Source organism: Tympanuchus pallidicinctus, unplaced genomic scaffold, assembly GCF_026119805.1.
Source record: "Tympanuchus pallidicinctus isolate F22 unplaced genomic scaffold, pur_lepc_1.0 scaffold31, whole genome shotgun sequence".
NCBI lineage: Eukaryota > Metazoa > Chordata > Aves > Galliformes > Phasianidae > Tympanuchus > Tympanuchus pallidicinctus.
The window spans coordinates 3,482,469-3,766,887 of record NW_026294749.1 but is presented as its reverse complement, the minus strand read 5'-3'; the positions used below and the strand labels follow the sequence as shown (position 1 = coordinate 3,766,887).

At 44.1% G+C, this 284,419-nt stretch overlaps 8 protein-coding genes and 3 long non-coding RNA genes across 15 annotated transcripts; 6 read left to right on the top strand and 5 right to left on the bottom strand.

The window, feature by feature from the left end:
- The first annotated feature begins 4,394 nt into the window (after positions 1-4,394).
- Positions 4,395-26,243, top strand: PXDC1 (PX domain containing 1). The gene is made up of 5 exons (XM_052697594.1): positions 4,395-4,771; positions 14,924-15,015; positions 15,296-15,413; positions 18,968-19,079; positions 24,604-26,243. Exons 1-5 carry the CDS (start codon positions 4,516-4,518, stop codon positions 24,719-24,721), a joined length of 696 nt encoding a protein of 231 aa, XP_052553554.1. The 5' UTR covers positions 4,395-4,515; the 3' UTR covers positions 24,722-26,243.
- Positions 26,244-31,346: 5,103 nt separating this feature from the next.
- On the top strand, positions 31,347-39,379 carry LOC128087738 (uncharacterized). Its single transcript, XR_008209971.1, has 2 exons — positions 31,347-37,141; positions 38,984-39,379. It is a non-coding gene; the product is annotated as an uncharacterized LOC128087738 (long non-coding RNA).
- A 61,144-nt stretch (positions 39,380-100,523) lies between these two features.
- SLC22A23 (solute carrier family 22 member 23) lies at positions 100,524-198,179 on the top strand. Of its 2 annotated transcripts, XM_052697579.1 has the most exons (11): positions 100,524-101,271; positions 114,769-114,872; positions 120,216-120,370; positions 168,817-168,985; positions 171,649-171,776; positions 176,631-176,720; positions 182,137-182,239; positions 185,564-185,796; positions 188,502-188,534; positions 189,337-189,460; positions 193,922-198,179. In XM_052697579.1, the coding sequence occupies exons 1-11, from the start codon at positions 100,771-100,773 to the stop codon at positions 194,277-194,279; spliced, it is 1,998 nt and encodes a 665-aa protein (XP_052553539.1). In that variant the 5' UTR covers positions 100,524-100,770; the 3' UTR covers positions 194,280-198,179. The 2 variants fall into 2 exon arrangements, with proteins under 2 accessions (XP_052553539.1, XP_052553540.1); XM_052697580.1 differs by lacking the exon at positions 176,631-176,720.
- Positions 157,642-158,601, bottom strand: LOC128087737 (uncharacterized). Its single transcript, XR_008209970.1, has 2 exons — positions 158,484-158,601; positions 157,642-158,367 (listed from the first exon to the last, which is right to left on the bottom strand). It is a non-coding gene; the product is annotated as an uncharacterized LOC128087737 (long non-coding RNA).
- A 1,280-nt stretch (positions 198,180-199,459) lies between the features above and the next one.
- Positions 199,460-204,001, bottom strand: PSMG4 (proteasome assembly chaperone 4). 2 transcript variants are annotated; one of them, XM_052697601.1, is made up of 3 exons: positions 203,763-203,996; positions 203,582-203,657; positions 199,460-199,720 (listed from the first exon to the last, which is right to left on the bottom strand). In XM_052697601.1, exons 1-3 carry the CDS (start codon positions 203,937-203,939, stop codon positions 199,599-199,601), a joined length of 375 nt encoding a protein of 124 aa, XP_052553561.1. In that variant the 5' UTR covers positions 203,940-203,996; the 3' UTR covers positions 199,460-199,598. The 2 variants fall into 2 exon arrangements, with proteins under 2 accessions (XP_052553561.1, XP_052553562.1); XM_052697602.1 differs by having other exon boundaries at positions 199,604-201,928; positions 203,763-204,001.
- Positions 204,002-214,865: 10,864 nt separating this feature from the next.
- LOC128087722 (tubulin beta-2 chain) lies at positions 214,866-217,359 on the top strand. The gene is made up of 4 exons (XM_052697586.1): positions 214,866-214,993; positions 215,373-215,481; positions 215,743-215,853; positions 216,066-217,359. Exons 1-4 carry the CDS (start codon positions 214,937-214,939, stop codon positions 217,124-217,126), a joined length of 1,338 nt encoding a protein of 445 aa, XP_052553546.1. The 5' UTR covers positions 214,866-214,936; the 3' UTR covers positions 217,127-217,359.
- A 9,197-nt stretch (positions 217,360-226,556) lies between these two features.
- LOC128087723 (tubulin beta-1 chain) lies at positions 226,557-229,224 on the top strand. The gene is made up of 4 exons (XM_052697587.1): positions 226,557-226,686; positions 227,277-227,385; positions 227,620-227,730; positions 227,943-229,224. Exons 1-4 carry the CDS (start codon positions 226,630-226,632, stop codon positions 229,001-229,003), a joined length of 1,338 nt encoding a protein of 445 aa, XP_052553547.1. The 5' UTR covers positions 226,557-226,629; the 3' UTR covers positions 229,004-229,224.
- BPHL (biphenyl hydrolase like) lies at positions 229,118-243,250 on the bottom strand. The gene is made up of 7 exons (XM_052697592.1): positions 243,118-243,250; positions 241,788-241,891; positions 240,874-241,040; positions 235,886-236,039; positions 233,508-233,639; positions 231,825-231,948; positions 229,118-229,597 (listed from the first exon to the last, which is right to left on the bottom strand). The coding sequence occupies exons 1-7, from the start codon at positions 243,204-243,206 to the stop codon at positions 229,510-229,512; spliced, it is 858 nt and encodes a 285-aa protein (XP_052553552.1). The 5' UTR covers positions 243,207-243,250; the 3' UTR covers positions 229,118-229,509.
- An 8,772-nt stretch (positions 243,251-252,022) lies between these two features.
- Positions 252,023-270,856, bottom strand: RIPK1 (receptor interacting serine/threonine kinase 1). 3 transcript variants are annotated; one of them, XM_052697577.1, is made up of 13 exons: positions 270,759-270,856; positions 269,784-269,878; positions 267,865-268,062; positions 266,523-266,676; positions 265,909-266,046; positions 263,398-263,626; positions 262,406-262,555; positions 261,225-261,301; positions 258,092-258,182; positions 255,873-256,418; positions 254,393-254,464; positions 253,646-253,798; positions 252,023-253,080 (listed from the first exon to the last, which is right to left on the bottom strand). In XM_052697577.1, exons 3-13 carry the CDS (start codon positions 268,014-268,016, stop codon positions 252,794-252,796), a joined length of 2,049 nt encoding a protein of 682 aa, XP_052553537.1. In that variant the 5' UTR covers positions 268,017-268,062; positions 269,784-269,878; positions 270,759-270,856; the 3' UTR covers positions 252,023-252,793. The 3 variants fall into 3 exon arrangements, with proteins under 3 accessions (XP_052553537.1, XP_052553535.1, XP_052553536.1); XM_052697575.1 differs by lacking the exon at positions 270,759-270,856 and adding an exon at positions 270,574-270,688; XM_052697576.1 differs by lacking the exon at positions 270,759-270,856 and adding an exon at positions 270,384-270,499.
- Positions 270,857-270,874: 18 nt separating this feature from the next.
- On the top strand, positions 270,875-278,191 carry LOC128087734 (uncharacterized). The gene is made up of 3 exons (XR_008209967.1): positions 270,875-270,961; positions 271,195-271,285; positions 271,963-278,191. It is a non-coding gene; the product is annotated as an uncharacterized LOC128087734 (long non-coding RNA).
- A 433-nt stretch (positions 278,192-278,624) lies between these two features.
- Positions 278,625-283,328, bottom strand: LOC128087691 (uncharacterized). Its single transcript, XM_052697549.1, has 2 exons — positions 280,908-283,328; positions 278,625-279,658 (listed from the first exon to the last, which is right to left on the bottom strand). The coding sequence occupies exons 1-2, from the start codon at positions 280,954-280,956 to the stop codon at positions 278,625-278,627; spliced, it is 1,083 nt and encodes a 360-aa protein (XP_052553509.1). The 5' UTR covers positions 280,957-283,328.
- Positions 283,329-284,419: the final 1,091 nt, after the last annotated feature.

The window sequence follows — 284,419 nt, the reverse complement described above, 5'->3', positions numbered from 1 at the left end:
GCCCTGCAGAGGAGGAGTTGGGGACAAAAAAAAATTGGACGTGAGTTAGCAGTGTGCACGTGCAGCCCAGAAGGCTGACTGGGGTTGGCTTTCAGAAGTCTTCATAGTGTGCTTGTATGTGAGAGTAAGGCAAATATCCCTGACATTACTGCGTGGATAAAGAAGCCTGAAAAGACAGGGCCAGCAGATGTCACAGCACACCATGAGTTTAGAAGCACAGATTCATTCATCTTCAGTTGTGTTCCTAGCAATAGTTTGCAGCATAAGAATGAAGTTACCTGCTCTTAGGCTTCCAAACCCCATGATTTGGCACTCAAATTCAGGCAGTTTTGCTGCATCAGTTGAAGATTTGAGTGAATTTTTAGCCAGATCAATCTTCAAAGGATCTGGGTCACCTTGCCTGATGAGCAGCATGTGGTGTGTATTCTACATGCGTTTTAAATGAATGATTACTGGTTTGTGAAACTGAATGCAAGACTGAAAAATTCCTAGGTAGAAATGAAGATAATAAGTGCTTAGGAGAATACTTGCATCCCAGTGGTATTATAGGGTTCCAGTAAAACAATCAGATCACAAAAAGACAAGGGGATAAAACATACTCCGCCAGCATCTTTATTCTCTCAGGTGCAATTGCCACTAATTACTTTTGTCTCCAAATTTAAATATGGAAAATAGCAACCCAACACGTCACCCAAAAAGGAATGAAATGTCTCTCCATAACAGCCTTTCTTTTAAAAAAGGCAAATACATGTTCCCCATTTTCTGCTGAAGAGCATCTGCTGCGCAGTGCCTTTCTCTGCCCATGCTGCATACATATGAAAAACTAGTCAAGTGCAAATGAATGCCCTCTATGTACTTTTAAAAGTGCATGACAGATACAATTGGTATAGCCACAATAGAAAGTGCTGATAATAAAAGATACTTTCATCTGCAAGATGTCTGTGTCCCTCGTGACTGCCCATCCTCACTGCTCGTCCATTTTATTTTCCACAGTGCAAAAAATCTTGCAGGGGCTGCCTTCTTCCTCAGCACGCCGCTATTCGCATGCAAACATTGCTTTCCTGTGTGTGAGCATTTTGCAATAAAACTTTAACAGAGCCATGCAGTCACAGACTGTTATTACTAAGCCAACCTTCACAAAGGGCAGTTGTGCCCAGGCTTAGCAGCAGGCTGGCATTACACTGCTACATATAGCAGCTAGGTGAGAGGACATAGGTGAGAGGTATGTGTCCTGCCAGCTGGGATGAGAACCAAATACAGGGATATGTCTACTTTTCATATTCTTAACGATCGGGATCTGGTGATCTCGGTCAACTCCAAGTTCTTTGGAAGGAAAAATTTTGGTGCAAGCTCATTTTTCATGTGCAAGCATGACAGGCTTTTGCTTGATAATAGAGTTGGAAGGGTGGCAGCAGTCAGACTGAAAGAGAAAAACAGAACCAGCCATTCCATGCTTGAGCCATTACCCAGCAGAAGTGGAGAACTCCTAGCCAAAGCCCTGCTGAACCCAGCTGCAGCCAGAGCTCTGTGAGGTGCTGGAGCCTCAGAGGTTCTACAGGGCTGCATATGCTTGTGGGCAGGCTGATGACAGCAACATTCATTCCATTGCAAAGGCAAAAAATGCCAATAAGAGCAAGCAGAAGCCATGTGCATAGTTAGAAGCAACTCAAGGCTGACATCTTTTTAAAAAGGGACTCGGCCTTCATAGAATCATAGTCTCATAATGATCTTTGAGTCCAACTCCTGCCTCTGCACAGGACCACCCAAAAATCACACCATATGCCTGAGAGTGTTGTCCAGATGCATTTTGAACTCCAACAAGCCTTGCAGCTCTCTTCCTATTAGTTTCACTTCTTTCAGATCTGTGGTTATTTCAGGTTTCTACAGCAACTCTCAGAAGAGAAGGCATTTTATTTTCTCATGTTGTTTTTTGCACAAAAGGACTGGGGAGACCACCTAGTACTGGAACAAGAGGAGAGCTTAGAAAAGCCCATCTTGAACAAAATGAACTGTGTCAAGATCCTCCTGCAGGACAAAGGTTTGCAGCGGTTCCTTTCCTGCAAAGTTGCACTGCATATTCCAAGGGGCCTGCATCTGCTGAATGTGGGATGTCAAGCCCAATGGGGCTGTGAGAACCCTTTTGTGGTGAGCCAAGGTGAAGTGGGTGGGCCTGTGTACTGAACACAGGGAGAGCCTGTGCCCCAGGTTGCTCCCTTTATCAGGCTTTGTAGGACAGCTCAAGGCCCAGCCCAGCCACAGTGAGGGCAGTCTGGGGACTCTCTGCTCCCCAGCATCTGCTTCAACATCTCAAGTCCTGGTTTTACAGCTTCAGGTTTCATGAAAGAAATGGCTGCAGGTGCTGCAGAGTGAGGCTGCAGGAACCAAGTGCGTGTGTGCTTCTGGAAGGGCTTCGTTGAGTGCATTCGTTCCATCTGATTGTGCTTCAAATGGAAGTAAGACCAATTTTATGACAAAGAAGTTAAGGAAATACACAGTTATGTATTTGAATAGGAAGAGTGGGACATAACTGCACTTGTAGATTTGGAATTGGTTTACCATAAAGACCAAACACCATTCATTGGTCAACATCTTTAACGGTGTTTTCATCTCCGGCTTCCACCAATTCTTCCAAATGGCTGAACAGCCCCTGCATTGTTACATGTGAATTCCTGGTCTCATGAACCATGGGTGCCATGGTAGCCAGAATTAACTTAAATTTGATATTAGGTCGTGTGAGGACAATGACCTCTGACCTCCCCAAAAATGCTGCAGGCTGGAATCATAGAATCATATAATGGCTTAGTTTGGAAGGGGCCTCAAAGTCCTCCCGTTTCCAACCCCCTTGCTGTGAGGAGAGTTGCCACCCACCAACTCAGGTTGCCCAGGGCACCATCTCACCTGGGTTTGAACACCTCCAGGGATGGGACACCCACAGCTTCTCTGGGCAGCTGTCACTGCCTCACTGCCCTCTGAGTAAAGAATTTCTTATTAACATCTCACCTAAATCTCCCTTTTTACTTTAAAACTGTTCCCCCTTGTCCTGTCACTATCAGACCATGTAAAAAGTCAGTCCTACTCCTGTTTATAAACTCCCTTTAGGTACTGAAAGGCTGCACTGTGGTCTCCCCAGAGCCTTCTCTTCCCCAGGCTGAACAAACCAGCTCCCTCAAACTATCCTAAGAGAAGTGCTTCAGCCCTTTGATCATCTTTGTGGTCCTCCTTTGGAGCCGCTTCAGCAGCTCTGTGTCTTTCTTGTGCTGGGGACTACAGCCCTGGACACAGTACTCCGGATGGAGCTTCACAAGAGCAGAGCAGAGGGGGACAATCTCCTCCCTCTTCCTGCTGCCCCCCCTCTTCTGATGCAGCCCAGGATACCATTGGCCTTCCACACTGCAAGCTCACACTGCTGGCTCATGTTAAGTTTTTCATCAGCCAAAACCCCCAAGTCCCTCTTGAATTCTTTTTCCACTTTGTGGAATCTGGGGTTGCCACAACCCAGGTGTAACACCTTGCACTTGGCCTTATAGAAACTCACTGTGTTCACTTGAGCCCAACTTTCAAGCTTCTTCAGGTCCCTTTGAATGGCATCCCAATCCCAGTTGCTGCTATCGTACCAACTGCACTACTCAGGTTGATGTCATCCGCAAATTTGCCGAGGGGGCACTCCATCCCATCATCTGTGTCACTGATAAAGATGTTACTGATCAAGGTAGAGCCTTCCCTTCCCTGGGTCATAGCAGGCCGGGAATCCATGCCCCGAGCTCCTCTCCCACGGGATGCTCCTAGTGGAGCCCACAGAGGCACCATCCCGGGCGACACACCCCGCGTCACCGCATGCTGTCATTGGTTTCGCCTTCATCCACATACACATCTGCAGCCCCTGGGCATCTGGAGGCTGAGCAAGCCCCGAGCCCCTCTGCTTCCTCTCTTTGTCCCTCTTTTCCCCAGTGTCGCGGCACTCTGCCCCCAGCGGTGCCGCCTTCCCGCTCCCCTCCGGCACTGGGGCTGCCTTGGGGCGGTGCTGGGCGCTGACAGCGCGGCGCAGCCGGAGGCGGTGTGCGCTGCGTATTCCTCCGCTTCCTTCCTCAGCGGCCGGGATGAAAGTTTTTTGTTTTTTGGTTTTTTTTAAAGAAAAATAAAAACTTCTAGGGTCACTGGGAGGGGGAAAAATTTCCTCGTCATGTCTGTGGCGTCTGCGAAACCGTCCCGAGAAGGAAGAGGAGGATCCGCAGAGCTGCGGGCGGAGGGGCGGGCGAGGAGGAGGGCCGAGGGGGGCCGGGGTGCGGGGCGCAGCCCCCCCGGCTCGCTGCCCGCCCGCGGGTCTGAGCCCTCCCGCAGCGGGAAGGAGGGGGGGAGCAGAAGGGGCCGGGCCGCCCCGCTCCCCCGCCCCGGGGGGTGCGCCGAGTGGCACCCCCCGTCCTCCTCCTCCTCCTCCTCCTCCTCTTCCTCCTCCTCCCCTTAACTCGGTGGCGGCGGCGGGCGGGGCGCTTCGCTTCGCCCTCCGCCGGCGGCGGGATGGCCTCGGCCGTGTTCGAAGGCACTTCGCTGGTGAACATGTACGTGCGGGGCTGCTGGGTGAACGGCATCCGGCGGCTCATCATCAGCCGGCGGGGCGACGAGGAGGAGTTCTACGAGATCCGCACCGAGTGGTCGGACCGCAACATCCTCTACCTGCACCGCAGCTATTCCGACCTGGGCCGCCTCTTCAAGCGCCTTCTCGACTCCTTCCCCGAGGACCGGCCCGAGCTCTCCCGCTCCCCTTTGCTCCAAGGTGCGGGCACGGCTTCGCCTCTCCCCCGCTGCCTTCCCCGAGCAGGGCGGGCGGGTGTCCCCAGGGCGGGCAGGGGGCGAGCGGCGGGACGGGACGGGGCGCGACGGGGAGGCGGCCTTTCGCGGTCGGAAACTCCTCCCGGGCCGCTGGTTCGCATTGCGCCGTTTTTATTATTATTATGGATTCTGCGGGCGTAAGGTCCCTGCCCCTCTGTGCCTCCGGGGAGGGCCCGTGGGGCTGCGGGAGAAGGGCTGCGGCGGACAGCCCCCGCGTGTCGGCGTGTTGTTTGCCACGGGGACTGTGGGAGGGGTGGGGGGGGAAAGAAAGGAAGAAAAAAGAGGCTGCGTCGCTTGGCAGTGGTCGGAGCGAGTGTGGAGCGAGCGCAATTCCTCCCATAACTTTCTGCGAAGCCAGTATTGCAGAGCAGTCCGCGCCGCACTCCTTCTGCCTTTCGGTTTCCGAAGGAGGTGACGCAGCCCGGGGGTGCGAACCGCGCTCGGAAGGGTTGGGGCCGCTCTGGGGCCGCTTTTAATGCGTTTGACGTTTGGGGAATATTTTCTATGACAACGCTGCGCTTGGCTCTGAATTATATCAAGCGTGTCGGGCGGCACGGAGCATCTATCTTGTGCGCTTTTCCAGCTTTCCAGTCTCCCCAACTGTCCGGGTAGTTCGACTGAACGGGAGCGGGGAGAAGCCGGTATCCGATGTGCGGATATCCGAAGCTGGAGAAGCCCTCCTCCGAGCCTCGCCATCCGGGGGCAGCGGCACCCCGCGCACCGGGGGTTAAATGGGGCAAAGCGGACCCCGCTCCGTGCCGGGTCCCGGCGCATCCCGAGGCGGCGGCATCGCCCCGGCGGCGCGGCGGTGCCGGCTGCCCTCTGCAGGCGGCCGGGGCTGGGGGCGGCGGAGCGGAGTTCAGTCCCCGCTGGTCCCCTGCAGAGGCGACCCGCAGCCCTTTTTGCCTCTCTCAAGTGCCTCCAAACTTTGCTTTTGCAAATTATGCGAGAGGAAGCATCTTCGATTCTTCCCTAAGACTCGGAGCTGGCAACCTTCACCCACCTTTCCCTAGGGAGCAGACCCCGGTAGAGTCTGCAGTGAGCGAATCATCAGTCCAGGATTTGAAAAATGGGAAGCTAATAGAAGCAGATGGTAATCTATTCAGCCTGGAGAGGAGGTGGGGGTTCACTCTGCAGCAGAGACAGAGTACAGTCAGGAATGGCTTCTCAGCAGTCGCCGCATGCTTCACAATTTCAGTAATACTCCTTGAAATGAAGCTGCTCCTCTGCTAAAGAAAATGACTTTGCTGAGTGTGCTTGTGCTCTAAAGTGATTGCCCACAGCCTGTGTAACTGCGTGATGCTGGGACACGGAATCACAGAACTGTAGAATCACTGAGGTTGGAAAAGGCCTCTAAGATCATCCAGTCCAACTGTCCACCTGCTACAATTATCACCCAGTAACCCATGTCCCAAAGTACTGCATCTGCTCTTTCCTTAAACACTTCCAGGGATGGTGACTCTACCACCTCCCTGAGCAGCCCGTTCCTGTGCCTCACCACTCTTTCTGAGAAGAATTCCTAATACTGAACCTGAATAAGAGTCCTGTTTGGCTAAGTGATGCTGATGCCAGTGATACTTGGCTGTGAGCGCACACTGCGTGATGCATAGGTGGCCCTTAGGAAACCTCTGGGGTATGCGTGGGTTCTTCATGTTCTGTTTGAAGGCAGAGATCCAAAGCTCAGTATATTTAACCCAACAAAAACACCTGGTGAAAGCACAGTCTTGTGTGTGAGCATTCAGTCATATACATCTGTGTGTATATTTTCATATATTCATCTTATGCATACAAACGTCATGTATATGCATAAGAAATGTATGCTTATGTGTGTGTTTATCTTTCTGAAGGAATCTGAATATTAGCTGTGCCTTTTATCTGGAGGAAGTGGTAAAATGTTGCAAACTAAACTTGCATTGCGTTGAAGGAGTCCAGTATTCCTACAGATTTGCTTAAGGAGCATTAAAAGAGCCAGGATTATCCTACGGCTGGGTCAGGCCACAGTAAGCTGCATGTGAGGGATATGAGGAGTGCAAGACTGAGCTTTTTCACCTTTCTAACTCCTTTACAAAGAAAGATGATTATTTTTTAAATGTAAGCAGTATCAGCAGGAACCAGTTGTTACCATTGTGCACTCACTCCTCTTCCTTGGATGTGTGGGTGTTTGCAGAGGAGGGGATGGGAAGTATGACATTCTGCACCCGTTGTTGCCTTATCCATCCCTTGGTAGGAGGGAAGAGGAGGCCCTGGGTGTTGTGACACACCTTTAAGAACTGACAACACCATGTGGCAAAGTGCATTCCACGCACACATCTGGAGTGCGTTGTGATGCGGAGGGCCAACTTGAGGCAAGCCGGGGAGCCAGTAAAAAGGGCCTGGTAAGTGCCTACCTGCAGTGTGACTGAGTATGATTCACTGCTGGTATCTGATTTGTGTCTGAAATGTGCCCTTCCCTTCCTCCAGGCAAGTGCACAAAAGAAGATCACAGAAAAGCATGGGCTGGCTCACTCTTAATGCCACTAGTCTGTTTCTGTATGCTGAGTGAACTGCTTTTGTATTTATATTTTTTTATGAGAAAAACAGCCTTGTGGACCTGGAAGCTGAGTCAAAATCAGTGATTTTGCAGTAGTTACGACAGACCCAATAGATGCTGGAAGTGAAGTATTAATCTGGGAAAGAACTCTTTTTTTTTTTCTAGCCTTCTGTTTTCTCTAAATATTACTTCTGGAGATTCTTGGAAAAGATTTATCTTAAGGCTTGATGGAGCTTCAGTGCAGTCGTACATCTGGCCCCAACCTCAGTGCAGGCATAGAATACAGAATTACAGAATCACAGAATATCCCAAGTTGGAAAGGACCCATAAGCATCATCGAGTCCAACTCCTGACAGCTCCAGACCTTTCGGTTCTCTTCCCTTTCAGGTTTCCCTCTCCTGATTGTTGCCACCAGGGTTTACCTGTAGCTCCCCAGAGCTTTTCTCTTATCATCTGCTGCGCTGGCACGCAACCTTTGTCCAACCATAAAAGCTGTCCAACCGCAGAGGAGCCTTCCTATGGAAGCTTTGTGTGCAGCACGCTCATAGCACTGAGCAACTCTCCCCTCTCCTGCAGCAGCCCCTGGGCAGCCCTTCCTGGTGGCTGATGCCGAGCTCCATCTCTTTCCTGCATCACCAGGAAGATGTGCCAGGAAGTGCTTGGGAAATCCTGCAGGGCTGCCTAAAGGCCTTGTGCAGAGCAGAGTTCCTGAAGAGCCGCCTGGGAATGTTATGTTTTCCTGCATATTTTGCTACGAATGCTGTATTCATAGCTTACAGTTTTCTATATGCTGCATTACACTGTTGTTGTTTACAGGGCCATCTGGGAGCGTGATTTATGCAGAGAGGGAACTCCACAGGAGCAGCATAGTGCTTTCCACAGACAGCAGCTGTTTGGGTGCTGTGACAATGCAGATAAATACACTGCATCTATTGTGCTCTTCCCATTGTTGACATTGTCAGCAGTTCATTAGTGGGGCTCACTCGGAGCATCTGTCTGGCCGACAAAGGATGCTGCTCTCGGTTATCAGACTCTAGCAGTGCTGTGAGACTGAAATTGAGTTTGGGGCTTCTGGGATTGGTTTTTTTATTAGCTGAATTTCATGGTTCATCGGTAATGCTGGAGATAAACGAAGCTTGCCGTGTTGTTATAAAGCTGAGCACAAGTTGCCTTTTTGTGGTGGACTGAGGCAATACGTGTATGGGGGGATTTTGGTGGGGAGGAATGGAAATGAGGTTGTTTTCTGATGACAGGTCTCACCTGATAAGAAACCAGCACTGAAAGTGGCTGTAGGAGCCTGCATTTTTCATTAGGCATTGACTGCTTGGCTCACTTTTATCTTGTGCTTCTTGGACATCTCGTTTCTTGTGGCTCATCAAGCATTAAGACAGGAGCTCAGTGACAAAGGGCTATCCGCTGAGGTCTGTCTCTGGGAGGTGCCGTTTGCCTGTCTCCCAACCCTGCATGAAAAGCCTGGCAGCTGGAGGTCTGGGCTGCTCAGCTTTAACTGAGAAGTGTACCAGGGCCCTCAGATGGCCACGGCCACAGCCCCTGCTCTGGGTGATGTCACTGGGACAGTTTGAGCTGTACTTTGTGCCATCCGTGTTTTTACATTTGTTCTGTGTGATCTGTCAAGGAAGCGGTTGCTTGTGCTAGAGCTAAGAGCATTCAAGATTGTGAAAACTCTCTGTCTTTCTGTGTCTAACAGATTGATTTCAATATCTTCAAAGTCCAAACTCCAATCCATCCTCCTGCATCCCTCTTTTCAACTCCATCGTATCTTTTTCTCTGCTCCCTGACTAATGCCACCAAGATGTACCACGTCAGCGATACTGCATGAATAGCACACCCTTTGTAACAGCTTCAGGGACTGCAGAGGCTTGTCATATGCATGAAGTGGAATGGATTTTCTTGTGTGGGAAGGGGCAAATGTGTCTTCCCTAAGAGATGAGAGCAGTAGAATTAAGGAAGAGGCATCAGACAAGTGCTGCCTGACTAAAACCACAGACACAGCTCTGGGATCTTATTCCATGTGATGAGAATCAGATGCCCTAGAAGACAGTATAAATCACCCACAGAGAGGAGAAAAGTGGTGTCCTGGTCTCTTGTAATTGGAGCTCCAGTATCCCTCATTGCCTCTAATTATCTGCCCTTCTCTGGATCTTATCATATCTTTGGACTGAATGGACTCCTGTGGAGTTATTTTGCAGAATTATTGAAGAAATGTTGTGTGAAGCAATCTTTCCCATCTTGTTTTTTTTTCTGGTGGATTTTTTTTTTTTTTTGCCTCTGAATATTCCTTTGTCCTTCTAGCAGCATTTATATATCCAGAAGTCCACTGAACGTGGCTCTGAGTAACTTGGTCTGACCCTCCTTTGGATGGAGGATTGGACCAGCTGATGGCCTGTAGTCCCTTCCGTTGTACATCATTTTGTGATAGCAAATACCTCCTCGTGGCTGGGACCTTCTTGCTCTATCCTCATCCTGGAACGTGGCTCTATTTGCATATACACAAGAGTTTGAGTTATCTGAGGGAAGGAAGAAGTAATGAGGGTAAAAGATATAAAAGATTGAGCACTGTTGTATTAATAAATACTGCAAGTGGGGAAAAGAAGCATATCTCTGGTTGAAGCCATACAATCTGGTCAGGAGAGAGTCCAGAGTAGCAGTCATCTGTGCAAGACAGCTTAGGTGTCTTCCTTAAAGATCTGTAATCCATAATTACCAGTCACGGACTTGTGCGAAAGATAAGGGTGGGCTCAAGATAAGGGTCTATAGGCCGTAAATCTTCACTGCAGTGGAGATTCAGCAAAATGCACTGAGATTTCTGCATGTATTTCTCTGCTATTTCTTTTTTCACTTTGCTGTCTACTTTGCCATCTTCCTCACAGGGGTTGGGGAGAAGATTAGGTGAGGAGAGCTCAATGCAATATTTTAATCTTCAAGTGCATACTGTAATACATAGTATTAATAGCATCACCATTCCATCTTGCACATATCTTCAAAAATATGCTTTGACTTCTGTTCTTGCTCAGTCACCTATACTTGCTGAAGTTTTTAGTGGGCAGTGTTGGTGGTAGGTTGACTTTTGGACTAGATGATCTTAGAGGTCTTTTCCAACTTTAATGATTCTATGGTTCTATGATTCTATAACTAATTTGGAGAAAGCAGGAGATCTCTTGTTATTCTTTGCTCTTCTCCTTATAAAAGCCTCAAGGGGAGTCCTCCAGACTGGAGAAACAAGGTTTGTCCACAGTTTGAGGTCATGCACACATAGCAGTTTGTACATAGTAACACCTCTCCAGGAAAACAGATGATTTTGAGTCATCACCAAGGAACGATTTATGATAAATACTTGATTTAGGAATGGATTCACTCTTCTTTGGAGGGCCCTAAAGGACTCCTGAGACAAGTTGCTCATCGAGGGCATCAGCCATCAGGGCCACGTCACAGTCTCACAACAAGCTGTGTGGTGTGTTAGAAGTGGTTGTCAGCATGTCATTAGCTGCAGACTCAGGCTTGGTGGCTCATAGGGCAGCAACAGGACAGGCTGTCAAGGCTGGATGCTGACATCACTAACTGGCTCCCAGGTCATGCTCCTCATCTGCTGAGCTCGTTTCCTGTTTCTTCTCAGCTCTGGGCCTCTCTCCCACACCGTGGCCGAGTGTGCCAGAGACGCAGCTGCTTGCCTGATTTGCAAGGCTCCTGCAGCTGCTCTGGCACCAGGGTCCCACAGCAGGAAAGATGCTGCAGCCCATGCTGCTGTTTGTGCTGTGTTTTTCCACAGATGTGTTGCTATTTGTGAAGTTACTATGTCTGCGTGGTTTCAAATTGTGGGCAAATCCTGTTCATCCAGTCTTAAGGACTCTGCTCGGGGCTCTTGGTCAGGAAAGGGGCAGGGAAGATGTCAAGGGGAGTTTTCCTCCCCTAAAATTAGGTCACTGGTTGCAGGGGCTGTGCACACAGCAGAACACTGCTGAAAACAAATATCCCAGGTATGGGCAGGTGCCACTCTTGGTCACACAATGTGCCTGCATTGTCCCTCCCTTGACCCAGCATGTGGGCTCTGTTATGAAAAAAAAATCCTAGGGATTTCTCATATTTGGCAGACAGCTTTGTAGTAAAATAAATAAAGAAAATGGAGCCAGCGAGGCTCCCGTTTACCTCAAGCCCTATAAACACAGGTGTTTATAGTATTTAAATCACTTGAAATGATAGTTAATTGTCTAAGCACAGTAGGGGTAACAAGACAGAGAGCAAAGTTTTCCTGGGAGGAGTTTACACATGTTTTCAATTAGCAGTCAGCCAGCAGTCAGGGCAGAGGGAAAGGCATGAGAACAGCATTTCACCATGACCTCACTGAGAGATTTCCCAGCTTTGAGCACAGCTCTGTGGCATAAGTGGAAGAAAGCACAACTGGTTCTGGGCTACTGGTTGCTTTGTTAGTGTCTTCCCTTTTATTTTAGGGTGAGCTGTCTGAAGAAAGGCACTCAGAAAGATGAAAAAATAGACACACACTTTTGGTCTGTGAGCAGAGACAGAAACAGAGGCTTCGGGATGCTCTGTGGCTGCCATACAGATCATAGAATCACAGAATGTCCTGAGTTGGAAGAGACCCATAAGTATCAGCAAGTCCAGCTCCTGGCTCCGCAAAGGACCACCCAACATTCAAACCATATTTCTAAGATCATTGCCCTAGTGCTCCTTGAACTCCAGCAGTTTACTTCCGTGGGGAGGTTGTTCCAGGGCCTGATCCTCCCCCTGATGGAGCCCCATGCCGTTCCCTCGGGTCCTGTCACTGTCAGCAGTGAGCAGAGATCAGCACTGCCCATCCACTCTCCTCATGAGGAGTTGCAGGCTGCCATGCTGCATACGTGGCCGATGTAAGAACAGCAAGACCAACATGCTTGCTCAGGACATCATGGCACATTTGTGTTGGGGCCTGTGACAGCAAGCAGTCAGGAGGGCTGGAAGGAAGCGAGGGGAGGGACCAGGCTGTACTCCTCCCAGTGCCTGTGCATCGGGCATCTGGCTGAGGGCATTGCAGATGTTGGGCTGTTAGCAGTCCTTTGGGCTGTGGGATCACAGCCCACGATGAGTTGAAAACCGCTGGCACATCTGCTAACTCTTAAAAACAGAGCCTTTTAGACTGACGATAAATGAGAGCCTTACAATCTCTGTAGCTCTTGCAGAAGAAATTACAGGGCTCAGCATATATATAGGCAGTCAAGTGGTTTCTGTGTGTTTGGGCCGCCACACAGGAAGGCCGCTCCCCAGCAAGCTCAGCTCCCTGCAACCGACCACAGTGGGTCAGCAGCTTTGCACCCCAGAGCTGCACATCCACAGCCATTCAGCATGTATACAGGCATCTGTCCCTGCAGATGCATCACTTACTCTCCTTCCTACGCTATCTGCCTTTTGGTTTTGATATCAGTAAAAGCTACAGTAGGAAACAGTGGTTACTGTGTTAGATGTTGGAATGTTCCATGCCAGTTTCCTGGTGGGTTTGTGTGCCAGGTGCCTCTCCAGCAGCCCACGCAAGAAGTATGTGGGGCTGGATTTCCTGGTGAAGGCAGAGAGCTGTGAAGCCTCCCCTGGGGTGAGCTGTGGAGGTGCTGTGGGCTGTTGGCCATCCTGGCTTTTCTCACTGGGGCTCAGGAAGGCTGTGCAGAGCTGCAGATGCCTCTCTTGATTACTAATGAGAGAAAATCCCAACTGCTTGGCTGCTTTTCCTCAGTGTACACTGCACACTGTTGTTGGTGAGGTGTATTTTTTTCTTTTCCATCAGATGTGGGACAGGCACATACTTGCAGATGGGGCAACGTGGAGCCGCCCAGGCCTGCACGCACCCAGCAGTTAGGAAGATGAAGTGTGCTGATCTGCAAGTCTGGGCTGAGGCATCAAGCGCAACCCAGCTAACACACAACCTGTGGATCCATGCAGATGAGTTAATTCATGTTTACCCATGTGAAGCTACTTGACTGTGGTGGACACCAGCTGGATCAGGAAACGCTGCTGTGCTTCTAGGCCTGTCTCTACTGTCAGAGGACGGAGCACGCTGTGCCAAAGAGGTGTCAGAGAAGCTCATGTAAAGGAAAAAATGCAAAATGAGGGATGTCGAGCAATAGAAAGTCTTATTATTTTGTGTGACAACTGTCAAGTAAGCCTGGCTGCTCCAGAGACAGTCTGGTTTTGTTTGGATCTGTAATTTGAGGAGAGCTGGCAGCTCCAAAGTCATGCTTTTGTCAGGAAAGTTTGTATGTGGTCACATCACACCAGTAACTCAGCTTGGGCTGATGTAGGCAGAAACATCCCATGAATGTTGGCCCCAGACTGGGTGGGTTTGGCAGCTCTTTCTGTACCTCTGTCTTTTAAATAGAGATGGTTGTGCACAAGGGAGACTGCACTTAGACAAGTTTAGCGCTTAGCATTTTAGTACATCGAGGTGGCTTCTCACAGACTGCTTTGCTACTTTTGGCTTGTTTCTTCTTTTTTTTGTTGTTTCAATTTTTGTGTAGATGGTTTCGGTTTATCAAGTCTTTTTCTGCTTCAACTTTCAGTCATTTTATTTATGCATTTATTTGTTTTAACTAGTGAATCTTGTGGTCTTTAGTAGTCTCTTAGGTATTTCAGTCCACGTGTGTATGTTATGCACTGGAAAAACTGCACACATGTAGAGGCAAATCAGTGGTTGGATTAGAACAAGTGCAGTTGCAACACCAGAAATAATGGGGCTGTTAGAGAGATGTCAGGTATTGGGGTTTGCTTCATCTCTTATTTCCTGTACGTGCATATGGCCTGTGGTAGATTTCCCTGCCCTTGCTAGGGGAGAGGGAAGCTATGGACGCCCTGCAGAGTGTACATATGGAATGTGATATTACACTTGAAAATCACACTATCGAGCAGTTCAAAATTAGAAGCATTGTAATGCATCATTCTGGCCAACTGACCACAAAATTTCCATGTCGGTCTTTTCTGCAGCTCTGTGATAATTCTGTAATTTAAAAAAAATAAAAAAATAAAAAAAAAATCCAAACAGTTGTTTTGCACTTGAAGAATGTGGTACTGAGAAATCTGTCGACTTGCCATTGGGATTTACATGTCTGCTCTCAAAGCCTTCTGTTTAGTTTGTGTTTTGTCTTTTCATCTGATCTGTGGGTTGTGTTTTTTGGCTTTCTTTGGTTTTCTTCTGCTTTTTATTGACAGAAAAAGGATGAATCATGGTTCTGGGAAGCAGAAAACAGCATTTTGATTATTGTTGCTGGCAATATTGTGTAGCAAAACTGGGTGAGGGTGTAGGTGGTTCTACTTCTGCTTGTCTTGCAGCTCCTAAATGTGATCATAAACAGCTGAACTTGTGTCAGGCCTGAGACTGTGTAACTACACCCACCTTTGTTTGGGCACACATTTTATCATCAGTGTGGGTTAGAAGTCTTATTTCTGGAAGGCATAATATTTGAGTTCTTTCCACATCTTCTTGAGTTGGTGCTTCTGGCTGCTGAAGTGTGTATACACATGAAAATGTGTACGAAGCCTATGCCCACGGTCTGTTTACTTTGTTTCTAGGGCTCATCACAATAAAAGAAGCCCATGATATAGAAGCCAGACTTAATGAAGTGGAAAAGCTTCTGAAGACTATAATAAACATGCCATGGAAGGTGAGTAAGCCAAGCTCCACACTTAGCCCAGCTTGACTCTGCCTTGATGGTGGCACACACTTGCATGCAGATTAGAAAGTGATGGCCTGTGCCAAAATGTAAAAGAAGCAACAATCCACTGAATATCTTGGAGAAGTGCTGAGTGTCAGAACCATGTAATGATGTCTCCAGGCAATTTTTGTAATAAGTCTTTCTGTTGTACTAGGAAGGGATGTAAAGGGAGGAGAGAAACAAAACAAAGTGTTGGTAATAAAAGCGGATGTCTCTTTCTCTTTTTAAGTATTCAAGATCTGAAGTAGTCCTCACATTCTTTGAGAGATCTCCTTTGGACCAAGTTCTAAAGAATGACAATGTCCATAAAATTCAGCCAAGCTTTCAAAGTCCAGTTAAAATATCAGGTAAGAGTTGTTTGCTTCCAACAGTCATCTCGAGAATTAAAGAATGAAAATTACTTTATTTGTTGTTCTCTTTGTTCTTTCTCCAAGCAACTAGCAAAAGCAGTGAGAATATTAAATACTGTTAGGAGAGAAAGAAGGAGAAACATCGCACCTTGAACACAGTGTGTGCAATTTTGGTCTCTCTATCTCAGACAGGAAATAATTAAATCTTAAAACACACAAATAAAGGATAGGGATTAAAGTCATTGAACGGCTTCTCCAAGAAAAAGGTCAAAGAACTACACTTAAACTTTGGAAAGAGGTAACAGTAGGGTTATGATGGAAGCCTACAAAACTGAATGGGAGGAGGTTTAGTTATCCTGTTGTTCTCACCAAATAATAACATCAATTATCCAGTAAAGCTGGCAGATAATAGGCTATAAACAAACAAAATAAAGGTTAAGTATTCTGCTGTTTTCATCCAGAGCTTGGCTAGGGAGTGAAGTCATTGTCATAGCATATCATGGAAATGACTTCAAAAAGGAATTAAGCAAGCAAATGAATGAAGAGTACATTGAGACCTGACACAAATGGAGACAATGGCAAGTTTCTAAACCACAGCCTGCTGGAGGGTAAACTGGAGAGCAGTATCATTCTATACTTGCCTGTCCTTTTAGCCCACCCCCACTGAATCTGCTATTGTCTGTTGTTAGAAGGTATATGGACATTTGGTGTGTACAGATTTGTATTTCTCTGTTGAAAAGTTTCCTTTGGGCTTAATGGGAACTGCAGATTTCTCCTTAGGAGCTTGCAGTCTGCGAGCTATCCAATGAGGTGGCAGTTTTAGTGTCACCAAAAGGGCTTATTTTGGTGAGTGAAATAAGAGTGAAATACTGCATAGTTCTCCAAGCTGCATAAAATCTTTAGTATGGAATACATCAGCTTTCATAGGTACTAACAATACTTTGGTTAATGACTAGGTAGCGTGTCAACGTGCTAAAGATGTAGACAGTATGTCTTAAGGATTGATTCATAAACAGGGTAGATTTCTATTTTCGTTTGTGATCCTGAGCTTTGGTACTAAGCAAATTAGTTATGGGTTAAATATTCTTTTAATTAAATGGTAAATTGCTTAGGAACCCACCAATAACTATCTTGAAGCATACTGCCTAACACGGTGCCTAGGCAAAAAATGTGGTCTTGTCAGTCAGTCTGGTGCTTTCTCATTGAGCCCCTGAGCAGAGGCTACAGCGCAGCACAGGATGGTGCTCATCAAGCAGCGCCTCAGGGGCCATACTCAAAGGGTGCAGGTCTGGCTCCTTGAGCCCAGGAGGTAGAAGCCAACAAGTGTGTTTAATGTTCCAGCTGTGAGTAGGGAGCTTTGGATGATGTGTTGAGTTGATGTAGAGATCGAAGGTGAAATTTCTCATGTGTGTGTTTCCTGACGTTTGTCAGCCTCCAAAGGTGAATGTGGTTTACATGCTTTGCTTCTGAGCACCCGGAAGTGTTTTCAGTACTGAACCCTGAGAACATATTCACTGTGTTCTGTCCGAAATATATTGCTGCCCTGTGAGAGCAGGGCCTGCAAAGTGAGTCCTTGCACCTGCCTTTATGAATTGAGGGATCCAGCAGTACATAGGTGACTCTGAAAGTAGTGTCTCCTACTTATTTCTGTGCAAATTACAACAAATATAAAGAGCACAACACAATTCGAGAGGGCAAATTTTCAGCTACAGAACACTATTTTTCAACGTAGTCACCCCCATTAACTCTGCATTTTCACCAGCAGTGTAGAAGAGCCTGCATGCTGCACTTGTAAACATCTGCATCAGCAGAAGTGACCCACTGTCATTGCTGCTGAAATGCATCACCAACCGCTGGCACTGTGCTCACATCCACTGGTTGGTCTCCACTGGTTGTCAGCGTGTGGTGGATACAACAGAGAGAAGAGGATCAAGAGAAATCTAAGTTCATAGTCAGGGTGTCTGACTGAGAGACAGGCTAGCAGTAAAGGGAAGCCTCCTGCCAGCCTGCATGTAGAAGAGCTGTGGAAACCATGTCTGCAGAATAATAACATGTTTTGTTTTAAAGTGAACTAAATTGATTTTAGTAGCTGAATCATACCTAATTAATTGGAGGAAGAACAGAGGAAGACTTACGCAGCTATTCAGAAGCACCATGTGGTAGTCTGTGTCATCATCTAACTGGTTGCCACAAATAGATTTTTAGAACTTAGGTGAAAACCTGATGATGAAATGACATTTGCCTCATCTGAAAATTGCACACTGGGGGGGGAATGGTTTTGGAGTCTGTCGGTGTTGTCAGTAGGTGGCAGTAAATGTTAACAAAGCGGTTTGCACTGCAATAAAATGCTGTAATTTTTAGGTCGTGGCAAGGACAGTAGGAAAAATTATGGCATTCTTGTTGGTCATAGTCCAGCTTTCTGCATGCCTTGCAGGCTCAGAAAAACAGACCAACAAATTCTATGCTTTCTGAAAGAACAAACTGCCCATTGCGTGGGCCTGTTCAGAGTGCTGAGTGATGGGGAAGAGGAGAAGCCCCTCCTCTTTGATAGAAGCTGAATTTGAATTTATGGTGTAAATTGTATTCTGCAGCACGATGCTTGCTTAATATGAGTCATTCTGCTTGTTTTCTTTGTCTTTACCACCCCCAAACATATTCTGCTGAAGCAGGTTGCAACACAATACAGACTTTCTTCAGAAGAATATGGAAGTGAATTCTAGCTTGGCTTTTATGCAGTAATATACTAATGTACACTTAAAAATTACCTCATTCCTCTCTCCATTCTCCTTTCCCACTCATTAGAGAAGTACATTCCTGTTGTGTTGGCACTAGCATCATCTGACATTGTATAATTAGAAAAAGTCCTTGCGATTTGCCTAGTTTGCCTTTCTATATAATACCCACATGGTTAAACTTCTTATTCACAACAGATACTGCTCTTTAGTTTTAAACACTTTCCCTGGTAGTTAGTGAGTGGAATTAGATGTAAGTTTAGCTGTTCTGGACTGGAGACTTGTTACACAATGACAAACAAGTAGAATTGAGGGCAGCGTAGAAGACAGTATTGTTTTACATAGCTTAATGATGATTGCTCAGATAATTTGGAATGTATCTTTTCATTTCCTTTCTTCTGTTATGGGCTTTTTTTTTTTTCCTCTTTTTCTTTTTTTTTCCTCCTGCTTAACTTGTTTAAGCCTTGGAAATCTGTCCAGTAAAAACACAATTATGAGAAATGGTAGTTTGTAACTGTATGCATGGGCTCCCATTCTGCTAAAAGTGACGCCTATTTCGCCACTGGCAATAGTGGGACTGAAACCTGGCCCTTGCTTCAGATGCTCTGTATCAGGAATTGATGATGTGAATAGGATTGCTTAAGCACTGGCAATCTGTAGGTGTAAGAAGCTGTGAAACAAATTCTTTTTCTTCTTTCCTCTACAGATGTTCAGTGTTACATCCCTTTTCACAACCATGTCAAGTATGTGTGACGTGTAGTTATTTCCAGCTTTCTGTTTCTTGGACTCTCATCTTGTTTCTCTTTATTCTTCTGACAGAAATCATGCGATCAAATGGATTTTGTTTAGCGAACACTGAAACAATAGTCATTGACCACAGTATACCCAATGGAAAAGAGAAGCACCTGGATGTGGATTCAGCAGAACACTTGTAAGTGTGGTTTATCCACGAGTAATGCTGTCAGGGTTCAGATCAGCAGTCACTTTTTGGCTTTTTATTTCCATAGCAAGATGCTATTCTCTCAGTAGGAGCAAGACTGGTGCAGTTGTCATTCTAACTGGTTGAAGATTACTGGATCTGGTAGCTGAGGCTTCACAGTTCTTTCCATTAAAATGGATAAAATGGCTCTCTGGAAATTGACCTCACTTGGTCCTGTCTGTAAGAAAAAAGCTGTGGCTATCGTAGGGATCCTGCCAGGTGAAAACAGAGGAACTTTTTCTTTCTCTCATGATTGTGAAGAGAGATGACTTGAGCCCAAACGTGGAAACTGAAGGATCCCGACAGACAGACTATCCCAAATATTTATTAGGGGAGCAAAACACCATTCTCTTTATCAAAGGAAGCTGGGCAGCTGCTCAGGTGTTGCTACACTCTTTGACTTGCTGAAACATGTATTTCATTAAGGAGGAAGGATGTTAGATTAGCCTTATTTGTAAATTCTGCCTGCTAATGCGTGTAGATATTTTGGACCAGAGACCAGTAACCAGAAGGGCTTTCATTTAGGTCTTAAGTCAGTGCTGTATTGACAGATGGGTACTGATGGAAGTCAGCTCCTGTTGATTTCTGTCATGGAAAGTGATTGATGTTTCAGTGAGCTTCAAGTAATGAAGCATTTAAATGTTTTCAATGAGAAACATTGACCTGTGTTTTCATTAGAGCAATCAAAATGATGGAAACAGAGCACTAAAGGCCTTATGGAGGCTTTATCTTTGAATTCATCTTGTCACGTTTGAAATGTGATCATTGCCAGTCTGCAGAAGGCTTTACAGGTTGACAAGATTTTCTCAGAGTCTGAAATGTATCTGGCTCCACTGCAATTTCTCAAAGTCTTCCTGTTATAAGAAGGAGTGTTTAACACTTACTGTTTTGAGCCTAAAACTTACTAACAGCATTTCAATTCATACGCTTGTACTAATGAGGCCAAAATGATGAGCTGGACATCATTCAATGAGGCCACTGTCTGGACATTAAAGTTGATAGCTCCTGGTAGATCATCTCTTAGTATCGAGAGTGATAAATGGTCTCCCTGATCTAGCAGGAGGTGTCCCTGCCTACAGCAGGGGGCTTGGAACTAGATGATCTTAAAAGTCCCTTCCAACCCAAAGCACTCTGTGATTCTATGAAATTATTAGAGCAGATTACCAAAGAAGGCCTTATCCTGCCTCATTTTTATTATTTCAAAAGGTATTGATTTAAAAGAATGCTTTGGCCCAAGGAAAACTTGCTGGTCTGGGATGGAAAACTTCTGTCGTCTAGTTGTCATCCCAGTGTTTGTCCTACACATCAGAAAATACTGAGGCAGGAATATATTGATATGATAAAGACCGGGTGGTAGGTGTGGATTCCCAGAAACAGTGGTGGAAGAAATTAATCCAAAATAACAGCTCAGCTTTGTGCTTCTGTATTTTAACTCCCCTGAAGGAAGTTAAATTGAGTACAAAGAAGTTCATACATTTTAAATGTCTGTTGTACATGATGACCTAAACTTAGCTGTATTTTGTATCAGGGAGGTAGTGGCCTGGAAGTAATTAATGGCACTCATGTAGAAAAGCTATCTTGTAAAGACTGAATTATTTTTAAATACAAAAGTTTCCTGTATTTTTAAGTGTAGACTAGTAACCTAGAAAGAAAGTTTATAAACCTTTCAAAACCCTATGCAGTTCCTTTTTGTTTTCTGTAGATTTGGATTTACAGAATTCATATTTTCTATTCTGAAATCAATTCCTTGTGGACTTGTCTATCCTCAAATGGGGAGTTTTTCCTTTCAGTAAAAATCCGTATGGGTTTTGGTTGCTGATGTACTTGAGTCAGACATTTTGCAAAGCAAGCATGTTTTTTGATAGAAGCACCCAATAGCATTCATTTGCCAAGGCCCTGCTACACTGTTGGATTTTGTTGGGTTAGCCACTGTTGGCTTGCTCGCTGGGTTAGCCACTGAGTGGCCCATCACCTGAAAAATCTGAAACTTCTTGCAAAAGAAACTGTCGTGTTTTTGCAAGCTGGAGTTGCTTACTCTGTTATTGCTTTTTGCTTCCTTCTTTTTCTCTAATTTTGGTTGTCAGAATACCACATTGTTGCAAAATGTGGTGAACCCAGTGTGCTCAGCCTCCATGTGGCAAAAGCAGCTGTTACATGCTTTCTGTACTCTGCAGTGCTTCTCAAAGCAAAGGTGGCAAATAAATGCATCCAAGCTCTTTGTTTTGTTACATAGAAGTACCTTCCTCTGCCAGGGCTGTTTGCACTTCTGTCTTTCCAGCCAGCAGCAGGCAGCAGAGGCTTTGGAACTGGACATGCTGCCTTTTTGGCAAACTTGCTCCAGTAACAGGCATGTCTTTTCAGGACAGTGGTGGTGCTGGTGCAAGCATCTTGTTGTCCACAGGAGAAACTTTCATGTGTGGCAATGCAAAAGCAGCATGGAGCTGGTAAAGTTAGGTGCAGAAGGTTTCCAGAAAAAAAATAATCCTATGCTTGACAAGAAAAGGAAATGCTTCTCCTATGCTTTTTATTCTTAAATGGAAGGAGTTCTGTTCAGGTACTGCTTGCACATAATGTGTTGAGAGTTCTGTAAACTTTATTTTAGGGAAAGACCTGTTGGTAGTTTTATGTGGTACACAGCTTCTAGCTGTAACTCTGATTTACTGGGTTTGGTTTCTTCCAAGCACTGCAGAGCACTGCTTTGCAGACTCCTGTGTATGCACTTTCTTTCCAGCAGCAAGGAATGCTTTCTGCCTTCCCACAGCATGTGAATGTCACTGCTTTGTATCTCACATGCTGCTTGTACTACCTTATCAGCAAGACTGAAGTACCACAAAATCTATGTGGCCTTCCAGGTGCAAGTCTGATTTTCTATAATTGGCAAGAGAAAGAAAGCTGAGTCCAAATAGCTTTCTTGCTTCCTTTTCTGGCATTGTCATTCTGTCTGCCCCACTGGTGTTTCATAACCCGTTGTTCCTGGGCCTCCAGTGGTCTGTAAGACAGCACAACATCAGCTGGGAGTTAGCTGCCAGAAACTAAGTCAAATCCCTTCTGCACGTGTTCCCACGCATGCAGGCAAGCAAACAACTTGGAGGGAGTAGGGAAATGAAGGCAGTAAACATTTGAAGCTCAGTTGACACTGAGTTTTTCCATGGTTGTAAGTAAAGATCATAGTAACAGGACTGCAGGAGAAAATCCCTGAGTTTTTGTTCAAAAAGTTGTGGTTCTCATAGTTTAGGATTGAGAAGAACCAGGAAGGAGTGTGGAAAACGGACAGAGCCATCTATGTCCATACATTCCAGGATGTAGGCACTCTGCTATCCAAAAAGCTGTGATGCTTTCCAAGAAATTGAGTTTTGAGAAGAGGGAGGAGTGGGAGATGTTATCTGCTTCTTTATCCTACCAGTCTTTTTAGATCTTCTGAAGTACTTGATTCTTAGGGCTCTCTCAGTTGAAGTTAGAAGGACATCTGCAATTGCATTATTTAACTGCGGGAGTCCAACTGCCATAAGGAGTGCAGTGAGACTCTGTAGGAAGGATGCTATAGTCATTGTTTCCTATATGTCTTGATCATTTGTCTTTATAAAAAGACAAATGCAGGGAGGAGACTCTCACCCTTTCACTTCATAGGTGCAAGTTCAATCTGCATACAAAGGCAGTTTCCGTTCTGCATTTGTGTGGGAACCGAGGCATTTCATGACACCGCCAAATGCTGTGAGAATAAAATGGAAGAATGTGAACCTCAACTTCATGACTCACTTTTCCAGAGCTCACTTGCTGCTTCCTTCCTTAACACTAGTAGCTTTGAAAGTCAGGGAGAACAATATGAGTTGTGTGCACGCACCGTAGTTCTCATTGTCCTGTAGCTGATTCATAAACGTGGCTGTACGATGAGAAGGTGGATGGGATCAGTTCTGAGTAGTTGCTGTGCATTTTTTCTAGGCTCTGAAAGCTCTAATTCCAGAGGTATCTAGAGCTGCCTAATAAAGGTTGTGTCCCAGGAAATTATTCGTTTGTTAGTAGGAGAAAAGCCCTAGGAGTTGAAAATGAATTTATTGTGTTTTTGATCCAGGTCAACTTCAACTGAACATAGTAACTAGATGTCATGAGATGTAAGCTTCAGGTATGATAATGACAAGTGCTGTGAAGAATCTGTGTCATGCTGCAGAGAAGTCATAAAAAGCCCCTTTCAGTGCAGACTGCTATCTAAAGAAATTGAGTATTTGCTCTCCTAACATGCTGTGTATTTGTGTTTCGGCACAGCTGTAAAAGGGAATAGTTCTCTTGTTTTACTGTAAGCCAACTCCTTTGCTCATTTGTCTCCATGGGTTACAAAGAAGGTTTTCTGTTTATTTAAGGACACAGAGGGCAATGTTTTTCACTTATATCTCAACCCTCTTTAGTGAGTGCTGAATTTTGGTTTACAGAAGTGATGGAAGATATAATTTCTGATCTTTCAGCATTAGGAGAATGATATGTAGGCTGATGTCACGAAACTGTAACTTCACTATTCGCAGTTGATTTTCACGGACTTGCTTGAGAACTTCTTGCATATGTTTTAATTTCAAGCTGCCAGGAGAGGGAGCGAGACACTGGTGATTTCAGAAAAAAGAACTGGGACTCTAGATCTTTGCCTTGCAAACTGAGCTTCGCAAAGCTCAAGCTGAAAACCAGCATTAGGAGTACTGCTACTGCAGCACTGCTCTGCTGTAAAGCAAGTCCATGTGTTAAATTTACTCAGAAACTTAACTTGAGATACTGGTAGAGACATTCTTGCCTGCAGCTCTTTTTCCAAATGACCCCCACAGAAATGTCTTCTCTCAAAAATTTCTGGGGATCAGTCTCCAGATATTCTAGCCTTTTCCTTTTCCCCCAGTACTTTTCTTCAAATTCCATCTACATTCAATTTTTAAAATTCATATCAATTACTTTTTTTTTTTTTTCTTTTTTCATCAATATTAGTGTCTTTTTGCATCAAAAGAGGGGTGGCCAGCAGGGCAGAGGAGATGATTGTTCCCCTCTGCTCAGACCTTGTGAGGCCTCAGCTGTAGTATTGTGTCCAGGCTTGGGACCCCCAGCACAGGAAAGAAATGGAGCTGTTGGAGCAGGTGCAGGGGAGAGTCAAGAAGATGATCAGAGGGCTGAAGCACTTCTCCTGTGAAGACAGGCTGAAGGAACTGGACTTGTTCAGTCTGTAGAAGAGAAAGCTTGGGGGGAACTTATTGTACCCTTTCTGGTACTTAAAGGGAGCTTATTAATAGGAGGGAGGCTGACTTTTTACATATTCTGAGGATGGTAGGACAAAGGAAAATGGTTTTAAGGGAGAAGGGCTTTAAACTAAAAAAGTGGAGATTAGATGTTAACAGGAAATTCTTTACTCAGAGAATGGTGAGGCAGTGGCACAGCTGCCCAGAGAAGTTGTGGATGTCCCTATGATGTAATGCCTTTTTTTGTTTGTTTTGTTTTAATTTCTCCTCAGGTTTGAAAGTGTGAGTGACTTTACCTCAGAGCTAGAAGACAGTGATGACCCAACAGCCTATGTCACCAATTTGACATACTACCACCTGGTCCCATTTGAGACTGATATTCTGGACTGAGACTGTTTAATGCCACAGGCAGCCAGCATCCAGCCAACCTCTTCGTCCATAAGCTCTGCTGTCTCCAGCATTGCATCTCAGTGAGTAAGGATCTGCAGGCAAGACCAACAGCTAAGAAGCTGCAGCAAGTACATCACAAAGCTGGCTTTGTAGTCTGGCCTTCTGTTGTGTCTTGCAGAGACGTCTTGTAAGGAGGTAGCTGCTTCACTGTGAACAACAAACTCATTTTCCATGAAAACAAGGCAGCAGAGGCCTCCTGGGACTTGAGGAAATCTCTGCAATGTCTGTGGTAACTACAGCTCTGATACAGCCGCTAGAACTCGTGCTGTGGTGTGCTATCACCTGTGCTTCTTGGCTTGCAGTGCAAGTTGAGGCTTCCTCTTTTAGGATACCACCAGAAACTTCCCTAGATGTCGTGCCCACTCTTTTTATGCTGTGTAAGTGAGAAGGCAAGCCAACCAGCTGAATTTTGTCAGTTCCCTCTGCAATTGCTTAATGGATGCCTTGCAGGTCACTTCTTGCTCAGCTGCCGGATGACTGGTGCCTTACACGAGACGTCAGAAACACCATTGAGTGCCTCTAGGATACAGAATACAAGCTGACTGCTTTACTTCTTTCAATCATGGGTTTTCATGTAATCATTGAAGAGATGACTACTCTTTCCCTCTTTCCACGAGTAGTAAAGCAGACAGCAGCTGGCATTGCAATGGGCTACACACAATGTTTAGGTACCTGAATGATGTCAAAGATCTGGAAAGCTGATGGGAAAGCTGAACTGCCCTGCTAAGGGCGGTCAAGGCTACAACAGACAGGCGCTTGGATATGAATTTTGTCACGTGGACCAGAAAATGTGAATGGTGCTTACAGTTGTTTATATCAGAGAGATAGTTCCCTATGTATGTTTCTCCCCAGAGAATGGGGAGAAAGCCAATGAGATTGCGTGTTTGGACTGAGAAAGAACAATAAGCTACAGCGTGCCTACAATAGTAGGAAAAACACCCACTCCCAGGCCTGCCTGACTCAAAGGGTCTTTCTGGCTTTCTGAGATATGCCTGCAGGGCCGGGGGCAGGCTTTGTTGTCACATGAATGCATTGGTGACAGTGGGAGCACGAGCAGGATTGGAACCTGCAGCCTCTTGACTACTGAGTAGTGGAAGGTTAAAATCTCTTTGGGGTCTCTCTCTTGCAGAGTGCTGTGATCTCCAAGCTGTCGCAGTGAGAGCTCAGCACTCACCGCCGTGGCCTGCCATTGAGCTTTTTGTGATCTAATTGCAAGTATGAAATTGAAGGGATTGAAACGTGAAAGAGGACGTTTTGAACATGTTTCCTTGTAGTGGGGCTTACGTTGTCCTGAAGAAGTTGGTACAACTCCCTTCCTTTGCAGACTTCTCATTTCTATCTGTAGAATAACAGTCAAACAGCATTTGCTAATGTAAATAATAAATTATTTAGAATCCCAATTCTTTTACACAGTATGTTTTTAAAATATATTTTAAATGAAATAAAATATAACTCACCTTCAGTACACTTTCTGCAGCTTGAGATGTGGCTTCTTTCTTTTTCTTTTTCCATCTCTGAAGACTCTTTCACAATCATGCCAATTCCTCTTTGTTTCCTGTAGTTTTGAAAAAATGCTGAGTTTACACAACTTCTCCCGTGCTGCATGTCTTGCCTAAACTGCCAATACATTACATGCTTATGTGAAAGCTCTTAGCCTCACTGTTGATCTTGTGTATAGGTGTATGTAGCTTAATACCACTAAGTTCAGTGGAGCAATTCTGCACTTTTACAACCTTAACTGAAAACCAGTCTGGCACATAACCTTTTTGAACATCGTGCAGATCTTTGTACATTAAACTCCTGAAATAGAAGGGGATGTGTCCATACTTGTGCAAGGCTTTTTGAACAGACTTTTGAGTTTGAAATGTGTTTCTTTTTTTGTTTGTTTGTCTTTAATTTTGTTAGTTATAATTCTTTTTCAGTTCTTTAGTGATTTAAGTTAACCGTGGTGGGTTAGTATCTAGTAAATAAGTGTGTTGGATTGAGAGTTCAAATATTTGATGTCAGTCCCTGGTCCTACTGTCAGCATACCATGTTGCTTTTATTGAATCTACTTTGTCTCCTCATGTCTTTCCTAGAATTATGTTTTCTAGAGCACCAAAGTGCCATTGTTTTTTGTCATGCTGTTTTCCCCTGGTTTGTTTGAATGTTCTTAAGAATTGTTAGTCCCGTTATGATTACTTACCTCTTTCAAAGCACTTTAAGATCTATCATTTAAAAATGAAAGAGAAACACCGCTAATTCTTGAAAGGTAGAAACACATTCCTCATTAAAAACAGTTGCATGCGTGTTGAAATCTTCATGGAAGGAGAAGTGTAATGCAAAGGAGCTCATCTACAAACAGAAGTTGCACCATTTCACTTGGATTTTTCAAAAGCCATTTTTATCAAGTATTTTCAAGTGGTGTTGCTTTGTAACTTATTTCACTTCACTAAAATCTATTTATTTGATAAATCAAAAAAATGTAAATGACTGTGTATATTGCTTTGTGCACAGAATCAATTTAAAATTACCTTTGGTTAAATCACTGCAACTTTCTCCTGTGGACCAGGTCTCTACAACTGGGAGAGGTTCAGAGTATGAATTATTCATGTGGTAGGTTCATACATTCAAGATCTGTGGTGAACCAGTCTTTGAGGAATAAAAAGAAGCTCGCTTTTTACAATTCAAGATGCAGATTATGTGTGCACAAGGTTTTTTTAAATGATTATTAAGACAGTATTTAGAATCACAGAAGAGTTGATTTTACTGGAAGGGACCCACGAGGAACATTGAGTCCAACTGCTGGCTCTGCACAGCACCACCAAACTCTATGAGAGCACTGTCCAAACACTCCTTGAACTCCAGCACTTAGGGCCATGCCCACTGCCCTGCGCAGCCTGTTTCATGCCCACCACCTTTGGTGAAGAACCGTTTCCTAACCTCCAGCCTGACCCAGCCCTGAAGTCGCCCTATGCTGTTCCCTCGGGTCCTGTCACTGTCACCAGCGAGCAGAGATCAGCACCTCTATTTGAGTGAAACAGTAGAAAGTCAGAAATTTGAATTTAAGTTTCCACTGGAGCCTTCTTGCTTGTGTATGTTACAGTATAGTCTTCAGAACTGTCTGCTTTTCTGCAGGATTCTATTTGGACCAGCTGTTCTCCAGCTCATGTCTGAAAGTTCTTTGAATTACTCCATCAGGCCAGACTGAGTAATGTTCCTCTGCAGTGCTGGGGTAACATCACCACCACTGAACAGGCACACACTTCTCCTGTATCCTGACAGCTCTTCATACGGAGCTTGGACCTATCAGCTTCCCAGGTAATGTCCTCAATGTCACACAAAAGTGAGAGGAGACCTTGGCACGTAGGAACTGTCAGCTGAACAATTAAGCGTTCAGAAGCTAATAAAAGGTGGCAAAGTGGAGTCCTAAGTGCTCACTCTGTGGATCAAGCATTTTCCTTCTTTCGGAATGACTCTTCCAGATCACAAAACATGCTTGCAAGTGTTTGTTGGGCATCAGGGGAGAGTTTACATGCATTTTTCCCTTTTACAGAACCCTTTTGGGGAATTTTCAAGTCATGAAACAATCACTCACAGAAAAGATTTTATCTCAAAGAAGTGAATACCTTGAAACAAACCCCCAAAACATTTCTTGGCTTCTTCCTCTTCTTTCACCATTGTGGCTGCAAGAAACATTCTTGTCTTGCAGTTGCTTCTCTGCTGGGAGGATAAAAAAAATGTCTTGAGAAACAGGAAATCATCCAGACTTGTCTGCTCAAAGCATTTGCCTTAATTTTTTTCCAGGGTTGTCACTGCACTGCTGCCACTCCTTCATGGTTCCCATCAGTCATAAGGAGCACATTGCCACCTGACATCCAAATAAGCTCCGTTTGCAGAACTCAAGGCTGGGTGGTCATACCAGAGCTCCTGGCTTACTCTTTGGCTGGAAGCGCTGGGAATACAAGCTGCTCCCCAGGCAGGAGCCTGCTTCAGGGCAGGAGGACCTGGAGCACAGGAAGGTGTTCCCCATTCTTGATTCACAGTAGTTGTATGGGAAATGGTAATTTCCATGGTCCAGTCCTCCTGAAAAGGAGTAAAATTATAGAGTTTGCATGGGTTGTGGTCATAGTAGCAAGCAGTTAATGTATATTTGATTGCCAGTTCATACGAGTATATGTAAACAAGCCTCTGGAGGTACTCAGAGTGCAAAAAGACAAAAGTCATCGGTGAGGTACAACTCCAGTGTTGTAATGCTTAGTAAGTAGAAAGAAACTTATCACCAAACTGGTTGCCTATCATAGAGTTATAGAATGACTTGGGTTGGAAGGGACTTTAAAGATCAGCTGGTTCCAACCCCCAGCCTTGGGCAGGACGGCTACCCACCAGCTCAGGCTGCCCAGGGCCCAGTCCAACCTGGCCTTGAGCCTCCAGGGATGGGGCACCACAGCTTCTCTGGGCAGCTGTGCCACTGCCTCACCACCCTCTGAGTAAAGAATTTCTTACTCGGGCAAAGACCTCGTAGCTGAAGTGTAAGGATTTGTTTGCTGCTGGCTCCTGGATAACAATCAGCCTGCAGAAACACTCCTTGCAGTCCTCTGCTTAAGTGCTTAATGTGTAACTGTTTATCCTTTTCATTACTTGGACATGTTGGGTATTCTTCCTTTTCTTTCCTGCATTTCTAGTTTCTCAAGCTGAAGGTAAGAGCACTGGAGACAGCAGGGCAGGCCCAGCACCTCCTGGGTACAAGGACAGACCAAAGCCAGACCAGGCCATGGGCTTTTGAGGGGGCCTGGCTGGGCAGGGATGGTGGCCAGGCTGTGGGGAGCTGAGGCCCTGCCCCCTGCAGCATGCATGGGGGGGCTGAGGGCCCCAGGGGTGATGTGGGGCTCTAGGCCATAGGTGTGAGCAGCAACAGCGAGGCCTGTGGGTGGACTGTGGGCCTGCATGCTGCATGTCAGGATTTCTGCAGGAAGCAACTTCAGGGGTGCAAAGCACTGCCATTCATCTCAGTGTGTGTTGCATCAGAAACTTGATGATATCACTCTATGCAACATCTCGTCCATCGCTCTTTTTGTTATTATTTGTTATAGCTACCTTAAAAAGCTCAGCCTTGATTCCAAGGCCACCCTTTATAGCAGGAATACTCTGTAAGTCAGCACCAAACTCTGAAAAAATAGATGACTGTTTTCTCATTGCTTCCTATAATAATGCTCATTCCTGTCCCAGTCAGCTACCTCCGAATTCCCTTCCCCACACACACACAAATTGTTCAAACTATTTACAGTCAGCTTTCATCAATGTAATTGCTTTCCTATGGAAATGTTCACACCCTGAAGTGCTGTTCCCAAGTTTTATAGCACACAGAACATTCTCATTTTCCCTGTTGTCAGGTAATTTCTTCTTGCTCTAAGCCCATTCTCATTATAGTTAATACTGTTAGCAATACATACATTGGGGGATTTAGACAAGGGAAACGCACCAAGGTAGCACTGTATAGACAGATAGATTTAATAATGGGAATTTGCACTCACATAAAAGATCAGAACAACAGTGAAGATGTGGAGGTTGTTCAGATGCATTTTTTATTGAACTGTACTAATTCAGAATTCCTCGGGGTCTCCCATGCACTGCTAACATAGCATCTATCCTTACAGTTACAGCTTATAACCCCACATGCACTGGTGAGAGAGAGCTCAAACTTCCATATCACACAGGGGGGCATCAAGAGGTGGCGAGGACAGGATTTTGCAGTGCTTAGTTTTGGCCTAGTGCTAGCAGGCAGATGCCTTGTATCATAGGACAAGTGTTGCTACAAAGGTCTTCTTGCCATTCTTTGCTTGAAAGGCTGCTGTTACGGGAACTTGCTTAGGTTGGGAGGTAGAAGAAAGCTCCTTCATGTCTGAAGATACTCTATATAGTAAAATTCACTTTCTGCTGCCTGGCGAGATTACCTGCATCTCTGAACTGAGGATCTGACTCATTCCAGCTGTGAAGGGGCCCGCTACTGCCAACAGGACATGGATGAGACCCCAGCCCACGCTGCAGGAGTGCCCTCAGCACCATCTTCTGATATTCAGATTCTCTTCTAACCTTACAATACACACAGCACTGTGGGGGCCAGCTTTGTAATTTCCATAGGGAGATCAGCTTCATTTAGCATTGTAGTTTAATTTGGAAACAATATGCAAGCAATCTTGACCTCTTGCTTGGCTGTATCACCTTGATACAAGGTGAAACTGGAAATATAAATAGTTACACACAGCAGAAAGCAACTTGGTTATGTAAAATGAAGAAAGCACAACACACCACTACCACTCCCAGAAGAACAGTTGTAGCAGAAATGCTAAGTCCAGGCCTGAACCAGTGATCGAGCACCTGGTGGGAAGGCAGGGCCAACCGGGGGAGCTCAGGTGCAAGCAATGCAGCTGACTGGAAGAGGTGGAGCCAGAATGCGCCTCTTACCAGACCTCATTAAAGGGTTGGCAGTGGAGGTGAGGGTATCTTGCTGGAGATTTCTGCTTACCTGAGGATCTTTTTGGCCTTCTGAAGGTAAGCAGTTGTGGGTTTTTTGGTTTTTTTTTTTTTTTTTTTTTCTTTTTTTTCTTCCTACTTGTTTATATGCCTAATGCTGTTGTATCTAAGTAGATCTGAAGACCTTGCTGTTCTGCTGTCTTGTCATGTTTTCTATTGTGTTGTGACAACCACTGTCTATTATTTTCCCTTGTAACTATTATGGTTGTGTTGAACAGAATCCATGACTTCTGAATTAATAGATGCTTTTCTCACAATAGAAGTTTCCACAAATGTATCAAATTTCTCTTTACCTCATGAAAGCTGGGTTCAGAGGTCCTCAGATGACCTTCAGATATATACCTATGGGTGTATGGAGAGGGTGTGCAAGGGAGTGTGTGGATAGCTTAAAAGGAGAGGATAGAGAAATAAGGGAAGCACTGTGGTACAAACAGAGGAGATATCCAGGGATTTTAGTTTTTAATCTGCAGTAAGTTATCTCTAGAGTATGAGTGGATGGTGTTCTCCTGTAGTGATATTACCTGGGTGTAGAATCATGCTTTTCCTTACCAGTTATGCTTCAAGGAATGGTGCTGTCCTGGTTGGCCCTGTTGGAAGGAGATTTACTGTGTATGATCAGGAGTCCTTGTATAAGGTGAATGTGTTCTCCTTTGTAGGAATAGACATCCAGCAGCAACAAAACTTACTGTGTTTCACCTTTAAAAATGCTTGGTGAAACTCATGTAAAGGATTTATCTATTTCAGCTTCTATTTCATTTAGTGCCTAGGTATTTTTCACTGCATACTTCCATTCTTTATAGGATGAGGAATGCACACGGGTGCAGGTGCCATGTCCTACAGGATACTAATAGCTCTGATTGACTTACTACCCCTATTTGGGTTGTCCCCACTCCACCCCTCACTAGACTATTTCAGTGCAGCCCAGCTGAAAGAGCCTCTGCTCCTGGACTGCTCTCTGACCTGCTGGTGAAGACCCATTACTGTCATCACCTTGTTCTACTCATAGTGAGTTCATCTGTTCTGCTTGTGGTAAACCTCATCTTTACAAGCACTTGCTAACACTGGTGTGTACGCACCTTTCTGTTATAGAGGAGTACTTCACAGTGATATCTAAAAATGCTGTGCTTAGGAGTCGTTTCATCTACGGAATATAGATGCTTTATAAACACTGATGTGACATTGATATCTATGAAGATTTAATAAGTTATTAGGCTTTAGAGTAAAACAATGAAATATGTTCATGCGTAGCTTCTAGGAATGAGCAATGTACAGGTTTTGAGGCTGACACTGGGTTGCTGGAAGCTTTCCATGTTTATTTTTTGTTGGGATGTGACTGTGGAGTCCACGCAACCATACACAGTATTGCCCATCTTCAAGTGCAAGTAGGTGACTTTTTTCAGAGTGCTCAGCTTTGATCTCCTTTCTACTTCACTGCTACTGAAATGCAGCTGGGAGAATGCTACTACCTTGGGCTTTGGTTGTGAGCTGACTGAGCAATCTCCCCTAGTCCAGGAGATTTAACCCATTTTGTATTGCAGTGCCCAGACCTGCAGTTCCCTAGGCTGTAAGAAGGCTTACAGTTAAATCTGTGTGCTTAACAACCTGAGAAATGGTGAAGAAGTACCAGATGTGGAGGATGGCTGACTAGATATTTGACTGAGGAGGCAAGATCTGGCAAATGAGGAGTGTTGGCACATGATAGCAAACAAGAACTTCAGGTTAAGGATATAGTAACAGGTACTATTGCAGTAGAGAATTAATCTATCAGGCTTTGGTTTAAGGGGTTTAAAATGCTTAAGTGAAAAACAAGCATTACTTTCTGTAGACCCACAGCGTTAGGTTTCTATGAGGCAAATAATAGGCAGGGAAATATACTGCTTAGTGAGACAAGGGAGTGTTGCAGAGTAGTTACATGGCTGTGATAAGCAGAGAAGATGGCATTATTACTTTAGACAGCTTTGAGATTGCAGCTCTAGATTCAAGGTTCTAGGATGATCAGAGGCTGTGGGGCACTGTGGTACCTCCTGGTAGAGTAGGATTTTCACTGGTAGAGTGCTTCAGGTTAATGAGGGAAGCAGGAAGCAATTAGATCTTAATGTGCAGCTTACTAGGCATATCAATGCTAATTCAGTAATAGCTGCAAAGGGAGATATTTATCTTCTGTGCTTTGTATGCAGTTAGATTAGTTCACTCGGAAACCTCCTTTAATCAGCCTGAATAGGGGAAATATCCTGTCTATCTATGGTGATGTTACCATTCTGGCCCATGGAGCAGACTGATATAATGCTAATCAATGGGACTCCAGGCTGTGAGGCTAGAAATAGCTGAGTGCTCTCATGGCTGGTGCAGGGACTGTAATTACAGATCAGGAACAGACACTTGTGAACATGGAATTTTGGGGTAAAAGGAAGTGCATGGAGCATGTATCAGGAAGAAGGGTTATCCTGAATAAATAGAACCTGCATTAAGCTATTTTCACCAAAGAAGCTATTCCTATCTCCTCACCTTTCTACCTCTTTGCCACTGCACTCTAACAAGTGGTAAAATCTAATTGCTGCTTTGATTGGGATTCAAGATGCCTCTGCTCTGTGCACAGCTGATGGCTTTCAGGCAGCCAAGCTGTTCCCAAATGAGCCACCTGGAGATCAGTATTAGGACAGAGCTGAGCAGGGTCTGCTGCTGTGCCAGCTGGTGTGATGCTGTTTCCCTCACCATCCTGCAGAACCAGGGGAAGGGCTGCTTTCCTCTCCAGGTCTGCTGCAGTTCTACTCCTTTTGAGTAGGAAAGCTCTGGGAGAAAAGATGCTCTGTGTGATGTGCAGTCCTGATGTTTTTAGGGCTTGGGATAACAGAGCACCTGCTTGTATGTGGCAGCTGAGGCAATTACCAAATTGCTGGGCTGGGAGGTGGAGAAGATGTCTTTCCTTTGGGCAACAGATGGTAGTCAACTTCATGCGGTAGATATTGAGCAATTCCTGGGAGCCTTTTAGACCAAGAATCAAAGCCCTCATTCCATTCCAACTGCAGATCTGAGCAGTCTCCTGTGATCTACTGCAATTATTACCAATAACAGACTGTCCATGCTCTGTGGAACTCTTCGCTCAGAATGCAGACTTCATAATCTTTACTTTGTTCCTGAATACTCTACTAACTGTATCTAATAACCTAAAAATAAGGAGAATGTAGCTTCTTCCTGGAGACCTAGCTTCCCGTGTATTCATACAGTTCATTATCTGAACTGTTCCATTATAAGATACATTCAAACTTTTCATTGATATCCCTGTTTTTCTCCCTCCTCTTCTGATGCTTTGTCACTATGTGACAACTTATGCAACAAAACAGGAAGGAGTGAAGGGTAAAAACCCTGTGAACTAAAATCTATAGAACTACCTTGCCTTTCCTTAAAGAAGGATTGGGGAGGGAGAGCTATTTTGATTTCGAGGGTGAATCTGATGCTGAGAAAGCCTGGTGTTACAACTTCCTGCCCTCCAAGGTTCCTTGGTACCCACTGAAGCTTAGACTTGCAGCCTGCTGAAACATGACTGTAGACCTTAGGCTGAATTTTATTTCAAAAATTTCTGTGTATGTACCTCAATATGCAAACACAAAATGTGTTAGTACTGTTTTTTGAAGGTAATATTACAGGAGTGGTTTTCTAAAGCCTAGTGAGAGGTAAAGTACAGGTCTTCATAGCTTAGCATAGTAATATTGTTGCTAGAACATGCATTTTTAAAAGGCAAGCCTGCAAGCAAGTCTCAAACCAGTGATGCTAACATAAGAAATTTAATACGGTATACTCAATAGTAAAGATTTTTCTTGCTGCTTTTACATGGAGAGCTTCTTCTTGCAAGTAAGTATATTGGTATAAAGCTTAGGAATAATACCTGATGCCCTATTTATATCCTACTGCCAGCGTGATATTTCTGTTTCGCACAGGGGAGAACCAAGGTCTTCTCTGTATCTTATCTTGTCCCAGCTCTGTAAATGAAGCCTCTGAACTTGCTCAGGCTAATGGCCTGCTTCCAGACCTCCCAGCCCTGGTCAGGGCAGCTGCTGCTGTTGGCAGTGGTTACAAGGAGGGAGGAAGCTGTGTGCCTTTCCTCTCAGGAGGATACTTTCATCCCTTCCTAGAATGAGATAGACCAATGGGGAGCATTTAAGCAAGTAGGTGAAGGTCATGCATGGGAAATGTAGAGTACACAGCTGCCCTGCCTCCTTGTCTAACAGCAGAGCTAAGAGGAAGTCTCTCCTCTCTGTCTTTCTATCCAAAAACACACCTCATATTTAGTCCTCGTGAGTCTGGAGCTTCATTACTGTAACATATTATGAATCCAATTTGAGGGCTAGTGAGGTGAACGAAGCAGTCTCCTTCCCCTAGCCTGTCCCCAGAATTAGGAAGAGGGAGGCTGGGAGTGAGGAAGGCTGGCAGGTCATGGCTGGGCTCAGTCCTTCAGTGATCAAGGCAAGTTGAGTGATGGTGGCTGGGGTACATCCAGGCATCCAGCTAGTCAGATGAGTCCATAGGGGATGAGAAGGACCAAGGCTGGGAAGTTGACTTCTGGATCTGGGCTGGTGAGGAGTAAGTTTGGGCTCAAGGTCACCTACATAGCTTGGGCAGGGACCAAGGGGAGGGTCAATGCCTCTCCCAAGGGAAAGAGGAGTGGAGGCCCCCAGCAAGCCTTCTCCTAGCTCTGTTTCCAGCAACCAGATCCAAGGTCACACAGCTGCATGCTGTCAATGCTGCCTTGAGCAACAGCTGTGAAATCCCAGGGAGGGGCAGAGGCTGTATGGTTAAACAAAGATCAAAGTCCACTAGAAATTACTGGGGTCATCTAACAGCCATGTGGACAAGGCTACTGCAAAGGAACTAATTAGTTTTCTGCTTGCTGCAGAGGAGGAAGCTGGGGAAATTCCTAATGTCCTTTTCAGTAGGAGTTCAGCAAACAATCAGCCTGAATTTTGAAGTAATAGTGAAACAGGCAGAGCTACAAATAAACAAAATGAAAACTAATGGATATCCAGGCCTGGTAGTATTCATCCAGGTGTTCTGGAGGTGCTGAGGGATAGGGATGGAGTTGCTGAGTTTGAGGTGTATGATAATAGATGAAATTTAATGCTGGTAAATCTAAGTTCTGGTGAAGGCCTCACATAAAAATTGGGCTCTGATTTAATTACTGCCATTTAAGTGTGACACTGGGTTTATAATAACTATAATTTATTGCTCAGTACTAATGAAAAATACAGTGGCTAAAAGAAAAGTCAGTATGTAGCCCATAGGTTCATCCTCCTCTCCACAGCTCTATTTCCTCCATGTTAAGATGTGTTGCAGCAGTGGGAGAAAGATTTTTGTCTCTCTGAGCAGACTGAGTTTTCCATCCCTGGAAAAGGGCTGTGTGGATGATATGATACAGATGTACAAAATAATGAGTGATGTAGGAGGGGTGAATGAGTAGAGAGACTATTTCTTCTAGCATGAGTACAGAGGGCCATGAAGTGGCACTAGCAGACTAGTTCAGTATGAACAGAGGTGGTTGTTCATGTGGAGTGGGTGCTGCCTGTTGTGCTGCCTGCGGGAGGATGGTGCTGGTGCAAGAAGCTGACGTGGTTTGGAAGGGACCCTGGAAAAGTACTTGGAGAAGATTTGCCTTGAGTTTTACCCTCTAGACAAACTTCAGCAGGCTCAAGGAGTCCCTCGAAGCTGGGGAATTGCTGGTGGGAGGCATTAGGGTGGAATGGTCTCCCAAATGGTATTTACTCTTGCCATTTGCAGGCACAGCTGCAGGTTGGAAACTAAAGTAGGAAGACTAAGATCTGCTCAGATGATTCTTCCTCTTATGGTTTTATACAGGTGCATGCCTTTATTTTTTTATTTTGAAGGCAATTCAAGTTATCATTCTTAAAAACATGATTAAAAATTGGTGGGATTCTGTCCTGGATTGTCTTATGCTTCCAGGAAAATTCAGTGCTCAGTCACCTGATTCACCAAATGTTCAGGAAAGCTCCAACACTGTACAAGTGCAAGTCTTCTATGTAGTCTGAGCCTAACGCATCTGTTTTGAGTCCAGCTAGGAAGGTGAGCAGCCTGGCAACCAGCCCTCTAGCATCAGGAAACTGTGACTTTATCCATTTCTGCATAATCCTCAAGCCATTTGGAATGCTTCTGTGGAGATGCTGTCATACTCCTTGTGTAAAACCTTCTTAAAATGTTTGTTCTTCTGCATCCTTCTGCTTTTGTATTTTGAGGAAATTTGCTGAAAGTGGTTTCCATGGTTACAAGGACACGGTTGCTCTCAGAATGAGAAATCTGCAGAGAGCAAATTCACAAACCAACACATATGGAGCAAGGAAAATGTGCTTTGTATCCAAAATGGCCATTCCACTCTAGGTAAAAGCCACTGTGAAATGAGGAAAAAATTGACGTACTCAGCCCTCTTGTCTTGCTGTGAAATGTAGTGCTCTTTTATTGCTGTGTCTTTACAGATTGCTAGAAGCACTGTTATTTCTGTAGTGGTTTGAGTGTTAAAGGGTAGGGAACAGCCTATGTTGCAAAATATGCTATTAAACCAAGTTGTGTGGTTCCCTTATGTAAGGAAGAAAAGTGCTTTCTCTTTCACTTAGGATTATGCTTCCACTTTATCTGGAGGAAAGGACTAAACTCAACTGCAAAATCCAGAGTTTTGAGAGGGATGCGATGGTTTCTTCCTTGCCATTACAGTCCTTGTTAGCACTGGCAGGTACTTTGGGCTCTCTGGCCAGCTCAGGACAGTGCTTGATTTGTTGAGCCCATAATGAGAGTTGGCAGTGTTTACAGGAGGTAATACAGGGCATGTTTTAAACCCTTTTTTTATGATGCATGTTACCTGGTTGCTATAAGCCTGAAGCAGACCTTAGTCCTTTGGTAGTAACTAAAGAACTTATCACTTCTCCTAACAAAACTTTAGGGAGCCCGTACTATAAAAGCAGAGGGGAAGTTAGAAGGCCTTTTAGAAAAGGTCATTGCAGAGTGTCTGCATGCATTTGTAGCCTGGCCAGAATAACTATGTTACCCAAATCACTCTTTACTAAAAACAAACAAACAAACTGTGCTGCTCATTGTCAATCAGGCAATTTTGATTAATGTTCTGCGAGTCTTGACTGTAGTGAAAAGGCGAAGAACAGATTACAGGTAAACTTAGTTTTCCTTTTCTCCTCATCTGTGATGTTCAACTGTAGCTTTGTCTTCAATGCAGGACTGAGCAGACACCAATATCTCCAAGGTGAGTGCAGCTGCATCTCATGGATGCTGGTAAAAATACTCTGACTGATATTCCAGGCAAGGCTATCAAAGGATTTATGCAATGTAGTTTATTTTCATTAATTTCTTAAAGTTTCCTTATCTGGCTACTGTTAAATGTGAGCTTTTTGGCTAAACATACCCTAAAACCTCCCAGTTAATTTTAAGTGTAGATTTTTCAACTACTTACGAAGCCCAAATTGCGGATGTCTTTTTGTTTGCAATTTCTACAGCTCTGCAGTACTTAGGAAAATGAAATGAGTTTTTGATGGAAAGAGCAGCTAGCCATTTAGGGGAGCTTACCAAGCAGTAAAACACTGCAAATGGCAATAAACATTCAGTTCCTAAAGCAGCATGTTTTGTGACTTTCATATTCTAATGAAGCGATTAAAGTGAATTCCTCGCTATTTATTGCAGGTGGCGGCTTAGCACCACAGGATATCCATATTCTGTAGTGTGCTCTTGTGAAGTTGCTGCTGCTGAGGACTTAAGCGACTGCTGGCTGTGATGGACGGGTTTCTGCTGGGCATGTGGCTGAGTGCAGCTTGTGTTACTTGGCCACTGTGGCCTCCTGAAGTTGTGAGGGTCTTCCAGCAGAGCAGTGGCTGACTGACAGGGAAAGCTTTTGACAGATGTTTATTGGTGACCTGATAGGTCAGCTAGTGGTCCACAAATGCTTCTGCAAAGGAAAGCAGTGTTTGTGTTTGGTTCCTTTTCACCAGACTACTCTGTTGTGAGAGGAGCCTCTGCCAGCTGTGTTAAGTGAGATGACTAATATCTGCCACATACTCATTAAACACTGTATTTTTGATACATCATCTCTCTGCCAACTTAACACTCATTATGGATCCTAATTAGTACTATTTGCCTCTTAATTAATATGAGCAGAGTAGAAACTTCAGTAAAACCTAAGCAGCTAAGGAGCTCACATCAGCCTTTACAAAAGCAGCTTAGAGATAGGAAAGCAATTGCATTGGACTAAAATGGTGTGCCAATAGCAATGTGCTGGCTACTTCTGAAAACTGGGGCATGGGCCTGGCTGGCATTAGTGTCTTTTGGTCATCTCAGGGAGAAGCTGCACAACATGGTGATGACGAATTCCTTCTGTTATTTGTCACTCCTGACAGTTGGCCTTCTGCATGATGTTACTACACTTTGAGTATGAGGATAGTTATAATTCATTTGGAAGTTGGCTGCTCATGTGCCAGAAGGTCAAGGTAATCTTGCAGAAGGTTTCTATGATGTCTGCAGCTGTGTGTTAAATCCATTGCATCAATTCCTCAAGGCTATCTTGCTGTGACCTGATATGCACTGAAATTATATGAAAAGAGCAAAAAAAAAAAAAAAAAAAAACCACCCCTGCTTTACAGATAGTATCTGTCAAAATGCATATAAGACTGAGTGGAAGGGAATATGGAAAATCAGCACTAGGGCACATGCTGTTTTTCTCAGAGCATAAAGCTGCTTTCTCACCTTCATCATCACTTCTGGAGCACCACTCCCTTGGGTTAGTCTGTCTAAAGTTGATACATAGAGAAACATGATGGGAAACAGCTGGAGAAAAAGAATCTGTTCTCAGGACTTTCTCGGTTGCTGATCAAATCCTACGCTTTTTCCTCCTTCACTGAGGCCAAGTCTCTTTGGACAATGGACAAGCAAAGAGATGATCTGAGGGTCTGACAATTTGCTATCTTGAAGGAACACTGTGTTTTCCAGCTGACCTAGCCTGAAAGACCTGACCTTTTATCCTCTAGCACAAGAAACGTGCTAGTTTAAAACTACTGTGGATGTACTTATTCTTACAGCTCTTTTCTAGAACTTCCCTTTTTTTATATATACTGTGTATCTGTAAAAACTAAAAATTGACAAGTCAAAAGATCAAAGCCATTTTTAAAAATAAGGCTTTATTTCTAACTGAACCACTACTTCAAAAACCACAGCTCCAAAAGCTGCAGATCTGGGTGTATGGAGGCATTTCTGCAGCTTAAAAATAGGGAAATGTTTACAGGATGAGTTCAGCCTCTCTTACTGCAGCATGTAAATGTGCAGTCAGAAGTATAGGGGCTCTTGGATGGAGGCCAAGGTCTTGATTCAGTTCACAGTGAAGCAAAAGGAAAGATGCACATTCAATTGAGAGCTTTAGGTATGACCCTTGACCAATGATGCAGAAGATATTAATGGAGCCATTTCCAGTTGCAGAGCTTGCCTCTGACTCTGTCTATGCAGTAGCTGTCTTCTAATGTTCACAAGCTAGCAGCAGTGCCCTTCTGGGGGAAGGGGAACTTTTAAAGTAACTTCTAGTACTTGAAGAACTTGAGTTCTGTGTCCATGAAGTCCATAAGGAGAAAAAGGGGAGACCTTGGAGAATGGCCTGCTAAAGGCATGTGTCAGGCACAGACTTGAGGAACTGCTATGAGATCGTGAGGAAAATGTGCTCAGTTAAAGCCATTATGTTAACTCAGAGCTGCAGTGTATAGTACAGATTGCAGCTCACCAGCTGCGTAACTGAAGATTTTACTTTTCTACAGCTAAATTTGTCCAGACTTACCTACTGCAGCCAATTCTGGATCTTCCTTTCCGATGAACATCCTCCACCTTGGTTTGAGCTGGGAAGAATTCATGTATTCTGGAAAGAGGGGATTTCCACTGTGTGATTTAGATCTTCCCCTTAACTTGGAGCCAGTGAAAGGAAGACTGGGTCTGAGTGCTGCTCAGGAGAATCTAGCTTTTGTGGGAAGGTGCTGGAGCAAATCTGAGCATATCTCATGCTGAGCTGAACATAAGGAGAATCTCAAAGGTATTTCTTCCTGCTGGGTTCAATTAACATGCATGCCCAAAGAAGGGCAATAAGTCTGTGGAGGGCCTGCATCCTTATGAGGAGTAGCTGAGGCAACTGGAACTGTCTGTTCCTGAGCCTCCTCCTCTCCAGAAGACTTCATTGCTCTCTATAATCACCTGGATGGAGGTTGTGGTGAGGTGGGTGTCAGCCTCTTCTCCCAGTGATAGGATGAGTGGTAACGTTCTGAAGTTATACCAGGGCAGGTTCAGGTTAGATGTTAGGAAAACATTCTCAGAGAGAGTGGTGAGCACAGATTGCCCACGGAAGTGGTAGAGTCACCATTCCTGGAGGTGTTAAAGAAATATGTGGTTGTGGCACTGAGGGACATGGTAGGGATGGGTTAACGATTGGACTAGATGATCTTAAAGGTAGTTTCCAACCTTACTGATTCTATCCTTGGTGAGGGTCTAGCAGGCTTCAGAACAGCAAACATATCCATGTAAGTAGAGCTGGGAACAAATTAATCAGAAGTCAGACCAGCAGAGCTATTCCCATCTGCCTTTTGTGGGTATTACAGACAAAAGGTAACAACTGAGTTGCTTGTAGAGCTATTCCAACCTGCTTGGGGGGGGAGGGGAGCGGGGGAGCTTTTGCTGCTGTAATCCAGAAGTCCTTTTGGTAATAAGGATGGCTGATTCTTCAATTAGTTAGGCTTCCCATCAGATTTAGTGTTTCCATTTAGAAATAAGTGCCAGAAAGAAACCAATATGCTGTATTTCAAATGCAAAGGATGTATCTCTTCAAAGAAAGTGTAGCTACAGTTCTGATTTGATCTTCCAGCTTTAGCTGAGCGTATGTTCCCTAGAAAATAGGTCACAGCAAGAAAGGCAGTTTTAAGTTGAAAGGGAAAAAAAGATGAGCTGCAGTGACTCAGGAGACAAGGCTTTGGTGTTCAGTAGATGAATGATACTGACAAGCAGCTTGCTCTCAGTTGAGTGTAAATATTAATACCTTTCACATTGTCAGATGCTGCCTTTTACTAAGAACTACTAAATAACAGTATTGCAGCCTACATTTCTGAGCTCAGAGGGCTATGTGGCAGAGAAAAATGTAAGTGGTCACACTTCATCTCTCTTGAATGAGAGATTCCAAATATCATTTATGATCTGTGTGAAAGTGACAGACATTGCTTTTCAGTGGCTTGCTAAACACATACAAAACAAATGCTACTATTACTGCCTTGCTGCAAGTGTCCATTTACTCTGTGGCTGTTTTCTATCCTGGCATGTCCCTCAGAGCTGTGTTTCTGTACTCTGTGAGACAGCCAGGATTCTTGCTTGAATCCTTTTTCTTCTGGCTGTAGCACCAGTAATGATATCACACCTGTATACCTCAAACCTCCTCATTCTGGCAGAAATGCATGCTTCAGTACACGGATGGATGTCTACCTTGCAGTAAGAGGCAATGGGCTGCTCCATTTGTATTGGCCAAGTGCTGTGAGGCTTCCATCTTCCTGTATCCCTTCAGCTTTTGTGGAAATTGATATTGTCTGACTTGTTCCTAAGTGACTGTTTATTTTCCCCAACATTTTTGCGTGTACTTTAGGTACAGTGAACACTTGCTTTAGTTCAGTATCAGAGTCTGGCTAGCCTGTGGCTGCAGAGGAATGGCTTTGATGGCTTCAGTAGTTCCTGATAGCTCTGGTGTTTGCTTTTTCTGCTTATATATTGAGTTATTTCAAGCACACAATCATGTGTTTCTAAAATGGAATGGGGTTAAACAGATTTTTTTTTTTAAAGGTGGGGTTCTTCCTGGGATTTACATGCTGAGCCCAAGCAGGATGCTTACTGAGTTTGCTCCTTGAGTTCAGTTTTCTCACTTTACTATGGCTTTCCTATTTTTTTTCCTTGTAACAAAGAACTTTTATGATACTGAATTACTTCCTAGCTAATTATCACAGCTGCTTGAGTGTAATTTGAAACATGTGATACAGACAATACTGTGATTGAGTTTCATTCTTGTTTGCAATAATCTGCATTCTTGTTCCCCTAATAATTGCAATATAGCAATCTGGAGAGGGTCTACGTGTCATTCTTACCAGTATAATGCTGTTCCTAGGGAAAACAATTATTTTAGGACTGACACTTTCCAGTGGGGTTGAAGGAATGACTCTTCAGAGCCAAGTATAAACATGGGAGTCAAATGTACGTAGACAGTCATAGCAGTCATAGATATATCTGTGACTTTACCAACCGTTCTCATGCTAAAATAAACCTTTACGGTCTAAATGAATAAAAAAAACTTGGATCTAAATACCAGGCTGGGAAGTTGCACCTTTACTCTGCCTACATCCAAGAGGTCCAATTAGGCTTCTTCAAAGACTACTGAAACTACTAATGGAGGCTGGCTGCTGGGTATGGTGTGAACATATACAAGAAACCTAACTCAGAGCAGAACCATGCTTTAAAAAAAAAAAAACCCTAAAACACATGGACAGCACTGTGTGGATTTACTTGTCCCTCCTTAATTGTTAACCTGCTGGCCAGTAGGGAAGGGCAAATGAGAGGAGCTAAAATGAGACAACTGAAATAACTTGGAAAACTCAGAATTAAGTACCAGGAAATGACAGTACAGAGGAGACATCCTAAAAGATCAAGAAGGAAAAACGGAATTTATCTTGGGGAACTTTTGCTCTGAATAGTCTCTAATATTTTGAAGTTATGCTGTCCTTGGCCACGAAGGAGGATTTCCTTGTGTTCGGTTCAGTACAATAGGATGGTTCCTGCCACAGATAACTCATGCTTAATGAGTTATTAACTTACTGAACAGACACAGGTTGCAAACAAATGCCAGGAGAGAGGATAATTTGGCTTTGTTTTTGAAAGTGTAATAATGGAATATCTAACCAACATTAGCAGCAGCTCCAATTCCTGTCTGCATTAATGTTTTTGGTAAGATAAAAGCTAATTCTGAACAAGAGCTTTTCTAACTTGGATCAATCATTATGAGAGGATGGCATATTTCTGGAATCTACTGAGATTTCTCAGCACTTCAGGATGCAGTGCCAAGTAAGAAGGTATTGTAGAAAACAAAACCTGGACAACTCAAGTTCACATCTAATTTGCTGGGAAGAGTAGATATTCTTGGTGGAGTAATTTTCATGGGCACCATGAAGTACTTGCAACATCTTGTTTGAAACTCTGCACTATTTTTACTTTGTGTAACTACTTGAGTATCTTCATACAATTACAAAACCTTACCTATATTATCAACTTTCAAGTATTAGCTGTCCTTAGCACTAGCTATACATGCTGAACTGTACACACTGAGGTACACTAGCATTCTTTTGTCTTTTTTGTGTCTTTTTTAAATCATGAGGAAAAAATATTGAAGATAAAAAGCTTTGGCTCTCACAGCTTGTAGACAAAATGCTTAGAGTCCTGGGATGATTGAGAGATTATTGGTATGTTAATAAGTACTTTTCCTGGACAAAAAGTTCCTGAAATAACTTTACTTTTTTCATTATTGTGGAATTAGTGCAGAACAGAGGTAAGGGTGTAATGCTAGTGAAATTTCTAGGTAACAGTGGTCTACAGAGTTGCAATTGTCTGAATCTTCAAGTAAATTCATTTGAAATCTGTTAGAGGAAGTTTATTTTCCTGTTTTCTGTGTTTATTAGCCTTGAATTTGTTTGATTAGAATGAGTGTGTTTGGAGGACCCTCAACAAGCATAGCGTCAAAGAATATCCTGAATTGGAAGGGATCTATAAGGATCATCAAATCTGTCTCCTGGCTCCACGCAGGACCAACCGAAAATGAGACCTTCTATCTGAGAGGCATGAGAGTGCTGAGGTGAATGGAGAGGGGACCCCCACAGGCTGTTGGCTGCACAGAGCAGATCAGTTTATAGGGTCCAAAAGGAAAGCTCTCCAAGTGGGTCCCTTAATATACTGCCTGGTCCCTGAAGCTATCAGCCTAGGGTTGGAGATGAAACCTCTTGGCATCACATTTCTTCCTACTTGTGAATATGTGCTACAGCACTGCTTCTAATGCTGCCAAGATAAAATAAAAGCTATCTCTTCATGCTGGACAGATCTGATGACATGGGTTTCTTAGGTTAACTGAAACCTGTCTTCACACAGGGAAACATGTAGTGTAAGGAGGGCCCAGCTTGCTGGGAAAGGCTGGCTCTGGTTATAGTTCTCTGCATTGTTTTATAACATTCATTTATGGTTTGTGCATGCATGCACTGTGGTAGTTCCTTGCTGAGCAAGAAAGTGTGGTTTACTTTGAGAGACGGTCAGCCTGTGTGAATCCTTGGATTCACTCTAAGGAGTGTAACTATGGACATCACTCTGATCTAGGCTTCAAGACTGGGATGTACTTTCTCTTTTTTTGAAATAAAAGCACCAAGGAAATCAATGCATTCCAGGAAAGCCAGGGCAACATCAATTTCAATATGCAAAGTTTAAAATACATGAATGTACCAATGCACTTTGTGTATGTACAGATGTCATTCCACAAGCTCAGGCAGAATGGAAGTACAATTGGCGATCCAAAGATGTGCATTCCTGAGGGAGAGACAGATGGCACTACATATGTGTGGTCTGCTGTGACTGCCTTCTTGGAGCATGATGGTATCTCACCTGTCAAGGCCTGTTTAGAGAGTGAGGCATCAGCCTAGATAGAAGAGTTATCCAGGCAAACAGACTGCTATGATGTCCATTATGTGATGACCTGGTGGAGTACATCCTCTGGCTTTAATTTTCTGTGTGTCCAGAGCAACAGATTTAATAAAGTCAGCCTGGTAAATAAGAAATCTATTTACACATTTATCTTTCCTCCTGTTCCCTTCTGCTAACTTTGAGACTTTCCTGGAATTGCTCTGTTCAGACTTGTGAGTCTAGATCTGGTTGTGTGTGGCCAGATCACTTTGAATTTCTGAACCACAGCTTTCTTTTCTTGCTAATCAGAGTCATTTGTCTTCTGACCAATGTAGTCAATCAGTCAGTGATCTGCACCAGTTGTGGATTTGAAACAGCATTGTGAGGTTAACTAGATAATGCTAGGGGAGGATTGCTGCTGCTAAATGCAGGGAGGCTTTCTATGGAAACTGTTCTAAAATCCTACCACGTAGCAATAGTAAGTGCCTCTTCCTCCTCTCTTCTTGAGGTAAGAAAGTAAAGATACAAGTGACCGACTTAAAAAATATAGAGCTTAGTAATATTCATCTGAAGTTCTCAGCTTAGGAAGTCTAACAAAGTAAAACTTGAGGATTTCTTGATGCCACCCAATAGAGATAGGTAATGCTACTGCAACCTGGGAGTGGTCTGGGGCACTGGGTTGCTAGAGGCTCTTCGTTTGAATGACCTTCCAACAATGTGGAAGCTCATTACGAAAGGGAAAAACCATGAAACAGCAACAGGTTTTCACTGACTTTCACAGAAAGCATGATGCATATTTTCATCTCCTGTTCAGCATCCTTAAAACCTTTTCTTTTAAAGGACTCAGTAAATGAACAAGAGTGTTGAATGATGAGGCTCCTGTTTGCCAGCAATTTGTGCTATTCCTGGCTTGCTGGTCACACTCTTGTGAATCCTTCAAATACTGAAGTTTGCTGTTTTGTGTTCTGAGCTACCTGGATCCTCTGGGTGAGAGCTGGGGGATGCACCTTGCAAATGTAGCTGGTCAAGGAGGACAGAAATGCTGTGCACTTACTGATGATGGCTGTTCAAATGTTGTTCAGGATGGCAGCAGAAGGAACAAAGTGTTTCTCTTTTGAGAAGTGATGTTAATGTGTTAATATATCCCACTATTTTACTTTGGGTCAGAGAAGGTTTATCTTTGCAAATAGCTCTGAATCTTCTTTTTCAGAATCTGGGTCTCTTTTGAATCTGACATTGCTTTTTATCTTCCAAGCAAAGTGTGTGTGTGTGTGTGTGTGTGTGTGTGTACATGTATGCATGCACACTGCCCCTAGAAACAAGTGCTTCTCTTGCTGTCAATGCTGGTTTCTACTGGCCTTCTGCCACTGTATGGCATTTACCTGTTCTTGTATCTGTTACATGATAGGGCTGCAGCTCAGAAATGTGCTTGTGTAGGATGGTGCAGAAATATTCCAACTATTCTGGTTTTATTTCATTGGAAAGACTCTGAGGCCGAAAGCTTCTGTTAATTGTGTGGACAGTGCCAGACTTCAGGTCCTCTGTAAGCCCCAGTATGTTGGCTATGCTACTATTGAATGTAAGGTGTTCAAAACCCAATGCAAGGACTGTTTCTGTCCATGTTCTGGTTAGAGCTGTGGATGCTTCTATATAGCACTTCATTCTTTGTATCTCATACTTCCTGACTGCCTGCTCATAGCAAGGAGCTGTACTGCCAGCTGTAAAGACAGTTCTGTCTTTCACCTCTAGATCCTACCATATGTCGAAGTCTTTTTTGCAGTAACAGAGCATGCTTTCCTAGTGTGAAAAATAACTGATGACAGCTCGCACTATCCCTGCAGACATCTCTTAAAACAGACTGCTTGCTTGTTTCATTGGAAGACCAAGAAGAGAGTTTGGGCAACTGATTGACCAGATTATAGATGCGGAAGCCTTAACCCTGCTGTGTGCCCATCTTTTCCCCTGATCTATGATGTCCCTTCTGCTTCCAGCTCTGTTATGGTAGGACCTCTTTGGCTCAGCAGCACCTGTGCTTAAGACATCTGTTAGGGAGAGGCATTGTCTGGTCTTAGCTCTGTTTCTGAACTGGTGTGACTGGGGAGATCACTTAGCCCTTGTTGACCTCAGCTTCCCTTGTCATAAATGAAAATGGTGACAATTCTTACATGCCAAGTCATCTGTATGCAGGGAATACTGTGAACAAACCAAGTTTTACTGTTAACAGGAAATTGTGCAGCCACATGGGTGAAGAAGTAACAGTAGGAGCTACCAGTATAATGCAGAGATCTCTAATTCCACTGGGTGGCAGCTGATCCTTTCTTTAGATAAGGAATAATTATTTTCTTTAATGTAAAGGTGTCAACCTATGTAGTAAAAGTAAATAGATTTGGAACCAAGCCTACTGCAAGGTCATGAGGCTTTAACCATCTAAGATGGCCATTTTCCCCTTCCTAGCATTTCTTGAATTTTTCAGCTTAGATTCTCTTAGTTTAAATAGGATAATAAACCAAGATCTGAACTGGAAAACCCATTACACAGGCTGCCTTTGGATTACTAATGACCTACAATATATTTAAAAGCAGACTTCTGTTGAGTCCAGTTTTTTTCATTTGATATTTCCTGTCACACTTTGTATAAATGCCACGGAAACGAGATCATGTTTCCTGTCTATGCCAGCAAAGGTGGCAGAAATCCTGACCAGTACCTCCTCTTGTACAGATCTGTAGATCAGATTGCATACAAATACCAGGTTTCTTCAGCTGTGTCTGGTTGTGACAGAAACCAACCACTGCATGAAAGGCCACTGGGTCTGGAATAGTTTTTTGGAAGTCATGTGGTGCTCCTAATGGTGTTCTTTTCTGGTAGTACCCTCAGAGCAGAGACCAAAGCACCACGCTATGCCCAGTCCTCCTGCTCGATGTTGCCCTCCAGCCCAGCTGACCCTGGTGTCAACTTTTAAATGGTCAGTTGTTTTGTTTCATTTGGGTGCTTTAGCATACTAAACTGCTGAGGGGCTGGGTCTTATTTTCTGTTCAAGAGGTAAAGCTTCTGTAAATCATGGTCCCATGGGTTAGGCTGTAAATTATTGGCACTGCTCAAAGCTGGCTAGAAACTTCTTCAGTGTTTCAGGACAAAATGCAGTGTCTCCAGTGGAAATCCGTAAGTTTCACCAGCCCTGCTTGGTGGCTTTCCTCTGGGGTACTTGAGCTCTGTGTCCTTGCAAACAGTTCTGCCAGCCCAAACTTGCTTGCTGTTAGCATGGGGAAAACAGCCCTTCTTTATCCCTGTGCTACCTCAAAGTACCTTGAGGCTTGCTGCAGAACTGTTCACTTTCTACAGCATATGCAAGCAGACAGTGTCACCTATCCTCCCTTCCACTCTTATTCCTTTTATTTAGGTTACTTTGCTGATATGAGTGCAGTTGGGTAGGAAGGAGCTGTCGGTGCTCCCTGTCTCAGAAGAGCTAGCGAAGCTGGGGTTCATCCAATGTTGGTGTAATAATTTTACACCAGGAGGGTGAACAAGAGCATAGCCCTAATAGTAGTGGCTTATGGGGTTGTGATCTTGAGGGTGCTTCTCTGCCCAGCAGGCTTTTGCTGCCGGAGAGAATTGGACTGCTCTATTATAGTGAGAGATTTCTCCACAGTGCTAGGTAAGACTTGCCTGGATGTCAATGTATTTGCTGAAAGATATGGGAGGGTTTGGATGTGAAAGGGAATGCTGTGAATATAATTAGAGGATGAGAGTATGGAAGCTTCTTCGAGGGGATTTGAGTATGAATGAGCTCTGTAAAGAGCCATAGGTGATAGAAGTAGTTGCAAAGCTTGAAAATGAGGCCAGCCTCAGCTTTGAGACCTCTCATGCGATCCTGATGAAGAGTTGCTAGATGAGTGTGAAGATGAATGTCTTCCCCTTTGAATCAATTTATTTTAAAAGGCATTGGATGAGCATATGACTTCAGTACTGGAGTGAACAAAACTGTGGAAATACTGGATAGGTGATAAGAATCTTCTGATATGTTGTAGATCACCTGCCACTGAGCAGCATACTAGAAGCTTAAAAAAGGGTGATAGCATCACATCACTTTCTTGAAACTGCCATGCTGAGCAGTACTTATACACTGGGAGGCAAAAGCCATCAATGAAACTAATGGCTCTGCCCAGATGGTGTAGACAATCCCAAGAGAACCTTGGAAAATGTCAAAGCAAGGAAAACAGAAGTTAACATTAACTCCAAGAAGAAATCAAAAACAAAAACCTTCAAAGTATCTCAGTGCACAGCCATGACACCTTGTGCCCTCCCAAAATAGCACAGGACTTCAAAAGCATGCATTGATGAAATGGAAAGGATCTGTCCATTGATGATGAAACTGGGCAAATGCCCAGGGCTGACCATCAAGCTGAAGCGTGTCCCCTAGGGACACTGCAGTGGCTGCAGTATGTCACTGTCTCTGACTGAAGCAGTTAAGTAAGGGGAGTTTGTCTTTTTTTATGCTGTCACCCCAAAGACTCTTCTCTCTGCTGTTCCTCTGCTATCGTAAAATAATAATAATAATAGTAATAATAAAAATTTTTAAAAAATGTTATATAAATGGGATCAAGTTAATAAAATTAAATATTTGCTTCTGTTATTTATTAATAATTAAGCTAATTAATCTTTAAGGTGCTGATTAGGAGGGAAGCCTATTTGGAAAAACTACTGTAACAGAAGCACCTGCTTTTAGCTGAAACTCTCCTTTGTTTCAGGATATCTTTTGGCATTGCCTTCTCCAAGCTTCTGATAACAGGGGTCTGTTTGCTTGTGTATTGTAAGAGCAGGTAATGGTTTTGTCCTACGGGATAGCTGCACAAAACGTGTAAGGTTCTAATTAGGGGTTGGGATAGGCATGGAAAGCGTGCATGTGAAACTCATGGTTTGCTAATACACTGCCTAATGCTGGGGCTCTTTGAGAAGCCATGGGCTGAAAGGAGAACCTGTAGGTCAAATCCTTCATTGCTCCAACTTTGTTTTTCTGCACGTTGACCTCATGTTTAAAAATGGGTCGAGCAATGCTTATGCTACCCATTTGTTTCCCAGAAGACAGACACAACATTCACTTGTGTTGCTCAATGTTTAGAAGCAAAGAACATGTAATTGGGGCAGGGTATTTGGGGCTGGCCTGCACAAATAGTTTCACTGTTCAGTAATCAGTTGCTGAAAATATCACCTGAAAACACAGGCAGTGTGCTAGCTGATAGCTGATGTCTCACACTGATAGTTTATTAACCCAATACCAAGTTTTAAATTGATCTCACAATTAACTTACCAGCTGAAAGATAAATTGCTGTAAGCCGTAACTGCTATAAATGAATTTCACTGCGTCCCTCAAGGAGTTTGTGAAGGATTAACTGAATCAGTTTAATAACAGATTGTAGTTAAACTGGGAACTATTTAGTGCAAACCAGTCTTTGGGGCTGGGAGGTTTTGTGGTGAATCAGAGGAAGGACTGCCAGCCAGTTCCTGGGGAGAAACCTCAGACTAGTGCTTCTACCTGGATCTCCTTTGCAAGGAGAGCTGTCTGTGCATCAGCAGCCATCAATTCCTCTGCTGTCGCTGGGGAGATAAAAACTTTCCTTTAACCAGATCAAAAATGCTACAACCACAAGAGACAAACTGCCAGGACAGTGTAATTACTTTCTGTCAGTTCCAATTTCCTGAAAACATGTCAGTGTATCACCTGTTTTTCAGCAAGCTGTGGATCAATTATTGTTCATCTGTTGTGCCTGGATTGCACCTTCTGGATCTAGCTATCCTATAAAGTGTGCAAACTTTGGACTGCAATAGGTCCTTCTGACAAAAGTGTTTGACTATGTTTAATCTGGATCAGCCTTCCACTGGACACAGGTTCAGTATCAATGATTTTTTTTTTTATTTTTTTTTTTTAAATCCCAGCCTAAGAAAATAGCAGCCTGGGTGTGTTGTTCTGCTCAGTTCCCTGCTGAGGTAACATAGGTTGTGCCACACATAATGGTGGTGGCTTCTCTGAAAAATAACTGCATTTCAAATAAAGCTTTCTCTCTTTGGTAAGAAAGAAAACATAAGCAAATGTTTTAAGATGGTGATAATGAGAGCACAGGTTGCAAAACTTGCAGCATCTTGGGAGGCAATAGCTCAGATAATGTTCCCTTAGGTACCTGAGAGCATTGCATTTGCAATGTCATCTTGAATATTGATGGCAAAGGCAACAGCTATTCACTAAGTTGTAAGTGTAAGTAATGTGCTGTTTAATGGGCACAAAGTCATCTGTCTGCAACGAAGAACCCAGCCTGCCTGCTGATTTAAGCTCAGGAGCCTGGATGTTTTTCTGGACCCAGACACTATCTGCCCCAACTCAGTACTCTGGTGGCACAGTAAATGTGTCTTGCTGAGCTCCTGCACATCAGACTTGCAGAGGAGATGGTGCTGTGAAATGCTAGCAAAAAAACAAAAAACAAAAAACAACCAAACATGCTATGAACTCTTAGATCATTAAACACCTGTAAGATCACTAGACATCTATTGCAGAGTGATCAGCACTATCTGGCACTTGTGGCAGCCCACTCAATAAGGTGCTCAGTGATAGATCAGGCATGAAGATGAATTTCTGCTGGGTCAAGGAAGGAGTGAGAAGCTGGGCAGCCTGCTGTGAGAGTTTGGAAGCTTTTTGATTACTTGTGTTTGGTGGCTTATTGGTGTATATATATATATTTTTTTAAATGTTGTTCACTGAGATAAATTGAACTTCCCTGCTGTTTTCAATACCCCAGCCTGTTAGCCTGGTCCTCCCTCTTGAATTACCAGGTTGGAGGGTGGGCATGAGTTAGAGGAGTTGGTACAGATAGTGAGAAGTGGTATGAGGTGCTTCCAGTTTGCCCTCAGGCAATTCACTGAGCCGTTGGTTATGCAGACTGTTCAAGAAAGGCAGCAGACTCCACTAACTCACCACAGCCCTCGTTAAGAGTTCAAAAGCCTCTTATCTTTTCCTTGAACTATGAAATCTGGAAGAAACAAAGCAATCCCTGGCTGTAGACCGGTGGAAATGCCCTATTCCAATGGTGATACTGTAAAGTTTGTAATCTTAAATTGTATTTACCAGTGTGCAGAGCACAAAACTCTACTGATGTCTTTTCTTATATCAATGAAACCTCTGTGCATGTGTCACCTGTGTGTTTTGATATCAGCCCACAACTGTAGGAGGAGGGTGGGTATTCGCAGTCTACTTGGACCAGACACAATAAGGAAATGTTAAACATCATAAAGTCATCAAGGTTGGAGAAGGCTATTAAGATAACCCAGTCAAATCACTAACCCATTACCACCATGCTCACTAGCTGTGTCCTTCTGTGCTACATCTACACACTTCTTGAACACCTCCCCAAGTAGCCTGTGCCAGTGCCTCACCCCTTCCTTCAGAGAAGAGATTTTTTTTTTTTTCCTTGTATCCGTCTAGAGCCTCCCCAAATAAAAACTGAGGGCAAAAGGACAAGGGTAATGGGGAAGGAGACTGGGTGCATTGGTGTAGAATCATAGAATGCTTGGAGTTGGACGGTACCTCTGCAGGTCATTAGTCCAGTGAACCAGGACATGTGCAGCTAGCTCAGGTTGCCTGCGGCCTGATCCAGGGGCAGGGCATCAACCACATCACTGGGCAGTCTATTTCAGTGCCTCACCACCCTCACTGTAAAAGACCTTTTCTTTATGCCCAACCTAAACTTACTCTCTTTAAGCTTGAAGCTGTTTCCCCTTGTTCTGCCACCACAGGCCCTGCTGAGGATACTGTCCCCTTCCTTCCTGTAATGTTCCTTAAGATATTGAAAGGCTGCTACCAGGTCACCTGCAGGCACATGTGCTGTGTGAGTGATCCCCTTGATCCTTTTGACTAATCTTATTGCTCCTCTACCATGACTCAGAGGTTAGGAATGAGGGTGTAACACAGCCAGCCACCACAGGCTCCCTTGGGGAGTTTTCAGATCACCAAAGCAGGCATCTGAGAGGAAAGACCTACCCCTCTTCTTAGTCCTTTATGCCAGTTTCTGACCCAAATAGCCTAAATGAGGGCAGGAGCTGGGTGTCCTCAGTAAGTTCCACCAAATAAGAGAAGTAGCAAATGAGAAGAAACAGCACCACTGGCATTGGTGATCCAAAAGATAATTCAAATTACAGTGACTTTCATGTTTTGAGGATTTCTTCCTGTGCCATCTTTCATGGAGCAGGAAGTATTTTGGGTAAAGGTGATAGTTCAGTTGGCAGGTGCTGTAAGTCATTTCATTTAAGAGTAATGATACTTCATGCAGAGCCTCTCATTGCAGGATGCAGGTGAATGTGGTGCTATGTAAGTGTTGTGAATGAAGAATAATGACTATCACACTGATGGGGGAACAACAGCTAACTCAGCATCATACAAAACTTCTCCACCACAACTAGGAATCAAGTGTGTATACCTTGAACAACTAGTAATAAATTGTGTATTCTTTGGTTCCCATACCAAGTTTTTTTTTTTCCTCAAGAAGAATTCTTTTAATAATGGCGATATTGACTAGTATTGTTATGCTCTAGTGTAGTCTGCCTAGTTTTGGTAGTTTGCTTCAACTCATGAAAGTTATGGCTCAGATGCATTTTACTGACTTCGTTTTCATTATTAGTCTGCCTTGTCCCCTCTTCCATTCCTATCACACTGAGTTTTTGAGGTTTTTATAGGAAGAAATGTACTGTGTCCTGGAAAGAAAAGAAACAAGTGAAATCTAAACTCCCCTGCTGCGTATCACTTGAACTTCCCCACCCTGTGCTTAAGTATGATGCTCATTTTAAAGAAATAAATCTCTCTATCTTGTCCTGAAACTTTTTATTAATTTCAAGGACAGATAAGGCTAAAGCATTTTATTTTCCAACTTTGTGCAGCTATTTATAGCTGCACAAAAGAAGAAACAAACATATCTCACCCCAATAACACTTAGCTCGCCCTGGTAAAAATGCACAAGGGGTAGAGAGATACAGGAGGAAAAAGCAATCCTTTTCACTTCTGGGTGCCTGCATCTAGAAGTGTGGAAGACCAAACGTGACAGCACCGAGTCCCATCAAAAGGGGAACTCCAGGATGTGGCTGCCCTGTTTCAGCAAATACCAATCTCCTTTGTTGCAAGACTTTCTGCATGCATCATCAGTCACTTGACATTCTGTGAACCCTGGAAACATAGAAACAGCAGCATCGATGCTAATTTGTTTATCTGCTTTAAGGAACTCATTTACGGTTCAACTTTAGTCACATTGCTTCCTAAATTAACTTTCAAGTGCCTGACTAAGCCCAGGGTAACTGGAGAGCAGCCAGCCTGCCCATGGCCTTTACCATTTTTCCTCCTTATTCCCTATTCTAATGACTAAGCTTACCCACAACGTTCGGACATGTGTAGTGCTCGTGACCTTCCTGGGCTTTCTAACATTATTCATAATTGTGATTCGTTGACAGTCACCAAGGCCTATGCACGTGGTGCAGGGAGAGAGCCAAGCTGGTTGAGCTGTAGGTTTAATCCAGTAGATGGAGCAGCTGCATGACACTGCAGAGATGCCCTGTGGCTCTTTCTCTGGCAGTGTGATCTGGTGGTGTGGGACAGCTAGTAGTTATTAACTGAAGTGTGGTCATTATTTGCTAGCATCCACGGGCAAGAGTGAAATCTCTGCTCTGCTGAATGCTCTGAGGTTTGATTTCTTCTCGTGTGATCCCATTTAAAAAAAAACTCTTTATAGAGTTTGTCATTAGGCTTTTAGAGCTGGCGAGTCAGAATGGGATCACTGTTACAGATGGTGTAAATCTGGGATATCATCTGATGCTGGTTTGATGGATGGAAACTGATCTGAGCTTTGGCCCACTTTAGGGCTTCAGAGCAGCAGGCAGTGCCTGCACATCTTCTGTAATTATCAGTGGCTATAGTCAAAGATGGCCTGGCACACCTTAAGGAGTTCAGGGTTTCCAGCTAATAACTGTGATGCATGGAAATGCCCCTTACCTTACACGTAAACTGTTCCAATTTGTCATGTGGGAATGGAGTGGCAAGGTAGAATTTCCATTCACAAAGCTTTGTGTGCTATTACAGTGCTTTCCCTACTCCCTCCCAGATCAATTTTCTCTTTTCTGTTCTTTGTTAATATTCTTCAACTGTGCCCCTGTGCTGCTGACAGTGAAGTGCTACTAAATTGTGACGTGGTTTAGAGATGACAAACAAACTGTGTATGATAGGCTTTCATCCTAATACTACTTAGACGTGTACTTCAGGAGGCAAGAAAGGTAGAGAATTGTCATATTTTGATGTGAACCTGTATCTATAAATGCAAAACCTATGGCTGCCTTGAACAGAGGAGCTATTGTTTGCAATGGCAGTGCTACCCCAGACAGGTGGAGCTCATCACAACGTCTTTGCATGTTCTCAAGCCCCACTTGAGGAATCCAAACAGAGCTCGTGGAGGTTCTGGTGCAATGAAGACAGCACGGTGCCTCTCTCCACAGGGTTGAACTTGTGTTGCCCACTGAGTTCTTGCCCACTTGTGCTATTTAGAACCATTCCATGACCATGTAGGGATGTTGCCATGATGATAACAGTGCGTAGAGACAACTTCATTGGCTTTTTAATATTGGCTAGAGCCCCGGGAAGTTCTTTCTGTCACTTTGGCTCATTTCACTAGCAGAACAGAGATAAGGCCTACTAGCAGAATCATTCTGTTGCTGTGTCTTTTCTAGGAGCACTTGCCAATGCAGTTCTGTCTCTATCCAACACAGAGGCCAGTTCCCTCCTCATGAGAACTGCGGGCAGGACTCCAGTTACAAGTGATGGGTAATAAATCTGCTAGCCTGGAAATTTCTTCGGGCCAGCTCCTGGGTCCATTTTTCTCTTCTGCTCAGGGAATGGTGTGGGCAGGATCCTCTGCCCAAGGTGGCACTGCAGGAATTTGGGCCAGTGGCATTAAACAGATTTCTACCTGGACTGCTGACACTCTTGCCAGATTGCATTAAGCTTTCCTGTGATTCTGGAGGTGCTGTCTCTTTGTTCCTGTGTTGAGCAGAGTTCTGCTTCCAGGGGGAATCTGGCCCACCATGATTAATACTTCAATTGAAGCCTATGTGCCATTGCTTTAATTTCTTTCTTCTTGTGGTATCTTCTTGTGTTGCAGTGTTAAATATCTAAACCCCTAAGGAGTTCATTAAGCAATAAGTGATACAGGATGTAGTCTGAGAGCTGGGAAAGAGAACTTACTGACAAGACCAGTGACCAGAGACCTGTGTTTGGTGGAGACCCAGCTTCTATTTTGCTTTCCTGAACACTAGACTAATTTATGTCTAAAACATGCACAATCCCTTCTCATTTTCTGCCTTTGGCTCTTGTATCTATATCTTCTCTTGGCTGGCAATAGTAGAGAGATCAGTCTCCTTTAAATTCTTATTTTCAAACCTCTTTTTGGCCTTCGTATATTATTAATGACTTGGAAAAATAAAACTATATTCAAATCAGATGTTATTTCTTAGACATGTAGCTTCCCATTATTTTGTTAATATTAAATAAAAGAAATAGTATTTGCATAGTAGAAATAATAATTTCTTGGATTTCTAATTATCTGCCTTTCATACACTTCAGAAAGGGAATTTATCCGTGGTGAGTAAATCAGGTATTCCTCTGTGATCCTTTAGATGTTCAGCTTTAACACCATGACAGCACAGGTAGTACTAGAAATAAGTCTGCATTTTTTATTAACTATTGTCTAAAATGTAGACTCCAATTAAATCCAGTGGTTCCTTGATTGGGATGAAGCAGGACTGGCTTCTTCCCAGCTGGAGGCTGCCCTGCCTCCTCACATCCCTATTTAGTGCTCTGCCCTGACTGAATGAGATACCAATTAGTGCAGCTGCCCTTTGATGTTATGGAAACTTGTCTGGGGTGAACCAAATGGAGATTAAATTGCCATCAGAAGATGATAATCACTTTGAGCCAATTGACTCTTGCAAAGATGGTGATTGCAAGATTGTGTCCTTAACCAGACACACACCTCTCCTAATCTTTCTGTGTGGGTTTCCTCTTAATATAACTTTCCTATTTGACTTCTGTTAAGGTAAGAAACCTGAATTTTCTTGGGGCATTAAAAACAGTAACACCTAATCTCCCTATCTCCCTACTGAAGCTTGCCGCATTAAAATCAGCCTCTGCAAGACAGAGAGTGCTGATGCCCAAGAGAAATAGTGAAACCTTTCCCCAGCTGATGAGCCCTGACAAGCTCTGACACTTCATACTGCTGTTTTCCTGGCCCTGTGACAGGGTAAGCGGACACCCCGTGTGTGTTCCTGGGGCATGAGCCTGCCAAGTTGGAGAGCAACTGCTTCAGAGAAGTTTGGGCAGGTAGAACAGATCTATTTCCTCCCAGGTTGTGTCGTGGCAGAGCAAACTGACTCACGAGAGGGACGGATTGGAAATTCCTTTGGAATGAGAAACATACTGCAGCATTTCCACCAAGATGAATGCTAGATTTGCAGCGTATGTGAACTAATTTCCAGCTTGTTTTTCTTATCCCTGAAAATCTCATTATGCATCTGCACGCGAACTGATTCAATTCATGGTGAAAAGGCATTTCTGAGGGACTGATCTTTGTCAGCTGAGACATCCCAGCTTACCCTGCCATGCCTTGTCCTTCTACCCGGCAACTTGCAATTGATGTGGAGGACCCAAGCTCAAGGTCAGAGAGGGATGGAAGAGGAAGGAATTTGCAAATATTTCTAAGAGCATGAAGAATTGTGGGCATGGAGGGATGCTACCAAGATCTAATTTTAGCTTGAAGTGTTTGTTTCCACAAAAGTAAACAAGCAAACCTGGAATCAGAACATTAAATTAGCTTGTTTTTTGTGAGTTTTCTCTTTAAAATGCTTTTTCTTGAGAAACCTTTGAGTATTTAACATTATTTGAAACCCAGAATTAATTCTGGGAACTCTAAAGCATCTGGGGAGTACCTATCACTCTAATTATAAGTTGTTTCCCTTTTTATTTAACAGAAGGGGGGGGGGGGGAAAGACAGAACCACTTCAACTTAGTAAAAAGGATTTCCACAGCAGAAGTTGCAGCTGGGGTTTTAAAACAAATGTTTTTGTCAAATCCTAGCTATGACCTCTTTCTTTAGTAATATCAGACCAAGAATTTGGATATGATGACCAGAAGAGCACATGGAAATGTCAATGAGTTAAACTGTGCAATGATTTCATTCTGGTGCTGTCCTACTGGCTTTAATGGAGTTGCTCCATCACAGCAAAGTTTGACTGCTCATAGTTCTCTTCCATTCTCAGCAGTGGAATTGTTATACAAACCTGGTGAAAGTTATGGATTGGAAAGAGATCTACCTTGGTAAGATTCATGCTTGTGTATGAGGAAGCCTCTTGTCCAATCTGGTGCAAAACCTGAGCAAGCTCTGGGGTTGTTTGAGATTTAGCAGCAAAGATCATCCATTCCTCTGCTCAGGACATGATCAGAAATTGTGCTGACCCAGACACGCACGAAGGAGAGCAGGGTTTGGCAGATACTAGTCTCTAGTTAAAACACTACTGGTCTTCTGAAAGCCTTGGAGATGGATGCATTCTAGCAGCTAGCCTGCATGGTGTAGCCAGTGTTTGTGGTGCTCCTTGCTTTAGGCTTTGTGCTTGGTAGGAGCTTTGACTTGGCCTGAACTTTCTGCTGTGTTAGATCCTGTTGGATGAGTGGAGAGAAGCTGAGGTAGGCACTGGGCAGGCATCAGCTGTGTCCTCTCCAGGGTTCTGGTGACCTCCAGGTAACCTCCTCTCAGATTTAAAAGGCCTCCGTCCCTTATGGGTGCAAAGCCCTCCATTAAATCTACTGCTCAAAACATTTGCAGATAAGCAGAACTCTTAAAGATAATCTCATCCTCTGTGAAACTTGGCTGACATTAATGCAGGTGCTATTTTGAAGGTTTGATAAAAATGCAACCACAATCAAATAATTTGAAAGTAATCTTTTGGTTTAGGAGTGTATAATCAATGAACATACAGATGTTACAATTAAGAAATATCCAGTAAAGTTAGGCTAAGTAAGATTATTGCAACAGGAAGGTAATAAATGGAACATGTTTACCAATTTACCAGTGTTTACATGTAGGCTCACAATAATCTCCACAAGGAGTGATCTCTAGGAAGAGATCCTTCCTCAGTGGCAGTCAGCACTTAAATGGGGTCTAGGAGAGGTGGAGCCAGGCTCCATTACTTCTGGTAGCAGAGCTGAGTTACCTTCACCTGTGCTCCCGTGGCTGACTCATTGCTTGCCTCAGGTGGTCAATCAGAGCATCAGGCTGTGATTCAGCAGTTCCATACAAGGGGAAAAATGCTAATGGAATCAGCCAAGGTGAACATCCAGACACATGCATCGCTTCTGAAAGAAACACTTAAATTTACTGCTGAATCTTAAAGGCTTATATTATCCTGATAGCATTACAGGGAAGCAATGGTCCTCAGGTGTGTGTACACTCTGTCATGTTAGAAATTGCTTTTTTTTTTTTTTTAATGCAAATACATTTGTATATAGCCTAGCTGTAAGCTGCTGCTTAAAATTTTCCATTGCTTTATGGGAAGCTGATAATTAGATAAGGGAGCCTGGCTTTATATGAGAGCTCTTCCAAAAGTAATGCCTCCTATTTTATTATGCTGGCTCATGATGTCAGAGGCAGATGTTGGTGGTATGGCAATAGAAGTTGAGCCTTCCTACCAGTATTGTCTTACATGTTGTTGCTGTGTGACAAATGGAAGCAGAGGAGCAGTCTGATGTGGAAGTGTATATGAAGCAGAGGTGTGTCGCTGAATTCCTCCATGTACAAAAATTGACATCCATTAGCATCTATCAATACTTACTGAACAGTTCTGGAGACCAAACAGCGGATGTGAGTGCAGTGAGGTGGTAGGTGGTGCCTTTCAGCTCTGGCGACAGTGATATGAAAGACAAGCCATGCTCCAGATGGCCATTCGTGGCTGTTACATCATGACATGAGGAGTGTCTCGATCAGGTAGCCCATCCATGTGAATCGGTGATTTATGACAAGGCAACTGTGTATGCAGCTGGATGTCGGCTTCAGTGCATTGGAAATGATAGCAATTTTGGAATATCAAAAGCTTTCATTGGGTTAATCCCACAAATGCACATGCAGGAACAGAAAAAGGACAGTATGCAAGTTTGTCAGGACCTGTTGAGCCAATATGAAGCTAAAGGTGACAGTTTCTTGGATCACATAATTACCTGTGATGAGATGTGGTGTCACTGCTAGGAACCAGAGGCAAAACTGCAGTCCATGGAGTGGTTACATGTGAATTCCTCATCGAAGACAATGCTCAAGACACAGCCTCAGCAGGTAAAGTGAAACACTGTCTTTTGGGTTAGGAAAATAGCAATCCTTCTGGGTTTCTGGAACCCAGACAAACCATCGACTGACTGATGCGTTGTGACATTAAGCTGAAGGCTCCAACTTCCAGAGTTAGGCCAGAGGAGAAGATAATCTTTCTTTTGCAATGCAACAACACCAGGCCCCATTCCAGTGTGAAGACTGTGGAACACATCGCCAAGGTTGGCTGGACTGTCCCACCACACTCACAGTCTGGATTTGGTGCCTTCTGATTTCCATCTGTTTAGGCTGTATGGGCAACATTTTCCTGGCAAGGATGCCATCATAGCAGCTGTGAAGCAATGGGTGACTTCTGCTGGTGCAGATTTTTACAGGTGCTGCATGCAGGCTCTTCACTGACAAAAACACAGAACTAATGGTAGTGACTGTGTTGAAAAATAGTATTTTGTAGCAGAAAGCTTTCTCTATCAAATACTGTAGTTGTGTTCTTTGCATCTGTTGTAGTTTCCATGGAAATAAGCAGGAGTCATTACTTTTCAAACAACTTGTGTAGCTCACAAAAAAAGCTCTTGACTTCCCTATGCTCTAATGAATTCTTAAGTACCTGGATCAATTTTGCTGTACTAATAACTTCAGAAATAGCTTAGTTTTATTTTGCTGCCATAGAAGCACATTGCTCTGATGTGGAACTCGGATACTTTAATTTCCTGGAGTGCCTTAAAGAGATACGGGCAATTTGGACAGTAAAGATGTGTGTATGACTAAGTGTGTCATCAGCATTCTAGCGGTGGTTGAATATTTGCTGCTCTATTAGGTCCTGTGAGAAATGAAATTATACAAACCTTAACTATGCTACCTTCTGTGTAAATGAATCAAAGTATCTAATAAGGTGTTGTGATGTCCAAAAACCAATCAATAGCATTTATCACTTACTTTGTGCTCTAGAATTCTGTTCCGAAGCTTTTGGTACATCAACTACTTCGCAATTTGCTTACACAAATGATGTGTACTGATGAATCCCAGCTGGTACTCCTGTCCATTTCTTCCTTTTTTCCTTTCTTTACTACAGTGACAATAGTGATTGAGTGACAATTTTGTCTCCTGGTCAAAATAAAAGCATCCTTTTTCTTTCTCTTAAGATTCTGTTTCCTTTTTGGTTGATTAGGCTGCCACTTGAATGTGGTCATATAACATAACTAATGTGCACATTGTTTTTGAGAGATTGGCTGGTTGTGTCGGGGTTCTTTGCTTGTGAAGTTTTGAATTTTTTCGACTAAGAACTTTGGCCATCATGAATGGGCATATCTATGGCTTGTAGCACGATCATGAGAGCTACTGGTTCAGAGAAAGGGAGAAAGCAAGAGGTGCATAGGGTAGCATTGTGCAGCGTCTTTCCCTGGAGCAGGGCAGCATCCAGAAGTCTCTCCCAGGATTAGCAAGCAATGGGAGAATGCAGAGTGGTTTCATCTGCCTGGCACAGCACGATGCTGAGATGAGGAATGAGGATCACAAAGCCTAGGTGTCACTACTGCCTTGGTTAACAGGGAAGCCTCTCATGCAGGATCTGCTACTTTTGGACTCAGTCTAGCTTGAAGTCAAGGCTGCAGAGAAAGCCTTCAAGTTGCTGGATGTGCAGCAATGTGGTGATAAGCTTTGCTGCTTGTTTGTTAGGTTGGTCCCGAGACAAGAAGCCACACTACGGATGACTTATAGGGATTCTTGCAGGTAGTTATGGGTGTTAGAGCACACTGTACTCACTATGGATGCTTTTTTTTTCTGGAAATTATTGTTGGCCTTTTTAAGTATTCTAAAAACGCTTAATGGGACAGGTTGTGGGCATTCACCCAGGTAAACTTTTGCTGAGAAAGAGCATGAAAATACTTCTCTGGTGTTTAACTAAGTAAAAATCATCCTGGATCTCAGCATAATGGATGCTAGTGAAATTTTTGGCGTCTCTCTATAATACAGGAGAATGCAGTAAGCCTGCCTGCTTGTTAGTTTTTATCGCTCTCCCCTGTCACAGGCTTGTATGTGTGGTGTTTACTTATTTATGCCAGGTGATCTATGTGAATGAGAGCTGGCAGGAGCTGCTCAATAATGGATGAAATGCTGCAGTTCTGCTGGTGGCAAGTTCGACAGCACAGAGGGGTGCTGAGGGCTTGTTGCTCCTATAGCTGAGCTGTTTGCTCAAATGCTTTGCCTGGCGATAGCCAGAAACTTCTAGCAAGTCCTGATGTGCCTCAGTGAAGAATGTTTTTCTGCAGAATACGCTCTGACATCTTACATCACGGTCTATTTCATTTTCTAGATGGTTGCTCCTATGTGTAATGAAGAGCCTGACTAGCGCTGGCCTGGGGGAACAGCACTCCCATCTTTCTGCTGCCTTTTGCAGCACTTCCAGAACTGCATTTTTTTGGTAGGGCTTTTAGCATTAAGTTTGGGAAGGAGCTCTAGGATCACCTAGTCCACCATCAAACCACCACCACCATGCGCACTAACCGTGTCCTTCAGTGCCACATCTATGCATTTGTTGAACACCTCCAGAATGTGCTTTACTAAAAAAGCAAAATGTACGGAATTGGGGTAACCTGATAGGCTGACTGATATCTGAGCACAATGATGGCAGTAGATAATTGAAAAGCTTCTGCCCTTATCCTACCTTAATCATGTATCTTGGTTTCCAGAACACTTGGCTTTATTTTGATGATTCACAGGTTACACTGGCTAATATGAGAAGAGAGTCATTAGCATAATAAATGCCTAAGAAAGGCATAGATCTAGCTGTAGGAAGCCTTCCTGTATTTAACCTCTGGGATTTATTGCAGTGGAAGTCTAAAAAATTAGCATTGACATCTGGTGCAGGTTACCTGCATGTATATCTGAAACACTAATCCTGCTGGTTTTGCAGCAAAATGGGGCCAGGCAGCCTCAGCTTGGGCAACACATTTTGTTATATGCTCTGGAGGATGCTGAGCTCTTCCCAGCTAATCATCTGTCTATTAAAGTCAGCTAATAGCAAAGGTCTGATTACAGTTCAGTGACTTGTTCACAAAGCGATTAATTATTCTCTCCACTAAGTGAGGAACTCGCTCCTATAGCACAGCTGATGAAACAGGTATTCATAATCTCATTTGTAAGAGGGGAAGGAGTTGGTTGAGCTACAGTAGTCTGGTTCAAAACAGCTGACCACTTGATCACACAGCTGTGGTTAGGGCCTTGTTTGGCTTCCTTTTATGTCTGGGAAGGGTTTGACCTCAGTAGAACCTCACTATCTTTGCTTACCTGATAGCTGTGGGAGGCTGCTGGCTGGCTCATAAGCCTTTATTTTGCTGCACTGCTCTGAGAGGTGATCACTATTTCTAACTTGTAACACTGAGGCTTGATGCCTGTATGGCAAAGGGAAAGACTGAAGAGGAAGCAGAGGAATGAGAGCATGGTGAGACTACAGGGGTACAAGCCAGCAATGCTTGCTGTTAACTAGCTCCTTTCCAGCAGCACTAATCCACCACCACTGGGGCTATCACTAATTTTAGTGTAGTAATGGCAGAGGAACAGCTGCCCTGCCTCAACTGAAGGAATCTGCTAATATTCAAGGACGGTGGGTGTTTGAAAGCACACCAGCAAGGTTATGCAGCACGTGTGCCTTTGGCCAGTGTAATTAGATTGTATCCCAATGAGTTTGTTGCTAATTCCATCCCAGTTTGCTCTGTTTGTGAGCTGCTGGAGATATCTCTGCTGGCTCCCTCACTTTTGCATACAAAGGCGTCTCTGAGCGTGTGTAACAGTGTCACTGTTTTCTTTTTTCTTTTCTTTTCTTTTTTTTTTTTAATTAATCTTTCACTCCTAAATGGCTGTGAACAGGCAGCATTTTCCTCTGAGCAGCTTTGTACAGATAGTACAGTAGGGAAAGCAGCCAGGGAGCTGTGGGGGAGAGAATTAACACTTTGTTCCTCTTCTGGGGACTGGTGAGCGGATATGGAGCTTACTTGGCTCTGGCAGGACCGTGCCCCCCTGCTTCTGGGCTGGGATGCAGCTGTGCTTTGCTTAAAAACAGTAGAGGGATGGCATGGGTTGAGGTGGCCCAACAAAATATTGGTGTATGTGGGATTCTGGAAAGCCTTTGTGTAGAATGAGGCATGAAGGCTGACACCGAGGAACTAGGGAAGGTATCTGTCCCCTGCAGTCCCTTGGTAGCACCTTCCTGATGCAGTGGCTCAGAGAGGGAATAGGGCAGGGATGGCAGAGAGCCTGCGTGTGAACCAAGGGGCTTCCCTATCTGCAGAAGGGATTGCAAGAGGACATAAGCAAATAATGTTTGGCCTGGTGATCAAACTTGAAAAATCAGCTTCCTCAGGTCTCTCAAAGCTCTCATTTGGGCTGCAAATATGTACCTTTCTGCTTGTTCTCTGTCAAGGCGGACTTTCTTTCCTGAATTTTCAGTATCTTTTATACAAGACAAAACTAATTAAAAGGTGCAGGGAATAAAGCCTGCCATCTGGTCACTCTCTCCTATGCTATTTGCACATCACCCTCTTTGCCTCCAGGCTGAGGCCCATCCTTCCGCAAACAGCAGCTCCGGGCCAGGAGCTACTCTTGAGTTCCCTCTGATAGGAATTCCAGCAAATACTTTTAAGCAAATATTTAGCAAGTATGCAGAGCTACTGTTAAGAACAAGGAAGTCTCCTCTGAAGTTTCAGTAATACCTGGTCCTCAGTGAGGTGAGGGTGGGGTTTTGAGGTATAAGTGCATCACTCGTCTGGCACAAACTCTTTGCTATCAGTCAACGCATATTTCAGCTGTATCCCACCCTGTGCAGCTTCCTTCTTTTAAAATAGCTGTGCTTGCCTTTAATTTACAATGGAATTTGTATGACACATGCTAGGATGCCTTATACATGGTGCAGTCTTCACCTGCATTGACCCAGAGGCAAGGAAGAGTGCTTTGGTTTGTTTTATCCCTTCAATTTTTGCTTCTTCAATCTGGGTTTCTCTGTTACTGAAAACACTAATTTCTAACAGGAACTGGGAAATCCCATTTCTGAGTGTAAAGCTAGTTTTATTTATACTTAAATATATTTTTGAGTTTATATTTTTGTACTTTTTGCGTTTGTGTTTATGCTTCGGCTTTTCCTTTGTCCTCAACTATTTGATCTTCCCGGTAGGCACCACACCACATGTACAGTAAGAGGTTATTTCCAACTCCCAGCTGCAGGCTTGCAGAGAGGCATTTAATGGGGACTTTCCTCTGTGGACTCCTTCCAGGCCTACGCTAGTTTTTTTTCCCTAACCTCATCTGTTCCTCTTCAGTATTTGTTTTTTATCTTTGGTATAAGCAGTCATTGTTCACTAATAAAAAAACAGTGTGATCAGAAAAGCTGGATCTGTTCCATCTAGTCAGGTGCTTTCTCTATCCTGCTTGGAAGTGAGAATAGGGAAGACAAACTAACCCCTCTAACTCGATTTCTAGAAACAGGTTTCTGGATACCTATGGCAGCTCTTTTGCTTTTGGGATGCTGACAGTCATTGCTGGAGGAGCAAAGTGTGTTATCAGCCCCTCTCAGAGCTGCTCAGAGCGGAGTGATGAGGCCAACTGCAGGCAGCTGCCCATCTGGGTGGCGATAAAAGGCACAAAAGGCTGCATCATCACTGCATGCACCATGCCGCAGAAGGTTGTTACTGTTTGTCTGTGAATGATAAAAACAAAGAGCACTGGAAATGCTATTTCTGAAATCATAGGAGAAACTGTGATGTCTTTTCTAAAATACCTGTCAATAAATAGTGAGACTTTTCCAAAGTTGTAAATACAATTTAAAAGGTTTCAACCCCCTATCCTGAAAATGTTGAGGGAAAGGTGGGATTGGTTTGCCAGATTGCTGTCAAGCTCTTCCTTCACTTTCTGGAAGAAGCTGGGGCTGCCTCAGGGAGGCTCACACAATCACTGTTAGTCACCCCGTGTGGTCATGGTCCTCCACAGGCTCTGTTTACTCTTGGTATGAAAGGGGAAAGTCCACTTTCAGTAAATCTGAAAGCATGAATGCATACCTTAAACATTTGTACTTGTTTTTTTTATTATTCCTGGTTTTGGCTTTATCAATGACACAAAAATCAGAGTGGATTCCTTTTAATATCACTTTATGTTGAAGTGAAAAGATCAATGCAAGATAGAACTTTATTTCAAAAATATCTTATTCTCCACTCCCTTGCCCTTACATGTACATTCATTTCTACTCTTTAAAAGCCTCAGGCCACTTTTTAGTTAGGTCTGACTATTTGCATGAGGGTGATATTTCAAACAGACTCAGAACATGAAAAAAAGCATGGGAGTTTGCAGTTATTCTCACTGAAATCATCTGTTTATTGTCCATGTGGCTTGTTGTCCTCATGGAAGCATGTGTGTTTCTTGTCCTTGTTTACCCAAGCTACGCAGCTTGTAGAGGGAACCAGACTTGGGCTACGAGAGTCCCTGCAGATCTGAACTAAGGCTTGACCTGTAACTTGAGTGCTGGATCCAAGGGGAAGGAGCTGAGAGGATTAGGATGCTTTTAAAGTAGAGCTTTTCGACTGTCTGTCTTCCGGTTGCAGTTGTTTTGAGCACATCCTGAGTCGAGGTTGATGTTACAGAAGCTTGGCTATTAATTTCCTGGCAAAATGACTCTGAAACCCCCCTCATATTACAAGGTTTTGGAAGTGTTGCTTTATCATGTCTGATGGCTCTAAGTAAGCAGAGGCCTTGTTGCAGTCCAGAGGAGCGTGGGTATCTTGGAGGCCCAGAGATGTGGTAAGCAGGTATCAGGTCTGTGTTACTCAGCTCCAGGGTTTTTTAGTAGTATTAAGGCTTTAACGGTTTAAAAAAAAAAAAAAGAAGAAGAAGAAGAATGTGTAGAGCTCCTAAATGCTCCAATTTTAGCAATTCACTGATACTGGGTGGAATAATGACCACTGAACACTGCATCTACTAGGTTTTAATTGATTCTGTGGAAGTGCATATGTGGGTGTCAGGAGAGTGGCTCACAGTGCAGTGCTTCCCCACTTGTGGTCTGTGAAACCTTAGAGCTTGAATGTGCAAGGGGAAAGAAAATCAGAGCAAGCAAATCTAGTTGGAGAATTATGGGGGTAAGGGGAAAGCAATAAATGAGCATTAAGATCAACCTAAGTTTTATATGGATGTTAGTGAAAAGTATGGGATCTTCAGCATTTTGGTGAGGTTTTTTTTTTCTTTCCAAAACCTTAAATAGTTCTTCCATTTCAAAAATGAAAAAAAAGAAAGGTTAGGAAATGCTGACCTAATGCTAGGTTTGATCTGTGAACAAGGTCTTAGTAAACTTTCCAACCCGTGAGCAAAGGCTTTGAAATCTTCGCCTGCTTGTAATGGAGCTGAATGAGTTCAGTGGTAAATATGCAACAAGTGCAATGCGTGTTTCCGCTCTTTGTTCCCCTAGGAGTCATTTAAACAAAACAAATTCAGTGCACGCTAATAAAGTGGGTAGGTAGCTATTGCAGCTTAATAGCCTGGGCTCGACCATTTTGCTTGGCAGGGAGTTGAGGGAATGTTTCCAGCTAGGTTATGATATCTTCATCATGTGCTGTTATCAAGATTTGCATTTCCTGATGTCAAGCCACAGAGCTGGAGATAGGCTGCTCTTTCTGCACCAGGGCTATCCAGAGTTGTACGTAGCATATGTGCTGCTCCACGCAGCCCTTTGTTATTGCTGCAGCCTTCTCCACTGGCTTTCAAAACATTCTCCAAACAAAGCACATATTGGGAGTTCACCCATTTGCTTTTTCTTTACAAAAAACCTGTCAGTGATTGCTGGGACTAGCCAGACCATTTTTCTCAATTCTACCTCTTAGCTTCATTTTAACAAGAAGCAGGACATAAATATTCTGGTCTGGGCTGTGCCCCAGGCCTGACACTGCTACCTGCTCCTGCATGGTGTGGTGACTCCTTAGCCACGGCTCTCCTTGCACGTGGGAGGTGAGAGCAACTGCAGAGCTAGAAACACAGCCAGGATTTACTTGGTGAATGATGTTCTATGTCTCACTTCCTCTACCCAGCTCCTCTGCAGTTCTTGTGCTGAACTGGGGCATGAGCCTCCAACAAATGGGACAGTGTCACCATTCATCTGCAAATGAACATCTGGTGTTGGTTTTTTTTTACTAGACTTCAAAAATAGTGAAAGAAACTAGAAAAAGATCTGCACACTGGGGAAATAATAGTAATGATTTCCAAATGTTTTGTGTCCATAGCTCAGCATCTCTGAGGTTTGTCTTCTTCTGGGGGTTCATAGAATAGAATCATAGAATCATTTGAGTTGGAAGGGTCTCTTAAAGGCTATCTAGTCCATCTCCCCTGCAATGAACAGGGACACCTACAGTGAGATCAAGTTGCTCAGAGCCCCTCCAGCCTGATTTTGGATGTCTCCAGGGACAGGGCATTCTCCATATCTTTGGGCAATCTGTGCCAGTGCCTCACCACCCTTACTGTAAAAAACTTAATCCTTATATCTAATCTAAGACTCCACTCTCAGTTTGAAACCATTTCTCCTTGTCCCCCTCTCCTTGTAGATGAAAGTTTGTCCTTCGTCTACCAAGGTGGGAGCCTTCTCTTCAGCTCCGAGCATCCATGAGAGGTTACTTACGGCACCTCTACCTTCCTCTAACCTTGTAAGCATAATGAGCATATCAAAATTTGAAAGATGTTGAAATTTGCTTGAGGGGTCACTAATTACTGGGATTTGAAAATGAACTAGGTAACGTGACAATACATCTTCTTTTCTTCAGGAAACTCTAACATTGCTGATTCACTTAGCATCCTCTTCCAGCTGCTCTTCCAGCTTGGACTTGCACATTTTTTTCTTTCTAGTTTGGTGTGAATGCATTCTCCTTTGCTAGAAGATTGATTACTAAGAAATCACGCCTGAAAGATTTTTGATTTACCTTCAACATTTAGAGGGAACTGATGTTCAGACATGCAATACGATGAAGTACAGTCTAGTTTAAATCAGAAAACTGTTAATCTTGCCAACTGGACCCCTAACTAGAAAGAAGCAAAGCATTTCTGGTGAGTGGCAGATCAACTGAGAAATTCAAATCAGAACTACTCAGAATCCTGAGTCAAATTCAGTCAATAACTGAGCAGAATTTAAAAGATCTTGAAACACAAGCATATAGAATATATTGTGATGCTTAATTGCTTATTTCTAATGGCTTTTTTAATTATTTAAGCTTTAGGAAATTGAATCAAACCATTATAAAAATGGAACTCTTAGTTATTTTGTCCCTGGTTTTGTAAAGAAATAAATGTTTACTTCTGTAGTCTTGGTTCTGCCAAACCAATGATAATTGTAATTGTAATGATAATTGTGGCTTGCTCCCAGAGATACTTTATTATGTGCCCAGTGTTACCACTAGTAACATGTTAAACTTTGCATACATTGGTGGCTACTTTTTATGGTAAAATCTATACCTGAACTTCAAAGGTTATTTCAGCTCTCAAAGCAACAGTACCTAAAATGCTATACATTGAACCATGCACTTTAGAGGCTGATTTTATGTACCTTACCTTTTTAAGAGGCCCAGACCACGAATTAAAGGAGATCTTGCAATCCTCACTGCAACTGAAAGTCCAGCCTTTGCAACTGCTGCTCACATGATGTAGAGCCTGAACTTCCCACCTGGAAACTTAAAAACCTGCAGCACACTTCACAACGAATTTTAAAATTGTCTGTGTATTTAGCTGTACAGCTACCCTGAGCCTCTCTGCAGAGCCTCTGTGTTTGCAGTTACGATTTTCAGTCACATGATGATCATCACAAAAGTCTAGCAAGGCCTCTTCCTCTGTACTAGTGGGGTGGTACAACTAGATGTTAGTGCTCAGGAATTTCCTACAGTGACAATGGGGACAAGTTCCTCTCTTTCCCCAGCAACTTTGGCCAGTCATGGTTGTGTTAGTGGAGAGGCTGCCTTACCATATGTCTCCAAAGTGGCTACTTCTCTCCTCTCTTGGTAGCCAGGTCCTGTCTCCAACAGTGCTACTGAAAATTAAAACAAGACCATTTCTCTTTTCTGTTTGCACCAAAATGTGTTGGAGCCCTTGAGGACTGGTGGCGAGATGTAGGTGTGAGTGCTGCACCCTTGGGTGTGCTGAGACCTCATGTGGACAGAGACAAGTGAGGAGAAAGCAGTTAGGAGTGCCCAAGGTCTCCATAGGGAACATGACTCCAGAAGTCTGTAGCTCCTCCTGCAAATTGCTGTAGCTATTAGAACTCTGCCTTGGTGAAGCTTGCTCTGTGGTGATCTTCTGTCCTGCAATACAGATATCAGTAGACTGCCTAATCTGTCCTCATAAAGGAAGCTTGTTTTGCAGGGGGCATGATGCAAAGAGTCTGCAAGCTAGAGATATCTGAATGTCTTCCAACTTGCATTCCCAAAAGTCTTGTTCTGGGAAATAGTGTTGAATATACACACAGTACAAAGGGGTGCAGGAGATGGAATCATGCAAAACATAACCAGTCTTGGAGTTGCACAATTAAATGGCCTGCTTTAGGTCTTTTAACTCAAGTTGCAGTGATTTCTTCTTTAGGAAATCACATTGCCTGGGAAAAGCAATAACCTGATGTGTGTTTGATCAGCCACAACTCTTGAGTCTAGAGGTTTATTTTCCAGCCTTCATGTGGTCATGCATATGAATTTCAGGATATATTTAGGCATAAGAGCCAGCTGATGTTAGTTCCCCCACTCACTACAGCAACTGGATAGTCTTCATTTGCCAGTCTAGCAGCAAGAAATATGAGCAAACTTTCCCACATTCTCGAGCCCCCAAACTTTCCCCTAAGTCTGAGTTCACAGCAGCCAATAGTCCCCAGGACTGTCATTGCTTCCTGTTTGTTTAGGTTTAGACATTCACAGACATGCTTTGGGAATTGACTGTATCAGAGCCAAGATGTGAAGTTTGCTGAAGGAAGTTCTGTGGTGGCAGAAGGAACTGGAAAAAATTTCTCCCTCTGCTTTCCCCAGCCTAGATGAGTTATTGACAAGTTCAGCAGAGCCATTGGCCTCCAGCTGACTCTGTCCTGCTTTTTTTAATATCCTTAAACCTTAGCATGAGGAACCAGACTCTCTGCACATTTGCTCTTGGGAATATGGTGACAAAAGTCAATGCACTCCCCTGGCGAGGTTAAAGAACCACCTTGAGAAACAAGCAAATTGGAAAAATAAACCACAGCAATAAAAACAAGCGAAGGAAGAAGAGCACAAATGTATTAGTCATCTCTTAATTGCTCTTGGAGCCCAATATGTTTAACATCCTGAAATAGAAAGCCCATCAGTTCAGTTCTGTACATTAGCAATTTAAAAAGAAAGTGAAGAAAGACCTCCCGAGAATGGAGTCATATATATTTTCCTATTGTTAAATGAGTGCTTTTCCTGTTTGCAACCTCTCAACTTAATACTTCATGATATTCAGGACTTCTAGACAAATTCCATTTTGAACAAGAGAGAAGTGTTTTTCTGGGCTTCCAGGAAATGTATTTCATATTGCATGACCAGAGTGTGCCAATGTCCTACTAATATGAACTCTTGTATGTGAATTACCCTGAGAGCTGTGCAAAAACTCTCAGACTTCAATGTTTTCTTGCTTGCAAATCTTCCTTTTGAAGCCTGTGCCTCAGAGGTGAGGGCATCTATAGATCCATTCAATTCAGCATAGCTAGATTTTTTTGTCAATAAAATCTGTATTTTTTCCTAAACCATTTACCAGGACAACTACCTCTCTCCCTCTTGCACAGTGAATATAATGAAAATCGCCTATGTGGGAATGTTTGGCTTGCACGAAATAGACCAAGTGATCTTCCCTGCAGCTCTCTGGGGGCCATCCTTTGCTCCTGTTTCTTGGGTAAATCAACTGTGCCAAAAGTTGCCATCGCCTGTCTTCTGTCAAAGAACACTTTCCCCACTGTGTCTGTCCCCATTTCCTTCCTCCCCATGACTTCTCTCATTACTGCTTCATGCACAGGCATTACTTCAGTTCCTGGGTGCTATTTCTTGGTGCTTCACATAGACGTGGTCAGCTCTGGTTTGGAGGCATCAGATCCTTTCTGCAGGACATGCTGAGGCTGTGAAGACAGCAACCATTTGAAATCTGCTTGTATACAAATTAATGGTAGGCACAGGGCTGATGCTGTGGGTTATTGTGTGACCCATAATTTTGCATGGCATTGCTGACATAACTGATCCCACAGCAGTAATCAAGCAGGTTTGCATTCTTTAATGTGTTTCCCATGAGGTGTTGCTCACGGTGATATTTTGATGGCGGAGAAAATTATGTATTGGAAAAAACATTGTGCTCATAGTTACATGGCAGAGATTAAATGGTACCATGTTGAAGAATGGTTGTTATGTGAAAATAACCGATATTTTAAACTGAAACTGTGTTTTTAACTATTTTCTTTGGAATTTAGAGGTAGGTGTTTTTTGTTTTTTGCTGTTGTTGTTTTTGTTTTGTTTTTTTTTTTTTTTGCTGAGCATTAAGACTCCTTGGCAGTATAAATTACTGTGATTTTTAGAAGCACTTTCTAGCAGTGGATTAAAAGGTCATTCCAAAAGGGGACAAACAGATTACCAAGCCTTCTGATTTCTGGATCAGCACTCCACTCTTTCTAGTAGTTGCTCAAGAGTCTATAAATGCACTGAAATAATAACTGTTTTTAACAGAGAAAGAATACATGTGCCTGGAGCAAAATCTAAAATCAGAACTGGAAGTCTAAAATCAGATTTAAGAGTTCAGATGAATCTTCAGTTTTGGTCAAAATCCTTGCTCTCCACCATCAACACCACAGTGCTATCATAGATATTGGCATTCCTTATCATTTCTCGCCCAGAAGCCAGCAGCACATGAAGACATTCAACTTCCATAAGTTAATCACTGCTTGGAGAAAGCTTAGGTGAACAGTGCTTAATGCTATGCCAATTCCAGGAAGGAGAATGAGAATTTCATTCTACTGTGCTCCCAGTCTCCAAGCACTTAATCAGAGCTAAATTCGCAAGCAGCAGTCTCTCAAATGAGCTCAGCAGGGAGCAGTGGCATTTGCAGCATCTGCTGAGCTGACTTTCAGCCCTCCACTACCCATGAACTTCAGTAGTAGTGCTGGGGATAGCAGGAACACTGGTGTCAAAGGGAAGAAATTCAGACAGAGTCTGTGGAAAGAGATCTTCAGACGCCGTTATTTTTCATGCTTGTTCTGTAATCCTCTATTGTGGAGGGCTAATATGTAAAGCAAGGGTTCGCTGAAGGAGAATGAATGGGGTAAAACAGTATTTGAAGAATATCTGGAAAAGAGGATCCCCACTATCAACTCTGTACAGAGGGACCAAAGGAAATTGATTGTTTCTCTTTTGTTTCCTGGTGTAATATCCTAGGGCTGTGGACTCTCCCCTCATTACGTCAGGGTAACTGATCTAGAGTCAGCTGTGAGCAAAGGAAGCTGCTGGGAAAAAAAGTTTCCATTAGAAATGCAGGATAACCACAGCATGCTGAGCTTGACTTTTGGAGCACTTCTTGGCTTTAGCAGTACTGTTGAGCTGCAGTGATGAAGGGAGTTACCTCCTTGACAAGGCGATAACTGGCTGTGGTGTACCACATAGGGGTGGCCACGGGGTCAAAGAAAGGGTTTTAACATCACTTTAAGCAGTGCTCCAGATGCGTATATTTTACAGTCTGTGACTGAGGGAATTCTATCACCAGGCCGTTTTGGTGACAATCTGTGCCTGCTGGATGGCCACAACAACCAAATGACAAGATCTCATCACAAACCAGTTTGAGAGAATACTGACGTCATTCCTAGCAGGGGGAGTGCCGTGCTGAGACTTTGATATCCTGGTGCAAGAAAAGAACAGGAAAAGGTTTTCTTTTATGGAACAGCATTGAACCAACTTCAGTACTGGGGTGCATTCACAAAACGTCTCATACCTTTGTAAGTGGGCAGTTTTCTAACCTGAGAAAAGAGACGAGTCTTCCTAGGCAGGGACTCCTTCAAGCTGTCTAGAATGACTATGAATTGTTTTGGTATAGAGTTTGAATTGTCCTTGGTAATGTGTGGGGTTATTTTTATTAATTTTACCTTCCTGCAGCCCCTTCAAGATGCCCAGTAGGATCAAAAAGCAAGCTTGGCAGCAGGGGTGGAGAGGGGGCACTTTTTTCTCCTTCTTTTATTCAGTTTTTAAGGCACATTTCTCAGTATTGAACAGGCAAAAGCATTGTTGTTTATTGTAAACAACCCTGGATGTGGAATGTGGGAGATTTTTCTGCAAGCAGCAATGAAAACATTAGTTTGCTGTGCATATGAGAAGCTTCCGATATACGTTGCTAAAAGACTTTTTAACTTTTTCTTTCCCTTTACAGCTTGTACCTCCAGGCTCTTTAACAAATCAACTTTTACTCATATTTGAACGTTCATCTGTTTTTTATCTGAGGGTATCTAAGCTATTTTGCATGTGTACAGTGATGACACAGAAGTAGAAAGGTTCTTGTTGAGATGTGTGCTGATGGGTTAAGCGTTTGGTATGACTCTAGGGCAAACAAATTACCAGTGCAAACTTCTGAAGATCCATAACAGAATGTAAATACCTAGAAAGACTGAATACAGACTGTACACACAAGCTCTAGGGGTTATGTTTGTTTTGTTTTCTAAGCCAAAGTCGACTTCATTTGAGCACAATGAACTATATAAATTATTTCTCTCTCCAAACAACTAAACTTCAGAAAAAAATCCCCTCTCATCCCCAGCACATACACACTCAGACCAAATAGATGCCCCCAGAAATTCACATGGCCCTCTAGGCAGAAGTTCTTGCAGCGAGCCCCATTCCCTGCAGGATGAAGCAATCAACATTGAGATCTCCCCTGAGCAGCACCCGCAGAGGGAACTTGTTGCTATTTGATTCTGCAGCTGAAGAAACACAAAGTAGTGGCAGGGAGCCTTGGGGCAGCTGATTTAAGGGTTGGTTTTGTAAGCTGTTCCTTGCTATCTGGCATTCATAAAATTTACCTTGAATAGCTGTTTTTTATTTTCGTTTTTTTTCCTGCTAACCAATTAAACTCCTACCAGAAGAGCATCATGCTGGCCAAACATTTTCAGACCATTTCCTAAGCTGCGCTGAGATGGTACCATCCATGTTGCAGTCCAATGGGTAGTGCTTTATTCCCAACTCCAGTTAAGATCTGCTCCGTTCCTTTCCAAGGCACTCTGCTAACGCAAACAGTAAATTCTCTCCCCAGAGAGAGCTTCCCACCATCCTCTGCTCTGGGCAGTCAGTTCCTGGTCAACCACGTGGTGATTCCACACACTTTGGACAGAAATTTTAATTTGATATAGAGTTGCTAATCAATATCAAGCACATGAATGTCAATGACTGATAATTAATTGGGTATTTGTGTAAAAGTATTGCAGGAAGTATGTACTTGAAGCATCAAAGGTTGAGTTTCAGAACTTCAGACAACACTCCTGTTAATGTTTTTGGGAATTGCCAGTAATCCAGGTGCCTTCCATTCATTCCCATTTACCCTGAAACCGTCTTCTACCCCCTCTTTGCTAACAGCAGAAGTTGGAAGGCATGTGGTGAATGAAGCAGGCATTGGTAGAAGGTGAAAGCAGTCTCTGGCCAGCTGAATGTGGTCCTAGAGAAAGAGGTTCCTTCCCAGGCTGAGCTACAGAGCTCTGGTGAGGTGCTACAAGTGTTCTGCTGCTTTTGGTCATTCCCATTACTGTGCCCATCTGTGATCTGGTTTGATGCATTAAACCCTCAAAATTTGAACAGGAATTGGCAAAACGTGCTCTGAACACACAACTTTGGCCTTCCAAGAAAGCTCAATCTCCCTGTGTGTCTGTTGCCTCACTGTAAAATAAGGGCAACAGAGCATTTTCAGGGGGGTTATGTAAGTTTGTTAATACTCTCCAAAGACTTGGATGCTGTAGTGCAGTGTGGATGAGGCCATGAGGAAAAGACAAATTCTGCCCTCACCACGGGGGCTGGACAGTATGCCATGAGGAAGGCCAACAGTCTCATGCTGAGCTTTGACAAGAAGGAAACAACATATTAAATGACTGCTGATTAAGTAAGGACTTTTCATTCTTTGCATTAAAATAAGGAAGGAATGCCAGAGAAGAAGTCATATGTAGTATTTATTGTAGACTATTAACTTTCTGGATAAGGATTAAGGTGGGTGATTTGCCTTAGCTTTCTGTGAGGGATTGGAAGCTTTTGAATGCTACCCACAAGCACGTACACTGAAGTAAGACAAAAGCACTATGCAAGCAACAGGAAGTCAGCTCTGTGGATTTTATGTCCGTGTGATTGACCAGCTGGTAGATGAAGAGATGGTGAGACACTGGAATATGTTGCCCAGAGAGGTGGTGAAGCCCTTTCTCTGGAGGCGTTCAAAGCCAGGCTCTGAACAACCTGATGTAGCTGTAGATGTCCCTGATCATTGTAGGGGAGTTGTATTAGATGAACTTTAAGGATCCCTTCCAACTCTAAGGATTCCATGATGCAGGGTATATATTCTACAAGTTGGTTTGTAAAGGGGTTTCTCTCTGCTTATAGCTAGCCTTTGTTCTGTCAATTAAAGGAAGAAATGAAAGACTGAAACTCCGGTAAAACATTTCTCGCTCCTTGCTGTTCCTCTTAGGCAGGTGATGCAATACCTGAGGCCATTGGCACACTGAACTGATCTCACAGTTGACTAATGAGGAGCCAGAGAAGCCAAAGGTGAACATGAACCTCATAATGGGCTTTGATGCCTCTGTGTGACTTCTTATGATCAAGTACTATTACATCAGCAGAAAAGAAGACCAGAAGAGATTATATTCCTCTGAGACTCCCTAATTTTAGATTACAGAGTGAGTTAGTCAGATGAGAGATGTTTAAAATGAATAGGAACTTCTTTCTATGCCCACTTGGGAATTTCTGGCTTCAATAACAAAAACCACTAATAGAGCACAGTGGCAAAGAAAAGGCTGAAATTCTCATTTCAGTCAATTTCTGCCCTCATTTACCCTAGTGTAGGCATACTCCTTCCTGGTGGCCTGGCTTTGCTGCAGCCAAGGACACTGGGTCACTCCTGGCAGATCTCTGCTGATGCTTGCACTGCAGAGCATCCTGCCCAATCGCAGATGGAAAAATCCATATTCTAATATATTTTTTTAACAGAATGCATTGCATCCAGTGGTTGAGGCACTGTAATTATAACAATTCATCACTGTCCTCAGTGTTACTGTTTTGTAAAATAAACAATGGTCTTACAATCCTTAAAAATGTGGAAGCCTTAATCAGCTTTTTCCTGGTTACAGTTATCATCCTCAGTAGGTGCTCAGTTAATGGTTCCTCCTTCACTGTGAACATTGAAATAATATTTGGAATATAATGGAGTTAATTTCAAGGTGTCTCGTTACATCTATTGGAACTCATATTTTAGCCCATCTGATGTCATTAATGATACTTTTGAGGGAATGTGGGTTTCGTTGACATTGTACTCTGAGACTTATTGATTAACAGTGACAAAATCTGGCCTGATTTGTCTATCTGGAGTTTCAAGTAAAAAGCTGCTGGTGCAGCATCACCACTTAATTGACTGAATAATTTTCCCCCATCAGATATCGCAAAGATAAAAGAGATCAGGGCCTAATTGTTTTCTAATGAAGATAGTTGATGTGCAAGCCACAGTTGTGTTAACCAAGGAAAGCAAGAGTGCTGTTTGCAGAGATTTGGATGAAGCTAAGCGTGCCTAAATGAAGAGTGATCCATGCAGAGCAGACCCACAGTGTGCTACCAGCCTTTTGCAGGAGGTGTTCAGGAGCCAATTATTGCTTCTTTGTGGAGAAAGCCCCAGGTTTCTTACGAGACCAGGGCAAAGCCAATGCCTGCTTGCTGTGCTGCCAAGGGAAGGGTCAGGTTTTGGACATTAGGAAAAACTTTTTCTCAGGAGTAAGTAATACATTGGAACAGACTGCCCAGAGAGTGGGCATCATGGTGGAGTCATCGTCCCTAGAGGTATTGAAGGAACGTGTGGATATGGCACTGAGGGACATGGTTAGTGGGCATGGTGTTCTTTGGTCAACAGTTGGACTAGATGATCGTAGTGGTCTTTTCCAGCCTTAATGGTTGTATAAATGTATCCACATGCAGCCTGGGGGTCAGCATGCCTATGGCTGCTGCCATTGAACAGGAAGTAAATATTAGCTTGTATTCAAAAGCTAAATCTCATAAATCAATTCAATGTCTACTGGAGAGGAAATGGCAAGGGTCTTGAATTTCTTCAAGGATAACGTTGCTCAAATATTAGTAGAAACCAAGGCTGAGTACCTTAATAAATGGTCTGATCTCTGAAGCAAGCCTGTAACATTCCCACTATTTGTGTGTGAACTGCAAGGGCTCTTTCATTACACAGACTCTGACCTGAGATGAACAGTGCACCCACACGCTCAAGCACCCTCTCTCCAGAAGCCCATATTCTAAGATCCCTGTTCAGCAGTGCATCCTCAGCCCCTCCCATGCCCCTAATGATTTCAGACTGGTTTAAGATCTAAGGAATAAAATTTAATCTCTCTTCATAAACTTGCCTAATTATCTGTGCCTTGGCTCTCAGTAGCCTCAGAAATTGTCGTATTTCTGAATTGTCTTTGCCAGCACCCTGTGGCATGGAGCTCCTTGCCCTACATGTTCACCCTCTCTCTTAATTTTGAAGTCATCAGCAGTCCCCTTGATGCTGTGACGAATCAAGGAGAACAATTTCGACACCTTGAACCACTCATAATATATTTTGCTTCTTCATCTCCCGTGTTTAGCTTCTCCTTAGAGTGACAAACCCAGGGGGTTTCATCACATTAACACAAACCTTTCTAAGCCTTTGATGGGCTCTATTACTCTTTTCTGAAAAACTTCTGCTTATTTAACAGCTGCTTGTCGGGTAAGCCGCACTGAGCGTGCTGTACAAGGAGGCCGGCCCATTCATTCATCTTACAGCACTGTGACCTTTTTTTGCATTTATCTTCATCTCATTCCTTATAAATCCTTTTTGTTTCCTTTTCACTGGAGTTGGAGATTGAACATAAATCTTCAACGAGCTGCCTCGGTTTGAAAAATGTGTCTCTTTCCTCTATTTTATCTGCATGTTTAGGAGTAAAGAAAATCCTGTGGGAGGAGAAGAATGCAGTTTGTACGTCTGCCCTGCCCACCCACACGTCCTGCTGCCCCTTGCCCTGTGAGATCCATCATTTCCGAACAGCCTGGGGGGGCTCTCGCCAGCCCTTCAGTTGCTTGCTGACAGCTCTGTGCTGCAGCCCAGACTCTTTTACAGTTGCCCTGCAATCTTGCTCTCACAGCAGAAAGTTCAGAGCTTCCTTTATCGCTCTATGCAGTTTTAAGGGATTTAACTTAGAAATGTTCAGTCTTGATCTGACTGGGGCATACGCTGTGGGTAATTCAGAGCAGAAGCGATCATTGGAACAGTTATGAATCTTTATTTGAAATAAAATCTGCTTCAGCATAAAGGTCTAAGATAATCTGGAAAACACTAAGCTTGTTTTGTCCTGCTACAGTATTTCTTCATGGACTTTTATTTCTGCATCTTGGCAATACTGCAGTAAATAAGGAAGTCACAGAGTTCAACTATGGACAAATGTAAGGTATCAGCTGTAAATCTGTGGAAACATTTGACATCAGAGCGTTATTAATCTTTAGTCTCGTTAAGATCTAGTGGATAATTACAGTCCCAGGCTCTTGCACGTAGATTGATGTGTTTGGATAGTGGGACTTACAGTTATGACTTTGTGCCGGTAAAAATACAGATTACTATGGCAGCCTAGAATAGATTACCCACAGGGGCTGTGGAGTCTCTTCCTGGAGATCGCCAGCAGCCACCTGGACAGAAGCCTGGGCACCCTGCTTTGGGTGTTACTGCTGGAACAAGGGTTGGTTTGGATGGACCCAGAGGGCCCTGCCAGCCTCAGCCCTTCTGGGATTCTGTGTTAGCCACGGCCTGGATGCTGTTTTGTAGTGTCAGCGAGTTTAACACTTGTGGACTGCAGGATGGAACAGGCACCTGAAAGCAGTAGTCTTCTCACTTTACTTTGCCCCACTTGCAGACTAAAGCCTGCATGAGAAAAGAGGCAGGCTCATGCTGCATTCAGGACCCAATGTAGGTGAGATGTTACATGCACGACAGGCTCAGCAGCCTGCCCAAGGTCTGCAGAGCAAGGCTCGGTTCGCAGCAGCCGTGTCTGACATGGACTTTAACAAAGCAGGCTAGGAAGTGGGGGTGGACCCCTCACCTAAACCAGATTAGGATGCTGAGCTCATCGTGGTCTGGAAACTGGCACAAAGTAGAGCATTGGACAGAGCCAGCAGAAACTCTTGTTTCATTGCTGGTTGCCAGGTAGCTTGAGCCTCGTGGAAGGTTTATTATCCAAGTAACAAAAGAGAAGGGTAAGTTTTCAGTGGCACAGAAAGATTACACTGTTGAGGTCCATCTGTGCACAGTTATTTTTTTTAACTCTTATTGCTTTTGTCTGTCTTCTCCCATCTACAAACAGAGAATGCCAGAAATGGGAGAGAAAAAGCAAAGCTCAGCCTGTAAGAGGGGCAGAAACTTGATTTCGGAGTGGTTTTAAGAGACTTCAAAACTTATCTAGCACAGGGAGCTCCAGTGCTGGAAGGCAGTGAGCAAGATAAAGTTTTGTTATGCAAACTAGTAATAATAATAAAACCGCTAGTTGCTTTTATTTTTACACTCCTCTCACACACAAGGGTTTCCTGCAAAGAATGAGTTCTGTTGCTGCAGGGCTTGCCAACAGGGGAGAGCCTCACTTTCCAAAATAATTGTCCCCTGCTGCAGTGTCCTCATCGCCCATTGCCTGCCACAGGCCCTGCAGCGAGCTTCCTGCTCCAGCTGGCTTTCACACTGCCCCTTGGCTGCTCTCCTGCCCCTGAGGAGCTTTTCACAGGCTTGAAAGGCCAATTGGCCCCACGTGTACACTTGTGCTCTTGCAAGGACCATGCTTGCCTTTGCCTTGGTCACAGCCTGCAGAGCCTGGAGGTCGGACTGCCTGATGCCACTGGCTGATGGCATCCAGCACCGCGTCAATGCACCTTGCTGAGGGCTTGCGTTCAGCACTGTGAGTTGTTCCATGGAGGAAAAATTGTTTTCAAAGGGTGAGAAAGAGAATGGCTCTGCTTTTTTTAAACCTGACAGGAATGCTTCCTATGCAGGCTGGTTTTTGCATTGTGTTTTCTTCCTCTCCTCTGGGACAAACGCTGTGTCTCTTTGTCGAAAGGAAGGATGTAATTGCTCACAGCCTGGGGGAGAGGGAGGCTGCTCTGGTGTTTTTGTTTTATTTGTTTGTCATTTTTGCAGCCTGGTTTCTTAAGATAAGCAGTTTGTTGAGCCATGTCATCTGTTTGTCTTCCTACACCATTCTTCTTGGTTTTATTGGCAAATTTCATTCTAAATTGACAGAGGTGCTTGAGATATCAGTGATGCTAGATGTCTGTAAGTTCTAAGGAAATGATAGATAAGCAAGAGAGACTGCATTAACTTCCTTACTGTTGGACAAGCTAATAAAGTGGCCCTTTGCATCAGAAAATTCCGAGGAAAAAGGAAGTGCCTGTAATTGTCCTTATTTTAGTAGAGAACTATCTGACATGCCAAGGGGCATACAAAGTAAATAATGTATTGTCAAGGCGTGTCTAGCACTCCGATAACCATGCAAGCGGGCACATGGAGCATACAGGGCATGCTTTGGAGGAAGGCTAATAGCACAGCTATTGCAGTGGATTTTCTTGTTTGAAAGGAGCTGCTGTGCTGATGATGTGGTGCTGTTCTGAGGTGGCCTCACCGCGAGTGCTCATCGAGAGCAACAGCATGAAGAGCAAGGGCACTAGTTGCAGAAAGGACAGTGGGTCAAAATCACTGTCGTCATCTCCTATAAATCTCGCAGTTCTACCTTCAGGACTAAAACCAAAAACTGCCCAGTGTGCAACTTCTGTGTGCAACAGCACAGACCTCAAATTGCTGGCACTGCATTCCCCCGCGCTTGAAAACCCACTGTCTGTATTTTTAACTGCACTTAGGTTGCATACTGTCAGGAGAAGTTAGAAACTCCATCTCTTTGGATTCAATGATATTGATGACCCTTTAAATATCAGAGAGCTCCTTACGGCTCCTGAGCTTTTGCATACAGGCAAGGAAGCTCCTGTGCTGTATTGGCCATCTTGTGCTCTATTTTGTGACAGTTTGGGTTAGATAGCTGGAATTAAAAAAAAACAACTTTTTTTTTTTTAAACATTCTTAATCCACCAGATGCCCATGAATAACATTTATGATGAAACTCCTACCTGCTGAGAAGTGAGGGAGGCAGGGGAACATCTGCCGCTGTGCGTGCAAATGGCAGCTCTCAAGTGTGTGTGACTGTGATAGGGGAAAAAGAGAACAGGGACCTCGAAGGAGCTTAGGTGAGATGTCAGACTGTTGCAATTTATAAAAGAACAGATGTGCTTGCCACAGGGTATGTGTCCTGTGGTCTGAGAGGCCTTTTTTGGCATGGATTTCCATTCCCACCCTGAGTCCCTGATCCTACCTTAGCTGTGTCAGTTCATTGCCCCATAGCTCCCTTCAGATGAGCCACCTGACACAAACAAGGGGAGTAGGGCCCAGCCTGATGGAATATACTGCAGAGGCAGCTCAGTCTTTGTCAGAGGAGAAAGCAAGCCGTGCTGTTCCTAAATGATCACTGTAGTCTGTACAAACAGGAGTGCTTGTATCTTGAAAAGTAGATGCTGTCCAGCCTTCCCTTGCCAACCTGTGACTGAGGGATCTCATTCTAGGAGCAGGAAGTGCAGAAAGAAGAGGTTGTATTTTAGACCTCCGGCAGAGAACATGGAGACTCACAGAATAAATAGCATGAACATACCAATCAAATTTGTTTTATACATAGCACCATTTTGGGATCTTAGTTCATTTTTAGCTGTCATTTTGGTGTTGTACAAGTGATCACACTAGATTACCTTTGAGATTTGTGCTGTTTGGATGGAATAATTGGGATTTATTGGCTATCCTCGAGTTCAGGAGGCACTGGTGCAGTGCTCTCAGACCAGACATAGGGTTTGAACTTTGGGTGGTCCTGTGTGGACTCGATGATTCATGTGGTTCCCTTCCAGTTTGGGATATGCTATGATTCTGCCCTACAGTCTGAAGCACTGATTACTAGGTTTTTTAAAAAAATGAAGGTATGGCATGTTTGTTTTACAGGAATTTCACATATCTACATATTTTGCAGCCACTTTACTTACTACAGAGTCTCTGTGACTGGTTTGTGAGTCCTAAAGGGGACTGGGAGAAGGCTTTGTTCAACAACTCCTGGCTTTGGCAGTTCTTGACTTTAAGAGGGAAACTGCTGTTAAGGAGGATAGAAGGGTGAACAGATATTTGCCTGCTGAACATTACACACCTGGTACTGGCAGCCAGGAATCATGAATCTCCATCACAGGCTTAGCATCAGCATGGTGTGAGACCTTTGCCAGTCATTGCTTCTCCTATCACCACTTCCATGACATTGCCCTGGGGAATGTATGACACAGAGTAGTGTACAGTGTACACATCAGTCTTTGAATGTAGATTTATGATCTTTGCATTAAGACTTGCCCAGATGACACGATAATAATAATCATAGTGCAATGAAGTTTCTTTGGTATTTATGTGCACAGCATGATAGAGGAATATATTATTAGCATGTGTTTTGCCTTATGGTGATTTATTCAAGCTTTTAACCTTGCTGTTGAAATTTCACACCTTTAATTGCTATCTGTGTCAGAAAATGGATGTCACCTACATATTCCCCAGCTCACTGCCATGCACTAATTAGCTCAGAGGACAGCTCCAGTGAAACTAAAGCCCAGTAATAGGTGGGGATGGTAAAAAGTGAGTTCAGCCAGAAGTCAGGAGGTCTGATACAGCAGGTTCTGCATCATGGAACAAAATAGACAACACCTGTTTTAAATGACTAGCAGTCAGTTTCTGAAGACTTACGTTCCTAAGTGTTGCACAACATATCGGAGTCACACGCCAACCTGACAGAGCAGACAGCACTACTCAGGAGCACAAATACACATAGTTTTTCTGCTCTAGCTTAGTGAAAACCGTTTAATGCACCATTCTGAAAAATTGCTTGAGAAAAATAACAGTCTTGCACAACACGGAGGCTTAGGGCCATTCCCCCCCTTTCATTTCGAGAGCTTTTCTCCATCTCCCCAATAAGAATGATGACAGCAATATTCAAAGCCTAATCTACTGAGCTCAAGTTATCAATTAACTTGTGCAGAATTGGCGAGCTTGCTTATCATTTAAGTCAACTTCCTAAATTTCAGGCAAACAATACAAGCTCACTTGAACATTTTCATGAAATACCACTGGAGCTGTGGGGACACTGTCTACTCACTTTGTTTTCACCTCATCTCTTTCAGTGCTATCTGCACTGTATTGCAGCTGGTTGGTGATACCAGTGATCTTTTTCTGCCCTTGCTGACTGCTTAGGGTCAGTTGTCTTAAAGACTCAAAATGGATGTGCTGACTTTTTTCGCTTGTTGCAAAGGTACACAGTAAACCAGAAAGTTTAAGAAAACCATACAATTACAACAGAGAACTGCACACAGCTACTTAGTAATGCATTTAAATGGAGACTCCAAAACACATGTACACCCATTCCTTAATGATTAAATAAAATGTCAACAGCTTGAATGAGCTGTGAGAGCCTGGGTTCTGCAGAAAGCCTTGATGTCTTTCTCTTGGTTTCAGCAAACAAATAGAGCTTGGAGTGCACTTAGCTCCTGTGGAGAGAATCAGCACAAAACATACGCATCTTGAAGACCTATTTTGAGGACTCAACCAGGACTTAATTGGTACATTTTGTGATAGATCATTATCAGGCATGAATTCTACTTCAGGAGAGTACTCCAGACTAAGGGATTTTGTTTGTTAGTTATTTAAGATCTTCATTTTCATGTTCAAGGAGAACAAGCTGAATTCTCTTCCCTGGTACACCAGTAGCTGCTCTGCAACTTCCAGTGAATTACACTGCTCAGATCCTTTAAAAATGGAGAGGTTTCCATGGCACCACTAAAAGACATCCTCTGAAGGGAATGTCATTGCCCCTGCACAAATGAAGGTAGAAATCACCCAGATAATTTTCATTTTTCCTGTGTTTCACAGGAAGTAAAAAAATAAAGGAGGCCTCTCTTGAATGCAGAGACCCCAGCCTACATCTGCAGAAGCAGCAGTTAGAGAAATTGTCTACTGAGTGTATGGAAAAGAAACCATGAGAGCTGCTGCTCTTTCAGCAACGGTGTAGAATGATGGCTTCAGATGTAAGCTCTGAAGGGGGATTGTCCAGGTCTTACATCCAGGTAGCACATAATCCAGATGCCATGCTGCCTCTCCCTTGGAACAGCTGAGGGCAGCTCTGTTTCCAGACTATGAATGCAATAGTCTTCTCCAGGTTGGCACTGGCCCTCTCAGATGAGGTAACACAGGAAAGTGCTGCTCCTCTGTGTAGCTAAATTGGGGATTACAGTCAGCATCCCCCCATACCCAGTGTGGCTCCTCAGGAAGCCTGTAAATTCACACTTCTTTTTTAAGGGGATGCCTGGAAGGTATTCGTGGTGAAGGCAGTGGCTGCTGTGACTAGTTTAATTAGTGCTTATGCACACTAATTCTACTAAATTTAGCACCTGGGTCTGCTAATCTAGCACCCAGCTGGAGGGCATTGGATATCAAAGGAAAAAGGAAAGTAATTGCTCTGGCCCTGGGGATTAAGCAGTAAAATTATGATGGAGAATTGAGTCAATTGAAACATTTTACTCTCTCTGGGGAAGGAAAAGGAAAAGAAAAAAAAAAAAAAAGGGGGGAGGGAGAAGGAAAAAAAAAATTTGTTACAATTGCCTGGGAAACAACTAATATATTGAATATCTGCTTAACACATGCACCCAGCATAATATGTGGCATTACTGAATTGTTCTTGTATTGAATCACAAGCAGGATTTTACAGACTGATGCCATTAATTAACATCTATTAGTTATCTAAAAGTAAGAGTATCCCAGCTTTTCTGTATGTGAGCTCTCCAGCAGAGAGTAGAGGTCTTTCATGGGGACTGACAAATCACTGTCCCACATTCTGGTGAGAAGAAGGCATGTGTTATTATGAGGAAGGGCATTCAGTTAAATAGTGAAATGTTGCTTCTCATACCCCCTCTACAGACTTAAAAACTTGTTCTTACTGGGCCCTAAGGAGTATACGTCTTCTGATAGCCTCAGAGGGATTACAGGCAGATCCTCCCCAGGGCATCAGCCGACTCTGAGTAGCACAGACCAAGCTGAAGATCCCCAGAGTGTGCTCTGGTGCCTTTCATCCTTATCCCTAAAAATCAGGTCAGTGAACCTGGGCTCTGCACTCAAGTACATCTCTCCTCACTGTGCTGCTTCCTCTCCTCCTGCAGCACATTTCCATGTGTGAAACCCTGGCCCCTTTTCTCCCCGCATTTCCAAGGTAAGGAGAAACGCCCCATTGCCTGCTCAGCTCTAATGCTGCAGGCTGGAACCACTTAAAATCAGAGTTGTTAAGATTGGAAAGACCTCTAAGCTCATCGAGTCTAACTGCCAACCCTTCCCCACCATAGTTAGAAGGCCAGTGCCCCCTAAATACGCCCCTCAGTGCCACATCTACATGTTTCTTGAACACCTCCAGTGACAGTGACTCCACCTCCTCCCTAGGTAGTCTGTGCCTCACCACTCATTCTGAGAAGAAATTTTTCCTAAGGGCAGGAAGTGTGGTGGAAACCTGGCTCCGCTGAGTCTTGGTTTGTTGTTCTTCACTCAAGCCTCACTGTGCCAAGGCACAAGGAATGCACGGCATCGCCTTGTTCTGCCTTCTGGGCCTTTTCAAAGCCTCTGAGCCTTTGGATTTGGGATTCATTTTGTGAGAAGTAGTCATTTTTCCAGTAAAATGAATAGCAAAGAGACAAGCTCCTTCTTCTCCACTATATCCTAGACCTTGAGAAGGAGTAGAGCATGTGTGTAAAGGCAGAAAAATAATCCAGATTAGCTGAGTACCATAGATTATTGTTAAAATTGCATTTCCCTTAATATTCAGGATTTTAAGGAATCCTGGATTCCTGAAGGGGTAAGTAATTATACACTGTTTCTTCTGTTTGAAAAAGAAATGCATGTATTTTAAGTTTAGCTATACTGAGGTGGCTGTTAGAAAGAGTTTAGTGTGGATAGACACACAACAGCTAACATAAGGCAGGCAGCTTTGCATGCTATGCATTGCTTTCTGGAGGTGTCCAGCTCTTAACCCTGGCTGCAGAGGTATGATAGGCTCCAAACTTCACATGTCTTACATGGCATTTAAACTAGATGCTGAAAAAGTGAGGGAGATTGGATAGTGCTCAGAATGTCCCTTGTTACTCGCAATTAGAATCCAACGCTAATTGCCTGCTTGGGTCTTTGAGGTACTTTATTAGGCATAATTTATGCCTATAGCTCTGGAAAACATGGCTTTTCTCTCTTCATGCCCTGGTTTCACTCTCTTTTCAGCAGTAATCCCATTGTTCAGATACCTGTGACAGCAAATTTTGCTTCTGTAGCAAATTTTGGGTGCAAATTGCTTTGTGCAAAGTGCAACTAAGTGTCCAGAAAACATTTTCACACTGCTTCTGTTCCTTCTTTGGGGGAAAAAAAATGCTCAAGTCAAACACTGGAAACACTGAGCTTTTTTATATTCCCACAAAACAGAAGTCCTTCAAAGTGAACAAAGAAAGTGGTAACTTACTTTTGAGGAAGGAGAAAGTATAATGCAACATCCTGATATACTGAGCACAACACTTCATTTTGTCAAAGAAAAAAAACAAACCCCAAACCAACAACCCACAAACAACAACAACAAAAAAACCCACCGTGCACTGCAAAGCCATTATGCTCAACAAGAGGAAAATACATCCCTACGTGGAGATGTAGACCTGAAGCTACGTTCAGTTTCTTTGTGTATAAGCAGACTGTCACCCCGGCGTTTCGAAGACTCACAACAAATACTCAAACATCATTTGTTAAAACTGAGATAATGGAAAACAAGGTTCTGTAAAGCACAAGGGAAGTTTTGAAAAAATGATGGACTGAGCTGCGGTGGGCAAAATTACAGCACTTTATATTATAAAGTACAAGTGGTTCTGTGCCTGCTGTAGTGGGTAACAACATGACTGCTCATGTAGCATTCACCGGATTACAGAAGGTGGTTACAGGATCTGTATAATTCCTGCTAAAGCTGAGACTTAACAATTACTGAGAATAATATTATGATGCAGCTTGTGAAATGGCAGCCTGCAGCAGGCTTTGCAGTCAGGCTGTCAGAGAAGGCTGTAAGCTGGAAACTTGGCACTCTAGGAAACTGTTGTAGAAGGTACTGATCCCGGGGATTCTCTTGACAATGTTGGTAAAATCTGAAAACAGAACTTAATTAAATGTTTAAAGGAGGCATTACATTTTGGGAGATGAAATAAAAGTATCTTGCTGCCCTCTGCCCAGTTAAGTAGTCTGTCAGCAATGAAACTGTTCGCTCTGTGAGAATTTTGTTGCACTGTACTTGATGGGAGAGGTTGAAGAAGGTTCAGAAGTTCAACAAACTTCCTAAAACATTCAGTAAAATTGATGACACAGTCCTTCTGGTCCAGAGGAGCCTAAATTTCCCTGTATTAGTGGATTCGATTTGAAAATGATGTTGCCAACATTGTGGACTTCATCAAATCCTGGTCACAAACCCCACAAAGAAGGGGCTTGTTAATAAAAGAAGGGGAACCACTTGCTCTCTCCAGTGCTCTTATGGACCAAATCTATGAGAAGTTTCTGATTCTGGATGGAGCCAGAATTTTTTTCCCTCTGAGGAACTGGAAATTTCCCAGGAAAATTCATATAGAACAGGAGAATCCAAATGACCAAACTGTGTCTAAATTCACTCCCTCCCAGGTATCATGTGTGTAATGTACCCTGCACAGCGAAACTCTGATCAGGGGCTCTTCAAAGCTGTTTTAAAACCTGAATGTCCCAAAGCCTATTGCACTGGAAATGCAAGATTTGCTACAGATATACGGGTTGAATTTCAACCCCATTCAACTGATGACTCAGCTTTGCTTGTTGAAAGCCAGCTATCAATTTGCAGAAGGTCATTGAGGTCCATTCCAAAATATTTTTTGTTCAGCCAAACCAAATGCTGACTGTTTTGCAAAAAGGTGAAGCTGATACCAATGTTTTCCATGACAGTAGCAGCCAACCTGAAAAATGAGAGGATTATGGATGCTTAATATCTGTCACAGCACAGGAGTCTGCACCTCCTGCAATTAGAAGGGAAGGGCAGCAGAAAAGTCTGATTTAAAGTTCACGGAAGATTTAGGTAAATTCACTTAAAGAAAACAGCAGCCTGTGAACTCCATCCCACTTGGACTCTGTTCTTCTATTTCTGTTTTTGAAAGAAGTAATCCTGAAGCTTTGTACCACACCTCCTTTTTCTATCTATAATGAAATCAGGTAAAGAAACTCAGTCTTAAACTTTAAAACCTGTTACCCACAATCTTTTTCCTTTTTTTACTGTCAGCTAATGCCCAACATGCACTGATCTGAGGTCTTTGATGAGTGAGCAACACAGTTTGCATCTGCATTAACTAATGGAATAAAGGTTTGTCTTCTGAGCTGAAAATAAGAGAAGAATGGGTTTAAGCTCTAAGAAAAAAAATCGAAATAACTGACTTGAGGAATATTCTCCCATTGCCTTTAAAAATAAGTGAGAGAAGTTAATAGAGAATTGCAGCAATGGTTTCAAACTAAAAGAGGAAATATTTAGATTGGATATAAGGATGAAATTTGTAATGATAAGGGTGGTGAGGTACTGGAAAAGGTTGCCCAGAGAGATGGTTGGTGCATCGTCCCTGGAGACATCCAAGGTGTGGAGGGGGCTCTGAGCAACCTGATATAGCTGTAGTGTCCCTGTTCATTGCAGGGGAATTGGATTAGATGGTCTTTAAGGGTCCCTTCCAACACAAAAGATTCTACTGTTCTATGAACCACAAACAGGAACTTTGCAGGGAGGAAAGTTTAATTTCCCTTTCCCTTGTCATACTATACCAAGTTTGTTTCTTCCCAGTATTGCTTGCTATTTGCTGTCTCTCTTTTCCTTAAGCCAGACCTCCCCTCGCCAGATGTTGTTTCCCTCTCCTGTAGCATTTCTCCTCTCCCCAGGTGTAACCTCCCGTTCTCCACTGGCTGCTGCTGGCAGCTGTTCCCTCCAAGCAATATGTTGCTAACTAGATGCCTCCAGATGGAGAGCAACTTGCCTTTTCTAGCTGGTTGCTGTTTTCTCAGACTCCAAAGACCCAGCATCAGCAGAAAAGGCTGGGGCAGGTCTGTGGCAGCCATTTGGCGCAGAACACTTGGTAGGCCTGATGGCTTCACCTCCCCATGGACACACAGGGTAGCATCCTGGTGAGCCACATTCAACCTGGTCCAGAGCAAAATGAAAATCAGCTGCTCCCTGATTTTAGGCTGCATATGCTCAGGCTGAAAAACAAACAAACAAACAAAAAACCCACAAAACAACAACAAAAAACACCAACAAACAAACAACAAAATGTGTTGTTAAATAGGAGCTTGGTATTTCCAGGATCAGGTCTAACAACACCAGACAACATTGCTAGAGTGCTGGAGAGGGAGTAGTGACCTTTGTGGGGTAGGGTACAGATTGGTGGATGTGCCTGGAAAGACAAAGTCTGCTGAGCTGACCGCACCGCAGAGCTGTATTTACACAAGCTGACCTGGATTCTAGGTAGCTACAAGCTATTTAACTCCTAGCAGTGCAAGCCTGTTCTCCCCCAAATCTTCAAACATGTTGATAGAAAATAAAAAATAAAAAATAAAAAGCTATGATTTCCCCCCCACCTCTTTCTTTTCCCTTTGTTCTTGTGGCGGTTATTTTTTTTCATAACAATTTTCTTGAGCAAAATCAACACGCACTTTCTTTGACTTGAACTAATTAACACTCTTGTTTCCCTCTTAAACCATATGTGCACGGTCACGGTTGAATGGTATGCAGAGAATTGAGAATGTGCTCTTCTTGATGTTTTTGAAAGGATTTATTGTGGAGAACTGAAACTAGGAGATGAACTATGGCCAATGGTGCGGGTACTCCCTGTGGATAGGCAATGGGAGAGTATCTTGGGCTGTATTAAGGCTGGCTGAATTTAGCAGGGTCTTTGCCAGTTATCCCACTGATTCCTGTCTGTAATTTAGGGAACAGCATCAGAGAATGCCATATAAAGCAAAAAAGGATGGGCAGGATCAAGGAAATATGAAGACTGCGTTCCTTGGAGTTCACTCACTCACAGCAAAGCCATTTGGATGCCAGGTGAGTTGGAGCTTTCGTGTGCAGTAGAGGAGCAGGCATGGAATGAAACACTTTCCACTGAGCGTTTCTTTTACTCAGGTATAATTTTTAAAAAAGCAAAAGGAAATATTTCATGTGCAAATGAGTTTCTTGATTATATGTTCTATCCTTACTAAATATGCCGGTTTAATCCTGCAAGGTTGGAACCTAGTGATTAATACATTCGAGGCAATTAGGCTGTGAGCTGCTGTCCTTACATTTGTTTGGTTATTTTCGGTAGCACATGCACACACTTGCACAGTTAGTCTGCATGCAAGGTGTAATTTATCTGTCTGAGGGCTGCATTCTGAGACACTGGGTTACCTCAGGGTGTCGTGATTCCTTTCCTCTCAATCCTCAAGGAATACCCTAGGTGCTGTCTGGCTTTTGCATTCCCATTAGAAATCAAGTTACACCGTAAAAGTGGCAGTAGCCATCTGCATGTAGCAGGTTGTGATTCCCATTATAGGTGAAATGTACCCATCTTTCTACCGAACTCTGAGGATTACTATTCCAGTCTCGTTATTTCTGCAAAGGATCTGTCAGCAGCCACAGAGGAGGATGCAGAAAATATATACAATATATTTACACTTGGTGATGTTCAACATCAGATATTTGACTACAGTCTCATGACCAAGGGAATGTAGAATGAATGCTGTTTGAGACTTCGGTCCTTCGAAGCAGGAATCCAGCTCAAAGCCTGTGTTTAATTTAATTTAACTTAATTGTTCATTTCATTTAATTTATTTAATTCTAGTATTTGAAGATCTGCTTAAAATAAAAAAGCCACTGGACTGACTTAATTCCTACCTAATTTCCCTACATTCCATTAAGGCATTCAAACCATCTGTGTCTAAAAATGATACACACTGTGTAACTTGTCTTGTGTGAGCACTCACTATTTCTTGCATTGTTTTAATGTATACACACAGAGAAAAAGCCCTGCATTAAAACACCACAAAGAATGCAAAATCAAACACTTGAAAGTAAGGAATTACACCGGGTAAGGAAGCCTATGTAAATCTAATTTGGTCTGTGTGTGTGTCTGTACTCACACATCTATGTTACACATGTATAAATAATGAGTGCAGTGTTTCTGTTTGTACTGGGACAAAAGCCTTTAATTACATGAGTACCTCCTGCTTTTTCCATAAAGGGTTTGCCTTGTTTGGTGAACAGGACAAGCCTGCTTTCAATGTGGGTCACTTTGCAGTGAGAAGGCTGTTCCTCGTAAGACCCTGCCCCTTTTGTCGTAGTGGTGAATCATGAACGAGGTGGGAGGCTGCAAGAAGAGCTGAGCTGTGCCACTGCTTCTGCAGGGAATTGAATTCAACATTTAGAAAGACAGCTGGGCGACAGCTGACAGGTATAGATATATCTGAGCTAGCTCCTTAACTCTACTCAAGGAGGATTCTCCTGACAAGCTCATGCAATTTAAATTGGCCATCAGAATGAACTTTGCCAATTTGCCCTGCTCTGAAGCAGGGGTGAATGCAGGAGCAGTTCTGCAGGCAGACTGCAAAGGGAACTAATTTCTAGCAAGGAAATGATCCCAAGAAGCTGATGGACTTCAGCTCTTCTGGTGTCACCACTGTGTCTAGAAGAGAACAACCCGGTAACATAGAGCTACCTCAGGTTTATCTTTCTTACTCTCCAGATGCTAATACAGTACAGCAGGACCTTCATCTTCATTAACCAAATTTATGAGCTCGTTTAAGAATTGGTAGTGTGGCAAGGTTTCTTTTTCTTAAATCCAGGTCAACTGTCTCTAATTATCTTACTTGGTTTTAATTCTTTATTAATCAAGTGCTGCCTCAGCAGCTTCAACATTTTGCCCAGGAGTGATGTCAGGCTTCTGCCTCTTCCTCCAAGCCTCATCTGATGTTATTCCAGTTGCTTTTGTCTCCTTTTATGAGTGCATGCCTTGAGACTCTGGACTCTGATGTACAAAAGCACTGCATGTTCACGGTTGCCAAGAGGAGCTGTGCTTTGAAAATACAAAATGCTGCACTGTGCTCAAGAATGCTAAACTGCTAGGAGCTGCAAGTTAGACACCCAAAACTTCATAGTTTTCACCTTAACCTATCTGCCTCTGGATTTCCCAATAAAGAGAATGGCAATAAATCTTTATTTTATGGAGACGCCGTGAAAATAAATGCATTAATATTTGTGAAACACTTGTGTACTTCGTAGGGGAGAACTATAAAAAAGCCCATGAGGACATTAATCATTAGATCTTGAGAGCAGAGTTTGAAGATAGTGCATTAAATAAGTCATGTGGCTCCATACTGAACAAAGAGAAAACAAAATATTGAATCGCTCCTCATTAAGACCCAGATTCTCAAAGGTATTTTAAGAGCCTCTCCCGCAGAGAGTCAGGGCTTCTTAAGTGGCCATGTATTTTTTTTTTTTTTCATTTTTTTCTTTTTTCTGAAATTGGCAGGAGTTCTATGAGAAATACTGTATGTGAGGGTGTAATTATAGATTGCATCATAATGCACACATAATTAACGCATAACAAATTACTCAAGGAATCTCAGTCGCAGCATTTACCAACGCCAGTTTGCTTGGCTTTGCAACATTCATTATCTTTTCCAATAGCTACTGTACAGGTAATTTTTCTCTGGGTTTAGAATAATAAACATCCCTGGTGGACAGAGAATGGGAAGCTTTCCCTCGCTGCACACCATCCTGCACAGCAGTACAGACCTCTGCAGCGTGAATGGCACAAGTAATAGGTTGCCATTTTCTGCTTCTACCTGCAACAGGGAGGGATGGAACATTTTGCCAGTGGGTTTCACTAGCATTTGCTGACATTGGAAGAATGGTAAAAGTTGAGTGTCTTTAGTTTAATCCCAGGATTAGTGGGGAGTGTGCTGAAATGAGCACAGGCTTTGCTGCCTGTTCCCCACATAGTTCAGCCATTTTTACCATTTTTAATTAATTTGTCTCTCTTCCTTGTTCCACACCCAGCTCTCACAGTATACCTTGCTGTCGTGAACTGAAAAATTCCCCGTTGCACCTGGATAATGCCCTGTGCATCCTGATCTGATCCCATAGCTGCAATATGATCCTTCTGGTCCTTTCCAACCTGAATTATCCCATGATCCTATGAACTCTTCTTGGTTTTCTTCATTATATAAATAGTCTGCATTCTAATAGGCTACTTTATTAATCAGTCTTTGTACCAAATAGCTGTGATTTATTGCATTGTCATAACTTTACCTCCACAATACAAGATTATTTTAGATAAAAAAGGCAACCAAGCATACATCCCATAAAACAGTAAAATATAGCCATGGTTGTTATTACACGAAATGAGGCCATAGCAATTCTGCATAAAACAGGAATTTGTTCCAGGTGCTCTTCATAGGCTTCCCTTCCAAGAATATGGAAATGCTAACTCAACAGCTAAGGAAATTTGGTTTCTTTTCCTTCTCTGTAAACTGGGTCCTGACTCTAAATCCTGCAAGCTGTGGCAGGGTGCCAACAGACAGGATGCCCATTATGTGACCAGGGGCTTGCTCTGCCCATGGTGATGCTCACTGGTTTCCAATGCTGCTCCAGCACTGAGACTCCTCCACATTATGGCAGGGATCAAAGTGTTCCTTTCAGTTCTGAACAGCAGAAGAGACCAAAGCCACCTTTCCTGTTCCTCCTCCTCAAACTTCTGAGAACACAGGTTAACAGCATGCAACTTCCTTAATGTAACTCAATGACAGTGGAAAAAATATGCTGAAAGACACTGAGTCATTCTTGAGTACAACCTATCTTCTCAGTGTATTTTTTTGTCTCCTAACAAACAGGCAACCCGAAGATACTTCATCTTCTGTCAGAGGTCAGTGAGGCACTGGTTAAGAAGCCCTGCACAGGAGTGAAAGGCTTGCTTCTGTAATCTTACCCTCAACATCTATTTGTGCATAACCTCCACCGTGCATTTGGAGTATCCCTTTCAAACTGTTTTTGTTTCTCAATTCAAATCAAAATCAATTTTCACTAGAACACATAATGACCTTTCTGTTATTTCTTTCAGTGAAATATTACTTCAATACTACTACTTCTTCAAAAACACATTTCTTAGCTACTAAAAATGTATTTTCTTTTCTTTTGTTTCCTTTTTTTTTTTTTGTCCTCAACCCTCCTGGACCCACAAAGAGGCTCCTGAGGATCCCTATTTCAAGGATGGGAAAACTTCTGCTACATAAAAATATGTGATTCCCAGCAATATACACCTTGGAAATTTTCTGTTCCAAACAATATCTTAGAACACAGGAGCAGCCCAGAAGAGGTGTTTTGCATGAATGTATATGGACAGCTTGAGAAATTGTCACCTCTCATTATATGCTTTTCATTGCCCCGTAGGATTTTATTCAGTTTCTACATATCTACTCTTTCACATCACTCCTACCCCTCTCTCTCAGGCTTTTTTCTTCAAAGAATCACAGAACCACTTGAGTTGGAAGGGACCCTTAGAAGTCATCTAGTCCAACTCCCCTGCTAATAACAAGGGCACCTACAGCTGTATCAAGTTGCTCAGAGCCCCATCCAGCCTGACCTTATGTGTCTCAAGGGACGGGGTATCGGCCACCTCTCTGGGCAACCTGTTCCAATGCCTCAATAGCCTTATCATTAAAAAAAACCCAAAACTTCTTCCTTATTTCCAATCCAATCTGTCCTCTTTTTAAACCGTTTCCCCTTCTATCTCAGCAGACCCTACTAAAGAGACTGACCCTTCTTTCTTATAGACCCCACTTTACATACTGGAAGGCCGCTATGAGGTCTTCACGGAGCCTTCTCTTCTCCAGGCTGAACAGTCCCAGCTCTTTCAGCTTGTCCTTGCTGGGGAGGCATTCCATCCCTTGGATGATTTTTTCCCTCCCATCTCTTCCAAAGTTTTCTGTTCCTTGCTTTTAGTCAAATTTCTCAAATCTATAGTTTGATTCCCAAAGGTCATTTCTGTTTATTCTTGCCAGCTGTAGGCCTTGCCCTTTGTGGAAAATAAGAGCTGGTGCTACCAGGGAACTGCTAGACCAGTCCTATTGCAGAAGGCATCCAGGAAGAGTAGTGAGCAACCAATTGGGGTAAATTCACAAGCTCACCATGGCAAAAACATGGAGAAATCAGGTGAGGTTCCTGTGGGTTAAGCACTGGATAGCAGGAGTCTGCAGGGACGAAGTGCAAAAAGCTGATGCAGAAAATAAAACTTAACTAGTGAGAGCATCACATGTAACATGAAATCATTCAGTAAGTACCGCAGTGGGGAGAGGAAGTCAAAAGAAAGTGAATTAGTCATCAGAGACAAAGCTATTGACTGATGCTGGGAAGGCTCAGAGTGCCTAATGCCTTCTGCGCACCAGGCTTTGCTAAGAGAGGTCACTTGTGATTAGGTGATTGCCATTACACATAGCAGTGACAAAGGAAAAGGAAAGAAGAAAGTACAAAAGCATTCCAGCAAGTTGGAGGTGTTCGAGTCAACATGCTGGCCTGGCTGTGGGTAAGGGTGCTGAAAGGAGTGGCTCTGGAAAGGCTGGAAACATTACTGTCCAACCCTGGGAGCTTGGGAAGGGCAACTGAGGAATGTGCTGATGGAAAAGCACGAGTGGGGCCTTTCTGTGGAAGGGCTCTTTAAAAACACAGAGAGCAGGCAGCCATTTTCTTCCCAGTACAAATAGGAAAATCCATTGCAAACAGCCAGGAGGGTCAAGCTGACCAAATTGCCCTTGACAGCAGCAGAACGGACCTTGTTGTAGAAGAATGGAGTGACCTTAGTTAGGTTCTGCACCTCTATTCATAAATCAAGTTTGGTTTATGTGAAAATGTCAGGTAGTGTTCATGGAACTCTGATGCCAGCAGTTATTGGTCATTACCTGGCAATCGAGTGGATTACAAATGCATTTCCAAAGGGGTCTGTTTCATTAGCAGCCTCCACAGGCAGCATTAACTGGGGAGTGACCAGAAGAGGATGAATTGGGAATTAAAAGCAATCTATAGAAATGCAACTGGAAGCGACAGGAGGCAGCACTATTGCAGGGGGGTTCAGCAGGCTGAGGCCTACATGAGCCAGCAGGCTGAGCTACATGAGGGCAACAGGGAGCCGTGAGGCAGCAGGGTTGTGATAGTGTGCACTAACAGTCATGGAGAAGGGTGGGGACTTCCTGGGATGCAGCTGTTGAGTAGGGAAATGTGGAATCAGATGGAATGGCAAAGTGTGTGAGGAGCGGGGTGGGGGGCTGCCCGATGCAGGAGGCCACAGGGACTGAGTCCTGCAAGCCGTGCTGAGGGAAGCCATGCAGACAGGATCAGAGCCACTGGTAAAGCCTCATGGTGCCCTTCATACGAAAGGAGCTGAGGGGAACGAGATCCGAGGAGTTAATGATGCACCGTAACTCATTTGCAGAGACCAGATCGGATAAATACGGTTGTCCACCACAGACCTGCTCTTCCATTCACATTCAGTGAAGATGCCATTTCTCTACTAATGCACTCATGTATTTTCTGCTCACTAACCACGTTCCTGTGTACGAGCACCTATTGATCTGCAGTCTCTGCTTCTCTTCTTCCATAGAAAGAAACAACTGCATAGCTCATCACGCACAGGCTGAAGCACTTACATGCCCAAGCGGGATCAGCCAAACACAAAAGTAACCTTCACCAATCCGAAATGCCTATGTTACAATTAACGGGAGGCACTCACACGGTTAGTTGAAGCTCGCACTGAGCCGAAGAGACGCAGACCCGCCCTCGCCCCGCTTCTACTCCCCGAAGCACCCCTGGCCCCGCAGCCCTAACCCCCCTCAGCCGCTCCTCCTCCTGCAGCGCAGCCAACCGCAGCCGCACTGCATTAGTAAAGGCGCACAGCGTAAATAATTGATCCGCGCAGCGCCGCGGGCCCGCCGCTCCCAGCCCTCTGCCTTCTGCGGGGCGGTGCGGGGCCGCCCCGGGCGGCGGGTCCCCGCGGGGAGCCGGGCCGGCGGCGCGGCGGGAGCAGGTGCGGCTGCCCGGCGCGGCGGGGGCGGAGCGGAGGGCCGGGCCGGCAGGTGGGGGCTGCCGGGAGGCGGAGGCGGAGGGCCGGGCGGCCGGGCTCGGCGCGGGGCGGCTGGGCGAGTGGCCGAGGCAAGGAGAGAGGCGGGCGGCGGCGGCGCTCCCGCAGCCCGGGCCGCGGAGAGGCCGGCGGGGCCGCCCGCTGCTGCTGCGGAGCCAGATGTGCGGGACGGGAGGCGGCCAGGGGCCCGCGGGGGGGTGTTGGGGGCTGCCGCCGCCGCTGCTGCCGCGGCCGGGGGGGGCCCTTTAGCTGGGAGCCGGGCAGCCGCATCGGGAGCTGCTGTTTTCTTCCCCTCCTTCCTTTGCTTTCTTCTCCTCCCTCCTCCTCCTCCTCACCAAAAGCGGGAGAGGAGGCGTGTTCGCAGAGCCTTGCTGCACCGGTTTTGCTTGGTTCGCTGTTGCCGGGTTTGGTTCGCGGGGTGATTGGGCTGCGGGATTTTTTGTGTGCTTTCTTCATTGTTGTTATTTTTTTTTCCTTTTTTTCTTTCTCTCTTCCCTTTCCCGTGGCCCATCGCATGCTCGGCTCCGGCTGGATCCTTCCCTTTATTTTCGGCGGTGCCGCTCGGAGGGGGGAAGGGAACGCGGGGATGAGTGCCGCCTGACGCACGGGCACGGCGAGGGGGGCCCGCCGCCAGCCGCAGCCCTCCGCGCCCGCAGGGCGAGGGGCTCGCCGCCGCCTTCCCCTCTGCTCGCCCCACTCCGCCGCAAGGTGTGCGTGCGCGGACGGCACAAGAAGGAGGAGGAGGAAAAGCCGCCCTCCGCCTCGCCGGCAGCCGCCGGGCGCCAGGGCTGCCGCCGTGCCCCCCCCTATGTGAGGCCCCCCGGGCGGCCGCATGGCGATAGAGCGGCGCCGCGAGGCGGGCGGCGGGGGCCGGCCGCTGCCCGAGGAGAACGGCTCCGTGCCGGGCGCCACCGCTCCCCCCCCGGGGCCGCCCCCCGCGGGGGCCGCCGAGATCCAGGCGGTGCCGCCGCCCGCCGCCGCTTGCAGCCCTCTGCTGCTCGACTACGACGGCTCGGTGCTGCCCTTCCTCGGGGGGCTGGGCGGCGGGTACCAGCGCACCCTGGTGCTCCTCACCTGGGTGCCGGCCCTCTTCATCGGCTTCAGCAAGTTCTCGGACTCTTTCCTGCTGGATCAGCCGGACTTCTGGTGCCAGCAGGCCGACGGGCAGGGCAACTGGAGCGTGGCTCCCGGCCACGGCAACCGCAGCGGCAACGGCAGCATCTTCCCCCCGGCCGCTCTGCCCACCCCCGTTGCGGGAAACGCCAGCGAGTGCGATTGCCACGAGTGGCACTACCGCATCCGGGCCGGCCTCGTCCAGAACGTTGTTAGCAAGGTGAGTGGAGGGCTGTTGGGTCCCCGGATCCCCGCTCGCGTGGAACCGATCCCCCCCCCTTTCCCCTTATCCTGTCCCCATTGCTGCGTGGGTTTGTCTTAGTCTCGTGTCTTGAGATGGCGTTCTCAGCACCGTTTGCGTGCGTGTCTGGCTGTCCCAGAACGTGGGTCTGTCCCATACAGGTGGCCATGGGAGGGCTGGGGCAGGGCGCAGGCAAAGTGCCTCTCAGTTCTATATATGCCATCAGAGCCAAGAGCCGGGCTGGTGCACAGGGAAACGTGGTTCAGGGAAATGGACAAAGTTCTGCAAATGTCTCTCATTCTACAGTCACGCCCTTGATATGGTTTTCAATAGAGTAGTAAGAGAGGAAATGTCTCGTGTGAGTTGTATAGCTCTTCTGAGGTAGAAAGCTCTGTTTTCTGCTCCCTGTTGCAATGGCTAAAGTGGAAAAACTCTGATGAGGGAGGCTGAATCCTTCCTATATTCAAAAAGAAGCCTCATGTCTTCACCTTCTCAGGTTTTGCTCGTGCTCTGGCTGTGTGAAGGCTCTGCCATGGGCCTTGTGGTGTTAGCAGACAGCTCTTGAAAGCGCTGTGTTATCTGTAGCTCTTGGAAGTGCAGATTTAAGCTGTTACACCAGGAAAGTGGTTCCCCTTTGGCTCAAAACCCCCAAACTCAGCACAATTACTTCCTGCTAGAAGTGTGTTAGGGATTAGCTGTGCTTATCTGGGAGAAAGCAATGCAGCAGTGACTGGGTGGCCGGTGTGCTCATGCTTTGCTCTGCCAGCAGGTGCTGGTATTAATCGTTGGAAATCATCATTTCTCTTTGTGTCCCTCGAAAGCGTGTGCAACACTGGGAAAACAAGCAAAGCCAATCCTCCAAAAACTGGAGTCCAGAATGGTTTTAAAACAAGCCTGCTGCACTCCTTCCATGAGGAAAGCACAGGCACGTGGTGGATTTGGTTGGCTTGTGGCGTTAGAGCGCTTAATGAAATTCGACATATAAGAGAAGCAGATTTCCTTCTGTTTATAACCAGAGATGGAATGATTCGTATGCTTTTTGGGCTTCACACCGATGCTGGAGCGTAAAGAAATGATCTTGAAATATTTCCTTCCAGTGCAAACTGTAACAAAATTTTTTCTCAAAATGTTGGGGAACTTGTGAAGGTCATCATCACGTTGGCCTCAGATGGTTGAGAGAGAGTTAGTTTGCTATCTTGCACGCTTTCTTAATAATAATAATAATAATAATAAAGTGTTCTTTGGAAGAACTTGCGGCAAAGGGCAGATCAATTTTAATGGATAAATAAACAGCTGCGGTCCCTGCTGTCTTGTTTTCTACTAGAAAGAATAATAATCATCTTTTGAGACTCTGGGTTTTTTCAGTGTGGAGTTCCAGTGTGTTTGCTTCCAAAAACTTGGCAGCTTTTTCTCTTCAATTTCTAATCCCTTATAATTGTAATTAGGTTGTTTTTATGGGGTCAGGATTCCTCCCTAGCTTGTGTTTTTGTTCTCTTTGGGGCTTTCTGGGTGGGTGTGCTGTCTGTTTTCATCACAGTAAAGAAAAAGGAAAAACCCAAGCAGAGCCTCAGTGTATGGCTGAATTGGCTTCCTTCTATAAACCGCCAGGCACTCCTGAGGTGTGGGAGCATTCCTCATCATTGCTGACTCTCCTTGTGCGCGTCCCACCAGCCTTGGTGCAAAGGGACTTTGCTGGGGGATTGAGGAGGTGTTCCCATCCCAAGATATTCAGATCTCCCTTAACTCCTCTCAACTATACTTTAGTTTCTGTGAAAGATTATGCAATGTTCTCATCTTTCTAAATAGAGTTTTATTAAATCTTAGTCTAATACGCAGTCGTCTGTGTCATAGCCAAGGGTTATATGAAAATATCGTAAACAGAGCCAAAAGTATATCAATTAAAAATGCACTTTTGTTTGGCCACTAGGCCACTTTGTTCCTGTGGTAATGCATTGGAACAGGCTGCCCAAGGAGGTGGTGAAGTCACTGTCCTCAGAGGTGTTCAAGAACCGTGTGGATATGGCACAGAGGGACATGGGTTAATGTGCATATACATGATGGGTTGATGGTAGGTGATCTTAATGGTCATTTTCAACCTTGATGATTCTGTTACTCTAAGTTCTGCTGTCTCCACATCCTCTCCTCTCATGGTACCTCAATCCAGTGCTGTGTCTCTGCCCTTGTTCTCTCAGCTGACCCATCCCTACATCACACTTGGGGCTTGTGGAGTTGTGATCCAGCCTTACTTGCTGTCTGGCTGCTCCCTGCTCTGACCCAGGAGGCTGCTGGAGCTGGTGGTGGCTTCATACTCCTTGGAGGCCAGCACTGCCTCACCTAGCTCTGCCATCGCCCTGCCCTCCTCCAATGAGTCACTGGGAGCGCTGCTTTTTATAGTGCTGCCAGTCATTAGAACTGGGAGAGGTAATAAAGGACGTGCTGCTCATTATTTAATGCCGTTGAGATACATATAGCGAAGAGGTCAGGTGCATAATTTAACCACAGGAATTCCAGTGGCCATATTAAATCATGGATCTGAGCTCATGCCCTGCCTTGATGCATAAATCTTGGTCTTGAGCTATTTCATGTGTAAATATTCCTAGGAGAGTATCTCTCTAGGAGAATTCTCTTGTGAGGCTTCTTAATGCTAAATGCTTCTTGGAAGATTTTCAGCTGTTCTTTTGTCGCATCGTCACCACTGTCACATCACCACAAACTTGTGAGACACACATCCTGAACTGTCCTTCGGGCCACAAGCTAGCAAGTGAATCATGTGAACGGGCTGTGTCTCACTGCTGTCCGGAGGATGGATGCCGAGAAATATTTCCTTCTGTTTTTTGAAAAGGAGAAAGCTGAGTCTCACTTTGGCTATTTGCAGAGTGGCCATTCCAATAAATTATTAACATTGACATAACAAGCAACGTAATTACGTTAAATGTATATTGCTGTGCGGTGTATGGGGAAATTGGAGTGTGTACTTAGCAGGGACTTCTCCAGCCTTCTTGTCACTCTTTAATGGCTGCATCTTCTATCAGTCTGCAAAGCCAGCTGTACTCCTGGGGCGAAGTTTTCAAGGCAGTGCGTAGTTATGGGGCTGATGGCTGTTGCTTTTCCCTTTGTTACCAAGATGACCAGTCTGCTGTGTTCAGTATTGTTGTGTGGTGGTGTTTTGAATGCTAATCTGCATAATGGACACCAAGAGCTGGCAATGGGCAATGACTGAGGTTTGATTAAATTGCAGTGGATGGTAGTGCAGCATCCCTCCATGCGCGCTCGTGGCATTCCAGATCAGCAGTGCAGGGCCAAGTGGTTAGTTGGAGGCTGCTTTTTAATCATCTAGAACAATTATGTAATAGTATTTCATGTCTGGTCACATGGGAATTCTTGTTGTGGCTGCTTTTCTGTTCCGGATGCTTTGTTTTGCTGCAGTACTGTTCCTCTTGGCTCTTTGCTTCCCACTTGATTTGGGTTGAATTATCTTCCTTCACAAGGAACGTGCCATGATTTTACCTACTTGCTGCTGGCTTGATCTTTTTCATTCCAGTTGGGCTGGGCCTCCAGCAGATTGTCTTCCCTAGAAAAGGGGAGCTTAATTCAGGGGAACCCCTGTGGTCCAGCTGTGAGAATGGGGCAGTGCTGTCTTGGTGGGGACTTGAGTTAGTTCAAGCAGTGGTGTGATGCTCTTTGCCTCTGCAAGGGCATGTCTGTGCCCTGCCAGGTTCTATTCCCTTCTCTTTCTTGCAGTTATGGCATTTTTCTGGTCTGGTCTTTTGTTGTTTTGTCTTGCTAATCTGGCAGAAATTTAAATTTTTTAATTTTTTTTTTTTTTAAATCATCATTTTCTTTTTTCCTCTTGAGTTTTTTGCTGAGTTAATGAAGTGAAATGGCTCTGGGTGTTGCCTCATGCCCTGGGCTGCAGTGATGTCTTACAGGATTACTGCAGGTAACTGCAAGTAACCTGAATGGTTACAACACGAATCTGCATGTGATAACAGCGAGAAATTTGGCACTGCTCATGGCTTGGTATTTTTTGGAGTAGGAGACAGGTGTGCATTTCAAGTGCACTTTTAGAACACAGTTATTAATTCAAAGGGATCTCTGGCAAGGTCCTTCCCAAAAGGAGCAGTGACCAAGCTTTGGCTCAGTGCCTATGGAGTCTCATCCTTGGACATACTCAGAAGCTGTCTGGACGTGGTTTTGGGATCCTGGCTGAGTAGCTTCTACTTAATCCCAAATCTATTAAACTCTCAAGTTATGGGACCCAATGCAGTAGCTGGGCCAGAGGCAATAAGATCAAAACTAGTGTATTCCCTTTGCCCATGTTTGCCTTGTATGGATTGAGGGGGGGAAAAGGGAAGCAGAGCGTCTAATGGTGCTGTCCACTTACCGGGCTGCTAACGAATGCCATCCTAAGACAAGGCGTGAATCTATGTGCATTCTGGCTGAGCAGAGTGCAGGATGTAGATGGCTGTTTTGGTCGCAGCACCCACATTTCCCAGTGTTGGAGCTGTGCTGAGCTGGCTTTGCCTGCAAACAGTGCGTTATCATATGCTGATGTATGCGATAACTAACTGTCGTCTCACTGGATGATAAATACGTGCCTAGTGAGCTCACACGTTGTTTTTCTTTTCTTCTGAGGGTGCTATGTACACACAAAATACTTTCAAGCAATTGGTGTAGAAAACGACAACTACATTAAAATCGATATTGCCACCAGGACTCATATAGACTTTTTGTGTGGGTTTGCTGTGCTTGAGAGAATGTGTATAGAGTTAATGTTTATTATCAACTTGAAGATAGTGTCTTGGATACTGGAATCTGATTTCAACCTACTGTAAATTTTTGCTTCTACAAATGGCACAAACTGTAACTGCACATTACAAAATCTTCACACCATTCTCAGCTTGAGAAATCAGACTGATCCTTGGACCTTTCCTATTCCTTATTTTCTGTGAGAGTGTGAAACCACTGTGTTTTTTTGTTTGGTATTTGTGTTTGAAGAGGTTGGAGTTTTGTTGGTTTTCGTTTCCACTCCCTGGTAGATCCTGTATCTCAGTCATTCAGTCTACACACACCAGCCTTGCACCTGTTGTGGCTGGAGTTGTAAGCTTCACTGTGTATTTACCAACTGTTCAGGCAGTTTCATTTCTAATGTGCTTTAGCAGTTTTCTCTGCTTACTCTGGCTGCAAGTGTGTGATTGTAAAAGATGCCCTCATCGTTTTCTTAAAGAAATTGTCAAGGAGGATGAACTGGAATTTAGGAAAAGCATTTAATCTGGAGCTGGTCATGCTGTTTGTCATGGTAACACTGTGATGAGAATTACAGGCCAGCTGGTTGTGAAGGTGTCCATTTTCAATGAAGTAACATCTGGAATAGCATGAGATTTGTGGTTTTCCTTCACTTAAAAACCGTTGGCTTAAATTAAAGCTTTCCAGATAAATTCTAGAGAGCTGCTAAATTCAGAAGATGTTGAAAGAGATTTAAGCTTTCATGTTGCTTTGGTTCTGTTTTCCCCATTAGCCTTCTAGTTTCCATCCATGTCCCCCTCTGCTCTACCTGGTGTCCCTGCCTGGAACAGTCATTCCCCTGCTCCTTCCTGCCCTTGTACTCCTGCATTGTAGCTGCATGTTTCAGGGTTATCCATCAGCAACTATAGGTAAAAAAGCAAAGTTCTTTTTAAAATTTCTAATCTTATCCTTGGGAGGAAAGTTCAATATGTAGTATGGAGGTGTGTGTTTTTTTTTTTTTTTGGGTTTTTTTTTTTTTAGGCTTTCTATTCTGTATTTAATTTACAGCTGAGAGAGAGCCCCGTATATGGGTTGTCCCAATGAAACACCAAGAACAAAACATCAGAGAAACGAATATTTTCTGGTACTTGTTCTTGGGACACATATTTGGGCACACAAGGAGCAGGGTCAGGAAGATCAGGAGTGCTGCTTGTAAGGTAAGTTCACCTTACCCAGCGGCACGTAGTTTATAGCTACTCTTGTGCACTGTTTCAGAGCACCAGGTAGGTGGTTCAGTTCCCTGGACCAGGTGGTTCATCCCCAGCAGGATGGGTCTGGAGGAACTCATTTTGGCTCGAGTACTGTCTGTGTTCCTGTGCAGTACTGTGCTGCTGCCCAGTCTCCTATTGGCCCATGGGCTGAAGTTTGTGAGGATGTCTGCAGCGTCACGATGTCCAACCTGCAAATATTGTTGAGGATTGGTCTTTCTTACCTGAGTTACAAAGAGAGGGCAGGGTCATGGCAGTAATAACTGCGTGTCACAATTAAGGCGTCTGATCTTTTTATCTGCAGCGACTGAGCAAGTGTTTCTCCTGACGAATGGCTTCCTTTTCTCATCTCCTTACCTTATCCCCGTTCAGGAGTTTTGTCCCATGCTTGGCATTTTTGAGATTTTTCTCCCAGTGCTTAAGAAGGCCTGCGTGGTTTGTTTCAACTGTGTATTGTCCTGAAAAATACTGGCCTTGAAAGTGTTAACTTGGTTTTGATAATCAAATGATAGTGAATGTTAATATTTAACTAAAACATTGTGAATTCTTTACGTATGACTTCTATTTACAGTGCTTGGACCTGTTCAAGATAGCAACTTGACAACTTGTTCAGTTTTCTATTTATCTGGATCATGAAGTCAGTCCCACCAGAATGTGCCTTTCCAGAAGAAGTGTGGTTAGCTAAAAACTGAAGTGTGGCATTAGGATACTGTGAAAAAGATTTGTCTTAGTCAGTTCTAGTGAGAGGTGTCGTTGTCTTAGTCTTTCCATGTGCTTGGAGGGTGGCAAACATCTGTGTGTATTAAAACAAAGCATAGGTTTGAAGTCGGTCAGATTTGTGACAGTGGTTTCCCTGTGATGTCAGAACATATGTAGAAAAGATGCAGCACAGATGTAGAAGGGAGGTGAAAGTATCCTACATGTGACTGTAGTGTCCATGAAAGCTGCAGGCAAGACTTTCTGCCTCCCAGTGCTTTGATCTTAGATGATATTGTGGAAGCAAATTACAACAGCTGGAAAACAAGTTAGTCAACTAATCTTAGTAGGGTTAAGTCTGGAGAAGATCAGAATGTTTCATGATAAAGGGAACTGCTAGTGAAAATGAAATAAGTGATAGAGAAGTGGGTGGTATGTGGATGTTACTAAAACTGATTTAATCATGTTGAGTATTCACAAGACTGTCATATGATTAACAAATCACCTTTTAATTGTTAGTGTATTAGTGATGATTATTTACCTAGCAAACTTCCTTCTTCCTTGTCCCAGTGGGGAAAAGAAGCAGATCTGACATGGGACTGAGGCTGGGAACAGAAGAGCTAATTGCTTCTGTTTAAAAGATGGAACTGTAGATCAGAAGAAACCTGTCTAGTTTTGTAGTGTTTCAGATTGCATCTCCTCACTGTTGGATTCTGCTGGCGTGGTGGTTATTGAATAGCTTGGAGGGTCATCTTCATCTGTTGCATAGACTAACGAGTAATTTGGTGCAGAGCGATGAAATTTTAAACAGAAGCCTTTTCTGTGTTAACTTAGTGACTGAGAGACAAAGTCAGTTTCTGTGGTCTTGTGTATTTGAAGTTTGTGGCTTAGTTTGTTGTTTTTTTTTTTTTTGTTGTTTTGTTTTTTTTTCAATCACACTATTTCTGAAGCAATGTCACCATGGTGGGGAGAAGACTACCTCAAGTGAGCCATGATAAAAAGGCATCAAATACCTTCGTATTTGATTTGTGCACATAGATGTGAGTGGGGCAGCTCGGCTGGCAGGCATGGAGGTGGGGTGCAGAGCAATGCTGGAGGAGCACAGCAATCAGCATCGCATCACAGGGCCAACCTGTTTACCCTGCGGTATTATAGAGGGCATTGGCTGACAGTATCTTAACGTAGCTGGTGTGTTAGATTTCCCTCTTTGCGAAGGAGCTGAAGTTTGCAAAGCAGGTGGGAGAATTGTCTTATGTATCAGTGTTTGTGTGGCGATGTGTGGTGGCGTGGCACCCAGCCTGTGTGCTTTATTTGTAAGGCTGAAATACCAGACTTTAAAAAAACGCTTCAAAAATTAGGATAGAAATTTCACAGCGAAGTCGTGTCTGTCCCAAAGATGAATTCCAACAACTTCAGAAATTGTTAGGTAAGGTTATGAGATCAACAGTTGTGTACTGTTTTGAAGGTATGGAAACAGTTTTCATAGGTACATGAAACTGCTTTCATGCAGCACTGTGCAGTCTAATTATATCTTTCTGGGAAGCCTGCTGAGCACATGTCCTCTGGCTCATGCGTCTGCTTCTCTTTCTCTGTCCCCCAAACTCTGACTTTGTGGCATAGTCAAAAGTAGGTACACCCAAATGGTTGATACCATCTGAACAACTCCTTGCTACCTGAGTAGATGTTCTTCCAAACTTGGGCAGTTATTAACCTCTCCCCAGTTCCCACAAATATCAGTGGGTACTTGCTTAGTAGTAATTTTAGTAGAAGCATTTATTTTAACATTATTTATTTAACAAAAGCATCCACTTAGGGTGAAGTTGAAGGAAGTTAAATATATGGTGTGCTTGGAAGTGTAGTGTCACGCAGGAAGGAAGCATCTTGAAAGCCTGGTGTTCTGGGTTCAGGCATTCCAGTATAGGAGGTGCACATTTCCTTGAGTAGCTCTTGAAAGCAAACATACAACAAACGCTTTCAGTAGTGGATTGCTGGCCTTCTTCTTGTTGTTCTTTTTTTTTTTCCTTGACTCTCATTTTCCAGGTGAATCAGTTGTACCTGACAAGAACATGGGGCTCTTGAAGGGATTTCCTCTCAGCAGTGGGAAGGACTTACTTTGGAGACTATTGCTTCTGAATGTGGCTGGTCAAAGAAAGAGGAATTTATTGTTGTCCCTTTTTCTGAAGCCTTTCAGGATTATTTGATTTATATTTTAAACCTCAAATCACCATTTTGAAATGTGACATTATACTTACAGCTGGCTGTATTGGTGATCAAAAGTGCCAGGTGTTCCCAAGAACAATTTATTGATGCTTGAAGTACATTCGAAGGTTGGGGAATGTTTTTGCCCAGCTGTGTGCTCAACAGAGAGGCATTGCTGCCCTGAGCCTTGAAGATTAAAAAGATTAAATGCTCTTTTGTTGCTACTGCTGACAGGAAGGAGAGGTTGGAAGTGTGGCGGGGCTGCCCCTGTTGTATTTTTTGTCTTGATTTGTTGTTGTTCTGGTGGGTTTTTTGTTCAAGGATGTCTGTCAGTAAAACCAACTTTGTGCTGTGCGACAGTCTGGTGTGTCTCTGGGTGGCTTCTCGTGCAGCCTCTTCTGTGACAGAGCTGCAGGATTACTTTCTGTAGAGCTGAGCATTGTGATGTTTTCTGGATCTTGTATGTTTTCTCAAACTTTAATGTTAAAACACAGCCAGGTTGTTACTTCTGGCCGGAGACTGAGAGAGGAAGGAGAGGAGAGTTGTCCTGTGGCCACCCATAGGGAGTTCTTGTCACTGTCCTCTACAGTGGCTGTGACTGTGAGCACTACTCCAGCATTGAGTTACTGGGAGAAGGCATTAGTAGTATGGTAGAAGGACTGACTCTTCTACTTTTTTGGTTGGGTTGAGTTTTTTTGACTGTTTTTTTTTTTTTGGGGGGGGGGGGTGGAGAGGGGGGGAAGAGTATATTTGCAGTTCTTCTGGTTGTACTTTGGTCTACTGACTTGGAGTTTTTCCTCCAACAGTAAGGTCCTGGAGACTGTTTTGCTTTTTGTTACATATAAGGTATGAAAAAAAATCACTTTTTTAAAAATAATTCTTATTTTCTATGTAGCTTGTTCTATTTGTTGTGGATTTGTTATTTTTAACTAATTTTGTGGTTCAGATTTTTGGGAAAAATACTGAGAGAATGCAAAGGCATCGTAAACTCTCACTATACAAGGTGCTTACATAGAAATGGAGAGAAAAGATGGGTTCCAGAGCCACGTAGGGAAAACCACCAAGATCTGGTAATAAAGTGATGAATCAGGAATAGGTGTCAGTGATACGTAATCGATTCTTGTTTCCAAACTGCCATGCAGCTTAGCAGCATGGGGCTTCTCACCATAGGGGTCTGGGCTGCCCCAGCTGGCTGTGGCATACGTAACATTTAGAGGCTGGGGATCCCAGGGTGGCACCTCTTCTCCCGGGACTAAGGAAACAGGCAAGGAACAGGTTTTACATTTGCATTTTACTTGCCTTAATTTCACAACAAATCTGGGCTTGCTGTGGGAGTCCTGTTCAGACTTCGATCTCATATATGGGATGGTTACATCTGAGGTGCATTAATTTTTGCCGCGTGTCTTCTGAAGCATGTTCCTAACAGTCCTCAGGCTTGAATTCTGGCTTTTGAAGCACATTGACTCTCTGCATGGGTGGTGACTCACAGAGATCGGTTAAACATCAGGATGCTAAAAGTGTGACTCCTTAAACTTTGACAGAAAGTGCTGTCAGCATGTAAAAAGCATTTGCAATGTATTGCATGTCTGCTCAGGTGAGATTCTGTACATTGTTAAAGAAGTTACTCTTTTTTTTGTTTGTTTGTTTTTGGTTTTGTTTTTTTTAGATGCCTTGCCATGTTTTGTGTAGCTCTGGGTGTTGCCTCAGCATATCACTTTATCACATCTTTTGCACTGGATGGAAGATAGAAAAACCCAGGCTTCACTGTGAATTTACCAGCAGCCTTTCTTCAGGCTGTGGACTGGTAACTCCCAAATGGGAGAGAGGCCGTGGGTTTCTGCCAGAGCAGCTTCAGGATTTACTGGTCTCCCTGCTTGAAGCACATTAGTCAGCCTTTTGTAAGAGGTGATAGGAGATTAGTGTCTAGTCTCTGGCCAAAACAGTATTCTGGTGCACGTTTACTTAGAATGCCATCTGAACTGCCCTTCCCAGTGTGCAGAGACATGGGAGCTTGTGCTTGTTTGTGGAGCAAACCTGCTTGTCCTTTTTATAGGACAAAGCCACTGGTGCTTGTAGTAGGTCGCACTGTATAGGCAGGCCTTGATGGCTGCATCTGCCTGTGCCCTGTTATGCTGCTCTCATGGACAGATGTCCATGATGTTTCAGATGATGTCCATGATGTCCAGAAACAGATGCTTCTGTTCTCAATTGACTCACGCTGGGCTGCAGAGGGAGCCTTCAGAAGGCAGCGAGTGGCCAATCATGAGATTAGCATGGAAGTAGATGTTTTTGCTTTCAGAGCGGCTGAGGAGTTGGGCAAGAGCCTTGAGAGCAAACAGACACGTGGTTCCCAGATAGCTTATCAGAAAGTGCGCTCCGGGCATCACTGAAGGGCTTGCTGAGAGTTTAACCTTTCTTCTGTTTTTAAGCTCCTGCTCTGTGTGCTAAAGTGGACAACTTAGTGTGTGGCATGTTGTCCCTGCCTGGAATTTCACAACAGCCCTTTGTGAAGCTTGTTCTCCTCCAGCCATGAACCTTCACCTCCGCCTGGCCTGGCGTGCTGCGTTCCCTGTCTGGGCTCTGGTGGTGGCCAGCCGTTGTGGCTGGCAGCGGTAGGCCCTGTGGGTAGATGGGCCTCGGGTTCTTTTTGTGGTGTTACTGCTCATCTGACAGTAATAAGATAAAAATAAGCAACTTACTGAGATTGTCTTTAGGAAGTGCTTGTGTATAAACATGGCTATCTTTAATGCCTTTAATTTGTAATCTGTATTTAAGGGATTTCTCATTTCTAAGCGCTATACAGCCCTTCTGGATTGTGAAAATAAGCCCAGAGACTTCTGAAAGTTTGCCTGGAACTCAGAGGTACCTCCTAAATGTGGTTTTGTTTGCAGTTTGCCTGGACATTTTTGTTGCAAACTCAAAATTGATTCTTAATAATGGCAGATATGAAGTGGAAGAAATGTAATTCCTACTAAAATACTTTGAAGATGTCAAGAGCTTCAAAGAGCAGTTCTCACTGCCTTGCTGAGCTGCTTGCTGTAGATAGCCAATAGCTATTTGGTGGGGAAAAAAATACCCATACCGCTTGCTTCTGGTTGCTTTGTGTACCTTCAGTATGCAGCTTGCAGAATGGTGTAGAGTCAGACAAGCCAGTACAGTGACAAACTCAAAAATAAATTTAATGAAAACAAAAGCCTGAGTCCAAGTGTTTAAAAGTGTGTAAAAGCTGGCACATTTCTTTTAGGCACAGAAGTGCTGTGCTTCTTGGTGAGATGGTACATTTTGGGGAGGATATCTTCTGTGCTGTTGAACCAAATGGATGAGTCAGAGCTGTATGTCATGAAGATGCCTAATGCTGCAGTGCACCTAATTGAGCTCTTTTGAGGGAAGGTTTGTTTTGAAGTTGTGTCTGACTTTTGAGAACAAATTCACGTTCTCATTTTGCATGATTGGCCCTTAGATTTCAGTTAATATTTTTGGGACAGCCACTACAATTACATTATACACAAGCAGCTGTTTGTTCTGTTAAGTTTTAATTCTGGAGCATCTGATCCTCCAAAGTTGGCTGTACTTGTTTTTTATTAAATGTGTATGGCTACTGTTACCATCGATATTTGAACACTTTACAAACCACCAGCAAACATACCTTCCTGCATTTATCCAAGGATACAATAAGGCTATCTGCACTTTACGCCCAAGAGACACTAAGTTGCCTGTCTGAGAGCAATGAGGATGTTGGGCTAAAGCCAGGAATGCAGCCTGACTCTTCTTAGGCTTTTGTCCGAGCCTAAGAGGAAAACGTCTTGAAGGTTAGGGAAGCTAAGGACCTTTATTTTTCCCATCTTTCTCATGGAAAGGTGGGTGTGCCCTGATAATGTGTGGGCCTCACAGAGTTTTGCTCTTCTTTTGGATGAAAAGGGTGTTTTTGGTATTAGGGATGGCTCTGGAATGAAAATTTGGCTCCTGTCTGATTTATGAGCTGAGATGGAGGCTGCTGTACTAAAGCTCTCTGTCTCAGTATGAAGAGCTGGTCTGACAGGACGTATCATTAGTCTTTGTCACCTTCCGCATCTCAGGATGTTTTTCTGACAGCAGAAACATCTTCCCATTTTGCCTTTGGGAGCCTGAAACCAGAAGCCACCAGGATCTTGTGGAAAGGAGCTACTTTTCCTGCTGTATCTGAGTGATGCCATATCAGTCAGTAGCAGAACACCCTTCCAGGTTGTCTAGCAGCAGGTGTTTGGGGACGTTATGGTGGCGCACCCTAATTATATCAGTAGTGCTGGTGGTGTCCCATAGTGTCTAAACAAAAGTGGCCTAAGGAGGGAGAGATTTCTGTGCTGGGAGCTCCTGTTCTGTAAATAAGGACCTGATTAAACTTAATCAAATTAATCTTTATGTGAACTTCATGGGATCTGGGGCTTGATTTGAGGGGGAAAGCTTGCCCCTGCTGTTTCACAGAACTGCATAAATTTCTGTCACTCATGCTAGGAATGAAGCTTGAAAAGCAGTCTATTTTGGTGTTAGTATCTTCTAAAAGCATGTGAGAATTTCACAACTTATTTTGTTTTACCTGTCTTTCTTCCAGTGGGATCTTGTTTGTGATTCTGCCTGGAAAGTCCACATTGCAAAATTCTCCCTACTTGTAGGATTAATCTTCGGCCACTTGATAACAGGATGTATAGCTGACTGGTAAGTGCAGTATCTTTTAATGCAGTATATCAATTAATTAATGTCAATATTAAATATTGCTTAGATTTTTATCTACTTCATAAAGAACCTTTGCTTCATTATGTTCACGTTCTGAAAAGAATGTGACGAACAGTTTAAAACCGTTTGTTAATTGCTTGAACTAAGTAATGTGCTCCAAGGCAAATAACAAGAAAATAAGCTATTTGATAGTTGACTTTCCTGCTGGCACAATTTGTTACAGCTGTAGAGCTGGTGTGTAACTATGTATTTGTTAATCATATAAGTGAAGCGTTTGGTTTAGGGTTTTCTTTTTTCTTCTTCTGAACTAGGAGATAAGGTGAAAAGAAGTTGAGAGCAGCAGTGATTTGACTTAATACAAGAGAGTTGTGTAATGTCAACCCTGTGCTTATGCAGTGACTTTTAAGAGTGGTAAAAGACTGTTGCAAACCTTTCAACGTTCCATTTTTAAAGTTGTTGTTAAGCAAACATTCTGAATTAGCATTAAGGAGTCTCAGATTTATGTGCTGTTGATATTGGGGTATTAAACACACAAAATGCAGTTCCTTAAATTACAGTACTGAAAACATTGAGGTTCCCTAATTGTTCAGAAAGTTCAGTTTTTATGCGAAAAGAGGGTCTTGTAGTGCAGGAGAAGGGGAAGAAAATTAAAGCCCTGATTCAAGTGATTTAAATAGAAACTTGCTGAATCTGAAACAATAGCTGTGATGCCGTCCCAGTCATTTCAGTGGCTTCCAGCACAGTTGCCAATGTCAGTGCTTTAGATGGCCCCAAGTTAACTATTCCACTGTTTGCTAAACCAGGAAGGGAAGGAGTTGCTTAGTATGGAAATTCTAAAAAGCCCCAGCGATGGCTCATCAGTCAATGAGTAGAGAAAAGGCTCCCTGCAGCTGTGCTGCAATGCGTCTCAAACTTTTATAGCAAAACTGCACCTTTTTCTTGAACAGTCATTAAATGTTTTTAGGCAAGTGAGGAATTATGACTTCTCAGTGAAGCAGGGAACAGGCATGGTTAAATACAATTGAATTTGATTAAAATGCTGCAGTAAAACAGGGCTGTAACAACATGTAGAAAGTATAGTAGGGAAACAAATGAGAGTTCTCTTTTGTTTTTCCAAAATAGGATTTTGTATGGAGGAAGCAGACTTACTGTCAAGCTAGGGATATGCTGCTGTAATTGACAAGTCAGTCACAAATAAGTGAGCAACTTGTTGCCTAAAGCACTGGCTGCAAGGGAGAGATGCAGTAAGCAGATTTAATAGCTCTCTGAGAAAGGAGTGCCCAGTTCTGCCATCCATTTCTTTCCTTAGTGTGTAGTTTGCTCTACCACGTTCTTTTTCTGTGTTTTCCCTACAGTGAGATTATGAGAGTTTAAGGACAAACAGTTTGACAGATGTAATGCTATGGAGAAAAGGGTAATTTGGTAACTGGGGGAAGAGTGCACCCTTTGTCCTTCTGCAAGCATTGCATTGCTCTGGCTGCCACCAGAGCTGATCCCTGTCTTCCTCCTCTCCCCCCATCTCCATTGCCATCTAATGTAACATTATGTAACTATCATATGTAACATCATAATTATGTATCATAATGTATATCATGTAACATCTAATGTAACATAATGTAACAGCAAGGTAGTCCTGCACTGAGATAGTCCTTTTTCATTTGGTAGTGGCAGTGGTGCTACTGAAAGAGCACCTAAACAGTATTTGCTTTGTTATTCAATCACTGTTTGAATTTCTTCTGAGATTGGGGGTTGTGTGGAAAGACAAATACAAAGGGGATTGTACTTGTGAGAATTTTTTAAGTCAATCCAAACAAGAGCAGGCAAGATATGCCAGATTGATATACAGAAGTGCTATAATCTTTCAAAATCCTCGTTTCACCTGTATATCACTATCTAGTTTAGGTAATCAGGGGAGGCTTTGGCTGTTGGGTTTAGATTGGTTGATTTATTGCTGTTTGGTTGTGGAGTGTGTATTTTGTTTTGGATTTTTTGGTGTTTTGTTTTGTTTGTTTTAAGCCCATAAGATCTGGAGCTTTTCTTTTGCTTTTTGAAAGGTTTTTGAAGCTGCACGTGGCCAAAGCATAGTATGCATTATGACAATTTGCTGAGTGGACTGAGTGGTCTGTCATCAATATACAGTAGGTGGTGTGCAAGCTTCAGTAGCTGTGTGTGATAAATCCATAGGAGGAAGATCTGCAAACTTGTTAGGCCGTGTAAAAGCGAGCAGTGTCCAAAAGCTGAGTAAGCTGCCTGTTTGGGCAGGGTGCTGCTGGCACTCTCGTCACAGAACAGGAGCTGTAGAGGTTTCTGTGGAAGGGTCCCTCTGGAGCAGGCACCCTTGGTGGCTGTGCGGCATCGAGACAGAAAGCCTGTGCCTCTTCCTGCCCTGCCCTGGTACTCCTTGGAGCCTTTGTGTCAATTCAAATCCCAAAACTTAGAGAGCCTGCAAAGAATGGCACAGGAAGAATGATCAGATTGGCTGAAGGACCAGTCTTCTCAAGGGTGGCAAGGCACATGCGTAAGAGCACGGGAAGGACAGGTCCTGTCCTCAAAACATTTGCCTTTTGCCCTGCACCTCTGGTGACACTGGAAGTATCTGTTTGACACATCTGCATATCACTCTGTGTGGGTTGCAGGTTGATCGGAAGCCTGTGGTTGCTTGTATTCCTAGTTATTTACCTGTGTAGGCAGAATTTAACATCTGATATAGATAATAATATGCGATAGACTGAGACTGTGGCATGGAAATCTCTCTCTGAAGTAATGTGGATGGCAGCAGATACCATCCCAGGGCTGTTTTACAAGGGAGGTTGTGTATGGTTTAATCTCTCACAAGCATTTCTATGCAGTGTTAGTCAAATAACTCTGTCTACACATAAAAGGCTTTATATACTTTTAAGACAGCATCCTGTCAGAACGCTGCTGGATCACCAGCGATGTGGCTGATAGCTGCCCTGCAGTTCTGATTTTTATTTTTTGAGGAATGTAATGAATTGTGGGATGAGGAGAAATGCTAGCTTTGTCCCTGGGAAGCGGTACTAAGGGGCACGGGGCTTTCAGAAGCCCAGGAGGATTTCCCGATTCTTTGTTAGCAGCAAACATTCATTTACATAATTTGTATAATGGTAGGAGAAATTCCAAGCCCTAATGATGGGTAACCTCAAATAAAGAGGATAGGGGGAGGAGAGGAAGGGAACTGGTGTCTGTGAAGCATGGAGCCTTTTTTAATCAGCATCAGGAAATAGCAGGTCAGGCTTGTGATGAGAATTAAACTCCTAATTCCGAGGGCTTGCCTAATGCCTTTCATCTATAAAACGCTTCCACAAATACTAATTAGTATGAATTGCAGCTTGACTGTTACGAAAACCAGGCTGTGAAATTCTGTGCACATCACTAATAACACAGAGTTTGTGGTTTTCGTATTCAAGGCTTGGTATGAGGTACTTTCCCTCCCTGCCCAAGTGCTGTGTGCCCCATAAGCACAAAATGTAAAGCACAGGCATCAGCAGCTGCCACCGTGTCCACCATGCTCCCAGCACATTGCATATCACTGAGGGGGAAAAAAAAGCTCACCCTGAGGCTCATCTCTCACTAGCTACGTTTGCACCCTGATGAAGAACCGTCTGCTCTGACCTTGTAGTGTCCAGCCTGCTCCCTGGTACTTGCTCCTTTCATAGGGTAGAATATGTTGAGTTGGAAGGGACCCATACGGATCCTCGAATCCCAACTCCTGGCTCTACACAGGATGACCAATGTTTTATAAACATGGAATGTTTGGTGCCAATGAGTTAAGTCTTAGTGAAGTACCCTGCAGTTGATGCTGCAGTTGGAGGAAAAAAAAAAAAAATCAAAACCCAAAAACCTGTTTAATATCATAATCTCTGGTGTACTTTGAAAAAGTGATGATACAATTACTGGTTTGCTTTTCCAGTTTCCAAAGGCATCAAATACAGTATCTCTTTTCCATCCCTTTGTCCTCTATTTCATTGATCTTGTTCCATTTTCAAGGAAAATCCAACGTTTTAGTTGTGACTGCATGTATGAAATACACTTTACAGCTGCTGGTAACAATCAAATAATTGACTCGAAACACTTCAGAATGTGAAACTGGATTAGGTAGTGATGTTTATATGCTCTTTATTGCGCTGACATTCAGCCAGATAGCTGGCTTGCAGCTGACAGTCTGCTTTGAATGGGTCTGCGAAAGCTGCCTACGAAAAGCAAGTTCATATATTCTTTGTGGAAATGGCATATGGAGCTGACTGAAAGAAATCCTCAGTTCCACTGGAAAACTTGTGGGAGTTGACAAGTTGAAAAATTTTGGAAATCTCCACATAACGATCCAATTTTTGCTTAAAAATAGCAGCGTGCTTTGGTGCTTCAGATTACCAGCCTTGCACAGGAGGGGGGAGGGGTGGAAGGGGAGTTATGAACAGTGAGCATGTGAGACATATGAAAGGAATATGAGGCTTTGCATAGGAGCTGACTTCTGCAGCAGGTGCCCTGTGTTTGGTAGCAGCATAGTTCCTCATTGGCACCTGCAGCTGAAAATCTTCTCTGCCAAGAAGGGCTGCAAATGCTTACACCTCAGTTGCCAGTGTCTGCTTTGGAGTGGTTTCTTCCTCCTTTTCTCCCTCCTCAGCTGGTTTTGTGGGTCTTTTCAGCCACTGTGGGGATGTGATGTGAATGAAAGAGTGGAGCTCACCGTTTTTCTGCAGGCATTACTATCAGCTGCCTGAGGATAAGGGAAGCAGCACAAGCCCTATTCTTACATCCAATCCCTGTTGCTTAGGCTTGTCCTTAATAATGAAGCTATGAAAAGTGATCTTTTGAGCGTGCTTCTCTTGCAGAGGAGGCTAGAAAGCATGTCTGTTGGGAAGAAGAGACCTTTGCAATAAGCTCTGTGGCTGTAGGGAAATAATAAATGCTATCATGTAACATGTATAATATAAAACCATCTCATCTGCTATTGAAAGCTCTGAGAAGCTGTTTTTGATCTCCAAGACTTTTGTTTATGGTTCTGTTGTAGCTCCTAGTAGCTTCCTTGTTCACTGTTGGTGATGTGCAATTGGTCAACTGTGTTTTAGTCAAGAGGTAACAAATCACATGGTGACCCTGCTTAATCCCACCTGAAGTTAATCTGTCAATGCAAAGCTGACTGAAGAATCAAGTGGTTTTTAGTAAGCAGGAGGGTGGGGAAGATGGAACAAGCATTAAAAACGAGTGGGAACATTTAAAAGGCATTGCATGATTTGTGCTCTTTGTAATGCTGGAGTATTACTGGTTTTTAACACTATTTCTCTCTACTTCCTTTCTTATTTTTAGGGTTGGTCGACGGCCCATACTGCTCTTCTCTGTCATATTCATTTTGATATTTGGACTGTCTGTGGCACTCTCAGTGAATGTGACAATGTTCAGCACACTCAGGTTTTTTGAGGGGTTTTGCCTGGCTGGAATAGTCCTCTCCCTGTACGCACTGCGTGAGTATACCTTTACAGCCCATCCAAATGTATGTTTACAGAGTATGTAGCTGTTCTGGGGCATCCTGCTTCCCTACAAGCAAACAATTCTGAATCATAGCCTTTGAAAAAAGCTTCAGCCTGTGTTTTAGTAACAAAGTAGGGGTTTTTGCAGCTATCTCTTTAGATTGGTACAAAGCAATGCTAAGTTCAGCAGCAGACTCTACATTTCTCCTATCTGGAACTATTCCAAAAATTGCCCTGCTACTTGCAGCTAAGAGGTCTCTTGTCCCTGCCTTGGATTGTGAAATACAGCAGAAATACATGAGATTAGGAGCCCAATGTCTTCTTATCAAGGCTTCTTGATTCTTTGTAGTTCTTGTTCTTGTGTTTTTGAGTATTATTTCAAGGGGGATAAAATCTGAGAGAATCTTGAAGGAAAGCCTATGAGAAATATCTGTATACTCATAATGTCTAGTGGAGATGCCTGGTAAACTTGTTGTCAGAATATATGGAAGCCCTCTCCAGAGGCTGTGCCTTCCGAGGGTGCACGTGTGGTGCTGCCAGCTCTGAATGTGTCACTGGGATGCACTCCAGGGAGCTCTGTGTGCTTGTGCTTCCTTTGCTGTTTGTGATAAATGGGTAGTACGCCACCTGAGGAAAAATACATCATTTCCCCCCTTTTATTATGGCTCTGGAAAAGTATTGCCTAAATATATCCTGGGACTTGCTGTACAAATCTTCATAAAATTTTATTCACTTCCTACCATAGACGTTAAATCCTTATGGGTTATAGATACTGCAGCATCCTCACTGTGTGGAGTATTAAGCTCTACAGTATTTGTTTTTGCGTTTTGAGACTGTGCCATGGGGAAAAGAACCTGACTAGAATACGCAACAGTTTATTCTTTTGCACCTCTTCGTAGTAGACAGTACAGTACCCAGGAGAGTTTCACTTTTTTTACTTTGCTTCTCTTGCCTTCAGTGATTTAATCCCGCTTTGGCAGTGAGGTTGGACCAGACGGTCCCTTCCAGCCCCTACAATTCTGTGATTCTGTAATTCCTAGCAAGAATTCTTCCTCAAAAAATGAAACTATTATTGAAGACATGAAATCTTCTTTTGTGTACCCCCCCCAACACTGTATATAATACCAGTGAAACTTCATTAACCCTTTTACTTGGTGACCCTAGAGAACTTGCTAGAATGGAAGAAACCAATGTAGACAAAGTTGTCGCTGAAGCATAACTAGCATCAAACCTAATCTCTGCTGTCCTGCTGTGGTTGACTCCAAATGCTCTTCATGATCTTGGCTGTGAAGAAAGATCAAGGACAGTAGGATATTCAGCTGAAATTTGAAGTAGTTTGGATTTTTCACTGCTCATTGAAGTATGTATGTTTTTCTTGGTTGCTTTGTAGTTGGGCTTTTTAAAATTTGTTAAGAGAGTCATTGCAACTGAATATTTTTGTTGGGATATATATAAAAATTCCATTATGAACCTGAGAGAGTCTGTGTTGTTGGAGTAGTTTGCCAGACAAGGTCCCATTCAAAAACAATGGAAGAGCAGGGTTAGTCCATGCTCTGTTTGATTCAGATCAAGGGCTTGAATTTGATTTCAGGCCCACCCTCCACCATAACTGAAGAGTTTGCTTGTAACTGCTTATGTAAGTTTGCCCATTGCAAGTGGGTGTGTGTCTGCATAGGGATTGCAACCTTCTGTGGAGTCCTCTTCTGTTTCATAGCCTCTTTTCTCTGTTACTGGTTTTGGTCTCTTCCACCGAAGCTTTGGGCCCCAGAATTCTCACTTGGTTGCCCTGAGCAGAACAATAGAAAATAGAAAGTTTATTCAGCCAGAGAGTCACCAGCTGAAATTTCTGATGCTGCTGTGCAGAAGAAAATTCTACAGGATTGTACAGCCTGCAGTGGTAATTAGTCTGCCACAGAGATCCTCTTCACACTGTGTCGAGCTTGCTGGCTATGCTTGGATTTACGGCCCACCTCAGGAAAATTGTAAGTAACCATCCTGATGCTCTAGGAGTGGGAATAGCACCAAAGTGCTGCCTTAGAACATGTTGCTGCTGAACTTGAGTTGCCTTCACCATTCACGCCGTGCTCTGCTCAATAGCCTGATGTGGTTTTCCTGTGGGTCCCTGCCAGTGTGCTGAGCAAGCCCTGGGACGAGGCCTTGCCTCCTGTGCCACTGCAGGCTGGCTTCAGCAGTGCTGTGAGTTGGCTTCTTGTAGGCTGTGCACATGGGAAAGGAGGCTGCAGCAAGATCCTGTTTGGCTTGTTTTCTTAGGTGACAAATGTGACAGGATGTGTAGAAATGGCCTCGTGTTCACCAGCAGAGGTTTAGATTGGGTATTGGGAAGAATTTCTTCCTGGAAAGTGTGTTTAGATATTGGAATAGGTGATGGAGTCTGCATCCCTGGAGGATTTAAGAGATATGTGGATGTGGTGCTTATGAATAGTGGTGAACCTGGTAGTGTTGTGTGATGGTTGGACCTGATGACCTTAAAGATATTTTCCAACCTGAATAATTCTGTGATTCTGCACAGCATCTTGCTGCTCAAGACTTAACAAATCTGTTTCTTCAGCTAAGATGAGAAGTTGTCATGCAGTTGTTTTAGGCTTTCTTTATTTATTTATTAAACTTTTGCTGGGAAAGATTTCAGATGAAACTTCTGGTGAACCTTCAGGAAGAGATGGTCTGTGCACAGGTACTGGCACTTGCTGTGAATGGGGCAAGCAGAGGAGGAATGAACCTGGGATTTTTCTTCTCAGTGCTGCATTTGTTGCCTTGTTTGGGAGAATAAGAGGGAGATGGTTCTTCTCGCCTGAATAAACTACAATTCTATGAAACAGGCAGATTTTGAGAGGCTTTTGTTTCATGATGGGGCTTCCCACCTCTTCTGCCCAGTGTGCTGTCACTACAGCCTGATGCACGGAACTTGGGTTGCTGGTTCAGTGGCCGTGTTGGCTGAGTAGGAGAGTGCAGAGACAGCAGGGTGGGCATCTCTCATCAGCTGGGTGTGGGGTGTTGTAGCCTGCTGCCTGGCTGAAGGTGGGGAGCTTTGGATTGACCCATTGGGATGGAGAGAGCTGTGGCTGGGCCTAGGAGGAATTGGCCTTGAAAGGGAGGCAAAGGGGAACAACCCTGAGCAGTGGCGGGTGTGTCTGAGTGCTATCTCAGCTGACGCCTGCAGGCTTTACAGCTGGTGAAGGTGTGCCTCTCCCCACAGATAGCTCTATTCTCTGGCTTCCAGCCCTGTGGGACAAAGTATGCTCAGCAGATGTGGAAACCACAGGAGTCAGCAGCAAACATGACTCTGGAGAGCATGAAGGGTCTGCTGCTGGGTCCCTCTAGCCTGGCGGGGATATTGCTGTGGCCTCATACTGCACTTCCCTAGGGCTGTGGGTTTCACAACTCGCATGTGCTGATGCAGGAGCTGGCAGGGCTGCAAGCAGGAGGTTTGCACCCGTGCCACTGCCAAGGCTGTGCTGGCATCAGTAGTTGTGTGGGGAAAATGTCCCCGTTCCTCCAAGGGCAGGGCAAAGATCCTGCTGCCAGCAAGATGTGCTTGGCAGTCTCTTCTCACCTGCCTTTAGGTGTTTTCTGGACCTGGGGGTGCAGAAGCTGTCATTACCCTGAGCAGAAGCTGGGATGATGGTGTTAATTACATTTAAGAAGGAGGTGGGGGCGGAAAGTATTTTTCTGCAGCTCCCGTAGCAGCACTGGTGATCACACCTGAGATCAGGCAGCAGGAGCTGCGGTGTGGGTTTGCAAGCTGTTTGGTTGTTTCATGGGTGGCTGAACTGCAGATTAGGCTGTGAAATTAGAAAGCCTAGGCTTGAATGGAACAGTAAATAGGCTCTGAAAATAGCTGTGCTGAAAGGGAGACATCTCTGCAGGTTGAAGTGAGGAAGCAGGAATGCACCTCTAATGCGTAGTAGTGGGATGAGTAGGCACATTGTTTTCTCCTTTTCATTGGTAGGTGGAAAAAGGTAGAAACACAGTGAAAAATAATAGCCTGTTTGGAAGGGCTGAAGAATGCTGGCAAAGGTTTCCAGACTGGTTAAGACACCCAGCTGTGATGTATCTTTCTCATTTGTAGTTAGGTCAGCCTAACCTGTTACTTGCGAAAATTACAAAGCACTGACCTGAGAGAGGCTCAGTGTGATTTCTTAAGCTGCCTTTTTGGTTTTTTTAATGCGTATCTTGGAAAGCTGGAGCAGCATTTTGGAAAGCTTGCTAATGTTGAAGAACAAGCTGAGAAGCATGTGGACTCGGGATGCTGGGCTGTGAAGCACCTCCAGACACAGCCCCCAACTCCACTGGAGCTGGAGTGGTGTAAGTAATAATTGCTCAATTTTTATTCTTCATTTTCCCCTCCTGACTCTTCAGCAGTGAACATGGTCTTGGTTAGGCAAGGCAGGTGAGGTGCTGCAGGCCACAGGCTCCGAGCCTATTCTGTTCCATCTGAACCAGCAAAATTAAAAACACTGTAGTGCCTTCTTCAAATCAGGGGAAGTGGAAAACATCCGGCTGTGTTCCAGTGCATTGACATGTGCTTCAGTTCTGCAGTAACACGCAGTTCTCTTGGCTGACACTTGGTGACAAGAGCAAGGTTGTTAAGCCACCTACCTTCTGTTTACATAACCAGCCTTCTGCTCACGTAATCAGCCCTCTCCTGTTCTGAGTCATCCAACTCGGATCGGGAGGGGTGATCATGGAGGGTTCTACCACACAGAAATCCTTCTAAAGAGGCCATTGATTGCTAAATGATTTGGACCTATTTGGTAGAATTAAGCTGTGACTCCTAATAAGAGTCTACTGGCCTTCTCCTCGGTGATTCTTTCCCTTTTTCGCTGTTCAGAGTGTTGTTAACTTTCCTAGAGATGTGGAACCTGCCCATGGAGTACTGTCTGGCTCATTTGTTTTAACCTCTGTGAATGCCCTTGGGGCATTGTGAACACTTTTTCCCAAATTTTGGAAATGCTGTATTGTTTGGGGCAGCCAATTTGAAATAAATGTGTATCAATTCTTAAAATATGCCTAAGCGGAACAGTATTCTCTCTAGAGCTCCTCGGGAGGTTACTATGAGAAATCCTACCTTCTGCTGTGTTTCTTCTTCTGCAGTTTCTTGTAACTGATCATAACTATAATGACATTTCTAGGGGTTTTTATTATTTCTTTAAGTTGAGTAACGGTGAGCAGACTTAGAGCTGTGCTGGAGGGATGAGCAGACCCTTAGTGCTGCTGTATGTCTGACATCATCACAGCTTTGTGGTTAATCATGGAATTGTTAAGGCTGGAAAAGACCTCTAAGATCATCAAGTCCAACCATCAACCTATCACCAGTCTGTACTTCCATGATCTGAGAAGTGCGTTTCTTCTCTGAGAAACGCAAGTGGATCAGAGACAAGGATGTGAAAATTGTGTCAGTCATGATTTTTTATTTATTTATTCTTTTTTCTGTCAGGAAACTGAATCTGCTACAGAAAGCTTCCTTTGTTGAAGGCATGCATGTGCCTATTCTGCTAAGTCTGATGGCTCACTGAGTTTTAGCTGTCCCCTTCCTCTGGCTGAGATCTGTCTCCCTGCACCCCACAGAACCTTTAAGCTTGTAGTGCAAGTGCTGGAACTGAGATGGGCAGGAGAGCTCAGGAGCTGCCTGGAAGGCAGTCAGTACACAGGCTTGAGCTTTTCCCAGATGTTTCTTCCAGCGAGGCATGGATGAATGCACATCTTGCTGTTACTTTCTGCTGCAGAAGGAGGAAATCATAGGTTCATAAATCACCTAATGAGCAGTGTTTCACTTCCCTTTCCTACTTTTTCTTACAGACTTGTCAGAAAAATCCAAGTGGCAACAGGATGTGCATAGAGGAAAAAAGTGTGTATGTGGAAGGTGGATGTAGCAGTTATCTGTACGACTTAAAGTCCAGCAACAAATGTCAGCACACAAATTCACATCAATATTTATGGGCTTTTCAAGAGGAACCGTAATTTAACAAGACTAGCCAAATTTCCATCCCCAGTCACATGGACATGACTCTTATTTTCTCACCTACAAATACCACGACCCTGTGGAATTTTTTTTTACTAGTTCAACTTAATTAAATTTCACTCAAAGCTGAAATTTGCAGGTGGTGCTCACTGCAGTATTTCCAAAAATGCATGTTATTTTGTCAGCATAATAAAAAATTCACTTTAGTTTTAATTCCTGCCTTTATGAATTGTGAGACAAGAAATCAGTTCACTGGATTCTACTGAGTAACGTACACATCTCTGCCAGCATGCCTTCAGTTCTGCAACCTGAGCTTAACGCTGTGTCTAAGCACCCAGTGTGTTCAGGACTGAATCTTTGAGCTGCTGATCATAGTGAGTTCAGACTTAGTTTGGTGATCTAAAACAGGCAGTCCACTGGAGAAAAGGGGCGTTTGAAGATGACAGCTTGGTTTTGAAAGTATGGCTATTTCCTGATGTTTCTGTGTTTCTGTGCTGAAGTGTGAATGGGAGTGTGGCTCACTGTTAGCTTCATCTGTTCAGGATCTGCATTCCTGCACCTCTGTGATTCAGGTTGGATTACGTAAAAAAAATCTTACAAAGTGGTAATGCATTGGAACAGGCCAGGGAGGTGGTAGAGTCACTGTCCCTGGAGGTGGTCAAGAAGCATGCGGATGTGTGGGACTGAAGGACATGGATTAGTGTGCCTGGTGGTGATGGGTTGATGGCTGGGCTTGATGATCTTAGTGGTCTCTTCCAACCTTAATGAGTCTGTGGTTTCCCTGGCTCCCGGATGCCCAGTATCTCAGTCCAGCTTGTGTTCACAGGAATTCAGATCAGATAAACCATTCTTGTGGTTTCTCTCTTTTACCTTTCAGTCCTATTTGTGGCAGAGATTGCCCTTCTGTAGAGGCATACTCTCAGTTTGTGTGGTAAAGCTTCAGTAGTCTCCAGTATAGTCAGACACTGCAGTGCAGATACATCTCCACCAGTGGCTTACCTCACATCATCGACATAACAGTGGGCATGTATTTCATTCTTCTGTGTGCCCTCTGAGGAGGGAGATTGCTGGCAGAGATGGCCTCAAAGCACTGCTGCTTAGCTGTGGATGAGGAGGCATTTGGTGTTGTGAAGGAGGGCAAACTCTGCCAGAGTGCTGCAATTAACATGGAGGTTGGTGGCCCTGCATGTGGCAGGGGGGTTGGAGATTCATAATCCTTGAGGTTCCTTCCAACCCTGGCCATTCTGTGATCTGTTGGAAATAAGTACCCAGTGCTGAGGCTTAGGTAAGTTGCTTTCCATGCCAGCTGTTATCCAGTCATTCAGACTAATGGTGTGGAGAAATTAGGAGGGTGTTTTCTCTGTGAAGCATTCAGTTCAACACACATTTAGGCTTGTGGACCAGGAATCATTGTTTAAAATAAACAGATTAATGAATCTGTCAAGTTTTCTGTGTGGTGGGGAGTACAGTGCTGCTCTCAGCTCCTCTGCAAGGCCCTCTTCCAGACATAGTGATGTTTTCGCCTAGATCTTGGTGCTGTGCTGGCAGTATAGCTGCGTCCTGGGTATGCAGAACGTGGTTTGCGACTTCATAAGGGAGGTTAGAAGCAAAAGAATCACCAAAAACACACAGGAAGCAGAATCAATAATGTTAGACATGAAAAGCAATTTAAGAAGAAATAGTTTTTGGGCTTTGTGGGTTTTTCTTAATTGTAGCAAACAAATGGATTGAAGGCAGGGAAGAACAACAAGAGCGACTTAAAAACTGTATGATGGTAGAAGTAGCTTATATGTTGCAATTAAAACCAGCATTTCTAATAAAATCCCATTTTGGTTTCCTTTCTAGCTCTGGCTTGAAAAGGGGGTTTAATCTCAAACTTTTGATAGACTTGTTTTTCAAGACAAAACCAGATCTATTTCTAGGAGGTTTGAAGAAAATTAATTAAAGAGCCTCTAGTTTATAGAGCCATTAAAAATAACTCTGCTTTGAAAGTTAAAGAAATAAAGCTGTCATTGTTAGTCACTGATTGGAAAAATGGCTTCTCATGTGTCTGTGGAGTAGAGAAAACCAATTACTGCACTTGAACGTTTTGGAATTTGGACAAGAGAAGCTTTGATTATACAACCCTCGTCTCTACCCATGTCAGTCTTTTGAGATGTTACATGTGCAGTTAGTGTTATGGACCATCCTGTCCTGTTCTTGCTTACTTCATTCTTAGCGGCTGTGATACATCTAGGAGAGAATATGTGAAGTTCAGTCTGCACCTTGTAAGCTTTTAATCTGATGGATTCAACTTTTTAAGGAGACAAACTTCACTCTTCTTGATCGAGTGTTACATCTCAATAAACTAAAAATAAAAAATAAGTATCTGTACAGCTGACATTTGTCCTGACATTTTAGTTTCCTTCCTTGGCTGAGGATAGGTGCTTCAAACAGCTCTGGAGACAGTAATGCATGGCAAGGCAGAGAACAAGAATAGCCTGTGCATGACCCAAAGAGGAAGAGTAAGGAAAATGGAGTACATAGTGCATGCAACAGCTGTGTCTTCTCTCTTCTTCCCAGTAAGAGGGAATGTGACAGATAACTTTTCTGAAAGAAGATATCCGCTCCTATCCTGCAGCAATGAAAGATTTTGTATCCTAGCTATTTCAGAAACAAAAATGCAGCCAAGAGAAGCAGGCTGTGTGTCACGCTAGTCTGTGCAGATCCAGGCAGTGTTGCCCTCCTGGTGCTTTGAGTGCCTGGCAGCACTTGCATGGGACGTTTTAATGCCTTTTCCTGCTCGGACATCTTGGCATGAGGTCTGTTGTGATGGGAAAACATCTATTTATGTGGTGTTTCCATCCTTATTTCAACCCAGGTGTGCGTCCCTGCTTGGTGCCACTCGGCTGCAACCACCCAGCTGCACCATGGTTCTGGATGCAGAAGTGGAAATCTCTGAGAGATATCCTACTGGCCCACCCAGTATAGTTGGTGGGCTTTTTATAGAGAAGATACAGATCTCCTCCATGCTCTGATCCCTGGAAGTATCTAAACTATCAAAATTGCGCTGCTGAAATAGACTGAAGCTTTTTCCCTGCTGTTGGAAGGAGATACAAATTTAGCTTGCTGTGGTGCCTTGCTCTAGATGCAGTTTCATTCTCGAATGCTTGTTGCAGCAATGTGAAGTCTGGAAACTCTCCTGTTAAAAACTGATTAGTCTGTTACAAGTCACTGTGAAGCTTGCCTTTATTCTGCGTGGGTCATTCTTGAACATGGAATTTAGGACATCTTTCTTACAGGCTTTTCAGAGATTATACTGTGTTTAATTGCAGCTTGGCAGCTACAGCAGGTTTAATGTGTTAGCTAAACGTGCGTTCTTGGACAGGTTGATGTTTCCTCCCAGGATAGCTGACTGTTTGCAGTAGTAGCAGATGGAAGTCCTTTCGTGTCTTCTGGGCATTAACGTGCATTGGAGATGAGTGGATGAACTGGCAGCAGAGAGAAAGACTCTTAAAAATGATTTATAGTGATCTGTATGGCTTTGTTTAACTTTATTTACTTCAGCTCTTGGTGCGAGGAAACTGGGTTTGTATTTGTTTAAAACTTCTAAAACTCAGTTGGAGAACCAAACATGATCAGGTCTTGCCTATGAGACTTCCAATTTTCTGGCTGGCTTTTCTTAGCAACATCTAAATTAGTGAATAAATAGAAGCCTCCAGTCTGCTGATGACAACAAATAATGTGTGATTCAGAGTAAAACAACTTGATTGTGGACTTGGCAACCCTAAGCCTTCGGGAGCAGAAATGCAGACCATCAATCTGATATTGCAATTCTGGAAAGCCTCATGAAAGGTCATTTTGTTGCTGTTCTTTCAGTAAATTAAGTGTTTTAAAGAGAAGATCAGGTTTTATTTTTGGCTTTAGAGGGGAATAAAAAGTTAAGACTGAGGGGCAGAAATGATATTGCTTGCATCTAGTATAAAGATGCTGAAAGGTTCACTTTGTGCTGAACACAGCTCATATGACCTTGGTCTTCCCCAAAGTCTTCGGGATTTTTATAGGTTTTGGTGTAGTTTTTTTTCCCCCCCTTGTTTCTTAATAAATTTTTGATTGCTTAAGTTGTTGTCTGGCAATATCTGACTACATCGTGCATCTCTACTTTAAAATAAAACTGAGTAATACAAAGGGAAGTTTCTGGAGTTGTGCGTTTAGGCTTCAAATATCGCCCATAGTTTTTTGCTATAAATAGTAGTACCAAAAAGGAAGGCTTTCTTTCTCAGCACTGGAAGGGAGTAGTACTTTTTCTTTGGAAAAGACCAGTGGGAAAGGTATGCTGCAACATATTAAGACACACAACATATTAAGAGAAACACAACATATTAAGATTTATCGCTAAGATTTATAGAAAAATATAATTGTCCTGGTGATTTTCTGAATCAAGAATATTGGTCTGCAAAACATTATGCATAATTCTAACTTCAAATAGTAGAATTTTGACTTACATTTAAGGTGTTACTGTAACAAGGTTAAATGCCAAACCAGAATATCTCCATTTTTTTTCTGCTGCAATGCAGTTATGCTTGTACAGGGCATAGCTGGTGTGAAGCAGTACTGCTGCTATAAAATGTCAGAGAATTTTAAGTTAGTCATTTGGTGTAAAATGTATTACATGGAATGTTACTGTTTTTTCCTGGTGATCCTTAAGGAAAGCATAAGAACGGTGCTGTGAGTGTGATCCTAGCAAATGCTGTTGCTCAGTGATCACAGGTACAGCTTTCCCATTGTTGTGGTCGCCGTGCAGAAGAGCTGCATTTTCACTCTTTGGCTGCATGCTGGCTCCTGAGGATGAACTCACATGGAGGAGCTCCTCCTGTTTAGCCAGTTTTGTGCTTGAAATCAGATGTGCAAGATGAAAGGGATTTAGGAAATTCAGAGGCATGTCTTGAGCTATTACCCTTTGTGTTTTAAGTGATCCACCTTGTGCTTGCAATGAGATTGCATCAGCAGTGGGGTTGGTGCAGCTGAGGGAGCACAGCCTTTCCTTCTCACACATCTATTGTCTGTGTGCACTGAGAATGAGCTGAAAGCAGATGAGGTTCTCATGTACTGGAGAATACACTTCAGATGGAGTGAAAGCAAAAGGAAGGAAATCACAACATTGTGTTATGAGAAGGAATGGCAACAGCCTTTGGACCCCAGTAAAGGAAGTTGAAGAAATGAGGGGTGGTGTGCATATATAGCCTCTAGCTAAGCTTGCAGTTCTCATGTGGGAAGGGGGGTGAAACTCTCAGCTCACTGTTTTTGATAAGAGTCCTTTTTTTGCTTTCCCTCCTCCATTTGGAGTTCTGAAATTTTAGTAGCAGACCCAGCAAACATGGGTGTATGAGTAAATGGAGGAAAACAGGTAAAAGGTGCCTGATAAAGCACTAAATGGAAGTCATGGCAGATGACTTACAGGAGGGGAAGGTTGCCTAAAAACATATGCACATTTCTACTTTTGAAAGCTGTATTGCCTTGAGATTAACATTCTGCAGAAGATGCTTCATTTCCGTAGCATCTCTCTATGCTGTGGAAATCGTAAATGTCTTGTTCTGGGTCAAATTTAATTTCTGCGGTCTCTGAAAGTAATGCGATGCTCATAAATGTGATATTTATTCCATTCCTCATGCCCAGACTCCTGGGTCGTATATTTTTACTGCAGCCTTCTTCCTTGCTAATCTACTCTGTTGTGTCGTGGGAATTCATAGGTAACAAGGACAGACTTAGGTGAAAATGGATGTCAAAATCAAATTTGTCATGGGATAGAGACTCCCCATCCCACACACACAGCATATAATCTACTGTAGGCATAATCTCCTCTTTTCTGTTCCTCTTTGTGAAGTTCTTAGCAATGAACTGAGACTGAGACAGAAGATGCTGACTGAGCACAGTGCAGAATGGCCCAAGATGTTCTCAGAGATACCCTGTGTGTTGCGTGGGTGTGAGGCAGGAGAGACAGTTGTTTCCCAAACTCTGCAGACATCAGTGTCAGCGTGTGTTTGTACCTGATAACCAAGCAAGTATTCCTTCTTCCATTCATTTAAATGAGGATTACGGCAACAGTCCAAAGCCTTTGGGCGTGAAGTCAGAGCCTTTTTTAGGAAGCTCCTGGAAAGCCTTTAAATAGTGCAGCAAAGGCAAGAGCTGAGAGGCTGCCCTGCTCCTCCTGTCCTGGGCTCTGTTGGAACTCCATTCTGAGTGAATATATTCCCAAGTACCGCTCTTAATTGTTTTTATTTTGTTTCTTTCGTATTTTTTTGTGTGTGGCGTGGAATCATTTAACCTTTCTATGTACTTTATCCTCTAAAGATAATGTCTTTAAGATGCATAATGAAAGGATGGCAGATACAAATTGTGAATTTGGTTACATCTGATGGTAAAACGGTCTCAGATCAGGTGCTGGATCTACAGGCAGACAAAACTGGCTCCTTACTGCTGGCGTGCTTGCCTCTATTGGCAATGCTCACGCTCTGTGTAACGTGGGAGGAGAGTGCTTTTTTGTATGTGTGTGATCCTGTGCCATTCTCCCTACCTGCACTGCCCTGAACTTTGCTGCCACTCTTTCCTCTCTCTTCTAGGCTCTCCTTTCCCATTTTTTCTAAGTATTTTAGGGAGTGTTGAGCCACTGTGACTCCCCATGGGACAGGGAGAAGGAGCAAGTCACGTGTTTATGTGTCATGATGGATTTGCTGCATTGCATCCTCTTTTGATCCAATGGAAACGCTCTTCACCTGAGCAAAGTTATATAATGCCATGCCTGTCTGCCTCACTACTGATTGTGATTTCCTGGTGGTGGCACTTAATGGCTTATGTATATTTTAAGCTTCAGCTGGATTTCCTAGACACAACAGCGTGATCTGTTCCTCCACTCATCACCGCCACACTGTAGGGCACTGTGGGTGCTGGTAGCAGAGCAGCTGGCATTCTCATTACTTCCTGGGTTTGGTTTCTTTACTGGCACAGCTTCTTAATGAAACACCTGATGAGTCAGTGTGAACTGATCTCACTTGGATGTAAGGCTGTCATCTCCTTGAAGGCCAGGGACGAGTTCTCAGTGTCGACGATGCTGTACACCATAAAGAACATGTAAATGTATAATTCTGCACTTGTAGGGAGAGCAGATTGCGAGCGGAAGTGGAGCAACCAGAAGGAAGAGTGTCCACTACTCTCTCAAGCAGCCCTTTTATGTAAGAGGGACACATTAGATGTGCATATTGAAATTGATTTCATCTTTCTGCCTCATTGAACAAGCAATTGGTTTTCAACAGCAGTTTGCAGATGAATCTGAGTCGTCAAAGCAGGCTGATTAACTGGAGGACAGCCAACTTAGCAATTGTTTGTCATCTCCTGTTTAAAGCTAGCTGTGTACTTCAATATACATTTCAGAGGCTTAAAACTTCTCCCCTCAAGAGACGGTACAGTAAATTAATCTATTGAGAAACTGCTGAGGTTTCAGCGTGTGTACCAACTTTTGGATTTAACTAAGTACTGGAGTTGCTGGAGATGCTCATCTCAGTGACATGCAGCAAAGCCTAGAAGACTTTATTTGTGCCTTCTTGCATCTCGTGTTTATGAACGGATGGCTTGGAATTCAGCTGAATCAAATGCGCTGAAATGAAACCTAATTCCAGTCAGTTAATAGCAACTATTTCTCATTCAAACAAATGCGTTCTGCTTTTCCTCTCAGAACCAGATGATCTGAGAGCACAAATGCCTGTTTGTATTCTGAATATCTGAATTCGGGATTTATTGGAGAGTAACCTGACTTGTAAAAGGCAGTGGTGCTAAGGAGTGTTTGCTCTAATCCAACAAGTCTTACCTGTAATCTCCCAGTATTTGTCATCTTGATTAGTTTAAAGGAAAAATACAGGTATTTAAGAGTTCTTAATCTTCACAATCTCTCTGTTGGTTTGTTGGTGAGTGAAGCAAATAGAGCAAATAGACAGGGAGTGCAAGGAGAGAAGGTGAAGGGAGGGAGGAAGCTGCTACTGCTGTGCACAGGGTGCCTATTACTTACGTTTTCTAATTCACTTCATCATTTCAAAGGAGAGTTAATGAAAATGAATGGCTGTGATGCTACCTGGAGGGGTGGAAACTGAAGTAAAACTACAAATGAAAATACAGGTCTGTTGGAGCAGTTGCCAATCTATGTCAGTGACAAGTGGTATCTCTCAGATGTCAGTGCTGGGACCGATGCTCTTTATTATCTTCATCAGTGACATCAACAGTGGGATCAAGTGCACTCTCAGCAAGTTCGCAGATGACATCAGGCTACATGGTGTGGTTCACACATCCAAGGGACAGAATGCCATCCAGAGAGACCTAGACAGGCTCAAGCAATGAGCCTAGCAGAACCTGACAAGATCCAACAAATAAAATTCAGGATCTCCACCTGGATTGTGGCAACCCCTGCTATCAGTACAAGCTGGAGGATGAAAGAATAGAGCACACCCTTGCCAAAATGTACTGGTGGATGGCAAGTGTGCCCTCACAGCCCAGAAAGCCAACTGTATCCTGGGCTGCATCAAGGGAAGCATGGCCAGCAGGTGGAGGGAGGTGCTCCTGCCCCTCTCCTCTGAGCTCTGAGACCTCATCTGGAGTGCTGTGTTCAGATGTGGAATCCTCAGTACAGGGGAGATGTGGACCTCTTGGAGCCTGTCCAGAGGAGGGCCACCAAAATGGTTCAAGGGATGGAACACCTCTGCTTCAGCATGAGTGGTGTAAAGCAGGAGGACTCAGTACTTGCTCCCTGTGCCAGTACCCGTTTTCTTCCTGAGATCCCCTTGGGTTTTCTAGGAGTGTTCTCTAAGCTAAGCAACTTCTGCTGCTTTTTTTCAGGTGGGAGAGTCACAGCTGTGTGTTGGGCAACAGAGAAAATTGGTTAAAATGAAGCCTGTGCTCCTCGATTCCCTGCAGTGCTGTTAGTAACTGTGTGCATGATGAGTACTGGTTAGTATTGATGGCTGGTAGAAAGAACAGTATTGTTTTTCAGTTTGGTGCTATTTTAGTTGTTTGTCAGTTTTCAGCAGGACATCCAACAGGCAGTGGTGCCCCGTCAGAGCAAAGTATGCACTTCCCACTGTGATCACAGAAATGCACAGCTCTTCATTTCAGACGCTGGAGCACGCACATTTCTAGGATTGCTGAGGTCTACCGTTTAGTTTGGAATGCTGCTATAGCAGCGATGCTTTGAGTCATCAGAAACACTGCCTGTTTGTTGTAAAGCTGTGTGCATTTTACTTTAGAAACAAACTAATTACCGATTTTGTTTTCAAAAAGTAACTTATTTTAAGTGATGGCTGTACAAAAACAAAACAATTTCCTGCTGTCCTGCAGTTTGTGTTGTTGATATGAAAAACTGTGAGTTGGATTGCGCATACTTGAGTATTCTTCCTTCCTGGAACGGAGGAGCGCAGTTTAGTGCCAGCATTAGACCACACTTCTCACCAGGAGCCAGATCTGTGTGCAGGGCTCTGACACGCACACATTCACAAGAAATATGTTCTGAGTTGCATGCTTTTTTCCTTATACCACTGACCTGTAGCCACTCTGTTCTAGAGGTCATAAGTTGCCTCTTGTTTTCTTCTACTTTCGAGAGGATCGGTTTATCCATTCTCCCTGGCTACTCCATATGCAGCACCAAACTGACTGTTGTCTGTAATTATGATTTCAGCTGTTCTCAGTTTATCGCTATTTATTTACCTTGGAAACAGGCCAGCGCTTTCCATGGGATTATTTCTCTTTGCTGAAGTAGCTGCAGTCAGGATGGCTAAGGCAAAGCAAAGCAACTATTAGTTTTTAGGCACCGAAGGCCAATTCGGGACTTGGAAGCCTTTAATTTATAGCCCAGAATCATTTGCTGCTCAGTGTATGGGAACTGGAAAGTGCTGTTGCTTGCATATATCCACCTAATGTTTTGCCTCCCTTGAAAACGTGAGAAATGCTGCAAAGATGACTGGTGTGTTGTAAAAGCAGAACCTGCTGTAGGAAGTGATGTTGTTACTTTTTGGTTAACTTCCAGCAGAAGGGAGCAAAAGGAGCTTTTTCCCGGTGGAAGGGTAAAACTGTGATAGGAGGAAGAGCCTCAGCAGGCTGAGAAACTGCAAAGACACTTGTGGAAGGGGGGGACAGTATTTTGTCAGGAGGGCATGAGCACATCTAACGAAGCAGGTCCCAGTGGATGGTGTTTGTTTCTTAGCTCGCTGCAGCGGTTGTTTTGATTGGGCTTTCCATTGGTGTTGAAATGTCCTGAAGTCTCATTGGTACAGGTAACGAGTGTTGTTTCTCCTGAGGTAATGGCTTTGCTTATTTGAGCCAAAGGAAGACAGGAAGCCAAGTTAATTTAGTGTGGGCTTCATCTATGAGGTTTCTAGTACCTTTTTTTTTTATAGTGAAAACTGGCAGAATAGAAAAAGGAGTCTTTGTGACCTCATGGCTGAACAAAACAAGACTGCTAATTATGTTTAGGAAGGTTGCTTAGATTGTCATAAATATTTCTGCTTGCATTTAAACCCCCAGACCTTCTTTTTTAAGAAGATAAGAGTTCAGGGTGGATGTTACTGCAATTTATGGACTTCACTCCCTGTTTTTACTTTGGTGCTGACTTCAGTGTGGTTTTATTTGGGCAGACAAATTGCTGGGTGAAACTACCTGACCTAGCAATTGATGGAGCTGGGCAAATGGAGGGTTTGTAATTGCCTTGTCCGAGGAATGAGACCTGGAGTGTTATCTGACTTTGGCTTCCTTTGCCCTCTAGCTGCTGCCCTTCAAGTGCTGGGTGCCTGGAGGCCACCACAGGAGCAGCAGCCCAGTATTTGGGGGACAGTGGGACCTCGGGGGGGGGGGGGTTCCCTTGCTCTCTTCTCCTTTTCGTAAACACAAAGTGAGTGGAATGGTGCAAAGTTCGAGTCACCTTGTATTTCACTATAATGAGGAGAGGGGGAGGTGAAGGAGGCAGCTGGATTCAGATTTCCTGTTGCTCTCCCTCTTCTGGTTCAGTTTCTCTACTTTCCTACTCCCTTGCTACATGCCCTTGTGATCCCCTCTCAGTCTGTGCTGCACAAGGAAGCCTTTGTTGCAGATGGAGTTCTGGTATTTGTGTGTTGTGAGAAACGCTGCAGCAGTAATCTATATTGGAGGCTCCAGGCACTTAGGAGCACTTCAGACCTCAGCTGTATGGCCCACACACTTCTGTGAGTAAAGCACAGAGCTGTAGAGAGGCTTCAGGCAAATGGAAGGGATGCTGCGGTGCCAGCCAGTGCAAAGCATGCCGGTGGTTGCTCCAATATAGGTGCTTCTTCAGAGCAACTGCTGTGTGTCCACACAGCAGCAGAGCAAATCTCAAGATAACTGTAGAAGGGAAGAAACTTTCGACAGATCAGTCACACAGAGGTTGCAGGGAGCATCATCCGCTTGGAGAAGGAATACTTCCTGGGGGAGTTCCACCCGCAAGGTGCGTTCCTTCACTCACAACTCCCAGTCTGCACTGTGTCCAGCAGCCCTCCCATGTCTGCATTAGAGTGGCCTCGTTTATACCAAAAGTCATTAAGAAAAGCTGTCCTGGTAAGGCCACGGGCACTGCATGGAGCCCTCTTTAGAGTGAGCCTGTTGATGCTATGCTGCGAGTGTATCTTGTTCAAAGGCTGTACTAATTATAAATCAGTCTTGGGAGATGAGGGTAAAAATATCTTTAGTTGGCTTGTCTCTGTAAACAACCTGTGATGCTATTTGGAAACATGGCACAGTTTCTGTGTTGCAGGGAATACACATGCTGTGCGTGAATGACTTTAGCACAGCCAAGGTGCAGAGCTTTCTCCCGGTCCTGCCTATGAACAAAGCAAGAAGGGATTATTTGAATTTCAGAGAGGACAGGGTCAGTGCTGACAAGATGCTCCGTGGTGCAATAGAGGGAGACATCTGTGTTTTCCTCAGAGCTGGAGGAAGAAGAGGTGTTTATACCAAGTGTCTCCCACCTTTTTTCTTTTAAAGAAACAACAACAAGGAAGCACCCTTGGAGTACCCCTCTGTTCTTGCTGTATGGATTTGGTAAAATCTCTCCTGTGCTTGTTGGCCTGTGTTCTGAACTATAGTTCTTACAAAAAGGGCCAAATACAGGCAGAGGAGCAGTCGATACACCTGCTTAAGTGCCATCAGTTCAATACTTCGGGACTGCATTGATAGTCTTGAGGGGAGGATGCCCGAAGTGCACAAAAGGATTTATCATCAACTGGACTAAATTATTCATTGGGATACTAAAAGAAGAGCATGCAAAAATGTAAACTGTGCACAACACACTACAGGCTGTACCAAGCTAAAAGACAGATAATCTTAGGGAAAAGATAGAGGATTTCAATTAATGTGGCACTGCCAGAAGATGGATCAGCACAAGGGCAATGCCAGGCATTCATCACAGTTGTACTCGTTTTTTGGCAGCTGAAATACAATAGGACATAGTGTGTGTTTACAATAGGTTACAGCAGGGCCAGTTGATAAAGAATGCTGTAAATCTTGTGAACAAGCGATGTGAACTGGAAGCCTTTTGCTCTTGTTACCTTGTAATTTCTCAAGGCTTTCTCATGGGTTTTTTTCCTCCCTGTTTGTCTTGTGAACACTTATAACTCAAGTTTTTGAGATGTCATCCTCTTGTGTTCCCTTCCTGTATCAGCTCTGTTTTCAGTTATTGAGTACTTTTATGCTTGAATCTGTCCCCATCAGAATTTCAAAAACTGGTGTCTCCCTTCTTTAGTTCAGACTCTATTTAACTGTCTCACTGAGTATTAGCAGTCTGATTGTTGAGTGTTTTACAGGAGGTGGGAGTCTTCTTTTGCTAGGGCACGATCACTTGCATGTATCCTCTCTGCATTTCTGAGTGAAGATGAGTGCTTTAGGTTAGGTGAGTGATGAAGAGGTTTCTTTCTTCTTTTGTTTGGTTATTCTTAATACTGTTGTGGAAATCCTGGATTGTAGAACCAGGTTGTGCAGAATTTTCAAAGCTGGTAATCTATTTTCTGTTTGTCACTAGTCGTGCTTCAGGCAAAATCCTTCTCCTCGTGAACAAGGTCTAGCAGTAATCTGGGTGACAAGCTCAGGTGTTAAAACAGTGGGATATGATTACAAAAAGCTCCAGGATGTGATTAGAAGTAGTTTGCATTCAGGATGATAGTTAATGTGCTTGAAGTTGGTCAGCTTGGAAAAGGACTTAAGCATTTTGGGGATGAAGGTGCTTTCCTGTGCTTATTTCCAAGTCTCCCCCTTCTCTTTCTCTCTCTCTCTTGTATATTAATTAATAATAGACTTTGTGTGGGTGCAGATTTGTAGAGCCAGAAGTGAGATGTACTAGAATGACATGGGAAGCTCTGCCATTCTGCATGTGTATATATAGCTCCTAGACAGCCACAACAAAGGAGATACTGCTAATTATTTTCCAGATTTGATGGAGACATGAATTAAAAAAAAAAAAAAAAAAAAAAGGTGCATTAATATTTTTGGAAGATGAGTTGAGCAAAAAGTCTAAATTTGGAAGCTGCTTGATCTGTTTTTAAATAAAGAAAATGTGAGCATCAGCTAAAAGGAAGATGAGGGAGAACATTTCATTGAAGAATCAAAATCAATTTCGGCCTTGAGTTAAAACTTAAAAAGTTTGGCCAGGCATCTCTGTTAGATACACTCAGGAGGATTGAGGAGGCATAGAAAAGTGTCGTCTTGAGCAGCTGTTCTGTGCACTTGATGCTGGCACTCCATGTAGTGCAGAGCTATCTGAAGCAGTAACAGGAAAAGAAGGCTATACAGAGAACTTCCAGGTGTGCTGATTCAGAAACTTTTATCTGGAACGTTCGGGTTCTGGTGGTATCTTAGGTTTCCTTCATTTTTGGTGAATCCATTTATATTCAGTTGTGCTTCTTGGCAGTATCTCTCTTTTCACTCTGCAAGAGTGTCTGTGTTTCAAACTACACTAGGAGTAGTTTGAGAGGAGGGAGAGGAGAGGGAGAGGAGGGAGGACAGAAATATATAGTTAGGTGTGCAAATAAAATTGAAATGGTCTCCTGCAAAGAGAAGATTATCACACAGGATCTGCAGTGGAAATCACATGTCTTTTTCGTTATTACAGATGGCCTGGGAGGTACTGCAGAGATCTCATGTGAGATGAGGAAAGTAAGCACATTTCTCCTACTGATATGATTAGGGGGAAGGTCATCCTTGCCACCTTCACCTGGGAAAAATTTAGTCCTGTGTGCCTGAAGAACTGAGTAGTTCATGTCATTTTCTGTTGCTGCAGCTGTGGATTGCTCAGTTTTTGGCTAGATGATTTCTGTTTGTCATTTACACGTCTTTCTGGTCCCTTTGCATCTTCATATGTTCTTGTGTCCTGGGACAAATCTAGCCTGGCTCATTGCTTGCATTCATTTGAATTGTAAGACTCTCCATTTAGCTCTTCACCCTCTGCTGAGTTCAGGCACTTCCTTGTCTGATATGTTTTAGCTTTCTTGCTCTTACTTAGTGTTACAGCTAATTTGACAAGGCTCTAATTTTGTGTCCCTTTTAGCTTTGCACAGTGGGCCATTACTATTCATGTGGCCCAAAGTAACGATGAAAAAAGCGTCTAAAACATTCTTCAACATTAGCAGCTGCTTCCAGCGGAGTCAGAGCCCTTGGTGCAGTAAGTGTAAGGCTGTATCAAAATAGTTCTGAAGAGCTGTGCTTTCTGTAAAGTTTTAAATTGTTTACGTCCTCTTTTTGCTGTAAGACAAAACAGCATCCTGTTCTTGATTGTAGCGTTGCTCAGATTTTTTGAAAGCTGAGATCTATTGATAGATGTGACCTATCAATACGATATGACCAAATTGTCATAGTTCTGCCCCATTTCTTCCAGGTGTTTGGGGTTGTTCCACTCTCCCTTTGTTAAAACTGGAAAGTGCTCCTGATGGAGGAGTGTGTCCACTCAGTCATTAAGCCTTTCCTTAAACTGTGTTCTAGTTCTAAACACCCATTTAGGAAGAAGAAAAGCTTTCTTCCTTCAGTGGAAGTTAGAAGCTAGCAGGTTCTCTGTGGGAACAATTAGCATTTCTTTTCTTGTCACTTTAAAATGTATAGTTGTTACTATGCTACAGTTTGCATGCTAGCCTGAGAGCAAGGTTCAAATTGAAGTAGTTACTGAACTTCCTTGCTCCCAGCAGCTTGTATGCTTTGGCAAGTGTGCGAGTCATCCAAACTAAATGAATGCAGATTGGCTGATTACTTCAGATAGAGCTGAGGTGCACAAAAACTGTGATTACATCATGCTTGGGGTGAGTCTCCATGCATGCTGGAAGTATATGCTGGAATGGATAGGTTGAGTACGATCCAACTGAGAGGTGTCAGCAAAGTGATCTTCATGTCCATGACATAGCAACTGGGAAGAGGAAGAAAAGCTTAAAAACAAAAAATAAAACAACAAAAAAGACACAGAAGCCACTGCGCAGGGGTTTTGCAGGGTTTTGGTTTGTAGCTAGGATATATGTGTCTCCATGTTTATTACTGTGTTGTTGGCATTGCAAAAAAACTGGCATCTTACATAGAATTACACAAGCTACTTTGTCCTGAGCCTGTTCTCTTTAAGTTAATTTCCAATATGTCTTTTATTAGTAATCGTCAAGTATTTGTGAGCAGAGGGGTAACATTGTAACATGTGAAGTAAAAGCAGCTGAAATGAAATCAGATGATTGACGGTAAGGGGGAGCATAAGGAAGACAGATTGATTAGCTGCCAACGTGACAAAGAGCATTAGTTCACTCTTGGTTTTTTCTTTAATTTTTGTTTTTAATTTTGATTTTTTTAAATTTGGTTGGGCTCTGAAAAATATTTATGTAAGGCAGTGCTGTCATTTCTTCAAAATAAATGTTAATAGCCATTTATATAAGTAGAACTGGTACTGGCAGGATTGATGCAGAAATACAGGTATTAGGCCGAATTTGCTGTATGCCATACATTCTCCTTACTTTTCTGGAATTTGTAGCACAAAACTGTTGTTGTTAAAAGCAAAGCTGCTTTAAGGCGTTAGTTTAACATGTTTACTTTAAGCTTCTGAAATGCTGAATTGAAATTGTTTCCCAGTTTTATATGTACTGCCGAGCCTTCAGCAGGGATGGGAATAACTTGGTTAGCTTTCATTTTGCCCTGCACAACACTAAAGTGATTGTGACTGTACTGAATGAATTGGTCAGAAATGGGGGGAGGGGGAGAGAATCTCAGCATGGTGCTAATAGTGTCAAGAAATATGGTTGTATGGCTTCAGCAGTTTATACAGAGTATGTATATAAAGTGGTGTGTTTTGTTGGTTTTTTTTTTTTTTTTCTTCCAGGCACTAAGTAATGCATAATTGAAACTTTAATTTGTTATTATTATTGTTATCAACAAATTAATATATTTTTCTCAAAAGTCAGGGTCAAACTTTCTTGGCACAGGCAAACATTTAACAATTAGTTTTATTTAATCCAAACAATCTTTGCTGTTGGCAAACAAATTGCCTGTGTCATTTCATGCTCTGTGCTGCCAACACATTCTCTGTTTTCCATAGTGCTTGTTATATCAAAGAACCGAAGAATGGCTTGGATTGGAAGGGACCTCAAGCATCATCAAGTTCCAACCCTGTGTCTCGTCAGGGTTGCCAGCTGCTAGATCAGATTGTCCAGGGCCACGTCCAACCTGGCCATAGGCATCTCCAGGGACGGGGCATCCACATCCTCTCTGGGCAGCCTGTGCCAGCACCTCACCACTCTCTCAGTGAAAAACTTCCCTCTGACATCTAATTTAAATCTCTCATTTAGTTTAAAACCATTTCCCCCTGTCCTATCATTATCTACCCATGTAAAAAGTTGATTTCCCTTGTGTATATAAGCTCCCTTTAAATATTGGAAGGCTGAAATGAGGACTCCCTGCAGCCTTTTCTTCTCCAGACTGAACAAGCCTGGTTCCTTCAGTGAATCTTCATAGGAGAAGAGCTCCAGACCTCTGATCATCTTCATGGTCCTCCTCTGGACCCTCTTCAAAAAAGCTCCACATCTTTCCTGTTTTGAGAGGCCCAGACTTGTACATAGTGCTCCAGCTGGGGCCTCATGAAGGCAGAGTAGAGGGGGACAACCATGTCCCTCTCTCTGCTGGCCACCCATCTTCTGATGGAATCAGGATATCATTGGCCTTCCGGGCTTCACTTGTGTGACATGTGTGCTTTTCTTTTCTTTTTGGGTTATTACAGCTTTCTTTTTTTTTTTTTTGAAGTTTCTTTTGATGAAACTTACGTTTCATATTTTAACTGACTTATAAGAGCTAGTCTCATAGTAAGAAAGCAAGTCTTTTACTTGAGAGTACGAGACAAGTTAGCAGCAGCTTATGGTAATTGTTAGCACTGAGCGGGCATCACAGACAAAGGTCTGTCCTTGCTGCACCAAGGCTAAGTTGTGGATATTTTAGTGATTCATTAATTTTGAGAGTGAGAATCCGAACTGAACTTTTTATTCAAATTGCTGACGGTGTAAATCAGCATGATGTGCAGGGAGGGAATCAGACCATTTAAAACACTCTTGCATATCTCTTTGGTATGCCAAGAAGGCCAGAACAAAGCTGTTTGAAACTGTGATAGCTGCTGTGAAAGCAATTAGTACTTTCTTTAGGAGTATTCTTTCCCTGGCTTTGTAGTTCAACAGTAGTTCATAGTTTGTCCCCTATGGCTGTCTGGGAGCTACTAGTCTCCTGAGGAGGCAATCCGAAGCATTGTCAGGTGGCTCTGGTATGGGCCACATCTGGAAAGAAGGCTCCACATTTTCTATCCTTGACTTCAATGTCCTGCATCCCTGAGCCTAGATACTTGTCATTCCATTAACTGATTTTTTTTTTCTAAGCCTGCCTACAAATATGAACTAATTTAGCTCATTTGGTTATTGTGTATCCTCCTCCCCTTTCCTGTTCATGCTCCCTTTTCCTTGCCCCCATCCGTTTTGAGCCCATTGACCAGTTTCAGCCTAACCTCTGCACCATGGCTGAGCTATGGCTTCCTTCCTGAGGAGCCGTCTGAGTTTGATCTCATTTGTTTGCAAGGCCCTCATTTTGAGGCAAGGACTACAAGCTTGATATGCAGCTCCTCACTATTACTGTGTTCCTCTCTTGGAAAGCAGGTGTTACTAGACTTAAAGTTTGGAAAGCTGCAGAGGTGGAGTGCCTAGAACTGAGCTTGGCAGGGCTGCAGGCCAGGCACGTGGCGGCTGCTGTGTATTGTCCCAGCTGCGTTAAAATGCTCAGCATTCAGTACCTGCAGAGGGTGCTGAGCATCACCTGGAAGGCAGGAAGAGGCTCTTACAAAATTTTTTGAGTAGGTAGTGAAATAGGTAAAAGCTCATAGGGTGTTTAAGCTCTGCTAGCCATTGCCAAGTTTCCACATGTTTATAATGTCAAGTGCTTCTGTAAACAAGACCTCAGCCCACACCCTCCTCCTGTGTAGGTGGCCACAGAGGTTTTGCTTAAAACCCTGTGCGTGCCTGTGGAGAAGTGGTAATGACTAACGTAGTGACTCTGCCAACTAAACTTTAACTTTCAAGAATCAGAGTCTCTGGCTGGCAGGCCTAGGAGATGCTTATGTGTCCTGAAGCTTCCTGGACAAATGGGTGCACTGTGAATATTTCCAGCTCTTGGAGCAGCTGAGTAAAAGGAAAAGTAGCGCAGCTCAAAAATAAAAGGAAGTGCCCTCTCCTTTTAGGTTAAACAAATAGATAGCAAGCTCTGAAACTGGTTGTTCTGACTTTGTTGACAGGAGGCTTTACTGAAACCTATGCTAGGCAGGGCTTGTGGGGTTTGAATCTCTCAAGATCTGATATTTGGTTAACAATGCAAGTATGGGTAACCTTCTGCCCAGGGAGTTGTTTGGTGCCAGGTGATAAAATGCATCTTAGCATGGCACAATTGCTCAGGTAGGGTAGCAGGACAGTTGTGACAGTGTCTCCACTGCCATTGCTTCTTGAGACCCATGTTGTTCCCAAGCATCTTTGCTGAGAGGGAGTGAGGGTCTCAGGTAGGTGCTTTATACTTAATGAGTAACTTGCCTCATGCAGAGCAGAGCCCTCTGAAAAGAGGAGCTGAAATAGAGAAGTGGGATTGTCCCAGCAGGTCATGGAATTCCGTCCTGTCTTGGGGCCCCCTCAAGTACTGAGCTGGTGTCAGAGGGATGTTTAGATGAGCCCTCATCTACACCATATCTCTGAGGTGCCACACCAGTGCAACAAGCTGTATGTCTTTAGATCATCACTGGCTTCTCATCTGCCTCTCACAAAGCCTATGTTAGGCTGCCTTGGCTGCGGTAGGTGTTGGTCTGCATGTAAGCAAAACTGCAGCTTCTTTCTGCCTTTCTCCAAAGGGACGGGAATCTTCTTGTGAAGAAAAGTTTTCTTGTTATTTTTTTTTTTTAATTCTGTTTGATAAAGCAGTTTTTAAGGTGAAGGTTGCTGTTGGTAGAGCAGTATCCCCAGCAGAGACTTCTTTTTCTCATACTGATTATATAGCCATGTCTGTAGACCAAAGTCTCTGTATTTTTTTAGGATTTCTTGAACTTGCTTCAGCGCTTTGAAGTTATCTGGAATAGAAACAAAACAGATGATGAACTTTGTGTGCACAAAGATGTTATATCAATTAATGCTGGAGAAATCCAGACCAAGGAGCCCTAGGGGTCTTTGGGCCATTGCTTTTCTGGTTTGTCAATGCAAACCAAGATGTATTTGCAGTTACAGCAAGAGGATTTAGTTACATTTAATGCATAAACTAGCAGACCAAGGAAATCCTTAGGCATGCATTGATGTTCTTAAGATACCTAGTGACACTTCTGGGATATGGCTCCATCTGGAAGGGAAGCTGGATGGTATTTAGAAATCTCTTGAGTTTCACATTTTCACTGATGCACATCCAGTGTATTCATTTGTCTGAAAATGTCATTCATTCAAAGGTCAGAATCAAACCCCCTTGAATGTAAACATTAGTTCCCTTCTCTTATTTAAAAAAGGCTGGAAAGAAGCTGCTAGGATGTGTTTCCTTGCTTAGAGTGCTTTGGATGTCCCTTAAGCCCTTGAATGGGAAGAATGCCTTGTGATCATTCAAACCCAGTTGAATTTAGATGCCTGGCAATAAGGCTGTTCTGGGAAATGGAATGAACCTAGAAAGAGATATATTTAAAAAATAGAACTGTAGTGAACACACACAGAAGTGAATTTAAATTTAATTAAGCGGATTTAAGTCCACTTGTCTAATCTCCCGGACCAAAGTGTCATTTGCTCTGTAAATTCATTCCCTATTGGCTTGGGTGCTTTTTTTTCCCCCTCTAGTTGTTTGCTGTCAATTTTTGCTTGTGAGATTTAAGAGCCATTTAAAAAAAAAAAAATTAAAACCAAGGTTAAGAATTTCACAGAGAGCTTTCTGTACATCAAAAAACTACTGTCAAAGCAATATCAAAAATCCAATGCCAAAGCAATATGTAAAGAGTGCTCTTCTGTACATCTTAATTGAGGAAGAGCTTTTCAAATCAAAGCCACTTCTGCTGCCTCCTTTTTTTTATTTCCCCTAAGAAAAGTGTTTTTGAAAGGAACATCTGATATTGTTATTGCAAAATATTGTAGTCATAGAAAAACTGAGAAGTAATAGCAATCTGACCGCATCCTACCACCTGATAATTGCACAGTTCTGTCTCAACTGAAATGCCATCACTAAGATATTGTTACAGTGTGCTAGAATACTGAGGTTATGGTCTTATGATGCAGCAAATATGGTTTTGAATTTTTGTTAGTTGTTTTGGTTTGCACCTGTAAGGTTTATGGCAAGGACACTCTGGTCTTCAACCACAGTCAGTGTAAAAGAATCATAACTCAGTGTTTTTAGAAATTTCTGCTTTATAAGCATGGAAATACATGCACAGTGCATGTTGGGATGCAGGGACATCTGTGTGCTCAGGGTCAGGTTACAATGCTTGTTCTTTAACTGCTCAAGCATACTTGCAGTGACAGCCCCATTCACTCAGATCAGGGTCTGCAGCAGGGTCGTATGCTGCTTAACGTAATCCACAAAATTGCAGTGATTTTGCCAGCAGTTGCAAAAGCTAGATCCAGCTGCTGAGTCCGAATTCCAATTTCACATCATATCTTAAAATAGAATATTTGGTGTGGGAAACACCAAGAGTTGGCCATAGATTTTATATTCTTGCCTTCAGGCTGAAACTCTAGCTTAAAATAAGAGCTAAATTATTTAAGATGCTTTTCCAAGGGGAAGTGATCACTGGTAGTAATTCAAATATGATGACTTGTAATTAAGTATAGTTTTCACATTCATTTGGCTCTGTTCCTGGAAAACTGAGTGGGTGCACACTATATCTCTCTGTACACATTCTTACTGAGGCAGTTGTAGGACTCAGCTCACACTTGCTCAGATCCTGATTAATAGCTGGTTTTTTGTTTTTTTTTTTTTTTCTTGTGGTTTGTGCCAAGCTGCATTTGGATGGAAAATGGAGTTGAAAAGCACAAACAGCATTTAAAGACTAATTATTAGTAAAATAAAAGCTTGTTCACAAGCTTTTTTGCTTAAGTGAGATGGAAATTTATCAAAGTGTGTTCTTTACAGCTGTTCTTTACAGCTACCCAATCTCTTTAAATAAAGGGAGCATTGTGGCTTTTTGTTTCTGGTCATTACGTCCTTCAAGATTTTAGATATTACAGTAGATAAAATAGTGTATACCTGAGGGAAGAGGCAAGTAAGCCTTTGGTGTCCTGAAACCTCCCCTCAGGTCACTTTCAGCATCATGTTTAAAGCCTGTAGTAAGGTCACTTTCAGCAAACTGAAATATACTTAAATTAATGCTTTGCACATTTGTGGTGAAGTGGAGTTGTCAGAAAATAGGAAGACTTTCTGCAAACTCCTGTTTCAAAGCATTAGTCAGGGACTACTGTGACTTCAGCATCTGTCTTCCTTTAAAGCTTTCACAGCAAATCATTTATTGCTTGAATATACTTTTCAATTAATTTGGTTTAAACATTTTTTAGAATTTTGATTACAGTAAGCATACTTTGATTTCAGTAGTAGAATTAAAAGGATTTGATTAAGAAATTCAGATCTAATTTAAATCTAGCTACAGAAGTGTGATTTGGAGTGGAAAGGTTCCTCATTCCCTCAACCATCTCCCATCCCAGCAGGTCTTGCTTTTGCTGATAGCCTGGTTTTAAAATTGGGTAAACATCATACCAAGATGAAAACCAACATACTCAAACAGGTCTTCTAGGAAGGAAGGCTAGTCCTATATATTGCAGTGCATTGGAGATTAAAAACTAAGTAGCTGGGTGTGTACGTCAAAAACAAGGCAAGATTTCTGTGGACTATCTGATACTTCAGCAATGCACTTGTCAGCAGATTAGACCTAAGGTGTGTCAGAAACTGCTCATCATGTGTGAGATGGAGCATCTCTCAACTCAATTTTGGAATGCCTGGGCTCCTCCAGTATGGCGAGAAGGGGAAGAGCAACAATAAAAAGTTCTTATAACACATTTGACTTCCTGAATTTACCTTTGTTTCCTACCTCATTCCTGGGGTGTATGACAGCCCTTATATCAGAGAAGACTCTGTGCTTAGGTGTTGCTTTGCAGATAGGCTGGCATAATTCTTAAGTCAGGAGTATGGGAATGAGAAAAATCGCCTTGTATCTGTTCAGGTAGGTGTGTTCCCAGGGGAGGAAGGAGAAACAATGATTCTGGAAAAACAGATACTAAGTTCATAGTTTTTTGTTGTTGTCATTTTTAAATTTCAATGAATAAAAAAAACAAGTAGCATCAGACATAGATGTTATTCCTGTTTCTTCTTTTTAACAGTTCCTTAATTTAAAAAAAAAAAAAAAAAAAAAAAAAAGTATTTTGCCTATGCTTGAGTGAAATCACACAATCACAGAATGGTTTGGGTTGGAAGGACCCTTAAGATCATCGAGATCCAACCACCTGCTATAGGCAGGGACACCTCCCTTCAGATCAGGTTGCTCAAAGCCTCATCCAGTCTGGCCTTGAACTCCTCTAGGAGCATCCATAACCTCACTGGGCTACTTGTTCCAGTGTCTCACCACCAACAAAGAATTTCTTCCTCATACCTAGTCTAAATCTACCCTCTTCCAGTTTAAGGCTATTTTTCCTCATCTTGTTTCTACATGCCCTTAGAAAAAGTCCCTCCCCAGTTTTCCTGTCAGCCCCTTCTGGTACTGGAAGGCCTGTATAATGAACATACAGATGTTATAATTAACAAATATCTAGGAAAGTTAGGCTAAATAAGATTATTGCAACAGGAGGATAACAAATGGAAAATGCTTATTGATGTTGTAGGCTCACAGTATTCTCCACAAGGAGTGATCTACAAGAAGAGATCCTTCCTCAGTGGCAGTCAGCTCTTAAATTGGATCTAGGAGAGGTGGAGCCAGGCTCCATCCCTTCCAGTAGCTCAGCTGAGTTACCTTCACCTGTGCTCCTGTGACTGATTCATTGCTTGCCTCAGGTGGTCAATCAGAGCATCAGGCTGTGATTCAGCAGTTCCCATACAAAGGTCACTATAAGCTTCCTCAGAGCCTTTTCTTTTCCAGACTGAAGAGTCCCCGCTCTCTCAGCCTGTCCTCACAGAGGAAGCTGCTTCAACCCTCTGATCATCTTCATGATCCTCTTCTGGGCCCACTCCAACAGCTCCATATCCATCTTGTTAGTTGGGGGCCCCAGAATTGGATGCCGTCAAGGCATACCGTCTCACTATCGGCTTACTTCAGTGTTCTTGATGATTTCAGCAGGTGTTAGCCAACACTGGAAAGCAGCTGTATTATCTGAGTTAATGTCTGCTTTGTAGATGGACTGGAGACCCTGATGTTCTCAGGTTCTGGAAATGACTTAGCCATAGCTATAAAAAATGATGGGAAGGGTAGTAAGCAAGTTTATATGGAGCTCCTCTCCATTTAGATGTGACAGTTCATGGCAAAAACTTAAGTTCTACCACAGTACAGCAGCCAAGGCATGGGCTGAACATGAGCCAGCAATGTGCCCCAGCCAATGACATCCTGGCTTGAATCAGAAATAGTGTAACTAGCAGGATGAGGGAGGTGATCGTCCCTCTGTATTCAGCTCTGGTGAGGCTGCACCTCTAGTCTGTGTTCAGTTAGGAGCCCCTCACTACAAGAAAGGCATTGAGCGTGTCCACAGAAGGGCAGCAAAAGCTGATTGGGGGTTTGGAGCACAAGTCCTCTGGGAGCAACAACTCAAAGCCCCCTCAAAGCAGCTGAGGGATTCTTTAGTTTGCAGAAGAGGAGGCTTAGGGTAAGGGATGCTATTGCTCTCTGCAACTCCTTGAAAGGAGGTTGTAGCAAAATGAATGTTGCTCACTTTTCCTAGGTTACTAGCAATGGTGGTGGCCTTAAGTTGTGCCAGGAGAAATTCGGATTAGATATTAGGAAACATTTCTTTTTAAATGGAGTGGTGAGGTCTTGGAACAGACTGCCCAGGAAGATGGTGGAGTCACTGTTTCTGGACGTGTTCAACAGAAGGGTACAAACAGCTCTGAGGGATATAGTTAATGGGCACGGTGGAGATGTTGATGGTTGGACTAGGTGATCTTAGCGGTCTTTTCCAACCTTTATGAATCTACAGTTTCACTGTTAGGTAAGGAAGGCTTTGGGGCTTGTTGTTACCCTTGTAAAGGGAAGAATAATCCCTATGGTTTGCAAGAATGGTGATGAACAAGCAAAAAGCATGAGAGTCTGAGATGGATGGCTTTGGCTGTGGGAAGGAGGTGGGTGCCAGGCTGCTTGGAATGCAGCTACCCTGGGAGGGAAGACTGATCTCTGAAGGAGGATGTTTCCCTTCGCTTGCTCTGCAGCTCTCCTCAGTGCAGAGACCTGGCACACTGCCTGCTTGTGTAAGCAGGCAACACTGCTGCAAACAAGTAGGCAAAACATGTATTACATGTAGTGTCTCCAAAGAAGCCCATTAGGAAGACAAATACCTTAATTCTCAAATAGCACCAACTTGTGTTCCTTGATTTCCCCATGCAGAAGATATCCTCAGTCTGGCTCCTGAGGAAAAAGAGACTATTTTTCAAGCTCTATCTCTTTTGTCTTTTCCCTCTATTTATGAGACTTAAGAGGATCTTCCTCTTTCTGACAGCTAACACAATTCAAAGGAGACCCTGTGGCCCCTCTCAAAGAGAGACGGTGGCTGCTGAAGCATTTCAGGCGCACACATTGCCAAGATGGGACTCGGGGGATGTGGCACATAGCTGCTAGCTGAAGAAAATGGGAAGGAAGGGAGTTCAGGCTGTGCTTCTTTTGAGGATCGTTTATTAAGCCTCACATCTGTGTCTTTGGATAAGGAGCAGATTTGGCCCACAGTACCAAGTCCATAACACCATAAATTGCTGTCTGGTTGTCTTCTAATACAAGATATGGAAATCTGCTTTGTTGCCAGCATTGCAGATGTTCAAAGAAATTATCTACTGCCTTTCCTTCTTTCATTCCAAAGATGTTAAGCATGTATGTGTTCTACAGTGTTACATTAACTAGCACAGAGCCTCTGTTTGTAGCTCTTATAGCATTTATTAGCAAGCTTTTCACAGGGAATGTGCTTCAGTCAGTGAAAACTTATGTTTTTAGCCATAGTTCTGCATATTCTGGTCCTGTATAGGCTGCATTTGGCCATAGGCCTTCATAAGCTTCAGTTTATGCCTTTCTACAGGGATCAGTTTTAATTCAAGCAATGATGTGTGGGGAAAAGACTCTTCTGTTGTCTTGTGGATGCTTTTTAGATGCTTCACACAAAAATCTCTCAGAATGCTTCCGCAGATCGTTAGTTATCTTAAAGCTTTGTCAAAACCACGGTCGTCCATCCCACTTCATCTGCGTTTCCTTGGAAATTCAGTGCTTTGTTTGTTTCCTTGCCAAGAAGTGCAGTGAGGATCATTTGGTGTGTAACCGATACAGAGTGTTCCCCTGGTGGCAGATGTTGTCCCTAGGGCTGCACAGCTGTGAACATGCTGGGGAACAAGAGGCTGCCAGCTTCTGGCCTTATTTCACTGCCTGATCTACCTAATAGTTTCACTTGTAATTTTATTTGTATATCTTATTTATTTTTGAAAACCAACCTGTTTTTCTGTATTCCATACAAAAAGAAAATTGAATGAGGGGAAGTTTACTTATGTGGAAGAAATGAATGCCATTTTCCAGAACAGGGGATAAACTAGTCCTGGTTTGCCAGCAGCAAATAGCACTGGTGAAAGCAAGATGTTGACCACACTTCAGACAATTCTGAAGTTAGCTGTTTCAGCCTTGTTTATATTCAACATGATATTTTAGTTCTGTAAGGTTCAGGAGGAAATAAGGTCTCAAATATTCCCTGTTGCTATCAATTTTTCATCATCCAAACTTCAGAAAACTTGCTTCAGTTGTTGTAGAGTCCAGACTATGAATCTTTTAATGATATTTTCAATTACCAGGTTGTTGGAGAATGACAGCAGTGCATGTTAACTCTGTTAGGATGTCAGTTGATTCTTGAAGAAAACGCATCTTCCCTTTGTTCTGAAGCATTACAAATCATTTCCAAAATCCATGGGGCAGTTGTAGTTGCCCTCTTTGAGACAAAAGTCAGGAGATGAAGTACTTTTTCACCCAATGCACCAGTGCTCTGCCAAGACCAGAAACCCAGATTGCATCCTGGTAGAAGAGCATTGCAGATCCCATTCTATGGCAAATTCCCCATCTCATGTCAGAGCAAGGATTAGTTTTGCTGCTTTCTTGAGCTGGAGTGAAGTATTGTTGTGGATTTCTGCAAGGCTGTTCTACCCTGTGCCAGGAACCGGCAGCTGTTGAGTGAATGTGTAGCAACTCCTGCATGTTTTGAGAGGCAGTTATGTTTTGTGTGAGGATCATTTGGTGTTCAGAGCTATGCAGAGCGAGTGAGATAAATATCAACCAACTGCACATGCTGCAGCCCATAGCCACTGGGCGTCTTAACACCAGGGAAGTAAGAGCCTGAAACAGACAAGCTTTTTCTCTACACTGCTTTGGCACAAGGTATAATCAAAAGAAACATATCCGTTGACTTGTCTGTACCTTATACTCTTCTTTATCATGTCTGTTGTACGTGACAGTGCTTTTTGTAGTACAGATGTCTATTTGGCTATTTCAGAACGCAGTGTGTTTTAAGTGGAAGTAGCATGGTCAGTCACAAAGTGGAAACACAGCTGAGAGAAGCATCAGATGTAGGAAAACCTGTTACATGGACTACAGGAGTATTGTAAATGGAAGCACTTCTGCTTGAAATACATTCTCTAGCTGAAAGTGTTGGTTTATTGCTGCTGTGATTGTATTCTTTCACCTAGTACCCATCGAGAATGTCCAGAATGATTTCCACATGATTATTCTGATGTTGGCCGTTTGTGTTCCATTATCTACTGTCCTATTTCTGTCTTAAATAATAAGCTCAAATTTCTTCATAATGACAGTTTCCTAATCTTTTCTGAAATAAATTGTCTTCTAAGAATGTTTCTTGGAGATCCATGAATAATTGACTACCAAGAAAAGGGAAAATCCTTTTAATAGGCAATTGAATCTGATATGATGTATGAAAATTAATAAGTAGATCTAGAGCTTTAAATTTGCTATAAACAGTTCAGTGCAGGTGTGCAATGTTCAGGCATGAAGATGCTCTCAGTAGTACTAATTCCAGGCATTTTCCTTTGTTTCCTGTATGTTTCTGAATAACATTAATCTATTTTTCCTAATGGTTTAGTCTGGAGTTGATGCGTTGCGGTTCTGTTTGAATACGCTGACACACTGAAGTTGTTACATTATTCATGTGTAGGTGAGGGAGAGCATCCAAAATCAAATCCATTTAATTTTACTTTCTTTTTTTCTTCCTTTCTATTTTTCTATCTTTTTTTTTTTTTTTTTAACTCCTCAGCATCAGTTTCCTCTTTGTTATGCTAGTGCTGGCATTTGCTATGATGGAAAAATCTTTGTATCTTTTAGGAAGGGCGCGCAATCATTGTTGAGATGAAAACTATTTTACAGCTGTTGCTTTTATGGTTGGTTTTGTATGTAGCTACTGATGAGCCAATAATAAATGAGCGCAAGCCTTTCATGCCCACGCTTTTCCTTCTTAGCACAGAACTTGGATATTTTTTGCTGCTCGCTGTCCTTTGTGGGGTGGACTGCCAAAGGAGTTTTCCAGTTCTGAAGGAGGATTTTGAAATGAAGTTACTACCATGCTTCAGATCTTAATCTCCACCACTGTTTGCAGATGATTCTCCAGCAGCCAGCTGGGTCAATATTAAAACCATGCTGCGCTGCCGAAAACCCTGCAGCCACGTCTGTATCAGCATTTCCAATTTCTCATATCTGGAGCTCAGAAATTGGCTGTAAATCAAGTTCCCTGTGGGGGAGAAAGGCCACAAGCGGCAGTGCTCACCGAGCTTCTCACCCATCTGGTTGTGTTGTGCCCATAGGGCTGAGCCAGCCACGGCTACGGGGGACACCTGCAGGAAAAGCAGCCCCACGCGCAGGAGGGAAGAGGTAGTTTTGTGTTGGTGCTCATTGTCAAGCTGCACTGCTTTTGATGAGCTGTGTACGGCTGGGAACCAATTACATCGTTATCTTGGTATCTATGCTGCAGGCAATTTTCTTTTTCTTAATAAACAATTTGCCTTGTTTAATTTCTGTGCTGCCTGTGTTTGTATTCTCCTTTTAGGAACTTGCGTATTGCTTTATGTCATGCATAGTTGTAGTAATAAATATATTAATGTGGTTAGGCTTGTACCTGGGTGATTGTTTTACTTTTTTTCCTGCATGGTTCCCAATCCCTCCCTTGATTCTCATCCTCCCAAATTAAAAATTAGCACCACAGTACAGTTGCTTTTGCCTTGATCCTTGTGGCCATGCAGAAGAGTTGCTGGAAACAGCAGTATCGTGGTGATAGTGGCATTCTGATACTAGCTAGCTCATCAGTTCTCAAGCTTGTACACCCTCAACTTTCCCATCTCTATTTGTTTCCATTTCAAAGGTGGCCTCCCTCTTAAGAGGGTTTATTTTAATCAAATGCACATGGGTGCCTGGCTGTGTTATTTATAGGTCTGCAGTGCCAGATGTGAAGTGCTCTGAGCCACAGTTTCTGAATAGGTTAGAGGAAATTCCAACCCAAGGTGAGGGTTATTTCCACTGTTTAACTCTATGCAGGAAAAGAGATGTGTTTGCATTTGGGAGTGAGGCTAACTCATGATAGGCAGTGGAATTTTTGCAGGTTGTTTGTGTATTTACGGGCAGTGTACTGTCATGCAGTGAGTACTGGAATATAGAATCACAGAATCATTTGAGTTGGAAAGGACCCTTCCAACTAGTTGGACATCTAGCCCAACTCCCCAGTGAACAGCAACACCCACTGCTACATCAGGTCGCTCAGAGCCTCAACCAACCTGACTTTGAGTGTCTCCAGGGACAGGGCATCCACCACATCTCTAGGCAACTGTTCTAGTGCCTCACCATGCTCACTATAAGAGACTTTTTCCTTATATCCAACCTCTTTTATTTTACTATATATCATCTCCAGAGTTATGTTTGCTATTGTTTGCCTCTAGCTCAGCTTCTCCAGATGTAAAATTTTTGTTGAATTTCTTTCTTGGTGGTAGGCATGGCTATATGTGTTGGAAGATGTAAGGTAGACTTTGCATCCCCTTCTGGTGTTGTCTCTTGCTGGCATTAGGACACGGTGGCCGTTGTTGTTACTCTTTCTGGTGAAAACTGTTGGTCATGCTTTCCTTTCTTGGTTATGGTCTTATTCACTACCTGCTGTAAGGCAGGAAAGCAAAACTAAATAACCGGCCCATGGCGTCCTTCGTTTCTTGCTGCTCTAGGCTCAGGGGTGCTTGCCTTCTCCCACATAGCTGTTCTGTAGCCATATATAAGGTTCAGCTTTGGAGAACCTGGGCTGTCCTCCAGCTCTGCTCTCCAAGGAGCACAGACAGGCTGGCCACACAGACACTGTGCACTGGGGCTAGGGTGAGCCCTCCAGGGTGCAGTAATGCGAGCAGACAACCAGAGCTACACCAGAACAGCTGCAGAGCAGAACAAATGCTGTGGCTGTGCATTCAGCTCTGCTTGGTATGGGAAGAGCTCCTTGCTCTCAGAGTGGTGGACCCTCAACTACCCAGCCCTTGTGTATCTAATGTAGCCAGATGTTTAATTTAGCAGATCCACTTCCTAAGTTTATTTATACAATAAAAACAAAAAGTGTGTTGCGGGCAGCTGGGTGCTTGACATCTGCTCACATTAAAGGAGAAGAAATTTCAAGATGAGAAGCCTGTGGTGCTGGTTCTTCACTTAGAAATATTACCTCTACACCCAGACTGATGAATGCCTTTTTCTGCATTAAAATGAGATCTATGTTTCTTTCACAGGCAAATTCTGAACTGTTCAGGCACAGGGTTGTACACAGATGCAGATATCCCCAGCAAAATAAAAGCTCATTATGACAAATACAATTTTGTAAGGAAATTAATGGTGTACTTTAGTCTCTCATGAATGTGTAGAGGAGTCATGATGGCAGTGTTTTTTTTGTGAATGCAGCGTGTACCCTGAGTGGAGATTTTTCCACTGAAATGTGATTGTAGGGGTTGGGATTTTTGTTGTTTAAGGCCAGTGCAGTACCATGTAACCTTTTGAAAGCCAGTTCCCTTTCAGTCTCTGTCAGGCTGTGCACTGCAGAGCAGATGTCTGGCACCTCACTCGCCTGAGACTCAGGGTGTTCCATCATCCAACACTTAAGAGCACCAGGCATTTCCTCTCCTTTGGACGAAGGTGGTTTTGTTTAGAAAAGGGCTTGCTTTCATCTATTTTTGCTCTTGGTAGAAGTGGAATTCCTTCTTCCATATGGAACATCTGGTGAAACTGTAAATGTAAGGAAGTGACTGAAGAAGCAGTTCAAGTGAAGTATTTTGCATACTGCATGATTTTGTAGTGTGTGTGTTTTATCGTGGCTTAACTATATAGGAAAATCCCTTAAAATAAAGAAACAGTGGCAATAATAGAAACTCCTTAGAAACCTGAGCTTAAAATTGCTTAAAATAGATGGCTGGCAAAGAAGCTAGCACTGCTACACAAGATGTCTGCAAGTGTCATGCATGCAACTAGGGTAGTCTGAAGAGGCTTCTGCTTGCTTTACCCTTCCCTGCAGTCTCATGTGGGAGCTGCCTCAGACTATGGAAGCATGGGCAGAGATCAGAGAGCTGCGGCCACCTCTGTCTGTGCTCTCCATGTAGAACTTGTGAGCCTTGTGTCTTTAGACGTGTCCGCTTTTTCTCATTTTGAGCATCAAGCTCAAAGGTAGTGAGGCAAGGTAGTTGTGGTAGTCTTCACCACATGTAATGTAAGCCATTTAATTTTACCACCACGTGTTCTGATCCTCAGATCTCATGGCTAGAAAGTTCCTTTAATCCCTCCTCCAGACCTCAAGATGGCAAAAAAAGTCCTTCTTCTGAGACTGCGCTTGGAATAATCAAATCTGAAAAGGAAAATAGTAGAACTATTTTTCTTCCTGTAGTCCATAAGTAACATAGTATGCCTATAGAAGCTTTGTGTTTTGCAACTTTGAATTGTATTTTGGTTTATTGTTTAGGACCTGAACAAGTTCTGAACAGTTCTGCTCTTTATTTTTATGACGCTTGTGTTACTCCTCCTTGTTTACTTGCTTATTTTTGCCTTTGGCTCAGAATTCAAAATGTGTCCCAATTATAAAGCCCTCTGAGCTTTATCCTTCATTGTACAAGCTTTGGACTTCAGCTCAACAAATACAGCTGTTCCATGGCAGCACTCTCCACATGTCTGTCATAGCTGAAGGGTTTACAGCACTTCCAAATGTCTTTAGTTTTTTCCTTTAAATTTTGATTGGAAACAACACTCAGCAAGACAGAGCAGCAGCTCACATTTTCTCTGCTTCTGTAAACACATATAAATGGAAGTGAACATTAATTTTAGTTTTTCAAACAGTGTCTACACTTCTTTTAAGTAAGAACAGATCTTATGGATTAGCTGTTCTTTGCAGGCATACAAACTAGATTGTCTTGTGGATATAGCTCATTAGTGAGTATCTTCACAGAGAAGGTGGTGAGGCACTAGCAAGGGTCAACCAGAGAAGCTGTGGCTGCCCCACCCCTGGAGGTGTTCAAGGCCAAGTTGGATGAAGCCAAAGGCTGCCTGATCTAGTGTCAAATTTAGTAGTTAGCAGCCCTGTTCATGGTGGGAGGATTGGAACTAGATGAACTTTGAGGTCCCTTCCAACCCAAGCCTTTCTATGATCTTGGTAAAATCAGGATGTTAAGTAATGGAGTGGTTTTCCTAGTTGAACTGTGCAGCTTAAAAGTTGCATTGGAATCTTTTTGCTAGTGGGTCCAGGGCCACCTCTGGGGAGGTGCTGGTGTCCCAGCACTGCCTGGAGCCACTGAGGAGCCCTTATGGACAGGGAGTGGCAGGGCCATCCAAGAAGCAAGCTTTTTTCTCCCATCACTCAATGCTTGTCTCAGTGTTGGGTATACCTGCCTAGTTTACCATGTTCCTTTAAGTGGTGAGTATGGTTGCAGAGCAAAGGTTTGCATTTTTCAGTCTGAGCAGAAAAAACTGAGCTCAGCTCTCATTCTTTTCCAGTTTTGCCTTTTCCTTCCTATCTCTTTACTGGGAAGATCAGAAGGAAAATTTGGAAACTGTGACTTAACTATTCTTCTTATATTAAGCAACAGAGTGATTTGTTCATAGTTTAGTGTGGGAAGATACGTAGAAAACTACAGAACAGGCAACCAGTCCATGAGAAAGGGCTCATGTTAGCTTGGCAACGCAAGTAAACTGGCTCTAGCGTCCACAGGTAGCTAGAAGAAGCTTCTTTGTGAGGATGATCTTCTGCAGAGGATGTCAGAGTTGTGTTGTTGACTGAGCAGTCCATGTATTGTTGTACAAATGATAATATGATTGTAACTGAGATGTTGCTTGCTATTTGCATTTGTCTTCAAGGCAAACAAGTCAAACAGCAAAACTTAGTAGAGATACAATCTCCCCCAAATCCTGTGACCTCACTGCTGTACAGCTGCACTCAGGCAGGTGAGATCTGTGCCAGGTCTCCTGGCATTGCCTGCCCATAGCTCTGACTTTGTGTCATCACAGGCAGTGAAACACATCTCAGTCTTACCCACTGTGTGAAATGCATAAGTCAATTGGAGAATTGCCTGGGAGTTGATAAAGAGAGGTTAAGTATTAACCTCCAAAGGGCAGAGGAGTGCACATATGTGTCTTGACAATTCTGTTTGCAGCTGTGATGTGTACGAAGTTTGCTAACACTGTCATCAGAGCAAATGAAATCCACTTCTATGAAGTGCAGCTGGATTCTTTCCAAGAAGCTTAGTTTCTTTTAAATATTATGTTATTAATTAGTTCAGCAATTCATTCTTCTATTGTTTGGAACAAATCAGCAACTTTTGCCATGTTTGAAGCTCCACCGTGATTGACAGTTGAATGAAAGGTTTTTCACTGCTGAGAGCCAGCGTCCTCTGCAGGCTCCTCTTCTGCAAAGGAACATCTCTGTTAATCTCTGTGAGAAGGAGTTATGAAGAGCTGTCAGCTTTCTCATTTCCAGTTATTACAAATGAATAGGGAGCAGCCATGTTTTATCATGTTCAGCAGAAATATTCCACTTTTAACAGTTTTATCAGGTATTTTCCCCTGCTAGGACTAGTCTGTTTGGATTTAACATACAGTGTTGAACTAACTCTAACAGTGTTGAACTAACTACCTTTTTCGGAGCTCCTACCCTTAGAAAACTTCAAATCCAAGCTGATGTTTTTGGATGGATTGTTTTGGTATTGTGTGGGCATACATAGCAGAGCAATTTATGTGGACATTGTAATGCCAATAGCTCTTGTACTGTTCTACATCTTCAAGTCAGTCACTCTAAGGAGTTCCACTTCCTCGGTTGCTGTGTGAGCACTCTTATTGTGTGTTCCTGTTTTTTTCTTCCCCTAGTCTGTGTCACTTTTCATGCTGAATCTCAGAGCAGCATTAAAGCAAAAGTTTCCTGCTAGTCTGTACAGCACTTCCATTGCCAGCAGGTGAGTACCCTAATGAACTCACCTGAAGTGTAACAGCTTATCAGTTCCAAATCCCTGAGTTCCTCTTTTACATTGTTTGCAAGACTTCTATTTAGAGTGTCCAGTATAAATCTTGAAAAACAAGGGCACCCTGGGGGCCCAGTGTGTCATAGCCTCTCGTAGATGCACTTATGAAATACTTTTGGCTGAGTTGCCAGCCTGCTTGACAGTTATGTGTATGTATCTCTATATGCATATAGAGAGTATATGTGTGTGATTACTATGTCTATGGAAGTTTAAGAACCATTCATCCAAATATTGCCTTAGACCTTGCGTGTAAAAACATTTGGGTGATGTGTTATTAAGTTCATACAAGCTAAAGGCACAAAGTGTTTGCTGTCCTACTGCCTTGGGGAGAAACATTTAATAAACCACAAACAAGGTATTAGGCTGTTTGTGCTTGCCTTTCCGGGAACTGTCATCTGTCTGAAGGTTGTGAGCTGAGATTTAGAAATAGCTGCTGTTGGAAAATTATTTGTCTGTTGTTTAATTAAGAGATGGCCATGCACATTGGCAGCTATTTATTTTCTTTTTTTATAATTTAAGTGACTACCGTGTTGCTTAAATTCTCCAACAAATACAGGCTTCCCCTCATTGGAAGCGTAAAAAAGTAGAGATGCTCTGATGCTTCTTGCGCTGTGGTTTTTGTTTCAGCTGCGTTTTTTCATCCCCATCAAAAAGATGGCAATTGTGATTTAGAACCTGCCAGGAGAAGAGGGGCCAGCTGGCATGAACAACAGAGGTGTTAGATTTGCAAAATAGTCATGTGGTCAGCTGCATGCTTCTTTCAGAGCAAACCAACTTTCTGGAACAGGGAAGAATGCAACAATTCTAGGCTATCTTACTCTGGGACAAAAATGAAAACAAATACTGATGTGGTTTTGGAAAGTGTGAGGTGAGGACAAATTATTGGGCTGGCTCCTTTCTCTTATGGGGAGAAGTCAGGAAATGCTGAGCCTTCTGTTTTGGCTGGATTTTGGACAAGAGGTGTTGCCATCTTGGCCTGTGGTGTGTGACTGCACATTGTGGTGATCATGCTGGCAGAAATTGGTATTGAGGCTGGAGAGTGCTTTGCCTAGCAGCAGCTGTTACAGCACAGTGCTGCCTGTACACAAAATGAGCACGTGGTGTGGTTTTGGTGAGAGAAACCCATTCAAATTAGGTATTTATCTCCTAGCTTGGCCTGATAGCTCCAGGTGCATGCCCTGACCAGGCATGGAGAGTGCCACTATGTGTGTGGTGAGATGTGTCTGGGCTGCCCCTCACAGTCATAGAATCATAGAATGGCCTGGGTTGAAAAGGACCACAGCAATCATCCATTTTCAACCCTCCTGCTGTGTGCAGGGTCACCGACCGCCAGACCAGGCTGCCCAGAGCCACGTCCATCCTAGCCTTGAAAGCCTCCAGGGATGGGGCATCCACAGCCTCCTTGGGCAACCTGTTCTTGTGCTTCACTACCCTCTATGTGGAAAATTTCTTCCTAATACCTAACCTAAACCTCCCCTGTCTTAGTTTAAAACCATTCCCTCTGCCACCTCAGGTTACATGTTTGCATGTGGCTGGTTGAAGAATTAAACACATTCATTGGGTGTAAAAATTGGGTGGGATAGTGTGTGTTTAAAAGAAATTGACCCTGAGATGCACAGAAAAGTACTTTTGAAGGAGCATCAGTGTCCTTTCCCATACATTTTAGGATAACTTTTGTCCTGTGCTGTGTAGGAGGAAAATAACCCCATTTCTCTTATTTGAAGTTTAGTCTGTTACAGCTCTCTTTGCTTGACAACAGATTGAATTTCTCCAGAGAGGAAATTAGATTTTTCCTTTTCTTTCTCTCCATCTCTGTCATTTGTTTACACGAATTGGCTGATTGTGGTGTGTGCGATAACCTTTCCTTCCACATGCTGCTTTATTTGCTGTTCCTTAATAAACTGTATTTACACAGTGTGCTTCCTTAGCTGCTTCTGGTGACAACCAAAATGATCAAGAAAAAGCACGGTGTCTAAACAGAGCCAGGAATGCAAGCAGGCTTAACCTGTGCTGAATTAGAAGCACGCTGATTGAGGCAAGGAGAGGATCGAGCTCCTGAGTAGGGCGTGCGGCACTTACAAGTTTGAGTCTATAACCACCTGGAAATTTCGATATATAAGCAGGTATTTCTGGATTTTATTCATGTATTTATTTTTCCCCTGGTAGCCAGCTGCAAACTTGAAGGCTTGCTGGGGAGTTATTAATAGCTTCTGCTGTAATGATATCTGGTAGTCTAGCCATGGGCTGGCATGGGGGCTGTGTTCCTCTAGAAAATCCAGCAGAATGATCTGCTCCCAGCTGAGGGCAAATCCCACAGAGGAGTCTTGAAGGAAGAGGCCCCTGGGGTTTGAGAAAGCTTGGTGGAAATTGGGAAATACAGAGCAGTAGAATGGTGTCACCTCTCAGCAGTCCCCAGGATCACTGGGTGTGCAGTGTGCCGCGCACAGGGCATATAATGCTACTGACACTAATGATTTCAGGTGCCCTGCATTTTACACCTAACACTACATTGCCTGAGCTTTCCTCTGCTCAGCTGGTAATGAGGGCTATGTTGCAGAACTGACTGTTCTCCCTTTTAGGGTAAGGATTGCATTTTGAGAGCCCTTGGGTGAGGTCACTAAGACTTCTGGGTAGATAGTAATATGGTGAAAACTGCCAAAAGCTGTTTTTCTTTCCCTTACCTTTCCTTCCCTTCCCTTCCCTTCCCTTTTGCCTTTTTTCCCAGCAAATTTTAAAATATAATGTGAAACTGAAAATGAATCTGTAGTCAGACCATCTCCTCAAGGATTTTTTTTTCAGTGGGAATGCTGTTGCCCAGGCTCCAGGTGTTTTTCCTGGCCATTTTCTCCAAGGGATTATCCTATATAATTACAGCCTCGGCAGCTCATAGACTGAAACTGGGAGGAGAGAGAAAACTGCAAAGGCACAGAAAGCAGTTAGCTTGTGGTTTGTAATGTACCTAGTGTATGGACTGCGTTGAGAGAATTGCTTTGTGCTTTGGGACCAGAGACAGGTGAATGAATGCTAAAGAGTTCTTCAGGCAGTGTGACTTAACCTCTTTTCCCTCCTGATGTATTATTTGCAAATGGTTTACTACTTTTTCTTCTTTTTTTTTTTTTCTTTTTAAAATGAAAGTCTTTGCTATTCATCTTTGTGCAAATGTCAGCCTTTGAGAACAAATAAGGGTCTTTCTGAATTCTGAAGCAAGAGGTCTATGACCACTGCACAAGGCTAAGACCAAGCGGGAAGGGCTGGCTATGGCCCTTAGTCCCTTCCCAGCCCACTCAGCAGGTTTGGGGCCATGCCTTGTGGCTGCATGAGCTGGTGTCACCACAGCGTTGATGTAATCCTTCCTCCATGGTTGCCTGTCTGCGTGTCCACCTCCTCTACAGAGCCTCCCATGAGCTCCCTTCTCTCACTTGAGCCATGACCTGAGCTCCCAGCCCCCAGCCTTGTGAACCTTGCCGGCCATGCAGGGCTGTGTGGTGCAGTGCTGTCCTTTTTTGTAAATCTGAGCTTTTTTAGCGAGCTGTTCAGATGGCAATTAATTTTGGTATGGACAGTTTAGAGCCCTGTTGCCTTTAGCCAGCTGTATCCAGGTTTCCAAAAATGATTTTAAAAAAGACCTGAAAGCTTCTGGGACTAATGGCTCTTAGCACATGCATCGAAGACAAATGCAATCCTGAGTTACGCCATACTTCATCTGCTTATGGTGTCACACCAGAAACATTTTCTGCTCTGCTCCAGAAGCATTTCCAGCCACACTGGTTTCCAGATTAAAAGACATAAACAGGTGTTTGTCCCTTCAGGTTCTAGGGGGGGAAAGCCTCATGACAGGTGAAGGAGGTGATTTTCCCTCTCTACTCCACACTAATGAGGCCCCCCTGAGTTCTAGGGCCGCCAGCACAGTAAAGATGTGGAGCTGTTGGAACAGGTGCGAGGTTGGCCACAAGGATGGTCAGAGGACTGGAGCACCTCTCCAGTGAAGACAGGCGAGGGAGGAGGGAGCTGGGCTTGTTCAGCCTGGAGAAGAAAGGGCTCCAGGGAGACCTCATTGTCTTCCAGATTCCTTAAGGAATCTTAAAAACAGAAGGGATTTAGACTTTTTACATGGTAGTGATTGGACAAGGACACTTTTAAGCTAAAAGAGGGGAGATTTAGGTTCAGCATTAGGAGGAAATTCTTTACTCAGAAGGTGATGAGGCAGTGGCACAGCTACCCAGAGAAGCTGTGGGTGCCCCATCCCTGGAGGCGCTCATGGCCAGGTTGGATGGGGACCTGGGCAGCTGATCTGGTGAGGGGCAGCCCTGCCTGAAGCAGGGGATTCAGAACAGATCAATCTTTAATATCCCTTACAACCCAAGCCAATCTATGATTCTGTGATCTAGAAGGATTAAAACATTCTAGGAGTGCATGTTGCTCTGTTAGGGACTAAACAGGGCCTTTGCTGCAATGCTCGAGGGTAGAGCAAGAAGGTCAGTGTGTGAATCAGCAGTGGAGTTTTGAGTGCTCTGAAATCTGTCCTTATAGTTAGTGCACCAAAAATTGTTCACTTGAGTGTCCTTTTCTTGAGCTTGTTCTTGTTGTGATTGGGGGCAGCCAGCATTGGTGCTTTGTTTCTTATTCCCTTGGCCAATATTTGAAAAATTCCCATGAGTTTTCTAAATAGTACAGTGAGAGACCTTTACAGAAAAACAAAGTGATTTGATTTTTTTTCCCCCAGTATCTCTAGTGGGTTTATTTTGCACAATCACGCTCATTCTCTCATGAATTTCTTTCATGCACAATTTTGCATCCCTGTGCTCACAGCCGCCAGATGTGCTATGTCTATGTGGTCTTTGTAGCACAGAGGACATGAGACAGTGGCTGCTGAGCCCTCATCACATCCTGAGACTGTTCTTGGCAGACAGCAACAACCCAGTTTGGGTCTTTCGTACTCTTGAGAGCACTGATGTTGTTTAGAATTTTTTGCTTCATTGTTTTCTCTCATCTCTCGTAACTCTCAGACAGACTTAATGAATTTAATTTCTCTGTTCTTTTTCCCCTCTTGGTCATGATAATTTATGACCATGATCACGTTCTTCACATTTTTTGGATACCTTTAGGTTTGTCCTTTCTCCTTTTACTTGGGTGAAGTCACAGTAGGGCTGCGACTGACATGTTGGATATGTGCCAGTCCCATGCTCTGCCTATTTCTGGTGCCAGCTCATTTGCTCCTCTCACACACTGTCACAGTGGTTTTGTTCATCACCAGTCTTAACACTTGTCTTGCAGGTTACTGCGTGAGGCTGACTGTAGCAATGTGTCTGGGCCTCGTTCTGTTCCCTCGATGCCTGGGGACATCTCTGTACATCTTGTGTGGTTAGCCATGGGATTACATTGAGTGCAGCACACAGCCACCAGAAATGGTTGATGCCCTTGTCAGAGGACATGGTTCACATTGTCTCTCTGTGTGGCAGGTTTGCAGACTGTAAGGCTGGTGTGCATTGATTTGCTCATTTCACTAGTGAAATGGCACACAGATAGACTTCCAGAGCAGAGTTCTGCCTTTTGTTTCTGTGTCTCCCATAAGAGTCTGGGCTGTGCACTGAAGCTCGTGATGTGTGTGTGTCTCATGTTAGTGGTGCATGCAGGGCCCACAGCTGCATTGCATGTGTGGGGAGGCACTTGTCTTTGGGAGCAGAACTATGGGGCAAATAAGCAAAATGTTTTCAGTGCCTCTCTCCTTGCCCACACAGTGTTTTCCAAGAGCAAGTGGATGAATCCAGGAGTTTATAATACTGGTGGTAATTTCAGTGTCAAGGGTTTGCTTGACTCTACGCTCAACAAGACATTTGAGGTGAAAGCCTTTTTGCTGAAAGGGAGAGCTGGAGTTTTCTCACTGGATTTGCCAGAGAGCTGATTTCTGTCTTGCAATGATTTCACATGGGTTGGTAATGTCTCTTGTGGACTGGGTGAGCACACTGCAGCACCGGTGAGAGCATCAGGAAGCCCTGCTAGTTCTGCATAGAGGTGCTGCAGTGGCTTTACTGACAGGGCTGGAAAAAGCCCGACTGCTAAATGCTTGCTAAAAACAGCAGCACTGAATATTTTATTGTATCAAATGGAAGGCAGAGGTTGTGGAAAGTCAGTAGACTGTCCTGATATGTAGAACATTTCAATAGAGATGCAGTATTTCATTTAAGCAGAGGACTTGCTGATGATGCTTTAAGGTCATGCTCACCCAACTACTGCAAGGACTTTTTTCCCCCTTTCCAGCTCTTCCAGAGGAAAAGGCAAAAAAAGGCCTGTGATTATCCAGGAAAAAAAAACCATAAATGCCAGGCTACCTCTGAAGTGTACCCTGAAGTGATTTCCATCCTATGCAATGACTGGCTGCTGCATGTGGAGTTATACATATTATGCTCCAGTGATTCCAAAGAGCATAAGTTTTTTATTTTGGTGCCTCTTCCTGGCGTCATGAAAATGTTGTTCTTGTCTCAGTGAATTTTTGTTGTCTTATACTAACCTGAGCAATGCGATTGAAATGCTAAAGTTTCACCTATTTAATGCAGACTTCCTGTTTCTATAGCAACAAAAGTCATCCTTGCACTTAGTGGAGGCATGCTGGAGCATGAGTGACTGCAACTTCAGGGCATGGAAAAACAAACAGAAACACTTTGACTTGAAGATCAGGACAATAAAATGGAAGTGAACTCTTTGCACAATTAAAAAAAAGTCACCAAGGCTTGGAATACTTCATTAGTAAGGTTGAAGCCATATTAATGTCATAAGAAGTCCTGTGTTTTAATCTCATTTCCCTAATTAAAATGTAAAAGCCCTTTATAGCAAGTGAAAGTCTTTGAGGAATTTTTCTCCCCCTTCTTTTCCAAAGCTGTTGTGTTTCTGGTTAAACTAATGAAAGTTTGGGCTGCTTCACAACAGATACATTTCCCTTTCATGTTGACAAAAAAGCATCAGTGTTCTTTGCTACTGGCCAAAGGAAAAGGAAACAAACAGCATGTGGTGCCTAATCCTATATTTGATCTGCAGGCAGCCAGTTCCTTGTCAGTGAGTTCAGATCTGTGTTATAGCGATAAGTGCTGAACAAGCTACAGATCAGAGAGTGAATAAATGGGCAGCTTCCTATTGTCTTACAGCTTTCCAATTACAATTTTAACAACCATTAAATCATAATTTAAAATAACTATAGGAAACATCCCAAGGTAAAACACCAGCGCTGACAGCAACACATCATGAGTGTATATGAGCTTGTGTTTCTGTATCAGCATACTGATAAGTATTCCACAGCAGTTGTGGCAGGTTTATTGTGCTTGGATATTAATCTGTAGAAGTGAATGTAGGCAAGTGAGAAATATGAAATAGGGGGTTCTATTGTATTCCTACTAGTGAAAACATTATTTATGTTTGGATATATTTGAAAAAGACAGTCCGAATTTGATCTTCAGGGTCTTCAAAAAGAAAAAGAAAAAGCTGCCCTTCTGATAAACTCATTTTCTCAAGAATAAAGGTAGCCACAAGTCAGGTTTTAAGCAAGCTTTTAACCTACTGGCATCACTTGTCACAGGGCAGCTGAAACAACTGATGCTAGCAGTGATGATGGTAATTCACCCTACAACAAAAGGAAGGGAGTCAGGATAAGGCAGATATAAGCCTGTCTTGTTTGAAAGTTGATCAAGACTAGTTATTATGAAAACAAAAACCAAACCCAGAAGCAATCCACTCAGCATCTGGCTTGAAACCAGCTGAGTTGCAGCATGTTTAGCTGTGAGAAGCTAGCATCCTGTAGGAGCTGGGATCTTACTGAGAGCTGTGCTCTTCTGCCTCCAGGAGACTGATCGGGAAGGTGTCTGGTATCTTTGAGAATTGGGAAAAGGCTCTATGTGACATCTGTGGATCATCTTTCATCTTCTAGTCTCCTTAAATGTTTCTATGGGGAAGGAGGCATAGGCTGACGATCAGAGATGCAGCAGGTCTGCAGGAGATGCAGTATGTGCATAGAAGTTGCACATGTTAGCACCACAGCCTGCTGCTAATGAGCTTCCCTATTGCTGTGAGAGTATTAGAAGCCCATGTACGTGAGGAAACAGGATTTATGGGATGGTACACAACTCTGGCCAAAGGTCTTGATGCTAAGTCTGTGGAATTTCATGAAGCTGGGCAACCTGCTGTGGGGGGGTGCTCCTTTGGAGGGCTCTAAATGCGTTGCATGTGCTCTGTGTTTCAGGGATAGAGCTGTGCCCTCCTTCACACCGGTTCATGATCACCATGGTGGCGAGCTTCATTGAGATGGCAGGACAGTTCCTGATGCCTGGGCTGGCTGCTCTCTGCAGGGACTGGCAGGTCCTCCAGGCCGTCATCATCTGTCCCTTCCTGCTGATGCTGCTCTACTGGGTGTAAGTATTTCTTCCCCTTTGGGTCAAAGGCAGCACAAGTTCCTAATGCTGGAGGTGCCTGGAAGTAAGAGTGCTTCCCCATACGTATAAATTATTACCTTGTTCTTCTACTCATTTTGTGTGAAGTTTTGACTGTGAAGTAAGAAGGAATAATGGTATAGCTTACTGTAGTAGCCCTAAGTTTTACATGTTGATGTGTCAGGACTCAGTAGGTGAGTATTCTGGGCAGAAAGTTGTACTTTGTAATTTCTCTGGCAGTCGCTTCTACTTTATAGATGCAAAAGGACGCGTCCCAGCTTAACTGCTTCTAATTGTAGCAGTGCAGCTGAGTTTTTTCCTTAAACCTGCACTGTGGCTCTGGGCAGTCACTGTTCATTCCTTTGGCCTCAGTTAGCCCATCTAGGTTAAAAATAACACACTTCCTCTTGTGAGCATTACGGCTGGGCCCAGTGTGTGCCGAGGTGGCCAGCTCTTGAGCCTCCCTGCTAGGTTTTGCCCTAGCAAATTACTGTGTGCTAGGCTGACAGCCAGGTGGCCAGCCTGCACTGGGCAGCATTCCCACAGGTCGCTTCTCTGTCCTGGCTCCTTCTGCTCTTCACTGCCAGCCCTATGGGCTGTGCTTTGGCAAAGGGCTCCAGGCCTGGTGCTGCCTGTCCTGGGGAAGTGGGGAGCTCTATCCCCACCAGAACTTCATCAACCTCCCAAAAATGTGTCTTTTTGCTTCTGTCTTAAGAGTGACACACAGTGGTGGCATAACATAGCAGAGACTTGCAAGAGCAGGGTTGTATAAAACCATAACAGTGAGAACAGACTAGATAAGTAATTTCAAAGTAATGCTGGCTACATTTAAATATTTAGTTGCTGTGGACTGGAAGAGGAGAAAGTTGATGGTTGTAACACCTAGCAAGTTGCAATGTGGAAGAGCTTGTTATGATGCATAACAATTAAGTTCTGTATTTTTTCTGTTCTTGGGTAAAGATAGAGTTCTCATCCATTCATCACTGTAACCGCTTAAGTAGAAATCTCTTTGCCCATCTCTGAGCTCACATAGGTGAACAATGCTTGTTGATGTCTGTGTCCAAGCAGAATGAAGATATCTAACAAACACGATAGACAGGGTGAGTCCCCAGTAGTCATCTGGACATAGCATGCTCCCCACATGGCTGAGGCAGAATCTCCTGCATTTCTTCTGAGAATTCAACAGGGGCCTCTTCACAAGGGATCATAGTAACAGCAAATGCTACAACTTGTTTCCAAATCTGCAACAGCTTTATGGTGTTTTGGCTGGGCAGGACGGGCAGAGAACACAAATTAATCCCGCTTAGATGATACGTGATATGGCACACAGGAGTAATAGGCAAAGCAGCAGAATTTACTTTGCCTGGCGTTTTTGCATTTGCTGAAATGGGCTCTGTTAGGACAGCTGTTCAGTTATACTGTGGTATGTATAAACTCATCTAAATACACTCACACGTATGTATACTTTACCTACAATTAAGTTCTTGCTAAGGGTGAGATCCATATTGCAGTAACCTTAAAAAATAGTAACCTAACAGTACAAGTGACTGCTCCACTGCTTAGAAGAGCTGGGGCAGCATTTGCAGCAAGGGTCAGTGCTTCGTGAAGGAAGTATGAGGTTTACTGTATATTTGAAGTTAAAAGAAGCTGATAAATTCATTCTTAGAGAGATCTTTTGGAAAATACATGAAAATGAGGCCAAAGCAGGAGGAAAAAAAAAAAGTCTGTTCTGAAAGTATCTGTATTGATGGAAGTGTAGGGCTTTGGTGGTGGTGGTGGCTGGTGGGGGTTTTTGGCTGGTTTTTTTTTTTAGATCTTTATTTTGTGTTGCTTTTGTTTGTTTGATTGTTTGTTTTAAATGAAAATGACATGAACTTACCTGTAGAACATAGGGAAGAATTAAGCTGAAGAATTCAGGCGAATGTCAGCACTTGAGGGAAACAAGCAGATGAAAACAAACTCTTTCATATTATAACTGTATGTGCATTTCTGTATATGCTTGTAAGGCAACTCAGTTAACATAATCTTGTCTTTACTGGGAGAAACTTTTATAGCAGCAACTGAACTTTATCTGGAGTGCACACCATACTCACCCGTATAAAAGAATGCCTTAAAATCTGCATGTGAGGAAGAAGATTTTTAACGTGTTTAAAAATTAAAAAATTCTGTTCCATTATAATCCTGGAAAGTAATTTTTCACTTTTTAATCTCCATCTTTACAAGAGAATTCAAATCACTTCTGTCATATGTTTTCCTTCTGTGGCCTGAATTATCCTGTGTAACTGCACAGCTCATCTATCCCCTGCCTGGCAGGGAATGTCTCCTGCATAAAGTGCTTCCTCCTTCTCCCTGTTCTTTCACAATGGTATTAATAGGCAGAACTCCTCTAATATGTTATAAAATTCTAATATGACCTATCTCAAGGTGATAGGATGGTTCCTGTATTATTTGTGGATCAGTGTAAAAGTGAATGTCACCAATTCCTGTGCCCTGAGCCTTTTTGTTCTTACGTTTTCTAACAGATGATTTTTCCCCTTTTTGAAAATAGTTATATTAGCTACTAATACTTAATGAGCAGCGACCCGCTATACTTCTCCTCTGGCAGAAACTGGGGAGCAACCCTAATGTGTTTTCCATCTCTGAAGTATTTTCCCAGAGTCCCTACGGTGGCTGATGGCTACGCAGCAGTTTGAGGCATCCAAGGAACTTATCCTGCAGCTCACTCGCAAGAACAGGATGAACGCGGAAAGCGACATCAAAGGAGTGGTGCCTGGTGAGTACAGCATGAATCCATCCATTCAGGCAAAATCGTTTTCTAAAGTTATTATCCAGAATTAAACAGTCTATTTATTGCCTGTAAAAATCATTCCACTTCTTCATTAATTTTGTTGCTCTTGAAAAACTGCTCTGAAGTCCAGAACCATCTTTAAAATTACAGTCTGATGAACAGTTCTAGTAATTACATTTCATCTGGCAGTGCCATATGCTTTTAGGAGCATCTTTTGGATGGTTTTACCATGGCTGCAGTGTGTCAGTTCAGTGTGCCTCTGGTAACTGTTGTAAGGAACCTTCTGGCTGGGGTCCAGCCCATCACACAGAGACGGGTGAGACGGCAGCACCCAAGCCACAATTTCCAAAACGTCAGCCGCATGGCAGAACTAAATCACATCCTATTTCTGTATCAAATCTTGCGCCTGTTCTATCTGAGCAGTGCTGTCCTGGGGGCTTCTGATCCTGCAGTCTTGATAGTGTGCATAAATACCCATTTTACAGTGTCTCTTGCAGACTTCCTATTCTCCAAAAAACTGTGGAAGTGTTTTTGGTTGATTTTTCACTATTTCATACTCTACCTACTCTTACCTCAGGAGCTGCAGGGGTACCTCACCTGCACACCTGCCTGCTATCAGGAGTGATGCTTTCCCTAATCTGGCTGTAGAACGAGGCTTTATTTTTCTAGAAACATTAAGATGAGAAGAGTGCCAAGTGGGTTAAATGAGTTTAACTAAAGATTTTGGAAGGGCCTTCTGTCTTTGTAGGTGTAAGGGGGCACTGATAATGTGAGTGAGGACATGAGAAAAGTAGAAATCCTGAGTGAAGAATTTGATCAAACTGCAGTCGTTATGTGTCTGGATGGGTCTGTAAGCAGAAGAGAGCACATTTCTGTTTTTGTGTGTTGTAATCACAAAGACATCATTGCTGTAGCAGGGAATGGTAAAAAAGCCTGTACTTGTCTGTGTGAGAGGATGCCATTCAGCCTGATGCTGATAACTCCTATTTCTTCTTAAATCTATTGCTGAGCTTTCTTGTCTGCATGGAAAGGGTTTTTGTTTGTGATTTCTTTTATGCTCTGAAATGGCTGGGAAACGTTTTGCTTCAGTTCAGGTCTGTTGTGTTGCTGTTTAGTGTTAGTGATAGTAGTCTTGTGTGACTGAGTGACTCAATTGCTGTCCCATACAGTCTCTTCCAGCTAGAAATCCCAATGTAATTCTACTCACAGTCAAATTAATATACCTTGTGTAACAGATTGTTACTGGAGATGTATGTACACTTTTTGGCAGCTTATAGCAGTTCTATAACAGAAAGAATTAGCATTCAAATGGATGAAGTATTTCTGAGATGGAAGAAAATGCAATTCTGAATTGTGGTCCAAGGAGTGAAGAGGTGTATTTTCCCTTCTGAAGAACTGTACTCTCTCATTGTTGCAAGAAAGTTTTTATTTGTCCCTTTGGTTATGCTACACATAGTGGAGACCAACCTTCTGTATTCTCTTTGTGCTGTAGAGAGGTGGCCCACGTGTTAGCAGAAAAAAAAAAACCAAACTTTTTGTTTGGTCTGTTTGAGCAGTTTTCCAGTGTTCTTCTAGAAGGTGCCCCTAAGGAGAAGAATGAATTGTCTTAATAGTGGTCACGTTGGGGTTGTGATAACAGCCCTTCTGACTGGAGACCAGCGTGGACAGCTGATGGGTAGTGCTTAGCCCACAAAGCAGCAGGCAAACATTAAAGCTGGACAAGAGACATGGATTGGGGTTGAGAGCACTGTAAATTAACATGACACTCATCTTCTCAGTGACCTGAGCAGTGTCTCCCAGGGAACGGAGCTCTTTGACATTTTATCAATGACACAGATGGTGATTAAGTGCACCCTTACCAAGTTTGTTGTTGACACCAAGCTGAGCAGTGCAGTTGATGCAGCAGAAGCAAGGGATGCTATCGAGTGGAGCCTTGATAAACTTGAAAGCTGGGCTCCATGTAAACCTGATGAGATTCAACATAGCCAAGTGTAAAATGTTACAGTTGGGTCAGGGTAATCCCAGATATGTATACAGACTGGGAGAACTCCTTGAGGGTAGCCTTGCTGAGGAGGATTTAGCAGTTCTGATAGATTAAAAACATTACATGAGCTAGCAGTGTGCTTGCAGCCTGGAAAGCCTGCAGTATCCTGGGCTGCATCAGAAGGGAGTTGACCAGCAGGGAGAGGGAGGGGATTGTCCCCCTTTCCTCTACCCTCATGAGGCTCCAGCTACAGTACTGCACCCAACTCTGGGGGCCCCAGCACAGGAAAGATGTCAGGCATTTGGAATGGGTCCAGCAGAGGGTCCTGAAGATGACTCAAGGGCTGAAGCACCTCTCCTCTGAAGACAGGCTGAAGGATCCAGGCTTGATCAGTCTGGAGAAGAAACGGCTGATATGAGGGGAGACCTCATTATGGCCTTCCAATATTTAATGAGAGACTATAAACAGAAGGGAAATCAACTTTATTCATGGGTAGATAATGATAGGATAAAGAGAAATGGTTTTAAACTAAAAGAGAGAAGATTTTAATTAGATCTCTGGGAGGAATTTTTTGCTGAGAGAGTGGTGAGATGCTGGAACAGGTTGCCCAGAGAGGCTGTGGGTGCCCCATTCCTGGAGATGTTCAAGGCCAGGTTGAATTGGGCACTGAGCAGCCTGATCTAGTAATGGATCTAACAATTGACAGCCCTGCCTGTAGGGTTTGGAACTTAATGATTCTTGAGGTCTTTTCTGATCCAAGCTATTTTGTGATTCTGTGACTGCCCTATGGATGTGAAAGCAGTGTATGTTCTGAACTGCAAAACAAATGGATGGTTGCCCCCTTAGCTTTGTTCTGGGACAGCTGGTACACCTTTTGATTTTGGCTATGAACAGTTTGCCATCTTGAGATATGGTGGTTAATGCAGTTGTGTTTTCTTCTTTAACACAAGAAAAGTAGAGAATTTCTGTGAAAGCCCACCCTGGTATCACTTTGCCTATCTTCTTTGGTGAATGATGGTCTGGATGTTCCCTTACAGAAAAAAAAACAAAACTGCTTGACTGGACAGAATATCGAAAATGGTTTCTATTGTTCAACTCTAGATGAAAACAAACCAGAAGGGTGTTGTGGACATAGTGTGTGTAGACATTGCTTTCTATTTCAGTGGAAGAAGGCACAAAAACATTTTTGCAGCTTGGAGAAATAATACTGATGGAATTACAAAAGTGTATGATGGTGACAAGTATTGTGTGTGCATATGAATGCTGATTGCAGTTAGGAAAGCTGTGCTTTTCAGGTGATTTTTCTTTGTTTGAATCAGTCTCCTTTCCTAATATGAGAAAATAACTACAAAACCTTAGATTGTACCCTTAGGCCACCACAGCTACAACTACAGTACTGTGTACAGACTGGGATAGATGAAGAGCTAGGTGTATTAGACAGAGGAAGAAAGCAAGTTTCCTAGCTCAGTAATACAGGGTGGCTTCATGTGATGCTGCTCCATATACAAACCTGCTGGATGTGTTTCTTTACAAGATCTTGTTTCTTGGTTGTTTATTAGTGCCAAGCTTAAATACCCCGTGCAAGTCCCAGGGGTTAGTCAGGTACATTGTGGGAAATTCAGTTCAAACCATTGGAATAAAGGCAGCCTTTAAGTCTCACGGACAAAAGAGATTTCTGTGTTAAAGGAAACCAGCCAGCAGGCAGTGATTTCTGTTGCCCTCTTGAATATCCGATCAGTTTTCAGAAGGGGCTCGTTTTTTTCCTGACAGTCCTCTCTTGTCCGCCAGTGGCAGCTGATGGAGTTTGTGCAGCTCCTTCAAGGCGTGCCATACAGGAAAAGTAGTGAGCAACAAGAGTAAGAGTGATGAATGTAAGTCTTCTTTTGCTGGCTGGATATACAGAAGTGGAGGAGGAGCTCATGCATGTATTGGCTGCATGTATCCCTGTGAAGACAGTCATGACCTGACAGCTGCAGGATTTGAAGTGGGAATGGGGTAGAAGGGAGGATGTACTGAGGATGTGCCTTGTGGTGCCACAGGGAAAAGCCAAATATGCTATAAAATAAAATAAAAAGTAAAAACAAAGAAACAACTGGGTGGTGATCAGCTTCTCTTAAAGCTTGACTGAATTTCAGTGGGAGCTGAGCATGGAAGGCTCGCAGCAAACCCTGGTGCTCTCAATGCCTGTGTGAACAGGGCATGGACGTGGGGCGAGGAGAGGAAACCTATCAGAAGAGGAAAGCACTAAGAGGGTCTGCTAATAGAGAGGAGAGGGAGTAGGAGAGTGAAAAGAGTTGTGGGGGCAAAGTATGAAGATAGTTGAAGGTGACCTCCATGGGCAAAGGCAACGGGGGACAGAGGGCATTAATGGCTGTAGAGGAAGGAAGAAGGAGAACTAGGGCACAAAGACCAAGGCTGTGACCATTTGCTTCCTTCTCCCTCCAGAGCAAGTTGTCAAGCCCTAGGATGCAGTCTCAGCATTCTTCTCCTGTGAAACCACTTCTAAAATGTGTGCCTCACCCCTCTGCTGCCCAGCTTGCTTGAGCATCCCTCCATAGCTCCAGCCACAGGTAGCTGTAACGCCTGTGTAGGCATCTGAAACATGATGGCCCAGATACAGCTCCACACAGTGACATTTGTCCAGCTCTACACAATGACATCTTTTGTTGTTGTTTTGGTTTGATTTTTTTTGGTTGTTGCTTTTTTGGTAAGGTGAGCGGAATGTAAACACTGGCAAGTCAGGCTCTCAGAAATGCAAAAAGTCAGGTTGTCTGGGCAACCCTTGTTTGGCCTCCTGGCACGAAGATAAGATGCTACAGCCTTTAATAACATGACTGCAACCTATTTTTTCACAGGACATAGGATGGATGAATCAGTGCATAGGATGGACGATGCTGTGGGAATGAAGCTGTTGTCTGTTCCTCATTTGTTGCAGAATTTGGAAGGTGTGTAGTGAATGAGCCAGAGGGTTGCAGGAGGAAAGAGGGCAGTCTTGGGGGAATGAAGCTGAATAGCTCCTGAAGAGCTGTACTGGTGTCTGTGTCCACCAGGGATGTTCGTGCACAGTGATAGAACATTCCCTGCAATTAATCTCTTCTAGTTGTCACCAATGATTGTTTCTTCAGTGTGTGTCTCTATGGCATGTATTTCTGGGGCTTGGTTTGCAGAAAGGTAGAGTGTTTATTTCAGTACCTACAATGAATATTGCATGCAGAGAATTCTGAGCAACCCAGCACTCATCTTTCTCAAGCTATACTCCTAAAAATGCTGAATGATTTTTTCTCATTCTAGACATTATTCCTCTGCATTTCATCTCCCTGCATTGCAAAACTGAAATAATCTTATGAGAAAGCAGTGGAGGTGATTTCATTGATATTTATGAAGCACATGAATATTCTGACAGCACTGTGGGAATGTCTCTGAGGAAAGCTACGATTTTGTATTCACTGTGAGGTCTGAATAATAAGGCAGAGGGGCACGTCTTGAATGAGAAAGGTAGAGAATATCATTAATAGCTGCTCGTTTTCTGACTGCACTGAACATTTTGGAAGAGAAAACGAATGTGAGATCATCTAATTAAGTGCTGTATCATAATGTGTATGAGCAACTGAAAATTGCAATGGCAGCCTTGCGTCTGGCTTTTCCCACCTTTTTTTGAATATAATTAGAAACACGGGATTGAAACAAATTATTGCAGTCAGTCCTTTGTGGTTGTAGTCAATGAGTTACGCAGTTGCTCTGATTACCCGAGATTCATCTTAAATGCTGTTAGCTTTTTTGTCCCGTGCTTTTGTTGGAAAGCCATTCCCTCATCCAAATCACCCTTACGCTTGGCTGCGTTTTAGCATTCAGTTCAAATATGCTGTAGCTGTCCAGATTCTTCGTCTTTTTTCTGTTCCCATTTGCTCCTGTTCTGCAACTGGCTCTATCTTAATTTTCTTATTCTCTTCTCGTATACCGTATCAGCAGACAGCTGGAGTTCTTCTCTATCTCCTCCTTTGATAAATAGGCTTACCAAGGCTTCAGTTTCTCAAATGTTGGTGACCAGAATTGTAAAAGAGCACCCATATTTTGTTGGCTGAATTGCAAATACTTTATGAATGCAACATAAGGGTGCCATATAGTTAGAGATCAAGCAGCCTAGAGCCAGCGGCACTGCAGTCCTTGTTAAAAGCTCATATTCCTGCAGAAGCATTTCTCTTCAATCGCTGAGTTGTATTTTGCATTTCCAACTTGCTTTTGCCACACACGATCTCATGTTCATCCATTTATCTCTGTGGGCCCATTTCTGTGCTAAATGGCTGATCGCGCCTCGCTGTCATCAGCAGTCATCGTTGACACATTCCTAAGTTTTGTGCCAAACTCCCTACTGAGTTTATTAAATATTGTTTTCATTTTTGAGAATAACACAAATCACCCAGCAGTAATCTTCTCCATCCCGCTGTCATCTCCATTTTTCTGCCCCTTTTTGCTGCCTTTCCATCAGTCAGCTCTTTACCCAGCTCATATCTTTGTATGCAACTTGATAGCCTTCAATACTCCTCCAACATTAGGCTTTTCAAAAATACAGTACGCCAGGCTGCTAGTCACTGAAGACAAAAGCAAGCACAGATGAGTTTCTGGAGACAGAAATCCTGGGAAGCACGAACAGCCCTGCTCACCAGCAGCTCATTGTGGCTGTGGCAGGTTGCTCAGCTCTGCATTTCAGCCCTGTCTGCTTCCTGCTGCAGAGCTGTAGAGCTCTGGGGACCAATAGAGCCTTTTCTCTGATGCTTCCATAGCTCTTTTCATGTTCAAAACACTACTGACAGTAGCACTTAGCAGCCAGAAAATCCAGCAACACCCTGTCACCATATGACGTCTGTCACCTTGGACATCCTTTTTCAAGGGTTTGTTTCAAACTTTGTCCGTTTTACCTTTGCCAAGCAGTGCAGAGACGGGTTCATTTGAAGCCTTGAGAGATGCTTTACGATTTTGAAAGCCGTGGTCTTGAGATGCTGTGGATCCCACGAGAATCCAGCAGCGCTGGGAGCTGTAGGCTGACGGGGTTCCCCTCCCTGTGAGACTGTCAGAATGTCCCAGTGAATAGCTTTAATTTCCACTGAGACATGAAGAGTTAGCATGCTGATGGTTTTCTTACTGAGTTCTTGAATAGGAAGCCTGCAGTGTGTGTGGGCTCCAGAGTATGGGAAACTCATAATGGGCCTCTGAGTACATAGGGAAAAACGTTTTTTTGTTTTCCACACTCGCCTTTCTGGTGTATCAGAATGAAATGTTTAATGCAAATTGCTTCTGAACTGGTGACTTCAGTGCAAAATCAAAGAAAAAGTTGGGGGAGGGGGGGGTTTCCTGCTGTAACTGGCAGAGAAATAGTTTGCTTCCATGTGACTTTAATGGACATTGGCTTGACTTTTAAGATCGTATCATTGACCTGCAGTGTTTAGACAGCCAAGGAGCTGCCAGGGCCCTGCTGCTGCTCTCCTGATGGCCAATCACAGTCACATACTTTATTTGTTGCAATCTCAGTGATGTTTTGTCTATTGTAAATGTTTGTGTGGGGGTGGATGAGTTAGTTTTTCGCTTGGTTTTTTGTTCTTGTTGTTGTTGTTGGTTGGTATATATATAAAGGATGGAGAAAGCCATCAGAAAGATACATGATATTAGAGACTTGGGGACAGCCAATCTTCTGAAGGTGGTGACTTGTGAGTAGACTTGGTTTTTTGGAAATTGAAAAGATGGGGGGAAAAATAAGTGGTAGAGCCTGAAGATCCCACCAACGTTACATGAAAGAATGGAAGTGGCACCTGATTTAAATATATATATTTATGTATCCTGTCCTCTTAATTTCATATAACTAAGTTGTGGCTCAACAAAGCACAGATTGACAATGAAGAATGACTTTGAGAAACACAAACACCCAAACTGGGAAAGCCCAAAGAGCGTGGCATTAGGGACAGTCTTCTACTGACAGAGGAGGAGATGTTTTGCTTTGGAAGTTCAGATCTGGTCGTACTTAAGCAGACAGAGGGAGAAGCCTCGTGTCCCCAAGAAGTCTGTACAGTGTGTATTGTGTGGGCATTGATTTTTGTTGTTTCTCTTGAGCCAGATTAGTCAACAGTCATCCTCTGTTGAGCTCTTCAAAACCTTGTGCTTTTTCTTCTGCTTTGACTTTTTCAGTGCTTAAGGTTTAGCATGGGCTCGATTATAGACTTTACAACACTGTCTTATCTGCTTTAGTTGTTCTGAATTATTTTCTTCCCATTTAATCCTTTCCAGAATCTTGCTACAAAAATCACTTTGACCTTGCTCTTTGAGATTAAGTACCACCATTTTTATTGCTTTCTTTTTTAAGATAGCCCTGATCCGTTGTGAGCCTGCTGTGTGCTTCTGTCTTGCAAATATTAATTTGACCAATTTCCTCTTTTGCTGTGCTGTTATGATTCTGTGGGCCTCATGCTGCATGGATGCTGGGGAGAATGGATATTATCAGGTATAAGGAGGCTAGTGCCATAATATCCTGCTGAAGTACAGTCATTAAGTACAACGAAATACCTTTCATTTCTTTTCTCAGAAACGTTCCCTGTAGTTACAGCAGATAGGTGACCAGGAGTGACCTGTGAGCAGTGAGCAGCATGACTATTTGCATTTAAATAGTGTTTCTTTGGTTTATTATTTTTATGACACTGTTTTCCAGTAACAGCAGATAAACACATCTTTTGTTTTGCTTATAATTTAGAGTTGGTCTATCTCGTTTCTCTGTAGTGGTTTGCTTTTTTCTCCTTTTTCCTCCTCTCTGTCTTGCATCTCTTGAAGGGATTACTGTTCAGTGAGCAAAGCAGAGGCCAGGGCAGTGCAGTGTGGGCAGCTGAGGACACTGGGCTGATTGCCCATGCACAAAGGGAATGGAAGCAGGGTGCTGAATGGGGCCCTGCTGCTGTGGAGCACGCTGGAAAGCAGCAGTAGAAGTCTTTGCCCTAAAAAACAGTTGTGATTTGCACTCCTGGGATGCAACGTTTTTGTAATTCTGCTGTGGTTTCTGCTTGCAGCAGGCTTCCTGCCCTCCTGGTTATCTCACTGCTCTTGTATCTTAGAATCATTCAGGCTAGAAAAGATCTCTAGTCCAAACTGCCAACCTGTCCCCACCGTGCCCACTAACCCTGTTCTCAGTGCCACATCTTGAACACCTCCAGGAATGGTGACTTCACTACTTCCCATAGCTTGGGAACAGTGCTTCTGTTGCATCCTAGGTAGGAAGGAGTTCACTTTCAGTCTCTGAGCTAATGATATTTTGGAACTGAGCAGTGTCTTGTTTTATCCTACACCAAGGAGAGTATCAGATGCAGTATTTGAGAGGTTTGTGTGTTATTACAGGATTGGAAATAGAAATTGTCTTGCAGTTAGCTCAGCAGTTTAAGGACGCGACACAGCTTTAGTTTTGAAATGCAAAAAAGATGATGCTCAGGATTTTTTCCCTAAGGAAATGTCTTCAGCGTAGGGCATCTTTCAAAATGATTTCAAATATTTCAAACATGAGGGGGAGGAGGATGAACTGGCACAGTGCTATGAGCACTTGGCTTAAACACAGGTATCAGAAAAAAATGAGAGGATTCCCCCACAAATCAGGTTGGAACTCCAGTCCTTCCCAGTGGATTTCAGATGTGTGTTACAGAAATGCACAAATTCTAACACAACTCAGGGACCTTCCATGAGCATGGTGCTGCCCGTGAGTATTTAGAAGTCAGCAGAATCCTGAAGATCTTCACAACATTTTGCTTGCTAGGACCACATTCCATACTGCCTGCTTTCTAGATAACGTTCTCACGTGCGGGAAGGCTGTTGTCTAAAGGGACTTTTGGGCAGTTCTTCAGCCTTAAGGCAGTGGTTGCTGAGGGAAGCCTGGAAGAAGAGCAAAACCTGGGGTGGAATTCAGGCAGGCAGTTGTGCTTCTTGTAACTTGCACTAGTGTAACCATCAGCAGTATCCTACTCTCCAGAACATCCCTGAGATATCAGTAGTTCACTAAGCTGCTCCTTCTCTTTGTCATCATTGAAAGAATAGAATCAGTAAGGTTAGAAGAGGCAACTAAGATCATCTGGTTCAAACTATCAACCCATGCCACTAACCGTGCCCCTCAGTGCCACATCCATGCATTTCCTGAATACCTCCAGGGACAGTGGAGGTATTCGTTACTTCCCTGGGCAACCCATTCCAGTGCTTTACTACTCCTTCTTACAAGACATTTTTCCAAACACCAAACCTGAATCTCTCTTGGTGCAACTTAAGGCCATTAACTCTCCTATCACTATTCTATTAATCCTATCACTAGTTACCAAATAATTTGGTTCATTTTCTTTGTTTCAGAGCTGGAAAAGGAGATCACTAGGAGATCGAAGAAAGTCTGCATTATCAAAGTGGTGGGAACCAGGAACCTGTGGAAAAACATTGTGGTATTGTGTGTGAACTCGTAAGTCTCGTATTGTGTTTCTGTTTGAGTATTTTATAGTTGGTGAACTGAAAGCAACAATGGGAAATGATAGGGGCTCTCTAGTGAGGGAATTTTAGCTTGAACCTCTGGTAAAAACCATGGAGAAGTACCAGCTGTTGCAGGGAAACTATTTTATGTGGTAAAGTGGAGGAAATGGTCATTTCAGATGGCAGCACCAATAGTCATGCTGCAAGTACACTGCCATCAGAACTGTTCTGACAGATCTCAGACAGCCACACGCTTACACTTGCAAACATCTGCTGCTGACATCCTGGAGGGGATTTTTGAAATCATTAATACCACAGGAGCACAAGCCTGAGTTGTTTACAGCTGATACAGCTGTGTCACAGAGGAAGATGTTGCTTACCAGCAAACTCCCTTGTACAACAGTGCCCTTGATGTGGCCTCAAAAAGAAACTGTAAAGTTGTTTCAAATCTCTCTAATCAAGAATAGAGCAATGCAATCCCTGTGTCCTGAAGCTTCAGCTAGTATGTGATTATGTGTGCAAAGTGAGGCCTCTGCCTGAGAATTTTGCTGGTTACAGTCTCTGAGACCTGTCCAAAATTGAGCACTCTGTTTAAAGCAAATGGATAGGCTGTAGATTTAGCCTCTAATGAAATCCAGCTTATAGAGAGGATATTTTCTAATTTTTCTAGAATGCCCATTTGAATTTGGTTCTGAGATTTTTTCAGTGGGAAGTGGGAGCAGACTGGACATCTGCACATCCTCTGTTCTCCTTAGGAAGTCTGCAGTGCTCTTGTGGCTTTTTCTTCCCCAGTTTGTGGCCCCACTCTGCAGCCATTGTCCCCGCTAACAGGGGCATGAACCAGTCTTAACACAGAGAAGACAGCTGCTGAAAGGCATGCAGTTTCTGCATTGGTTGTGGAACCAACTCTCTTTTTAGGGCTTTACATTCCTCTTTGCCATCTATCAGTATTTGGCCTGGTTCTGAAGCAGTGTTTTGTTCTTAGGCTAAGCAAGCATATTGAATAACCAGAGTTAGCTGTTGTATACTCAGTGAATATACAGATGTTATAATTATGAAATACAAGAGAGTTTAGCTAAGCATGTTATTACACCAAAGAAAGAATAGAGTGCTTACCCTTATGCTAAACTCACTGTAAAACTCCAAAGGAGGGATCTCCAGGGAAGAGATCCTTCCCCACTGGTAGTCAGCTCTTAAATGGGATCTAGGAGAAGTGCAGCCAGGCTCCACCGCTTCCAGCAGCACAGGAGAATTGCCTTTACCTGTGCTCTCAGGGCTGATTCATTGCTCACCTTGGGTGATCAATCACAAGTTCAGGCTGTGATTCAGCAGTTCCCATACAGCTGTATGTGGAAATACGGGGGAATTCTCCCTTTCACCCACACCATTTCTAGTGACACGTATTTGGAGATTCCCTAACCCAGAACTAGGGAGCCCACAGAGTGACCTAGAGCAATATGGAGTATTGAGTATGGAGTATGGAGGCTGTTTGCCATCCGTATGGAGTGTGCAGCTGATGTGTGTTTAAGGAAATTGCTTTCATGTTTGTCTTTACGAGGTGGGAAAAAATAAATCTTAAGTTCTGTTGGTTCTGTTGCATGGGGCTGTACTAAGTTTTAGTGGTGTGGATGAGGCACGGAGGATGAACCTTTCTCAGGTAGTAGTGAGTTATCAAGGCAGATAAATGTCTTCAGTTTCAGCAAGATAACTGAGCAATTCGTGGGGAAGCAGACTGGGTAGCAAAGCACAGATGATAAGGTAATCTAGTTTATTGGTTACGGCCTAAATATCAACCTTAGCAAGCATGTGTGCATGTAAGCAGGAGAAAGGGAGAAGATAGAAGCTGGTTAATGCTGCTCCATTATTAAAAAATGGAGGAGGAGATGGTTGGACTAGATGATCTTATAGGTCGTTTCCAACCTGTGATTCTGTGATGCTATGATTCTATGATTTTTCTAGTTAATATTTCACTTAGAAGGATGTGTTGTCTAGACACCCAAAGCAGGTGACATTCCTCTATAATGGCAGGTAACTGCATAGCTGCTTGTTGGGGGGAGGAGTGCAGTGCTGGAGGAAGTATTCTTGAACTCTGGTGTTGATTCACAAGGTAGCAAGAAAAATTCCCTAGGCTCCGAATAGTCACGCGCTCAGCAATTGTGTATTCCCCAGCTGTTTCTATGCTTAAATACCCAGTTTACACTGACAATGCTTCAAGTTGCTGACACTCAGGAGGATAGAGGTGTATCAGTATAATGCACCTGCCATTCATTTTTGGAGACCTGCCTCTGCAGCTGTGAGGCACCATCAATTTGACATGAGCGTGCAGCAGGTTTGTCAGGTGTAGGTGCTGGGGCAGAAGGCCCTTCCCTGCAGGAGTACTGCTGCTGCCCTGGGGTTGTTGAGTTGAGAGCATCAGCCTCCTGCCAAAGCCGTGCTGGTGCAGTGCAGCATGGCACCACACGCTGTGACGTGTGGGCTTCTCACAGTGATTTCTCTGCCTCCAGCCTCCCTGCTCTCCCTTCCTTGTCTTCTTTATTTTTTCTTTCTTGCATTGAGAGGAAAGGACAGGGAGAAGAGGAATATAACAGTGCAACGAGATGTGGAAGATTGGCATCGTGAAGAACCTTCTAAAAGGAAAGAGATTGCTCTAATGTGATACATGTGTGTAGGCTGAACTAGGGGTTATTATTTCATCATAGTAATAATCATTGAAGAACGATGTGTGGCTTTGAAAGCTTATTTCTAAGGGGTTTTCAGTTGTAACAGGCTAATGGGGGGGTGAGATGCCATCCGTAGTATGATGCAGTGCCGTGGGCAGGAGGGTCTTTCTGGAAGAGGTTTTTGTATTGTGCGTGTTTTGCTGCCCAAGCACACGGGTTGCTTTGTCACAGCAGTGCTGGTTGAGTGGGGTCAGCAGTTGGATATGTTGGAAATAGTTCGAGGAGGGGTTCCAAAATGTGTTGGGAAAACCAGTCACAGAATCTTAGAGTCACAGAATATCCCAAGTTGGAAGAGACCATAAGGATCATTGAGTTGGTACTAAGAGTCCTTACAAAGTTTATCATATCCTGATCTTGACCAAAAGCTTTGCAAATAAAGGCAGTAGATTGCAAATCTCTGCTTGAATAAGGATTTTTTTTTAATGATTTTTAGTGATGTCTTATTTTAATGATAGCACCTGGAAAGCTAACTAGAAATGGGTCTTTTTGCAGTCGGCGTTGTATTCTTGCAGCAGAAATGCTTCCCATGTGAATATGTTCCTGTGCTGAGTTACATTGCAGTACGTGGTCCTGATCTCTGGCTGTCCTTTCCCTAGGCTGACTGGCTACGGCATTCACCACTGTTTTGCAAAAAGCATGATGGGGCACGAAGCAAAGATGACGATTACCCAGAACTTCTATGCAGACTACTATACCATGGCTGGGATTGCGCTGGCATCCTGCCTGGCCATGTGCCCCGTGGTTGGGTTCCTGGGGAGGAGAGGAGGGCTCCTGCTCTTCATGATCCTTACAGCTCTGGCATCGCTTCTTCAGCTGGGCCTTCTGAACTGTGAGTTGGAGATGCGCTTCTCAGGACCGCGGGAGGCTGAGTGTGGCACGTAGGGGTAAAAAGGTCACAGCAGTTGATGGTGGAAAGTCTGACAGCCAAGTAGCTGTGTGGGAACGTGGCTGATTGCTATGCCATGTGATCTGCTGACCGTGATAGCAGAAGTGTCACTTACAGTATATTTTGGCTCCCTTTTATCAGTTAAAGTAGAACATCATTAGGTGCTCATAGGAGTCTCCTTTTTGATGTTTCCTTGCACTGGGCAGGTACAGAGATTTACACTCTGCCGGAGTTAACAGTTCACTCTCAAATGTTGGATGAAGGTTCTCCATGTTTTGTTTTTTTTTAATGGGAGGGGAGAATTGGTTTTAGCATGTTCATAGAGTTGATGGAAAATGTTATGCAGTTTAGGTCGATTCCCCCCCACCTCCAAGGATCTTTGGATAAAGGACCAGGGAATGGTTCCATTACCTTTCTCAGATTTGATGTGCAGTACACCTGCTTATCTTCAGCAGCTGAATTTATCTAAGGATTCTCCAACCAATTGTTGCCTTAGATTCATTAAGAAGAGGAACTGTGTTCTGGATGAGTCCCAGTGGTGAAGCTCATTGAGTGTTGGTGGTGCTTCTAGTTCTGTCACGTAAAGACAAGCAAACAAAATGTATTTATTTCAGTGAAATGTGCTTTGGGAAAAGAGCTGTGTAAGGGCTTGGGATGGAAGGAACCTTCCCACTTGTGTCTTCTTTCTACATGGCCTCTAAAAGAAGCAGAAGTTAAAGCAATAGGTGTATGTATTCTGCCTAATCTGGCCATCTTGCTACTTCCAAGTAATGTGAGGGTAGCAGTGAAACACAGCTGAGGAGCCCTACTTCTGCTGTGGCACGTGTGCAAGATCTACGTGTATATGTAGGTATGATTTAGGAGGTGATGCAGCTTGTCAGAGCGATTGTTCCTTTCAAAAGCAAGAGTCTCTCCCCCTCCTCTGGCTGCTATTGGGAGACCGAGACGTGCCTCTGGACAAACTGGAATTGTGACAAACACGAGAACACTGGTTGTGGCTGTTTTCCACTTCTAAGTTTAGAAATGACTTCAGAGCTTTAATGAGAGAGGGTTTTTGCATTGAGGATGGAAAGATTTTTACATTCCCGCATGTTGAGGGGGAGCCCTTGGCCAGCAAGTGTTGCCCATATTTATAGACTGTGTTTCCTGAAAGTGTTGACCAAGTCAACCTTTCGTGAACACACTATTTGTGGAAGTGGGAAGGGGGAACAGTGAATATCTTTCAGGACATTGAGGAGGCTCCAATGTTGCTCTCCACTTAGTACAGATGTTCACATTTCCTTTGAGCTCACTTACTGTGCCCAAAAGCATCAGCTGAAAGGGGAGAAGCTCTGTGCCTCATCTCATGTTCTGAAGTACTGTGACATGCAGATGCACAGTGTGTGTGTGTGTGTGTGTGTGTGTGTGTGTTCTCCCAAAACTCCAGGTTCTTGTGATGGTGTCCAGCAGGGTCTCTACAATACATTCGTCTTTATTTCTAAGGGCATCATATATTTGTGGAGGCTGCCAAGGTAATAAACGTAATTGCTTTGTAGAGAGAAGGTACACTGGAGCCATTAAAATCTGGTTTCAGTTTTTCAGCAACAACAAGGGCTGATGGTGGGGAACCATCCTGTAAGAATTGCTAGAACCTTTTCCATGATGGGTCTGTGTGGTTTTGTGGGCACAGCAGCCCAGAGAAGCTGTGGTGCCCCATCCCTGGAGGCTCAAGCCCAGGTTGGATGGGGCCCTGGCAGCCTGAGCTGGTGGGGGGCAGCCCTGCCCACAGCAAGGGTTTGGAGCTGAGTGGGCCCGTCCAACCCACACCATTCTGTGACACCAAGTTGCTAAAATCTAAAAACAGCCACAGACCCTAGGTGTTTTCTGCTGTGCTGACACGTGGACTTCAGTAGATGCCCTGTTCCTGTAGACTGTCCCTTCTTTCCTTCCCCTATTTCTTTGTGAAAAGAGGAGTGAAAGGCAGCCTTGAGCTTTGGAGCAGCTTGTCTTTTCCTGCTCTAGACCATACCCCACTTCTTCCCCAAAACTTCTGGACAGCATTTGGAGAGAAGCAGTGACCCTACCAAATATTGTATCTGTTACAGCTTTATGTTTCAGCTTAGCATAATTTGGGTGTAATTAGCAAATGAAATGGGAATTGCAGAAGTGGGGAGAGGGACTGTATCCATCAGCAGCAGGCATTGAGGCTCATCCTGCTTAGTCCTTGCTCCAGACCCTAGGTTGTCCCTTACATTGCTGCCAAAGGAGGAGGTCGCTCACCACACAGTGATGCTGACACTGAGAGCTTTGCTTTCCAAGCACAGCCTGCATTGGCCATCTGCTTGGGGCTGCAGAGTAGGGACAGTTTCTCTTCTCCTTCTTTGTTAACAAGAAAGAGGCCTTTGTGTTAGCTCAGCAGTAATTCTGGTTCTCTTCAAAATGCTTTGCCTCTGTTATTGTCACCATTTCATTAGCATTTATTTGGCTGTAGCTGGCACGTCGCATCAGGGGGCTGTGGGACAGGAGGAGTGCGTGGGGCTGAGGGAGGCATGCGTGGCTTGCCTTGTCTTTTTTACTCTGGATGAGTTGCATGAGTAACAACAGTACATTCTTGTTTTCTCTCCCTCTCTTATTTTTATCATATTGTAACTTCGTGATGTTGGATGCAGTGATTGGAAAATACAGTCAACTTCCAGACTCAGGTACGGTTTACATACATGTCTGCAATGTGCAGGAAGCCCTGGTGTGCAAAGCTTTGCACACAGAGCCCTGGTGTGCAAAGCACTGCGCTCACACCCCTGTCTGCCAGCAGGATTTGTCTTCTCCTACAGACTTGGTGTGCATAGCAGAAAGGGCTTAGCCCTCAGCAGGCTGTGGGAATCATTCAGTACACTGCAGAAGTTGTGACCTAAGGACTTACATACTTTTTGCTCTCCCAAGAGCTGATATTTTCAGCAAGAACGTAAGTGGGTGGTCATCCATTGGATCCAACACAGTGAGGTCACGCTGAGTTGGAACAGTCTGCAGACCCATCACTCGCAGGGCATTGGCAGGTGTAATGGAAGTGGGAGCACTTCTGTTTTCCTCCCCTGCTGTCCCACGAGCCTCTCCAGCACCCAGGGCTTTGAGCTGTAGGTGCTGCAAGCTGATGAACACCGCCTGCATCTGCCTGTCTGTCAGATTTGGGAGGGCAGTGTCTGGTGCCTAAAAGGCTGCCCAAATAGGTGGGGCTTTTTTTTGGTCTTCAGCTTTTTTGTGGTGGCTGAGCACAAACAATGTAGAGATCACTGCCATTTTTGGCATGACATTACAATGTTTTTTCATCCGTGTTTATGTCTTGGATGCTTGGGAAAGAATTTTATAAATACCTGTTTTAAATTAGCTTTACAGAAATGACTCAAATCCTTATTTAGGGAGAATGAGTAACGTAGACCTGTTTTCTTGTTTTCCTACTTGGAGATTTGGCCTCATTCTCTCTTTTCATGCACATCCTTGTCTTGACAGGTATGAGTGACAGTGTCAAAGACAAGTTCTCCACCGCATTTTCCATTGTGGGGATGTTTTCTTCGCATGCCGTTGGAAGTCTCAGCGTATTCTTCTGTGCTGAAATCACACCCACAGTAATAAGGTGAGACACCAGGGCCGCTCACCTTAATGGGCAGGGAAGAAATTAAACTCATTTTCTTGATAACTGGCTGTGTAAGTTAACGTATAGTACGGGCTGGGGGGGAAGTCTCCCATGATTGGAGACCACACAGTAATTTCCGAGCGGCTTTTTAATCGCTGCAGTCTGTCTGTCTAAGTAAATGCCTGTCTGAGGATAGAGTGGCTTTGTTTCAGATGGCTCCACCTCATACCCCATCGTGGTGATGTTCAGCAGGCTAGTCATCACGTGAACTGCATTTGTTCACAGCACTGTATGGTCTAAATTACTTAGCTGAAGCGGATTCTGTAGTTTCGCACCATTTTGTTACTCTGCTTACCCTGCTGGATTTGTGCAAGTGGTAACTGTGTGAGCCCACAGCTGGGTATAAGATAGATTTACACAGGTGTGCAGAGAAGGACAGCTGCAGTCAGTTCCCTGCTTCCATAGGGTGAGTTAATCCTACTATAGGAGTGGTTCAGTGGAGAGGAGATGCTGCAGTATGCAGTGTTCAGTGCTGCAGGAGTACACAGGTACTCTGAGGATCTGCAGCCTCGCCTACAGTACCACTCTGTTTTGCCTTTACTGCAGAATCATACTCTACTTCTTTGCCATTTTTCTCTTTGCCCGGAGGTCTACCTTAGCCAAGGCTCAGTGTTTCTCTGAAGGAGAGCGCTGTCATGCTGGGCGGTAGTAGAACTCAGGCAGATGATCTCTGGAGAGCCTTGTGTCAATTGTCTGTATCTGTGGCTCATGTACCATTTTATTTATTCAGCGTTATCTTTCCCGGCACGAAGTTTGTGCTTGTGTGTTCTGGGTAATGCTTTCAGCAGTGCCACGGCGATTCAGGAGGCCGCTCTGATTCCCATTGAATTTCGTAGGAATGTAGGTCATACGAATGGGAGGGAGAGGGAAGCGGGGAGGAGGAGGTTCTGAGCTTCCCTCTTCCCCTCCAATTACTCGTTTTTCAATAACTTTGTAAAAGCATTATAACAGAACTGTCAGATTTACCAGTCCCTTCAGTCCACAGCCTGCTCTTCTAAGCTCTGTGACTTTGTGAATGTATTTTACAGATAATATTATTCCCACAGGGAAGGGCAGCGTGAGAGGAGATTGCACAGCGGCCCAAAACACTAGCAGCTATATATTTATGTGCCTGTCAGTTGTTTGGTCTCTTTATGCCTCTTTAATTTCTCCTCATCTCTGTTTGAAAGGCATGCAGATAAGGAATTGGCCGAGTCCTTTAGAACGGAATCTGCCAAGTGGGATCAGATATGCAGTGTGAACCTAGCAACCTTTTCCTTAAATTGCTCATGTTGTAACAGAGAGGGGGACAAATTCCTGTCTGGGAACCAAAGTTCTGCTTCCCCTGGCTCTGCTGGGTGACACCAGGCAAGTGACAATAGCTGGATGTACCTCAGGGTCCCTGTTTATAAATAGGGATGATGATACTCTGCAGCTCTTTGCAGTCCTACCATTGCAAACCTGTTGCTGACATCTGGTTGGAGCTGTAATTATGCTGTGGCTCTCAGGGCAGTCTGTAAACATGTCTTGGGTGGAAGTACAGTTAAGCCGTGTCTTGCACTGTGGTGGGCTCTGGCCTCATTGCCTCTTTTCCAGAATACCACTGGTATTCTGATGTCCCTTAGTGTTTCAGAGCATCATACTGTGCATTTTATTGAATCTTGAGGAGCCCTGTGGAAAAGAGAAGTAGTGAGAGGCTGGGGCTGTCTCTGAGGTTTCTCTGGTCAAAGGGTTTATTTATAACAGGGACTTTCAGCTACTGATTCTGAGCATCAGATAACACTGGTAGTCCATTTCCAGTAATCCTGATGAGATTACCACCATGGATTTCACAGCTCCTCAGCATGAATGGGCTGAGGAAAGTGTGGTGTCGTCTCCCTGTCCTCTGTGTCACTGACGAGTGGAGAAGAGGCCTGGACCAGGAGTTCTCTTGGTGTCCTGCTTTTGTCTCCACCCCAGGCACAGAAATGAAGCATGGGCAGTGATGGCTGTGTTAGGAGCTTTATCCAGCAACAGATGTCTGAAGCTGAGTTTCCAGCAGGGTATGGTGCTGTTTACTTGGATCTAGACCCCAGGCTGGTCTTTTCAAAGGTGTCTAAACTCCAGCCTGAAGCTGAGCCTCCAGTAGGCTGTTCATGTAAGAAGAAGGCTGGGAAAAGCTACAGGAGTGTTCAGGGGCTGACTTTAGAAGCAGCTGAGCAAACAGGATAAAGTCCTAATAAGCAGTTGGTTCTGAGGACAGACGGCCCACTCAAAATAGGATGATGGTGCTCTGTGCAAAGCTGAGAAGGGTGAGTCCTTCCACTTAGGCTCAGCCGGGCTCAGGCCAAGAGCACAGGGAAGGATGTTGTGCTGCGTTCCGATGGACGCTGCCTGCACAGGGCAGCCGTTTGGTACACAGGCCCTGTCAGGACAGAGCAGGGCTGCCAGGCCACCTGCTAACTGCTGTGCAGCAGCATGAGCTCTGTCTGCTCCCTAGTGGTGGCACTGCTTCCCTGTTCTCAGAGCGTGCTGCTTTCTTTTTTTTTTCTTCCCATTTTCATATTTGCAATACAGTCAGACATGAAAAAACCAAGCACTCACCAACATCTATTTTCAGTCGTTCTCCTGCCAGTTTCTGAGGGCAGGGTAAAGTAATGCTTGTTCTAATTACTGCCATGATGTGGAAAAACTGTATTTTTTTTCCCTTCCAAACGTGAAGCTGCTTGCCTTGTAGTGACAGAGCTGCCTTTGTTGCCTTTTCCCGCTTCCTTTCAGCCTCTCCGATGTCCTTCTGCAGCTGCTTTGAAGGATCACCTCAGGTCCCCTTGCTCACTGAGATGCAGTGTAGCTGTAGCAAGTGCTGATGTGAGCGAGCCAACTTGGAGAGCAGCTCACCATGTGTTCAGGAGGGAAGTTGTGCAGAGCACCCATGTGAGCCTGTTAATGAAGCTGCAGGAAGGCTGCTTGCACAAGGGGCGCATTCAGCGAGGTTTCTAAATTGCCATTGGAAAGCTGGCAAGGTTTTAATTAGGGCTTTTGCAGTATTTGGGGAAAATTCACTCTTGTCTATGAAAAGAGCTTCACCAGGTCTGGAGAAATAGAAGGTACATGCAGGAATTTTTGTCCTAAGGAGCGTTTTTTGAAACCCGCACATCTCTGCCACCGGGCCTGACCTCCCTGTGCAGGAGAGGGCGCCTTGGGAAGGGCGTGCTGCAGCTCTGTGGGATGCAGCTAAGGGGACAGCCGTGGGTGACAGCCCGGAGGTCTCGGTGTTCCTGCCACAGAAACAGGTCTGCATATGTCAGCAGTGTCATCAGGCAGGATGGGGCAGCTTTGACCACGTGGCTGGGTGTGCACAGGGTTTGGAGAGGCTTCAGGGAAGGTAAGGTGTTGCTAGAGGGGCTGCTTGCATAACCCAGAGTTGAAATGGCACAGAATGCAGCCAGTGCAAACATTTCCATTCTTGTGATGGGGTGATGGAAGAGGCTGGTTTCACACTTCAGGGTTCTTTTTGAGCTTTAACGCCTTTTCCCTCTTTTTTGGTGCTTGTGTGTATGAGCTAGTACTCTGGCACGTTGCTTTAATAAATAAGCATTTGTGCCATAAAGAATATCCTGAAGTTCCGTATTTATAATTTAAGCATTTAGCTGTATTCACCTTTTTGTCACTCCTTGATGCACAGCACGTGAATACACAAGGAAAGCAAGAGTGAGGTGAGGCACCTGCCTCATGGCGAGTCAGGAAGAGGTCTCAGAAATGAATCCCTGAACTCTTGATTTATTCTCCTATTTCAACCACTTGCTGTGTTATCTTTTTTTTTCCTGAAAATGATTCATGTTGGTACAACACCAGTGCACGTAGAGGTTCCAGCCCCAACACATTTTATAGGAAATATATTTCAGCACTCAGTGCTTGGTACAACAGAGTGAGGCAATGGTCTGTGAAGCCTCATCTCCTGCCTCCGCTGGCCATTGCTGCCAGATCCTTTGGGGACAGCCAAAACAGGCTTCTGTGCCTACCACTTCTTGTGTGTTTTGTCTAAGCAGGATGCTAAGCAAAATCTGGTTTGTCCTTATTAAATACGAGAGCACTTGGAATGTTTTAGAGGGCTGGCCCCATACTTGCACAATACAGCTGCTCTTCTGCTTATGTAGGTGCAGTTATGTGGGTGTGAAAAGATACTTGGGTAAGTATGATTATTCCCCCCCCTCATAGCAGCAGATAGGCAGTAATTATCTACAACAGCAAAGCAACACAGCTTTATTTTATTTTATTTTTGCACAGCACAAAAGCTGTGAGCAAACAGCCCTGCCTCAGAGATTTCAGAGTCCATGTGCCCAAGTTGCTTGCCCAGTAAGGCAGCCAGGGGCCAAGGGTCGTTGAAGTGCTTTTCCAGCACAGACGTGTGGGGCTGTGCTCTCACCTCTGCTGTGTTCACAGGGGCGGAGGGCTGGGGCTGGTCCTGGCCAGTGCGGGTTTTGGCCGCCTGACCGCCCCCATCATGGAGCTGCACAACCAGAAAGGCTACTTCCTGCACCACGTCATCTTTGCCTGCTGTACGCTCATCTGCATCATCTGCATCCTGCTGCTGCCGGAGAGCAAGAATCAGAACCTGCCTGAGAACATCCCGGATGGGGAGCACTACACCAGGCAGCCCCTCCTGCCTCACAAGAAGGGCGAGCAGCCCCTGCTCCTGACAAACTCTGAACTCAAGGACTACTCGGGCCTTCACGACTCAGCAACTGTGAGCGATGGCATCTCTGAGAACACCACTGCCAACGGGATGAAGTCTATGTAACTGGGTGGATTTTCTCTTTTTTTGTTTGTTTGTTTCTTTGGTGTTTGTTTTGTCTTGGTTTTTTTTTTTTTTCCCCCTTCTCCCATTCCTTTTGTATTTTATTTGATGCTGTTGTGCAGGAGGAACAGCACTTTGGGCAAAGGTGTTTTGCACAGGTTTTACGAACCAGTGATGGAGCAGATGCAGACTTGGGGGAATTCAACTCTGTTGCTGAAGCAACTTGTAGGAATCAACTGTTGTGCAGATCGCTCTTGAAAAAATTATGGGGGAAAATACTCATCTGAGAAAAGACCTGGCTGGAGGTAGCCCTTCAGAACTCTTTTTTCCTGCCATTAAATATGTATATTTATTTTGATTTATTCTCAAGAAGCACTTTATTTCCTTTTCCTTTCATAGATCACAAAAATGAAGCCATCTTATTATAAGAGGTGCAGCCATTCCAAGAAAGAAACCATGGGGGGGGGGGGTTGTTTTTTGTTTTGTTTTTGTGTTCCTTTAAAGGAAGGAGGTATCACTGCAAAGTTGAATCGACTGAAACTTTGACTTGTGCAACATTCTTCTGCCTGTGTAGAAAGGCAAAGTGCCCAGGTTGCCTGCTGTGTTTGTATACACCAAAAAAAAAAAAAAGAAGAAACAAAGCAAAACCTGTTGTGACTCAAATTCTGACTGCATTTTAGGCAGCTTGTAGGTTTTTTTATAGCCCATGTGCATTTAAAAGTTACTTTCTAAATTAGAACGGGTTGTTTTTTTTTTCACCAAATGCATTGAAGAAAATCCTACCCAAACAGGCTGATTTTTCAGTAAGAATCAGCTTTACACATTTTAAGTCTGTTAGCCTATTTTAGACTGTTCCTGCTGGTGTTTAATACTAACGTAGATGTAAATGATTTGACCAATGATGCAAAAATTAGTTTTGCCAAGAATGGCTTTAATTACTGGGAAGTCCTGAATCTACAACTGACTGCTCCAGAAGAGCACAGACCAGCAGTAACAAAAAGCAAGGAGTGTTGGCTACAGTCTGTACTTTTATTTCCCAAGGCAGTGTGGCTGCGATTGCCGCTCCTGGGAAATGAGCGTTCTGGCATTGCCCTGCCTGTGTTTAGAACCAGAGGTTTTGTTACCAATTTAAGGGGACAGAGTGTTTAAGTGACTATCAAAAAGGAAAGAATGGATAGCCTGTGAATGATTTAATGTCTGTTGGCCATCTCGGGAGTTCTTGAAATGTTTAGTGGTTCTGATCCATGAATACATTGTGAGCCCACCTGTACCTCCCCCCTTTCCCAACTGCTTTTGTAGGATTTTCTTCCAGGAAAAAAAGGAAAAAAAAAGAAAAATAAGAATTGGGTCAATCCCACTCTGCTACACTAAAGAAAGTGAACATCCGAATTGTCACGTACTGTATGGATAGCACGTCCATCACGGCCACTTGACGTCCTTCCTCCGGACTCCAAACCAACTCCTTGCATTGGCCATCGGCTTTTGATTCTCGCTGTGTGATGACTGTGAGGATCCAGTTCAATGCAAGGACACTGTAAACAAACAGCTTTCTTGCACTGTCATTAACCTCTCTCCTCTCCCTCCCTCTTTTCCACTCAGGCCATCCATTTGTGATTGCGCAGTAGTGCAGACGTTTGAACAAACAGAGCAGCAGGATGTTGATGTTGTATTGCGTGTCCATATGATTGCCACTTTGTTTGATGTACATCTTGCGTTTGCAAGCACGGAAAGCATTTGTTTGCGCTTTCCTCCTCTACCTGCCCTCCCCCTTCCTCCTTTGCTGTATATATATTGTCTACTAACTACTGAACCTAACAATTTCCGTCCTCCACTAGGCTGCTGATGTCCTCTTCCAGTCCCCAGTAAATCAGAGAGGTGCTGCCACAGCAGGCACTGAGGTGCACAGCACAGCTCAGATAAAGAGCAGGAGGACAGGTAGACCTGCAGAAGCGACAGAGTTTGTCGTGTTCAGAATAGCAATGTTGTCCTAAAGCTACTAATTTTTGTACAGAGGATGTGGACATTTGGGTTCTTCCTGAGCCCGGTACAAAACACTGGACCAGTTGATGCTGATTTTGCCCAAAATTACACTACTGTTTTTTCATCTTTGCTAGACTTGCTGTGACGGCAAGAGCCTGATCTTCCTTACACCAAAGTTTTATTGCCCAGCTTGAGAGTGGCCGTTTCCCTCTTTCTGTTCTGTGCTGACTTCCACGATCTGTGCTCACCTAAGGAAAACCCAAGGCCTTTCAAGTCCGCACAGTATCCACGTGCCAAATTTGTGCAATACCTCTCACCTTCAGCATAAGAATTCTGTGGCAAGCCACATGCACTGGGGGGAAGAAGTGGGTTCACAAGGGAAATTGAGGAGGCAGAACAAGTTTGAAGGGAATAGCAAAGGTCTCCGTGTGTGCACTCAAGCTGCGGTACGGCTCTTGGAGCCCCTTCCCACAGCTGGCTGCTTCCAGCACCGTCAGCGGTCCCGGTGTGCTCACCGCTGGTGTCCACAGCGCTTTATCGTTTCCTATCGTGGTGTTTGCTCTCTGAGGACAGGCAGGCCCAGGGAAGAGAATGCTCGTTTAAACATATCAACGTTTATGTAATGAACACAAGGTGACAGGAATATTTGGCGCTTTTTGTTGTTGTTAATTCTTTAAAAAGTGATGTGAATTACTGCAGGCTTTTTTTGTCTGCCTGTAGACAGATACTCGGTACTGATCTAAAACGTGGGGAGTCCCAGCTTCTCAGGCCAGTTTGGCCCTCCGCCTCGGTCACGATAATAGAACACAAGATCGGTAGCTCATTTTGCACCTTCTCCTGAAAGGATGAACAGTTCTGTGTGCTTTCTTCTGTTTTTGTTTCCTTCTCCCCACACTCGTGTAGCTGGAAGGCTTTTCTTAAGCTTCTCTGGTGTGGGAGAGCTCGGCGGAGCAGTGGCGGGCCACAGGCAGACACTCGGTGCCTCATCACTCAGCTGTGGGCTCCTCCTCCCGCTCCTCTGCAGCCACGGCCAGGAGCTGCTCTTCTGCAACGGCCGTTTCTGGCCACCACAGGAAGCGCTCCGAGTTGTCCTGTCCACGTCAGCCCTTTTCTGCGAGCCTTTGGTAACCCCTAAGCCCATCCATGATTTTTTCCTTCTGGCTTACCATTCAAGGGCTTTCTTCCTTCTTTCCCGTTTTAAAGAAAAACGTGAAAGTGGCATTATGCTTCATCTTTGTTGTCTTTCCTTTTAAGGTTTCCGTAATGCTTGTGTCTGACACAAGCAGTGCCTGACACACTACAGACAGATACAGACAGCATGGAGAAAGCTGTCATCTGTTTGGAGGTGTTTTCTGGCACCTGTGAGCGGGTTCTGTCTGATTTACCTTGCAATTTCGGTGAGCACGCTTGTTGTATGGTTGTTGGTTTTGTTTTGTTTTGCTTTAATGGAAGTATTTTGCTTAACTGTTGCCACTTCCTGGAGCCAAACACTAAAGGTCACCAAATTGGAAGCAGAAGTGCCATTAAATGAACTCTGTGAATGTCAAGTCAAGTTGCGCCTGTAGCTGGCACATAAGACAACACTATTAAGTGTGGGATCATCTCCCCCACTGTAACTTTTTTTAAGAAAAATGACAAACCTCATTTTAAATGTATTGTGTAAAATGTTTTGGGAAAGGAGTAACAGTGTGTCGTGTGTGGGTGAGACTTCCCTCCCCATTGCGGTTTCTGATGAAATTTTAAAGAATCGTGTTACTGTATGTTTTGATCATGAATAGTCTGGTGGTGCTTCCTCATAGCACAAGCTTAAATCGAGTACTGAAAACAGTCTTACAAGCTAAGTGTCTGCATGATGTTACATCCGTTGTACCTACTGAGAAACTTTGTATGTAAATGTACAGAATAAAAAGATGTTGTCCCATCCGTTTGCCTTCCGTGGTCTGTCTCCCTCACCGTGACTTTTGATCCTCCACAAACAGAATGAACCGATTTTAATTCAGGCTAATTAAATCCACACGTTGATTTGCAACTAATTATCCTTTGCATTCAGTCACTGAAGAACAGCTGACTGCTTCCCGGGCTATATAAATTAAAATCGCTTCCAACAGCTGCTTTTGCTGCCGTGATCCTGAACTGCAGCCAAGCATTGGTGGCTGTGCCTACCAGGTAAGAACGGGCCCAGTGCTGCCACATGGAACGTGCAGTGCTGATAGCAGGTCTGCAGCCATGGACGTTGCAGCTTCTTCAGACAACTGGAGACTGGCTGTAATCCAACAGCACTCACCAATCTTTGGTGAACCTGGAGTTTTCAATTGCATCAGAAGTTTGAGTCAGGGCTCAACTTGCAATAAAAAAGAAAAATACTCCATTTGCCCATTAGGTTGCTGTGCTCAGTGTTCCTAAAATCGCTGTGAAGAGTAGGTACTGCTCAACAGCACAGCGTGTATTGACAGCTATAAACAGTCATTACACCAGTGGCTCTGTGGTGTGTTTTGGGGTTTGGGGTTTTTTTCACACAGTTAATTTTAATCTGCCTCTTTTGTTGAACAAAACAGCAGGGGGATTTGCGTTTGAAAGGATATCCTAGCAAGAAGCAAGTCTAGATCTGTAGCAACAGAATGCCTAGCAGTGGTGGGGGTATTGACTGCTCTGATTTTTCCAATGAGTACGTTCAATTTGTACACATGATGTTTTCCTAGCAGCTGGCAGACTTACCCACTGCTCCAGAAGTCAAGCTGTGCTTTTTCCCTCTACGTCGCTGTCAGGGTTATACAGAAAACCCTTTGTGAAAGCCTCCCAGCGTCCAGAAGATGGAAGGAAATTCAGTGTTTAGTGCTAGTATAGCAGCAACTAAGATGACAGAGCAAGGTAATGTTCGTTGTATTTTACAGCTGTTGAATATAAAAAACAAGTGGTTTCATTCTAATAGTCCCCATTTCAGCTATTACCATCATTTTCCTCTGAAGCAAGAGACAGTGCTCTCTGGTACCCTCACAGGTGTTCATACAAACAACTAAAAGCTGCTCTGCCACGTTCAAGTTGCTTCAACTTGGCACTGCTTTCCCAGCAGAGGAAGCAGGCCAGACATTGTATGTGCTTCTGCAGCGATGTCCTTACAGGGCAGCACCTTTCTACTCGACCAACCTGTCCCCAGCTTGGCAGGGTAGCAAATCTGAGGTAAAAAAATTCCAGGTCCAACTGTATTTAGGTCAGCTACATTTAATAACAAATGCAAATTCAACCAATGCAATACAAAACAAGCACACTGCTTAATGGCAGTGTGAAAACTGCACTCAGTTCTTCTGAAACAAAAACTTCCAGTTATTTTACAATGATGCAAAGTCAAAACTTCTCAGGAAAAGCCATCATTTCTTCCTTGATCCTGTTTTCTATGAGTAAGGTGAAACTGCTGTCTGTGTTTGGCAGATTGTAGCTGACAAATACCTGTTTTTTGGTCTTCTTGGCTAAAACACAGAACAAAATATTCAGGCATAGTTTACTCCGTTACAAAAGCCATGGAGATACTCAAGCATTCATTCTACAAAACGATCATGAAGAGGCCCACCAGACCGTTCTCTACTTCCCGCATACCAGGGCCCAGCTGTAAAGCACCCAGCACATGGACAAAGCTCTGCACATTGCTAGAGTGGGCAATGTAATCCCACCTGGTGACTGTGAATGAGTTTTTGGAGTGATGAAAAAGCCACCAGTTGCTGCAAAACCTCCCCATGCTTTTTGTGCATTTTGGACACTTCTTGAATATAGGATAGTGGAAGGGAAACAACAGACCAAGCTGAAACTGCATCACTGGCACTTGGTTCATGAAAAACACAGAGGGAGAGTCAACAAGAAACTGATCAGACCACAATTAGCAAAGTTCTTTTTTTTTCATTATCAACATCCCAAAAAGGCTCCCAAAGCTGTGCATTGTGTTTGTCAAAGCCTGCTGTCAGTGGCTGTGTTTCCTCTACTCTTCACTCCATGAACATCAGAATTTCTGGGCTACTGCACTGGTAACTACCTGGAGACAGGTGCTATAAAATTAAGAGCTGTCATCCATCACAGAACTAATTAACAGTGACAAAACCAATGCCCACTGGGGCAGGAAAACTTAATTATCAGAGTAGAACAGATAATACAAAGAAGCATTTTATAAATAAAATGGAATTCTACTTAGATATTAGCTTTGTGATATCGCTGTTTTGTAACTCCCTTAATAGATGGCTAAAGCTCAACTATTGAAGCACCATAGGGAAAAACAGACACTGGGTTTAAAATAGTTGCATGAAATAAAAGACAAAAGTGGTATTTAGGTCACACCACATTCATGACAGGAGTAAGCTGGGAGCTGCCCGTCCAAAGGAGAAATCAAGAGTGTTCCACTCAGTATTCAAAAACATCATCTGAAATCTAAAAACTGAAAATAAGGACACCAGAAGGTGTAATATCTCAGTCCTTCTTCAGTTGGAAAGTTAATTTCAGAAAACCAATATATGTTTATAATCATATTTTAACACACACACATATATATAATGTAGCTTAACTACTCCTTTGAGCCATTTTCTTTATGCAAACCTGTTTATTGCCATTTTCCATTCTACCAGCTCACCCGCTTAGCATGGAGAGGCTACACATACACAAAGATTTCTCTAGAAGGGGGCTCCTCCAGCTCACAGGGAACAATCTTCTAGGATACAGGTTTCTCAACAGGTTACATGCATCTCGTGTTAGAGAGTGGAGGCAGAGCATGGAGGTAGGCTGTGGGAAGCAGTCTGTGCACCCAGCACAGATAGAAATAGGTATGTAGGAATGGGAATGCTGCAAATGTTCTCTCATCAGTGGAGGGAAAAAAATAAGGGAAAAGACAGAGCCAGAACACGAAATGCAGCTGTTTGGGCTAGGAAGTCGATCAGACATAAAGAAAACAGTGGGAGGATGTGCACACACTGACTATGGCAACACCAAAACTCCTGCCCCAGAAAAGGGAACCTGGCACTGCAGGAACAAAGCACAGGGGATGGAACACAGCTGGGAAGCAGAAGAAATAATACTATTTGCCTCCAGGTGGCATCGTGCGCTACTTAAACGAGTGCCTGCCAACAGCAGAATGGAAATAGCACATAAACGTGGTGACAGCACAGAGAAAAAGAAGTTACTGCCTGCCTGAAGTGTTCCGAGGTGACAGGATGGGTAAGAAGGCTGCCTCAGCTACGGGGCAGGCTGGGATCAAACAGCCATCTCTGTTATTGCAGAAGCTGTGGGAGTACAGAGGATTTATTTCCCTGGAGGAAAGCTCAATGCCAGCCAAAGCGATGCTTGGCATTTCTGCTCAGGGCAGAGCTCACATCTTGCTGCACAGCCCATGGAACAAAGAAGGCACAGAGAGGCTTGACAATAATTTTACACTGATTTCAGTGTAAAACAGCTTTGGACTGAGTGTCCACAAGCACACTTGGCCTACGTTACATTGCTGGGCTGACAAAAGTAAGCCTAGAAACCAGGGTGTGAAATTTCAAAAAGATTCAATTCTCTATGCAAAGCCCCATTAGCCATTCTGATCAGCAAGCACGTAATTAGTCAAAGCCAGAAGTGTGTCACTGACTTTCTCTTTCCAACCCAAAGTGAAAAAGGTCGCCAGGTCTTCCTCAGTAGGGTGTTCCTTGGGCTGGAAACTACAAGTGAGAAGACAATTTATTAAGAACATAGGTGAGGGCTACCAGGGGGGAAAACTGCAGCTGTGAGCTGAGCCAGACAGGAACACTGACCAAAACACCAGCTGGGCATGGGAAGCTTAAAATAAAATAATAACAGGTACTGCAGGCACACAAAGAGAAGGAAGGGATGAAGGTGTGTTATGCTGAGAGGATCAAGAATAACTGATATCCCAGCAGCAAGCTCTTGGTAACAAAGATAAGGACAATGCACTAACTACACATAAAGAAATCATGTTATACAGCACCCCATAGAATTACCAGTGACGATGGAGATGCCTAAACCTGGTAAGAGAAAGAGCTGCCATCAGGGGAGGCTACAGCAGTAACTGGTAAAAGACAAGTTATTATGATGAGGAAAGGACACCAGTGATGGTTGTCCAAGACTAGCCCTGTCGAACAACCCTTTTTTATGTAGGTGTTGGGCCACAAAGAAGTAGGGGCAGGCTCATGGACCTGCCTGGTGCTACAAACTCTTGACACAGTGCCCGTGATCAAGATCCAGCTTGTGAGGAAGAATTACACAACTTTTTTCAAATGAAATGACAGAAGCAAGTAGAAAGCAAGCAGTGCATCATCCTGCATCTAACACTCAGTATGAAGCACATCAGCAGTCACCAGCCAGTGAGCTCCAATAACCTGCACAAGGCTGCTGTTGAAGCTAAGCAGGTGCTAGGTGAATTGACAGGATGTGCTGTTACAGGAGGCATGCTAGGGGATGGAGGCATGCATTTGGGTTACTGCACACATTGGCATTGTGCTGTGGGTACACCAGGATGCTCTAACAGAGGCTGGAGACCTTAAGGACACAGTTTAATGGTCATGGTAGCGATGGGTTGAAGGTTGGACTTGATGATCTCAGAGGTTTTTTCCAACCTCAATGATTCTATGGTTACATGAAGGGGACAACCCTGGAGGTGTGCCTTATGTGGTGCAGGGGCAGAGCAAGCGCTGGCACCTGTGAGACAGCTTGGGGCTCACCAGGGCAGATTGTGGGCGCTAACCAGTGAGAAATGTGACAGAGTTTGGTGCAATCACCTTCAGCATTGGGTGCAGTTTGGCCACTACAATACAGTGAGAACATAAAGCTATGAGAGAGTATCCAAAGAAGGGCTATGGAAACAGGAGTGGTCTGCAGGGCAAGGGGTACGAAGCGTGACTGAGGTCCCTGGGTTTGTTCAGCCCAGAGCAGAGGAGCTGAGGGGAGGCCCGATGGCGTCTGCAGCTCCTCACAGGGAGCGGAGGGGCAGCGCTGAGCTCTGCTGTGTGTGACAGCGACAGGGCTGAGGGAACGGCATGGAGCTGCGTCAGGGGAGGGCAGCTGGGGGTTAGGAAAGGGTCTGCAGCAGAAGGCGATGGGCATGGAACGGGCTGCACAGGGCAGTGGGCACGGCCCCGAGTGCCGGAGTTTAAGAAGTGTTCGGAGCAGGACTCGATGGCTCCTGTGGGCATCTTCCAACTCGGGATGTCCCGTCTCTCCGCGGTGCTACGGCCGCCCCCCCGAAGCACTGCTTTCCCGGCAGGAAGGCGGCCCGCCCCGCCCCACACGAGGCGCCCCCACAGCCCCCAGCCCTACCCCAGGGCTACAGCTCTGTCCCGCAGCCCCGCACGTACCCAGGCGCTGGGCCAGGCAGGCGGAGGCGGTGTCGGAGGGGTCCCCAAGCAGCGAGGTGGACACGGGCACGCTGTCCTGCGGGCAAAGCACAGCGTGGGTTGAGCCGCGGATCGGCACGAGGCGGGGCGGGGACACAGACACACACAACATCGATACACGCTCGCTCGCTCGCACACTCACCCGGGGGCTGCACATAGCCACGGCCAGGCTGGACAGGGCGGGCGCGGCGCCCACCCAGAGGAAGAGCGAGTCCTGCAGCCGCATGGCGTGGAAGTGCACCCGCTGCTCGCCCAATTGCCCGCTGAAATCGTGCAGATCGATGCAGCCCGGCGCTGCATCACTGCCTGCGGCCTCCATCAACTCGGCCAGGCCGCGGCGGGACCGGGGGGCGGCACCGCGCGGAGCTCCGCCCAGGCAGCGGCGGGACGGGACGGGACGGGACGGGGCGGGGCGGGGCGGGAGCGGCCATGGCGGCGCGGGGCGGCCGCCAAAATGGTGGCTTCAAAATGGCGGTTGCGGAGGGTGGGTTTGGCGTCCTCGTTTCTGAAGCGGCACCCGCCAGGCTCGGCGGGTCTGCCTCGCTAGAGGGAATGAGGCAGGCGAGTGGCGGAGCTGCGCTGGGAGGGGCTGAGTGCTGTTTGCGGGCTGCTGGTGGGCTCTGAGCTCTTCTCTTTGTGTCGCGCTCATCTTTGTGCTTCTGGTAGCTACGAGTTTGCGTTCAGAAAGGAGGAAAAAAAAAAAAAAAAAGAGGAAAAAGCGGGCGCTGTGTAGCGTTTTTCGCAGGAGCTGCACGGGTGGTGGTGGTGGTGGTGGTGAGGTGCCGGTGGCAGCACCTGCGGGTGGGGGAGGTTTGCCAGTGGGGAAAAGAGCCGCGTGGGGCACAGTTAGGTTGGGCTGCGTTGAGCCTCTGCTGAGCCTTGCTTTCCATCAGCATAAGGGAAGTGAGGGTGAAAGGCAGGCGTGCTGGGCCTTGCAGACATTTATTCCCATAGGTAAATCTTTTTCTGGGTGCCCTGAGCCAGTTTCTCTGCTACATTAGGCCAGAGCCGGCTCTGTGCGCTCCTAGTGGAGGCTCTGATCTAGTGGAGCTTCTGCCCAGCGTGCCTCTCCTGCTGGGTAGGAATTGAGGCAGCAGTCCTCTTGTTTCTCCCTTGGTGTTACAACACCGAGTGTAGGTCTCTTCTCTTGCTCACAAGGCTGCCTCCAGGCTTGTTCCTCCCTCAGCACATTCTGTTCTCCTCAGAGTCATCTCAAAGGTAAAGAGCACTGGTAGCTTTCCCTGGGATCCTGAGACCTCCAGAACCCTTTAAAGCAAGTCCTTAAAGGGTTTAGAGTGCCCTTAGGGGGCCCTTCTGCATGTATGCAGTTCTACATATATAATGTCTTTTGTGAAATACAGCTGTGCCTGTAGATCACACTGGGTCCATGTTCAAGCTCAGAAGAGTATTCACCTGGCAAGTAAATGGAGGGTGAGCATGCTGGTTTGCCACACAATCGTGAAGGGTGAGAGGAAATGTGCAGAACCAGACCATCAAGTGTGAAACATGTTCTAATTACAGCGTTGCGAGGCTGTCAGAGCCCCTGCAAAACCAGAGGAGAGCATGATCCAGCAGCACAGGAAACCTCTTGCATTCCTTTTAACATGCTGATCTCTGTTTTGTAGCTGTGAAAGCTGAGCCGATTGTCATCCGTCTGTTCTGTCAGGTACAAGGCCAGGATGAACATCAACTGCAGTGAGGCATCTGATAGAAAATCAATGATAAAGCAAGGATACTGTAGCAAAAAGCGCTGCATATGTATACAGGGATGTATTTATGTTGCTGATGTGATGAGGTCCTAGCCCCAGGAGTGTGGTTTAAAGGCATGCACTTCTATTCTTCCTGTTCTTCTCCAGAAGTAATGTTGCCCATGGGAACGACTGAATCCTACACGCTGAATCTGCAGCCCACCTTTTCCCTCTAAACCATGAGTAAATCTCCTTCCTGATAACTTAAGGGCTAACGGATGTAAAGCACGCGATTATGAACTGGGATGTTGCTGAAAGAAGCAAATATTTTCATAGAATCACAGACTCCTTTGGGTTGGAAAGGGCTCTGAAAGGTCATCTAGTCCAACTCCCCTGCAGTGAACAGGGACACCTACAGATAGATCAGGCTGCTCAGAGCTCCAGCCAGCTTAGCACTGTATCTCTCCAGGGATGGGGCATCCTCATCTCTGAACTATTCCAGTGCCTCGCCACACTTATCATACAAAAAAGAAACAACAAACCTTCTTTATATCCAGTCTAAAACTTCCCTCTTTTAGTTTGAAGTCATTTCCCCTTGTCGTATTACAAGGGACCCTGCTAAAGTGTCCGTCCCTTCTTTTCAATAGCCCCCCTTGTGTTAGGGCTCTAAAGGGCCTTGACTGAAGAATGATCCAGGGATGAAATAAAGTATCCTGACAGTTTTAAGGGAACTGATGCTTGTTGCAGGAGCTGCAAATATCTTGTTTTGTAGAGAGAGCTGACCTTGGCAGTTTATCTTGTTTTTGCAAAGACCTGTTTTGCAAGCAGGTGTTCCACTTGGGCTCTCTATCACATGTTGTCCACGCGGGTACAGAGCGCAAATGGAAAAAAACCTGCAGACCCCAGGGAGAATAAAAAGCAGGAGAGAGGCTGTGGTGGGAGAGAGAGGAAAAGTGCACCTTGAAGCAGGAGACCTGTTCTTTCTTTCTCCTTTTGATGGTTTGCCATCTCTCAAGAGTCAGTAAGTAATAGTGCACTTGCGTAGGGAGTTTCTGCTGCCTGTTTATGAGGATTATCTAAAATGGCTGCCCGTGTATGTATGAGTGTGTGTGTGCTGAGTAAAACCCATAACCCTCTGTGCTGCTCTCAGTGCATAGTTTGCTTGCCTCTGCTGCTGAAAAATCCTGTCTCTCAGATCCAAACGTACCCTGGAACACCCCTTTAGGTACTGAAAGGCCACTATCAGGTCTCCCCATAGCCTTCTCTTCTCCAGGCTGAACAGCCCCAGCTCTCTCATCCTGTCCTCGTGCAGGAGGTGTTCCACCCCTTGGATCATTTTTGTGTCGCTCCTCTGAACGTACACCAGCAGTGTCCACATTTCTCCTATACTGAGGTCTCCACATCTGAACACAGTACTTCAGGTGATGTCTCACCAACGCAAGGAGAGGGGCAGGATCACCTCCCTCAACTTGCTGGCTGTGCTTCTTTGGATGCTGCCCAGTTGGCTTTCTGGGCTGTGAGGTCACATTGCTGGCTCTTGTCTAGCTTGTCATCCACCAGTACCCCCAAGTCCTTTTTTGTCAGGGCTGTGCTCCATTCTTTCATTCCCCAGCTTGAACTGTTAGCAGCAGTTTTCATGAGCCAGGTGCAAGACCTTGCACTTGGCATTGCTGAACCTCGTGAGGCTCTCCTGGGCTCACTGGTTGAGCCTGTCAAGGTTCCTCTGGATGGCATGTCAACTGCACTAAACAGTTTGGTGTCATTCACAAGCTTGGTGAGAGTACTCTGGATTCCACTGTCAATTGGTGAAGATATTACAGAGTGTCAGTCCCAGCCTGACCCCTTAGGGACACAACTTGTCACCGATCCCACAGTTTTCTTCTGCAGCAATAAGGTGTGCATTTGACACATGAGAAAAGCAGTTGACCATTAACGTGTATCAGGTGAAGACTGCCTCAGAATATTCCAGGTTTCTCAATTTGTTGTCTTTTTGCAGAGGAATAAATGGCTGTTATAGTAAGCCAAAGGAAACCTTCGATCTGCTCCATCCAGTGAGTCTAGCGGTACCAGGATGTTGCAACTGGTGCAGCTCTGGGCTTCCAGGGTCCCTACCTTGCTCTGAATATTGAACTTCCTTTCATCTAACTGGCCATACCCCTGCTCGAATGTTTGGTCTAATGGAGGGCAGCACAAGCAGGCGAGAAAGGGAGAAGTGCTTCTGCTTCTACCATGCAGTTGCTGCGACAAACTAAAGCAATGTTAGGTGGAGCCGCCCTGGTCCTGCTTCCTAGGCCTTGTCAGATGTGTTGATGAGTCAGTGTGGGGAGCTAAGCTGACCAAAGCTGTTCCTTCTGGTTAGCAAGTTAAGCTCCTTGAGGAAGGCGAGCTGAGGGAGAGGAGGCAGCAGCAACAAGCAAGAGGTGTTCAGCTGTGATGGGAAACTGCTCCTGGGCCACCCAAACATAATCACGGTCCTTTGTTCACCCAAAGTCTCAAAATATCTGTACCAACCATTGTCCAGCCTCATTTTGTGGTCCCAGAAAGAAGGCCAAAAGAGAATTCAAGCTGAATTTCAGGAGTTGTAAGGGGAGTGCACTGAACTCCAACTATGAATTACATGATCCAAAGCAATATCAAGGTCAATTCCTCTTGAAAAGCTCACATCTGAGAAAGCATATGTAAGCAAATGTAAAATCTAGACGACAAGCAATTACATGTTTATTATAATGTTAGCAGAACTGCTCTAAGAACCCCCCGGTGCCAGGATCTTAGGTGCATCTGAGGATTCCTGGATAGGTATCACTGAAGGAAATCCAGTTCCTGACTTGCTAAGGACTTAAGGTAGCAGCTCTTCCCCTGGGGGAAAGTCTCTTCTTTTCATGGGGTTGGTACCCACAGCTGTTGGCATTTCTGATGGTGTGCAGAAGGCTGGCCAGCAGTTCACTGTGACCTGCTGCAGTGTCCTGGGCCAGAAATCAGGTTTCATGCCCCCCTAGTGCTGTGGCTGTATTCAGATGCCTTTCATTCTGCTTCATTTCATTCATCTGCAGAGTGGAAGCGTGGCAATCCTGCCTGTCTCCCTGCAGTTGAATGAATATCTGCATAACTCAGATCTCAAGGAGCTTTCTGAGCACAGAGTAAATGGTTTAGACGTTTTCTTTTTGTTGTTATGAGTCATGGGAGGAACTTGTCATAGATCTATCGGAGCTTCTCAGACACGTGGGTCTGTCTGTGGATGCTGGACGTGGCACTGACACTGAGTGACTCATTGCTCCCTCAAGACAAGAAGAGGTTGTGCAATCAAATGGAAATCATATTTTTTACACAGATAGAGCATGTCACCCTGGAGAAACCCCAGACAGCTTGCAAGCACTGACTCCGGCACGTAGAAGCTGTATTGAGATTTGCAGCTGCAATTGGCTACTACATGCCTGTGACAAGGCTGCAGTGGAACTTGGAAGAAGGGACACAAAAGCTTAGTGGAAATGAGCTTTTGAAAGGCTGAGAGAAGCGTGAAAAGATGGTACTGAGCAATGTTTTCCTTCTATTGCTGGATGGAATGCCCAGATCCCACATGGCACTCAGCACACATGCTGGATGCTGCTATCTTTCTGTCCTTAGGCCACCAACAGAACCAAGGCTGGGTGTCAGCATCCTCAGGATGCGCTTGAATCCAGAAAGGATGTGAGGCTGCTGCAGCTCCCAGCACAAGGGCTGAGGCGGGCTTCTGCTCAAACAGCACACAGCCACGTTTCTAGCCTTGGAAATCCCTGACAGAGTGTCAGTGGATAACAGTGCTGGTTATCCTATAAATCATGGTCTGTCTGAGGTTCAGGTTGCTTTTGGTGGGGAATGAAATGCCTTTTCACAAAGGATAGTTTGTTATTGCAGTGACCATGGGACTGGCTGCACTGCTGACCTCTTCCCCATCTTTTTGGGTGCTTTTTACTTTGCTGATGGCAGAATTTCCATGAATCATCTTTTCCTCCCTGCACTGAATAGTTCTTGCTAGTTCTGAAGCCTGGGGCTTGTCCTGGCTCATCTGCACACAGTTTTCCCCTCTTTCTTGAGCACCAAGTGCCAGTGTCTCAGTCCAGCTCTCCAGACAGTCACCCTCTTTCATTACTTCTTACAGTCCTGCCACAGCCTTTTAACTTTTCCGTTCTCGACAAAACCAGCCGGACAAAATCAGCTTTGATTATTTTCCTTCCTCCTCCCCAGGCAGGGAGTGGAGCTAACAGCCTGCCGCTGTCCCTGGCAGCCCCATGCGTTTGCTTTTCCTTCCTGCTCTGTTGGATACAAGGCTTAGCACAGAAAGCAAATATCCCACCTGGTAGTTTGGTATCTGTATGTGATACTGGGGGCGCATCCGATTTCCTAGCAGAAGCGTCAAACTGCTGCTGGCACTCAGTTCGTGTGAGTGATGATTATAGAGGGTGTAACCTTCAGAAATGTCACTCAGTCCCCAGTTCTCTGGGGAGAAGAATTTTCGAAAGTGAAAGAATTCTTAGCACTACCAGCATAAATGCAGAATAAATCCAAGAAGGGTGTGTTACCTGTTAATGCAGCAGCAGACCAGACAATAGCTGAGCTGACAGAACGTGCTCTCGCAGGGATATGTTACCACAGCTCCTTTACTGTATTTTCAGTCCCGTGGGGTCCCAGCAGGCACCTCCAAAATCCTGTGTCCCACCCCTGAGCAGCAGCTGAAAGCATCCCTCGCTGCTGCCTGTTGGAAAGCAGGAGGAGCCATCTCCCAGCTTGGCCGTGCATTTGGAGAAGCTGTGCCAGGCGTGGCCGGAGCTCAGCACTTGGATGGTGTCCTTCCCCAGGGCTGAGAGGCAAATGCAAGCACCAGGTGCCACAAAGCTCACCTTTGTGCTTCTTCTGGGGCAAGAAAAATCAGGTGAAAATCATCCCCAGAGCTTACAGAGAACCACAAATGGGAAAACTGGGAAAGAGAGAAGGACAAAGGAATTCACAGCATTTGGGAATAATACCTTCCTGCAACAGATTCAGGATCTGAGCCAGCCGCTACCGAAATCAATCGAAGGAGCACCTGCTGTCTTCTGAGAGCTGAGGATAAGCTGTTAATTATAAGCCTTGCTTATCGCTCGCCCAAGGTGCTGCAATCGGGCTGGCAGAGGTGTGCCCTCGGCCCCACAAAGCCTGCGTGTGCTGCTGGGCAGGGACTGCCAAAAAAACAGGGCTGGGAGCAGAGGCTGCATCTGCCACCCGTCCCAGTTTGGTAAGGACGCTTCCAGCCTCATAACCCAAGTGATCAAAGCCTTTGTTTGAATCCTGCCGTCTGGAGAGGCTGCGCTGCTCTCTGAAAGCAAAGCGCAGTGCAGCCGCCCCAAATCCTGCTTTTCTCAACTGCAAGTTCCTGGCATCCTGATCTTCTCCTTCCTGCCCAATGCAGGAGAGCAGCTGATGCTGGGGAGAGAGAAGAAAGAGATCTTTCCAAACAGCCATTTTATTTTTCTGTAATCCAGAGATTTAACATTATATATTTGAATGATCTGAGGCCATTTTTTCCTCCTCCAAAAGCATTTTATTTTTCTTTAGCATACAGAAAGGTGTGTATCAGAGGCACCTGAGAGCAGCCAAAGCCTGATAAGATCTTTACAATCCATTTGCACAGCGGTGCCTTTTGCAAAGAGAAAGAAAGTGTTAACGAGTTGACAGCAGCTCTGCCTTGCAGGGAGCTGCGCTGCTCTCCGCAATGCTGCTGCGGGGAGGGGAGAGCGGGGTGGTGACAGGAGACCTTGACAAACGCTTTGTTCAACCCGGTTACCGAGCCCCTGCTTCATTAACGCACCACGTCCTAGCGAGCAATGGATTCGGTAGAATGCTGAGCCCATAGGGACGCGGGGCAGTGTGCTGCTATTGGGTTTTCAAGGATGAAAGTCCTCGGGATGGACGAGAATAAGGTTTAAACAACAAGGCTTGAAGCAAAAGGCAGCATTTCCCAGACATGCGTGTTGCCTGTCGTCGTGATTCCAGAGCATGACCTGGGGACTGCAGATGAAGTTCCAGCAGTGTTTTTGCCCTCTAACGTTGCAATCTGCCACCAGAATCTCCAGCTATGCAAATCTGCCCCATCTCGGTTCAGACCGCACACAAAGAGACTGCTCAGGACAAAACCGACTGAGAGCAGATTGCAAGAACTACTCAGACTAGCAACTGAGTATTTTCTTTCATCCCTCGCTCTTTTGCATTCAGTGAATTCGTTCCACATTAACGTAAGAAACAGCTGCATCAGCACTAGTGCCGGGCTGGAACGCTATTAATATTTATGCCCGGAGAGCCGTGCACACAGGCACCAAGTGCCCCCCTGCCATTGGCTCAGGGACCACAGCACCAATAGAGCACCTTGCCGTGCCCGGTGTCCATGCGAGGAGATTTATGTGAGGATCGATTCCTCATCAGCACTCCTGCATCATCTCGGGAAAACTCTGCCCTTCTAATTGCTCGATCATTTCCTCATCACGGACACCATTTCTCACCTCCCTTTTGTGCTGCAGTGGTTCATAGTCACCTACTCCGCACGGTTTGAGATGCTGTTAGATGCTCACACCGCCCTTTGCTGCAGTGAGGGCACACCTGTGAGCCTGAGCACGGATGAGCCAGAACAAGAAATGCTCACACTGCGAGCACTGTAGGGCGGCAGCTCTCCCTAGCAGTCATCCTTCCCAGCCCTCCCTCTTTTTCTTCCCTTAGCATCCTACAGAAAGGCTTTCTGTGCCACTGCTGATCCTCCCCTGCCCTGGAGCTACCCATGATCCTGTTCCTATAATCCTCTTTCTGTCTGCAGTTTTACCTTCTCCTATCTGGCGGGGCTCTGCTCTAATGACTTTCTCGGAGCTTAGCGATTTTCTCAGGATCCTGGGCCAGGCTGTGCAGTGAGGCTGTGCAGGAGTGGGAGCAAGCTTGCAGAGAAGGCATGCCAAGCACGCAGCCTTGTGCTGCTTCGCACCCTCTCCCTCCGGCCAGCATGGGTTGAGACAAAAACGTTTCCTCAACCTGGACACCAATGTGAAATCCTCCCAAATCATAGGATCTTTAGGGTTGAAAAAGACCGCTAAGATTATCTATAAGTCCAACCATCAACCTGCCATCACTATGCCCACTAACTGTGCCCCTACACCATGGAGCTCCCCAGCCTCACACATAGTTGCCAGGTCTTTGAGCCATTTGCATCCTCCTGGGGTGCCCCTGGATGAGGATGTATGGTAGGCACACAGTTTCCAAAAGGAAGAGCAAGTTCCTCCTTGGGAAAAGCATCGCGATGAGCACACACACTGCTGCAGCACATCGCACCAATGCAGATATCACAAAGTGAAACGATGAGTCCTTCCCTGGGGCATTCATTGGCTGCCAAGGGCCACGTTCTGCCCCCTGCCAGGGCCTCTGGCTTCCATCAGCCATCACTCTGGCAGTAGAGGGCTGAAGGGGATCACATCCAGCTCCCAACTGGGAGGATGCAAACCCTAACAGCACCGGGAAGAGCATGCATCGGAGAAAACCGGCCCGATCCTCCAAGCTTCATTAAACGGGCTCTGTGCTGAGGTCACTTTGTGCCTCCTCTCACTCACATGGCTGACAGGGATGGCTGCAAACAACCCGGGAGCTGCCGCTGCCTGGCTCATGTAGCCACATCACTTTTACACCATGGGAAATCAGCCCTGGGAGCGAAATTCTTGCGGGGCTTTTTGTTCCCCTCCCTTTGCCGCTCAGCCTGTTTCTGCCACCGGGCCGGTTGCCTGGGGAACTGCTGAGGGTGGCATCCAGCCCGCGGCCGGCAGACACGGGGGTGCAGGGAGGAAAAGCTAGGCAGCAGAAAGGAGCGGCCCAGCAAGCCGTGGCCCTGCGGAGCATTTGCAATGAGTGCGCCGAGCCCTGCCCAAAGGCTGCCGCAGTTATCTGGGTGGCTCCCGTGCATGGCCGCAGCCTTCAGCTGAAGTACATAGAAAAACACAGACCTGCTTCTCCCCCCTTGTCCCCCATATTTCATTTGGAAATAACCTCTTTTTTATTTTCCTGTCTTTTTCTTTTTCTTTTTTTCTTTTTCCCTTCCAGTCTCAACAAGTTCTATAGAAAACACAGGCACGTATTCCTCCTTTTCAAATCTGTGAATTAATTTCTTCTAGGAACAAGCATGCAGAGTGGGTTTCTTTCTGGTGCTAATAATCCGTTCTCTTGAACTGGGTTTTAAAATGGCTTCCTTCAGAGCCTGGAGCTGCTGGCAATGAGCTTAGCGTAGGTAAGGAGGATGAGCGAGATCAGCTACTCCCTGCAATGCCAATAAATCTTGTAGCAAGCAACTAACACACAGCGTGTGGCACTCGGAACACCTGGAGATAACAGCGGCAAGCACTCGTGGTCCCGGCATTTTGCACTGGCTCTGCCGCAGCCGAGCTGAGCCGTCCTTTCAGCAGCAGCAGGGGAGAAAGGCACCGCTCGGTCAGCACCTGCAGCATGCGGTGCTCCGAGGGAGCTGCTGTTCTGCGGGCTGCTTGTTAGGCGAGAGATGGTAGAGGCGTCCACCCCACCCTTAGTGTGCCGCAAAAACCTTTCGCGTGGAATTCAAAGTACACATTGCCGGCGAGGCGTGCTCAGCCAGACAATGGAATCGCTCCTGGCTCAGCCCAGCGCAGACAGCTCTTATGGGGAGTGCAAGTGATGGGATTTTTCCCCAGATCCCCGTGGAAGAGACAACCCCGCGGGTGCGTTTCCAGCCCCACAACCCCCCCCCCAGCTGCGGCTCTAACAAAGGGAGGTGGGACGCTCTGGCACGGAGGCAGAAATCAGAGGCACGGAGACCCGCGGTGCGGTCGGGTCGCGCGGGAGGCCGGCGGGGACAAAGAAGACGAGCGGTGACAAAGGGCAAAGGGGGGCGAGCCGGGTGCCCCCGGGACAGCCGCACCCCGATGTCGGGCCGTTCCCCGGCTCGGGGCAAGGCGCTTCTTTCACATCTGGGGGAAAAACCAACAAGCGGCCAACCACACCGCCCCGCTGGTAGCGTGCGTGCCCTGCAGCTGGGGGCAGAGCGCACCGACGCCCCGCAGGCAGCAGCCTCCCCCCCTCCCAGCGGCGGCTGTCGGCTCACGGAGGTACTCGCGGACCCCCCCCGTGACAGCTCCCGCCCCTCCCGGCACCGCCCGCCGCTGCGGCAGCGATGGGCGAACAAAGGGCCGAGCGGGCGCCGAGGAGCGGCGGCGCCGGTACCGTGCCGGTGGGACGCTTCGGCACCCACACGGTGAACGCAGCCCTGGGGCGCGACCCCCGAACCGCCGCCCCGGCCCACACACCCGTGCAGCCCGCGCCTTTGTCCCCGGTGCCGGCGGCGGGGCAGGGCGGGGTCCGGGCGTCGGCCCCGGTGCGCGAAGGGCCGTCCCGAAGCCCCGCCCTTATTCCCGCCCCCCGCTCCCCGCTACAGGTTCCGGCGCCGCAGCCCCGCCCCGCTCTCGCGCTCCCATTGGCTGCGCGCCGCTGCCGCGTGACGTCGCCGAGGGGCGGTGCGCAGCGCCCCGATTTAAGGCGCGGAGCGGGGCGCGGCCGCTGCAGCGCAGAGTGCGGGAGCTGAGGGAGCGGGAGCAGCGCGGCATCGGCGGACACCGGCATCATGCGTGAGATCGTGCACATCCAGGCCGGGCAGTGCGGCAACCAGATCGGCGCCAAGGTACGGGCCGCCGCCCCGCCGTGTGCGTGGCGATCTGCCACGTGTTCGAGCGCGCCGGTCTCCGTGCGCTCTAAAGCGGGGCTCCCATATGGGGTCCTCACGTCCCCAGGCACGAGCGGTTCTGCTCGGCTCCTCCTTGCCGGCGGCTCCCGGTCGCGTTGCAGTAGTTCCGTGGTGCGGGCGTGGCGCGGCTCCGAGGTGGGCGTGCGAGGAAGCAATTCTGCTTGCCGCCGTCTCAGTGGGCTGCGGGCTCCCAGGGCGTCGGTGTCACAGCCGAGCACCGTGGGGCGGCTGTGGATCTCCACGCGCTGCGTGGCGGGGCGGTGGTCGGGGGGGCGGGGCCGCGGTGACGCCCCTGTCCCTCTGGTGGTCCCTGCAGTTCTGGGAGGTCATCAGCGATGAGCACGGTATCGATCCCACCGGCAGCTACCATGGGGACAGCGACCTGCAGCTGGAGAGAATCAACGTGTACTACAATGAAGCCACAGGTAACTGCTCCGTGGAGTGGCTTGCCTCCTCCATCTCCCCTGGGAGAGAGTACAGGGACCTCACATGTGTGCTCTCTTCTGAGAGCTGTGTGCAGCATGTTGTTTCCTGGCACAGCTCTGTAGCTGATTTGTGTCTTTGCCCCTGATTCGCTCTTAAGAATGGCCTTGTGCCATTGGTGGTGACTTACAGGGAGCCTGCGGTGAGCACAGCAGTGCTGCTGTGGCTGCAGGGCCGTAACGCTGCGTTGGTTCCTCCCGCAGGTAACAAGTACGTCCCCCGTGCCATCCTGGTTGACCTGGAGCCCGGCACGATGGACTCGGTGCGCTCCGGCCCCTTTGGACAGATCTTCCGACCCGACAACTTTGTCTTTGGTGAGTGAGCGTGCCGTGGAGGCGTCCCCCAGCGTGAGCGAGGTGCGTGCAGGAGGCTCGGAGCAGGCGTGTGAGCGAGCCGGGGCGCTGGATGCCAGCAATTCCCTGGGGATGGGAACGAGAGGGGTGCGAGCTCTGTGGGGCGGGCGGCGGTGGATCTGCGCTCCTTGCGGGGGCGCTGACGGGGCTCGCTGCTGCCGGTCTGCCCGTAGGTCAGAGCGGGGCCGGCAACAACTGGGCCAAGGGGCACTACACCGAAGGCGCTGAGCTGGTGGACTCCGTGCTGGACGTGGTGAGGAAGGAGTCGGAAAGCTGCGACTGCCTGCAGGGCTTCCAGTTGACCCACTCGCTGGGCGGCGGCACCGGCTCGGGGATGGGCACCCTGCTCATCAGCAAGATCCGGGAGGAGTACCCCGACCGCATCATGAACACGTTCAGCGTCATGCCCTCTCCCAAGGTGTCGGACACGGTGGTGGAGCCCTACAACGCCACCCTTTCTGTGCACCAGCTGGTGGAGAACACGGACGAGACCTACTGCATCGACAACGAGGCCCTGTACGACATCTGCTTCCGCACCCTGAAGCTCACCACTCCCACGTACGGGGACCTCAACCACCTGGTGTCGGCCACCATGAGCGGCGTGACCACCTGCCTTCGCTTCCCCGGCCAGCTGAACGCCGACCTGCGCAAGCTGGCGGTCAACATGGTGCCTTTCCCCCGGCTGCACTTCTTCATGCCGGGCTTCGCCCCGCTGACGAGCCGCGGCAGCCAGCAGTACCGAGCCCTGACGGTGCCCGAGCTGACGCAGCAGATGTTCGACTCCAAGAACATGATGGCCGCCTGCGACCCCCGCCACGGCCGCTACCTGACGGTGGCTGCCATCTTCCGAGGCCGCATGTCCATGAAGGAGGTGGACGAGCAGATGCTCAACGTGCAGAACAAGAACAGCAGCTACTTTGTGGAGTGGATCCCCAACAACGTGAAGACGGCCGTCTGCGACATCCCCCCGCGTGGGCTCAAGATGTCCGCCACCTTCATAGGGAACAGCACGGCCATCCAGGAGCTCTTCAAGAGGATCTCGGAGCAGTTCACGGCCATGTTCCGGCGCAAGGCCTTCCTGCACTGGTACACGGGCGAGGGCATGGATGAGATGGAGTTCACGGAGGCGGAGAGCAACATGAATGACCTGGTCTCGGAGTACCAGCAATACCAGGATGCCACTGCTGATGAGCAGGGTGAATTTGAAGAGGAAGGAGAGGAGGATGAGGCATGAAGTGGAAATGGGTAGAAGTCAAGTGTAGTCTGAGCAGGCAAGTGTTCATTGAGAGGAGAAATCTGTGCAGTTGTGCTGAAGCATGCGTTTCTTAATTTGGTGCTCTCCACTGTTGCTTTTGTCAGCAGTTTTGTATCCTCAACTGTCCAATGTAACAGTAGTTGCAAAAATACTTCAGAGTCTTCTGTTGAAATGGTTAACTTCTCAAACATAAAGGCTTTTTGTGTTCTAAACTGTGTCCTCTGCCTTATTTCTCTCTAGTTCTAGAAAATAACTCTTCTAGTTTTCTGTCTCTTTCACTTCTCATTCTAAGCCTTTACCCTCAGTGAAAGGTTTAAGTCAATAAAACAAGATTTTTCAGGCCATTAATTCTGCAGAATACATAAACTGCAGTTACTCAGCTTAAGTGAGTTGTTAATGTATGGGCACTGTAAGAGGGAAGCTAATCCACAGGCACTGTGAGTTCAATATTAGGCACTCATGTTTAACAGTTATTCTATTGTTACAGAGAAAGCTGCCTTAACTAATAGAAACAGGATGCTCCACTTGACAATATTGCAACTTCTATTTATGGACATACATGGTAGTGAGGTCAGCCAGAAGGTATTGAATGCCACATTACAAACTGTCAAAGCTGATCTGACAAGATAGCTGCAGGCTTCTCAGCTGCCATCTAGAGCACTTCTGATTGAGCTTGTTTCAGGGCATATATGCTGTGAATATGGGTGGCTGGCTGTGGATTTACTCGGTCCTTTGCTGTCCAAGCTCTGTGATCCTTCCTCTCTAAGTAGAAAGAATTCATGCACAGTGTATGGAGGATCTGTGCTCTGAGCACAGTAGTAGTTGAGATGTTAACTTGAATTCTGTTTTGAGGTGTAGAGACTTTCTCCAAGTTGAATGTTTACAAAGAAAACAAAAAAAAAGACCCAACAAACCAGCCACTAAGTGGGACCTTCTCTGTAAGAGGGAATGGCCCTTCAGGGCAGTCAATTCCCTTTGGGACCTGGGAGGAGATGACAGGCAGGTTTCCAAGGAACATGACTCAAAGCTGCTCGGAGCATGAACATGGTCCTGGAGTAGTCGTGTGCATATCCTGACAGTAGCTGTCTCTCACACCCCAATTACGTATTTACACTGCTGCTGTTTGATGCTCTCAGTAATTGCAACAAGAAGTGGACCTCCAGCCAGGCAGCTGAGCAGTGCAGCAGGATCCTCGTGTGCATCTTTGCTAAGGTAAGCTCAGCTTCTTTATGGTGAGGGTGGTGGGATTTGTCTTTGTGTGCATAAAGGTCACAAGAAGCCTAGGTGAATTTGATATGTAGTGAACCTACAGCATAGTCATCAGTTATTATAATGCCTGAGACTCTTCTACAGGATGAGAATAAAATCCTACACTTAGAATAGTTGTTACCCCATACGTGAGCTTACAGTTCTTAGTTCCCCCAACACTGCTTAGGGAAGGGCTCTTATGCTTAAAAAAAACCCAAACAAACAACATACTTTGAGAGCTATTAGTAGTGCTACAAATACTGTGGTCCTTACTGCTCTGAAGGACAAGCAATCCACATATTTGCAAGCTCTTGTGTGATCCTTTAATGGAACTCTGGGAAGGCATTACTGGAATCAAGACTTAATAGGGAGCTACTGTGCACTAATTATCTGCCTGTTTTGGCTCTGTTAATGGACTGTACTGCTTGAGCATACCATTCTCTGCTGATGGGCTTGTTTCCTCCAGTAAGATCTGAGATTGTGTGCAGAACAACAAGCTTTTCATACTGTTTCTTTCCTCATCTCTATCCTGCGTTCCAGGTGAAAATTCTGAAAAGAGAGGTGAGAAGCATTTAAAATGCCTGAACAGTCTGTAAACAAATACAGCACTCACAGTAGCACTTATATTTCTTAGAATTTGAGCAGTTCTGGGATTAACTATTACACAAATCGAGGTTGTTCTAGTCACTGAGTTACTGTGTGTTGCCCCTGGGCCTTTGAGAAATAACAACCTGTCTGGTTGTCACAGTAACCTTCCCTTGAAATTACTCAACTGGATTGTGCTTGAACCTGTTTGTCATAAACAGCTTGATTCCTAAAGGTGAGAAGGGAAACTGCAGAAGAATCTCAGTTTCTCAAAAATATGAGAATCTGGTGATAGTGATAGTAAGGATTCTTCTTTCTACAGTGGGACCTTAAAGTTTCACTGTTGTTCAACATGTTCAGATCCTTTTTCTTAGTGCAATGGCTACACCTTCAGCTAACGCTTCAGTATAGCTACCCAAGAGAACTACAGCTCCTGTATTAGAAGGTAGGACACCTTCCTATATTGCTTTCTTTGCAACGACGTTGTTGTTTCTCCACTTCCTAGAGGAAGAGAAACCATAAGTAGTGGTACAGACACACGTCCATCCTACACAGCTTATTTGCCAGCCATAGTCGTCCCTCCTCCCCCCCCCCCCCCCTGCAAAAAAACCCCACACCTCCCACGTAACTTTAGTAGGAATCAAGGATAATACAGGAAAAGTGGATACCAGGAGATTTAAAAGGGAAGCTTTAAACTGTTTGATTTTTTTTTGTTGTTGTTTTGCTCTTTTTCTGCTGTACCTTTGAGCATTATCTGCATCTGCCACCTAGGGGACCATTCATTATAAAATCTGACGGCTGGCTGCTATATGCCAAGCAACAGACAAATGTATCTTCATGTGTTCACAGCTCTACTTCTTTCATGAAGAGCAGAACCACTGAAACTATTTCAGATTAGATAATCTGATTGCCCTAACCTGCATCAGCTGGCGATTTGTTCTTATATGTGTGATAAACAGCTGTAAGATTTAAGGTCTTGCATGAAGCATCCTTTCTGGAAGAAATGATGGTAGATGCTACTGCCTCAGTGGGGTACTGTTTAAACCACGTGTTGAGAGGTTTTATCAAAAAATGGTTTCTTTCATTTAAATGCAGTAATGGTGACCTGTAGGAAAGCATCCTCTCCTGTCAACAGTTAAAGTTGATGGTGTCAGGGAGGAGAGCTGTCTCTTTCATCTGCTTTGTTTGATGTCTGGCATTTTTAGGTGTTAGCAGAACATCTTTGCTAATGCAAGCTGAAGAGAACAACTGTCTGCAGGTAGAGGTGTAGATGATAAAGCTAAATAAGGCTGTCAACTTTAAATAAAAATGGGGTGAGTTTTAGGATTTAGTAACCTGAGATGGCAACTCTTTCTTTCCCTGTTCTAGGACCTCAGTCTAAAGATATTGTGCAAACAATGTTCTGGAAGGATAGTCCAGTATATGGGCTAGGTCTGAAAGAAACAAGTGTGATACCTTCTGTCACAGATATCACATATCTAGTATCCAAAAGCTTGAAACATTCAAGTATGTGCTGAGAATGTCACCCTACATCTGCTTTTCAACAGATGTTTTTCAATCTGTCAGTTTGGAGTAATAATTTTCCTTCACTCAACATACGAGAAGGCCTTCTACACCAGAATAGGGTTGCATTTAATACAGGGTAGTCCCAGGATAATCTAAGAATGAAATCCATGGGACCTGTCCTGTTGACAAAAGCTTCTTTCCACAAAGTATGAGATGAAGATTCTTGATTTACAACCTGAAGAAAGAGGGGCATCTAGAATTTTCTCTCCAGCTAATTCTCCTCACAAGTGGAGGCAAAAATGCCTGATTTTGAAGAAATAGTTTGCTTCTGGATGGTCGCCTCACATGCTCCATGCTACAGTAGTATGGTGCCAGTAGATCATTCAAGGCATCTGTGCAAGTGCCCCATACCTGGACAAACCACAAGCAGGCTGTCTCTTACGTGACATGGATGTTGCAGTGCACTGCTGCAAAATGTAGTGGTGGTGCCTAGAGAAACAGGTTTTCTTAACTCAAAAAACAAGGCCAGAACATTTAGTATACTATTCTACGCAGAAGGGACGAGTTCTCCTCCATCCTGCTTCTTTTGCTGCTCTGTAAGCCGAATAACAAGTTTGTATCAGGATGAACCCTGATGCTAGCTTAAAGTATGATTAGTTTCATAGTTATTGCATTGAGATCTTTTTACAAAATTACCTTACTATATTTGTTTAAGGTTCTTCTAGTTCTGCTTCACAGGGAGGTGATGTCTCAGTTACTGGATTATTTTTCTATGTAATAGGGCCTGGAAACCTTATTTGCTAAAGGGATGAGGAAATGGAAATCCTCCCTGAAGAGATCATGTGTACCAAGTACAAGGAGTAGTCACTCCCTTTCTGCCAAAGGATGTTACTTTTCCATTCCACATGGAAGTGTAACTACCCTGTACTTTCAGTGACTGAGCAGACACTGCAGCCTGGCTAGGAGCTACAAGTAGTGCTTGGCACACGGGAGGCACTGTTTTCTCATTCCTCAATATTCCTGTGCATTTTTTCCACATTTGTCATCTTCATTAAACAAATCTCATGACTGTGTTAGGGGCTCAAGGCAACTTACGTGAGGCTTTTTCCCAACTTGCACTGTGCAAAAAATAAACCTTTGTAGTATTTGTAGTGATTTTGCATGTGACTGGATCAAAAAGTCAAATTTTTCTCCTACCAATCTCAAATTGTCATACTAAGCATCTGCCTTCTGATATTCCACCAGAAACATGTTCTGTTCTTTATTTGTTAAAATGGGAAAGTGCATGCTACTGCATGTCAGTGCTTCCATTTTAGATGGCTGTTATCCTTAGCTTGCCTACATCAGAAATCAAAATGGAAGCATTTGGTCATACAGTGAAATGCCTGAGGCTGTGGAGTGTTTTGGAAAAAGGCATTTCTTAGACTTTACTCTACTGGACACTTACTCATCTGCAGCTCTTTGAGCATTTGTTTTAATGCATGCTGAAGGCCAGGTTTTGAGAGGAGTCCAGTCCCTCACTTCTTACCAGCAAAGGAAATAGTGTAGGTGATAAACTCATCTTTCTGCCTGAGCAGTTTAGTAACAACCAATCTGTTTCTCTGCTTGTAGCTTCAATCTCCAGTTTCAAGTATTTTATTTACAACTGGCAGAAGGAAAAATCACTTATTTTTAGAGTATTATAAACCAGTTATCTACTTACGGTAAGAAAGTAATTTAAGGTTAGATCCTCCCATCATTCCCACTCAAAGCCACTTTTCTTTAACGGGTGGAGTTTTTCTCTTGAGAAAACATCAAGTTGGCTTTGTTAAATTCCTGTTTATTCATGTTTGATTCTTCTGAGATACGGGTCCCAGTTAATGATATATCATCTTTTATAATCTTTATTTTAATCACTTGGCTTCTCATCTGATAATTTCAAGGCATTTTTTTTTCTTGTCAAGAGTGTATTTATCATTGCATACAGAAATGTTAGTAACTCAGCTTAAGAAGGTGAAAGCACTTGCTCAAGGAGATGGAATGGCTACCCTGGCAGAGGCTGTATAGTTTGTTCAGTAAACAGCTTTCTGTTGTTTTGCAGTGAAAAATGTTTCAGCATATTTCTATGGATGTGACAAATACACTGCCTGCCTCCGCAGTGAATAATTAAACAGGGTTTTCATGCAGAATTCAAAAGGCCTCACAAAAAAAAAAAAAAGCTTTACATGCATTAAATGAAATTCAAGGATGACTTAGTCTGCTACTGTGCATCCAGCATAATCCTGATTTTATTGTTAATAAATTAGTAGAATGACTAGTATTTGAAAACTTCAGCTTTGCATTAGAGGACAGGGAGAAAGCCATAGAGTGAGTTTGGATTAAACGTTTCCAGGACTTTTAGGGAGCTGCTGCTCACAGAAGTGGGTAGCTCCATGGATGGGGCTCATTCATTATCCTTCAGCTGCTGAAAAGCATAGTCCTACCCCACTGCCTTCTTTTAGAGGTTTTAATTCCCTCTGGAGCATGTCTGACCCCTCTATGAATTGGTTTCCTAAACCACCTAGATAAGGTAAATGATGTGGGAAGAAGCTTTTCCTTGGATTAAGGAACATGTCAAAGTGAGAACTGGTACAGAGAAGGCAAAAAACAGCATCTGTAGGGGAGAGCAGAGCAAGTGCTTAGTTGGCTGGAACTACCCGGAGCAACAGCACCCTGCTCTCTCCTGCAGAGAACCAGGGTGATTTTAAGCAATATATATTACATCCCACCACAAACTATGGCATCTCTTAGAAATTTCTCAGGATAAAGCTTAGAGTTAGCTAAGTGTCGGTTTGAATTACAAGTAATGATCGGGTTGCAAGATAGAGCAAGGAGGCTGAGGAACAAAAGAAACTGTGACTAGCTGATCAAAGCCTCTGTCTGTTCCTTGTTCCCACTGACAAGTGGGAAATGGGCTGCCCTGGAAAACATGATAGCAGCACTTCATTTATATCGGTGCTGGAATCGGTTGTATATTGACTCGAAGGCCTTAGTTGATAGAGATAGCAAACAGATTTCATCTTCTGAGTGATCTTAAAAGGTGGATGCAGGCTGGCTGGGGGCAGGAGCCATCTGGCAGCTACCCCATCACATCTGGTGTGCCAAGCGGAAATAATGAGAGGCTGCATTGTTTTGCCTCTTTCCTTCTCAGTAAATCTGTGCCTGGTGATGATAAACACATTTTCCCCTTTCTGCAGTCATTTAGTGATATCATAATGTTTGTATTTGTTAACTTTTGGAAGCCAGATGAGCAGAGACTGTCGTGTCCTTTAGGACTATGTAAACAAATTCCTGACTCAAAGGTTACAGGCAAGTTCCCAAGAGAAGCCACAGAATGGAAGAAACATTAGGTTCATGAGGAAAACCGTGCTTATTTAAAGAAGAGAACTGTTGTTTCAGAACTGACAGTGCCCCATATTGTTCTGTGATGTTGTCTTGCATGCTCATCCTCTCTCTTCTTTTGTTCTTGGCCGAACACAAAAATTTCAGTCTAAGAAAAAAGCACAAGTACAGAAGGCTCTACAATGAGATTGCTTTTGCTCATTCATAAAACTGTGCTCAGCACTGTGTAACTGCTTTTAGTGCCTGCAGTGGGTTGTAATTCTGAGATAAAAATAGATTTTTGTTATCATTTTACTACTAGAATTAAAATTGCTCCACAAATATTCCATCCTCTTTCTGGGGGAAATATTCTTAACGCATCGCTAGTGATTAAGTGTTGGATAGGTGATCTCAGAGTTTTCATCATAGAATTCAGACAAAAAGCTAATGGACAGAGCAAAATCATTCATTTCAATGGGAAGACTGAACAAAATCGTTTTGTCTAAGCAACGTGCTATCACCCCTTGTAAATGAGAATAAAGCCATAGGCAGACGCTCAGTCTATTATTGTGTATGCTTCAGCAGCTCTCATATTTGTGTGTTTGCAATTCTCCATCCTACAATAGGAAATTACAGATACGTTAAAATGCGCTGAGGTTTCCGTCGCCTCCCTTGCGCAGCTCATTTCCAAGGCTCTGCGGTTGCCTTGGAAACAGGGGAAGGTAGAGTTTTGTTCAGCTGGCTGCTGAGCTGCAAGCAGTGGTTGGGCTGCAGGGAGGCACATGGGCGTTCCTACGCACAGGCACTGCAAATCTATGAATGGGGGCATTTGGATTTTTGTTCGCGATACTAAATACCTCAAATTTGCGAAACAAAAACCTGTTAAAAATGCTATAGTGAACCATTCTATTCATTTAAATGCCACTAATGGCTAAGGGTTTTGTATAGTGTTTATTTGTAGGATTCTGCATTGACATTTAAGCAATTAATGTTTGATTTTCTTTGCTGGGTGTTTGTGAGTGCTCAGCGTTACTGTAGATAAGGGAACTTTTTAGAAACATAAACGTGAGCCTCGCTGTAGGTGGATACTTTTTTTTTTTTTTTAAATGTGGAGTTACACTCCTAAAAACCAGTGAGGTTTTAACAAAGAAATGGGTGTTACAGCTTCTGTGAATTTAAAGTTCAAAATCCTTAAGAGTATAATAATAAAGCTCTAAGGAAGCCACTGTATGTATGTGGGAGGAAGGCATGTCAGGGATTGTCCAGGTACCTTCAGATGGGGAGTAAGAATGCTTAAAGCTGCTGCTTTGTAGATTTCCAAGAATAACTTGGCAGCCAAAAAGCTCTTAAATGCTTGTGTATATCCCATAGAGATGCCAAGAGGGACAGCTGTTTTGCAGCTCTGCAAATAGTGAGAAGATGCAACAGCCTGGGGCTGCCTAAAAAAATGCAGGCTACACCCACAGCATGTAGAAATGTACATGCACAAGTTGCACTAGCAGTAACAAAGATTGCCTGTGATTAAGTACTGCAAAAATATGTCAGTGGAAAATACAATAGCAGGATACAATGAACACAGAAGCCAATTAAAAAAAAAAAAAATCTCAGTGCTGGTATAATCTTGGATATTTTGTGGTTCAAAAGCAATAGCGTGTAATTCCATGTGCTACCGAGCTTGAGCCAGTTCATGATATTTCACTGTAGCTGAGGTTTCTGCCCTATGGAAGGAAAAAAGACATAGTTTGTTTGCTTATCAATACACTGAAGAAAACTGAGGACTGCATTTGAAAAATCTCCACCTTATTTTCCAAAGGTCACAGCAGCCAAATGCAAAACAAAGAAAGTGTTGGTGAATAGATCACCTATTAGCTCACATCTGCAAAATTCTGCTCGTTTTGCTATAATTTTAATTTAACATTTATTAGCACAGTGTGGTGCTAGGACCAATAAACCATCAATCTGATATTACTTGTCACACATGTTGGTCCACTCCTCTCCCTTTCACAGCATCAATGAATAGTTGAAGTGGGGAGGTATGCCTTGAGATCATCCAGTCCAATGCAGGGTCAGCTACAGTAGACTGACCAGGACGGATTGGTACCCAGAGTTCTGGATATCTCCAAGGACACCATCCAGCAAGTAGCAGTGTCTGACATCAAAAGTTTTTCCTGTGTTTACATTTAGTTTCTGATATTCCAGGTTGTGCGCATTGCCTGTCCTCCTGTCATTGGGTGCTGCTGACAAGAGCCAGGCTCTATCTTCTTTGTGGCTTCCTTTCAAGTATTTATGAGATTTTTGGTAGAGTTGGTTTTATCATGGCTGTCCTCCAATTTCTGCTTGTTTTAAGAGTCAGAACCACAGAACGATGATTCTTGTGCTTCAGAGGTGTCAAAACGTAGCTCAGCAGGCCTGAGCTAGAAATACAGGCTGGAAGGCGCTGCTAAAAAGCAGCAGCGCACGCTCTGCTGTTGCAGCGGACAAGCAAAGGCACGAACCCAGCAGGTGCAGAAGCAGCTCGGCGTAAATCCTTTGCAACTCCTGAGTTCCAGCTGTCCCCGGCCTTGCCCCGTCCCGCGGACGCTGCCCGGCGCCGAGGGGCGCCTCCGCCGTCCGCCCTGGGCTGTCGGACCCGCGGCGGGAGACAATGCCGCCCCGCTCCCGCGCGCCCATTGGCTGCTCGCCGCCGCCGCGTGACGTCACCGAGAGGCGGTGCGCAGCGCCCAATTTAAGGCGCGGACGGGGCGCGGCCGCCGCAGCGCGGAGTGCGGGAGGTGACTGAGGGCGTGCGGCGCGGTGGTGGCATCATGCGTGAGATCGTGCACATCCAGGCCGGGCAGTGCGGCAACCAGATCGGCGCCAAGGTACGGGCCGCCTCGCGGCTGCTCGCCGAGGATCGTGCGACCGGCACCGGGGTGCGGTGCGTGGCTCCGCCGGGGTTATCCGCGATCGCAGCGGGGCTGCCCGGGCTCGAGTCCGCGGTCGTACGCAGCCGGCTGGCAGCCACGCGTACGGCTCCGAGAGAGAGGGGCGCGGCGTCACTGCCAGCCCCGGGTGCGTGCTGGGGCTGCTGTCGTCTTGCGGTGACGCTGCTGTGTCGGTAGAACAGCATGGCTGGTCTAGGCGGCCTTAAGCCATGGCTAGACAATAGAAGAGTCTCAAATCTGTGGGTATGCGAGTGCTGTCAGCCCGTGGATGCGTGCTAAAAATGAATTAGCTCGAATTCCAGCGCTGCAGCTGCCCGTCTGTCCTCCTCAGCGCTGCTTCTGTTAATTCAGCTGCCGCAGCCAAAGGAAACTCTTCGGCACTGACTCATGGAGGTGCAGCTTCCTCCCAGGCAGCCGCTCAACCATGCTAGGGAGTGGTCGGGGAGGCCGTGCGCACAGACTGCTAGCGTGTGATTGGCACCGGCCAGCTGTAGTGAACAGCTGCCTTTCATGAACATTTCTTCCAGTTCTGGGAGGTCATCAGCGATGAGCATGGGATTGACCCTACTGGCAGCTACCATGGGGACAGCGACCTGCAGCTGGAGAGGATCAACGTGTACTACAATGAAGCTGCTGGTGAGTTGGTCTGCATCCTCTGACATCCTTAAATTAACAAAGCAGAAATGCCAGGTCAAAGCTTGAAAAATACCTGAGTAAGAGCTGCCATCTACAGAGCTTTGTTCTCAGAATGGCTCTGATAGCACTGGTAGAGACAGTGCAACTCTGCAATGAATTGTAGAGAACCTCTGGTGAGCACAGCAGTGCTGCTGTGGCTGCAGGGCCATAACGCTGCGTTGGTTCCTCCCGCAGGTAACAAGTACGTCCCCCGTGCCATCCTGGTTGACCTGGAGCCTGGCACGATGGACTCGGTGCGCTCCGGCCCCTTTGGACAGATCTTCCGACCCGACAACTTTGTCTTTGGTGAGTGAGCGTGCCGTGGAGGCGTCCCCCAGCGTGAGCGAGGTGCGTGCAGGAGGCTCGGAGCAGGCGTGTGAGCGAGCCGGGGCGCTGGATGCCAGCAAATCCCTGGGGATGGGAACGAGAGGGGTGCGAGCTCTGTGGGGTGGGCGGCGGTGGATCTGCGCTCCTTGCGGGGGCGCTGACGGGGCTCGCTGCTGCCGGTCTGCCCGTAGGTCAGAGCGGGGCCGGCAACAACTGGGCCAAGGGGCACTACACCGAAGGCGCTGAGCTGGTGGACTCCGTGCTGGACGTGGTGAGGAAGGAGTCGGAAAGCTGCGACTGCCTGCAGGGCTTCCAGTTGACCCACTCGCTGGGCGGCGGCACCGGCTCGGGGATGGGCACCCTGCTCATCAGCAAGATCCGGGAGGAGTACCCCGACCGCATCATGAACACGTTCAGCGTCATGCCCTCTCCCAAGGTGTCGGACACGGTGGTGGAGCCCTACAACGCCACCCTTTCTGTGCACCAGCTGGTGGAGAACACGGACGAGACCTACTGCATCGACAACGAGGCCCTGTACGACATCTGCTTCCGCACCCTGAAGCTCACCACTCCCACGTACGGGGACCTCAACCACCTGGTGTCGGCCACCATGAGCGGCGTGACCACCTGCCTTCGCTTCCCCGGCCAGCTGAACGCCGACCTGCGCAAGCTGGCGGTCAACATGGTGCCTTTCCCCCGGCTGCACTTCTTCATGCCGGGCTTCGCCCCGCTGACGAGCCGCGGCAGCCAGCAGTACCGAGCGCTGACGGTGCCCGAGCTGACGCAGCAGATGTTCGACTCCAAGAACATGATGGCCGCCTGCGACCCCCGCCACGGCCGCTACCTGACGGTGGCTGCCATCTTCCGAGGCCGCATGTCCATGAAGGAGGTGGACGAGCAGATGCTCAACGTGCAGAACAAGAACAGCAGCTACTTTGTTGAGTGGATCCCCAACAACGTGAAGACGGCCGTCTGCGACATCCCCCCGCGTGGGCTCAAGATGTCCGCCACCTTCATAGGGAACAGCACGGCCATCCAGGAGCTCTTCAAGAGGATCTCGGAGCAGTTCACGGCCATGTTCCGGCGCAAGGCCTTCCTGCACTGGTACACGGGCGAGGGCATGGATGAGATGGAGTTCACGGAGGCGGAGAGCAACATGAATGACCTGGTCTCGGAGTACCAGCAATACCAGGATGCCACTGCTGATGAGCAGGGTGAATTTGAAGAGGAAGGAGAGGAGGATGAGGCCTAAATTCCCTCTTATCAGAAGAACCTCTCTAAAGCTGGCATGTGTATGGAATGACTTTTGATAGTAGTGGTAAAGCATGTTCTTTAGATGCTGTGTACCCAATTATCCTCTTTGCACTTGTAACTTTGACAGATTTTATCAATGTATCAGTTCTGAATCCCAAGTTATTACAGTGGTTTTTTTGTCCTTCATAACGTTAAGAGCACATAAAGGCATGCATTCTAGATTATGTTTTCTGTCTTTCTTATCTCCCCCATCAGACAAAGAACAGCTATTTCTTGCCCCACTGGCTGATTAAGTTTCAAGGCATGTTAGATGTCTTGAAGTACAGTGGCATATTCTGATCCACAGAGACTTATATATTGTTAATATGGATCCCTGTCATGGAAATATCTTTTTTTTTGTTTTTTCTTTTCTTTATGAGACTCATACCTAATGTGAATGAAGAACACAATCACTAAATTTCCTAAACAGTGCAAGGACAAATGCCTCTAACTTTACAGTTTAGGTCACCGTAAGAATTCTTCTACTTCTCTGTTGAACTCTTCTGCAAAACGGAGATGTAGATTATGCTTTCCTTCTGGCATGAGATGCAACCTAAAAAGAAGGAGGGGGGAAAAAATAACCAATATTCTGAATATGCACTATACTGTGGGAGCACAAGTAAACAGTTTGTCCTTTTCCTTTGCTCTTGGTTTCCCAAGTAAAAATATCAATGTAACACTGATGCACTGTGTGTATGTGGATCAGAATGTCAACTACAGGATAAGTTGAAACAACAAAATATTTCCTCCACTTTGGGAAGGATAAACTACGCTTTAAACATGTTTGTGTCTCAGACCTAGTTTAAGAACCTCTTCAGTGGTGTGGAAAGATGACGCTGAAATTTAGGTGAGTAGGATACATCTAAAGGTATGTGAAACAGCTCAGCTGCTTTGCCTCTGTTGCTTTTTAGAGTAAAAAGTGAAGTCTGTACTTCTGTAGTTGAATTGTGACTTAAGCTACAAAAAGGTTTAGGAGGGTCTCTGAATAGTCTAAATCTTTAGGCTGTTAACTGATAGGTGAGACAAGACTGAACTAATTGCTGTTGTTTTCTCTCTGGGAAAAACTTCATGTATGTACTTCTAGCACATATATCATGTTGTGAAACTCCTTGTTTAACAGCTTTTATCAGCTTCAACAGCTAAAGACCACATTGTCTGATACTTTGCTCTGCTGTCTTCATGCCATTTAAATCTTGCTACAGCAAAGGCAATAATTCTCTTAGTGGTGATCAAGTGATGCTTAGTTTCAGGAAGAAAAGAGCACCAGTGTGAACATACGTAGTTCTAGTATTTCTGTCTGAATTTCACTAAGACTGTTTCTTCAAAGACAAAGCAATATACAGATGTGCAAACAGAACAGCACTCATGAATACCATCCACAGTGATATACCTAATGTTCTAGCCATACAGATACAGAATGATGGCATGCTTATGACAGAATCAATGTATCTGCACTACAAACAACACCTTTTCTAATTTACTATTCAGAGAGAAATCAAGGCAAGAAAAGGTGATATTCAAATTATTACTGAAAATAACCTTAGAACTTTCCACCTTTTATGAACTGTCTTTAGTGCAACAAGAGAAAAAGGAGGTTATGTACCTGTCTTTTCTCTGTATTTCTGATATTTAATCTTTGGTTTGATTCCTTATTGGGTAAATACATTCATGGGAGAGCACTTCAGCACAACGACATGTAAAGAACAGCTTTACATTTTACTGTTTGGCAACTTCTAACACTTTCTACCCTTGTGGTCCTTCTGAAGAAGCTATCTGATCTTTGTCTAGTTTTTGTTATGGCATGCCTTAGAGCATTTTTCAGGGAAATCTAACATGACTATGGATATTCTAAGCAGGGCATCTGTGGGAGTAACTGACTGTCAAGCATTTAAAATAAAAATCTGTATGTGGTTATTAAGAAGGTTTCCCTATCTTTCCTGTTGCATAATGTCTTTTATGAATGGCAGAGCTGACTTTAAGGTAAACATATCACTCAATTTCTCACAGAGGTGACATCAGTGAAACAGATTCTTACACTTTGCATTCATAAAAATGTTTCAGTTCTAATTCTTCTCTTGAGTGTTCATCAGCATGATCTGTTGCTGAGTAGTAATAGAAAACTTGAATTTATATGCAAATCTATGAAGAAAAGAAAGATAGTGGAATCCCTCCTTTTTATGGGTAGCATTTTTGGGTTTTCAGAATGAATGTCTTGACTTTTCTTGTTTATGAAGTAATACTCCAACACAGCTGTATGATTTTTTTTTTTTTTCCATGTCACTTTTCTGAAACAACAAATTCAAGGAACTTCTGAAAAATAAAATCTTAGAGATTGTTGCTCACATCAATAAGGAAGAGCAGAGATCAGTATTCTCTGCCTCCCTCTATTAGCTGGTATTCTTGCTCTATTCTTAGCATCTAAATTCATTGCTCACTGAGTGGAACAGAAGTTAGGTATCTCACAAGATAAGGAATGCAATGACTATAACAAGAAAAAGATATATATCTGGTGAGAAGTGAAGAGATCAAGAGGACTTTCCTTAGTTTCTTTTGGAGAACATTAGGAAGGTACTTATTGAATTATTGCTTCTTCTTTCTTTTTACATAAAGATAAAGGCTCAAATACACTGTTTACATAACTTGACAGGGAAGTTGAGAATAGTTTCATCCACAGCAGGACTGATTTGTCCAAATGCTTTTTTTTTTTTTTTTAACGTTGTGTATTTTAATTTCTTCTTTTCTTTAACAATCAGTTAGAAACAGTCCATCGTGTAACTTACCGGGAGCCTTTGATGTGCTCATGAATATATTCTGCATGAAAGCGTGGAACCAAAGGGTCTTTCTCACCATGAATTATTAATGTAGGACATGTGATATGAGGCAGCAACTGTTGACAGATACTACCTAGGGAGAAAATAAATGAAGGTTGCACTTCATAAAAAAAATAAAAGTGAAAGACCAAAGCTGTTTCTGCAAAGGACTCGAACTCCACTTGGGTTCTAGCCATTGTTTCTCCTTGTGGATAGCATGCAATTATTCCACAGAAGTGTGTTAACAGGACTAATATTTATTTCTTTTAAGTAGCACACAAGCAGTGAAATTTGCTCTGTTAGTGGTCATTAACAGAAACAGACACAGCAAATGAAGCTATTTTCCCCAGCCCTGCTTTTTTCTCTTCAACCTTAGTTTTTGTTGTTTTTTGCATTCAATGCTATGTTTTGTTACATAGGTTTATAAGACCCCCAAATCTCTTTCAGTGGGGCTTCTCCCCAGCATCTCATCTCCCAGTTTGTGCATATGGCCAGGACTGCCCCTTCCCAGGTGCAGAATCCAGCACCCACTCTTGTTAAACTTCATGTGGTCGGTGACTGTCCTGCTTTCTAATCTGTCAAGATCTCTCTACAAGCTATCTCCATCCTTGATGGAGTCAACAACTTCTCCCAGTTTAGTATCATCAACATGCTTAAAACAATTTCTTGTCCTGCATGCAAGTCATTTATGAAAGCATTAAAGAGAACTGACCCTAAAATGGAGCTGAGCTTTACAGACCTCTACATTTTTTAGCAGCTTACCAGGCTCTATGTAGGCTTGACAGGAAATACAGGGGACAGGAGATAAATTTCAACATATCTACCACTAAATTTCATGGCACACAAACCTATGTTTCAATAAAGATTTTATTTTTATATGTAAAGAGTATAAACTAGTTGAGCCACTTAAAGACAGTAAGTTAATAGTATTTAATTTGGAAAACAAACAAACAAAAACCCTAAAATTCACTTGTCTGAAGTCATCTATATTGAAATAAAGGGAGGCTTCAAAGTTTAACTGGCCTGGGTTTTCGACATACCCTTTGTTGCAAAAGTCTATGTAGAGTATTTGGACAAATCTTTCAGAGATAAACATTCAGGGATGATTATACTGCCTGGTTGAACTATTCTGGATTTTAAATAGCCAAGCTGTGTCAATAGTATTTTTTTAATGTTTTGTTCAGTTAGAACTGTCAGAATGTGAACTTCCTTCTTTCTGTACTCATTATACACTACTAGCTTTTAAGCAGTGTTTCAGCTAAGTTTCAGAAACTTAGATGAACACACATGACATTCTGGAGAGCTTACAAATGTCACCAAGAGGCAGACCTTTGACAATGAGAAAGTAGAGCAGAAAAAAGCTGAGCAGAATCCCTCATGTTCAATCTGCATGACAAAAACTATTTACTAATGTAGTTTTATGGCAGAACAAGCAGAGAGACTCATCAGCTAATGATTTCCATAAATCCTTTATCCTCCTGTACCTTGCTGGTTCTGTGAAACGTCTATGAAGTAACTGCTTTATTCATAAGTGTGAGCCTGACCCAGCTTTTAATGCCATATGAAGAGGCCTTCCTTTCCTGACTACTAGGATTCTTATCCAAAACTGTCTGCTACTATAACTGCTTCAGATTAACACCATGGAAGCCTTACCACCTGATTTTTCAGCAAAGCGGGCTATTCCATCTACCCAAGCCTCACAGGTTTCTGCAAAGTACTTATGTCCATACAGCTCTTCAAGTGGTTTCTTAACCTTCTCACTCCATTTTGAAACATCTCGGATACCTACATAAGATAACAATGAAATATGTTAGGATCTTACCTGCAACAAGACAAAACTCAATACTGACAACGTTTGGATAATTTTTCAACGCTGAATGCAGACGTGGATTTCAAACTTGAAACTGCACTGAATAGTTTTAAACAATTCTTAGTGGGGAAAAGGTTTTAAAAAAACTGTTGTTTTATTATCCTTGCTGGAGTGTGAGTTACAGAACTGGCTTACGACATTCATCAGGAACAAAACTATATACACAGGACATTTCTATGCCTTCTGATTTTTCTTTTTTTTTTGAGGGTATGAAGAAGATGAGTTCAAGGAGGTACTTTGTGTATAAAAAGAGAACTATTTTTGTAACAGTGTGGCAGAGCTGGCAGCACTTTTTTATATCCTTCAGCCTTTTGCTTTGGCTTACGGGAGGAAGTTCTTCCATGATTAGCACTGTTCAGAAGAACGAAGCTCTTACTAAGGCATTCCAGCAGGCTGACATCATTAGACATTTGCCATGGTCTTAGAGAAAAACAAGCAACTTTACTTAATAGAGCCCAGTGACTCACGACATCCTGGCTATAGTTGTAGAAGGAATCTGACATCAAGTTCACCTGTTTTCCCCCCAACATTTTCAATACAGGTCACAGATCAGACATCCATAAAGGTCACTTTCATTCAACTGTATTTCAGTTGTAAATCTTTAAATCAAGAAAGCTCAAAATAATGTTGACAAAGCAGAGAATGTGAAGGAGACCTATTCAATGAAAAGTGCCAACTCCTCACACAGTAATATACACCATTAGCAAAGCTCTTAATTGGCTTCAAACAGGAATTAAGGGGAAAAAGGAGTTTGGCATTAATTAACAAACAGAACCTGTGAAGCCAAACGAGCAAAGCAGCACTGATTGATTGAAAGTGTTGTTTTATAACAGCGTCTGATTGGGAACCACTGGGAAACAAGTTTGATCATCCCAGGCTGTGTGTTACTGACTTTACTGACCAACTGTTTCCATTACAAAATCTGCTGTTCTATCCATGCTGCTGACCTTATTTTATGAAGATGGGGGAAAAAGAAAGCTAAATATTGAATGGACACAGTGCCAAAAGAAAACCTTTCTCTCTTACCAAATCCTCAACTGCAGATGAAATGCACTGATACTTAAGCAGCTGAAAGCACCAATCCACAAAAAGGCCAGAAGTCAGCAATGGGGAAGATGCTACCTGCAGTCCTTTCAAAGTAAGACTTTTTTTTTTTTCCAAATGACTGATTCTGACCGATGTATATTTTGTAATTATCATGTAATAGAACCTCTGCTCATATAATAGCATGTAGAGAACTAACGTAGCGTGTTTACAAAGCTAAGAAAGAAACAGAATAAACTACTGCTACTGATAATGAAAACGACTCAGTACAAGGGATTTAAGTACACATGTGTGACACATACACCAGATACTTGGCTGAAAAAACAGCCAGGTTCCACAGCTGGTATAAATCAAACTCCAATCATTTAAATAAAACTATCCTCAGTTACACTTGTTGAGAGACTTTTCAGTTAATTCTTCATTTCTAATTTCAACTAGTGCTTTTTTTGTTGTTTTGCTTTAGATAGTAAATGGTCAGATTTTATTTTGCGTGAATTTAATAATGATTAGAAATCCGGTGTTTATTTTGGAAGGATTTTGTAACAGTAATTAACTTAAAAGAAATGCAAATTAGAAAGGTATTCTGGGATTTTACATGAATAATTCATTTGCTTTCTGACCTCCAAATAGCAAGTTATAAGCTTGTTTTCTTACTACATATTATATGTGCCCTAGAGGTAAAGCTGCTACGTGTTAATATAACAGTTTTCTGTGGACCGTGTCTAAAAGTTGTGCAAGATGTGAGAAAGTAAATTCAGCCAAGGGTTAGTAAGATTACTTAGAATTTAAATGTAGGAACTTGGTATAGCAACAAAAATCTTACCTGCTGAAATATACTGATAAGCTACGAGAAATTATACTTTTTAGTGGCTGTTGATGACGACTTCTTTTTAATCCTGCTATGTTACCCTGCAGTAATTGTTGGGAGATTTTTCCCTATGATTTTAGTCTATCCCTTTGTGTAACAATTTGGTGAATTTTGTATCCTGTTGCTTTAAATTTGTTGTGTCCTCAGCTCTGTCTCTCCTTAGCTGTAATGTGACTAAGATCCTTGGATGAAGATGAAACTAATTATTCTAGAATATGCTATTTCTCTAGCCATCCAGTTCATACATACCATTATAAATTCTCACATCCTCTTGAGTAACGCTAGCGTTTGCTCCCCAGACAACCATCTTGTGGATAAGAGCTGGATACTTTGCAGCTGCAATGAGTGCTGTAATGCCACCATCACTCCATCCCAGCAAAGAGAACTTCTTAAATTTCAGTGCCTTTGTTGATACAAGAAAGTTATGTAAAACTGATATTTTTAGTAAGCAGACATGAAGCGTTTATCAGAAAGCAGCAGTGCAGATCTAGATACAGCACTGCATGGTTGAATGAGATAGGGTAGCTTCCAGGTAGATTTTCCTGCTAAAGGAAAGCTCATATACTTAAAAAACAAAGACAACACAAAAAAACTCTACTCCCACTTCTAATTTTTCATGACTATTTAATGAAATAATCAGTGATTATTATATTATATTAGATTCTTACAGCATTTAAGAAGCTGTCTTGACATTAAGAAATGTTTATTTAGAATGGATAGCAAAGACCTAGAGAAGTATTAGAGATTCACTGCGTCCTATGACTGTGAAGTCTTAGAGACCCATGGTACACAGAATGTGTGGATTCTCTTCATATAAAGTTGACAAAGAGTACTGCAGTGTGGGATGGTATGTGACCCAAGATGAACTTAAGAAAAGTTTAAGACTTGGAAAATGAAATTGGGTGAATTAATTTATTGATGTTAGCTGACCTATTAAAGAAAAAATCTATAATGATAAAAAAAAAAATGCTTAAAGAGTGTTTGCTATAGGATTGTATCAAATTTAGGTGCCTAATCCACACTTTGTGAAGCATACATGACATTTTAAATATTAGTACCTCATGAGTTCCAATTCAAAACATTAATATTGCAATATCTTTTTCTCAAAAAGGAAGGCTCAGAACAAAAAAATACGTCAACCGGGACATTAATTAGCTCTGACTTGTACATTGCTTTCCTCTTAGAATCTGAAGCTACTTTTCTCATATTCCAAGGCCTGTGTTAGAGGGTAAGATCAGTGACTGGAGAGAGGATTTTGTGTGTATGATGTTCAGTGAGTAAAAGGTGAGGAAGATAAAGATGCTAGGAAGCAAAGGAATAGACCTCACTGCAGCCTTCCAGCATTTAAAAGGGCATTATAAACAGGAGGGGAATCAACTTTTTACAAGGGTAGATAGTGATAGGACAAGGGGGAATGGTTTTAAGCTCAAAGAGAGAATTACATGATTGGATGTCAGGGGGAAGTTTTTTACTGCGAGAGTGGTGAGGTGCTGGAACAGGCTGCCCAGAGAGGCTGTGCATGCTCTGTCACTGGAGGTGTTCAAGGGCAGGTTGGATGGGGCCCTGGGCAGCCTGGTCTAGTACCAGATCTGGAGGTTGGTGGCCTTGCATGCAGTAAGGGGCTGGAGGTTGATGATCCCTAAGGTCCCTTCCAACCCAAGCTATTCTATGAAATAAATCTGAAGTTTGTACTGGAACAATATTCAATAGCAGTTTTGTATACAGGAGCCTGAGTTTGTGAACTCTTCAGCAAAAAAGGCATAATTTAAAGTTTTGAAGGGTTTTTTTTGTTTGTTTGTGTTCTTTTTTCTTTTTAAAAAATTTTAGATAGCTTTAAAGGAGATGTGGTACTTTTGAAGGGGAAAAAAAGAAGTTAGTTGAATGTGTTGTTTTGGCACTCAGTGTTCTGCTGTTGGAATACAAGTCCTGCTTTCTTTGGAGAGAAGAAAGCAGAAACAGGAAATAAGAGAAACAAAAGAACTACAGAGAAAGGAAAAAGTAGTTATAATCTGGAAGCTTGCTCCTGCTGCTTGTAAACATGATGCTCAAGTGAGGCACAGCCTTATCAGTCAAACTGATACCTGTTTTTTTTCTATTGCTATTGTACTTATCTGGTTTTGGCAGCTTCCTTGATACTAAGCTCACTGTAGTCTTGCTCAATCCCAGATTTCATCTGTCTAAGCCCTAATTAGCAAACAGAAAAGAAATAAGATAGGGGATAGAGGACATGTAAGGTAAGATCTGACAGCAAGAAAAAGGAGCCTTGAATTTTAGCAGCTAGTTACATGTAGGCCCCGGTCTGCAGAAAAATTAGTTACAAATGATCAATTTTCAGTATCGTTCTGCCAAAGTGTCACTGGCAAGTTTTAGGAGCTGGCAGCAGTGCCCATAAAGCTTATGGTTTTGGTGTTGCTGCTGTTCTCCTCGTGCCAGTAGCAAATTATGCATCTCAAAGTTGCCTGATGATTAAAATTTTTATTCTCCATCCTAGGCAATTTGCCAGTGCTTTAACTGAGATCCATTTGCCCCAGTTATGTACTTCTCTCATTAACTAGCCATTATTTTGTTGCATTTTTGGGGGTTTTCTCAGGATGGCTTTTCAGAAGAAAGAATTTATTTTATCCTCTGTGGCCCTCCAAAAAAAAAACAACACAAAAACAACCCCCAAAACCAATGCTATGTAACAGATGTCTTGGAAATGGTGTGCATGTTTGTTTGCTTTAGTTTTGAATGACTTACCCTGCAGGCCTCTAACTTATACTGGCAGTTACCTGTAAGCTAGGTTTCAGCTCCTCAGTTCTGTGGGTGATTTTGTGCTGTCTTTACCCAACCAGTGAACAAAATGAACTCTGTACTATATATTATTTCTTTGGACCACAGCAAGTATGCCACAAGATCTACAGTTGATCTACAAAAACTGGGAGAAGCCCAAAGCCACCTTTTTACTTCAACAGTAGATTTCCAGACTAAGAACCTCTTAAATATCAACTGACTGTTTCCACAGTACTAATTTTTAATGCTTTGGGCCTTCATTGTGATTTTTGTTAGAGATTGGGATGGAGTATAGCAGAATGGACCTCTATGCATTAGACTCCTTCAATTTTATCTAATTCCTTTGCAGAAAATGTTCACTAATGCGTAGCACTGTCATCTGCATCAAGGTGCTAAACACTTCAGAATTTATACTTCTGTTACTTCACTGAAACCCTGCAGCAGTCACAGCTCCAGAAGAGGCACCAGAATCTGAAAGAGCCCAGAATAAAGGCACTGAAGGCTCACTCATACCAATGGGTTTTGTTTGTCTGCAGGCTGTTTGCATGCAAACCACATATCATTAGACAGCCCTCTGCAGGAACTATGACTTTGTTTTATGCTGGAAATCCTAGTTAGGGTGATTACGTGGGATTTGTGCTATCCTTCACGTTGTGCTAAAATAGAATCAAGTTACTTGCCCTTGGGAAGATTTTAACAAATAGTTGTTACATGCTTACATCAGTGAACACATCTCATTTGTTTTGGCAGCTTTAGAAATCTGTGGACTGCTGCCTTCTTTGACTGCCTGCATTACGATTATATGCTCTTTAAGGACAGCTCTAGCTCTGTTTTCTATTTTGCAGCTATTAGTTTTTCAACAGAGGCAGGGAAAGGGAGTTCCAACCATTTAAACAGAAAGTTTGTCACCTACCAATGATAGCAGCTTTCTTTTCTTTGTTTGTGTAGAAGAAATTGGTGACTTACTGTGCAGAGAGATTGCTTATATGGTTAGAGGGCACAACTGTATTTTAATCCTGATTCTGCTGTCAGACTTATTTTGTTTCACCACACAGAATACTCGAGGAAGACTGCATTTCCAGCTTCATATGGTTCTTTCTGTAAGGTTACTGCATGTTACAGTTAAATACAGTTGGATTCACTGACTGAATCTTCTCTCATATTTTTGGAATTTTCATGCTCTGCCAACTTTCTTAACATGGCCAACGAAACTGTATAGCTTAACATAACAAGGCCAAAATATTAGTTAGAACTAAACCAGAAAACAGTGTTAGCACCTTAGGAACATAGATTTGAAATAAAACCAAAAAATCTGTAAGATGGAGAGATAATAACAACTGAATCATAGTCTTCATAATCACAATAACAGTGCTAGCTAAGATCTGATACGATTACAGGAATCCTTTGATTTCCTACAGAAATTATTGCAGTAATAGGCTGTAAAATGCAAAGCGCCTAGTCAGTTTTCAGATCAGATGTCTCTTGAACTGCATTGCTCGAGGTAAAATGTCAAGCTTGTATTAGCTAGAAAAATTTCTAAGAACTTTTCACTATTGTAACCTCTTCTAGTTAAATCACCTGGCTTAGTCCTTGTTTTTCATATATAGTTTACCTAAACCTACTGGTTTTCATCTGTAAATCTCTTAGGGCAAGGTTTTGGAATAAGAATTTATTGCTTTGTAATTCCCAAAGCTGAACTTCTCTGTATATTGCAGAAGAAAATATTTTCCAGAACAATGTATATCTGCCCAGTTTTAAGCCTTCATGTGTATGTTTAGCTTAACATGTTTTCTGTTGGAAATAATGTACTGTCATGGTTTTCACTGGGATAGATTTAATTTCTCACAGAGGCTTGTATGATGACGTAGTTTGGATTTTTAATGAAAATAACAGTGATAACACACCAATATCTTTAGTTATTGCAGAGCAGTGCTTATACAGTCAAGGATTTCTCTGTTTCTCATACTGATCTGCACTGAGGAAGCTGGGGGTGCAAGAGAAGCTTGGAGGGGACAAAGTCAGGTCAGCTGACCCCAACTGACCATAGGGATGTCCCATACATGAGAGCATGCTTGGCAATACAAGCTAAGGGAAAAGAAGAAGGAACATGGTGGATGTTGAGAATGAAGGTGTTTATCTTCTCAGGTAACAGTTATGTGTGATGAGCTGCGCTTTCCTGTGGCTAAACATCTGCCTGCCAATATGAAGTACTGAATGGATTCCTTATTTTACCTTGCTTGAATGCACAGCTTTTGCTTTACCTAGTAAACTGTCTATCTCAACTCATGATTGCCATCTTTCTGATTCTTTCTCCCATCCCATCAGGGGACAGTAAGCGATCAGTTGTGTGCTGCTGAGCTGCCTGCTGGGCTTAAACCACAACACGTACTTCGCAGCACTCTTTCACCTGCAAAACTTAAGAAAAATAGTTTTATATTTACAGTAAAATCTGAGACTAGATTTACCTGCATAAGATCCACAGCATCCTTTGCATCTCTCTCGAAGAAATCTGGAGGGAAGTCTCGAGAGGGTGGGATGGACTGTCCATATCCTCGTGGATCCCAAGCGACAACTGTGAATAGTTGCTTATTCATGGACTTAAGCTGTGGTCCAAAATCGGTTTGACCACTCCCTGGAAAACCATCATTCTTCAATTAAAGTAACCACCATAATACATATACAGCATATATACTCTTGATGGAAACTGGGGAAACTTGTATCTTAATTCTAAAAAAGAGGCTTTATGCTTTATCTCTGACTAAGGGTTGCAATTCTCAGCCATGAAGTGCATAATAAAAATCTTTAGAAGTATCTGCAGTATGATGAGAGCAAACTTTCTAGTAGGAAGGCAAGCTTATAAAAAATGATGCTCTGTAGAAGAGCGTCTTACACTGAGTTTCCTGGAATTGTTATCTGAGATAGGGTCTTATTAATAAACTGCAATGTTTATTAATTCAACTGAAATGCACCTAGTTCCTAAGAGGGATGCAACGATCAGCTGTGTAACAAATACAGCTGACCTGATTTTTTTTCCTCACATTACTTTGCACCTTGTTGTAGCTATTTGATGGACACCCTATTCCTTTTCCCACAGTCCAACCCAGAAGGTATGAGTGACTATGAGAGTTAAGAAATTGAGAACCAAGATCATTTTGTATAAAAGTTGCCCGGAGATATATTTAAAATCTTTAAAAACAGTTAACTGGTTGCTATACCTCTACATTTTCCTATCTTTTATATGTGTAATAATTCACCTTTTAATGAAAATGCTCTATAATTGGGTGCTGGATATATTACAAAATAGTTTTTGTACTCTAGCAAAAGAGCAGATGGTTAAAGAGGTGGTTGCACTATAAAGAAAAAAACAAAATCTCCAGACCTAGCATTCCAGGAAGCAGAAGAACTGCATGGCTCCCTTCTCCTGTTTGCTGGTAATGCAGATTGACTCCATTCACTTGGATTTTGGCAGACGTTATTGAAGTACTAGGGATGCAGCAAGGAAAACAAAAACATTGAGACAGGTAATTCTCATTACTACAAGGACATTCAAGGAATGCAGAATACTTACTTTGTCTAGATATGAAGGATAATACAGGAAAATCTAAACTGTTTACTTGTCCTTTCACAGACACACAGAAGACTTGACAGGGGTGCAGGTGGGTTCATTATGTGACCACTGGAGAGGTGATGGAGTCTCCTATGGGAAAACTCAAGATCTGTCTGGACACCTCCCTGTGGAACCTACTGTAGGGAACCTGCTTTAGCAGGGGAATTGGACTCGATCTCCTGAGGTCCTTTTCTGCCATTTGTACTCCTATTTCACAAATGCAATTAAATGATTCAGATAAAGGAGGAAAAAAAGCCTTGACCATCCAAGAAGGGGAATATAATTACAGCTTTACATAGCTACAGAAATGTGTTGGAAAAATATGTATTACAGAGGAGAAACCTCCTTCTGCCACATAATTTTGAAGTAGTTAGGGTCGACCTTACTTCTAAACGGGATTTCTCTGTCTGTGAAACACATTACAATCTCTTGTTATGGCATATATATTGTTCTGCAATAGTAGCACATACAGAAGGTAACCAACACGTAGTTCTTGTAGGCGAGAGATGTACGTTGTGATGTTGAGATTCAGACAGAGTTTGACTTTTTCCACAGCTCTACCTTTCTCCCGATCAATTATTAACGTTGGGGGCTCAGGAATGAGCTTGTGACGTACAACTCCTGGATCGTGGCTCAGTGTAAAGTCCATTGGAATTCCAGAGTTTCGCATACAATGTTTTTTTAACGCTTTTTGGACTAAAAAAATGTGTATATATATATATATTTATATATTTATATATATATATTTAACATGCTGAGAAACTGCCCTGGAGCCGAGTATCGCTAAAATAGATGTGGTCTCCTGCACACGAAACTTCTGTGTCTGAGCTCAGTTCAGTATCGCTGCTGCCACTGTGACTTCGTTTTTGCAAAGCGTCCGTTAAAACACCGCATTTTTCATTGCCTGGCATAATCATACCTGCAAAAACCCACTTAAAACAGCAAGCAAATAGACGAACAAACACCGACAGCCCCACAGCCCGCAATGTAAAGGAGCGAGCAGCGTTAAGGCTCATAGCCGTGCGGAGCACACGCCTGCAATCACCGGGCTGCTCCAACGCAGAGCACGCAGCGAGCCTCTCCAGACCGTGCTTTTCATTACCCGTAGGAGGCGGCCGGTCCCCGGCTTGTGAGCAGCGCAGCGCGAGGTTGTATCATCAGCACCGCCAAGGCCCCTCTTCGCCACGCCATGATGCCCGCCGCCCCGCCCCGCCTCCTCCCACTTCCCTGTGAGGGCGTTCCGCCCTCAGGCCGTCATTCGCGCGCCTTGTGAAGCCGGTACACCGTGAGGCACGGCCGCCACACGGCACGCCAGCAGCCCCTCCGCGCGACTCTGCGCACGCGCGGAACGCAACCCCTCCACGCACCGCTCGGCGGGAACGCGCCTCTGCTGCCGCGCTCTGATTGGCGGCCGCTGATGTCAGTCAGGGGAGGGAGAGGCGGTGCTGGACGTTGGTGTGCTGCGTGAGGGGGTTAAAAGGAAGGGGGTTGCGATTTGTGGTCGCGTGTCTGCTGTTCTTGCTAGCTGTGCGAGAGGAGTTGGGGGAAAAAAGAAGCTGTGGTGGTTATTTGGAAGTGCAGCTCTGCCTTGAGCATGGATAGTGAGGAAAGCCCCCGGCTGGGTCTGTGCTGAGGACTGTAGCTTCTCTGGGGCAAGGCATTCTGTGTGCCGAATGCAAATCGTAGAATCCTCACCAAGAATCGTTAACTATGCCACATGTGGAGGAGAAAAGCCAGTCTGAGCCATAGCCTGCCCGGGCTGATGGTGAAGAGAGCTGTGCAGGTAGTGGGGGCAACACAGAAAGCCTAGGGCTGGTACCAAGCTTGGAGAAGACCCAGGAAGTGCAGTCTTCTGCCCTAGACCTGGGCAGGAGGGATGTATCCAAGCCAAATCAGGTTAGATATCAGGAAAAACAGAAAGGGTTGTTAAGCACTGGGGTAGGCTCCTCAGGGAGGTGGTTGAGTCACCATCCCTGGATGTGTTTAAAAAGCGTTCGGATGTGATTTAATGGAGGGTTGTTAGAGTTAAGATAGTATGGTTAGGTTGTGGTTGGACTCCATGATCTTTAAGGTCTTTTCCAACCTGAGTTTCTGTGCACGTTTCCCCCAGCCCAATGGGAGCTCAGTGGCTATCCTGAGAGTGAAAAGTTGTCAGCCTTCTTGCTCCACTACAGTTTGTTTGTATAGGACCAACAGTGCTTAGAGTGAATGACAGACACAGCAAATGCCAGTGCGTAAAGAGATTAACACAGCTGTGTGAGCATACTGGTTTGGTTTATCCCCTCAAGCAGATCAAACCATTTAAGATTAAGGTCTTTAGTACAGTTAATTACAAATAATCCACCATCGAGACAAGCTGCCTTTACTGCTGCCCAATGGCATACATGAGAGCCTGCAGTTTCCTTCCACTTTCAGAGGCTCATTTTTGCTGTGCGTGTCACTGTTCTCACTTCCTTCTGGTGAAAGATGGTGACAGCTGACTGTTGTGAGTTCACCAAAACAAAACCAAAAAGACATGGCTTGCTCTTTGGCTACACAAACTGGTTTATTTCTTTTTTCTGAACTTTGGAACTCTCAAAAGGGTTCCTATCTCATGTTTCACTGAAGGAGATGTCTCAGACTTTTTGTATCTAGTTTAATTCCTGTAAAAATGCCTTTCAACATCTAATCTTACACATCCTCCTCCTACTATGGCTGAAGATGTAGAAACTTGTAAGAAGGTGTGGTGAAAAAACTGAGGGATTAGATAAAAAGCATTGAACACAACGTAGAAGGAGAAAAGAGGTAATTAGAAAGATAAAATCCAGACCTTCACCAGATAAGAGAAAAGGGAGATGAGTGGATTTATCACTTAAGAGTTAAGGTTTGGGTGGTTCAGGATCAGTTATCCACACTGTCATTGTGATGAAAACCAGGTGGATGTGCTGCACCATGCATTGTTTCCAGGCCTTTAATCACAGATCTGGGCCAAATGAGGCACAAAAGCAACCATTCCTTTCCTATGTGCTTGGACTGTGCAACTCATCTCTCAAGGTTTTCTGCCTTCTTTGGTCTGAAGAAAGGAAAGCAGAAACGGTTCTGGCAAAAACTTTTTTTCCTATGTGTGTGGAGAAAATGAACTCCACAAAATATACTGAACGAGTGAAACGCCTGAGGGGAGAGAGATACCAGCTGGGTCCAATGGCCTCAGCTGTGGAAGAAAGACCCTGCCAAGGTTGGATGCGTATGGAAGATAATCTGGGCCCAAAATGCACGGGCAGTTGTAGGGTGGCACCCTTCCTTGCCCTGCAAACTGCATTATAGAACTACTGAGTTCCTGGCTCCCTGTCACATAATATCGTGGAATCATAGAATTGCTCAGGTTGGAAAAGACCTTGAAGATCACGAAATCCAACTACAACCTAACCATACTACCCTGAATCTAACAACCCTCTTCTAAATCCCTGAGCACCACATCCAAATGGATTTTAAACACAGCCACAAATGGTGACTCAACCATAGGGAGCAGTTGGCTCTGCACTTGTTGTGCACAGATGTATTTAATCTGGAAATAATACAGCTCCACCCTTTTGTCTCCAGTTCCACTAAGCAATTGCTATAGAGTTTCTTCCTGCTGCAGACTAGGTTCTTGAGCCTGTGTAATGTTAATAGGTTGTTTTTCCTTCTTTCTCTTGAGCTGCTTTTTATGAAGTTGAATGTCCTGCTGTTTTTTTGTTTGCTCTGACACTTGGATTCCTCTTATTTTCAGATGTTAAGCGTAAGTCGGTGTATTCACCGTGGGAGAAAACCTTGTTGCTGCAGCTCCACAAAAAGGTACAGTTTGGATAGAGGTGAATTGCCTAATTCAGAGCAAAGATCACAGAATCATAGAATGGCCTGGGTTGAAAAGGACCACAATGATCATCTGGTTTCAACCCCCTGCTATGTGCAGAGCTGCCAACCACCAGACCAGGCTGCCCAGAGCCACATCCAGCCTGGCCTTGAATGCCTCCAGGAATGGGGCGTCCGCAACCTCTTTGGGCAACCTGTTCCAGTGCTTCACCACCCTCTGAGTGAAAGCATTCTTCCTAACATCTAATCTAAATCTCCCGTCTCAATTTAAAACCATTCCTCTTGTCTGTCCTCCCGTGGACAGACAAGGAGGCTGTTCACCCTCGTAAACAGCCGTTCCCCCTCCTGTTTATAAGCTCCCTAAAAGTACTGAAGGCCACAATGAGGTCTCCCCAGAGCCTTTTCTTCTCCAAGCTAAACAAGCCCAGTTCCCTCAACCTTTCTTCATAAGATGTGGAATAGTGATGTTTCTATGATTCTGTTTTGACCTTTCAAACAAGAAAGATTGAGCAAATGTGGAATTAATTTTGGAAATCTGTAGGTGTGAAGCATGCATAGAAGCAGCAGCATGTTATATCAGGAGACCTGTTTAGTTAGTGTAGTAGCCACGTTCAAAGTGACTTCTATTGAAAGTAAGTAAATAGTGCTTTGTGATCAGCAGAACAGCTAGTAGAAAAAGATCCCAGATATCTTGGTTCAAAGAGCATTGCAGGTTGAAGAAATTGAAACACAGATAGGTATGTAAGAATTGCTCTTTTGTTTCTGTTTGTCTATGTATTTGTTACGCTAGTAAAGGATAGTTGTCTGTTAGCTTAAGCAGAGTCTGTGTGCCTATAATGCACTTATAAAGAGCTGCATGAGAAAGACAAAGTGCCCAAGCGTGTGCGTGTGAGTGGGTCTCTTAATTTCAAAGCTGAATGTGATCTGCATCCTATAGTCCTAATAAAAGACTTAGTGCAATTTTTGTTAATTTTTGTTTAGATTTAAGGCATTTCCTAAGATGATTGCAAATAAAAATAAAAGCACAAAAGCAACAGTGGTTTCCCCCTTGGAGGGGGCAAAAGTAACATTCAGAAGACGGCTTTTGATTTGTTTGTGGAAGAGGTTGTATGAATCTCTTCACATTTATAAGAGGTGAACTTGGTGACCCAGATATTTCTTCTAGAAATATCTCCATTTAGCTCTCATGACATGAGATATGTGTGGGACGCACAGGAATTGCAACCCATGGTTCAAACCTAAGCGGTATTACTGACTCACTAAGGTGATTAGGGTGGATTTTTGTCTCAAACAACTCTCATCAAGAATCTCTGAGTTCTATAAGCTTTAGTGCTTCTTATCTGATTGCATCCTAGTTCTGGTACAAGTTAGCATCGGTACCAAAGAAATAAGGAAACTGCTATAGAGAAAGGAAGTGACCTACTTACAGTTAGAAAGGAGTTGAAGAGAGGAGGGAAACCCAGCGTAAGTCAGGAGTTCTCTGCCTCTTTCGTTTCATTTCATCTGTGGGACAGCTTCCTCCAGCACAAAGGCAGTCAATGGAATCTGTATGCTAGACCCTGTTCTGATCATAAACTACCTGTGGGTGTTCAAGCTTTCGACTTGCCTGGGCCACGCCGAGTGAAGTGGAATTGTCTTGGGCCACATATAGAATATACAATATAGTTAATGTATATAAGTAACAAAACTGATCATATATGTTTATTTTTCATTAAAATAAAAAATCAGCAACAAAAACATAAAACAAGTGGGATATTTGACCTTGTTTTTGTGAAATTAATGCATCGTTGTCTGGTTCAGTGGAAGTGGTTGCAGCTCTTAGTGAGCTCTCCAGGTGTTCATCAGAGATTTTTGTTGAAATGTTGCTCTTGTACTTCATCCTCGAAATCACTTGTTTACAAATGTATGCGCTGCCAAAAGTGATGATGTGAATGAGGTGTGGCTGTAAAGTGCTAAGACTGTCTTATAAAAGCTTAGAGAGAAACATGATCAGAATTTTCTTTGTGTTGGATGTCTGATTGCAGCCTTTACATCCTGTTTGAAAACTTGCAGGTATTGTATTCATGTTGACTGAAAACGGAGCTGCAAATATACAGAACAGTTGATGATATCTTGTGGAAATCTTGAAACCTATTCTCAATTTTTTTTATCAACATAAAAAGCAAGGCTGCATCTTTTCTGCTGTTCACAGGACCTTGTTTAGCCAACACGTCAAAATGTATGAAATTATTGGTCATAACTTGAGCTTGCCATAATTTAAGTTTCATTTCAAGTGCTGTTATGATTTGAAACACAGCACAGATAAACTGATTTTCACCTTGAAGGTGCATATTCAACTCATTTAAATGAGCAGCCAAATCCACAAAAAACCCTAAATCTGTGAGCCATTTTTAATCTTTGAATTCTGGCACAAATTTTCCTTTTGATTCCTTAAAGGACGTGATTTCATTTAGCAAATCATAAAATCTTTCTAGTATTTAACCCCAACTTAGCCACCTTCCTTCAGAAAAGTAAATGCTGTCCCTATAATTGGCATCCAGACGTTAAGGAGCTCCTGGAATTGTCCAATGGATTGAATGATTGCCTTCGTGGAAGTTACAGCTTTAATGATTTGCACAACGTTATCCACAGTGAAAGCTTTCACCCTTCAGTTTTCTTGATGTGTGATGCAGTGATATTTCATCAGTTGTGAGTTGCTGGTGGTAATTATATTGTCTTCTATTAATATTACAAGTCCCTCTTTTTTACCAACCATTGGCAGGGACCAGCAATAGCTATACCAGATATGTTGACAAAAGTTAAAGAAAATCACTGTAATGTAGCTTTTACTGTTTCATAGTGAGCAAGAGATTTAGTTGTGTCTTTTAATGACACCAAAGAAGCAATTTCTTCAGCGACATTTTATTAGTCATCAGTACCTCTAATGAAAATGGCAAGTGGAGCCGTATCTGTAGCATCTGTATTTTATCACCAAAGCATAACATGTGAAATTAGCAGCTTCATTCTCCAAATTTCATTTGATAGATGCTCCACTTTCTTCAGTTCACCTGGCTACAGGCTGATGAGACAAACTGATCATAGAAATATCCTTTTTTTAAAAAAAATTTTTAAAATCAGGATACATTATATCTGTCTTGCTTTCCATACATAGTTTAATAAACTCACCATCAGTAAATGGCTGGTTTTTTGCAGTCAGAATTGCTGCTGTGTAACTAACTTTTATAAAAGAGTCTGTTTATTTTTTTCCTCAAAGATTTTGCAGCGATGTTGAAACATGAATATCAGCGATCGCTGCGTTTTTCTCACCAGGTGGCACAAGCACATGCCACGTAATACATGTGAGCTTGGATGTGGCTGAGTGTCTGTGGTGAACGCAAGAGGAAGAGTCAGCACTGCACTGCACCCTCCCAGTTTTCCATAACAGTGCTGACTGCACACGGCTGGTTTGATTGTTGCTGAGCAATGGGCACACAGCTGGGGCTGGGCCAAGCTGAGCTGCTTGGCAGAGGAACCGGTAGGGCAGGGCTTGAACTGGTGGTTGATTGAGCACCTGCTGATGGAGTGTTGTTGGCCACGTGGCCAGAGGGGTGGAATGAAGGTGGAGCCACCCTGGACTCACATAAAGGCCAGCCACTGATGGGAGAGCATCTCCTGGACCTAGGCTGCTTCCTATAGTGCCGTGTAGCCAGAGATCTCTTTCAGCAGGTGGGTGAGTTCAGTTCTTTCTGTATGTGACTACTGGCCTACCTGCCAATACTCTGGTATTGCCAAGAACCTGTCAGAAGCAATTTTGCTTCTTTGTGAGCAGAACATATGACTAGATAGTACTAGAAGCTAGGGAAGAAAGCCCTCTGTAGTGCTAGAGAGTTGGTAGTTGGCTCTGCTTGTACTGGATGATCTTTCCTACTTTGTTTGTAGATCCCTCTGGCCATATACAAGCTGGGCATATTTCAGATACTTGAAGATTCTTACTCTATTTTTCACATGCCTTCAAGGCTGAATTAAGGTCTTTGTTGTAGTATGATGATAAAAAACTAATGCAGATAAAAGCAGAGCTGATTTAAAGCCACTTGATCAGGGGCCAAGTTCATGAGTATTGCCTCTGGTTGGCAGTGGCTGCAGGAAGAGGGAGCCAAGCATTGTCAGCCCACTTTAAGTCCACATATCAAACAACAGTGTCTTCTCTGAGTTTTTCATTCTGTACTATTAATTGGTATTATTTAGCAGATATTTTAGAAGCAGTGAAGATTGCTGGAGATGCTTAGCTTTGTGTGCTGGTAATGAACATATAGTAACTGACTAAATTGCTGTGAATACACTGACTGTAATCCTCGAGGCATTTTAGAATTTCGGCACATTGGCTTCTTCGTAACAATCACTGTAGCTACAGGACTGAGACTGCACTTCAATGAACCCTGTGCTATTAAACAGTTCTTACTCTGTCTGCTAAAAAAGCTCCAGGACAGGCTGCCTAGAATGAAAGAGAAAGGAAATACAAATTATTGCAAAGAACGTAATCTTAAATTGGTCCTTCTGCCATAGCTCAAAAATTCCTTGCATTTCAGTCTGAGGATGGTGCTAACTCGCTTCCTTGGGCCTTGGAAGTCCTTCTTACGTTTCACCCATTTAACCTTGCTTTGAGACCTCTAGCATTATTTTTTACTATCTGTGTCTAAAGAAAGATGTCCAGTACTAGTTTAAAGGCATCATGAAGATTCACAAATTCCATAGTTAGTCTATTCCAGCAGTTAATTGTCCAGTTTATTAAATATGTATTGATTCGCATTTCAGCATGCCTGGCTGCGGCTTCCAGCCATTGGGTGCTATTTTGTGGTTTTTCACAATACCTAAGAGCTTATAACACCTTGGGCTCTGCCCAGGACTCTGTCATTGAGTTCTGTCAATGGTGTGCTGAAAGATTTTCTGCAGCTCTCCTCCTTTTCTATACCATCCACAATGTGACCTGAATGCTGAGCACTAGTGTAGAATTGGACTTGCTGGTATCAAAGCTTAAGTGAACTTCTATCTCCCACATCCCAGTTCAAAGGTCTTTGACTACTCCGTGCCTGTTGTACTGAGGTGTTTGTACATCTTTTGTTGTCATTGTTACTTCAGAACATAAGGTCTTAGCTTGCTTTCATTAATAAAGAAAAAAACTGAATGTGCTCACCATTTATTCTGTGCATCAAATAAGACAAGGTTCTTATAAGGGAAAAATAGAATACTGTATGAATAAAGACTACAGGTGTGTGAGACTTGAATCAAATGGGATATGGGATGGATGCACTGCAGTGAAATCAATGCTTTGAGTACATGGGTGTTTTTAGATCTGTTCTGAAATCTGTTTCATGAGGCAACACAGTGGGTGGTGGTATTAACACTCTGTGGACTAATAGCAGAAAAAGAAGAATGGGTTTAAGCATATGTGAACAGAAGTTGTGCAAGTCCTCCAGGATCTGGGTGGATGTCAGTCTGTGTTATAATTTCTGCTGAAGTCCTCATTTTGGGGACACGCTTTCACTATAACTTATGCTAAATGCTTCTAAAGCTGAGAAATATGTTGGGATTTGCTGTGACTCCAGTTTAATTTTACTAAAATAGTGGCTGCTGAATCCTATGCTTCTATTGGATTGCTAACTTTCTGGCATCAATTAGAAGCTAATCAACGCTTACTGCTTTTTCTACAGCAAAGAGACCTGGTCCAAAAAATCTGTTTGGCTTGTAATAAACAAAGCAGAGGTATCATTCTTCATAGGAAGAGTATGGGATGATTATTTTAGTGCATAAGAACTTGCAGCTCAGTAATTCTGCTTTCTCAGTATGAAAGATCTATGATTGTGTCAATACGTGTAAATTAAAGAATGATGAGGAACATTCCCAGGCAGTAGGACACTAAAATCTACGCTACAGAGCTCTTCCAACGTTCCCCAGTACAACTTAAATGTGGTGAGACAACCCTTGCTTTAATATTTCAAGGTTAAATGAATTTGTTATGCTGTCAGCAAGCTACTCTTTGCCAGCTGGCCTCAGCATCATGGAATATTCCCAAGTGCATTTTAATTAACTAGTATAAATGCAGCCTAGGAGTTTAAGTAACTAGTAATACTCTTAGTCGCACAGTGAGCAGAATGGGTCTTCTATCCTCTAATAATGAAGCACTTTCCCCTTCCCAAAGCTCTTGTGTTTCCCAGGTCTTTATTTTGGATTGCATAATGATTGTTTTTCCCATGTAATAAAGCAGAGCAGAGATTACTCCCATAAAATCTTCTCTACCAAGCAGCACAAAATCTAATGCAATGTTAACCCATGAAAGACTATTTTACCAATTACACACTTTTTCAACCAAAAAAAAAAAATCATTCCTGCTTTTATTCACACTTCTATTCAGCAGAGTTCTAGATATATAATGAACATTATAAAAAGATATAAAAATAATAGCACATTAACTTAAAGCAGTCTGGGATAGTAATAGCCTTGTAAGTATTGGCAAGATCTAAGGGTTGATTTTGCTTTCTGTCCACGTCTTTCAAACAGTGAGCCAGTCTTTCATGTTTGTGCTGATCCATCAGCATTGCTGAAATGACATACTTTCTGTTCAGAACCAAAGAAGAGTTCATCATACTTAAAGATAGACTAGGGATTCTGTATAATTTAATTTCCTCAAATCAGTAGTATTAATGCCTCTGTCTAATGTTTGGAAAATTTTTTGTTTTTAATCTTCCCTCCCAGAAGGAAAATACCAAATTTTAACATCTGGAAGACCTCATTATCTTGACACAAACTTTTAGAGTTGCTGGAGGTATTCACTGAAAACTGCTTGGCAGAAAAATCCATTCCAAAGAGGAAAAGTGTGCAAAAAGCTCCAGAAAGTCTGTTCAGAATTATTTGTTATTGGAAGTCTTCAGGTAAAAACATCCTGTGTGCCTCCCTCTCCAGCTTCAGTCAATTTATTCCTCATTCATTTGCATCAAGCAAGTAAGGAGATCCAGTCTTTGGCAGCCAAAGAGGGCTCTGGCAATTTTTCCAACTGTAGCACCTTTGGAGCCTTCCCTCATTTCCCACTTACGCAGCATTTGGTAAACTTTTTCTTTTAGTCCATCCCGTTCATAGTCGTGATCAATTTCATCAATTTCAGAGTTGCTGAAGCCTAGTTTACGGGCACAGTGCTTCCACTGCTTAGCTAACTTTTCTCTCACTAGATTCAGCTGTTTCTCAGTCAGGACAGTATTATTGTCTGAAGAAGAAAAAAAAAAAAGTGTAAGAAAATAGCATTATTTAACATTCCTTCTGCTCCCCACGCTACTTCAGTCGTCCTTTCCAAAGTATTTGCAATATCTTGAGGTAGGACTTCGGTGGCAGGATCAAAAGTGGAGGCAATACTAGCTAATTACCACAAAAGAAACTCCAAGTGGGAACACACGTGTTCACAAGTCAGTTGGTGGACTTGCTTTTTTTTCTGAGTCTACCTTAGTTTATTATTTAAACACCTGTGAAATTCAGAGCTCTTTCCTAAAGTTCTTGTATAGCTGACTGATGTCTATATGTGATGTCTTTTATATTCCGGGACTCTTTACTTTGTTTACTTAGGAATAAAAGGGTAGCTTAATCCAATATTGACAAGACAGATAAGGTACACAGTATTCCAGAACAGTATTGGCACAGACCTGTAAATATTTCAAGTACTGTGCAAGAAAGGAGTCACAGACTAAGTTGTATTGTTCTCACATTGTCCAAACCCAATGATTCTCAGAGATAACTGCGTGAGGATCATACACCAAAGCTAGGGAGGTACATCTTACCAAATATACCCTTTGATTCATAGTACAAGTAAGATGCATCTGTAGCAACAGGAGAAGTGCTGATGTGTTGATTCTGCTCTTCAATCTTCATGTGATTGTGGGATCCAATTTGAATTCCGGAGCTGTTAGTTATGTTGTACATGACTGAATCTTCTGTATAAGGAAATTAATACAGTTTTATAAACATCTGTATATAAATCAAAAATTCAAGTACTGCACGAAGGGTAAGGATGAAGATTTTGATAATCAATGGAGTGATTAAATTCTTGTATTGTATTTAACATAGAAATTGTGGAATTGTTTGAGTTGGAAGGGACCCTTAAAAGTCATCTAGTCAAGCTCCTCTGCAAAGTACTGGCAATCATGAACACGTTTTCATGTATTGTGACACAGCTGTGCTTTACTGAAAGCCAGTGTTACTGTATCCCACAACAAAATGCCCTAGACAAAGGACAGGACAGGTTTAAGGCAGCTGAGCTCTGGAGACCTGTGCTCCAAGGAAGGCACAATCCTTATGTTTTACATTAAAGACGATGATGTCCTTGATCAAGCAAATATAAATGTGCAGATACGTAATTGTAGAGACAGGAATATTACATGGTAACATTGCTAACTTCTGCTATATTTAAGGATATAAAGCAATTACATGAATTATTGCAAGATGCTGAAGTTTTTTTCCTCACTGATTGTGATGCAATGCATATATTGTTGGCTACCAAGACATATAAAGGCTACAGCTACATTTACCTCTGGTTATTGGAGGTGCAGGAGGATAATATGTGAAAGTTCCCCTTGTGAAAGAGGCAGAAACCTTGATACCTAAACAGAGGGGAAATGCTACAAGTATTATGCAAATTTAAAAAAGAAAAATCTATAAGTACTGCAGTTATTTGTACTTAAATATGAAAAGACAAGAAGCTTTTAATTAACAGGACTTTATCTCCTTGAATAACTCTAGAGCAGTTACCCTTATCGTGGTTTTGCTTGGAAATAAATAGCCTTCATGATCCTTGGATCCCAGTGAGGACAGCAGGATTCCATGTGGGTGTTGAACACCTGGCTAGCAGACAGCAATGCAGGATCACAGTGTAGTCACAGATATTACTGCCACCCATCACATATTCAAACTTGAAAATTCCAAACCAAGAAAGCTGCCAAGCACACTGCTACTATTTACTGCTGAGACTGGTTGTGGTTTGTGAGTGTGTTAGCTGTAGCAAAAGCGTGGGATGCCACTGCATCTTCTGTGGTAGCGGCAACGTCCTGCAGAGATGGAACTTCCTGCTGGGCACAGTAATGGATCTGGATGTGCTCAGATGAGCTCTGACAGCTTGTGATGGGGCAGTGAGAGACTGGGTTATAGTCTCCAAATAAAACAATGGAAGAACTGCAGTGCAGGTCTTCTGCAGCTGTCTGGTACCTGCCATGACGTTGTATGTTGCCCCCCTACTATAACTGCTTTTACTTTTTCGGTCTCTTTATAATAGTGATACTGACAGTTCTAACTCCTGCCTTATGACATGACAGCTCTTAGACTCATTTCAGTGCATAAACTCATAAACAGTTACAGCTTCTGCATAATAATTGAGCAGAATAACAACTTTGTGGCATTCTGCCTGTAAGCAGCTGTGTGTCCTCAATTTATTATTATTATTTTTTTTTCCTGAGAAGATCTAAAATAGAACGCCACACTAAAAATCTTCTGTAACTAGTAGGAGAAGACTGTTGTGTACAATACTTCTTTTAGTTCCTGGAAGTTGTATCTTAACTGCTGCTGGTTAGTGATGGCTTATTTCTGCTTGCTATTGACACTCACTGTTCTCTTTGTTTTCTCCATACCTTTCTATCCCACAGTTCACTACAAACAGTAAGAGAACCTCTCCGTTAGCACTGATCTCTGGAGAAACCAGTTAAGAGCTTTAGCTCCTTGTTAGCTCCCTGAACTCATGAATTTCTTAACTTGCTGCAAATCAAGCTTAAATACCTATTTTCTGAAATGCTACACATCATCTCGAGAAGTTCCATTTTTGCACGCACAACCTGTGGTGTGAATGTTACATTCTGTGAGTCAAAAATACTCCTTAGCTTTCCAGGTGTGGTTACTAACAGCTCTTAGTTTTGTTAACTGCTGCGGTATATCCATTGTCTGCTATTATTAAGGCTGCTTTGTTTTTAGAGGAAAAAACATTCTCAGAAACACAAGAGTTGGGAGGAGGAGGAATCTCACCCGTATCCATGTCTGCATTCTTTTGTTGCTGGTTTATGCTGCTCTGTGCCCCCAGGTTTGGGCGAGATTCCGGCACTGGAGTTTTGCTTAGGCTAAAGGCACTGGTTGAGCAGGGATCATAGAGATCTTCCGTGTTTCCTGTTAGCAGGCTGTTAACATTTGGCCCATAAAAATTATTGAAATTTCCCCACGTTGGCATTGCAGCTCGTTTTGGCAAAAACCAAGGGTTAGTGTTTGACCCCATATTTTCAGCTTTGTGATAATGTTCACTCCGCTGAGAAACAGAAGGCAGCTTTGCAAATGGATCGTTGGAAACTTTTTGTCTCCTTTCTCTCTCTCTCATTTCAGGGGTGTATGGTGGAACTACTGATTTATCCATCCGGCTGCCAAATGCATGGTAGTCGTATTCGCGTTCCAGTTTTCTTTCTAGATTGTCAGAGGATGTAAACGAAGTCTCACAGCTCTCAACAGGCTGGTTCTCAGGGCAGGCAGCAAACAAGGCTTCGTTAATCTGACCCTGAGAGCTGTGTAGAGAATTAGGTTGATCTGAAAGAGAAGAAAATGGAGTATTTGAAATATATTCTATTGCAAGAACATAGCTAGTGGTGGCATTAGATTCTGTTCATTTATTTGTAATATTATGGTAACTTATAAAAGTGTAGCATCACTTCCAGCATAAGCTGTTTTATATAATACTTCCCTTTCTGGGAAGTATCACAGAACTATGTCTAGGAAAGTGGTGTCTGAGCTTGTTGTTATTCTGCTGATATCAACACCACGTTCTTAGCCACTGAAACAACAGGTTCCCAGCAGCATGTGTAGGGTCTGATTTACTACTGAGTCTTGACTGCATTAACTGAGTTCAATCATTTAATAAGAGCAGAGTATGACAAGATGGAAAATAGAACTCTCTATAATTGGTGTTATTTAATTCAACACTTTGTCATTAAAATTCAGTAAAATTCTGTGACTTTGTCATTAAAGTAATATCTGCAAAAAATTATGCAGAAATCCTGTCTGGATATTTCAGGATTAATCCTTTCTATTTTGTCTGGTTTATTCTTCATTGTCTCAAATACCTTTTTGCAAGTAACTCTTACAGATAGAACAGTCAGTCATCTTTGAAACTAGTTCTCTCTATCAAAGGAAGTACCAAATTAGACTGAATTATAATTTAGATCATGCTGCAACATTCTGGGGAAACTGAACCAACCAACCAACCTGACTTTGTCAGGATGTCAAGATTGTATCTTTCTGCAGCCTAGTTTGACAATAAAACCTTTTTATCCTTAAAAGCACAAAAGCATCTGTAATCTCTAGTCTTACGTTATTATTTTTGCTAGGGAAATGTAACTATACTAATGTAAAAATACAGCAATAGGCCTGCCTTACTAAGTCCAATAGTTCCACTAAAGAACTGTTATGGCTAACGTAGCTTTGGTGAGGGTTTATCAGTTGCCTGTTACAGTTCCAAGTTACTTGTTTAATACAATCTTTATAATGGTGTGGGCATAGTCAGCGGGATTTGATTTCTACTGAATTTTAGATTGTTTGTAAATCAGTGTTGGAAATAGGATCTCATTTCCTTTGCTGTTAAGATGCTTTGGTAAAACAATTCCAGCTGTGCTACTACAAGAATAACTACATTGTAACATACTGATGTGACAGCTCCATAAGACATGCAACTCATCCAGGGTTTAAAATATGAGAGAAAGGGGAGAAGACTCATGTATTACTGCTCTTCTGGTAGATTATGGATAGCAAGATCCCAAAATACTGTAATGTGTTGTTGTTTTCTTATTAATAATTTTGCGTCTTGGTTTGTAACAAAGGCTGGAGTGGGGAAAAAGGAAAGTTTGTGGAGTTGAAGTTGACAGGACAAGCATTAAGTTTGTTGGTGTGACCAAAAGGGTGGGAAGGAATATCAACTATGTAAAGCAGTTATCAAATTGACTACTGAAAAATCTAGTATAGAAAAAACTGTTGGAAGAGGAAAGCGCAAGGCTGAAATAAAATGGGTTTGAACTGTAGATGCTGGAAAAATTTAGTGAGCTTGGGAGCAAATTTAGTTTTTTCAGTGATTAAAATTCTCTGTGAAGTACTGAATAATTGGGTCTCTCCATAGCAACTTAATGGTAACATTGCTCGCTTTGTACATGGGCAACCTTTATCTGTAGCAGAGTAAATGCTGTGCTAGGTAAGTGACGTGGAACACTTACCTATTTGGCCATTACTGGTATCTACCACTACAGCATCTATTTGAAGGGATTTCATCCTCTGCAGCAGCTCTTCTGACTCGGGCCACATTTCCTACATGTAAGAAAAGAACATACGATCAAGTTATAGGTAAAAGCTTAACAAAAGGAAGCGCCTGTAGAATAGGAAACACATCCTCACAGTGATGTCCCCTGGGCGAACAGATCCCATGAATCTGTTGGAAGAAATCCTCTTACAGAGGGCAGAGCCTTGCAGAAAATATCCACTGCTTTGCTACAGATGGGCAAAATGTTATCTTCTGTGAAAGAAGGAAGAACTGTGATGCATCTGTAGTATGAAATACCAGCTTGGCCAGAGAACCTTTAACTAAATGAGTATAAGCTTAATCTTTACATAGTGATAGATTTCATAATTAATGCCTCCCCTGTGGTCCTCACAAAGAAGCTGACAACTGTGAGCTAGATGAGCATACGGTGACTTGAAAACTAGTTGAATAACTGGACCCAGCGGGTAGTGACCGATACTTAGAATTCTAGTTGGAGGCTGGTAACTATCAGTGTACCCCAAGGGCCATCACTGAGTCCAGTCCTGTTCAACATCTCCATTAACGATACAGAGGGACATCAACGGGGTGGAGAGATGAGCTAACAGGAACCTCACAAAGGTCAATGAAGGGGGATGTTAAGTTCTGCACCAGAGGAGGAATAACTCCGTGCACTAATATATGCTGGGGGCTGACTGGCTGGAAAGCAGCTCTGCAGAAAAGGACCTGGGAGACCTAATGGATGCCAAATTGAATGCGAACTTGCAATACACCCTTGCAGTGAAGAAGGCTGATGGTGTCCTGGTGCATTTGGAGGACTGTAGGGAGGTGATCCCTCCCGTCTACTCAAGATTGGTGAGGCCACACCTGAAGTGCTGTGTTCAGTTCTGAGCCCCTGCAGTACAAGAGCCAACAGAAAGGGTGCAGATAAGACAACTAAGGGAGTGGAGCATATTTCTTGTGAGAGAGGCTGAAAGAGCTGAGACTGTTTCGACTGGAGATAAGAAGGATCAGAGGAGATCATGTCAGCATGTATAAGCATCTGATAGCATGGTGTAAAGAAGACACTCTTTCCAGTGGCGCCCAGTGACAGGACAAGAGGTGGTGGGAACAAATAGAACCACAGGAGGTTCTGAGAGTGGCAGTATAGGGTTTTTCTGCTTTTTTTTTTTTTTTTTTTTAATTTTTTAAAAATATTTTTAAACTGTTTAGGTGACCAAGCAGTGGCAGCAGTGGCAGTTTGCTCAAATGGACAAAAGCTGCCTGAACGTGGATCTGGGCAGCCTGCGGTAGGTGTTCTTGGCTAAACAGAGGGTTGGAGCAGATGATCTCCACACCTCCCTTCCAATCTCAACCATTCTGTGATCCTGCAGCCCTTTTAGTTAGGGGGCTGTAAACTCTTGCGTCCACAATTGCTAGTGCTGAGGCAACAAAGGCTTTGCCTGAGCCCTCTAACTCATGTTCCTAATGAAGCTGTCCTAGCAGTTTACCATCCTGACTTGCCTGGATGCTGTATTCACACTCTGTGCCCCTCACCTGTGTGGCCTGATATGAAGGGATGCTTTTCTTCCTGAGAAAGGAACAGACATATCCCATTTTCTAAATAGTTCTTTAGTCCCTATGATTACTTGGGGCTGCTATCATAACATGGACCTTTGGAGTTCATATCAGAAGTTAGTTCAGTTCTCAGTGATAGCTGTCGCGACAAATGAATACATTAATACTACAAAAAGATTCTGTCATCAGCCAATACTCCAGAAGTTTTCATTCTCGTATTATTTTTCAGTCCTGAGATCATTCTTTGTATCATAAGCTGTAAACCTAAACCTCAAGTCAGAAAAGGAAGAGAAACCAACTTACGCACTAGGAAAAAATAACTGATTTCAGATAAAAATGGGAACTATTCTTGCTGCTGTTGTGTAGCTCCTGCTCTCAAACATGCTGAGAATTTACAGGCATTAAAGAAAAAAGCAACGTAGCATGAATTCAGAGTTTTTTATACTTACTTTAAATCATATTCTGACACTTCTGAATCTCTGGGGAATAGTATTTTATTATGTGAGTGAGATATTCTGGACACGATAGAAGCTTTTCTGAAGTACTGTGTTATCACAGTCATTCATATCAGGGTCATTCAGGTTACAGTGGGCCTTGGGATGTGTCTTGTCCCACATCCGGCCCAGAACAGGACTGTCCATGGGGCTGGACCAGGTACCCCAGGGCTTTGTCTCTCTGCATCCTGGAACCTCTAAGGTAGGTGACCGGACAGCTGCCGTGGGCAGCTTGCTCCATTGCTGTCTGTCCTTGTGGGGCTATTCTTGTTTTACCTTATGCTCACTGTCTCTCATCTTCCTTTTTCTGTGTGCTGCTGTGAAAGAGCTTGGCTCCAACTTCTCAATAAACCTTTCAAAGGTAGGAACAGACCACTGCTTTTACATCTTTCCCAAACCATCTCCTGTTCAGGCTGAGTAAGCCCCAGTCTTTGCAGCAGTGCTGCTCCCCAGCCAGCACTGAGGCCACATGCTGTTTCTCCCCTCATGCAGCATATTGCATTTGGGTTTTCTGGAGTTCTGTGAGGTTTCTGTCATCCCAATCTCCCAGCCTGCTGTGGGCACCCTTGACCATAATGGTACTTATTCATCCCCATAGTTTGTCATCTGCATGTCTTATGAGATCATACTCCATCACTCCTTTGGTCACTGATCAAGGTGTAAATCAGGGCATGTCCCAGTATAGCAGATCCCTGCATTATTCTAATCCAGGTGAAGTAGGGCCCATTAACCACTACCCTCTAAGGCCATTCAATCTGTTCTTAACCCATCTGGCTGTCTACCCATCCAGATGGTAACTTCTGAACCTGGACACAGGAATATTTTGGGAGACAGCATTGAAAAGCTTCCTGAAGCTGAGGTAAATGACGTACACTGCTTTCCCCTCATTCACAAATCCATCCATTTTTACACTGTAGGAAATCAGGTTGGTTGGGCATGATCAGAGTTGGGCACAATCTGGCAGTACTTGGGGACGTGGCACCGCATGGTTGGGAAGCTGACACTTTAATATTAGAAAATAATAGTTAAGAAATTACTCACTTCCATCTTCTTCAGATCATCTTCAATATTTTTTTCTAGATTTTGGTAGTAAAAGGGCATGTACTTATTACTAACTTCTGCAAAAAAAAAAAAAAAAGAGAGAATTAGATGAAGATGGTTTTCAATAGAAAATCAGTAGTACATGCTGTTAACAGCCTTGATGCACAAGAATTCAATCAAGATTTCATATCAAGTCAGAAATAGTAATGAAAAAATTAAACATGCATTGGAGTCTATGTTCACATGACTCGTTTAGCCTTAGTGTAGTTAAAAACAAGGTTATTTCTATGGATTTTTTTGGTCATCTTATTCCTTGTTAGGAGAAAAGTGATTGGTGGCTGAAGTAACTTCCCTTGGCTGCCAAAATAAGTGAGATGCATTTAACTGCATTCAGGTATTGGATAAACAGCTACCCTACTTCTACTAAAGACGGAATTACTCAAAGAATCTACAAACATCACTGCAGGTTAAATATAGAAATAGCAGATTTGTTTCTCCCTGTCTATTTGCTTCTCGTGAATATCGATTCTGCTGCATATGAAGCTCTAGGTGCTTCTGCATAATTCCCTGAGCGTATAGTTTTTCTTTTTTGGGACTGCTGTTGTGACAGAGAGAAAAGGCAAAGGGAAATGAGAAATACTGTACATACACTGTATGTTGTATATTTGATGATTGCTCTTATTTCTCCCCCCTTCCCCTCCCCACCTTCTATCAGACCACTCGGTCAACTTTTTGTAACTTTGTTGCTTTGGATTCTGACCACGTAAAAGGATGATCAGTAACAAACTGCTGCATTGCTAATGGAACGCTAATCAGCTTTTGATGCAGGTTTTGATAGGATATTATGTCAGTTGTACGCAAGGTGTATTATGTTCCTTCACACCAGCTTTTCTGAAGCCTTTGGAGAAGGAGGATCATACAACATTGAAGAAAAAATTACAGCATGTACAAAGTGTCTTGTCTCCATCTGGTCTATTCTACTCCATCTGCTGTTCTTTCTCAAAGCTGTAACTGTTGGACGGGATGCTGTTTGTAGTCAGTGTATGGAGAACAGGTTTTACTGGGCATCTGAGTTGGTCACTTTATTTTCTAATTGAGAATTAATAAGAAGGACTTCACGTTTGCTGCACTGCTAGTTACTGATGGACACAGAACAAAAATAATCCCATGTAATGCCTTACCTGCAAAGGTCGGCCGATCCTCTGCCTTCTGCTCCCAGCATTGTTTCATTAAGTCAATAATTTCCTTTGGACATTCCTCAATGATTTCTTCTACGTCTGGTCTGTTTCCACGAATGATTCCAAAGTAAATATGGGCTTCATTTATACAATCTGAAAAATTAAAATTTCACATCAGATTCTGATCCCAGGTTTTTCTCTCTCCCAAAGTCACATCTTCGTAGGCAAAAAGGAACAGCTGAAGCAACAGCCTGTGTATTTGTGCGTATATAAATGAAGATTTCAAAGAAAGAAGTCTGAGTTATAGATACAAACTTGAGAGATTTCTGAAGCTGAATCCAGTTCCCTAACTTCTGTATATTAGAGAGTTCAGATAAATGAATGTTTTTATGCATGTGTGCCATGTGAGGGTGACATATCTAGATTTGTAGAACCTGAATCTCAGTTACGCTCTGTGCTAGCTCCGAACACAAAGACAGTCACATAGGCAGTGTGCAGACAGCAGAACAAAACAAACATGCAAAATGATAAACGTTGCTCTGGAATTCCACGGTCTGCTCCCACTTTTCTACCTGTATGCATGTTAAGAGATCAGCATTACACAGCTGAGGAACAGTAACTGGCTGCATGAACAGTCCTGTCAAAAGAGAAATGCTGGTACGTTTAGCCCATGTCAGGAATCAGCATACATGAGAGATTCCATCCTGGCCTGCCCAAGGCTGTCTAATTTCTGCTGCTGAGTGCAAGTTTACATGTGTTCTGTATGTCCAAACTTGGCCTTATGCCTGTATTTCAAGTGCCACTGAAAAGTGCACTGTGTTCCTGACATTTCAAAGGAATGATGCAGTCAATGCCAATAAGTGGCCATGAGATGTAAAAACAGGGGCTATACTTGGGCACAGGCAGCATAACCCACTATTCTTAACTTTGTAACTTGAAATGCTTAGCATTTATAACTTAATCTTGTAACCTAATGTTTTTTCCAAATAACTTACTCTCATATGGCTCTTTGTTAGCAAAAATTGCCCAAATTACAATGCCAAAGCTGTAAATATCTGATTTCTCCACAGGTTTTACGTTAACATCATCTAAGTGCTCTGGGGCCATATAGAAAAGGGTCCCGGCGTTGTTCTGGGAAGCACTCTTGATTTTCTTCTGTCTGCTGGTCTCTTCTGTGGTCAGCCGGCTCCAGTTCTTAAAGGAAGCAACACCAAGATCTGCAATCTATTAAAACAAAACAAAAAAATGTCAGAGCTAGTGCTGTGGTGAAAAGGAGATAAGGAAGTAATTCATGCAGTGCTCGATGTTGTAACAGTAGCTGGTACAAACTGCAAAAATGTAACAAAAGGAAAGGGGGGGAAAATGTTTGCTATTTTATCTTTTCTTCCCTCCCCAATAAAATATTACTGCCAACTGGAAACCTAATTATTAGCTTAAGATCAGGTGGAGCAATGGTACAGTGCAAGGGGAAAAACATTCTGTTTTGCTCATAGTGATAATCTTGTTTGAGATATGCTTTGCTGTACTCACAGCATAACAGAAGATCCACAAAAGCAGCAGCTAAGATTCAGGAATAATGTATGAGAAGCATGTACATCACCACCTCCCCCTTTCCATTTAGAATCCATCTAACTCAACCCCTCCTTACTCCTTTCTACGAAAAAGGAGAGGAATTAGATCCAAAGTGATACAATGCATGTGCTGTAAGAGACATGGAAAAAGGACAGCATGAAAAAAGTAAAAGCCAGAGTGTCTGGGTACTGTGCACTGGACAACGTGACATTACTGAAAGCCTAGGGCGCTGTTTTACAACAACGAGACTAATGGCTGATGGTGAACAAAGTAATTTTACCCTCCTTTTCTCACAGACTCCTCCTGTGTGCTCTCTTGGCTTATTCTGCTCCTGTACTGGCAGGGCACGTAGTGCTGGGCACTCAACTGGCTTGCTGAACCAAGTGCTCCCTGACAGAAGGGTGGCCAGAAAGGCAAAATGTAATCTGATTGGTTTGGCTTCCTGAATTATACTGGGGACAGGGTGGCCAAAGTCCAGGAATTCAACAGGAGAGGAAAAACGAAAAAAAGTGGGACTACCTCACTTGGCCACAGGAAGCTGTGAACTCAGCTAGTTGCGTAACCCAATCACTTCAGATACAACTGGAGTGAACACTGCTTCACTTCTAACTCTTCTCCTGCTGCCTCTACCTAGCTTACTGTTCCTCTTTAGTTTCTAAAGCTTTCAGTTAAATTCAGAGGAGATATATTCAAGGAGGAAGAAATTCTAAGTTAAGACCTGCTGAGGACTTAGGTCCAAGTTCATGTCTGAAAGTGAGAGGAGGTCTCATGTGGCGGAGGAAAACCTGATAAAAAATCCTCCTGCATTATTTTATTTTAACAGCTATTATTTATGATGTGCTTTTTCCCTTTACAAATACTGGCAATGTTAAACGCATCTGAGCAGACAGATCATTCAACAGCTGCCTTGCATGAGACTTTTGGTCAAACTGCTAAGTCTGATCTGATTCTGAATTTCATCCTGAGCTCCAGTTCGGTTTGTCATACAGTGTGATAACAATCTGATTTGTGCCTGGCTGTATAAGCAGTCTGAAACCCCCCAAATCATCCAATTAACCTAAAATGGATAATGAGGTGGTGGGTTTGTTGTGGGTTTTTTGTTTTGGTAACAAAAAAACAACAATACAAGCTTATCTCTCTTTTCTGCAAGGTGCTCATACTGCACTATGACTTGCTACTATCTTAATCTTGTCAAATTATTTCTCATTAATTTATGTGTGAGAAGTATCAAGTGCCAGAGTTTTCTTCACAACATTCTATCACTCGTTTCCTATTGTAATGAGTTGATTATCTCAGTAACTCACCTTGACCACAACAACTGATGAGGAATGCTGCAAATTCTACTCGGGTTTATTGAGCAGTGGGCTCTATCTGCATACATCTCGATCCAAAAGCCCTCTGAAGTTAATAGAAGGACTTTGGAACAGGTTTATAAATCATTCTCTGAAGTAGTCTGCTGCTGCTTTTTCTTTTTTGTAGCTGCTGGCTGTCATTTAAAAATGATGACTAAGGGGAAAAAAAGAGGGAGACAACAGAGGAGAAGATAAAAAGGAGAAGAAGAAAAAGGAGTTAGAGGCAGGATGAGAAATTCCAGCAACAAAGGACAAAAGACACGATCCTTCAGATACTTTTTGATTCAAATTATGTGTGCTGAAGTTTGTTCTTTTTTCTTTCAAGCTGTTTCATTAGTCACTAATTCTCACTACTATTGCTCAGTTTTTAATAGCTGTAGGGATATTTTTTTCACAGATGGGGGCAGATTATGCAAATCTCAGATGCAGAGCTTGTGTAGGTCACTGCTAATATCGTCCTAGCCATAGCTCAGTGAAACACAGAAGAGTTCATCTACCCATCAGGAATGCCATCTGAACGCAGACGCACTGTGGTCTGTGATGCAAATTTTCAGCATTCTCCATTCTCACTTTAACACGCACCTTAATGTGGAAGTCTTTATCCACAAGGATGTTTTCTGGTTTTAGGTCTTTGTGCACTAAGCCTTGCCCGTGTAGATAAAGCATTCCTTCTATGATCTCCAGGATGAAACGCCCTTTCACTGACAGAGGTACTGGGAGCTGAAATGAATGAAAGCCGTATGTTAAAGAATGCTATTACAACCATCTATAAGAAACAGTATTTAACCAAGTTTGTTTCTTAGTCCTATGAATGCCTCTGCTCAAGACAGGGTATGAAATGAACTAAGGGTCCTTCCTGAATCTAAATTATTCTGTTATGGTAGTTTTAGAGTCACTCCATACTTACAAAAGCACCTTTTTTAAAAAAATTCTTCACATATTTTTACAAACATACTCCATTAACTCTGAACCTACAACTGGGGTCTGTACCTCTGCAATGCACAGGGAAGCCAAAGCTGTATTCTGCTTTTACAACCTGCCATCTCGAGAGCAGGCAGGGTGCTGCTGGCCCTTTAACACAGAAAAGAGAATCAGAAACTAAAAGGACTGCATCCTCTGCAGATGGCAGTAACATCTTGTCCCTCTCAATCATCATCCGAAAAGAGCAGCAAGAGATGAAGCAATTCACTGCTCACTTTTTGGAGCACTTTCATCATGTTGCCTCGGTGCACATACTCCATCACAAGTGAGTAGTTTCCATCTTCCAAAATTACACCTAGTAGTTTTACCACGCGGTCGTGCTGCAGATTGCGCATAATCCTGCCTTCTTCAAGGAGGGAAGCATTACATCTGCAAAAAAAGCAATTACTCTTTATGTGGGCTAGGAAAAACACAGGAATGAAAACACTGTTGATTGATCATGACAATGATAGCCAAACATCAACCTCCCCAGAGCTGCTGGAAGATGAACCATTTCTTCTCTTGGTTTTGAACTGGTACAGTGGATTTACTATAGATCTACCCACATACTGGATGCTGATAACATTTACTATGGATGATGGGTTTAGAGTGAACTCGAAGTCTGGTCACCTGGGCCATAATCCAACTCACCAGTAGTCACAGATGTGCAGACAGGAGCTCACGATTAGAGAAGGAAGGTATCCATGCATTTAGATATAAGTAGGGATGGTATTTTACTATTACCCCAGTTAAGTCACAGGCAAATGGAAGCAAGAACAGCTTGAGACTGTATTGCTCGCTAATGCTTTCCTAGCCTGTGACTAAAAGGGAAACTGCTTTCTCCCTGTCTTCCTCTCCAGTACTAGAGAAGGTAGTTGTTTTGTTTGCTTTAAGCTCACTTAGCTTAAGACTTTTGATTCAAGACTTTTAAGGAATAAAAAACTTAAACAGCCTGGACAACGAGACTGAAAAGAAACAAAACCAGAAAGAAAGCTGGCAAGCTTGTCGTTTTTAACTGTTTGTCCCAGCCATCAGTGCAATCTGCAAACTACCAGAATCTCTTAATTCACTTTATACTGGCAAAATAAAATCAAATTTAATTAAATCAGTGAATTAAATCAGTGGGTTTAGCTCACAGTTCTTCTCAGAAGAGAGAGCTACATTCTTGGTATCATAACTGTAGGGCTGGAGTACTGCTGACAGACAGTGTCTGTTTAGTTCCTAGTGGACATCTATATTGAAAACTGATCGGCAAGCTTGAAAATAACATGTCCTCTGAGTTCCTGCATCTGCTTAGGTGTGCAAGACTTAACAGTTCACAGCAGCACACACCTCGCAAAAAAAACCAAACCAGAACAACAAACCTGGGAACTTCCCTGTACTGAGTTAGACCTGCAGAAAAGGTGGCTAATGAGGGAAAAGTGAAAATTTGAAGGAAAGCCGCTGGTGCTCGTTTTAAGAGTGTTTTCCCCCAGCATCTCCAGAATCCAAAGATCTTAAATTACTAACTTTTCTTTAGATTTATCTCCATTGAGTTTGGACGACTCGTTAAACTGAAAGCATACATCTTCAACTTACTCAGTGCGCTGGGGTCCTGTATACACTGTTTTTAATACTACGTATCCATATGTCCTGTGAAGGCATAACGAAATTTTTCCATATCCTCCAGCATCTAATTGTTGTTTGTCTATCAAATCCTCTGTGCTCATGTGGATGTCATCCAGTGACATGTTTGCAGGCTTTGTGGCTTAGCAATAAAAAGGAAATGAAGTCTTCCTATAGGAAAGAGAAAAAGAAAGTGTCATTATTCAGCATTTAAGCTTCTAAGTAAGGAGAGGGACACTGGCATATATACTCTTATAACTCCTCTGAACTAGCTGCATTTCAAAGGGCCTCAGTGTGAAACTGAAGATACTGTTGTTCTCTTGTAGGACGAGACCTTAAGATCACAAGTGATGTATTCTATCAATCCATTGCAGTTATATTAAAGTGATGTTAAAGTGTTTCCTCGCCTGATTGCTGCAAATCACTGTTAATAATATGTGTTCCTATCCATATAATATGTAGTGGATTGGTACTGTCCTTGCACCTCATGCTTCGCTTGCAAAAACTGAGAACCTGAAAAACCAAGGGCCACAGTTCCAAGGCCAGGTTGTGCATAGCAATTCTGAGAGGCAATTTATTTTCTATATTGCTTGAATGTAGGTCTACCAGGTGCCTATATACTTATATAACTCTAAGATACATCTTAATCATCTTTGCAAATTCAGCTTTCAAGAGTTTGCTTGAAGTTTAAAACAAAGGGAAGTTTTCTCTGGATGATGAGAGAACCCAGCTTCTGTAGAAAACTCCTTTTCACAGCTGCCTCAATTTAAGGAGACAAACACTGGCAAGGACTGTGGTGGGGATATAAGGCAACGCTCTCTTGTCCCCATCCCTTGGCTTGCAGTAACTCCTGAATAAAACAACAACAACAAAAAAGACTGAGAACTTGGGAGAGCCTTGCAATGGGTAGGCGAGTAACCCAGTGAATACCCTAACCATTTTAAGCTTCTGATAAAGCTGCAGTGCTCTCTTGCCTGACGTGTCTCTCAGGCGGTAATCATGTTATGTCATGTAAAGGAAAAGTTTTCTAATAAAAGGCAAAGTCCAAGAGACCAGAAGGGTTGCACAGTTGTGGTTTCTTCCGGGTGGCTGTGACAGCTATAACAGAGGCACTGTCAGCAGCAATAGATTTAGTTTATTCAGGACCTGAAGGAAGAGAGATGATAATGTGCAGATCCGGAAACCGGCTGATGGTTTCTATACTGACAAGCCAAAATAGGGAAGACTAAAGAATAATAACTTTCTGTATTCTGTAAAATAAAGAAAGCAACAGTTCCTTCCCTGTACATGTATATGCTATGATCTGTTGTCATACAGACAACAGGAAATCCTTCTTACAGTTGAAGCAGTTTGCTCTTCTCAGAGTTTTTTTGTTTGGTTTTCCTAGACTTGAAAGAATGCTGATTGTGTTTTGTTGGAGTGCTAGCCTGCCTAGAAAGCACAGGCACCTTGTGCTGCTGGAAATCCCCGCTGCTGCTCTTGTCTCCTTGGAAGTTCCCAGTGATGCTCTTATGGCTTCCTTGGTGTAGTTGGTGAGATGCTGCTGATGGGTATAGGTGTCCAGAGTACAAAGGCCTGAATTCAGTCATGAGACTTTAACATCAGGCTGGATGTGGCTCTGGGCAGCCTGGTCTGGTGGTTGGCAACCCTGCACATAGCAGGGGGGTTGAAACTCGATGATCACTGTGGTCCTTTTCAACCCAGGCCATTCTGTGATTCTGTGATCCATAGTGAGTTATGCATGCTAACGGTAACATCACATCTAAGTAGGAAGTGCTCACGCGAGAATTGCACGTACTGCTCTTCTGAACACAAATTACATTCATAGGTATGTATTATTTAAAGACTACTTATTTCAGTATGCTACCTAATGAGGTACTGGCTGTTGTTACCTGGGAGTGTCAGATAATGCAGAAATCAAGGAGGAAGGCTCAGGTCCATTCAAAGCTTTTTGAGATACATGGCGATTCAGACGTGTCCTTAGCACCTGTGATACAGCAATACATACATTAAGTGTCTGTGATTGAGAGAAAAGACGTTTTGTGGTTCAGCTCAGCCTAGCCTTACAGAGGCCAACTCTACTTCTTGCAGGCAGTTTGTATGCTATAAAGTCACTCTCACCAGTACAGTTGGTCAATTACAAAACACATTATTCCCAACATACTTCTCTGAGCGTCTGTAATGAGGAAGGAAAGAAGCAGACAGTAAGGATACGCAGAGTGCTCTGGTAAAAGAGCAGAGGGACACGGGGAAGGGCGGAGCAGAGAGGGTCTGCGGGACGCTTTGCAGCAGTACAACGGTATCACGTCGCTTTATAAGCGCTCACAAAGACGCGCATCCCTCCGCAGGACACAGCGCGGGCAGCCCGGCTGTCAGGACCCGGGCTTTGGTTCCGGCCTACTTTTTGCCGGCCAGCAGCGCGTCTTCCTTGGGCTCCTGCTGGCGGCTTCCTGCCCGCCGGCCCCGCTCGTGCCGCCTCCCCGCTCTCTCACCGTTCCCGCGTGCCGCACACCGCGCCGCGCCTCGCCTCTCTGAGGCCGTCAGTCCGGCGGGCACCGAGGCCGGCCCGGGAGCCGCGAGCCGACGGCGGCGTCGCCGCAAGATGGGGGCGGCGGAGGGCTTTCGGTTTCGGTGGGGCGGCCGGCTTCCCGGCCCGCTCTGCCCCGCTCCGTCCAGCCTTACCGTGGCTGCGGGCTCCGTCCTGTGGCCTCGCCGGCCCCTGCCGAGCCCCGCGGCCCGGCGGCGGAGGTCTCGCCGCGCCCCGCCGCTGCGCCTGCTCGGAAGTGGAGGAGGCGGCTCGGGCTGCGGCTGTCGCTCCTCCGTCGGCTCTTGCGTAGGGTAACCGGGACTGCGCGAAAGTCACACACCCTGCGACGGGAAGCGGCGGCGCGGCGCTCCGGGCGCGGGCCTGGAGGGGCAGGGATGCGGCTGATAACGCAGACGTTGCAGAAACGCGTTTCTTTGCTGCGGCGGGCAGCAAAGGGCAGCGTGGTGTGGAGGAAGCGTGGCTCAGCTGCAGAAATACATAACCTAGAAGGACCGGCAGAAAGCATCCAGTCCATTCAGCTCGGTAAAGGTCACGTGTCTGTCCCCGTCCCCTACCCCCCCCCCCCCACCCCGCCTGCGTCTGTCAAACTTGCTTGTCATACTAACAGCAAGGAAGACTGCACAACTTCTTAACGCATTCTATTATTTTCATCAGGAAACCTGTTCTAAAATACAACAGGCTAATGTAGCATCTGTACATAAGACCGATCCCCAAATCACAGTTTGTTCACTGAATAACTGCCTTTTCCATTCTAGGGAATTCTTTCTCTCTTCACAGTGCTGAGTAGGTGCCGCAGAGTTCAGGGCTCTGCACCAACAGAACAGCAGCAGCAGGTCCATGTGGGAGGTAATAGCAGCCCACAGTTTATGTTTAAGGGAGGGGGTCTTTCTGCAGCTGGAGTTCAAGCTCTAGAAATGTGACGAAGTGTCCCAGTAAGGGATCCAGTAGCCTGTTCCCGTTTCCTGGTGGAAGCTGAGGGCCAAGGCTATTGTAGATCCAAAAGAAACACGATGGCCAGGGTAGAATTGTTTAATTCTGTGCTAAACCCCACAGTGAGTTTCCTTGATAAGATTCCTTTGCTGTGAAGGACTTCTGAGGCTATGTTTGTGTCAGTCCCATGCTTCTCTTGCAAACAAAATAATCATACTTCCTTTAGTATTGTAAAACCTTTGAGGTTTTACAATGGTGTGTAATGCTGGCATATCCTGGAACTCTGGCCCTCTGCAAATACAGAAATCAACCTTTATTCCCCTCTGTGGTTGTCATCAAGGAATCTGATTTTTTTAAACCACCGGTGCATCCTTATTTGCCCTGACAGTCTGACTTGTGCCTTCTGTTTCTCCTTAAATATCTTTATGGATGATCTGACACCAAGCTGGGAGGGAGTGTTGATCTGCCTGAGGGTAGGAAGGCCCTACAGAGGGATCTGGGTAGGCTGGATTGATGGGGTGAGGCCAATTGTTCAGCAGGACCAAGTGCTGTGTCTTGCACTTTAATTGCAGCAACCCCATGCGTTGTTACAGGATTGGTGCAGAGTGACTGGAAGGCTGCGCATCAGAAGCGGACCTGGAGTTCAAGAAATGTGCAGATGTCACTCTGAGAGACATGGTTAGTGGGCATGCTTGTGATGGATCGGCAGTTGGACGTGATGATCTTAGAGGTCTTTCCAACATTAATGATCTACGATTCTGCTCTATAATTCTGCTGGCCAGCGTGTTCCTCCACAAGAGACAGGAGGCTCATACCTGGCTGCTTTCTGTAAAGTGTCTCTTTGGAAAGAGAGGTGGGAAATGGTGCGTGGAGGGGCAGAACAACCTTGGTGGTAACATGGTCGCTTCAAGGCTGAAGTTTCCTCCTTGGGCCTGAAGACAGTTTTCTACACTTTGTTAGACAAACAAACAGCTTCTTTTCAGTAAATCTCCACAAAATGCTGAGTCCAACTGTTACTGCTCTAAATAATAATAAATAATAATTATAATCAGTAATGATGATGATGGCTGTTACCAACTGATTCTGGATTGACTAGAATGGAAACAGTCATGGGTGTTTAATGCTCTGGCAGCTCTGAACAGAAGGGCTGTTAACACCTGTAGTAATTCAGAGGCCTAGGGCAGTCATGGTGAGATGGCAAATTAAGTTTAATGTAATTTGAGGACAGGTGTTTCTTGGTTATCCGTATTATGAAGTGTTGTAAAGAAGGCTGTACTGAAACCTACAGTCCAGAGATTCTGAGATGGTGTAGCAATGAAATAAAGCAAAAATTACTTCAGTCATATCTCAGAACTGTGGGGAAGTCATTCACTTTTGGCTTTCTGTTGCAATGCCAGGCATTATGAAAATCATTTGACAGCATTTTGTTGTTGGGTTTCTTTGATGCTCTTTGTTTTTGTTTTTCTGCTTCTTTGGAGCTTTGCATTACATCCGTGGCTGAAGATAGGAAGTAAGATGCCTAAATCTCTAACAATTGTGTGGTTGAAAACCTTTCAGTATTAGTAGTAATTTACCAGTGAGCCCTGGACAAAAAAATAGACAGAAATTAACATTTCTTTGTTGGTTCTCAGCAGCTCAGTGTTGCCTGTTCTGACAGCCCTTCTTAAAATGAATAGGGAAAATGAACTGATCCAGAAATGCAATCTGAAGTTACACAGAAATCTCTTAATTGTCACTGAGCAGAAAGGAAGGCTATCCCACAATGGGCAATAACCTCAATACTATTTTTTAAGGCTTTTCACAATAATGTTTTTATATGAGCAAAAATGTTAAATTGTGGTATTAATGAAAATAAAATAAACTCACAGGCACTGCTGCACCGCTGAAAAATGGTGGGGGCTGATAAACAGGAAGCATCAGAACACCAAAGTGCTGGACCGAGGTTACCTGGAGCAGTTACCCATCTTAGGAATCTCAAAAATGAAATGAGATCACAATAAGTTTGTGCTGTATAGGGAAAGGGACTTCTTAACGGAAAACTGAATTTCCTTCCTTTCTGCTTGTGACTGTGGTTAGCTGCCAGGTAGCTGCTCAGAGGCCCTTTCTTTTCTGTGTCTCATGTGCATTAGGGGCTGTGTAGGGACCGGCACTCAGGTGGGATGTGGATCTGATGGCGCCGTGGCTGCAGGCTCCATGGGGAGCAGCAGGGAGGAGCGATCCCTCACACTGAATGTTCCCAGCTCTGGAGTCAATGCTGAGAGGTTAATTCTGGGCTCAGCACCCTGCCCGGACGCTGTACAGAGGGATGATCGGTGGACAATACCCTAAGGGTATTTGTCTGTAATCTTTCTGTAATCTACCTTTTAATCTAAAGCTAAAGCATTATCTGGTCTAATTGATCCCACTGCTGTCCAACAGCTGTCAAGATATTATGTTGTACAGTTGATTTTACAGGGAGAGACTGTGATGTTTAGATACCTTTGGCCCACCAGTTCTACAAAAACTACTGAATTTCTCTGATGCCATAGAGGGTAGAGGAGGAAGAAGCTGCAGCACTGTGCAGCAGTCAGCATTGAGGGCCGTATCCCCTAAGAGAGCACAAAAGTAGAATGTCATGCCCCTTGAGATGTGGGACTGCTGTTGTGACTGAATGCAGCCACAATTTCCTATTGTAATTAAGTTAGAACTTCCACAATCCTCCTTAGATGCTGAGGTGTGGCCCAGCAGCAGCTGTAAGTGTAGAGAATAGTAAGAGGATTTACTTTCCCTTGGGCTTTATATTGAGTTCCAGTAAAGGCATTACCTTTGCTTTCCGCATCCCACTGGAATAAACTGTACTTGCAGATGTGGCAGTCTGCTTTTTGAAAAAAGGTGGTAAGTCCTTGTTTTTTTTCCCTTGTCAGATATTAGTAAAAAAATGTTCTCATTTCATCAAGGGCAATTGAGAATTCAGTAACAGCTGTGAAGTGCTTTGGCTGCACAATCCTAGAGAAGAAACAGGCTTTCTTCTGTAGTCGTGGCACCCACTTGGCAGAAAGCTGTATCCCCTGTCTCCCCTGCATCCCCTCCAGTTGCAGCCACCCAAACTGAGCTCTCAGGGGAACATGTGACCACCCAGGGTGTGCTCGAGCTTCCTGTGAGTCAGGTGGCAGCAGCATTTTCTTTCAGCCTTCTGGTAGCAGGGAGCAGTAGTGACAGGAACGACAGACCCAGCTGATCCACGTGTGGCTCCAAGGCTGGTATCACTGACACAATTTTGTTTCTAGATCATGGGATGGTCTACACGACACCAGGCCTGCTGGCATCTAATGGAATGCACCTTTCTCATGGCATTTTTGTACAAGAGTTACTGGGGCTGATCAGTAGAACTTTAATGCAGATTCCAGGGGAAAAGGAATAAAACCAGACAAGCAAATAATGGAGATGTTGTGGTAGGAGTCTGCTATGTGCCACCCAGTCAGGACAATGATAGCAATGAATTATTCTTTAAGAATCATAGAATGGTTTGGGTTGGAAGGGACCTTTAAGATCATCTACTTCCAATTCCCTGCTATAGGCAGGGACACCTCTCACTAGACCAGGGTGCTTAAAGCCTCATCCAGCCTGGCCTAGAAAGCCTCAGGGTGGGGGCATTCACTGCCTCGCTGGGCAACCTGTTCCAGTGTCTCACCACCCTCACAGTAAAGAATTTCTTCCTGATATGTGGTCTAAATCTACTCTCTTCCAGTTTAAAGCCATTTCCCCTTTCCTGTCTCTACGTGCCCTTATAAAAAGTTCCTCCCAGCTTTCCTGTATGCCCCTTCAGGTACTGGACTGCTGCTATGTGGTTTCCTTGGAGCCTCCTCTTCTGCAGACTGAACAGCCCCAACTCTCTCAGCCTGATTACTAAGAGCTTATTACTAAGAACTAAAGAGATACCTCTGGATCAGCTGCTCTTGTCCTTAGGGGTGACAACTTGCTGCTGCAAACCAGTACAGGACATTCATCCTTTACTTTGATGATAACTTGTTGGTACAAAGAGAGCTCACTAAGGAATGTGCTCCTCTTTTAAATAGAGGGTTTATATGGGTGAAGTTGCCATCTAGATCATAGTGACTGGGAAGTAGTTGAGTTTAAAATCTTTGCTAGGAGGCAAACTACCACCAAAACTTCAACCCTGAATGTAGGGAGAGCAGATTTCAGCTGCTCAGGAAACTAATGAACAAGGTCTTCTGGGAAACTGCTTTTGAAGGAACTGGCAAGTGTTGCTTTTCCCCAATATTTGTAGGCAAAGATTGTTTTAGACTTCTTTTACTTTTTGATTTTTGTAACTAAGGCTGGAATAGTTCTCAGTTATCTGTGTAGTGACTCACCTAATTTAAAAGGAAACATCATAATCTTCTAGCTTCATTTTTAAGTATATGAATCCCCTCAGAATGATGAGACTGTCTGGCACAGAAACTTCAGATTACCATGAGCTTCAATTATTTTCTTTTGTTTTGTGTCTTGAGGCTTCAGTATATGTATTAATATATTAGGATTTTTCTTTAAAAAATGAAATTGTGTATGAATTAGGCTTGGTATTTATTATTGGCTGCTCCTTTCCAGCAGAATCTCTTTGCAACTTGTATATTGGAGCAGGCAACCAACCTCTAGTGAGATTGTTCCAGGAATGAAACATTTAAAGCAAAGAGGGAACTACTGAAAACTGTGAGGTTTTTGAAACCTGGCTTAAAAGCACCTTAAGGGCATTTTGATTTTTCTAGGCTACGAGCCTTCCTGGTAATACAAATCAGATGGGGATCTACTTATTTGTCCGTGTCTTTCTGACATTGCAAATGTCTTCACCTGCTGTAATAGAATATAAAATAAAGGAAAATTGTTATGATTTTTTGGAAAAAATTGTCAGAGAACAAGTCCAGTGCTGCCTAAACATGTGTGGGATAGGAGGATCAGCTACGAGAACATGAAAATCTAGACTAAATGAGCAGGAAAGCACATTGCCCTTATACCCTTCTCCCCAGTCTGAGACAGAGCTGAAGTTACCTAGCTCTAGCTGGCTCTGACAAAGTCAGTGTAGTTTTGATAGGACTGTATTTAGCCTCTAGTGATACAGCAGAGCAACATATTTTTAGAGTTAAATCGCTGTAACATTTCCAGCGCTTCTAAGAAATTGATACTGTCCTTTTTTTTTCTTCTTTTCTTTCCTTATTAACTGCAGACCACTGTCTAAAAATTCTCCCTTGAGTTTTTGAAAGGCACGTGCCACGACACACATGTACCATGCACAGTGCGTGCCACATGGGAGGCACCAAAAGTGTCTCAGCACTCACTATTGCACAGTTGGCTGGCTTCTAAAGCACTGCAAGAGCAGCCTTCTGCAAACATGATCTAATTTGGTATGCGTCCACACCCTTAGACACAGTTCAGAGTTCTGATTACCTCTTCCCAGAATAGGTATAGCAAAGGTAGACATGAAATAAAGGATTGACAAGAATTATGTGCCACGTGGAGCAGTTTCTGTGTGGGGAAAGACTGCGCAGGAATCAACTGAGAAGACTGTGAAGAGTTGCAGTTGGATAGTTGTTCTTGGTTTATTCACAGACCCCATCATCTCTGTGTAATGGCTTTCAAATTTCAATGATGTTTTACATATGAGCAGTTAAAGCACATGCAGAGTGATGATCCAACTGATACAGTCTATTTACATTTCCAGGAGGCTTTTGACCGTATTTCCTCTGAGAATTTTTGATGGAAAGGTAAGGTTAAGAAAGGTTACAGCATGGACACATATCTAAAAGACAGGACAAAGAAGGCCATTGTAAATGGTCAGTTCTCTGTTCATGGGTTGTTACAAGTCAGCTTCTGCAGGGATCTGTACTGCTGAAAATAAATGATGTGGAAAAGGATGTGAGTACTGAGGTTAAGAAAGTTTGCTGAAAGTTTCTTCCAATGTGGTCTGGGTTTATTTAAGGCTTTGCTTTTATTTTATCTTCATATACTTTGGAAAAAAAATAAAGTTCCAAACATTCATAGACTAGCTCGTATTTATGAAGGAACTTTCCATAATTTCATTATTCAAGCAAGTAAACTGTGATTAATAGTCCAGCTCATTGATGAGCACTTGGAAAAAACCAAGTAAGTACCAAAACAAATACTCCATGCCCAACAGGTACGAAATACTGAAACAAATCATGTTCAACAAAAAGTAAGTATAAGCAGACAGAAACCTAGATTCATTGTCCTTGTGGTGACAGCTGCAGGAAGAGCAAAGATTTCTGAGGTTAGGTTTGGACCGCGTGTAACTAGCTGTTCTTTCAATTCTAGTCACAATTGTAGGCTGCCTTGTGTCACAGAGAATGTGTGTGGCAGGGGTGCCTGGGTTTTTTGTTTGATCCATTGTTTTAATGAATTTTCAAAGTTTAATGATGCCAAAAGCTTACTGTGATGAGCAAACCTGACGATAGGTGGGTCAGTAGTTGTGAGGCATGAGGGGATGTCATACCTGCGTGGCGGACTGGCTCCTCTCTGAGGCTGGGAACAAGCCCTGCTCCTCACTGCAAGGACCACTGCCCTCCAAACTCAGCAATGAGCCGAGCAAGCCCTGGGCGGTTGGGACAGTTAGCACATCCCAGGGCTGAGGATGTGCAAGATGATCAAGGGCAGCTCTCTCCTGCGCTGGGGAGCCTATCGCTGGGCCCAGCGCTCCAGCTGCGGCCTCCTTAGAGCTGAGCAGAGGGGCAGGATCAGCGCCCTTTGCACGCTGGCAGCACGCTGGCACCTCGTGCAGCCCAACTCAGCACTCACATTTGTGGGCAGCGCTCCTTGCTGGTTTAGCCAAGAGTCTGGCAGGACTCCTGGGTCCTGTCCAGCTGGGTGGCCCCGGCTGCGGTGTGGCCAGGAGGTGTTCCACCCCAGGGGCAGAAATTTGCCCTTCCCCCCACTAGTTTAAATGGTGGGATCATTGGAGTAACTTGTGCTCCATCTCCGACTTGTTGAAGCCCTCACGTGTTTTGTTAGCACTGCCATGAGTGCCGATTCCTGGTGGTGGAAATAAGGTTGTGTTTCTACGCCCTCCCCAAGGAGCGGAATATGGAGGAAGCGTCATGGGTAGGGACAGCAACGCCAACGGCCTGGTCAATAACACAGAGACTTTTTCTTCTTTGTTGTAACAGATGTTCATTTTATTTATTTAGTCTGCAAGCAGCAGGCCGAGAGGCAGATGTCGTCCTCCCAGCCCACTGGAGCCGTGCTCTGACGGCAGTGGGGTGCCCACCTAGCGCCGCCGCCGGGGCCGCCTCTTGCGGGGTGGGGACGAGTCCTGGCGGCTGCTGCTGGCCTTCCTCTTCGGGGGGCGCCGGGGCCCCCCACGCGAGCGGTCCCTGCCTTGGGTAGAGGGGCCCGCTGCCGCCGCCTGCCCTGGCTCCTCCTGGGGCTCCTCCGCTGAGGGCGCGGTGGCGGTGCTGGGGCGCCCGGGTCCCCCAGGAGAGCTGCCGGGCAGCTCCTCGGCGCTGGGCCCTGCGGGGCTGGTGGAGCGGCCTGGGCCCGAGGCGGGAGGCTCCAGATGGGAGGTGCTGCTGATGGTGCTGGCTGCAGGTCCGTCCTCCCATCCTCCAGCAGCGTGGCTGTCCTGATGGTCCAGCTCGTGGTGGATCGTGGGGCCGTACAGGGCTGCTGCAGTGCCGATGAGCCTTCTCACGAAGGGCACCACGTTGCCATCGGTGATCGGCTGCAGCGCCTGCAGCAAGGCCTCCTCGTCCAGTCCATGCTCGCACAGGAAGTTCATGGTGGTCCACTGTCCTGCATGGACTTCCCACCAGTCATCGCTGGACTGCTGCTGGATCTCCTCCTGCAGCCATTGGAGCAGGGGTTCGAGGTCTCCCTGATGTTCCCTGAAAAATGCAGCCCAGACCTCGGCTGGAAAGTTGTGCTCAGGTGGGATGAGCACCGGCTCTGCAGGCCCCTGCTCCTCCTGCAGGCCTTGATCTTGGTCTGAGTGCGCTGCGGGCTGCGGGACAGCACACTCGAGGAAGTCATCATCCGACCTCACCGAGTACCGGATGGTTGTAATTTCGTGCCCGCATACGGCACAACTCGGCTTCTTGTAGGCCCACCAGATGGCACAGCCGTAGCACAACTGGTGTTGGCAGGGGGTCACGTAGGTGACATCCTCCCGAATTTGCCCGCAGATGGGGCAGACCCAGTCGGATGCCACGTCCATGGCCCCGGGCTGTGCGGTGGGCTGGGGAGAGCTGAGGTCGGGAAGCTGCTCCCCTCGCTGGTGCTGCAGCAAGCAGAAGGTGTTACGAACTGCAAAAGAGAGAGAGAGCCCACGGTCACTGGCTGCCCCGGTCCCTCAGCAGCAAACCCTCCCGGTCCCTGTTCCCCACCAGCTGCTGCAGGGGCCGTGATGTCCTGCACCACTCACCTCTGCCGCTACAAGCGCACCCTGTGCGGCCCCAGCTGCCCGAAGCAGGCAGGGCTGAGGGAAACGCTGCTGATACTGTGGGACGGGCACCAAGAACTGGTGCCAGCAACCCCACAGCTCAACGCAACCAACTCGCTCAGTGCTCCAAGTCTCGCAGCTATGCTCAACTGGAGTCCAGGCACAAGTGCACACTGGCCTCTGCCAGAGCCCAAATCTATACAGGGAGGGCTAGCGAGGTCACAGTCATCTCCATTGCTGACATCACAACCCCTTGGCTGGTGACCTCACCGTCCATCGCTGCATCTATTGGGGCCCCAGCTTGGACCTACATCGCCCTCCATCATTTGTTTTGTAATTGTGATAGACTTGGGGAAGTAAAGGTTTTACGTATTTCTACTGCGCGTGTAACTTGTAACCAATTTGTCGTTAAATGGTGCCATAAGATAGCATGGCAAAGCTAGATAGGTCCAATATGGTGCAATGGATGCCGCTTTGGCTGTCCTGAGGACCAGCTCCTCAGAGTTGCTGTCTGCCCGCCCTGCATGGATGATGGACCGCATGCCCTGTTTGCAGTGTGGGCCCTGGGGCCTGCTGCTATTGCACGGCTGGGTGCAGTGGAAACAAAAACGGTGGCAGCGTGCCATGGTGCAACCATGCTGTCCCACTTCTCCAGGTCTGTGGGGCTGTAGGTATGTAATGTCACCTCCATGCTTCCACCAGCAGGAGATGCTGTGACAGCAGGTGTCACGCTGGAAGAGGACAGGAGACCCCACGGGCATGGGCCGGCCTGGGGAGGGTCCCTCAGGAATCCCCCTCCAGCTGCCGGCGTGAGGCATTGCCACGCTGCCTACCTGCGCTGCTGCACGCGCCTCTCCGCGATGTCCCGGCTGCCTGCTGCCAGCAGGGTCGGGGTACAGCAAAGTGGCTCTGAGACGGCGTCTGAAGCACGTTTCAGCTCCCAAGCTCGCCCTGTCCACACTCCAGTCCTCGCACACTCGCTCGGTCGGAGGCCAGGCATGAACTGCCGGGCCGGGCTGCCGCGCCCGCGTTCAAGCAGCGTGGGCCAAGCAGTCACAATGCGTCGCACGGAGACGTCACAAACCACGGCTCGGCCGTGTCGCCAGTGCTCACCTTCACTGGCTGACATCACCACCCGTCCCACAGCGATGTCGCCGTCCATTGATGCTCATCACCGTGCGCCGGCCTCACCTGCCGCACGCGTGCCAGCAGCACTGCAGCCCCAGCACACGTTCCTGGGCTTTCCGCAGCGCCGCTGCCCGCTCCATTCTCCCCCACATCTCGTGTGCTCAGTGTCAGTGTTTCACACCAGTCAGTGGCACCTGGGCTGTGTCTTCCCACAGGTCCATTGGGTGGCTCTGGCCATGGCAGGCAGCCCCAGGCTCATACACCATGAAGGTTTATCATTCAATAAAAGTTCACGCTTCCCTCTGTCTCTCGGACTGGATGATCTTAGAGGCCTTTTCCCTTGTCAATGATTCTATGATTCTATGCTACCCACATGCATGATCGCTGCTTAGTGAAGCTTTCCCTGATGTTGGCAGCATTCCTTCATTGATGCATTTAATATTTTCTATTTGATCTTAAGTGTGTGCTGGTCTGGTCTGTTGCAAAGCCAGCTACTGCAGAAGCAGCATAGGGCTGCTATTTAGTTTGAGCAGGATAGCAAAAGGGGACCAGTTTTGACCAGAATGGAGAACTAGAGTTACTAATAGATTTTCATTAGTGAGATACTGTGTAGCCACTGGGGCAACTTGTCAAAGTGCCGTGGAATTAACTGATCACCAGGGAATAGGTTGTGAGTGTGCCTTGCCTGATTATGGCCTGCTATGCAAGAACGCAGGGCAGTCGCAGGTGATGATGTGGTTCCAAGTCTGTAAGCAAACTTTATTTTTCTTCAATTTGGAGTCTCAGTTGAAGCTCCTACGTTTCACAATACTTGGCTGGATCTTGGCCTCGATGAAAGCATTTCAGTGCACAACCTAAGGCTTTTTTGCTCACTGTTCATGTTCATGTTCTTTTTATAACTGTCTTTTCTGACACAAAGGTTTCTTCTGTTGGAAACTTTATTGCATGGCTCCCAGTCTGATAGTAGTCATATTAAGCTGTTCTCCATTTTGAAAATTCATGGAATCATGGAGGGATCAAGAAATAACTTAAGTGTTTCAAAAATTTAGGAGATCACTAACGGCTATATGCTGTTACTGGGTTTGAGTTTGATTCTTTGCACTTCTGTGTGTTCTCCTTCCTCTGATAAGTTCCTGCATTTGTCACAGTGGGATGGGTTGGGACAGGATCTACTTTTGTGTGTTTGTCTGTGCACTTTCTAGACATGTAGAAAGAGGTGAGCAGAGACAAAATCGCAGTTTATATTCATATAAAATATGTTTGTCAGAAGTACTCGTGCTATCAACCAATTAGAATTCTATTCCAAAGAAGCAGAAAATTGATGGAAATATTTCTCTCAGCACACAATGTGTATGGGAACTGCTGAGTCACGGCCTGAACCTCTGATTGATCGCCTGAGGTGAGCAATGAGTCAGCCATGGGAGCACAGGTGAAGGCAATTCTGTGCTGCCGGAAGGGGTGGAGCCTGGCTGCACCTCTCCTAGACCTATTTAAGAGCTGAGTACCAGTGGGGAAGGATTTTTTCTGGCATTGTGCTCTGATGGAGTTTTACCAGTAAGCCTGGGATATGGGTGAGTATCCTTTTCTTTGTGCTTTGGTGTAGTAATTATGTTGCTGAGTGCTCTGGTATACCTCATAGCTGTAAATTCTGTGCGTTTGTTGTTTGTACACCATGGCTGCAGACCACAGTTTGCAAAACAAGTTCCATGGCTTGGTAGAATCTGCCTTTTTTTGGTTGGTTAAGTTTATTTTTCTATGCTTTTGTTTATTTATCTATTGTCTTGGAGGTGTTGGAGAGGTTGGCGCGCTTCTCTTTGCAGTAGGCTGTTCAAAGTATTTGGTTAATGCAGACTGAGGTATTTTTCCATGAATGAAAGGAATGAGGGAATCTCACAATGTTTTCTTTCTGTGTACATTCTGGAATAGGTTGATGTTTTTCAAGGTGGACCTGATGAAAATCCTCCACCTTTCAAGGATGTGGTGGAATCCAGCTGGTGGTCTGTATCTATCCAAAACGTCTATAGCCAGCAGCTCCTCTGATTTGCTTGTGGGCTATTGTAGGACTGGAAATGGTGAACCACTGTCCTTTGTTTTCAGTGCTGCTGTGATGGTTCTGTCTCTGTTCTTCAGGGCAAATGGAGGGGAAGAAAACTGTCAATGCTGAGCATGTGGCTGAAATGAGGAAAATCTGCTGCTGCGTGGAGAGAATGCAAGTGATGCACTTAAAAGGGCTGTAGGTGAAAATGGTTAAAAGTGACTGCCAATGCTGGCAGGAATTGGTTTGGGAATTTCCATTAATGCTGTAGTAAACTTGTTCTTGTAGAGTATGTGTAGTCATCATTCCTCTAAGTAGTTTAAGGTTCCATCTGGAAAGTGCTGGACAATGGAAGATGTGTGCTGCCTCTGTGAGAGTCTGCAGTGTGCTCAGCACCCACACTTATATCCAAAAATGCTTAAGAAACAAGCTTTGAAGATCTTTGCTATATGTGAATGTCCTGGTCTTTTCTCTGCCCCTAGCTGGTGAGTGGGCTGAGAGCGTGCCGCTGGAGATTGTTGTTCCTTCTGTGCAGGGGCTGCAGAGCTCTCTGCTCCTATTAGAAGGGAGCAAGGCCAAGTCATGCAGCAGGTAGCAGCTTCAGGAAAGTCTGTACAGGCTGAAGCCTCCTCTCTTGTAAGAGGCTGGGAGTGCTAGCCATGCAAAAGGGACTCCAGCATAAAGCATGAGTTAAGCATGGGGTTCACTGAGGTATATGCTCTCCATCTTGCATGAGGATGACTGATTTCAACTTAAGTACATCAACAGTTACTGCTCCGATTTGGACCTACAAATAATAAAGCCTCCTAATAGACATTTAAGGGTGTGCAACAATTTCCAAAGCTAGTGCCTTCTCTCTTAAGAATAACTAAGCAGGACTTCACAGTAAATAAACTATTTAGGAGACAGAGTGATGCATGTCTACAAAACTCTGTCATGTGCATGAATGGATGGAATTGATCATTTGAATAGAAGTAAACAAATGAAGCTCTCAGAACCATGTGCTTCTCCCCCCCTAGGGTTCCCCAGCTCCAATGTGATGTGCAAGGAAAAAATTGACCAGATGAACATTGCCAAAGAGCACTGACTGCTTAAAACTGACATGAATCCATGAGAGAACAAAAAAGAGAGGAGAGATCTATTGGAGCTGATAAATACAGAGGAAACAAATATAGCCCAGGAAATCCCTCAACTAAATGTAGTCAGAGGTTGGGACAGTGTTTAGGGGAAGTGCTTGTTCCTCCTTGTTTATAACCACCGTGTAGGAAAGATTTGGAGTTAGAGAATCCTTGTTTTGACTTAACACTGCTGCTCTTGTGTGCTTGCTTTATGCATAACTGAGCTGATACAGGCACTTGTTATCACAGATGTAAATGAGCTGATACTTGCTGCAAGTAGTATCCAGAAGTGTATCCTAATCATATTTGAGTAATTATCATTATATTGAATAATATATGTATAC

Bases quoted from the DNA above. Each gene is read 5' to 3' on its own strand.
- PXDC1 (XM_052697594.1), top strand. From the start codon at position 4,516: ATGGCCTCGGCCGTGTTCGAAGGCACTTCGCTGGTGAACATGTACGTG. The intron at 15,016-15,295 runs GTGAGTAAGCCA...TCTCTTTTTAAG, and splicing joins TAATAAACATGCCATGGAAG to TATTCAAGATCTGAAGTAGT. The intron at 19,080-24,603 runs GTAAGTGTGGTT...ATTTCTCCTCAG, and splicing joins GTGGATTCAGCAGAACACTT to GTTTGAAAGTGTGAGTGACT.
- SLC22A23 (XM_052697579.1), top strand. From the start codon at position 100,771: ATGGCGATAGAGCGGCGCCGCGAGGCGGGCGGCGGGGGCCGGCCGCTG. The intron at 185,797-188,501 runs GTGAGTTGGAGA...TGTTGGATGCAG, and splicing joins TCAGCTGGGCCTTCTGAACT to TGATTGGAAAATACAGTCAA. The intron at 189,461-193,921 runs GTGAGACACCAG...CTGTGTTCACAG, and splicing joins ATCACACCCACAGTAATAAG to GGGCGGAGGGCTGGGGCTGG.
- PSMG4 (XM_052697601.1), bottom strand. From the start codon at position 203,939: ATGGAGGCCGCAGGCAGTGATGCAGCGCCGGGCTGCATCGATCTGCAC. The intron at 203,658-203,762 runs GTGAGTGTGCGA...CTTTGCCCGCAG, and splicing joins TGGCTATGTGCAGCCCCCGG to GACAGCGTGCCCGTGTCCAC. The intron at 199,721-203,581 runs GTACGTGCGGGG...TCTGTGTTTTAG, and splicing joins CTGCCTGGCCCAGCGCCTGG to CCAAGAAGACCAAAAAACAG.
- LOC128087722 (XM_052697586.1), top strand. From the start codon at position 214,937: ATGCGTGAGATCGTGCACATCCAGGCCGGGCAGTGCGGCAACCAGATC. The intron at 214,994-215,372 runs GTACGGGCCGCC...TGGTCCCTGCAG, and splicing joins GCAACCAGATCGGCGCCAAG to TTCTGGGAGGTCATCAGCGA. The intron at 215,854-216,065 runs GTGAGTGAGCGT...GTCTGCCCGTAG, and splicing joins ACCCGACAACTTTGTCTTTG to GTCAGAGCGGGGCCGGCAAC.
- LOC128087723 (XM_052697587.1), top strand. From the start codon at position 226,630: ATGCGTGAGATCGTGCACATCCAGGCCGGGCAGTGCGGCAACCAGATC. The intron at 226,687-227,276 runs GTACGGGCCGCC...CATTTCTTCCAG, and splicing joins GCAACCAGATCGGCGCCAAG to TTCTGGGAGGTCATCAGCGA. The intron at 227,731-227,942 runs GTGAGTGAGCGT...GTCTGCCCGTAG, and splicing joins ACCCGACAACTTTGTCTTTG to GTCAGAGCGGGGCCGGCAAC.
- BPHL (XM_052697592.1), bottom strand. From the start codon at position 243,206: ATGGCGTGGCGAAGAGGGGCCTTGGCGGTGCTGATGATACAACCTCGC. The intron at 241,892-243,117 runs GTAATGAAAAGC...CTGCATCCCTAG, and splicing joins GGACCGGCCGCCTCCTACGG to TACTTCAATAACGTCTGCCA. The intron at 229,598-231,824 runs GTAAGTTACACG...CCTTCTTTTTAG, and splicing joins GAGCACATCAAAGGCTCCCG to GTTGCATCTCATGCCAGAAG.
- RIPK1 (XM_052697577.1), bottom strand. From the start codon at position 268,016: ATGTCACTGGATGACATCCACATGAGCACAGAGGATTTGATAGACAAA. The intron at 253,799-254,392 runs GTAAATGTAGCT...TTCCTTATACAG, and splicing joins TGCACCTCCAATAACCAGAG to AAGATTCAGTCATGTACAAC. The intron at 253,081-253,645 runs GTAAGATGTACC...TTTCTTCTTCAG, and splicing joins TGAATCAAAGGGTATATTTG to ACAATAATACTGTCCTGACT.
- LOC128087691 (XM_052697549.1), bottom strand. From the start codon at position 280,956: ATGGACGGCGACATCGCTGTGGGACGGGTGGTGATGTCAGCCAGTGAA. The intron at 279,659-280,907 runs GTGAGCACTGGC...TCTCTTTTGCAG, and splicing joins GGTGATGTCAGCCAGTGAAG to TTCGTAACACCTTCTGCTTG.